Raw genomic sequence first — 233422 nt, 5'->3', positions numbered from 1 at the left:
TTATCCCACTTTTAACGGTAATCAATAGAAATAGAATAATGGGAAATAAAATATGATACATTTTTTGGATTAGCTTTGGAAGGTAGACCTTCTTCGTCCGATCTGATCGAAAGCTAATCAAAAGTTATGTCCAATAACAAAGGTATTATCTTGTTTCCCCCCATGTTTTATTTTGTTCTATTTCTACTGCTTACCTCAAAATGTTAGGAAATGCAAACGGTCCCTGAGCAAAAAGTGGTTCCGGCTTCAGCCACTCCCCCCCCCCCCCCCCACCGTGCAGCTGCTGGCAGGAATTTAGGGAGACTGAAAACCAGGCTCCATATGTAATGTCACATGATGCGGAGTTACAGTTTATATTAAAATCACGAAGATCTGTTGGTCTTGTATGGTTATTAAAACCTGGATGACTACAACAAAACAACAACGGTACATTAAGCGTTGAAGGTAGACCCCTGGGCTCTTCAAGTGATCTTTAAGACAGTTGCGTAAACACATTTCTCCTTAGTTTTTGTGTGGCATTTGGGGAGGAGAGATGGGATACGATGCTGGATCTTTGATTTAGCAATCAGAGCTCGCCTTGGCTGTTCTTCCTTAATTCTACAATCTTTCGTTCTCCACAGTCGGAGAACGGCAGACGTTTATGTTCATCCGTGGTGACAACTATCCTGGTACCCTGCCGTAGGGAAAAGATCAGCGGGGGCCACGGGAGGGATCCACGTTTTACTTGGAACCCCCCTCTGCAGTCATAATAAATGAGATGGAAAAGGTGGGGTTTTGCAGTTTAACATTACCAGCCTTGGATGTACACCACGACTCCAGTCTATCCATACGCGAATGCAGAATTAAAGCAAAACGAGATGTCAGTGTGAAAAAGCAGCATGCGTTTGCAAAGAAGGCGGTAAGTGATGTCAGGATTAATATTTTATATGTTGTTATTAGTAGTAAGGCAAACGAAATGTCACTGAAAGGCTTATAGGTGCTGGAGCACTATTAGAATTCAGCTTTCATATGGATTCTTACCTTAAATCTTCTGACCACGTAACACCTACTAGAGCAGCTCTCAGTATTCTATGTAGTTGTAAAGTACATAGCTGCTTTTCCTTTATAATAAGGGGAATTGTGTAACAGGATACCTTAAAATGGTCTGTGTGACTACATTATTCCTATTTTATGAAGGCAATATAGGTGTATATTTATAAATTAGTCTCCCAGAGCTTGTCCCTAAGGTGCAAATTCATACCCACTCAGGTACAATTTAGTGCATACATTTCTATGTATTCAGGGGCTGATGCAGAAAGCTACCTCAAGCAGAATTGTGCAGTTACTATGAGGTGTATGTGCACTGCATAGTGCAGAAAGAGGTTGAGGGGTCTTAAAAATAAGGATGCGCTAAAGAGACACCCATAGGAATATACGTGTGTCTCTAGTGTTTAGCACACGCTAAAACTTAGTGTGCCTTTGTAAAAGACCCCCTGGTTGCAGAAGTTAATTTGCATGGTGCATACTATTAAAATGTGTGATGATAAGGCCATTAACTATCTGCAATGTACAGAAGGAAACAGTGACTTTTGACATACATGATATATTTTTTTGCCAGGTCCAGGGCAGTGTAGAAAAGTTGGTCAAGAGGATTTAGTGAGGCAAATAGTAGAGGGCTTCAGATGAAACAACAGTCGGTGTCAAACTTCAGAGGAAGCAAGTTTTACCGGAGGACCTGACACGCTCGTGTTTCTGCTATTACCTGCATCAGGGGTCTGCATTTGTACACAAATAAAATTAAAATTGCATGCCAAATATTACAAAAGAAATAGAATCAATCACATAAAAATATAAAATGCAACATGCATAAATACCATACCCTCCCCCCTCTTTACTAAGCCATGTGGCAATGCCGACATAGCCCATTCAAAGTGAATGGGCTGTGTGTGGCTTAGTAAACAGGGGGATAAGTGTGACAGCTGTTCAAAATCATTGTGTCAATCCTGCAGTTACAATGGTAAATTATTTTTGTGCACTATAAAAAAACAAAGAGTGGCCTAGTGGTTGGGTTGGTGGACTTTGTTCCTGAGGAAGTGAGTTTGATTCCCACTTCAGGCACAGGCAGCTCCTTGTGACTCTGGGCAAGTCACTTAACCCTCCATTGCCACATTGAGCCTGCCATGAGTGGGAAAGTGCAGGGTACCAATGTAACAAAAAAAAAAAAAATATTAACAATCTATATTGATCATCTCTAACAAATCTGTGTAACAAAAAAAAAAGTTAATAGTAATAAAAACTTCTAAAAGTGATAAATGTCCACTAAATAATACATTCTAATACACTAACCAATAGAGCAATGGAATCTGAGTAAAATGATAATGAAGTACAGTACATACTATATTTGTAAAACAGTTTTTTCACGGTGGAGTTAAAGGTTAGATGATAATAACCGTAAAAGTTTCTCAATCTAAAAAAATATATATTAACATGACTATATAACAGGATGCTGAATGTAGAAAATGTGTGATATGAAAGTATTTTAAAGACTCAGAAACACTCTAGACAAGGGGCTTTTATGTTAGCCTTCTTTGCTGCAAATGGCATGCAGGTGCAGTAACCCTAAAATCATCAGTATAGCTCCATAGTGGAGGAGTGGCCTAGTGGTTAGAGCACTGGTCTTGTAATCCAGAGGTGGCCAGTTCAAATCCCACTGCTGCTCCTTGTGATCTTGGGCAAGTCACTTAATCCTCCATTGTCTCAGGTACAAACTTAGATGGTGAGCCCTCCTGGGACAGAGAAATATCCAATGTACCTGAATGTAATTCACCTTGAATTACTACTGAAAAAGGTGTGAGCAAAATCTAAATAAATAGTATCTAAATAATCACTTCTAAACACAACCACACTTGCTATATATCACACTCTCTCACACAGTGTTCCCTTTTGTGAGCTCAAATTGAAAAAGCACACAAACCGTCTAGAGGCCTTCCAAAACTGCTTCACTTACCCCATAGCCATTTCTTTAAAAAACAACCCCCTCCCCCCCCCCAAAAAAAACAAACTCCAGCCTTTGACCTACTGCAGTAAAAAGGGGGCCTCAGTGGGTATTTTTGATGAGCAGGCCCCCTTTTGCCACAGCTTAGTAAAAGGACCCCTAAGAAACTTAAATCTGCGAAACTATGATTGAAGGACAGATAATGGCTCAGTAAGGACTTCTCTTACTAAGCCGCACTAGCGATTCCTGCGTGGCAAATGAGAGGAAGCCCGTAGGAATTGAATGGACTTTCTCTTATTTACTGCACAGGATCCGCTAGTGCTGCTTTGTAAAAGAGGTCCTAATGGAGCTATAAGAATTTGTCTACTCAGTTTAGTTTTGTGTTCCTGCATCATAGAAACATGATGGCGGATAAGGGCTGAGTGGCCCATCCATTCTGCCCATCCTCAGTAATCACTAACTCCTCCTTTTCCTAAGAGATTCCAAGTGCCTGTCCCATGCCTTTTTAAATTCCAACACAGTCCTGATGTCCACGACCTCCACTGGGAGGCCATTCCACGCATCCACCACCCTTTCTGTGAAAGAGTATTTTCTTAGATTCTTCCTAAGCCTATTTCCACTTAACTTTATCCTATGCCCTGATACTGATCTTCCTCACTGTCTTTCCTACATAGAACAAATTGCAGGGACACTGTTATAGGGCAGCCTTTTCCTCTTCTTGATGTCAGCTAGTAGGTAATATTTGTGATGTGTAGTTTGCTAATTGTTTCTTTATATCTGTCTTTTTTTCTGTGTGATGGAAATATTATAAAACTTATGAATAAAAAAAAATCCCTGAATTTATTTTTGTTACATTTGTACCCCGCGCTTTCCCACTCATGGCAGGCTCAATGTGGCTTACATGGGGCAATGGAGGGTTAAGTGACTTGCCCAGAGTCACAAGGAGATGCCTGTGCCTGAAGTGGGAATTGAACTCAATTCCTCAGGACCAAAGTCCACCATCCTAACCACTAGGCCACGCAATTCAAATTATCAACAAAGTAAGAAGGCCTTCCCTATCTGCCGCAGCAAACTTATAATGTATTTCTCTTTATGCCCTGAGAGTCAATATACTACCAAGAAAGCAATGAGTTCACTTAGAAAACGCAAAATATATACAAGGGTTAAATGAAAAGTAATGCCTTCACCTCCATAACTTTTGTTTAAATGAAGATATTGTAATAAACAACCCCCCCCCCCATACGATTAATACTTTAAACTTGCTCTTTTGTTTAATGTATTTACTTTTCTACGTAAGTTGCCACCATTCACCACAAAAGATTTTGCTAATAATGGACAAGTGTTTGAAAGCTGTTGTCTCTTAACAAGTTGCTTATAGTCCTGCCACCTCTTTATTTGAGTTGAACAGATGTCCCTGAAGGTATTCCTTCAATTTTGGAAAAAAATCAGAAATCACATGGCACTAACTCTGGGCTGTATGGCGGATAGGGTAAGACCGTGAAACTCATCTTCACAATTACGAAACCCATTTCACAGTTGCTTCTGTGGTGTTTCATGCTTTGTGAGGCTTACATTGCAGTTCTTCCAATCTCTTCTCAATCATTCTTTCAGAGTTTTCAGGGTTGCATTGTAATGATTTAAGTGATCCTCCAATTGTCCTTTATGAGTTATCACCCTTTCTGATATGAGACTTATCTGTTGTTGTCACAGGTCATCCATTTTGTTTTTGATAACATAAAATCAGCCCTTCCTGATCCACAATCTTTACATTTTGTTTTAGCCTAGCGATGTACAGTGCTCCCATCAACACTGTCATCACCATAAACAACCTGCAAACACTGGTGAATTTCAATTGGAGGGACTCCTTCAACAGTCAGAAAGTCTATCACAGTACATTGTTTAAATTGCACTGACGAGTGCTCACTACATGCTTCCTTTTCACAAGCAATAGCAAAAGAGCCTCTTCATATAGGCACTTCTTGCCAACTGAGGTGAAGGACGAGGTTTCAAAGAACAAGTGAACTCCGGTAATTGGGAAGCCAAGCCAGTGCTGGGCAGACTTCTACAGTCTGTGCCCTAATCGTGGCTGGACTGATTCAGCTTCAGAAGTTGGAGAACAAGGCCAGTGCTGGGCAGACTTCTTCGGTCTGTTCCCTGATTGTGGCTGAATAGATTTGGATGGGCTGGAGTGGATCTTTTCAGGGGCTTCGATGACAGATTCTGAAGTTTTAGAACAAGGACTGTGCCGGGCAGATTTCTACGGTCTATGTTCTAAAAATGTCAAGGACAAATCAAGATCATGTATACATATGAAGTGTCCCATCTTACCTTATGTAATGAGTTTATCTTGTTGGGCAGACTGGATGGACCATACAGGCCTTTATCTGCTGTCATCTACTATGTTGCTATGTAGTGTGTCAGTGCTGCCATTTTTTGATGAATTATGGAGATGGAGGCATTACTTTTCATTTAAGCCTCATAGATTACACTTCCTGCAGGTCTGTTCTCTGAAGCTTTAAGCCATTCTTATATATCATTGCTATCCCATCTACCCTCCCCTGTTATTCAACATATAAGAATATCCTGCTAGATATAACTGCAAGGGAGTTACCAATCCCCATTCTTCAGCCAGGTCTTAGCCACAAATACCAAAAAAACATTCTTGTTTCCCGTGTTTAATCAAATATAATTTCAACTTTATTGAAAGTAGATGCAGAAGAACCTGGTATTCATAACAAACATGTATCCTGGATTACTAACTTCTTAATACCATTGTTTATTTGCTGTTGCACTATCACTCAGGTTTGTGTAAAACTGGCCAAAACAATCTCCTTGTTCCTACTCCCCACCCCCAAGGTTCTGGCTTGCAGATTAGACACCATACCATCATACCTCCCATTCCCACAACAATTGAGATATACACAAGCCCCTGGATTCTATTTGTAGCGTTTTGAGTTGTGCGCACAATGTAATTGATTAACGAGACCATCGGTTCTGTTACTTATGGAGGAGAAACTGGTCTTTCTGGGATGGGGGGGGGGGGGGGAATCTCTAATAGAGCCTCTGTTCTTGTACCAGTTCAGCTTCCCTTGGAGTTTGGCCTAAAGAGAGCTATTGATTACAATAAGTCAACTTCTGTGGAAGATATTTGCAAGTTGTCACAAGGATTGTGCATTGTCTTCAAGAGACTATTTCTTTGCACTGGGGGTCTTTTATTAAGCCGCACTAGTGTTTTTAGCTCGTGGCAAATGCCAAGACGTCCATTATATTCCTAATGGCGTCTCGGTGTTTACAGCCAGCTGATTTCTACCGCAAGCTAAAAATGCTACCGCGGCCTAGTACAAGACTCCTTATGTAAATTCTCTCAGGAGGGATCAGTTAAGTTTGATGAACACGATAAGAAATTACAGAATGTTGAGACTCATTTGCAAAAAAATGTCTCCTCCCTTATTACTTTACAATCTTCTGCAGTCTCAGTGGTGAAAGATAGTTCCCTGTTTCATTCTCAGCTGGAACCTATGGAAAATCGTCATAGCATTAAAAATATTAGAATTTTGAACTTTCCAGTAACTCATTAGTTGGTTCCGTTAGGATGTATCTTAAAAATGTGTTGCAATATCCTCAGGTAGATGCTTTGTCTGTTGAGAATATCTTGTAGGTTTTGAGAAGCTATAGGCAGACTAGGGATGAAGGAGAGATGGATCAAACTGTGTCAGCTGCTAACTTGGATATTTCTACATTATTGGAATCTTCTCAAGACTTTATTTCCAAGTGAGCTACATTGTTGGTTAAAGTTTCCTCCGAGCTTGAGAAAAATGCAATTTTGAAGCTTTATTTTACAAAAAAAAAAGTGTTTTCTTATGTGACCAGCAATTTATATGTTCCCGGACATATCCAGACTCAACTTTGGATGAATCAGTTCCTGCAGCTGAGGCCTAAGGCCTTGGCTGTGGGCGAGACTTTTTCTTAAATTTTCCATGCAAATGTCTGATTACTTATGGGAGCAATAAATATGTTTTTCTTGATCCTTCTCAGTTGGAATTGTTTTTAGTAGCTAAACCTGTGCTTCAGGTTGTTAAAGCTTAATAATTTAGGCCTCCTTTTATCAGGCTGCTGCTGGTGCAGTAATGCTGATGGGCTCCATCAGCATTGCCGCACAGCAGCCGCTAGCAATGTAGTGGCACCCAAGCGTTTTGGAGGTCGCTTCATTGATATTTAAGGTCTTTATTTCATCAACATGTAGTATATTCTTGGAAGGGAGTTTTGCTGAATAAATGGGAGGCATATGGGATTTCGAATAAAAATTCCCTTTATTTCTTAGTAAAGCTTATGCATTAGGGAAGAAATGCATACTCAAGCATTGGGTACATGAAGAGCTCCCCTCATTCTGGAATTGGAGAAACAGATTGCATGTTCTCTTGTTTTGGGAGGCAAGGGTTTCAAGGAGTTCTCCAAAGGGGCGAAGGGCTTTCATAGCTATCTGGAACTGTTATTTGCATACCATCTCCCATAAAGCTAGAAGTGCTGTTCTGAATACGTTTAAGAGTGTTACATGAGTTGGTATTGTTATGTAAGGGATTGTGTTGGGGTTCTTAGATTGGGTAGGGGAGGGGGGAATTGGAGTATTGGGTGCTATCTTTCCCATGACGACCTGGAGTTATAAGACTCCAAACGCCGGCCATCTTAAAAATCAGACAAGGCAAAGGTATCAGTAGGGAAGGAGGGAAGGGGGTTATTTTGAATATTTGATAATATTGAATGGATAATGGGGTAGAGGGGTGGGAGGTAATGGGAGGGTTATTGCATGGATCATGTGTTACTGGGTTATTATTGACAGTTGTTCTCTCTCTCTCATGCTTGCTTATTGCTAAGTAAATGCTTGATGCATTTACATAGAATTTTTTTCAGCTGTATGTTGTTAGGTTTTCTTTGATCCTGAATAAAAAACGTTAAACATTAAATTTCATCTACCATTTGAATGTCCATTCTTCCAGTTTCCTAAGGTCTTCCTGCAATTTTTCACACTACACATGTGTTTTCATAACTTTGAATACTTTTGTGTCATCTGCAAATTTATTCACCTCACTCATCATTTTGTTCTTCAGATCATTTATAAATTTGTTAAACCGCACCAGTCCCAATACAGATCCATGTGGCACTCCACTATTCTCCACTGAGAAAAATGGCCATTTAACCCTGCCCTCTGTTTTCTGTTCAATAACCAATTCCTAATCCACAGAAGGACATTGCCACCTATCCCATAACTTTTTAATTTTTTCAGGAGTCTCTCATGAGGAACTTTGTCAAAAGCTGTCTGAAAATCTAGATACACTACATCAACTGGCTCACCTTTAGCCACATGTTTATTTACGCCTTCAAAGAAATGAGGCAAATTGGTGCAGCAAAACTTCCCTTGGCTGAATCCATGCTGATGCTGTCCCATTAAACCATGTTTGTCTATGTGTTCTGTAATTTTATTCTTTATAATATTTTCCACTATTTTCCCTGGCACTGACTTCAGACTTACCGATCTGTAATTTTCCGGATCACCCCTGAAAATCTTTTTTAAAATTGTCATTACATTGGTCACCTTCCAGTCTTGTTCACTTTCTGTCTTGCCTCTGAGACAGAAGTAACCTTCTGGAGGAGTAAATCTTTACTCCCCAGGCAGAAGTCCAGGCAAGAGAAACTCTGGCTACTAAATAAATATTAGACATAATAAATGTTTATTCAAAATTTCAAAGAAGCCAATCAGTAATTATTGAAATAGTAACAAATAAACTCCTAATACAGTATAATATGTAGCAAATAAAAACAGAGTTTTCCCTGGGAGCTGTCAATATGTCCACCTGCTAGTGTAGGCACATTGAGGCTCGCCATCTTCAGTTCTGTTTCCTCTTAAATACTTTTTCTTCCTTTCTTCATTATCTTATTTATAATTACCCTTCCTACCTAATGAATATGCATCTTTCCAGAATATTCTATTCCTTTTATGGTAAGATCCTATTCCAGCACATTCTATCATATTCCAACTTCTATTATTTATTTGACAGTTTAAAACCTGTCATATAAAGCATAAGTTTTAATTTGATATGGGTTGACCTAAACATAGTAACATAGTAGATGACGGCAGAAAAAGACCTGCATGGTCCATCCAGTCTGCCCAAGATAAACTCATGTGTATACCTTACCTTGATTTGTACCTGTCTTTCTCAGGGCACAGACCGTATAAGTCTGCCCAGCAGTTTTTCCCGCCTCCCAACCACCTGTCCCGCCTCCCATCACCGGCTCTGACACAGACCATATAAGTCTGCCCTCCCCTATTTTTGCCTCCAAATCACCAACCCCGCTTCCCCCCACCTGCTCCGCCACCCAATTTTAGCTAAGCTTCTGAGGATCCATTCCTTCTGCACAGGATTCCTTTATGCATATCCCACGCATGTTTGAATTCCGTTACCGTTTTCATCTCCACCACCTCCCGCGGGAGGGCATTCCAAGCATCCACCACCCTCTCCGTGAAAAAATACTTCCTGACATCTTTCCTGAGTCTGCCCCCCTTCAATCTCATTTCATGTCCTCTCGTTCTACCACCTTCCCATCTCCGGAAAAGATTTGTTTGCGGATTAATACCTTTCAAATATTTAAACGTCTGTATCATATCACCCCTGTTCCTCCTTTCCTCCAGGGTATACATGTTCAGGTCAGCAAGTCTCTCTTCATACGTCTTGGAACGCAAATCCCATACCATTCTCGTAGCTTTTCTTTGCACCGCTTCCATTTTTTTGTTATCCTTCGCAAGGTACGGCCTCCAAAACTGAACACAAAACTCCAGGTGGGGCCTCACCAATGTCTTATACAGGGGCATTAAAACCTCCTTTCTTCTGCTGGTCACACCTCTCCCTATACAGCCTAGCAATCTTCTCGCTACGGCCACCGCCTTGTCGCACTGTTTCGTCGCCTTCAGGTCCTCAGATACTATCACCCCAAGATCCCTCTCCCTGTCCGTGCCAATCAGACTCTCCCCGCCTAACACATACATCTCCCTTGGATTTCTACTCCCTAAGTGCATCACTTTGCATTTCTTCGCATTGAATTTTAATTGCCAAACGTTAGACCATTCTTCTAGCTTCTTCAGATCTTTTTTCATGTTTTCCACTCCCTCCGGGGTGTCCACTCTGTTGCAAATCTTGGTGTCATCCGCAAAAAGGCAAACTTTACCTTGTAACCCTTCGGCAATGTCACTCACAAATATATTGAACAGAATCGGCCCCAGCACCGATCCCTGAGGCACTCCACTACTCACCTTTCCCTCCTCCGAGCGAACTCCATTCACCACCACCCTCTGGCGTCTGCCCGTCAACCAGTTCCTAATCCAGTTCACCACTATGTCCTTGGTATGCACAGTAATCATACTAGCCCCCCTCCACCCTGTTGCTTAGCGTACAGTTTTTCCCACACCCACTTACTTCTCCTTCTGATTGTTTATCTGGATAAAGCAGGTGTCTATAGTCATAGGAGTCTCTGGCGCTTAGTTGCTGACCAGCAACTTATCACAAGTTAGCATAGGTCAAATGTCAGACCACAGCCTTAGAAAGGTATTTTTCAGAAAAAGCACATTTATAATTCTGTTGCAACTCTTAAGTGTGCTCCCAGCTCAAGAAATGCAAAATAGCTTATATTAAAATAAAAACTAGAAATATGTATGGTTTGCACCTTTTCATGGCCTTTATGATATAGTCTTCAGGTATTACGGATGATTTTAACGACAGATTACAGATCACTAACAACAGATCAGTAATTTCATGTTTTCTTTTAGTACCCTGGGGTGTATGCCATCCGGTCCAAGTGATTTATCACTCTTTAACTTTTCAATTTGTCTCAGTATGTCTTCCAGGTTCACTGAGATTTCTTTCAGCTCCTCCGCATTGTCACCCTTGAAAAACATTTCCAGTACACGTAGATCTCTTACATCTTCTTCTGTAAAGACCAAAGTAAATAATTTATTCTGTTTCTTCACTATGGCCTTCTCCCTCCCTCAGTGCCCTTTTGCTCCTTCATGTTCTAACGGTCCCACGGATTCCCTCACAGGCTGCTTCTGATATACCTGAAAAAGTTGTTACTATGAGTTTTTTTGTCTCCACTGCAAGTTTTTCTTCACGTTCTCTTTTAGCCTTCTTTATCAATGCTTTGCATCTAGCTTGACACTGCTTTATGTTGCTTCTTTATTTTCTTCATTTGGATCCTTTTTCCATTTTTTGAAGGATGCTCGTTTCGCTCTTGTAGCCTCTTCCACTTCATCTTTTAACCACATTGGCTGTCGTTTGCTCTTCTTTCAAACTTTGTTAATATGTGGAATACATCTGGTCTGGGCTTCCACAATGATATTTTGTAAACAATGTCCACACCAGATTTAAAGTCCTAACCCTTGTGGCCGACTCTTTCAGCTTCTTTTTAACCATTTTCCTCATTTTGTCATAGTCACCCTTTTGAAAATTAAATTCTGCTAAATTAGATTTCTTTAGGGGTCCTTTTACCAAGCTGCAGGAAAAAGAGCCCTGCATTAGCGGCGGGGGCTGTTTTTCCCTCGCGCCAGGGCCCTTTTTACTGCAGTGGATAAAGAGCCCCCAGACATACATGGCCATGTGGTAAGAAAACTCTTACTGCTTAGCCATGCTGCGGGGAGCCCTTACCACCATTGAGGTTACCACCATGCAAGCCATTTCCGGGGGTTTTCTTTTTCCCTTGGAAATGGCGCACACGTTGGGCCAGCAGTAGTCCCGATTTAGCGTTCGGTAAGCCTGCATTGGGCTTACTGACACTTTGTAAAAGACCCCTTTAGTGACTTCACTGCAGATGTCATCTCAGATATTAGATTAATATAGAGAACCTTAAGATTATATAGTATTGTGTGATTCATTTAGTGTTTGCTACTCAGAAAGTACCTAAATGTAATTAAAATTCTATTAAAATTCCCTTCTTGTTATCCTAATTAGAATAATTGACTATAAGTTAAGACTTTAAATGAAGAGATGTGCTAGAGGCGGGTGGAAGTTGGGGATGGTTGGGGGGGGGGGAGAATAAAGACTGAACTAGGCTCTGCTGTGCCTTCTAGAGTCTATCTGTTAATTCTGTATGCTGTGGTTCAAGTTTTGAAAACTGTGGGGAAAAGAGTAGGGGGACTAGTTAATAAAGCTTGTTTTTTAAATTTCTAATTGTCTTTATCAATAAACCTACCATACCTTTTTTAAACACCAACCTTTATATCGCCAAAGCACAGAGAACAAAAAATGTTCACTTATCCAGAGAAATGGCCTCCTCTCTCAGTGCTTCTTAGAAAGAAAGTTTTGATTCAAAGGGGACTGCTTCAAACAGAGCCTTTGAAGCTAACACAGTAATCAGGTTGCCCTAGTAACCTTTGCAGCTATTCTTCTTTCCTGACACTTTAACACCTAGATCAAGTCAGTAGCACTGCTACCTCTCTTTCAAGCAAAGAACAGAAAGTAACTCTTTTAAGACAACATTTATGCCCTGCTAATATCGGGTTTGTTTAAAGCCTGAATCTATAGAAAATTGTTATCATGCCTGAAGTTTAGCATTTGGAGGCCCAGGGTCATAACAGTAAACTGTTGAGATAAGGTGTGAATCAAAAAAAGACTTTAATTGTTTTCACAGGCATTTGCTATTTTTGTAAAAGCAAAAATGATGACCATAGCAGCCAGCAACTCTAGGAAGGCATACTGGGAGTGCTGCAGGCAACCCTTTCACAACCTGACCAGCATCCACCAGCATGTTGCTGCCCAGCACCAAGAGGAAGTCTTGCGCCATGCAGATGCAATCCTACAGCAGCCCACCAGAAGCCAGCTTGCAGCAACTCATTCATTGACTGATGCGACTTCTTTGGGCGAAGGAAATGTGATGACAGATGATACGTGTGACAGCCTCAAGGCTTCTGACTGGCTACCAGATACAAGCCATATAAAAGTGGAGAACATGATAAGGTAATATGCTTTTCACAACAGAAGCATTGTGCCCAATATTCTAAGAAAAACCAAGCTCCTAAGGTTTGTCCCCTGTTTCAATCAAACATAGGAGCCCAAGTTTTCTGCTGAAAAGTCACCTAAATGTAGAAGCTTAAAAATTACTCTCCTAAAGTTTGGACCGCCATGCCTTTGCTTAGACTTAGGAGCCTAATATAGGTGCCTGCAAGGACAGGACACTTGGTGTAACAGGACACTTGGTAGGAGCCTGTTCTGTAACAGAGCTAGGCATCTAGGTTCTGTTAGAGAATAATAGTATTGGCCACTATCGATCTGCTCAACATGTTGGCGCTCTCATTTATGTTAGCTATAGAGTTGATGTAAGTGCAAGAGTGTAAGGACATGTAACTTGCAATATTTTATACGTTACATGCGTAAGTGGGAGCCCTGACTATATATCTCACTCATGCTATGCACCTGTGTACACTCTTGCAAATACGGGCTATGTAACTTCAGCAATTATTTGTAGAATTGCACTTAGGCAGCATATTGCCAATGCATATGTATAAGTGTGTGTATACATCTGTATATGCTATATTGATATATTTTTTTAATTAACCAAATCATAGCAACAATACCAGGATGGACAGTACATAACAACAAAAAATGTTGTTTTATAGCATATAATCTCCCATCGTATGAATTTTTGTTACTTTATCATCCCTTCCTCCCCCTTCCCACCCCACCGGTCCTTCACTGAATTTCCTACTTACATGAGAGGTTTTTATTCTTATAACTCCCCACTATTATCTAGCCATCCATTTACCTGCATCCTTAACCCTTCCTTTCTCGGTGGACCCCACCCCATTTTACCCTCAAGCTTCCAGGACTTTCCAATAAGGAGTAGTTGAAATTAAACCTAAAAATCTAAATCATTGAGTACCCTACTTCAAGCATGAGATGACAGACTTTGAAATGGGTTTCTCAGATTGCCCAGAAAATTTTTTGTTGTTGTTTCCATTGCAGTGTCAAATGGCGTCTTGAGCTTCTATCATCATCAGATTATGGAATGCATTCCTATCTCTATATGCTAGTAATCTAAACATGTGCACAATGGACATACACATTTTAGTACCTAGGTTATAGAATCACCCCTCTAGTGTTGAAAATCAGTGCTAAGCTCCTAACTTTTCTCCCTTCACTAAATCCAGCCCTGTAGCTCAGGAGTGTAGCTATGGGTGGGCCTGGGTGGGCCCAGGCCCACCCAATCTTGGCTCAGGCCCGCCCACCCACCTGCCAAGTCTGTCTTCCAAATTCAGCGGGAGACTTCCGCTTTGGCGGGTCATCTCCCACACTCCCACCAAAGCGGGAAAGTGTCCCGCTGAGATGATCCTCCGCCGCTACATCTCTGTGAGCACTCAGCAAAAGAAGAAAATGAAGCGCGGGGCCCAGGCATGCGCTGTCGGCTCTGCCGTCCTCTGCCCCCACTGACGTCAATTTCCTGTTCTGAGGGCTGAGGACTGGCAGACCAACAGCGCATGCCAGAAGGCTGCTGCGGTGGCGGCCCCGCGCTTCTGTGTGTGTGTGTCTCGTGCCCCTTTGGAGTTCAGTTGCCTCGCACAGTCTTTGTCGCCTTCTGTTGAAGTGGGCTGGTGCACGCGACCGCTTTTCAGCAGGTGTCACGTAGGCCTCGGCCCCAGCCTTGCGTTACGCTCTCGGGGCGGGCAGTAGTGGCGTTACCGGAAGATGGCTCCGCGGCTGCAGCTTGAGAAGGCGGCCTGGCATTGGACGGAAACCGTGAAGCCTGAGGATGTGGAGCAGGAGCACATCGAGATGGCCTACAGGATCTGACTAGAGCCCTGCGTCCAGGGGATATGCAGGTAACCGCGCGCAGCCTATACAAATGCGAAAAAAAATCCCAAGGCAGAGACAAAAACTAGCCAGTGCAGCAACCCATCTATTCACTTTTCAAGAATGCAATTGAATGAATAAAGTTGACGTGGATGCCTTGTGCATCCAGAGAACCAGGGAGAGAGAGAGAAAGGGGACATGCTGGATGGAGGTGAGAGGGGAGAAGCTGGATGGAAAGAAAGAAGAGTTGGGATGCTGGATAGAAGAGGGGTACAGAGAGAAAGATGAATGGAAAGATGGTGGGAGAAAGAGGGGACATGGAAAAGGGCAGGGGAGAAGGAAGGGGAGCAAGGGGGAGACCCTGTTTGGTCAGATGGAGAGAGAAGCAGGAGAAATGCTGGATGAAAGGAGGGAGAGAGAGGAAAAATGCTAGAAGTAAGGCACACTACTCATGCCTATATATATATATATATATATATATATATATATATATATATATATATATGGTGCCCACCCATATTAGCTCTGGGCCCAGCCAAAATGTCAGGTCTGGCTATGCCACTGCTGTAGCTACTCACTTTTTAGGCTCCTAAATATAAGAGTTTAGTGAAAAATGTTAGACCTTTTTATTTCATTATTTACTTAGAGGTACAACAAACCAAAGGTTAAACAAATCAAAAGTCACACAACCCATCGATCTCCCTGCCTCCCAAAAGGGTCAATATCTTTGAGGTTTTTCCCACGTCAAAAGTATAACCACATTTTCTCACAATCTATTATTGTGGAGATCATTAATCAGTACATATTACTTAGGGATCTTAATTTCTCCTATACCCCCTGAATTACAGATGTGTGAGGGGATTTCCAGTGTGCCACCAGAACCATTCTTGCGGGTGTCCCCAAACCTGCCAGCTTATTCCTTGGCTCCTTTATTCCAGGAATGTTGGCATTCAGCAATGCCACTTCCACTGATCTGGTAAGATCCCTTTTATCAACTTATTTTCAAAATCAAAAACCCTGCACCCAATATTGTTAATTAACTGAGCACTCTCACTACTTTTGGAGAAATGTTTCCTATCCCCCATTTTAAAGGTCTCTTTTATTCTCATGGGATATGTCCCAACACAGTAATAATAATAATAATAATAATAATAATAATAATAATGATGACATATTTATATACTGTCTAACCCAGGAGATCTGAATAGTTAACAAAAGATAAAGCCAAAAAAATGCACCATCTACTATTTAATTGAATTTGTTTGTGGGTGGAGGAAAGACTTCAGATTGATAGCGGTATTGTTTGTATATAGCTGCTGTTCCTTGCATCACTAGTCAGAAAACCTCCCACTCTCCAGATTTTCACCTTGTTGATTTATATGTTTTTTTTATATTCTTTTTCTTAGTATGTGAATAGCATTTAAAACTTTTGGTTCAACTTTTAGTTCAATATCTGAAAAACGCTGTGTTCGTTCACTTTTTCATTCAGTATTCCAACTCGCACGGCTAAAGCTCTATGGAGTTTCTCTGTTTCACATCCATGCGCTTCTTCCGGAGCTGATGGTTTTTTAATTTGTCTTTAATTGTTTCTAAATCAACAAGGGCTTAATACAAAGATCAATGCTAATAATTATTGATTTTGTATTATACCCTTGTTGCTTTAGAAACAATTGAAGACAAATTAAAACGCCGGCAGCTCCTGAAGAAGCGCATGGATGTGAAACGGAGAAGCTCTGTAGAGCTTTAGCCGTGCGAGTTGGAATACTGATAAGTTGTTAAATTGAACCAAAAGTTTTAAATGCTATTCACATAATAAGAAAAAGAATATTAAAAAAGATATAAATCAACAAGGTGAAAATTTGGAGAGGGGACATCTTTAGATGCTCTTAAATCTTCTTTAACAAACAACATGAATTATTATTATTATTATTATGATTATTGCATTTGTACCCCACATTATCCCACCTTTTTGCAGGCTCAATGTGGCTTACAGAGTGTTGTTATGATGTAGTAGTCATTACATGATCTTAAATACAATCGATAATAGGCTGAAGGTAGGTGAGGATTTAGATGGAAAGGTGTTAGGTAAGGTAGTGTGAGAGGTGTTTTTTGATGCACCTGAGTGGTTTGAGGAATGATTTATTAAGGATGTCTTTTGTAGGCTTTGTTGAAGAGATGTGTCTTCAAAGATTTGCGAAAGCTGGTTAGATTGTCCATAGTTTTCAGGGCCATGGGTAATGCATTCCATATCTGTGTGCTTTTATACGCAAAAGTAGTAGCATATGACTGTTTGTATTTAATTCCTTTACTGCTGGGGAAGTTCAGATTGAGGAATTTGCGGGCCGATCTTTTGGCGTTTCTGGGCGGTAGGTCCACTAGGTTTAACATATAGAGTGGGGCATCTGCGTGGATGATTTTGTGAACGGTTGTGCAGATCTTGAATTCAATTCGTTCCTTGAGCGGGAGCCAGTGCAGTTTCTCTCTTAGGGGTTTTGCCCTTTCGTATTTAGTTTTTCCAAAGATGAGTCTGGCTGCGGTGTTCTGGGCTGTTTGGAGTTTTTTAATGGTCTGTTCTTTACAGCCTGCGTACAGAGTGTTACAGTAGTCCAAATGACTTATCACTAATGATTGTACTAGGGTGCGGAAGATGTTTCTTGGGAAAAAAGGTTTTATTCTTTTGAGTTTTCACATCGAGTAGAACGTTTTTTTTGTTATATTCTTCATGTGGGTATCGAGTGTGAGGTTTCGATCAATAGTGACTCCAAGAATTTTCAGATTTTCTGAAATAGGAAGTGTGCAATATGGTGTGGTTATGGTAGGGTAGTTGTTTGTGTTATATTGGTAATTGGTAATTATACATATATATATATATATATATATATATTGGTAATTAGTAAATCCATTCCTTGCAGCCTACATTATTATGGAAGGGGGGGGGGAAGAAGGAGGGAGAGGAGAGCTAAAGTAGCCTGTAAAAAAAGCTGCCAAAATGGGACCAGTGGAGGGAGGAGACGGAGAAGAGATTTATGGGACCAGGACTGGGACCTTACCATGGTCGTCTTCACAAACAATGTTGGAACAGTCAGATTATAATGTTCCTTCTGCTCTCTGACTGGGCTCAAGCACGCGGCATGCTAGCACCACCTCAGACAGTCGATTATTATCCCTTCCTTAATGAGTGAGTCCTCCTCCTCCTGGGCAAATGTGAATGGCGACATCATGTGTGTTGGGCTGGGAATTCAGGAAGGATAGCATTAGCATGATTGCACAACACTGCAGGCAAGGAGGAGCAGCCGACTAGCATAGCCGAACGGACAAACAAAGGTAAAAAGGTAGGTGTTCAATTTACCGCTGGTGCAGGGGTTATTACCGCTCCTGCAGGGTGCAGTAATAGATGCTGTTTGCACTCGTGATAAAAATTTGGAAACTTTTAGCACACCTGCTGTTTTACCGCACTTACCTGCTCCTGTTTCATTCTCATCTTTAGATTACAAAAATGAGTCTCCCTGGGCAAGGGAATAAGATCAAACTCAAGAATGTGGACTACTTGAGTTCTCACTTCTCAGGTCATTTTTTGTGTTTCTCTCCTTTCTTGTTCTCTGCTAGTGGCCCAGGAGAGGTACTGTTATATTACTGTTACTGTGTGGTAGAGGATCCTTGGCAGATCTGTGCCTGGCAAAGAGCTTTATGTCAATGCCTGCACCTCACTGGCAAGGTAAGACTGTCGCTGTTATGTCTTTGAAACTGTCTTTTTTTTTTTTTTTTTTAGAACAGCTCTGTGCATATACCAAAAGAGACGCTTTCTACTCAGTGGAGTTTCCAATCTGTTCAAGACAAAGAGGATGAATTAATTTCATTCACTATGTGCAACAACAGTATGGGGATGAACAGGAAAATAAGATAAGATTGAAAAATAGCCTCTAAAAGGTAGGCTTTTAGGCTGGATTTGAAATGAATAGGGCCAGAGAAGGAGCAAGACTCACCACTCAGATTTACTGCAGAACAAGATGGAAAGAACAGAGTCTGGAATTGGTGGTGGAGGACAAGGGCACAGATGTGAAAGCAGTTATGCCCCAATGCTCAGAAGCTGATTTGGGCACTAGAGGCCCTTAGCGCCAGACTAATGCACATTTACTGGTGCCAACTGCTTGGAGGGGTCTATCATGGGGGACAGTGAGTGCGGCAGAGATTAGTGCAAGTAGCATGCAAATCTCATTTAAATTAGCTAATTAAGAGGTGGGAAAATGTGGGATACAAATGTAATAAATAAATAAATTCTCTATTCAAAGAAGTGAATCCTGAACATGGGTGCTCTTACCGCAGGGAACCTTATGCCAGCTGCTCCCCCAAAACTGACCTTTGTCTCCCTTTTCCCTACTTCTCGATCTCCAGTATATCCCCTCTCCCAACCCAAAACTGTGTTCCAACTTTCTTCTCCCTCCCTTGCCCCCACATATTCCATCGTCCCCCCTCTCTCTTTCTCTCCCCTTCCTCATCCAGGTTTGTCCATTCTTGCCCCCCTCTCCCACCATCCGCTGCCATCCCTCAAGCCTGTTCTCTTCCTGTGGCTGGACCGAGTGCCTTACTCTCCCTCCTCTGCCCGACGTGCTCCAGTATTGCTCTGTCTCTGTCCTTCCAAGTTCTGCTTTGTCCCTTCTTGCTCCTCCCCCATCCGCTTCCTCCCCTCAAACATGTCTTAGTCCTGCGGCTTCTTCCCAGTGCAGCAACTATGAGCAAGAACCAGAAATGGTGCATACAGAGCCTTGTGCTTTAGTGCTTCCAGCTGGGTTCGCCAGAACCACCCCCATGGCAGCAGGAAGTGTGTCGGAGGGGGAAGTCCTATAGAGCCCCACTGGAAGCACTGTAAAGCAGGACTCTGTACCAGTTGTTTTTAGTTCCTGCTTATTTTGGTTGTACTGCCACAGGACTAGGACAGGTTTGAGGGGAGGGGGCAGATGCGAGAGGGGACAAAGCAGAATGGAGAAGGAGGGGAGAGAGAGAGATACTGGAAAGCGTCTGTCAGGGGAGGGAGAGTAAGGCACTCGGTCCAACAGTGTTTGGGGGGGGGGGGGGGGTAGTCCCCCTTCCCAAATTATGCCCATGGGTTTTTTTGCAGCTCTTATGGTAATATCAGTTCTTTGTCTTATGTCTGTGTGCATTATGAGGGCAATTTTGTAACTGCGCAGCTAGTTTAATTGTGCAGAGAGGCACCTATTTTATAAAAACACACAGGTACCTTTATAAGGTAACATCACAAAATCCTGCAGAAAGCACACCTACATTCAAGGCTCTTAAGCGAAGGGGAAAGGGATATACTGCCTTTCTGTGGTTTTTGCAACTAGTTTCAAAGCAGTTTATGTAGTTTATAGAGGTACTAGTAAAAAAGGCCCGTTTCTTAACGCAATGAAACGGGCGCTAGCAATGTAATGAGTTCCTGCCATTAATGTTTCCACGGTTGTATTCTGAATATAATTGTTGTTTACATGTGTAAGATTTCTTTATATACAATATTTTTTCTGTAAACTGTGTTGCAATGTGGTAAAAGTTTTCCTTGTTCAGGCCCTTCAATCAGTTTAACAATCACATCAGAAGAGCTCCTTACTCGTGAGAATGCAACATACAGTTGCCCCTGTGAGAGACTGAGAGTGACAGTGTGTTTTACAGACAGTGTAAGAGAGAGATACACAGAGTGATTGAGTGTGTGTGTGTGTGTGTGTGTGTGAGTGACAAAGTGATTAAATGTTTGTCTTCCCTTCCGTCCTGTGCACTTGCCTCCACTGATGTTCGTACCTCCCTGTATATGATTGTTTGTTAGAGATTCAATCCACTCCACTACCCTCCTCCAAGTTCCGTTTTGTCTGATTGGTTCTTCGTTCCTGTGACGTCACGTTTGTTTGTTTGGCAACTATGCAGCATTCCGTTTCCACGACGTGAGGGCGGGGACAGTGAGAGCCAATGAAACGCTGAACTACTGACTTTCGAACCCTACACTGCCACAGTGCCACGGAGTCAGCTTCAGAATGTTGGAGGTGCTTTTTATTATATAGGATTTATTTTTGTACCTGGGGCAATGGAGGGTTAAGTGACTTGCCCAGAGTCACAAGGAGCTACACTGGGAATCAACCGAGTTCCCCAGGATCAAAGTCTGCTGCACTAACCATTAGTCTACTCCTCCACTCCACAGTTTACACCTGCTCACTAGCAAACACTCGTTAATGTGTAAAGTATGCACATACGTGCATATTTTGTAAAATAAGTGTGTAAATCGCAACTCTGCCCACACCAGGCCCAATTTGCTTACTGTGCAAGGAGTTTTTACAAAGGGCCCGTTACACAAGTAAAATAGCGTTTTGGGATGAATTCTATATATGGTGCCAAAAAAAAAGCACTGTTCTATAATCTGCGCTTAAAGTTAGGTGCGGTTTATAGGATAGCCCTTACATCCTGGGATCACGCCTCTTTAGGCGCGACCAGTTGCACCAGCTGAAACATGGTGCAAATGTAGGCACATATCCCCCGTATTCTATAACAATGCATGTAAATGTTAGAAATGGGTCCGTTCAAAAAAAAAAAAGAAATGCGTCCGTTCCGCCCATGACCCGTTTCTGTGCCCTTGTTTTTTACTCACGCATGTATGTTCTAATTAAATCTAATAAGTGCACAATTTTTGGTGGCTTTTACAGAATTAGGGGGTTTATGTGCAAAAATGTTCTATAAAATTACCCTCTATCTTTGTCTACAGTTCACTTTTTAAGACATCGCAAGGTATTATTTTATTTTTCTGCATACCTCAGTCCTGTGTACCAGGTCAGCATACTGTCTCTTGAGACCTTTTCTAAATTTGTGGACTGTCTGCTATCTTTTCTGTTTTACAAAGTCCAAATGTGGTCTTTAGTGAAGCTTAATAACCTCAAAGGTATCGGATTTTTCTCTCACTGCACGCATGTTCCATTTTCTTGAGGTCATACGTGCACTGGATGAAAACCTAGGAGTGGCTCGGCCTTTCCTTACTGATGGAGCTACCTCTATAGTAGTTGTGTTCTTAGCTAGCCCTCAGGCAACCCCAGTGTCCACTATAATTACCGTATTTTTCAGACTATAAGACGCACCGGACCATAAGAAGCACCTAGGTTTTAGAGGAGGGAAATAGGAAAAAATTTTTTTTCCTTTTTCCCTCCTCTAAAACCTAGGTGCTCCGGTGCGTCTTGTCCGAATCCCTCCCTCCGAGTTCAGGATCGCCCTCCCCCCGGCCCTGTCACCACTTCTCCCTACTCACGTCACGCGAGCTTCCCTGGTGGTCTAGTGACGTCGGGGCAGGAAAGAGCCCCCTCTTTCCTGCCCAGCGCGCTGCTCTCCATCCTCCTGTATGCAGCCTGACGGTCTCGGCGAGAGTCAAAATGGCCGCCGAGAATTGAAGTCTCGGCGGCCATTTTGAATCTCGCCGAGACCGTCAGGCTGCATACAGGAGGATGGAGAGCAGCGCGCTGGGCAGGAAAGAGGGGGCTCTTTCCTGCCCCGATGTCACTAGACCACCAGGGAAGATCGCGTGACATGAGTAGGGAGAAGTGGTGACAGGGCCGGGGGGAGGGCGATCCCGAACTCGGAGGGCGGGCGGCCAGCCAGCCAGCCAGCCAGCCAAATCTACCTTCGGACTATAAGACGCACCCCCCATTTTCCTCCCAAATTTTGGGGGAAAAAAGTGCATCTTATAGTCCGAAAAATACGGTACATTAGAACACTATATATATATATATATATATATATATATATATGTACACAAAACGTTTTTACACAAAACTCCTATTATCTGAAAAAATCATGGGTTGTGGTCTGTGTTCCTGGTGTATTGAGAAAAACCTTTTGTTATCCAAACCTGGTTGGCTTCATATGTTCCATTATTCAGGAAAAGAACTCCCATTATTCAGAATTCTTTGATCAGAGAACTCCTGTTATGCAAAACTTCTATTACCTAGAAAAATCCATTATCTGGCAAAAGCCTGATCCCAGATTCTTGGGATAAAAATTGTTGTACTGTATCATCGTGGACCACATCCTAACTGAGATAGCTTATTTTCCTTTCCCTTGGTTCAGTTAGAGCCCTTAAATAGCCTCTTCCTTTTCATCTTGCTAGACCAGTCTAGACCACTGGGTTATGTCACCCTACCAGCAGATGGAGGCAGAGAATCTGAACTTTTCTGTGACATTACTGTTATGCGGAGTGGTGCAATCTGAAACTTATCGGTATTGCTCTACCTCCAACAGATGGTGCAGGATGGACTAGTGCAGCAGGATTTGTGAGGAAAGCCCTAACTCCCCAGGGTACATAAGTATTGCCACACTGGGAGAGACCAAAGGTCCATCGTCTAGTGTCCTGTTTCCAACAGTGGCCAGTCCAGGTCACAAATACCTGGCAAGATCCCAAAAAAGTTCAATACATTTTATGCTGCTTATCCCAGAAATAGAATAAAGTTCAAATAGTGTCAAATGGTTACACGGTTGATGTGTTTTGGGGAAGTCTCATACAGTCACACAGGCAAATAATTTATCTTCAATCTGGTGTGCCTGATCAATGTGACAATTATGATCATAGACAGCCCCCAACCATCCGTATCTTGTAAAAAAATTTTTTTTGTGCTTTTTATATTGCTTATGCAGTGATTAACATTAACCTCTCAGTTTCAACTTATTAAATTATGTGACCGGTATTATATCGACAAGAGTATTATCATTCACTGTAGTGGAGATGACTTATGAGACACTTATCTGCGTGCATATCCGTATGCAGTTCCAGGAGTGATTACTATAGTGTTTCTATATAGAAACATGTTCCCCATTTATAAACACCAAGTCCAGTATGGCCCCCTCCTGCATTGGTTCCATTATGTGTTGCTTGAATGGTTCTTCCAGTAGAAAATTCAGGCTCTCCCTAATTCATGAAGACCCACAGCAGGGTTGTCCTAATTAACATCTGTCATATTGAAATCACCTATCAGTAGTACTCCATTATGATGTTTAGCCATGCTTGAGTTCTAGAAAGTCATCAAGTATAGAGGATTTTGGAAGTGTCTGGGCAAAGAAAGTTCTAAGAGTCAACCTTTTTCCATTAAGGTGACTAATTTAATACTGGAGTCCTGATATCTGCATGAGGGTGGAGGAGTAGCCAAATACTAGAGCAGCAGCCTGGGGAACAGAAACCCCAGGTTCAAATCTCACAGCAGCTCCTTGTGGCCTTGGGAAAGCTACCTAACCCTCCCTTGCCTTGGGATGGCCAGAGGTGGCAACCTCACCCTGCTCAGGGCCTGCCTGGTGGCCCCATGAGCCATTCATGGCTCACTGCTTGTGGGCAGCAGGGATGAGCGAGACAGATATCTGCATGGGTCCCCACATAGGGTAATATCAGCGAAGAAATTGTGCTCTGTCACTGTTTGGTGGTATAGGGATATAACCCATGCATCTGGACTGGACTCAAGGAAAGAAAATTATTGGGTAAATAATTTTTTTCTTTTGCAGTTCTATGTTGAAATATTAGGAAAATGTTTCTAAATTTCATATCTGTCGTGCGATATTTAACAGCAAACAATTGACTACAATAAAATTAAATTAGGAATTCCAAAATTCCTCCTCTTCCATCCATAAATTTGTTCTCTCACTGAAATTCTCAGAAACGTGCCAGGGATTCATGGCTGTAAGCTTGATAGTGTTACAAAGTCAGGGAACAAACACAAAACTGCCTGCATGCAGGCTTTTGGATGGGAACCTGTGGCACTTCTTGGTTTCTGATCCCGGTGCATTCTGGTACTTGTAGCCTTGCCTTTTTCATATGAAACAGTTTAACCTGTAACAATGTCTCCCTCTCTTTGTTCAGGTACGAATTGCTACAGAAGGAATTAATGGAACAGTTGGAGGGAGTAAAGTAGCTACCAACCTTTATATTGAAGCTCTGCTTTCCCATCCACTGTTTAAAAGCAATCTGTGCAGAGAGGATTTCAAGGTAAGAGGTGCTTTATAACACACAGTGACCCACTGCTGATCTGTACCACCTTAGTAGGAAAGCACTGTCATTTTAGTATGATTAAGAGATACTGCTGCCCTCCCCTCTTTAGACAGTACCTCTTGGTTTTATATTAGGGGGGCACAAAAAAAGAGGTTTTTTTTAATGGCTGATTTTGATTTCCATCTGACAGACCAGTGAAGGAGGAGCTCACTGCTTTCCAGACCTTCGGGTTGGTGTATTCAAGGAGATTGTGCCCATGGAAATTGATCCAAATCGCATTTCCTACAAGGAGACTGGTACGTAGATTCAGATGGCTCCGCTGTTCAGTGATGTGATCATATGCTTGAGGGCAACAGCTCTGAATGAATTTAAAGGATCACTGCTGTTTTTATTTATTTTATTTTATTATTATTTTTTTTTTAATTTGTAGAGGTCTCTTTGGCCTTCAGGATCCAAAAGTAACAGGTACAAATACATAGGTCAGGTAAACAATAAGAGAGAAAAAGAACCAAGTATTTTGTAGTTAGGACCCTAGAAGGAAAATGTAACAGAAAAAACTTGACCTCTCTTTATTTCCAGTTTTTCAGTTTTCTTCTCCCCCTTCCCCCCAACACCTCCCTCAAGTAGAACAAAATATGAAAACCATTCCCAGTAATCAATAGTCCCTCTCTGCTTACACAGGGTATCTGTTATGCCAGGCAGCTTTAACAGGACAACTTTTAATAAACCTAGATCCAAAAGGACCCATGTCTTCTCCCATTTATTCAACAACATTCTGTGGTGCTCTGCAAGTAGTCATTTCATTTTGTTGATGTATCATAATTTAAATGGCTATTTCACCACTGGGGAAGAAACTCTAGATTTACAGTGACTGGCCACATGTAACTTGGCTATACAAAGACTATAATTGACCAAGGCCTGCTGAGCCAAGGTCAAAGCTGGTATGTTTTGATTAAACAAAGGGAAGTAACTTCCCAGCCAAAGCCATAGTCTGGCCTGTACAGTTTTCCAGTGTGCTTTAATTTTTCCACATGACCACCAAATATCTTATCTTCTAGCGCCCAAAGGGGTCCCGTTTCGCCCACAAGCTTTTTCAAGGGAAACTGTTCAGCAACGTGCCATTACAAACGCTGTCTCGCCATCTGCAAAAAACCAACAACAAAATAAGAAATAAAAAAGCACCAGTTTTCATTGGTTTAGTACCAGAAGACTTGCTATTCTTCTCAAAACATTCTTCAAGCAAACCCATTTCATAATGGCGCTTCATTGCAAATAGGTCGGTTTCCTGTTGGCGTCCTATTACCGATAGGCAACAAAATTACGGAAAGCCCAAGGGGCCAAACAAAAGAATAACCAAAAAATTAACCAAAAAAACCTTCACAAAAATGCAGCTCACTCAAATGAGGTATTCAAACCCTTAGGTTCCGTGGTTTGTAGATGATAAATCCAACGCTGCTCAAGCTGCAACAACAGATGGTCGTGATTACCGCCACGGGATAAAGCTTGTACTTGTTCTATCACAAAGCATTGCAACTCAGAAAACACATGCTCCATGCTGATACAATGTGCCACTATCGGTGCTCCTTCTTTTAAACGAGTGATACAAAACTTAAGTTCATTTATTCTCACTTGTAACCTCCTTGTAGTCTTGCCTACATAAAATTTATTACAGGGGCAATGCAAAATATATATCACATAAGTGGAATGACAATCAGTCTTAAATGTCAATTTACAGTTCATAGAATCAACGGGATTAATAAACTCTGCACATTCAATAGTGATAGAACAAGTATCACAGTTCCAGCATTTGAAATGTCCACTGTCAACTTTTGATGACTCTGTATGTAACATAGGTAAATCAGCTGGACCTAACAGCTCTTTCAGGTTGCGCCCTCTAGAAAAGGCAATCTGCAAACAGTATTGATGAAATACAGGATGTGTTTGCATAATGTCCCAATTTATTTTTCATAATTTTTGCCACCTCTTCCCTACCCCTTATATATCTCAAGACAAATGTTTCAATAGCATCATCTTCAGCCCTGGGCTTAGTAAGATCCATGAACAATAAATCTCTGTCTTTATATGTAGCTCTGCTATATGCATTCCTCACCACTTTGGCAGGATATCCACACTGTACTAAAGAGGTACCCAATCTCTTCGCCTGAACTTTAAAATCTTGCTTGTCAATACAAATTCTATGAAATCTCAGAAACTGTAAGGCAAACTGTCCTTTAAAACTCTGGGATGACAACTACCATACTGAAGAAGAGTTCTTCGATCAGTAAGCTTCTTAAATACCTTGGTACTAATTGGCCATTTTGCCAAAAAATCTCCATATCTAAAAAATGAATATTTGTAGCTGAACTTTCAAAAGTAAGTTGAATAGCTGAATTGCAGTTATTAAACCAAACCACAAAATCTCCTAAAGTTTTCTGATCACCAACCCATATCATGAAAATATCATCAATAAATCTTCTCCAAAACATGACTTACATGCTCGAGGGTGCACAGCTGTGGGGGATTTCTTGCAGGTGGGGGTCAGTTATCCTCTTTTGATCAGGTGAAATCCCAATGGGCTGTGCATAATTCTCATTTTTTACAATATATGCAAGCCAGACACTATTGTGCTCAATGCATACATCCCACACACCTTTGTCTTGGACAGTGGATGATCAAGATTTCACATAAAACCAATACACTTTATCACTGGTATAGCCTCATTTGAGATCGGGCGAGGAGATTCTCCCAGAGACTCTTGTGCTTCTTTTTCTACAGCTTTGGTCTCGGATTAAAGATGCTGACCTCCAAGAAACTCAAGTTACTACATAGATTTTATATCACCAGGTAAAAGGGGAAAAGCTTCGTATGTGGCAGGATGATACCTGTAAGAAATGTAAGGTTGGCAGGGGTACTTGGATTCATAGTTTCCTAGAATGTCCCACTTTGACAGATCTTTGGAAGGGTGCCATGCATTCTCTGGAATCAATTGTTGGTCCTATTACGTGGACATACTCTTTTCCTCATGTTGGGCAGTGACTCGACTTTAAGGGATTCTGAGGTGACTGACTTGGGTATCCGATTTCAACACCTTGCCATTTTATTGGTGTTTAGAATTATTTTGCGCCACTGGATGGAACCTATTTCTCCTAGCTTTGTGGAGTAGCAGCATAGAATGAATGAGCTTGCCAGGTATTTTTGGGGATCTTGGAGATTTGTGACTTGGTTTTGCCACTGTTGGAAACAGGATGCTGGGCTTGATGGACCTTTGGTCTGTCCCAGTATGGCAATTCTTATGTACTTATCAGCTGGGCATGTGTGAACTTAAAGATGTTGCATTGAAAGTTAACCCTGAGTGGGATTATTGCAAATATTTTTGATTCGCATTCCATAACTTTTCTGGTATGACATGCTGTGCAGGTCGTTGGTGAGGCCCCACTTGGAGTATTGTGTTCAGTTTTGGAGGTCGTATATTGCTAAAGATGTAAAAAGACTGGAAGAGGTGTTAAGAAAAGCTACAACAATGGTATGTGATTTGCGTTGCAAACTGTACCTGCCGACCTGAACATGTATACCTTGGAGGAAAGGAGAAACGGGTGACACGATACAGACGTTGAAATATTTGAAAGGTATTAATCCACAATCAAACCTTTTCCGGAGACGAGAAGGTGGTAGAACTAGAGGACATGAATTGAGGTTGAAGGGGGGCAGACTCAGGAGTAATGTCAGGGTGGTGGATACGTGGAAGGCTCTCCCGCGGGAGGTGGTGGAAATGAAAACGGTAATGGAATTCAAACATGCATGGGATAAACAGAAAGGAATCCTGTTTAGAAGGAATGGTTCCACGGAATCTTGCAATAAGGGCTATTGCAGTGGTGTATAGTTGGGTAGATTTTTGGTGGGTTTTGGAGAGCTCACCGTACAATATAAGGGGGAAACGGTGAGATGTGTATCTGGGACCTTTTATGTGAAGTCCACTGCAGTGTCCCCTGGGTGCCCTACTGCTCTGCTGGGATGTCTGTGTGGCCAGTCTACTAAGAATGCCAACTCCTCCTACATCCCAATGGCTTGATTTTGTGCGTTTTTTCCCTTGGACTTTTGTTTTTTTAATGATCTTAAAAGATAGACCCACTGAGCACAAAACCGTCTAGCAAATGGCAATTTTCAAAACAAAAAGTTGGATGTTTTTCTGGTTTGAAAAAGGTTGTGTTCGCTACTGTGTTTTTTTTGGACCTTTTTCGCAAAATGTCCAAAATCGGATTTAGAAGTCATCCAAAATGGCCCTTATGTTGCCTTTATAAGATAAGTATAATATAGGTATCTTTTTGTTAGATTGCTACAGTGACTTACATGTAGTGGTGTGCTGGAGCAGGCTCTCACGGGCTCGCGAGAGCCGTTTGTTACGTTTTTAAGAATTTTGGGAGCCGGTTGTTAAAGTAGGCCTCCCCATGGCTACTTTAACAAATGACTCCCAAAATGTGGGCTTGGGCCCCCTCCTGAATTCTCTTTTACTTTGCTGGCAGTGTTGCTGGCCCCACCAGCCAAGTAAATAGACTGCTGCTGCTCCCTGCTCCTTGTTTCTGACTCTAAGCATCAGGCTGGGACTTTTCATGCTGCTCAGAGCCAGAAACAAGCAGCAGAGAATGGTGGCAGTCCATTTATTGGCTGGTGGGGCTCAGCAAAGGTATGCCTAGCATGCCTGCACAAGGGAGGAGAAAGAGAGGCATGTATCCCCCCCCTCCCCCCCCCCAAATTTCAGGGCCGGTTATGCCCGGAGAGAGAGCCCGTTGTTAAAATTTTACCAGCACACCCCTGCTTACATGAAAAGCACTTATGCGGTTAGTAACCACTGCTGACTACATAAATGCTTTATAATATCAAATCCAAAAGGTTTCATTTATATAAGAGCAGTACTATCACTTGCACTATGGACTTTTGAAGTGTTACACAACATGTGCTTCATGGCTACAGCTTGTTTTGAAAATGTGCTTTGCTTAATAAGCTACTTTGTGATTTCAGGATTATAAGCCAAGAAAACCCATGAATGATGGTCCTCAAATTAAAGCATCCCTTGGCCATTACACCGTCTCTTGGACACTTTCGGGACAATTCTATAACTCGGCACCAAGATGTAGATGCCACAATGGCGCTCACTTAGTGCCAGTTCTGTAACAGCTTTAAGATGCTTCTAAGCCATTATAAAGTAGTATTGCAAAGCTGCATTGGCACCTCAAATTATAGGCGCTCAATTATGACAAGACAATAACTAGTGTAAGTTGACGCTCCTAAGTGTACCATACAATGTGCACAACTGATAATATTCTATAAGTTATACCTGTTGCTTGGCATTCCCATGGCCCGCCTTTGCTTCACCCACATGTATTCCCCTTTCACAGTTTCTTGCTAAACAATTTTGCCAGTTCTTTGAAGATAAGCAGAACATCAATTACCACACATGGATGACATCCTCCGACGGATCCCAGCATGGATGTTACCCAACATTCTAAGTCGGGCTGGACATCATTGGACCCGACACCAAGGATGCGACAAGATTTAATGTTGTCCTCATCAGCACCTAGGAACCCGATGTTGTGCACTAAGTGGAGGCGAAGAAGCACCGATATCATATTTTTTCAGAGCAGGGTGCAAGGAACTCTAGGATACTGACATCACTAGTACCTTAGAATCGATGGTGCCGAGAGGACCGCTCCACGTATATGGAGTCAGTGCTGATGTACCAGTCTCCTTGAAGCCAGGACCAGCCTTCTGATTTGGCTCCATCATCTTCTTCACAGTCTGTCCCCAGTTTCATATAGACATTGAGGGCATCGGTGTTGACCATGGTACCACCTCAGCCCATCCTGGAGGTCCATGCTCAGCCTGTTGCCCGTTCATTGACATCTGTGTCTTACCAGGCACTGGTGTTGGCAGCAGAAGAAGCAGTGCTTCTCTGTATCCTGTTGGGTGAGGAAGGTCAGCTGGAGTCCAGAAGGGGTCCTGTACCTCAGCACTCTCACCCAGAATCTGGATATGAGTTCAGTGGACCGAGTTGGGCATGGACTCAGCTCTCTCATGAAGAGTATTTCACTGAGTCTGATATAGACTGCTCTTAGGCATCTGATGTGGAACCAAAGGGACTCTTAGAAGAAAGTTCCCTTGGCATGTCTTCTGATCCCTCCCCACCTCAGCAACCTCAAAAGTCTCCCCCAGAGGAGCTCTCCTTTGTCTCTTTTTTTTTTTTAGGGAGATCGTTAAGGTTGTCCCATTTCATTTAGAGATTGAGGACAAGCCCTGGGCTAAAATGTTGGACATTTATTTATTTGTTTCATTTGTATCCCACATTTTCCCACCTATTTGCAGGCTCAGTGTGGCTTACATGGTACTGCAACGGCATTCGCCAGTTGCGGTATGAACAAATACAGGTGTTATTGTGGTAAAAGAAGGTTCGTGTTTGGTAGATACATTGGGGAAGTTAGGGAGGGGGGATGAGGGTTAAGGTATGTCCATTACAGTCTTTGGTTTTGCAGTGTCGCAGGAACTTAGGTTTTTATGTTGGGTCGGTGGGGTATGCCTTTTTGAACAGGTTTGTTTTTAGTTCTTTCCGGAAACTTAGGTGGCCGTTCGTTGTTTTTATTATCTTTGGCAGAGCGATCCATAGTTGTGCGCTTAAGTAAGAAAAGCTGGATACATAAGCTGATTTGTATTTGAGTCCTTTAGTACTTGGGTAGTGGAGAGTTAGGTAAGTTTGTGCTGATCTTGTTGTGTTTCTGGTTGGTAGGTCTATGAGGTCTGTCATGTATCCCGGGGCTTCAGCGTATATAATTTTATGACCCACGGTGCAGACCTTAAAAGCAGTGCATTCTTTGATTGGGAGCCAGTGCAGTTTTTCTCGGAGGGGTTTGGCGCTATCATAACGTGTTTTTCCAAATATAAGCCTGGCTGCTGTGTTCTGGGTGGTCTGAAGTTTCTTTATAATTTGTTCTTTGCATCCCGCATAAATTCCATTGCGGTAGTCTGCCTGGCTTAGTACCATTAATTGTATCAGGTTGCGAAATATAGCCCTCGGGAAGAATGGTTTCACGCGTTTGAGTTTCCACATTGAGTGAAATATTTTCTTTATGGTAGATTTTGCTTGGTTCTCTAGAGTGAGGTTTCGGTTGATTGTTACGCCGAGAATTTTTAGGTTGTCTGAGATGGAGAGGGTGTGACCTGAGATGCTTAGGTTTTTGGGTTTGTATGTGTTGTGTTGGGAGGAGATGATGAGACAGTGTGTTTTTTCTGTGTTGAGTTTCAACTGGAATGCATTTGCCCATGAGTCCATGATGTTCAAGCTGAGCTTGATTTCATTGTTGATTTCTGATAGATCTTGTTTGTATGGGATATATATTGTGACGTAATCTGCATAAATGAATGGGTTGAGGCCCTGAGTGGATAGGGCCTTGGCTAGTGGGGTCATCATGAGGTTAAAAAGGATCGGTGATAATGGTGATCCTTGTGGTACTCCACAGTTTGGGTTCCACAGTGATGATAAGTTAGTGTTAGATTTCGCTTGATATGTTCTGGTGGTTAGGAAGCCCTTGATACATTTGAGTGTGTTTCCGCCAATTCCAAAGTAGTCTAGGAGTCTTAGTAATATCTTGTGGTTGACCATGTCGAACGCACTGGACATGTCGAATTGGGGGAGAAGTATACTTTTACCTATTGCTATTTCCTGCTTGAATTTGGTTAGGAGGGTAAGTAGTACTGTTTTGGTGCTGTGTAGGGGGCGGAAACCTGATTGAGATTCATGCAGTATTGTGAATTTGTTTATGTAATTGTATAATTGTTTGGTCACCAAACCTTCCATTAGTTTGACTACCAGTGAGATAGATGCTACTGGTTGGTAGTTGGTAATGTCTCTCCTAAGGAAGTTGTGACAATGCCTCTGCACAGCTTCCTTCAGGCAGCACAGGTGAGGAATTAGGAGATCTCTATATCTGTGCAGCCAGTTTCTAAGAAGGCAGACTTTGTGTATGGAGTCCAAAAGGCTCCCAGGCTCGAGAAACAGCAGCTTCCTCACCATGGTGCTCGAATCTACCCTTAAAAGGGCCAAGAGTACTAGAACCCATGCCTCAGCATTCCCGGGAGGAGATGCTAGAACTCTAATCTTTTGGGAGGAAGGTTTTTCAGGGCTCTATGCTCATTTCCCGCATATAGTCCTACCAGCTCCACACGAGCATTTACTTGCAGAACTTGGTGCACAGTGTAGCAGAGTTTGCAGACACTCTGCCTGCAGAGCAGATCACTCATATCTGTGTTAGTAGCCAAGCAGAAGGAGTGTTGAAAGCACTTGCTACAGGTGAGTAACTTTGCTTTTTTGGTGCCAGTGATGCACATAAGTGCTAGTATTCTATAACCTACACACGTTAAAGCCAATTCTAAAAAGAAACATAGGAGCCTGCTTTTCTTTAAAGAACACTAGTGCAAGTGGCGCTTATATTTCCGGTGTAAATGCCTGCGTATAATTGTGGGTTAGAATATGCATAAGATTATAGTATTGTATTATTTATATTCGTACTTTTGTGCTCCACCGTTACTCTTCCCATTAACGTGCCCACCGGCAAAGTATTTGCCATCCAGTCATGATGCATACTTTTCCATTAGTCATGTAAGTGGCCTCAAGCAACAAAAAACAGCACCAAGAGCCTTCAAAATAGGGACAAGTCTTTAATTCATGGACCTGACACGAGTCGTGTTTTGGTGCACAGCACCTGCATCATTTCAAATTGTTAAATGCGGTTTGCTGCCATTTCCATAGATAATGCCGACCCTGAGTTTTACAAGGCAAAACATCTTTGGATGCCGTATCAGCTATAACCCTGAGGTTGGGTTCATCGTGATTGGCATTTAATATTTTCAAACAACCCCTGATGCAGGTGCTATGCGCCAAAATACGATCCATCTCGGGTCCATGAATTAAATTCGTCCCTATTTTGAAGACTCTTGGTGCTGTTTTTTGTTGCTTATGTCATTTGTACTTTGACCCTCTCTGTGTTGCTGTAAGTGGCCTCATAAAATATTGACCCACACACCACCATTTAACAGTGCGTTCTTGCCAGCACCTATAAATCGGCGGCTCTTCTATAATTACCTCCTTTCAGTCTTGTCATCTGCAGAGCAATACTTGATCTGAAATAAACCTTTGTGTATGTATACTTTATTGTTCCATTTTTAAATCTGTTTTTAGGTATCCATTTATCACCAGAGGAGTTCCATAAAGAAGTAGAAAAATATCTATCCGTGACTGACCAGTCGAAAAGTGACACCATTTTGTTGGACTGTAGAAACTTTTATGAAAGTAAAATAGTAAGTTACATGGCAGTAAATTCTAAAACACAAACAGGAAAAAACCTCTGCGGAGGTCCAAAGGAAATAAGCAGCAGTAGAGGATGACAAAATAACTTCTAAACTGGAGTAGAAGCTTGTATAGTCTTTATTAAAGCACCAGGAAATGACCCGAAATGGGCCATGATTCGGCGGTAACAAACTGCATGCCTCGGGTCACAATAAACACTGTAAATAAAATAATAAAACATCAATAGGACATATGTACAATACAAGACAAATTACTAAGGATAAACTGCATATAACAAAACATATGAGATTTAAATGGACTGCCACATAAACTGTAAAAGTATGTCAAAACTAAGATAAATGCTCTAAATTACTGACAAAAAGCATAATTAATTGACAAAGATAATGGTGTGAAATGTCAATGTGGTGAAAACCAGAAGAGACTGCAGTGAGGAACATATATAGCGTAACCCACCTTTGGCCACTGAAATGCTATATGTAATCTCTAATGCAGCAACATCAGGACACTGTTCACAATTTTGGCTTAGGACAAACCCATATGTTTTCCTGTGATGAATGGGTAACCTGTATAGAACCACAAATTTATTTATTTATGTATTGGGATTTGTTAACCAGATTCACCCAAGGCAGTGCTTCAGGTACAGTTTAAAATAAAAGTTACAATTTTGTTAACAGCATAACAATAGTAAAAGACCAAGTAAAAACATAAATACAATAAATGGCCATCCCTGGTCGGTTAAATGGTTTTAAATATCGGGCGGCGGTTTGGTGCTGGTATTTTAAACTGACACATGGATTAACATTTTAGAAAGGACCTTCAAATCAGAATTTAGAAATCTAAGTCAGGATGTCTGAAGTTCTGCTGGTATTTTAGAACAGGATCTGCCAGTATACAGCCTGTCCTAAAATACATGCCCGTTCAACGACTCGTCTTTCCTGACATATCGAATACAACTTTCCTCGAACCTATACAGAATTACTACTACTACTACTACTATTAAACATTTCTATAGCGCTACTAGACTTACGCAGCGCTGTACAAATCAACATGAAAAAGACAGTCCCTGCTCAACAGAGCTTACAATCTAAATTGGACAGACGAACAGACAGCTAGGGGTGGGGAAATTGCAGTGGTAGGGGTGATAAGTGAGGGTGTTGAGTAAGAGAGTCATGGTTAGGAGTCGAAAGCAGTAGCAAAGAGGTGGGCTTTAAGCCTAGACTTGAAGACAGCCAGAGACTGAGCCTGACGTACCGGCTCAGGGAGTCTGTTCCAGGCATAGGGAGCAGCGAGATAGAAGGAACGGAGCTGGGAGTCAGCAGTGGGGGAGAAGGGGGACGACAGGAGACATTTACCCAGCGAACGGAGTTAGAATTAGATACGAAGGGACTCGTCTTTCCTGACATATCGAATACAACTTTCCTCGAACCTATACGGGAAAGAAGTTTTGGTCTTTGAATACACCAGACCCCTGACGCAGGTGCTAGGCACCGAAACACAGCCCTTGTCGGGTCTATCTTGGAATATCAACAGTTGTTAATAAAGAATCGTGTCTCATTTTCCTAAGGCTCTTGGTGCTTCTGTGGTTTTCTGTACATTTTTGTACTTTGGACCCTCTCTGTACTGTTATCGTTCAGGTGCCGGGGACATACAGCAGGAACCTGCATTTAAAAAAAAAAAAAAAAAAGATGTCTAAAATATCAATGGGCAAAATAGGAACATAAACGTTTCTGCGGCAGCATACGAATGTCTATGTTAAGAAATGGCAATATAGACTTTTATGTGCTGGAACATAAACACTTATATGTCAGCCATTTTAGAAATAGACATCTCTCTCTCCCAAAGTTGTCACAGAGCCCAGTTTTACTTTCGAGAGGGATGACCTCCACTAATCCCTCCAGGGGAGCTCTGCTCAACAGGGCACTTTTCTGAAACCTGGACGTCCTGGGTAGCAGGTCTAACTTCCAGCGTCCATCAATGAGGACACAGGCATTCATTTCTCTTCTGAAATGAAGAATAACCCCCCAATATTAGCCAGGGGTGACCGCTGCTTTTTTAAATGCCTAGCATCACTGGCTGAAATATTCAGCACCAGGCCATGTCCGGGCACTGGCATTGAACATTGGGGCTAAATATGGGCTGGCAGGGTGCTAGAGCTCATGCAGGCCCAGATGATATCCAGTCAGGGCTGCACAAGAGAGTAATGCAGGACCACCCACACATCTCCAAAAATCCTCCCAAAGTGCTGGATCTCCCCAAATGTGAAAAGACATGAGCTAATTCTAACCCCCCCCACCCCCCAAACAAAATAAACTGAAGCTAAGGTGCCCACCTCATCATACCTGTAAATATCATAATGCTTTAGCAGATTGTAAAATGGTTTGAGTTTTCCTTTTAAGATGCGCAAGAGAGATACTTCTTAGTAACATACATAGTAGATGATGGCAGATAAAGACCTGTTTGGTCCATCCAGTCTGCACAATAAGATTAACTCTGATATGAAGTGATACATCATATATATACCTGATCTTGATTTAATTTTAAGGGCACAGACCATAGAAGTCTGCCCAGCACCGGTCCCATTCCAGAATTTCTGAAGTTGTCATCAAAGCCCTTGAATAGCTCCACTCCAGCCCATCCAAATCTATTCAGCCTCAATCAGGGCACAGACCATAGAAGTCTGCCCAGCACCGGCTTTCCTACCTAATCTCCACTAAGCTTCTTTGGATCTGATCCTTCTAAACAAGATTCCTTTGTATTTGTCCCACACATTTTTGAATTCTGTTACTGTTTTCATCTCTATCACCTCCTGCGGGAGGGTATTCCAGGTATCTACCACCGTCTCAGTGAAAAAATACTTCCTGACATTATTCCTGAGTCTGCCCCCTTTCAGCCTCAATTCATGCCCTCTGGTTCTACCACCTTCCCATCTCTGGAAAAGGTTTGTTTGTGGAGTAATACCTTTCAAATATTTGAATATCTGTATCCTATCACCCCTGTTTCTCCTTTCCTCCAGGGTATACATGTTTTGGTCAGTAAGTCTCTCCACGTACGTCTCGCTATGTAAACCCCCTACCATTTTAGTCTCTTTTCTCTGAACTGCTTCAAGTCTTTCTACATCCTTTGCGAGATAAGGCCTCCAAAACTGAACACAATATTTCAAGTAGGGCCTCACCAACAACTTGTACAGGGGCATCAACGCCTTTCTTCTGCTGGTTATACCTCTCTCTATGCAGCCTAGCATCCTTCTGGCTGTGGCCACCATCTTGCCACACTGTTTCGTCACCTTGAGATCTTCAGACACCATCACCCCAAGGTCCCTGTCCTAAACCGAGCTTACCAATCTCTCCCCTCCTGTCTGGTACATCTCTTTTATATTTCTGCATCCCAAGTGCATCACTCTGCACTTCTTGGCATTAAATTTTAACTAACTACTACTAAACACTACTGCGCTCCTAAACAATCTTATACAACAAAAGCTCAGCATTTTATCCCTCTTGTCTAAATGTATTAAGTGAGATGAAAATGTGCTCAGTTCTAATAAATTGTTACCATTACATCTTAGGGGAACATTTGGTAGAATCAAAGGAACCTTCATCACACATTTAGATGTTCCTGCTTCATAAAGAATAGTGTGTACGTACACAACTGCCTCCTGCAGCATAATAGAATAATATTGCACGTTCAAGTCTACCCTCTGCTAAGTGGAGGCAATCAACAAATGCATTCACATAACCTTGTTTAGTAAAATGTAATGCTATACTTACATACAAGCCTAACCTAACTGGTTATGCATTCCATTCATTGTGCACATTTGCAGGCTTATTTTCGAAAGAGAAGGACGCCTATCTTTCGACACAAATTGGAAAATGGGCGTCCTTCTCCCAGGGTCGCCCAAATCAGCATAATCGAAAGCCGGGCGTCCCCAACTGCTTTCCGTCGCGGGGACGACCAAAGTTCCCGGGGGCGTGTCGGAGGCATAGCGAAGACGGGACTTGGGCGTGCCTAACACATGGGCATCCTCGACCCATAATGGAAAAAAGAAGGGCGTCTCTGATGAGCACTTGGACGACTTTACTTGGTCCTTTTTTGTTACGACCAAGCCACGAAAAGTTCACGAACTGACCAGATGACCACCGGAGGGAATCGGGGATGACCTCCCTTTATTCCCCAGTGGTCACTAACCCCCTCCCACCCTCAAAAAAATTATTTAAAAATATTTTTTGCCAGCCTCAAATGTCATACTCAGGTCTATTGCAGCAGTATGCAGGTCCCTGGAGCAATTTTAGTGGGTGCAGTGCACTTCAGGCAGGCGAACCCAGGCCCACTCCCCCCCCCCTACCTGTTACACTTGTGGTGGTAAATGTGAGCCCTCCAAAACCCACCACAAACCCACCGTACCCACAACTAGGTGCCCCCCTTCACCCATAAGGGCTATGGTAGTGGTGTACAGTTGTGGGTAGTGGGTTTTGGGGGGCTCAGCACACAAGGTAAGGGAGCTATGCACCTGGGAGCAATTTGTGAAGTCCACTGCAGTGCCCCCTAGGGTGCCCGGTTGGTGTCCTGGCATGTGAGGGGGACCAGTGCAGTATGAATGCTGGCTCCTCCCACGACCAAAGGGCTTGCATTTTGTCATTTCTGAGATGGGCTAAGGACCACCATCTCTGAGGTCAACCTAAATTTCCATATTTGGGCATCCCCAACCATTTTATCAAAACGAAAGATGGGCGTCCATCTTGTTTCGATAATACGGGTTTCCCCGCCCCTTCGATTATGCCCCTCTTGGTGTTCCGAGAGGAAAATGCCACCAAGAAGGTGGAGGTACGCTAGGATCCTACGCAAGGAAACGCACACAGCAGGGAGTAGGAAGGGAAGGCTCCTCCAAGAAACCGGGGAAGATGTATATTGTAAATCAAACCTTTATTCCAAGTTACAAAGTGAAAAACTTGACTCGATACAGCTGTGTTTCGGCGCTAAAAAGCGCCTTGCTCAGGAGTCTACAAAATAAGTATTAAAAAATATTTCACAAAGAAATATTACAGATATAAAAAAGGAGAAATAAACATCACATATGTATCTTAATATAAAGTATACAAATAAACTCTTTAAAATAATATATATTTTAGACACATAAGCAATCCTATTAAAAAAATGTATACAAAATAAATAATAAACCATTGGACAGGTATAAAAACTGTTTCATAAAATGGTGTTGTAATTAATTTTTGTCATTTAAAATTAAAAATGTATAAACACATTTATAAACTTATTTAAAAGAGAAATATTTTGTATATTCGTGTGTCTGTGGTATACAGCTTATAAATATTATGTACACAAATAAGGTTAACAAATAAACGATCATACATATATCCATAAAAAATGTATGAGTATTAGAAATCAATATAAACGTATAGATCTACATGCTGGCTTCATGCTCACATAAAAATATTCTTAAAAATTATGTATGCATACCATTGGCCTAAAAAACCATTATTATTTAAAATGCCAATTAAGGACAAAATCAAAAATAATATATGAATAAACTAATACATTTTTTACTGACCTTATAGTGTACAGCTGATTTTGTATATTCTATTATCTGTGATATATTGGTGTTACATAATACCGGATATAGGTATTTTATCCTATAAATAATAGCAGAATAATTGCTAATTAATAAGCATGAATATCTCAGGATAAAAAGGACAACAACAAAGAAGGACTATCTAGATTTATGAGTTAGTGTGTACACGTTCCACCCAAGTGTCAAAATATAGAACATGTATTATAATGACGTGAATAATAAGGGCATGGGATGTCTAGCATAAATAAATGTTTCAATATCAAATATTAAAATGAAGATAGACTAAAAACATGGGATAAAAGGAAGAAAAAAAGACTAAAAAATATATATCTCATGTATGTCAAATATGCTGGCTGTAAACATAGTGTCTACAGAGTCGACAAAACATCTTAAAAGGTCAACATAGTTAAAAAAGGCACCCTACAAAAATATCCCAAATCGAAATAGGCATGATTGGGAAAAAAGGGGGGGCTAAATAAAAAGCATGACGAGATAAAAATATCTCGACCAGAACAGAATGTCCATAGTGTGCAAAAGGTTCCAGTGAATCGCTTCAATGATCAGTACATGAACGAGATAGAACTATAACCCATCTTAAAATATGTTGAAAAAAAGGTATCTGCATTCAAAAAATGGGAGGAGTATCAAATAAAATAGACAGGGCACGGTACAAAGACATAGCAAGATGAAAAAGATAAAAAGAATAAAAAATCATACCGATGTCTCATATATTATTTTTGATTTTGTCCTTAATTTGGCATTTTAAATAATAATGGTTTTTTAGGCCAATGGTATGCATACATAATTTTACTTTAAATCTGTTTATTGACGTATTATGTGAGATATACATTCATAGTGTTTCAACAAGTAACATTACTAGTACAACAGACAACTATCGATCCTTCTTCAAACGTCAAATCATTTTCATCTTTTATCCCCGAACAACCTACCCCTACCCTCTCTTCTATATTTAATCCTTTCCCCCCCCCCCCCTCCTCTCCAACCATGTCACTGTAACCAAAATATTTACTTTTTTTGTATTGTTAAATGAGCAGTAAAATAAATGGTGAATTCAACTTATACTCATATTGTGGGGTATTTATTGATATTGTATCTAAATTCCTTCCCTCCCCCCTCTTACTTATGGGTAGACCCATTCTTGTACCTTTGGAAATACAGTGTATTACAACAGCCAATATACCTATATACCCAATTACTACATATGTATTGTTTGGCAACATTCCCAAAAAGTATGAATAGTAAACCAAACACTTTAGGCATTATTTGGTACTACCCTGCTACATTAAGCTCCAACTCCACCCCACCCTGTATTATGATTCAGCAAAGCAACATTTTATTGGCCACCGAGCAGGAGAAGCACATCCATCCCTTTATTACCCCTATTACTATCCTACCCCCACCCCTCTCCCCTTACTATCTACCTCCTCTTCCTTCCCACCCCTACCCTCCCAAACTAAGGAGACCTCCAAAAGTTAACATACAATCTGTTCCCACCTCCCAGAATCAAAGGGAATTGAGCACCATACTTCTACCTCTTGTATGTAGTGACTGAATGTATGGGCCCCAAATGCCCAAAAATGATTTCCTCCTCCTAGAAGAGCCCCTTACACCCCGGCGCTCAAAAAGCATCAGCTCATGGAATCTGTTTCTCCAGTGCCAGAAATCCGGGAGAGAACTACCCACCCACTGACTGAGAAGCAGTCGCTTACCAACCAAGCAGGCTTTACGAACCAAATGCTTCCCAGACGTACCCTGCAAGGCAAAGATCTCATACTTGTCCAGCAGTATTCCTACCGGTGAACATACAATTTTTGAACCTAGCAACAAAGACAAATAACACAAGACCGCCTTCCAAAAATGCTGTACCTGGTAACACTCCCACAAACAATGGATTAAAGATCCTGGTAGCCTCCCACACTTCTCACACAAAGGATTTTCTACTCCTCCCATCTTAAAAAGCTGAGTTTTTGTAAGGTATGCTCTGTGAAGAATTCGGTACTGGCATTCACGGAGACCCGCATTGCCTGTCATTTCCGGTATCCGAGATGTCATTTTATCAAAGTCTAAGGACAGTCCTGGTCTTGCTAAATCTCGAGCCCAGCGCATTCTTATCAACTCTCTATCCTTCATAAGCGGCAGTTTCCCCAACAGCTGGTACAACCTTGAGACCGAAAGCCGAGCAGTTCCCCCTCCTTCCAAAAACTGTCTCACCTTGTGGCAATGCCTGGATCTTAAAGCCTCCGGATCTAAGGACCTCACATAATGTGTTACCTGACTATAGGCAAATATATTGTTCATAGCATAACCGATACCCAAAGCTCCCAAGCTTAACAACGTCCCCTGCTCATTCAAAAGATGTTCCAAACGGCTAATGCCTAACTGCCCCCAAGTTCGAAATGTCCTATTATCTATCCCAGGCATGAAACATAAATTCCCACCAATTGGCAACATGTCCGACGTTTCTGTCTGCAAACCCCAAATGCCCATCAGATCTTTCCAAAGGGTTCGCAAAGATGCCAGCAACAAGCTATTCCTCAAATGCTCTGGAACGAAAGCTCTAGGTGCCTGTAATAGAAAGTAGAAATGACAAGGGGCAAAGAACTGTCCTTCTATTTCTTTAGGCGTGTAATCTTCTCGGTCAAAAAACCAATCCCCAAAATACCTCAGTAAACATGCCCTATTATAACGTCTCAAATCTGGTAACCCTAGCCCCCCCTCTTTCCAATGACCCATCAACAAGGGTAATGGCAACTTAGCCTTTTTCCTTCCCCAGCAATACCGTCTAAACAAACGATATAGTAATTTAAGGTCTCGTTGACGTATGAGGACGGGGAGTAATCTCAAACAATACAGCCATCTGGGGAACTCTACCATCCGAAACAACTGAATGCGGCCATATAATGTGAGGGGCAGGGTCACCCAGCTATTCAAGCGCACCTCCGTTGCACCTATCAGTCTGTTGACATTTAGGCGATATATATCTAATGAATTCATGGACAACCAAATTCCCAAATAGCAAAAAGATTCCTGCGCCCACTTAAGAGGAAAGGTCCGTCCCCATTCCCTTTTCTGCTCCTCTTGAGAGGCCAATGCCAAAGATTTTGTGTAATTAAGCTTAAATCCTGCATAGTCACCAAATTCTTGAAAAAGTTCTAACAGAGCCGGGAGTGACTTTAGGGGCTGTGTCAGGTGTACCAGCAGGTCATCCGCAAAGGCAGACAATAAAAATTGCGAAAGTCCTATCGGTACCCCTTTTATCTCTGGATGGGTTTGTATTGCTCTAACCAGGGGATCTAGGGACAGGACAAATAATAAGGGAGAAAGCGGACAACCTTGCCGTGTACCTCGAAAGATATTAAATGAACGGGAGCGCACCCCATTTACCCAGACATAAGCTGAAGGCTCCAAATATAGCACCCTAATGGCATCTAAAAAGGACCCCTGAATACCATATTGCTTCAACGTCTCAAACAAGAAGGGCCACCTCACCATGTCAAAAGCTTTCTCTGCATCAAAGCTGATTAACAGAGAAGCCAAACGTTGATATTTCACTGTCTCCAGGGAGGCCAATATGGCACGGATATTCCGAACCGCTGTTCTCCCTTTCACGAATCCTACTTGAGCCTCCTCTACCAGATCTGGAAGCACCCTGGCCAACCTATTTGCCAATATTTTAGCGTACAACTTGACATCTGCATTGAGAAGAGAAATTGGCCTATACGATCCAGGGTCTGTTACGTTCTTACCGGCCTTCGGGATAACTACAATCTGGGCTTCTTTCATCGTGTCCGGAATAATTCTCTCCTCCACCATAAAATTGAACAGTGCCAGAAGCGGGTCTTTAATGTTTTCATAAAATTGCTTGTAAAATTCCATTCGATAGCCATCTGGACCCGGCGTTTTATGAGATGCACTTTGTTGCAATGCTAGCATAAGATCGCCTTCCACAATTGGGCCATTCAGCCCTTGCACCTGCCGGGGAGACAGTTTAGGTAACTCTACAGAATCTAAAAACATTTCTGCGCTCAGCCCCTCATCTTCCGGCTTAGCATAAAGAGCCTCATAAAACTGGCCAAAACAGTCCGCTATTTCCTGATCTGTTCTCAGCATCTGCCCGTTTAAGGCCTTCAACTGTAGAACTCTAGAAACTCCACTCCTGCCTCGCACCATATTTGCCAACAACTTCCCGGCCTTATTACCATATTGAAATAATTTATATTTATAATAAAATTGGGTTTTTACTGCCCTCTGGTGTAGTAGTTCATTCAGTTCTTTTTGTGCGCCCAAGAGTAGTGTCCTATTCTCATCAGTAGCATGTCGGCCATATTGCCTCCTATAGTTGCGAATCTGCAAGTCTAGACGCAAAATCGCCTTGTCCCGAATCTTCCTAGCTCGAGCACAGTAGGAAATAATGTCCCCCCGCAATACAGCTTTTTGTGCTTCCCAAAATAAGGGCGGCTGCTGCCTATGTCTATCATTGTGAAATGCATAATCCGCCATCCTCTCCTTTAAGAATGCCTGAAATTTCTGATCCCCCACCAATTCTAAGGGATATCTCCAGAGACGCATACCACCCCCCTTTATGAGCCCCACCCATCTCAGCCAGATCAAAGCATGGTCCGAGACTGCATAAGGACCAATCTCTGCCTGTGCTATCTGTGAAAAAAGAGAGCTCGAGACAAATAAATAATCAATTCGAGACTGTGACGCATGAGCTCTGGAGAGATGGGTGAAATCTTTGTCTGACGGATGTAAGACACGCCACGCATCCACTAAGTCTAGTGCTTCACAAAGCAAAGTCAAGGCCCGGGCACCCCCTCCCGAACTCCCAGCACCAGAACCAGATCTATCAAGCAGGGGATCAACCACGAGGTTGAAATCGCCTCCCACTATAAAGTTTCCCCCTTTAAACTTAGTTAACTGAGTAATTAACCCCTGAAAAAATTTTTTGTCAAACACATTTGGGGCATACACATTACAGAGCACCAGATTTTGACCTTCAACTTCCATTGAGGCCACAATATATCGCCCCTCCGAACTCTTTATTGTAGATATAGTCTTGATGCATACATAATTTTAAAGAATATTTTTATGTGAGCATGAAGCCAGCATGTAGATCTATACGTTTATATTGATTTCTAATACTCATACATTTTTTATGGATATATGTATGATCGTTTATTTGTTAACCTTATTTGTGTACATAATATTTATAAGCTGTATACCACAGACACACGAATATACAAAATATTTCTCTTTTAAATAAGTTTATAAATGTGTTTATACGTTTTTAATTTTAAATGACAAAAATTAATTACAACGCCATTTTATGAAATAGTTTTTATACCTGGCCTCTTGGTGTTCTTACATATCAAAAAATAGTATAAGCATTAACTGCTGCCTCCTATAGTTTGATAAGCTGGGAATATCGCACATGCTAATTTGCCAGCACCTAAATAAAAAGCAGTCTACTGATGACATGTACATTGATTAAACATTAAACAGAATGCAATGCCTAAGTATTGTGCTAATCTTACTGTAAACCTTACATGTTATATATTACAATCATAACGGTCTAGCTCATAAAATCTCCCTGTATTGTTGTTACCATCCTGATGTTTTTACAGATTCCACCTTTCCCTGAGAATGTTTCTATCCCGTGATTCAGTGGAAAAACACCTGTGTTGGACTCCAGTGCTGCCAGCGCCTTCATTCACACACCATAACGTGTCCCCTTGACTCTGGCCGAGTTTCGCTACGCTTTTTCAAAAGGGAACCTATCTATAAATATATATCGAAATTAATCACCTCATCACACTCTATATAAACTGAACTTAAATCGCACATATGTTTTCTCATGCAAATTTTAAAATTACTTACAAACTCAAAAACTTCTATGTGTATCAGTCAGCACCCTGAAGGGTTTCCAAAGCTCTGCCTACATGGAGCGTACTGTGTGCCCATGCCTTCCCACGTTTGCCCCAAGTAGGGGCTGTTAATAATTCCGCCATTTGTGCTCATTGCTTTCCGTGTTCAAATTGAGGCTTGTAGTCTATCTTGCCTTGCATATCTCATCATCATAATCTGAGGACAACCTGTTTTGAGGGTAATTGAGAGGGCAAGAATTTATCTACCTGTAGCCTATTTTTAAAGACACATAAAAGCCCATTTTACATAGAACACTGAGACTGGAATTGAGAAACCAGGTTGGGACATGCTCAGTTCTGGAGGTATATTACTGGCTGAATGCAGAGTCTTTTGTAAAAGAGCAGAGAGCAGGAGAGTGACAGACCGAGGAAGGAGAAGACACATGAAAGTAAGGGGGCGAGGGGTTGGCGGCGGCCCGAGTTGGGGGGGGGGGGGGAGTGGCTGCGGCAGCCCTGCCGCTGGCCTGGTTCTGTCTCTCAGCGGCCCTGCTGAGCACCATGGTTGAGCTTACCCTTGGAGCTTAGTTTCCTACCCAGGCATGTGCCCTGGGATGGTGGAGAACAGTAAAGGAGTTTAAATTAGAGACCAGTTTAGTGAAGACATTTCTTTTTAGTACATTAAAGAAGGTAGCCAGATCAAATTCAGCCAGAAGGCTTGGATAAATCCGCTGTATTTTTGGCAAAGAAAAATATATACTTGTTTAAGTAGCTTGACCCATTTTCTGGCATACGAAAGTGTTATTTTGGCTAAAACCTGCAATGAGCTGTTCCAAAAAAAAAAAAAAATAATCCAATAAAAATAAAGCAGCAGCAGGTCCAGGGAACTTATGGTAGATTTTCCTGCTGAAAGGCTGAAGTGATAAACTTCAGCACATAGTTTACAAACACACATGCTATAAGAAAGTTTTACTTAATGCAGTAAACTAAAAAGATTCAAATTACTGTAGACTTAAAAAGACACACACAAAAGCTGTGCACACCATCATGGCATATGCCACAGTTTTCTGCATCAAGTAGGTCTTCTTTTTTTTTTTTTTAATTTCGTTGTCTTGATTGAGGATTGGCTCATTCACTGACTGGAAAGGAGAAAGAATAAAACATTCCTCCCCACTTCTTTAGGGAGGCTGTCAAAATTCCCATAGCTAGGGCATCTCGATTTAAGGTACCCTTGGCCAGGCACCATGAATGCACTCAATCAAAGAGCCTCTAAGGTTGTGGTACCCCACCATAATAAATCAACCCGATCCAGAGGAAGTGTCCTATTGAATCTTCTTTCTCCACCACTATCTTGGAAAATGGTAATTCTGATGTACCACTAGAGGTTAGGTGATGCTATTTTCCAAGATCCAGTGGACATAGCTCCTGCCTCCTAACTAGGGGTGAGTTGGGCAGAGGCTTCAAGACCACTTGGCTTACCAAATATTTTTTTTTTAAGAGGGAGGGGCTATCAGGGACTTTTTATCAGCCAGGATAGTTATGAAGTCATATAAGAGAAACTGCTGCACTTAAGGCCACCCTTTTAAATTGCACAATGGATCCTTTACTACATATCAAGGGCTGTAGTAAAGATTTAATGCTAAATGAGGAAATAAAAATCTCAACAAGATTTAGTTCAGTATTTACATTGGCAGCAACTGCCTGTTTTGCTGGGTTACAGGCTGACCACATCTTTCAGCACAGATGTTTTACTATGGATTTTTTTTTGCACTAAAACCCTTATCCCATTGACATGGGAAAATCCTGAGAGAACTAGTGTGTGTTATGGCAGTGCTTCTTAATCCAGTCCTTGGGGTACACCCAGCTGTCTGGTTTTCAGGATATCCACAATGACTATGCATGAAATAGATTTGCATAGTGTCACGGCTCTACCATACCTTCTGCCCTGATGCATCTTTTTCCTGGGGGACCCTGGGGCAGCAGCCCATTCCTGTGCTGCGGCTCCGTCTGCTGACCGGCACCAGCTCCTTAGGGTGTGCATGCATGCTCAAGATATCATTTTGTACTTCTGTGGGGAGCATCACTTCCTGCTTTGCCTATTTAAGGAGCCTTCTGACTTGGTCCCGGTGCCTTTGCAACAAGATCTTCCGGTCTCCTTGTGTGTTCCAGCTGAGTCCTGCCTTGTTCCAGTTCTAGCCTTGCCTTTTCTTCAAGTTCCAGTCCAGCCTTGTTTTCAGGTTCCAGCCCAGCCTTGTCTTCTTCAAGTTCCAGTTCAGCATTATCTTCAAGCTTCAGTCCTGCCTTGTTTCCTAATTCCTGCCTTGCCTGTCGTGTCTCTTGTCTTATGTTCTGTCTGTCTTGTCTTATCCTGTCTGGACCCAGTTCTTGGAAACAAACAAAAGAGCAGATCACTAGGTTGTATTAATAAGACTTTATTGGAGAAATAATCGCCCGACACAGACTGTGTTTCGCCCACAAGGGCTGCATCAGGGGCTCTAAAATAACAAACAGTAATAAAATAAATGAATCAACAACATATATAACACCACTCATAATACATATATATATGCCTAACCCGAGTGACCCAGGTGCCGTAGGCAGTCCCGACTATGGTCCAAGGACTCACCTCTCCTTGGACTGTGACACATAGACTGCCTTCTCAGTATGCAAATCTATCTCTTGCATATTCATTGTGGATGTCCTGAAAACCTGACTGGCTGGGTGTATCTTGAGGACTCAAGTGAGAAGCACTGTGCTAAAAGATAGCAGTACTTATTATATTTTGTCTTTAATTTGGTCTGGTTTGTGTACAGTAGGTTGTGCTTACCTCACTCAACGTGTAATTAAACTCTGGAATTCATTGCCAGAGAATGTGGTAAAGGCGGTTAGCTTAGCAGAGTTTAAAAAAGGTTTGGATGGCTTCCTAAAGGAAAAGTCCATAGACCATTATTAAATGGACTTCAGAAAAATTCACTATTTCTGGGATAAGCAGTAAAAAATGTTTTGTACTTTTTTGAGATCTTGCCAGGTATTTGTGACCTGGATTGGCTACTGTTGGAAACAGGATGCTGGGCTTGATGGACCTGTGATCTTTCCCAGTGTGGCAATACTTATGTACTAATGTTTCTCTCCATGTCTATGTTTTGTTCTGCTTAGAAATAAATTCTCCATAGACAAGAAGGAGGATTCAGGTACACTGTATGGTTACATCATCCAGTGGAGCTTTTTTGTGCTGGAGCTCTCCTCTAACTGAGAGAAGTCTAAAACTAAACCTCTATGAGCATGTGCAGGGGATCCCATGCTACCCCATTTGCCTTCCCTCTTCAGTCTTTAACGTCTGTGGGACATGTCACATCTCTGCTCTATGGTTCCTTGTTTTTTCTCAATTAATTCTCCACTGAGCCAAATTTAATAATTTTTTAAAATGCTACCATTCTTTGCTCAGTACTTACTCGGCACTGCGGGAACTTTCACTTTCATTTCACATCATCACTGTACCAGGGGAGTAGCCAGGCACCCAATTTCGGGTGGTCCTGAGCCCAAGATGGGTGGGCAGAAGAACCATGCCCCATCCCACAGGTGATTTGGTCTCTCCTTCTCTCACCTGCATGCCATATGGTCTCTCAAACACCCCCCCCCTCCCATGCATACCTTTTAAATAGCAGATTTTCATCGGCAGCATGCAGCAACTAATACACACTGCTCATATTGGCCTCACAGCCTTCCCTCTGATGCAACTTCCTGTTTCAGTATAGGTAGGAATACATCAGAGGAAAGGCTGTGGTGCTGGTGTGAGCAGTATGCATCAGTCGCTGCTCACGGCAGGTGAAGATGTGCTATTTACAAGGTATACAGGAGGGACAGTTGTTGGGAGTTTTCGGCTGGTGGGACTTTGGGATCCCTGCCACCACATCATAGATGTGCTGCTACTGGGTGGGCCTGAGCCTAAAGTGGGTGGGCCTGGCCCACCCTTGGCTACGCCACTGCTGTAAACAATGGGTTTCCCACCACTAGGGCACATAGGAGCCCACCAATTCCAAGCAAATGCATCTCTCTTGCAAACCTCGGGTCAGCTTTTGTTGTAGATATTTGCAAATCGGCCACATGGACTTCAACTCACACCTTCACAAGGCATTATTACCTAGATCATTCCTCAGCACAAGATGCAGCATTCAGCCAAGCAGTGCTGCACAACCTCTTTGCTCTTTGATTGCTTATGTTTCTTCATAATATATTGCACCACTTGATGCAGCTATCTGAGCCACTGAAACAACCAAATTTGAGTGGCTTGTGGCTTGGGATTTCTTACAGATGTGACTATATCCTCTGCTTGTCTGTGGAGAAAGTGAAATTGCTTACCTGTAAAGTTTTCTCCGTAGACAGCAGCAGAATGCTGGCACACCCACCCTCCCTCCATTCCCTTAGAAAAAAAAGGGACAAATTAAAAGTTGGGCTCGGGTCTCAGCTTGAGTAAAGACTGAAGAGGGAGGGCCACTGAGGCAGACGTCTCAGTAGATGAGAGCTCCAGCACACAAAATTCTGTTGAATGATGTCACCGTACAGTGTGGCTGCGTTCTCCTGCTAGCTATAAAGAAGCCCCATTACAGATAAGCAACTTATGCTTTCTCAGCTATGTTGATCTCATCTCATTCCTTTTTTTCTGCTTGTTCCCAGGGAAAGTTCCAGAACTCTTTGGCTCCTGACATTAGGAAGTTCAGCTACTTCCCAGTCTATGTGGATCAGAATCTTGAGCTTTTCAGGGATAAGAGGGTGCTCATGTACTGCACTGGAGGGATCCGGTGTGAGCGAGGCTCAGCTTATCTCAGGTCAAAGGTGAGCTTTTAGTTCTTGACTGCTGACGGGGGGGGGGGGGGGGGGGGCTGGAGCTCTGTGTATGCATTGCCAAAAAAAGTTTTTTATTTAGGTTGTCTGATACAGCCATAATCGAGCTATGTAAGGGCCATAAGCATCAAACTAGCTGACACTTGGGGCTGCTACTTTTCCCAGGTCAACCCAAAGATGCTAATCAATCATGATGTTTCCTCATTACAGGGGGTAGTTCTGTACCAGTGCACCTGTAGAAAAAAATAAAAATAACATCAGCAGCCTAGGGTGAACAATTTCAGAGTAAGGAAAAGAAAGTTCTATACTTGTCCTAAGAAAACAAATTAATAGTTTGCATAACAAAGAAGATTAGGGCACCAAGTCATCAATTAGGTGCACTGTTTCCCCATTTATACTAAACAAGGGTCAAAAAGGACACACAATGTGGGAGAAAAGTTTAATATGCCAGGTGTTTACTAGGAGCATCTAAAATATATATATATATATATATATATATATATATATATATATATATATATATATATATATATATATATATATATATATTGTATTTAGAAGTATCAGGAATAGGCCTGAAAATTCTAGAACATTCTGCTTAAATATAAGGGCACCCGAGCACTGTTCTCTGAGGGTGTGCGTAAGTGGCATAGCGCATGCATGCTAGAGGGTATTCACATGGGTGGGGCTCCCAGTTATGCTTATCCTTGCCACATTCATGTGACTATGGTTAAGCTAGGTATGTGGCTGCTTTAACTGCAGGCTCAGGAAAGTTAGGCGTGCTGATGCCAGGTTACGCTAGTATTCTGTAATGGATTCTGGGTGCCCAGGTACTATTATTGAATAGAATCTTATCACAGGAGTCACCCACTTAGGCATTCTCTTATACAATTACTTCCACTGTATGTAAGAAGCCCAAAAACGTTCCTATTCTGTGCCTGTTCTATAAAGGCCAACATCAGACAATACCCAAAGGGCTCATTAATTCCTTAATGCACAAAATTTTATTGGACTATCATATAAGAAGCCTCTATCAGTTTAACATTGAGGTATTTCATCAGTATAATCATCAACCCACACAAAAGTTAGTGAATACCTTTAAATAGGAAAAATCAAAAATACTTCTTCAATCTTGACTGCTTAATCTACTCTGTCACTTATGAACTTTAATGCAATACCACTTTGTATTTCTCATTCCGGAAATGGCGATCACCATTACGGCATAATGTAAGCCACATTGAGCCTGCAAATAGGTGGGGGGAAATGTGGGATACAAATGCAACAAATAAAATAAAATAAAAAATCTTTCAAAATAATTGATGTGCAATATATCTGTTTACATTAATTTATTTGTGTTACATTTGTACGCTGCACTTTCCCACTCATGGCAGGCTCAATGTGGTGGGCAATGGAGGGTTAAGTGACTTGCCCACAGTCACAAGGAGCTGCCTGTGCCAGGAATTGAACTCAGTTCCTCAGAACCAAAGTCTACCACCCTAACCACTATGCCACTCCTCCACTCCAAAAAAGTCAGGTGTTCAGATCAGCACAACCACCAATGTTATTGCATTATGATTGATCATATGTTCTGCATGGGAAAGCATTGGAGTAACACCATAACAAACAAGGAAAATTCCCTACAATATGACCCAAAAATGGGATTATTAGGGAAGGGACACAGGCCAGCCAGTAAATCAAATATCCAGAGGTTGATTGCAGCAAAATTTATTATGTAGCAAGATACATACAGATTCAACACGGATCGTGTTTCAGCAATGATATTTCCTGCCTCAGGAGTCAAGTATCTGTTGTTGGTATATTTCTAGTTCAGTCATTATAAAAACAGATGAACCAAGAGATACACTTAGTTTTTGAACCACAAAATAGCACAGTGTTCACACTTATAGATACTTGACTCCTGAGATAAACAATATCATTTCCGAAACACAATCTGTATCCTTCCCTGCTATTCCCTATTTTTAAAAAGTATTGGAGTAAACCACATGAGAGAGAATGATACAAACCACTTTTTATGTTGCCGTGATGAACAGTCGCATTGGTGATCACGTTGATTACTTGGGTGAAAGATAAATTATTGGATTGTCTTTGTAAAATAGACATTAAAAAATTGCTTTTTTAAAAAATTCTTGAAACACCATATTATGAAATTATCCCCTAAAGTGTTCAGTGGTGCATGGGCAGAGCTGGAAGTTATTTGAAGAGTGAGGATATTTATCCCGCTGTTTGGATGACTATTGAGGTAACTTTAGGACAGCTGTCCAGAGAGCAGGCCGTCTGGATGGTGCAGCTACTGACCATAGTACCAGTGTAATCTGGATAGCAATGCAGAATATCAGTGTTTAATTTAAATGCAGACTCTGACACAGCTACAAGATTATTTCATTGTAAAACACTAAAGATACAAGTTAATTCGTGCTATATAATCTCTTTTCTCTAAACGCAACACTTGTTAAGTGGAGAAACCCAGCCTTTGTGCAGGAGTGAAGTGGTGTTTTGCAGCATTTAATGATGGTCTATATAGTGCTTAAGAGGGCATGAAATGCTCACTCAGGCCAGGAAGGTTGTTCAGGTGATCACTTTTGGCACCCTTTTATATTGGTTAAAAGGAAAAGGGAAAAAGATAAACACCTCAGAATAAAAGGAGATCACTATCCTGCTTATAATCGAAAGAGAAAAACGCCTATATTGCAACCCAAATCGGGAGATGGGCGTCTTTCTCCTGTGGGCGCCCAAATCGGTATAATCAAAAGCCGACTTTGGGCGTTTCCAACTGCAATCCGTCGCAGAAACGGGTAAAGTTGACGGGGGCGTGTCGGAGGCATGGTCAAGGCGGAACTGGGGCGTGGTTATCAGCCGAGGAGAGATGGGCGTCTTTAGCTGATAATCAAAAAAAGAAAGGTGTTTTTACTGCGATTTTGGGTCACTTTTTGTGGACCCTTTTTTTTCACGAACAAGTCCCAAAAAAGTGCCCCAACTGACCGGATGACCTCCCCGGACTCCCTCAGTGGTCACTAACCCCCTTCCACCAAAAAAACCCCACTTTATAAACTTTTTTTTCCAGCCTGTATGCCAGCCTCAAATGCCGTACCCACCTCCATGACAGCAGAATGTGTTCTATCCTCTGACAGCCTTTCCCTGGTTCTGATGTGGCTCTCGGGTGAGTGTGACACCTTTTCTGTTATGCGCACTGCAGAGTCACATCAGCAATGCATTGTGGTGGGTGTAGGGTATTGGGCTTCGTGATTCCACTAGCTTGTGGCAAATGCTCACGATGTTGGTAGTTGGTAGGCTCTACTCCCATGGTGCTTTTCCCCCTGCTTACTGGGTCAGAGTGTGCCCTGTTTTGTTTCCGGTAGTCCATGAGCTAGTGGCCATTTTTGTAAGCCAGTTTTAGATCCCTTTCACGTGTTAGCCACGTTACAGAACTTAGTTCTTACCTTGAATATGGCTGAAAGAGGGCATTCTGCCAGCTCTGACCTACTGCTAATCTCAGTACCAGGGAGACTCATTGCTAGTGGGGCACAACCTCTGATCTGCAGTTAACTGTGAGTAAGCGTGCTTATTCTAATAAAGGACGTTTTCGGAGAGATCAGTCTTCAGGTGTCAACTGGTGTGCCAATGTTATATAGCAGCAACAAGTCCTAGAGGCCTGCGTGTATGCAGGTCCCTGGAGCACTTTTAGTGGGTACCGCAGTGCACTTCAGCCAGGTGGACCCAGGCCCATCCCCCCCCCTACCTGTAACACTTGTGCTGGTAAATGGGAGGCCTCCAAAACCCACTGTACCCACATGTAGGTGCCCCCTTCACCCCTAAGAGCTATGGTAGTGTTGTACATTTGTGGGTAGTGGGTTTTGGGGGAGGGGGTTGGGTGCTCAGCACCCGTGGTAAGGGAGCTGTGTATGTGGGAGCGTTGTCTGAAGTCCACCGCACTGACCTCTAGGGTGCCCAGTTGGTGTCCTGGCATGTCAGGGGGGCGAGTGTACCACGAATTGTGGCCCCTCCCATGACCAAATGGCTCGGATTAGGACGTTTTTGAGCTGGGCGTTTTTAGTTTCCATTATCGCTAAAAAAACCAAACGCCCAGCTGAAAAACGTCCATTTTTTCGAAAATACGGTCTGTCCCGCCTCTTCATGTACCTGTTTTCGGACATAGACGCCCATGGAGATAGGCGTTCGATTATGCCCCTCCACGTATGTTTGAGAAGCCTGTGAAACAGGTGCATTTGCAAGGCAAGCATGTGTATCAAATCAAATACAGGCAAGTATTTTTACACAGTAAGAGATGCATGTCCTAAAGTACTACATTTCATATTCTCTGGTTTTGTGGTTGAAAAAGCACAGCAAAGGATTACTTTCCCATGGCCCACAGTGCACCTAGTGGTAGCACGTAAGGAGAATCTTGTAAGGGGCAGTTCAACAAATCCAGCAATTCAGTTGTCAGAGCAACTACAACTGTTTCTGAATAATAAATTCTCAGGGAGGTTTGATGAAAAAATGTGACTGATGATAACTCTATTTCTGTTCATTCGGTGGGTGTATAACCCTAAAGACCTGCACCTCAGACATGACATAGGTCAGGAGAGTCTTCAGCCATTGCTGTACCACACGACACAGTACTGCCTAATGTCAGATATTGCCATAGGTTTATCCTGAAAAGAACCAGCTTGTCTCATTGAATTCTTCGGTTTGTTTTTGTGATAGGCAGTATGCAAGGAAGTGTACCAGCTCAAGGGAGGCATCCACAAGTACCTAGAACAGTTTCCCCATGGCTTCTACAGGGGAAAGCTGTTTGTTTTCGATGACCGCTATGCCATCTCATCAAATACCGAAGTGATCTCAGGTATATCCGTTGTTTTCAGTGCTAATGAGAAGGGTCAGATGTGTCTTCCACCACTGTTCCTTGTAAGCTGAGCAGGAGTCCTCCACCTACAGTCCTACCAGTGGGGGGCGCTGTTTCATTAGCACATTTTCAGTAGTGAGGGACAGGCAAACTCTGCAGGACTCCAGGGAACCTGCCTGACCCTAGCAATTGAAAGCACAATAGTGAAGTTCCACCATCCGCTGGTAGCAATGCAGTTGGAGGATTCCCATTCAGCTTAGAGGGAACAGTGCCTTCCTTTCCCTGGGGTGGATAAATTTGGCCTTGTTGAAATATTCTATTCTTTCTTTAGTGGTAACAGGAGGAGATTAAAAATTTCAATCAGATAACCTAATTAAAAATAGAGCTGTGAACATATGTAAAGAAACCATTGTTAACTGTACGCTTCACAGTAGGTAAGAACCAGGGCTGTGGAATCAATACACCAAACCTTTGATTCTGACTCCTACTAATATTATGCTTTAAATTTTTTTGTACTGGAACAAAAACAAACAAACAAAAAATAAAGTATGAAATGATAAATCTACCATCTGCTATAATAAAACGCACCCTCAACGTTCTGAGGACACTGACGTCACTGCAGGCACTCACACACCGGTTTGTAAGTTCATGGTGGTGAAGCCACAACACTCACCATGTCTTCATGCCCCGCCCTCGCGTCACACGTGATGACGTCGAGGGCGGAACAAGAAAACAAGGCAAATGAACGCACGGGGAGCAGTAGGGAAACACGCGGAGGGGGCTCTTTCTTTCCTGCCCCGACCGAACAGGTACCTCTAGACCACCAGGGAGACTAGCGAAAGGGGAGGGGAAGGGACTCCCGTGCCCGCTAGCGCCCGTTTCATCAGAGGCAGAAACGGGCCTTTTTTACTAGTATATTATAATCTAAGCTTTTATTGAAGTTGGAGTCAGAGTCAGTACATTTTTACCAACTCTGACGGACTCCACCCAAAATTGCTTCCAATTCCATGGGCATAGTGTGGGGGGGGGGGGGGGGGGGGGGGCGAGGGGGGGCAGTGCCCCCCAAACGAGCCGCTCCTACCTGGCAGCCTGGAGGAACTGCAAACTTACATGCTCGTCCCTTTCCTTCTCAGCCTCTCTCTCGCTCGCTCACTCACTCCCTCGCCCTCCCTGGCAAAGCATAATGTAAACGTACTCTTGTTGCGCTCGCCGCTGCCGGCCTCCCTCCTCCCTCACTTGCCTCATAATATAAGTAATAAGTTCCTTCCTCTTTCTGGAGAAAGTAGGGAAGCCGGCAGCGGCACGCACAGCAGGAGCACGGCCCTGCACACGTTTGCATTATGTTTTGCCAGGGAGGGAGTGGGAGGGAGCGAGCGAGAGGCAGGGAAGGAAAGGGAAGAGCATGTAAGTTCGCAGTTCCTCCTGGCTGCCATAGCAGCAGCCAGGAGGAGTAGCTAGTAGTTTGGCGCAATGGCGCCTATGTCCCTAACCTTGCTGGGGAGGGGGAGTAGAGAGAGTGAGTGAGAGGACAGATGAGGCAAGGAAGGGGAGTGAGGGGGGACATTGATGGAGGGGTGAGACACAGATGTTCGATGGAGGGATGAAGGGGAGAGACGTTGGATGGAAAGGAATGAGAGAGATGGAAGATCCTGCAAAGGGGAGAGAGAGAGGGAGGGTGATGCTGAATGGAAGGGGGAAGAGAACACGATGGAAAGGAATGAGAGAGAGAGAAAGAGAGAGAGAGAGATGGGAGATGCTGCGAAGGGGGAGAGAGAGGGGGAGATGCTGGATAGAAGGGGGAGGGGGATGGAAAGAAACAGGATGGGCAGGGGAGAGAGGAGAATTGCTGGACAACAGGGATTGATGGAGGGGACAGGGGAGAGAGGAAATTTGCTGGAGATGGCTGGAGGAGAGGTAAGGGGAGAATGGAGAGTTGCTGGACATGGATGGATGGAGGGGAGGGCAGGGGAGAGAGGAGAATTGCTGGATATGGATGAATGGAGGGGAAAGGGGAGAGAGGAAATTTGCTGGATATGGATGGATGGAGGAGAGGGTAGGGGCGAATGGAGAGTTGCTGGACATGGATGGATGGAGAGGAGGGCAGGGGAGAGAATAGAAATCGCTGGACATGGAGTGGAGGGCAGGGGAGAGAGGAGAACTGCTGGACATGGATGAATGGAGGGGAAAGGGGAGAGAGGAAATTTGCTGGATATGGATGGATGGTGGAGAGGGCAGGGGAGAATGGAGAGTTGCTGGACATGGATGGATGGAGAGGAGGGCAGGGGAGAGAATAGAAATCGCTGGACATGGAGTGGAGGGCAGGGAGAGAGGAGAACTGCTGGACATGGATGGATGGAGGGGAAAGGGGAGAGAGGAAATTTGCTGGATATGGATGGATGGTGGAGAGGGCAAGGGAGAATGGAGAGTTGCTGGACATGGATGGATGGAGGGGAGGGCAGGGGAGTGAGGAGAATTGCTGGACATGGATGGAGGGAAGGGAAGACAGGAAGTAGATGCACATGGATGGAGGGGAGGGGAGGGGAGTGAGGAGAAATGCTGGATATGGAGGGGAAACTGCTGAATTTAAGGGCTGGATCGGAACACTTTGAGGGCAGATGCTGAAACTGGAGGAAGGATAGGGACAGGGCTACAGATGGTAGACAGGACACATAAGGACACAGGAGGATGGTGGACATGGTGAGAGAACAAATATCAAATGGAAAGAAGACACTGCATAAAACAGAAGACACTGGGACCAAAGCAAATAGAAAACAACAACAAAGGTAGAAAACAGAATTTATTAATTGGAATATGTCAGCTTTTGAAAATGTGCATCTGTGATATTTTGCATTTAAGTTTCAATTTCTCTAGTATTGCTGCATGCCGAGTCTGAGGTAACTTTCCAGTTCAGTATTTTGCTTTCATATTTTTTTATTTCTAGTTCCTTGTGTCGTCTGTTGTGTCATGTGTTTTTCATGTGTGATCAAGGTGCAGTATTCTGCTAGCATGTAGTATTTGCAGCCCTTTTTGCTTTTTTTTTTCACGAGGTAGTGTATTGGTATTTTAGAGCCTTGTGTAATTACAGTTCTGCCTTTTCATGCATAAGGTTGTAGCTCGTCCTGTCCTTGGAATTAGTGCTGTTATGGTTTAGTAAGGATATGAGTGTGTTTTTGCACAAGTTTGTGTATAGCGTTTTGCAGTGGAGAGATTGTGTTGGCCTTACTGAGGTGGCACCAAAACACCAGAAAGGGTTTTAGAGCCTAAATCATGACATACTACCTCTTGAACGATCTACATAAAGAGCCTATGCATTTCTAAGGTCAACACTGGCACCAATCACACCTCTGACCTAATTTCCAAATCCCCTTATACTCAATCTTCACCCTTCTATTCTCTACCTTTTATACCATTCCCCTCCAATCTCCTTCCCTTTACCTATCCTATCCTGTCTTTTCCTTGTCTACCTCCCCTACTCCAATTCATTATTCTTGGGCACTGTTGCCATTATATTTACCACAATTTATAATATTCTTCTTACATGTACTTTGTAATGCTTTTCTTTACTATGTAAGCCGCATTGAACCTGCTGTATGTGGGAAAACGCAGGGTACAAATGTAATAAATAAATAAATAAACACTGGCATGGTATGGGAAAGGGGGTGGGGAAATGCTACTGGAGAGGAAGAGGGAGTGCTGGGTAAGGAGGAAAGAAGGAAGGAAGGGAGAAAGAGCTGGCTTGATATCTCATACATATTCATTATGGTTATTCCCCAAAAAAACCAGCTTTCTCCCTCCCTCCCTTCCTTCCTCCATATTAGCATGTTCATTTGCATATATATATATATATATATATATATATATATATATATATATATATATATATATATATATGCAAATGAATATACTAATATGCTCCGCCCCATCCTTTGCCCGCCCCAAATGAAACAGTCAAACTATGCCCATGTCCAATTCCATGTTTCAAGTTTATTGGGGATTTCTATCCAGCTCATCAAAAAGATGTCTGAATGGCTTACATGCTAAAAGTACATAGAGATACATGTATACATACACATGTAACATGACGAGCAAAAGGGAAGAAGGGGAGAACTACAATATTAATAGGAAAGAGGGGGAGGAGGTAAGTCCATACTGCGAAGTCCATTATCACTGCTGTCCTGTATTAAAACGAAGAGGTTAGAAGACTAATACATCTGTGAAAAGAAAAATCTTAAGATCTGCTTTAAATGTTAAGAGCTGGGTGTGTTTGTGAAGAGATTGTGGCAGTTTGTTCCACAGTTCTGGGCCTTGGGCTCCACAGCCCTGGTAAGAACTATTTATTTAAACTGTAGGGTACTGAGCTCTTCCCCTGGACTCATCACGGAAAGAAGCAGTTGATCATGTAGGGAGAAACTTCACCACCTGAGAGAAGCTGGGTGAGTCCTGGATCCTTCATGAAAGAAGTGGAGGACACTGAGGTTTTCAGCATATCCACACTGAATATGCATGAAATAGATTTGCACCCATTGGATATTTAGCACATGCAAATTGATCTCATGCATATTTATTGTGCATATCAGGAAATCCCAACTGGCCACAAGGTCCACAGGACAGGTTTCTTTAGCTACAGAAGTGCCCCCCTTTTCTTCTGTACTTTGGGACTTGCAGCTTAATAGGAACCAGCACCTAAAGGATTATATATCCATTTTTTAACTGCTTTCCCACCCTCAGCCAGGTGTCACAGACAAGAGATTTCCCCTAATGTCTAGTATATGTGGACCCTGAATCTTGCCACTCAGCATTGCCAGTAAAGCATCCTCTTCAGCCCCAAGTACTAAGTGGGCCTGGGAATCAACCTGAGATAGCTTAAACGGCAGTGCTCAGCTCTATCACAGAATCATTGGGTTGGCCTACACTTTGTTTTTGTAAATGTTTATTAATGCAGGTTAGTGATTCTGGGTTTCACAGCCAAGCTTGGGCTTTTCTGGTATTCAGAGCACACAGTTTTAAAATGCAGCCTAGTTTGTTTGCCAGAATAGGTACAGTAATATAATCACTGCCTTTAAGTAGTAATTTAAAATGCAACCATAGTTCCCCAGGTTTGGGCACAGAATTCATCCAGGAGTATAGGAATAGTGCTTCATAACCAGGGTTGCCAGGTGGAAAATATTTTTCCAGCCTAAAGGAGCCAAAAATCCAGCCCAAAACCCGCCCAAACTCAAACCCCGCCCCTGACACCCCCGCCCCCGCCGTCATCAACCCCGCCCCCGCCGTCATCGGCCCCGCCTTCCCCGTCACTAACCCCGCCTCCCACGTCACTAACCCCGCCTCCCACGTCACTAACCCCGCCTCCCACGTCACTAACCCCGCCCAAAAACGTCACTAACCCCGCCCACCGCGGCCGAAAAAGCCACCTAAAAAAACCGCCCGAAGCACAAAAACCAGCCCAAAAAACCGCAACCCGCCGCGGGCAAAAATTTCCCGCGGCGGGTCGCGGAAAACCGCCCAATTGGGCGGTAAAACCGCCCACCTGGCAACACTGTTCATAACTAGTACTACTAGTTTTTGGCCACTTTGCTTTTGCAATCTGCAAATTGTGGGAGGTGCTCTGACCCCGCAGGCAGCACTGACGTTGTGCAACAAATAAATGCTCAGCAGTTGAAAGAAAGCAGTGCTGCATCCAACTCCTCTTGAGCTCTGCTAGTGGCCTTATGAAAATCCCTGAAACCAGTGGCATTCCTGGTGGGGGGCGGTGGGTGCGGTCTGCCCCGGGTGCACGCCGCTGGGGGTGTGCCACGCGCCTGTCGGTAACGGTCATTCCGTGCGCCCTCTGCCCCGGAACAGGTTACTTCCTGTTCCGGGGCAGAGGGAGCATGGAACGAGCGAAGCTGACAGGTGCGCGGCACCCCCCCAGCAGGTAAAAATGCACGCCGGGGGGGGGGGGGCGCATCAGCGATCCGCCACGGGTATCAGCCGCCCTAGGAACGCCACTGCCTGAAACCCTTTAGTCCTAACCTAGGATATTAGAACACTGCACTCATTCTGCCCCTGCTTATCCCCACCACTGTCTATCCATGTCCTGCCTTAGCCACAATTCCCTCAACACATGTGCTTTTTCTCACGTTCTTTCAATTCCTCCTAAGTTCATCTCCACCCAACACTCCTCCTGCCACATCACAGCCAGTCTCCAGTTGTCCTATGTAAGCTATTCATCAGCCACCCTCCCCCATCCCTCATCTACCACTGTGCACATCAGTCTGCCTTCGGCTCCGCCCCCCCCCCCCCCCCCCCATTCACCTGGTAAGTCTTCAGCAGTCTCCTCCTACCACCCCCATAAATCTCCAGTAGTAGAAGTAGCCTCCAGAACAGCAATTCGATTCTAGCACCACAAGGCTCCTGGGGCCCTTTTACAAAAGCATAACATGCACTAATGGAATTAGCACATCCTAAATGGTAAGCAGTTCATTTTATAGCTGTGGGCTTTTTAGCATTTAGTACATGCTGGTTCTGTTAGCACAAGCTAAGCTTTAGTGAAAGGGCCCCTTAGTGTGCTTGAGCCACGCGATGCTTGAATTCTCCCTGTGGTCTCATGAGACCTGAAGACAGACAAGCATAGGAGTTCAGTCACCATGTGACTCAGTAGCATGCCAGAAGGGAAAAGCTGTTCTAGGTAGGGTTACCATATGCCCGGATTTACCCGGACATGTCCTGTTTTTGAGGACATGTCCGGGCAACCGGGCTGGTTTTGCCAATCTGCCCGTTTGTCCAGAAATCTGGACAAACAGGCAGATTGCTTGCTTCCCCTCCCCTTACTTACTACTGCCCTGGTGGTCTAGTGACCTCTTCCGCCTTCGGGGCAGGAAAGAGCCCCCTCTTTCCTGCCCGGAGCGCTGCCCTGCATACATCTTTCCTGTTTGTGATCTCGGCGCCGATTCAGAATGGCTGCCGAGAGTTGAAGTGACCTCACGAGACTTCAACTCTCGGCGGCCATTTTGAATCAGCGCCGAGGTCACGAAAAGGAAGGATGCATGCAGGACAGCGCTCCGGGCAGGAAAGAGGGGGCTCTTTCCTGTCCCAAAGAGGTCACTAGACCACCAGGGCAGTAGTAAGGTAAGGGGAGGGAGTGATGGGGTGTGTGACAGCGGAGAGGGGAAAATGTGACAGGGGGCAGAGCAAGGGCATCAAAGGGGGCGGGTGGGTGTGAAAAGGGGCGGGGCGTGAAAGGGGCAGGGCATGTGTCCTCCTTTTTGGGGGACAAAATATGGTAACCCTAGTTCTAGGGTCATGGCCGCACATATCGGGGCAAAGTAGGAATGATTGACAAGAAAGATACAGCAGAATTACAAAAGGATCAAAGAAGAGTGACCAAAATGATAAAGGGGATAGAACTCCTCTCATATGAGGAAAGGCTAAAGTGGTTAGGGCTTTTCAGCTTGGAAAAGAGACGGCTCAGGGGAGATATGATTAAAGTCTACAAAAGCCTAAGTGGTGTAGAACAAGTAGAAGTGAATCGACTTTTTACTCTTCCAAAAAGTACAAAGACTAGGGACACTCAATAGAGTTACATGGAAATACTTTTAGAACAAATAGGAAGAAATATTTTTTCATTCAACGAATAGTTACGCTCTGGAACTCATTGCCGGAGGATGTGGTAACAGTGGTTAGCATATCTGGGTTTAAAGAAGATTTGGACAAGTTCCTGGAGGAAAAGTCCATAGTTTGTTATTGACATGGAGGAAGCCACTGCTTGCCCTGGGATTGGTAGCATGGAATGTTGCCACCGTTTGGGTTTCTGCCAGGTACTTGTGACCTGGATTGGCCACTGTTAGAAGCAGGATACTGGGCTAGATGGTCTGACCCAGTATGGCTGTTGTTATGGGCTTGTCAGTTCATGTCCAAATTCTGCTTGTGATACTCTTTTCTGTCCAATTTTGTAGTTTCTTTCTTCCTTTGAAATTTTAGCTTTCAGTCTGTAAAATGCTTAGATCTGTGAGTTAGTCCAGGCAGTATAGTAAGTCCTAATAAACCATAATGAAATTCTATACAAAATATGCATGGCTCAAAAATTGGAAAAAGACCTTTCACTGTTGTGTTTATTATGCATGAAACGTATCATCATAAAGGAGGAAAAGACCTCAGAGATACCTTAATATTGCCACTTTTAATTATTAGTCTAAAAAACCTCCAACTTTTCTTTATCATTCTGTGATATGCTTACACAGAAAGCAGATGCGAAACATCAGTTATTTACAATGTGTTTGATCATCTATAAGCAATATAAAAAAAGTAGAGAGCTTTCAAAAGCTGTTATGTTCATAAATAATGCAGAGAGCTACAGTATATAATGATTATCTGCAGCAAGTTTGAATGGTGCCTATAAGCAGTGGCGTTCCTAGGGTGGCTGACACCTGGGACGGATTGCCGATGCGCCCCCCCCCAGGTGCAGTGCACCCCCCCCCCCCCAGCGAAGTGACGGACACCTCCCCCCCCGGGTGCATCTTTAACCGCTGGGGGGGGGGGGGTGCCACGTGTCTGTCGGCAATGCTCGTTCCCTGCTCCCTGTGCCCCGGAACGGGTTACTTCCTGTTCCGGGGCAGAGGGAGCAGGGAACGAACGTTGCCGACAGACGCGCGGCACTCCCCCAGCGGCGAAACGACAGACACCTCCCCCCGGCGAAACGACACCCCCCCCCCCCCCCCCGGGTGCATCTTTACCTGCCGGGGAGGGGGTGCCGTGCGCCTGTCGGCTTCGCTCGTTCCCTGCTCCCTCTGCCCCGGAACAGGAAGTAACCCGTTCCGGGGCAGAGGGAGCAGGGAACAAGCATTGCCGACAGACGCGCGGCACCCCCCCCCCCCCAGCAGCATGCACCCGGGGTGGACTGCCCCCACTGCTCCCCCTTGGTACGTCACTGCCTATAAGCTTGTTTTGCCTGTTTTGTTGAACATTCTTTTTGTCCAGTCCACTTCTGCCCCATGCGCTTGCCTTCACAAAATGCTTCTATTATGATCTTCTCAAACAACAATAAAGATGTTCGGCAAAACAAGCTTATAAGCACCAAACTTGTTGCAGACTCAAGAAACATGTCAGGAAGTATTTTTTCACGGAGAGAGTGGTGGATGCTTGGAATGCCCTCCCGCGGGAGGTGGTGGAAAAGAAAACGGTAATGGAATTCCAACATGCGTGGGATAAACATAAAGGAATCCTGTTCAGAAGGAATGGATCCTCAGGAGCTTAGCCGAGATTGGGTGGCAGAGCCGGTGGTGGGAGGCGGGGCTGGTGGTTGGGAGGCGGGGATAGTGCTGGGCAGACTTATACGGTCTGTGCCAGAGCCGGTGGTGGGAGGCGGGGCTGGTGGTTGGGAGGTGGGGATAGTGCTGGGCAGACTTATATGGTCTGTGCCCTGAACAGGACAGGTACAAATCAAGGTAGGGTATACACAAAAAGAGTTTATCTTGTTGGGCAGACTGGATGGACCATGCAGGTCTTTTTCTGCCGTCATCTACTATGTTACTATGTAATCATTATCCCCCCGATATTCAGCTGGTGGCCCTGACCCCCCAGATATTCATTGTATTGACTATCCGGTTTCAGTTTTGGCCACGGCAACTTAACTGAATATTGAGCACTAGCTGGTTAAGTTAATAGCAGTTAAAGATAGGCCTGCTATTTAAATGGTCTAGCTTAACAGTGCTACTTAGCTGGTTTAGCACTGAATATTCGTTTTTACCAACACTTAACAAGCAATAATGAGCACTAATTGGCAATAATTACAATTTATGCACACAACTCGCTAATCGCATTCTGTAATGAACTGCACCTAAATTCTAAAGTGCGCAATTCAAAATAAATGCATGCAGCTCAAAAGAGGCATGGTTATGGGCAGGGACATGGGCATTTCTTGAGCATTCTAAAATTTACGCACGTAGTTATAGAAAATGAGCGAGTGCATGGAAATCTACGCACCAGGATTTATGCCAGGTTTTCGTTGGTGTAAATGGGTGCGTATAGATTTAGGCACTATGATATCAACTAAGCGTATTCTATATACTGTGCTTAAATCTTATAGAATACGCTTAGTCGAAAATGTGTTCCATGCGGATTTTTTAGGCAGCATATATAGTATCTGGCCCTAAGCGCTAATATTCAGCAGAGATAACTGGCTATCTCATGCTGAATATTAGCGCTTAGCCGGCCAGGAGCTGTTGCTGAATATAGGGCCCCTATATATCTGTCTCTTAGGATCGTATAAGTTCTGGTGGCCAGTCCCACTGAAATTAGCCCCCAATATTTAGTGCCGATGGCCGGACGTAGCCCAGAACTGGAGCTAATTCTGTCCACAGTTGTCAATATGCTAATTTATCTTATTCATAATCATTGTGGATATTTTAAAAGTCTAACTGGCTTTAGGGTCCTCAGGACAGGATTGGGATGCCCTGGGATAAGGATGGACTTTGTATTGTCCTGGAGACACACCTCACCAGTTTGCTTTTCAGGATAACCATTGTGACTCTGCATATTCCTTATAGACTTTCTGGAAACTTGCTGGATTAGGTATGTCTTCCGGTCAGGGTTGAGAACCAGTGGATAGCGTGTGCCTATGTTTGTATACATAGGGATACGTATGTCTGTTTAAATTTATGAATTACTTTGTCTTAACTGAAAGTGGTGTTACAATCGTGACCAAAGATTTTTTTTCCCTTAGAATGTAAATACTGTGGTGTTGCGTGGGACCAGTATAAACTCTGTTCCACCCAGCACTGCTGCCAGCTTGTCCTGACATGTTCCATGTGTCAAGGGAGAGGCCTCACAACCTGCTGCTCAGTGTGTCAGAAGAAAGACCAGAAGCTGGCCTCAAGCCCTTCGCCACAGATGTTCAAGGAGGAATGTGAGTGCACCAATAAGCGGCAGAAAGTACCAGTTGAACCCATTTAATGAAGGGCATCCTCTGGCCAGAGAAGCCTTGCACAGGCCTGCACAATATTTGGATTTTATAAATGTGATCTGAAAGCACAGGCCAAGCTAAGAACTTTCTGTGCCAAGTATGGTTTTAAAGGCAGATCAGATCATCTGCTTTATAATGCTAAAGGCAGTAGTGATGCCACGGATAGTTTTATTTATTTATATTTCTGATAATTACACTTTGTAAAACCTTTTGACTTATTACTGTACCACTTGGCTTTTTAACAGACAGCTGTAATATGCAGCTTTACAGTACCTTCCAGTTTTAGCTCATTATCCCCTCATGTGACCTAACTCAGTGTTTCCAAGGTCAGTCCTGGAGTACCCCCTTGCCAGTCAGGTTTTCAGAATATCCACACTGAATATGCATGAGTTTGATTTGCTTTGTCTGCCTCCATTATATGCAAATTTCTTTCATGCATATTTGTTGTGGATATCCTGAAAACCTGACTGCAGGGGCGTATCTGGAATCCGGCGGTAGGGGGGGCCAGAGCCAGAGAGGGGGGGCACATTTTTGCCTCCCTCCCCCCCCCCCCGCCGCCGCCTCTCTCCACCCCCTCCCCGCCGTCAACCCTCCCCCGCTGCTTACTTTTGCTGGCGCCGAGGTCCCGACCCGCAGTCTCCGTTTTTCGTCTTCCTCCGTGGCCATGCTTCCAGGAAGTAACGCTGCAGTGCTGATTCGTTGACCCCAGTTCGACGTCTGACGTCAGACGCCGAACTGGATTCAACGAATCAGCACTGCAGCGTTACTTCCTGGAAGCATGGCCACGGAGGAAGACGAAAAACGGAGATTGCGGGTCGGACCTCGGCGCCAGCAAAAGTAAGCAGCGGGGGAGGGTTGACGGCGGGGAGGGGGGCCAGGGCGAAATCTGCGGGGGCCCAGGCCCCTGTGGCCCCACGCAGATACGCCCCTGCCTGACTGGCAAGTGAGTACAAATAGAGATACAGAAGATCCAGTCCTCGCACACCAACTCAAGCAGCAATCAAAACACAGCGAGGATGACAACAAATCCACTCAATAAATGGTGCTATAAATCTTTAATCAAAGTTATATACGACTCGACACGGGCCTGTGTTTCGGCCGCCTGGCCTGCATCAGGAGTCAAGTATTTATGTAGATGTTAAATACTCTATGCACCACAAAACGCTAAGTCAGAAGAAAGTTGGTGACCGTATCAAAGGGTCACTTGCCTCTGTTATCGCTTACCCGGCTTCAGGTGGCCGAAACACAGACCCGTGTCGAGTCGTGTATAACTTTGAAGTTTTATAGCACCATTTACTGACTGAGTGGATTTGTTGTCATCCTCGCTGTGTTTCAATTGCTGGCAAGTGGGTACTCCAGGACCGACTTGGGAAACACTGACCTAAGTCTTGGAACCTCCAGTGGCCATGGTTTTCGGCTGCTGCCATCTCATCAGAGCTGCCGTTTGGTCAATGCCCAAGCAGGATACAGTTTAGACCTCATAATGTTACGTATACCACCTCCTCAGTGGTACTCTGAACCTCAGCTGTAGTTGGGAACTGCCTGGCACAAATCACTAGCCACCAAGGAGCATATGAAACAGTTCTGGAAAGGTGAAAAACAACCATTCTGTTGGGCAAACAGGACCATCTGACAGCATGCCTACATCCTTCAAAACATGACTAGAAGGCAGTGATGATGCATGCAATACACCTGCCTCTGTTCTTTTGACAGCCAGATCACTCTTGTATTTTGACTGGTTGGAAGGGCAGTGAGGGTGGAAGGGAGACTAGAGCTGAGGTGAAGATGGTAATTGAAGTTAGTGATCACTTCAGACTGGCTAAAAGGCCAGGCTGTAGGAGAGAACAATCACTGGCTATGCATCTGATGAGGGCCAAAGGGCCAGTCTGCCCAATGACCAAAGTAGAATTCAGTAGTAGTGACTTGTGTTCTTTGTCATCACACACCGTGGTTGCAGGCCAAAATTTGATTTCCACCCCCCCCCCCCCCCCCCCCCCCCCCCCAAACAGGAAAAAAAAAATTTGCAGTACTACTGCACCAAACAGCCAGTGATTTCTGTTGTGGATACCTTGCCTGCATTTCTTCTGTACTTATACAGAAGACGAAACGGGATCTCTTTTTTTAAAACTTTTTTTTTAATAGAACTTGGCCTCATAAGCTTTTCATATATTCTGATTTTAACAAGTGTAATTGAATTAACATACATTTACCTGTAAGAATGGTTCTGAAATCATGCTGTGTTTAATATCAGATTTTGAAACTTTATTGGCATGACAATTTGTGCAGGTGCTTCCAAAGGAATACATGAAGTGGTTAAGAAATAACAGCTCATCATTCAATAGCACCACTACAAGGAGGAGGGGTGGTGGTGGAAAAACAATTCTTCCTGTAGCAAAGCAATTTGCTTCTGTGCGGACTTGTTTTTAAAAGGAAGCTCCATGATCTATAGACCTCTTTGGTTAAATGAATTGGTGTCTGAAACTTTTACAGGGCAAACACACATGCACATATGTTACACATTGCCCATGCCTTCCTATTTAAAAAAAAAAAATGACCACTGTTAACACTTCAGTGTCAAATTTTCTGTTTCCCATTGCAATGCAAAATTATAGACTTACACCAGAAATAATCAGCAGAGAGCAATACATGTGATCTGCTGAATATTTAAACCTGTCTGAAGTGGGAACTATCCTCATACTACACAAAAAGCTATTGTTTCACACCTTTGTTCCTTACTTAGAAACAGGCTGCATATAACAACATTCCTGAAGACTTGTGATAACACACCCGTGCGTGGTATACAGAGGAAGAAGAAAGGTCAATGGAAACCGATTCTTCCTAAAAGATTGTCTTTGACAATTTCAGTGGTTGGTGCATGAAGAGTGTCCTTAGCAAAATGGAGACCATCCGTGTGTTCAGCTTTTCACAGTTTTTAGTTTCTTTTACATTTTGAATCTTAAGTATTGAATTTTCTGTCGTTCACCATCATTACTAGGAAACTGTAAAACATGTATAATGTTCTACCTAAATTTTATTTTTAGTAGATGGGCAAAATGGTCAGAGTCCTGAGCGATAACCAGAGATTGAAAAATCTCATAGCAAATAGCTCAGCAAAGATCTGCACCTGTGATCCACAAGACCTTAAAGTATACCATGGAGATGTTTGTAAAATCTGCTAAGTTGAAAAATGTATTTGTGGGCAAATTGTATAAATAAAAATTTTTTTTATCCTCCTAAAATTGTGTCGAATAGCCTCTTGTTTTTCTTACAAACTACATCCTGTATGAATCTTAAAAAGCATACAGGAGATAAATCTGTTAGGGTAAATTCGATCCACAGCGAGACTGGTTAACATCTGTAACCAACAGGGTTGAGGCTTTTGTCTCTCTGAAAAACTTCCTTGGCCATATCAACTAAAATGCACTAGATGAGTTAAAAATCTTTTAGTGTGCAATGACGATGCAAAACGGAAGTAAAGCCACAACAAATATATTGTGCAGCCCCTTTTGCCTTTTAGGATTCCACAATGTGGCACAAACTATCAATGAAAGGTGGTCTTGTTCCCAGGCTCTGGCTTCACCTTCTGGAAGGAGGGGTGGGGCGAAGGTGGACTACACCCCACTCCGACACTTGGGATAGATCGGCCCATCCAAGTCTGCAAGCCTCCTCTTCCTCACTAGAAAGGAAAATGCAGAAGAAAATTTCAGGCAAAGGATGTCACTGTCTGTAATTGTAGTAGTAGCTATATTGATCCTAGAAAAATCCAAATTATTTGCTGCTGTGATATCTTCAATTTGATCAGCATAAGAATTATTTAAAGATGATGCACATGCACTGTTCAGACCCTACATCTCCCTTCATCCAGGATAAGCAAGTAGGGAGATAGTGCAGGGCGAGCAGGTCTGTGATTTAGCAGCAGGGTACTGGAAATGGATGTGAATTGGTTTGTGACAATTTCCTAGTAACAGGGTTCAACTCACACAGAATGATGTTTGTGTTTTGAGGGAACAGGAGAAGGGGAACAGTTGACTTTACCAGTGTGGCTGTAAAAGGGCCAGCGCAATATGATATGCATGGCAAGGGGTCGCTGATGTTTCAGGAGTACCAAATGCTGCTGCAGTCACTGCTCTATTTGCCTCTATTATGCCGACTTGTCTGCACCATACAGTATGACTGGGCCTAATATTCAGCGCTATTTAATCAGCCAGGAACAGCTCCTGGCTGGTTAAATAGCGCTTAGCCTAAGCGTTAATATTCTTCTTGGTCACCGGACTGTGGCGTCCCTCAGGGCTCTCCACTATCACCCATTCTGTTTAATGTAATGATGTCACCACTAGGTACCAGACTAGAATTAGCAGGATTCAAAACATTCATATATGGTTTACTATTGTTATGCTATTAACAAAAATTGTAAGTTTTATGTTAAACTGTGCCTGCTGTACAATGCCTTGGGTGAATCTCTTCATAAAAGCGGTTAATAAATCCCAATAAATAAATATATGCTGACGATGTTACCATATACATAACCTTCAAAAAGAACATTCAAGACATCTTACAAAAGGCAAAACTTGGCTTAAATTTGATGGAAACTTGGGCCTCAGAATCCAAACTAAAGCTAAATAAAGTACATAAGTACATAAGTAGTGCCATACTGGGAAAGACCAAAGGTCCATCTAGCCCAGCATCCTGTCACCGACAGTGGCCAATCCAGGTCAAGGGCACCTGGCACGCTCCCCAAACGTAAAAACATTCCAGACAAGTTATACCTAAAAATGCGGAATTTTTCCAAGTCCATTTAATAGCGGTCTATGGACTTGTCCTTTAGGAATCTATCTAACCCCTTTTTAAACTCCGTCAAGCTAACCGCCCGTACCACGTTCTCCGGCAACGAATTCCAGAGTCTAATTACACGTTGGGTGAAGAAAAATTTTCTCCGATTCGTTTTAAATTTACCACACTGTAGCTTCAACTCATGCCCTCTAGTCCTAGTATTTTTGGATAGCGTGAACAGTCACTTCACATCCACCCGATCCATTCCACTCAGTATTTTATACACTTCTATCATATCTCCCCTCAGCCGTCTCTTCTCCAAGCTGAAAAGCCCTAGCCTTCTCAGCCTCTCTTCATAGGAAAGTCGTCCCATCCCCACTATCATTTTCGTCGCCCTTCGCTGTACCTTTTCCAATTCATGGTCATAACCAACCTATTTGACCAAATCGACTACAACAGTTTCACAATTGACAACACTTCATTTCCCATTGACAATAATCTGAAAATTCTAGGTATAATTATAGACAAACATTTGATACTCAAGTTTCCTCAGTAATCACAAAATCTTCTAGGTCTCTTTGGAAACTAAAAAGGATCAGACCCTATTTCCATCAGAAACATTCAGATTATTGGTACAATCATTAACATTATCCCAATTCGATTATTATAATGCCATTTATAAGGAGTACCTGTTGAAAAAAACTCCAAACAGCTCAAAACACTGCAGCCAGGTTCATATATAAAATCTCTCGTTTTGAAAGTGCCTCCCTTTATTAATCAAATTACACTGGCTTCCCATCAAAGTGAGAATCACCTTTAAATTATGTACCTTTATCTTTCAAATACTAAATGGCACTGCTCCAGACTATATAACTTACCTCAAAGAAACACTAAATATGAGGCAAGAAACTGTCAGACTACACTTCCCAAATTGCAAAAAAAGTGATCTACAAAACTGTCCACGCTGCAGACTTCACTTACCTAGGAACCAAATGGTGGAACTCATTACCACCCAAAATAAGATATATATAGGAATGTACTGGATTCTGCAAAATCCTCAAATCTTTCCTATTCAAACAAACCCTCGCAAAGAACAACCATATCTCAAACAATTAATTATTACCTGAATTGGTTATTACTCTATTTACCATTAACTTTCTCTTTGCGTCATGTACAATTTCTAATTCATCACAAGTAGAGGAGTGTGGTAGCCGTGTTAGTCCACTCTTAAGGTTATCAATAGAAATCAAACAAAATAAAACATGGAAAAGAAAATAAGATGATACCTTTTTTATTGGACATACAGTAACTTAATACATTTCTTGATTAGCTTTTGAAGGTTGCCCTTCTTCCTCAGATCGGAAATAAGCAAATGTGCTAGCTGACAGTGTATATAAGTGAAAACATTCAAGCATTACTATGACAGTCTGACAGGGTGGGAGGAGGGGGGTGGGTAGTAAGTATGCATGGGGACATCAAAGCATATCATTGATATTCTAACAGGGTGGGTGTGGATAGGTGAGGGGAGGGTGATCAACAGAGACATACAGCTTTATGGTTTATAATGGGCTAGGAACCCCAGATCCTTGTTAAGTCCTTTCTGTTGGGACCCACCCCCATCCTCCCACCCTGTCAGACTGTCATAGTAATGCTTGAATGTTTTCACTTATATACACTGTCAGCTAGCACATTTGCTTATTTCCGATCTGAGGAAGAAGGGCAACCTTCGAAAGCTAATCAAGAAATGTATTAAGTTATGTCCAATAAAAAAGGTATCATCTTATTTTCTTTTCCATGTTTTATTTTGTTTGATTTCTATTGATAATTCATCACAGATTTTCTAAATGTTAAGCATCCATAGCTATCCCAGTATGTTTATTGTAAAATTGGATTCTTACAACAAATTACTTTGTTATGCATTATTCTTTGTTACGTATCCTATACTGTTTATTGTAAACCACATTGAACTCAGATTTGTATGGGATAATGTGGTATATAAATGTCACAAATAAATAATAATAATAAATATTCAGTGTGAGAGAGCTAGATATCTCAGATGAACATTAGTGCTTAGCAGCTAGCCAATAACTGGCTATGTCTCAAATATTCAAGCTCTGGCTGGCTAAATTTAGCGGGCAAATTGAACCACATAAATAGCAGTTCTGTCTTTGCCTGCTATTAACTTAACCAGCCAGCACTGAATATTCACATAGCCAGTTAAGTTAGAGCCAGCAACTCCCCCGATATTCAATGCCGATCACTGGAAACGGCCCAGTATTGAATATCTAGGGTCAACGCCACCACTGGCAGCTAACCGAACTGCCTGCCGCTGGCTGAATATCACGGGGTTTGGCTTTAAGACTTGCGATGCAGGATGCAACTGTGGTGCAAGTCTTGCAAACCTGGGGACTGCAAAGGCTTGCCGCAGAGTTCCTTTCTGCACCATGTAGCAAAGAAAGAGTACCAAGTGGCAACCTGGGGGGGGGGGGGGGGGGTATTAATTTCTAGTCTGCAGAGGGGTGCTAGAACCCCTGGCTCAGTCTCTGTTGGGGCCACATAGGATTCGTGTATGATCACTGTAGGACATTTCCAGGGTAACTCAAGCTTATAATTGGCTGGAAAATCTCTTTAATTTGGAGATGTGATTCTCACTTGAGATTTAATTCTAAGTATCATGTTTCAATAATAATGCTGTTATATTCTATTAGATGAAGTGGCTGGATGGGATAAGGTGGGGGAAAGGAAAAGTGACCAGATAAGAGAAGCACATGAGTGTGCTACAGATTAAATAAGGAAGTTTATCATTGGTATCTTATATACAGAGGTATTCTATAGCAAGGACCATATAGGGGTTGTGATAATTGGCCTAAGGCATCTCTATAGAGTGCTGCCCAATGCTGCTGGGGGCCCCTCCTGCTTGGCTAGTGGTGGGAGAATCCAATTCACAGACATTTCCTGACTTCTGCTGGGTGTGATGCTAGGTCACAAATATGTACTGGTTGGTGCAATCAGAGTATTTATGTGCCAGACCCTACTCAGTATCTTTGTATAAAGAGAAACTGAGCACAGCAAATGTAAATGAAATGAAATAGTGAGCTGATGAAGATAAAGCTGTCTTTCTGAAGACAAAACATAGGTATGCATAACTGAATAAAAGACTATTATTACTTTATGTTCAATGTGCCTGGTCTGATTTTATACTGTAATTAAAATATTTCCAGTATTATGGCACCCTAACTTAGGAAGTTTTTTTTCATTTTGCTATCTGCTAGGTCCACTGAGATTTACTTTCAGATCTTTAACTTGTTGAAATATTTGTGTGTTTCACATAGTCCTGCCTAATGTGGAGCCTTACCTGGTGACCTTTTTTTTCTGGCTAGTGCTGAATACCTTTTACTTGGCATTACATTTGGGCTTCGAGTTTGCATTCACACTTGCTCCCTGCCATGTGATTGGCCCAGCAGAAATCCAACATGATGCCTATAATTTACTTCTACGTTTCTGGTCTGCTAGTTTATAAGTATTTCTTTCTTTCTTTCCACGGCAATAACAGAGCATTTCAAAGCAGCTTCCCTTTATTTGTCTTTCATTCAGAGCTTCCCAGACACGACCTGGGTGGGCTCTCCAAAGGTGCATCAAGCGTGACTGGATAGGCATGGGCTTGAGTGTAAATTTTAAGGGGCTTCAACGTTAGCTTCAGAACATTTAGTACAAGAAGAGTGCTGGGCAGACTTCTACGGTCTGTGTCCTGAGAATGGCAAGTACAAATCAAACTCAAGTATATATAAAGTATTGCATATCAAGTACAATATCTTGTTGGGCAGACTGGATGGACCGTACAGGTCTTTATCTGCCATCACTTACTATGTTACTATGCTGCACCACCAGGAGGGGTCACACAGTTTTATTTGGCCACTATTATGGGATCGGAGCCACAAAAAGATTGACAAGCACCATTTTAATTGCGGATACACACTGACAACACCAATCAGTTATGGCTGCTAATATAAGAGGAACTTTGTGCTACTAAAAATAGCAAATAATAAAACCACTACAGGGTAGACAATCCAACTGTATTGCTGTTGACTTGTCCAGAGTCACAAGGAGCTGCAGTGGGAATTGAACTCAGTTCCCCAGGATCAAAGTCCACTGCACTAACCACTAGGCTACTCCTCTGTAAGGAAAAACTTATGCATTATAAATACTTTTAAAATGGCTGTGGCTGAAGCTTAGAAACAGTAATGAAATAAAGAAGCCATAGAGAGAGAAAAAATATCCCCCAAGACCACTGTCAAGCAACTGGGGTAAAAGAAAATATAGAAAAAAGGAAACACAGCTTGTATAGAACCAGGAGGTGGCAGCAGAGAGCACTGCCTGCAGAGCAGAGCTTGCAGAGCTACAGGAAATATAAAAAGTGCTCTCTGTACTTATACATCTTCCAGTTGTAGGGCTGAGATGTTATGCCACGGGCCATCGCATCGCTGCACACGAGCTGCAAACAAGAACCAGATCAGAAAACATTTGCAAACAAGTCTGACAAAATCCCTGGTTCTAGTGGGAAAAAAAAGATGGGCACAGACACACTGACAAAAATGAGGCAGCATTATCTTTAACCCAGCACATTCACTCTTTTAAAATTATATAAATAGACCTGAGTTGCATGCTCCAGAAACTATTGTTAAATGCTGTTTTCCAAATTTCAGGCTATTGCAAGAAAAATGCTTGCAGAGTCAGTGCCACCCTGTGTCCCCCCTCCCCCCCCCCTAACCTGGTGCAGTATCTCCTCACCTTTTCATCCTCCTCCTTTCTGGAATCCCTCCCAAACCTTCTAGCATCATGCAGATAAGGAAAGCTATGGTGCTACAGAGTTTTCTTAAGTGCATGGCAAGGCACACTTTGACACGCACTTCCTATTGCTGTGTGGGTGGGACCCAGCTGTGCCTTCCCATGTGCTTGATCAGAAAGCGCTGTGGTGCATTGCTTTCTTTATCAGCATGAAGCTGGAAAGTTTGAGAAGAGAAGGATTCCGGAAGAGAGCTGGAGGAGGAAAAGGATAGGGGGAGATGCATTATGTGTGCGTACATCTAGTAGCACTATAAAAATGATAAGTAGTAGCAGTAGAAGAATACGAATTAACTTAGAAATGAAAATAAACCTAAATAAAAGAATAAAAATGGAACAAAGAAATACACAGGTTTGAAAATATTTTATTGTGTCAACCTACTGCAGCTACAACTGAACAGGTATGAAGGTTGAGGCGGGTGGTGGTTGTAGGCCTGGGAGCAGTAGAATAGGCATGGAGGACCTCGGAAGCCTGGGCCCCCTCAACTTTGGGCTCAGACATCCTCCAAAATTGCAGCACCAGATGAATGGCTGGAGGAGATGCTAATCCTCAATAGCTAAAGTGATTCGCTGGCTGAGCCCTCCATCATTTACTGCCAGCTGATGTCTACCGTTAGCTGAAAACGCTACCGTGGCTTAGCAAAAGACCCCCTTATAAAATAAGTAGATACCATCCTGTTATCTTTAAATGGCCCCAGATCATTACTTGCGCATATGAATGGCTTCCAGGTTTTTTCCCTCTCATGCATCTCCCCTCTACCATTGTGTTAGGGGTGTTCAGGAAAAAGTTTTGTTTTGTTTTCAGATTAATTTATTTTTTCAGATTTTGTTTCATTTCAAAAATTAAATGCTATAAAACTCGATATGCATAACATTTTTTAATACATCAAAATTAACTTTACACACATATATTCAGAGGTTTTATGGCCCATAAAATAAAGATTTAAGGGGGTAGTTATCAATGTAGATTAGAGCTGTAATGTATGTTATGTGGTGTATGGACCTGATACTTCATCACCAAGCCAGTTCATCACATGGACATTTCATCACGTATTCAAAAAAAGGTATTCAAGTTATATGCATGAAAAGCTTGCAGCAAATGGGAGGGAGGTGTGCCAGCACACATGCGAGTCTGTTCTTTTGTGCCTAAATATGAGTCTCGCTACACCTTCTTGTACATAAATTTTCATGAGGCTCATATTTAGGGGCAGAGGAACAGCATTTTCCTCACCTTAATCTGCCACTTTAGCATGCTCGTTTACGGGTGGTGATTCCATTCCTCTTGGTACTATTATTAACCCAGCAACCTCTTTTCTTTACCTTGGCGTAGTTCTTGATTCCCAGTTCTTGTACTTTGCTCCTCAGATTTCAAACCTTTGTAAAGTTGTTTTTTTGATTCTCCGTCAGTTACGTACTGTTCGCCACTATTTTGATCGGCCTACTTTTCACACTCTTATTTATTCTGTCTCTCCTTACCACCAGACTTGATAATTGCAATATTGTGTATCTTGGTTGTTCCCAATCTAATCTCAAAAAAATTCAAACAATTCAGAATACAGTTATTAAACTCATTTGTCACACCCACAAATTTGATTGTGTTTCCCCTTTACTTTAGAAGCTGCATTGGTTACTTATTCAACAATGCATTAAATATAAACTCCTCACTCTTACCTTCTCTGCATCTTTGTCTATACCCTACTCTCCAGCTAGATCTCTTCACTCTTTAAATGATCATTGCCTTGTTCTTCCCAGTCCCAAAGTAGCACAGCTCGAGTTCACACATCACCGTGCTTTCTTCTTTATGGCCCCTCACTATTGGAATTCTCTCCCTCTCCCTATGTGTTCTGAACCCTCTTTGAAGAACTCTAGAGAGAGGACACAAGGGTATTGTTCTGGCTGTGCACGCAGAACTGACACAGAACTCATAAGCTAATTAGCCAATGGCCACCGACCGTTCACGTGCAAACACATCAGAAGAGAGTGATATAATACAGGAATATCCATATATGGTATAGGCTAGTTTCTGATTTCTAGTTTAGGGGAAATCACATGATTTATGAGAAATGTAACTTGCAACAGTATATATGTGATGTCCGGGGCAGTATTAGCTGAGCAGTTTTTTGTTATTCAGGATGTGCACTGCTGACTGACAACCTGCTCCAGGGAGAGAACTATTATTTATATTTGGCTCTGTGAGATACCAATAAAGGTAATTTACTGGCTGCGCCTAACTGAGTCCAAGTTCTCTTTCTTATCTGTGCTTTCCCTCCCTGTGAGGGGAAATCACACTTTCTTTTCAACCCAACTGTAATACGTGCTATTTGATGAACTGTCGCAGTTTTTGAATTTTCATCACCTTTGTGCACAAGTTTTCTGTGTATATTCATTGTGCATTATGTGATGTGTGCTATTTTACATGTAAATATCTTTGCTCAGTTTGCCGCACAAGTTTTCCACGTGTATAATTTGAGTACATTTAGCTTTCCGTGTGTGATATGGAGGGGCATAATCGAAAGGGGTACCCAAGTTTTCCTGAGGACGTCCTCGCAGGACGTCCCGGCGAAGGGGAAGGGAAACCCGTATTATTGAAACAAGATGGGCGTCCATCTTTAGTTTTGATAATACGGTCGGGGATGCCCAAATCGTGACATTTAGGTCGTCCCTAGACTTGGTCATTTCTGATTTTCTGCGATAATGGAAACTAAGGACGCCCATCTCAGAAACGACCAAATGCAAGTCCTTTGGTCGTGGGAGGAGCCAGCATTTGTAGTGCACGGGTCCCCCTGACATGCCAGGACACCAACCGGGCACCCTAGGGGGCACTGCAGTGGACTTCAGAAAAAGCTCCCAGGTACACAGCTCCCTTACCTTGTGTGCTGAGCCCCCCCAAAACCCACTACCCACAACTGTACACCACTACCATAGCCCTTACGGGTGAAGGGGGGCACCTAGATGTGGGTACAGTGGGTTTGTGGTGGGCTTTGGAGGGCTCACATTTACCAAAACAAGTGTAACAGGTAGGGGGGGTATGGGCCTGGGTCCGCCTGCCTGAAGTGCACTGCACCTACTAAAACTGCTCCAGGGACCTGCATACTGCTGTGATGGACCTGAGTATGACATTTGAGGCTGGCATAGAGGCTGGCACAAAATATTTTTAAAGTTCTGGGGGAGTAAGGGGAGGTCATCCCCAATTCCCTCCGGTGGTCATCTGGTCAGTTCGGGCACCTTTTGTGCCTTGGTCGTAAGAAAAACTGGACCAGGTAAAGTCGTCCAAGTGCTCGTTAGGGATGCCCTTTTTTTCCATTATGGGTCGAGGACGCCAAAGTCCCGCCTTCACTATGCCTCCAATATGTCCCCGGGAACTTTGGTCATCCCTGCGATGGAAAGCAGTTGGGGACGCCCAAAACCAGCTTTCGATTATGCCAATTTGGGCGACCCTGTGAGAAGGATACCCATCTTCCGATTTGTGTCAAAAGATGGGCGTCCTTCTCTTTCAAAAATAAGCCTGAAAGTGTCAGATGATGAAAACACTCTTATTCTACACCTAAATATGAGTCTTGTAAAAATGTTATATGTAAAAAGTTGTAGCGAGGCTCAAATTTAGGTGCAAAAGAATAGGCATGGATATGTGCTTCCATCCCCCCCCCCCCCATTTCCACATGTTTTCTGTGTATTTAACTTGAATACATGATCAAGTGTCCAATCGCAAAATGGCTGCCACAAGAACTGCCACAAGAAGCCTTGGTAATCATTTTGACTGTGAAGCCAGCATGAGCAGGAGCAACTGGGGATTGCTCCTGTCCCAACGAGGACATTAGACCACCAGGGCCCCAGGGTAGGGCAGTGGCGGTAACAGCAGCGTTTGGTATTGCGTGTGGGGGGTGGGCAGGGGGCCATGAAGCCCATTTTTGGTTTGGGGGATGAGTTTTGGTTTTATCTGAAAATGCACTGGGAGAATCTGGATTTTGGTTTCATTTTGGCTCTACAGCCTCAAAAGAAAACGAAATTCAGTTGGCCTCTACATAGAATGCTGGTTAGCTACTCTTTGGGCCCTATTCAATGAGGACGTTTATTTTTCCATAGACACAGAATGGGGGAACATTCTTTTGTGAATAAGACACACTGCATTTTGTTGAAGACATCTCTGTGGCACATGAAAGACCATCATGTTCCATCTGGTGGCAGCTTCTTGTTCCAGTTCATGGAATAAGCAGATCATATTTTTCCTGTGGCTCTTGTAAGCGTCCTGCATGCTGTTGTAGAGTATCTAAAATGACACAGATCTTGTGTGCAACAGATCCTAGACTGCATACTTCTGTCATGACTGAGAAAGCTAGGGTAGAAGCACATTTATATTAAGGGCAGAAAGCATCAGTCTGCAAAAGACACGTTCTGAAAGCCAGTAAAGCAAGTTTGATGACATTATGCTTACTACAGACTTAAAACCACAAACATTCATCCTGTTAGGAGCAGGGGTGTAGCCAGACAGCAAATTTTGGGTGGGCCTAGGCAAGAAGTGGGTGGGCACCAAGTGTTCTCCCCCTCCCCCAAAAAATATCTAAGCTGGTGGGAAAATGCTTCTCTCCACCTTGGCAGTCTGCAGCAGGCATGCGCTGAAAACAGAGCATTCGCAGGTGCCAGTACCGTGGCGCAAACCATTTTCATTACCATCAGGGGGAAGTCTTCAGCTGGTAGAGCTTGGAATCCCCATCAGCTACTGCTAAACATGTGCTACTGTTGGGTGGGCCTGAGCCCTAAGTGGGTGGGCCCACCCTGGCCCACCTGTGGCTACGCCACTGGTTAGGAGACAATTTTCAAAGGAATTCCATAGGTAACTGGGTGTTTAGCTGTAGGAAAATCCCTTAGAAAATGCATCCCCCCTCCCCTGCAGGGAAAAGTGGTAACATCGGGGTGGGGTTAAAGCAGGGCTGTCGGGGAGCTGAGGACAGGCAGGTGGGGCTGAGTTACACCTCGAACTCGGGGGCTGAAAAGGGGGGATGGGACAAGTCACCGGACATGGAGGGGAGGACAGAGCAGGGGCAAAGGAGAATCGTTGGACATGGATGGTAGGGGAGGACAGGGGAAAGAAGGGAAATCACTGGACATGGAGGGGAGGACATGGGAGAGAGGAGAATTGCTAGATATGGATGGATGGAGGGGCCAAGGGAGAGAGGAGATTTGCTAGATATGGATGGAGCAGTGGGCAGGGAAGAGAGGAGAGTTGCTGGACATGGATTGATGAATGGAAGGGAGGGCAGGGGAGAGAGGAGAGTTGCTGGGCATGGACGAATGGAGGGGAGAGAAGACAGGAAGGAGATGAACATGGATGGAGGGGAGGGAAGAGAGGAGACATGGATGGAGTGGAGGGCAGGGAAGAGAGGAGAAATGCTGGACATGGATGGAGGGGAAGGAAGACAGAGGTAAGTAGTAGTAGTAGTAAATGCACATTAATGGAGGGGAGGGGAGTGAGGAGAAATGCTGGATTATGGATGGAAGGAAAACTGCTGAATTTAAGGGCTGGATCGGAACACTTTGAGGGCAGATGCTGCAACTGGAGGAAGGATAGGGACAGGGCTACAGATGGTAGACAGAACGCGTAAGGACACAGGAGGATGGTGGACATGGTGAGTAAAAAAATATCAAATTGAAAGAAGACACCATAAAACAGAAGACACTGGGACCAAAGCGAATAAAAAAACTAAATTCTCAGACAACAAAGGTAGAAAAAAGTATTTTATTCAGAATTTATTAATTGGAATATGTCAGCTTTTAGAAATGTGCATCTGTGATATTTTGTATGTAAGTTTCAATTTCTCTGGTATTGCTGCATGCAGAGTCTGACTTCTTGAGGTAACTTTCCAGTTCAGTATTTTGCCTTCATATCTTTTGATTTCTAGTTCCTTGTGTCATATCTGTTGTCATGTGTTTTTCATGTGTGATCAAGATGCAGTATTCTGCTAGCGTGTAGTATTTGCAGCCCTTTTGGTTTTGTTTTTTTCACTAGGTAGTGTATTGGTGTTTTAGAGCCCGGAGTAATTACAGTTCTGCCTTTCCACACATACGGTTGTAGCTCGTCCTGTCCTTGGAATTAGTGCTGTTATGGTTTGGTAAGGTTCTGAGTGTGTTTTTGCACAAGTTTGTGTATAGTGTTTTGCAGTGGAGAGATTGTGTGTTGGCCTTACTAAGGTGACATCAATTTTAGTTTGTTTGTCATAACATCAGACATGGTTTTATAATATTTTGGAGGATCTGATGTTGAATTGCTAAAAATGTATTAATTATGACTATTTTACTTTTATTTATTTTTTTTCTGTGTGTTGTCAGACAATTATCGATGCAAGCCCCACCCCTAACCCTGCCCCCTTTAGCGTCCCCAAACAGTTGGGGCCACCGACCGCCAATGTCTTTACTATCATATGAAGCACTTAATCAATTAGAAGGAATTGTAACAAACTGGAGATATCATAGAATCCAACACAGAGTGTGGTGCATACCCTGACAGAATGAACCTCACTCCTAAGCCAGGGTGTCATGTGGAGTATGATCTCAGTCTCTCAAATTTACTGCTAACGTTCGCCGAGTACTTGCATTGTGTCAAAGAAAGCTTCTTTTTGGAGTTCTAATTTCAATGATAATCTAATAGAAAATACACCAAGAAATGTGTTGCATCAAAATCTGATTAAGCAGCAAGTACAGTTTTTGAGCTAACTTACCAAGGTCATTGTTGTTCATCATAGCATTCGATGCTCGAAGCCTTGGACCTTGTTGAGTAAAATGATAGCCAAATTTCAAAAGGGAGCTGTTCTTTTCCAGCATGCTTGCAATCTCCATTTCTACCTTGTTGCCTAGTGGCTGACTCTATTAAATTAAGACCATAATTAACAGAGATCACTATTACTCAAAGTAGTTCACTTATACATGATAGAGGTCAATAAATCCACATATTTACTTTCAGGTTCAGATAGCGATGAGCAAAGAAGCTCCCCTCTGATTGCTCTGATACACTGAACAGGGGTGCATAGCCACCCTCCATATGGATATATTATGTGAGCGTCAAACACACCTCTGGTGGATGCTGGTTCTTTGCTTCCAGCAGAGGTGTACTGTGGGTTCTGGCACCTAGGGACCAGTGTTTACATTGGGCTACCCTTCCCACCAACACACACTATCTCCAGCCCCTTACCTTCCTCCTAGGCTGTCCAATCCTGTCAGCAGGAGACTGTAGCTGGAGGTGTAGTGGGCCTGGTGCCTCGCTAATGTAGTTTTCCTGTTGCTGGTGTCTCCCCTGCCTGTGTTCACAGCTCATCTCAGCTGTTTTAATTGCCTAGTGCTCTGCAGATTTATACTGCACACTGGGAGAGATGCTTACTTTTGTTTTCAGTTCCACGTATGTCTTATCTCTTGTTTGTATTTGTATTTTATTATGAGTGAAACTGCTCAGAATGGTAGGTGACTGTGGGGGGGTGGGGAGAGAGAAAGAAAGAAAGAAAGAAAGAAAGAAAGAAAGAAAGAAAGAAAGAAAGAAAGAAAGAAAGAAAGAAAGAAAGAAAGAAAGAAAGACTTCTTAAGCGGGCACCTGCCCCTCCCCGTGGCATGCTATTGCCTTCCAAGGGAAGTTAACTGGAATATCACTTGCTCTTTCTGCTGTAGTGGAAAATTGTACTATCAAAAACCAGGACAATTGCTACCAAATCTTCTTTCTTTTTCACTTATTTTTCAAAGATATTTTTAGGAAGAGTACCCTCATTCTTCCTAAAAATGTCTTTGAAAAATAAGTAAAAAAGAAAGAAGATTTGGTAGCAATTGTCCTGGTTTTTGATAGTACTGTTGGTATTTTTACCAGTGACTTTGGGATTTTTTGTTTGTGTTATCCTTAGTGGAAAATTGGGCACTGTTCTGTGTTTTACAGCTGAATAAGGGGGGAAAAAAAAAGAGACTTCAAATGTTATAGTAGTATGGCAAGCTATTGTTGCATTTCGACAAGTTTTTTAAAATATTTAAATGCCTGCCATGCTACTATTAAATTTGAAGTCTCTTTTGACCCAACTGAAATAGCTTTTTTGGATGTATTAGTGAAAAAAGAATTAGATGGTCTCTCTACTACAGTATTTTCTAAACCTACAGACAGGAACTCTGTACTGTACTTCTCTAGTATGCACCCTCCATATATCAAGGATAATATTCCTTGTGCTCAATTTTTGCATTATCGTCGGACATGTTCTTCACATGATTTCTTTAAAAATAAATCAGCATTATTGAATCAGAAATTTATACAATGAGCTACCCTGAGAAATTGGAGAAATGAGCGGCTAAAAGAGCTTTATATAATCCAAGAGATGAATTTTTGCAGTATAAACCGAACTCTCTATACTTGACTGCTTCAGTTACTTTGTCACAAATGAACATTAACGCAATACCACTTTATTTCTCATTCCGAACATGAATTCTCTATACTTGACTGCTTAATCTACTCGGTCACTTATGAACTTTAATGCAATACCACTTTGTATTTCTCATTCCGGAAATGGCGATCGCCATTACGGCATAATGTAAGCCACACTGAGCCTGCAAATAGGTGGGAAAATGTGAGATACAAATGCAACAAATAAATAAATGAATGAATGAATAAATAAATAAATAAATAAAGCAACACAAGCAGAAGAAGACATTATGCCATTTGTGATGAAACATAATGCTACTTCCTGTAGGCTAAGTAAAGTCATTAGGAAGCATTTTGAGTTATTACAGGTTCATGAAGTTTTTGCAAAAAAACAAACTTCTTTTTTCTTACCAACGTAACTGCAATTTAAGAGACTTATTAAGTCCCAATGACGTATGGCCTTCAAGACACCCTGGGAAGGGCAGAAAATGTGGGCAGTGCTCTGTTTGTCATATTATGTTGGAAGCTGATGTATTTATGCACTCTAGCCCCCCTGTTTACTAAAGCTTAGCTGGTAGAGAACAGATTCCCAGTTTTGCAAGGCAGAGACTCTTGTTCACCACTACAAACTGTAAGTCATATTTCCTTTGTTTGATTGCATCAAAGAAGATTTGATTCAAGAATTCTGAGTCTTCACAGTGATGTTCTATACTATGGTTTAGCTGACAGTCTAGCTAAGTGTATGAGACAGAACCTCTGCAAGGACTGTATAGATGGGCAGTTACAGGGGGTGGTTTTTGGGGTGAACAGTTTGCAGGTTGGTGTGGCAGTTGGAGAAATAGGTTTTTGCAATGTGACAGTTTACAGGGGATAGTTTTAATGGTGGGGTAGTTTGGTGGTGATGTGACAGTCGCAGGGGAAAGTTTTGGGTATAGGGCATAAGTGGCATGTGACAGGGGGTAGTTTTTAGGTGTGGGGCAGTTGTAGAGGTTAGTTTTGGGGGATAGGGAACTTTGAGGGCTGGTGGGACAGTTGAAGGGGGTAGTTTTGAGGGATGGAGAAGTTTGCAGGGTGGTGTGGCAGTTGTGGAGGGTAGTATTTTGAGCTAGAACACTTTGTGGGACAGTATGATAGATGTGGGGTGGTAGTTTTTATGCTGTGGGGCAGTTTGGGGGCAATTGTAAGGGGGTAGTTTACAGGAATGAGGAGAGTAACGGTAGTTTGGAGGTTTGGAAGAGTAAGGAATTCCATCTTGTAAACTGCCTTGCTCTGCTTTTTTAACTGTTTCCTTTCACTCTATCAGTTTCTATGCTACAGAAGCTCAAGCTCCTTTCCCACAGAAATGCATTGGGTCATATTTGGGGGGGGGGGGGGGGGGGAGGTTATTTCTCTGGAACCCTAGTCTGATTTGGACCTTTTCAAACTCAGGGCCCTGTTTACAAAGGTGTGCTAGCGTTCTTTAGCACGTACTAACTGTGTAGATACCCACAATATTCCTATGGGTGCCTACACAGCGCATGCTAAGTTTTAGCACGCGTTAAAGAACACTAGCACGCCTTTGTAAACAGGGCCCTCAGTGTTTTTTACATGTTTTTCCCACATGTTTAGTTCCATCCCATCATTAAGATTTTGATGTCACAGAAGCTGAAATTCCTTCTCCTATAGAAATGCACTGGGATTTTTTTTTTTGGGGGGGGGGACTTATTTATCTGGAACCCACAGCCCAATTGGGTCCATTTTCAAACTTGTGTCTTTTTATCATTTTTTTTCCCTCCTGCCAAGTTTCATACCAATCTGATAAATTTCAGAGAGTTATTTTGCCCCCAGACAGAGAGATGGACAGTTAGACAGACAGAGACAGACAGGCATTCTTAGTCCCTTTTGTGGCACCTGGTCAAAAGAAACCAGACAAAAAAGTTCCAAACAAAAAAAGTTCCCGACATAAAAGTCCCTGACAAAATAGACTCCCGACAAAAGGGCCTGATGAAATAGATTTATTTTTGAATGGTACAAATTTGCAGGGTACAAAGAAGTGGAGGAGCCATAAATTACTGAGAAAGTCCACGGCTTGTCACTTGAAAGTCCTGGCACCTGCCTACGGCTTGACTTCACTATCCACACTTGGTATCTAGTGAGAATCATAAATCTGCTTGAAAACATAATCCAGCTTGATTAAGAGTCTATTTTGTCTTGGGTTGTTTTGTTGTGGGTTTTTTTTTTGTATGGCTATTATGTCGGGGTGCCCCCTTTTGTATGGTTCTTTCCAACTTTCATTGTGTGGGAAAAAATAGAAATAGATCCTGATTTAGTGCTCACTCTCAACTCAAGTTTGTTTAGAGGGGAGGAGCCTAAATAACGGAATGAATGTTTCTTGTCCATATTCAGAAGAAAGCAAAAGACATGATCCTGTAATCTGCTCTTCCTTTATTGTTTCAGATACCATTAATTTACCCACCAGTGAGGTACGGCTAACAGTACTGTTTCAAGCTTCAGTACTGAGCCACGATAGTTTCAATTATTTAAAAAAATCTAGTACAGAAAGCCAAACTTAATGCACTGATAAGCCAGTTTTTCTACACTTCTTACCTGATTGTCAATTTTTAATTCTATTAGTGATGTATTATATTGAAGCGCTTCAATCAAAGCCAATATGCCAGAACCACTGATGAAATTAGATTCCACATTCAGACTTGTCAGTGTACCATTGACTTTTAGCATATCTGCTAGAGCCTGTAAAAACACAAGAGAGCTATGCAGCAAAAAATATACTTATAGGAGGAGATATTATTACCCGAGAGACACTTTGCTACCTGCATCATTTGTGTAAGATGCAAGAATAAATTAATTCCTTTAATGGCATTTGACCTTCCCAAACCATGGAATATATATGAAAGAAGTTGCAAAGTCTGGGACTATCGAAACCTTTGAAAATTGTCTAGGGAAAGAGTACCCATAGAGATCTGTATTTGTTTTTCTCTGCAGGTACTTTCTGCAAACCATAGCATGCAGTTTTGAAAAAGTGAAAGGACACACACTGCTGCCTCCCATAACCTCGGGCAGTGTCCTGCAGGAAGCTGTGTATGCTGTTGATCCACATGCACACTACACTTTCATCAGGGAAAGCATGGGCGATTTTCAGACAGGCAGATACATTTACCTGGTGTTTTTAATCTACCCCTCTCTAGACCCCCAGGGGATCCTTCCACACGGAGGTGTATAGAGGGTTTGTTCTTCTAAGATCTTTTTAACCGTCTCCCTGAATTCCAATGACACCCCTTCCCATGGGTATCGGTGCTGGGGAGGCATCAGAAGGCGCAGTTCAAATCTTATTCCCATGACCACAGCTTTCTGTCTATTTGGATCTAAGTGAATCTTGGGCCATTTATGTTCCCACATAAAATCTATATAATATCTATAAAACTGTTTCAGGGAGAAATCTTACTTATGTGTGTGTGTTATTTTGTAAAATAGAAGACAGATAGAGAATAAATTGAAACAAAGACAGAAAACAGCTTAGTAACAGAAATAGTCTTTTTATTCTTACCAAAGTCAAGGTTTATTGTGGTACATTCAATGGACAGATTCTGGATCCAACTGGCCAGAGCTCTGCTCCCTCAGATGCGTTGGGGAAATCTTCCGAAGATTCCTCGGATTCCCACTTCTTATATAGTATCTGGTCCACATACAAGTCTATGGACAGGGACTTTTTTTTTCTAATCTTGCTTAATCAGTGAATCATACTTAACCGCCGGTCAGGTGCCCACCTGCCCCTCCTCTCAAAGATTGCTTAATAGTGCCAATTTCAACACTTTCACTTCCTCTTTTCCAACCCTAAGACACAGATCTGTGTCTTTATATCTTGTGATACTGAGAGCCATTTTATAAAGACATTCTCCATCTTAAGAACCGCCAGCCATTGACCTAGCGGTAAAGTCTCACGCGGTAACCGGGCGGTAATGACCTATGCGTGTCAAATGCCACTTGGCGCGCGTCCAATATGCATGTCTGAAAATAAAACAGATTTTTCGGACACGCATATCAGACACCTGCCAGAAATGAAATTACTGCAAGAGCCACACGGTAGCTGGGCGGTAACTCCATGTTGGCAAGCATTGGGTGCACGTAGATGCTTACGTAGCTTAGTAAAAGGGCCCCTTAGCCTCGCTAGCGGCTGCTGTGCGCTAATGCCGACACAGCCCATTCACTTTGAACGGGCTGTGTCAGCATTGCTACGTGGCTTAGTAAACAGGGAGGTTTAAGAGCAAGAGAAAGTAAAGTACCCAGCAATAACCAATTGTTCGAATATTGAAAATAAAGTGATTAAAAAAAAAAAAGAAGGTATTTATAGCATACAGGACCTTGAATGTTAAAAATAGCAGAAATGGTGTTCCAGACTGAGACCCAATATTTATGTACAAAACTACATTGAAAAAGTAAATGTCTATGAGGCATATTTTCAAAGCACTTTGGGAGGCTAAGTTCCATAGGTTTCTATGGAACTTTGGGAGGCTAAGTGCTTTGAAAATATGCCTCAAAATGTACCAGCACCAGTTTTCGGATCTGTCACTTGCCCCAGTCCTTGAATCCTTGCTCTTGCAAGTGCCACTAGTGGTTGGGTATAGACGGGCTGATTCGCTCTCTTTCTCACTGGGGGCCAGTGCAGGTATTGGCAGGAATGGGGCTCTCCCTTGACAGGTATGGTCAGTGGTGGGAGAGGTTCCAAAGACTGAATTTGGTGGCAAAGTCAGAGTTTAAATCTTGTTCAGTGGAGTGTTCTACTGCCACTAATAACACCCCTTCAGAAAAGTCCAACTCCTCCCCTGCTTCTAGGCTTCTCTTCCAGAAACTCAGAAACTGCTCCAATCCTCTGGCAGGATCTGGTGCCAGAAGGCAGGAAGCTCACAGGAAAAACAGCAGGTCAGAAGTGCAGCCTAGACACCCTAGGTTTGCAGATGGCTAAAAACAAAACAAAAAAGAAGCACAAAGCCACCAACCATGTACTCTTATGGGCTGACAGAAAAGAAGGCTGCCAGCCACTAATACAAACACTGATGCACTGTTAGAAACAGCCATATACTGTATATTTTCCCCTCCTGTTACACTGGATTCTTGGTAAAGAGGGAAAGTTTAATCTCTTTTAGATCCTCCAGTGAACTGGGATCTAGGAAAACAGGACTTAACTTTCTCTCCAAACATACTGCAATTTGTGGTTCCCAAAAACAAGAGAAGACCCATATTATATAGAACCTTGAGATGGGAATTGAGATGTCTAGGTCGGGCATTCACAATTCCTCTGGTATTTTATAAAAGGCTCTATCAAACCCAGAGCCTTTTGTAAAATATAATAATAATGTGCAGGAGTGCATATCCAGTGGGAGCAGTCATTTAAATAAAAGATGCCATTGTAGAACAAAAACATTTCTACGTCTGCAGCTTCTGAAATTGATGCTCCCTACTAGAGAGTTGCACGGGGACAGAAATCTTACCCATCCCTGCCCGTCCCTGCTAGAATCTCACCCATCCCCACCCTTCCCCACTGAAATCTTACCCATCCCCGCAAGAATTTAACCCATCACAACCCATCCCCGCAAGAATTTAATGGCACATAAAAGAAAATTCTGGTCAGCTCCCTCAGTCTCTCTCTGGATTTGAGCCACATCACTGTAGGCAAGGAAGGAATGGAAGCTGAAACTTAGAACACTCTGGTGTGCACATGTAAGATTTGTCTCTGATTTCTGGCACTGTGTGCTGAGAGGTCACCACATGCACGCGCCAGTAGGTCAGGTGTCAGACCTGAGGTCTGCGCATCAGCCTGGGAACAAAGAGGATTAATTGTAACATTGTAAGTGACAGCAAATAAAGACCTGAACGGTCCATCCAGTCTGCCCAATAGTCACACTTATTATCAATTCACGATTAAATCAACGAGTGTGATATTATATACTTTCTTTCGTGTTTCTGGAACATAGACCATAGAAGCCTATCTGGCCATATACTTATGTTCCAACTGCTGGAGTTCTCGTTGAAGCCCAGTCCAGTCTATTCGTCTTCTCATTTGTGGGATACAGACCGTAAAAATCTGACCAGCACTGTCCTTATGTTCCATCCACTGAACTTGCTGTTTAAGTCCTTTCTAGCCCATCCTAAACCAGGCTGCCATATATTAGACACAGACCATACAAGTCTGCCCGGTATCAGCCCTAGTTAATCACAGCCAGAGTCGCCATCTAAGTGTCACTTGACACATCCACACACATGCAGCCATTTAAGGTTAGGTTTTTTATAACTTCCATTTTCTAATTAGAGATCCTCTGTGTTCATCCCAAGTCTTTTTGAATTCCATCATCATTTGTGTCTCTACCACCTCCTTAACGGAAGACTTTCCATATTTGTGCGTTAAAGCAAGGAGGAAGAGGAGGAGGAGGAGACAGCACTCAAGGTACTCGATAGATGAGAGGCTGATGCAGTGCAGCTAACACTTCCACAGGAACCCCGCAGAACTGCTTCCATCCCCGTGGGAACCCCGCTGGACCTGCTTCCGTCCCCGTGGGAACCCTGCAGAACTGCTTCCGTCCCCACGGGAACCCCGCAGAACTGCTTCCGTCCCTGCGGGAATCCCGTGGGTTCCGTGGGATTCCCGCAAACCCTGTTCCCATGCAGCTCTCTACTCCCTACAATATTAAACCTCTCTTCATCACCACATCTCCCACCCAGCAGCATGACCATTCATCTCACCCAAACCCCCCTCTCTCCACAACCTCCAACATATACAGGGCCCCACAATGAAAATGTCCACCCTCGAATTTCCCCCTGGTGTCTAGGTGGGGCAGGAGGAATCCCTGCCCCTTCTAATACCAGGTTGAAAGTGGCAAATCTGATTTTAGGGGTAGTCTTGAAATATTATCACTGGGGTTCAAGCTACCAAGTAAGGCTTGTGAAGTGCTGTATGTATGTGTGCACAAGGGAAGGGAATGGCATCGGGAGGGAAGGAATGAGTGGATCTTCCTTCCCTCTCCTGAATCTCCTTTCTCCTCCCCTCCACCATTCTGTCCCTCATTTACTCTCATCCTCCTTCGTTCTCTTTTAGCTCCTCCTCCTCGATATCCCATCTTTTATCCCTCTGCCTTTCTTCCCTAAGATCCCTTCTTCTCCTCTACTTATCTGCCTCTCTCTTTCTTTTGTGTTTTAATTCCTGCTCAGTTCCCAGCACAGATCACTAACCCCCTAATTTGTGCAATTATTGGCTGTAATTGATGTTAATTAGCACGAATTAGCACTTAAGCGCATAACTGCTCCTAGTTGGGATTCTGCAAATTGCATGCACAAAATCCATAGCGTGCAACTGCAAGGGGGCCATGGACCTAAGAGGGGCACGTCAGGAGTACTCCCACACCTACACGTGTGTGTTACAGACTACTAACAGTTACACGCCTGTCTACAGTTAGGCGCATGAATTATAACCTGCCTTGACACATACTTTAAAAAAGTTGTTGTGTACAAGTTTTAAATCAAATCAATTCTTGTATACCGCTAATATCCCCTTCCCAGGGTTCAGTGCAGTGAGACAAAGGCCGATAATGTTAGTGTGAGGTATGAGAACAATTACAGACCACTGGTGTAATGCATGAGACCAAAAACATTATAGCATAATGGATGAATATCGTAATAAAATAAATTACTGTGGAGAATAGTAAAAGCTACTTACTAAAGCCACAGGGTCACTGCTTCTTGTTCCCACTATGCTAAGTTTTTTGACATAGCTATTGTTCTTCATAGCTTCTGCATACGATTTTAACGTTGGTATAGGAATGTTCTATAGAAAAACAAAACAGAGAAATCATATGAGTTAATATCATTATTTCTATGTTCAAAATTGACCCATGAATGCCAGGATATGCACCGCAAATATGCTCTGCCTTGAAAGCAAAGTGACACTGAATATAACTGAGCAGATCTTACAGAAGTGAATGAGAAATACAGTTGATATGAGCTTCCCACAGCGATATTCATCACAGAGCAATTGCAAATGGAAAAGTACTGAAGTTTGATGTTTTGGAAGTGAGCTGCAGCCTCTACAGAAAGTCTTGGTGTACTTTCCACTGCATCCTGCAATGATTAGTAGGTTAGCAATGACCAACAGCTGGAAAACTTGACATCTTGATAGTGTTAATATCAATTCTGGGAACAAAAGTACAGTATAACAAGACCAGTCTCCAATGTACACCATATTGCTTACCATTATCTTTTTAATCCTAGCTTGACAGGTTTCAGCAAAATTTGGCTTCCAGAAGCTTGTCTGAAGTGGACACAGGGGAGTTTTAGCTTTGGAATAGCTGTAAACACTTTATAGAAGTCCTCAACTATTCATGATGTCCATAGATATATACCCTTGGGTGTATTTGCAGTCTGACTGACCAGATGACCAGTAAGTTTGTATAAAATTTCCTGAAGTACGTCCCTGATGCGGGTGGATTGCAGAAACATGTCAGGCTAGGATTAAGAAAGTAGTAGTGTGAAGATATACACTGGAAACTGGCCTGTTATACTGCATTTTTGTTCCCAAGTTTGATTTTAACAATGAATAAAGGATTTTTATATTCAGGCTATTGTCCTACCTGCTTTTGTTTTGAGGCTGTGTTTTGTGCAGATTGGTATGCCTCTTTTTTTCTGGATATTGGAATTTTTTCTAGGTCTTTTCTAATTATGATCCACTCAACACATATGACAAAATGATGATTTACCACATAATCAGAGGGGACAAACTATCATAGTGTTTCAGAAGCTGAGCAAGAGGGGTTGGTGATGTGGATTATTGAGGCTATATGTTCTCTTCGTAGGCCTTGTTGAAGAACTATGTCTTCAGAGATTTGCGAAAGTTAGTTATTTTGTCGATTGTTTTCAGGTCTGTAGGTAATGTATTCCATGACTGTGTGCTCATGTAGGAAAAGGAAGTGGCATGCATCAGCTTGCATTTTAGACCTTTACAGCTGGGGAAGTGCAGATTGAGAAATCTGCCTGTTAAGCAGTACAGGAACATTTACCCCTGGATTCTATATAGCACACCTAGCGTTCTGTGCCGAAATCCAAGCGGATTCTATACAGTGTGTGTAATTCAGTTGGCTTAACAAGCCAGTCAGCGTTATTAACAGCACTTAACAAGCAATAATGAGCACTAATTGGAAATAATTAGATTTTACGCACACACATCACCAAGCGTATTCTGTAATGCAGAACGCCTACATTGTAATGTGCGCAGGCAAAAGGGGGAGTGGTTATGGGCGGGGAAATAGGTGTTTTGTGGGGGTTCTAAAATTTACGCATGTAGTTATAGAAAATGGCTCAGTGCGCCTAAATCTATGTGCCGGAATATACGCCATGTTTTCATTGTATATGGAGGCACATAGTTTTAGGTGCTAGGATATCAACTAAGTGTATTCTATATACTGCGCCTAAATCTAGGCGCTGCTTAAAGAATACGCTTAGGTGAAAATATTTTCCGTGCAGATCTTTCAGGCGCCATGTATAGAATCTCCCCCTTATTGGCTCTACAAGTCTAAATAACTGTAACCTTTTCCTTGCCCCACAGTTTCTTGAACGAGAGGCTACGTTCTCCTTTCTGAGTGACAGTGTTGGGAGGAGACATCCTTGGAGAGAAAAATGGGCTGGTATAAGTACCCAGCCCTGGGGAGGTTCCTTCTTTTGGGGGACTAGATGTAACTTTTAACCTTCTAGCTGCAGCATTTTTCACTTACTGAACAAGTCCTCTGGCTGGCATGACCACACTCATTCTGGGAGAAGAGTGGGAACCAGTCACAGAGCCAAGAAAGCTACTGTTGTGTTCTCAATGAGCACATACAAGGAATACGCCCGCCATCACTTCCTGTGGAGGAACAGATGGAGGAAAGAGTTGAGGGGTAGCGTGAACATCTGGCAGTAGTTCAGAAGTTGGCATGCGCAGTTTCCTGTAGTAGAAAATAATTTTGTATTTTCTGTTGCAAAGGGCGTTCCCAGCGCTAATCAGCACGGCTACATTGCCAGTGCTGCCCAATTACCGCACGAATAGCGTGTGAGCCCTTACTGCCTTCTAAATAGGCCTTTTCCCCACTATGGTAAAAAACGGCTCACTGGGTGCCAATTTCACGCACCTAAACTAGCACTGGCCACTTTTTACCATGGCTTAGTTAAAGGGCCCCTAAGTTTCAGACTGAGAACCTATTTCTCCGTTAAGAACAGCCTTATCAAATGTTATTAACAACTGTTCTTTAAATCCCTAAAGTCATATAGGGCCAGATTCTATATATATAGATTTAGGCACGGTATATTGAATACGTATAGTCAATATCCCAGTGCCTAAAACTAAGTGTCTCCATTTACACAAACAAAAATGTGAAGTAAATCCTGGCAGGTAGATTTAGGTGCACAGGGACATACTCTAGAACTATGGCAATACATTTTACAACGCCCATGAAACACCCATTTCCCCACCACTTTTTGCCTGCACGCGTTAGAAGTTTGGCACACTTCGTTACAGAATATGTTTTGCAAGTTACTACTACTACTTAACATTTCTAGAGTGCTACTAGGGTTGCGCAGCGCTGTACAGTTAAACAAAAAGGACAGTCCCTGCTCAAAAGAGCTTACAATCTAATGGGCAAAATGTCAAGCGTCAAGTGGGGGCAGTCTAGATTACCTGAATAGAGGCATGGTGGTTAGGTGCCGAAGGCGACATTGAAGAGGTGGGCTTTGAGCAAGGCTTTGAAGATGGGCAGGGAGGGGGCCTGGCGTATGGGCTCAGGGAGTTTATTCCAGGCATGGGGTGAGGCGAGGCAGAAAGGGCGGAGCCTGGAGTTGGCGGTGGTGGAGAAGGGTACTGAAAGGAGGGATTTGTCTTGAGAGCGGAGGTTACGGGTAGGAACGTAAGGGGAGATGAGGGTAGAGAGGTAAGGAGGGGCTGCAGATCAAGTGCATTTGTAGGTTAATAGAAGCTTGAACTGTATGCAAAGAACAACTCAAAGAAACTTCAGACCGCTCAAAATTCTAATTATTGCCAATTAGTGCTCATTATTGCTTGCTAAGTGCTGTTATCAACGCTAGTTAGCTTGTCAAGTCAATTAAGTTACGTGTTTTGTTATAGAATCTGCCTAGGCGTGATACATAGAATTCAAGGGATAATGCATACTTCAGAGTAGCTTAATGGTTAGAAGAATAGACTGCTAACCAGGGAAACCAGGTTTCAAATCCTGCTTCTCCCACTGCTGGTCCTTGTGATTGTGCGCCATTCACTTCACCCTCCACTGCCTCAGGTACAACTTAGATTGTAAGTCCTCTAGGACAAGGAAATATCTGAACGTTAACTCACCTTGAGCTTAGATTTGGAAAAAGTAAGTAATAAAATCTAAAAATCAAATCCAGTTCACATAACAGAATTATTTCAGTGAATCGCATCTCATTTCATGGTGTTCCTGCTTAACAACAAACAGGATGGATCTGAGTGATTGCTGATAAAGAAGCCGCTCTCTTGCCCTCTACTGCTTCTAAAACACGGGATGAAGTAGAAGAAACATGATGTACCTTACTTATGACCCTAAAAAGGAGAGTCATAAATCACATAAAAAGAAATGTATTGCAGTGCTTTTTTCTCACACAATACCACCACATGCAGACATACGTGCCACTGCAAATAAGCCTATCAGCAGGCATGGAGATTGCAGCTTTAAGGCAGCCATCCAGGAAGAGCAGCCCCAGCAGCAAGTACACAGCACTCGACATAAATCTGTGGCATACTGTTTATGTCAGACACACTATGCTTCAAAACAAGACACTTAAAAGCTCATAACAGCAAGAACGCTAAAACCATTAAAGAATAAACTTGTCACCCCAGTGAAGGATGAAATTCAAACTGGGGAAGAAAAAAAAGTTCCTTTCTAAGGATGTGCATTCGATAATACACATAAAGGGGGGGGGGGGTCTTTTAATAAAAAAATTAGTGCACATTACCTGCAGCAGGGCCTATAGGAATAAAATGGGCTACCCTTTCCCCTCAGTTTTTAGTGCTCCTTAAATACATGCTAAATCATCTTAACGCACATTAGATACAATTTAACACATTAACAGGGGAATTTTCGAAAGAGAATGGCGCCCATCTTCCGACACAAATTGGGAGATGGGCGCCTTCTCTCAGGGTCGCCCAACTCGGCATAATCGAAAGCCAATTTTGGGCGCCCTCAACTGCTTTCCGTCGCGGGGATGACCAAAATTCACGGGGGCGTGTTGACACTGTACCAAAGGCGGGACTGGGGCATGATTAAGAGATGAGCATCCTCGGCTGATAATGGAAAAAAGAAGGGCGTTGCTGATGAGCATTTGACTGACTTTACTTGGTCCATTTTTTTCACAACCAAGCCTCAAAAAGGTGCCCGAACTGACCAGATGAGCACCGGAGGGAACTGGTGATGACTCTTACTCCCCCAGTGGTCACCAACCCCCTCCCACCCCCCAAAAAAAAGTAAAACATTTTTTGTCAGCCTCTATGCCAGCCTCAAATGTCATACCCAGCTACATGACAGCAGTATGCAGGTCCCTGGAGCAGTTTTAGTAGGTGCAGTGCACTTCAGGCAGGCGGACCCAGGCCCACCCCTCCCCCTACCTGTTACACTTGTGGTGGTAAATGAGAGCCCTTCAAAACCCACCCGAAATCCACTGTACCCACATGTAGGTGCCCCCCTTCACCCCTTAGGGCTATGGTAGTGGTGTTCAGTTGTGGGGAATAGGTTTTTGGGGGGGGGTTTGGGGGGGGGCTCAGCACACAAGGTAAGGGAGCAATGTACCTGGGAGCAATTTGTGAAGTCCACTGCAGTGCCTCCTAGGGTGCCCGGTTGGTGTCCTGGCATGTGAGAGGGACCAGTGCACTACGAAAGCTGGCTCCTCCCATGACCAAACGGCTTGGATTTGGTCGTTTTTGAGATGGGCGTCCTCGGTTTCCATAATGGCCGAAAACCGGGGACGACCATCTCTAAGGTCAACCATCTCAACATTTAGGTCGACCATCTCTAAGGTTGACCTAAATGTTGAGATTTGGGCGTCCCCGACCGTATTATCGAAACGAAAGATGGACACCCATCTTGTTTCAATAATACAAGTTTCCCTGCCCCTTCCCAGGGACGTCCTTAGAGATGGGCGTCCCCGTTCAAAAATGCCCTTCCACATCATTTAGGGGCTCTTGTATAAAGGTACGCAAGGCCTATGCGCATCCAGCATGCGCCAAATCCGCATTACCGTCTTGCTACAGCGTGCCACAGGCGTTAATTTGGCATTTGTTTTGCGCCAAAAACATGCAATAGAAAATATTTTCTATTTTCTACTGCGTGGTGCGTATTTGGCGGTAAACGGCAGTGGACGTGCGCTGCATGCCTACCGCCCAGGTAGCACATGAGACCTTACCACTGTCAATGGGTGGCGGTAAGGTCTCAGGCCGAAAATGGACATGTTCTGGTTTTTATTTTGCCGCATGTCCATTTCCGGTCCCTGAAAAAAAGGGCCCTTTTTCCAGGACGTGGTAAAAACTGGCCCAGCGCACACCTAAAGGTGCACTTGCACTGCTACAGGCCACTTTTTTGCTGCAGCTTAGTAAAAGGGCCCTTTATGCATGTTAAAATTTATTATTACGTTGTGTGTCTGAAAAACTGAAAAATAAGGAAAAATTCCAAACACACCAAATATATTTTCCCTGTGCACATCCCTATTCCTTTCTATACTGCAGCTAGATCATATAGCTAACATTCTACTCCATATTCTGCTTTTCTTTTTTTAATGCTTTATTTGTAAGCTTCAATTCAATATACACAAGACAAAATACTTGCTTAATGAAACATGCCAATGGTGGAAACTACTATCAAGAAATCCAGAATGTAACTGAAACACAAACAGAAACAAACAAAAAAAGAAGCCTTTGTCACATTAGGAGATCCATAATAATTGGAGAAAAGCCGAATAAAAATACATTTCTAAAGATATTACATATGCTGATTTTCTAATGTTCTTGAGTTATGAATCGTTAACAGTGATTATCAACCAAGCTGTATGTGATACCTTTTCATTGGACTTGGGGGTCCTTTTACTAAGCTGAGGTAAAAGTAGGCCTTAGCAAGTTCTTACTTGGGTCTTTCCTGTGTGCAAAGGTAATTTTTACTGTAGCTGCAAAACCCCAATTTTCTATTTTTTTGCAAAATAGCCATGCACTGTTACTATTAGCATATGGCTATTTTTTTTTTTTTTTTACAATTACTGCAGGAGCACATACTGACACCTATTTTGTAGGTGATAAGGGCTCCAATGTTTTCCGTGCTAACCAGTTAGCACGCAGTAATGTAAATACACTAATTGGTTAGCACAGGAGAGCCCACTCTCCATTCCCTCAAAAAATGATTTAGCTACCATGTAGCATGTCCCACCATACTCAATTAGGCACACATTAGCACCTAACATAGCTTAGTAAAAGGGCCCCTTCAAGAGTTATCCACTCTTCATCAGTTCAGGGAAGAAACAATCCATTTATACTGGGTTTAAATAGTACAAACTCACAGCCACACATTCGCATATGGGCAGCTAGCTCACTATGTTCGCTCATTGGATTCAGAACAGGTGGGTGGAAGACATGGGCGTAGAGTTAGAGAATTATATGGCTCCATCCCTGGGGAGAGGTTATCGGTCTCAGGGCTACAGAAAGCCCTATGGGAGTTGGGAGGAGGGAAGGAGACGGGCAAAATACAACAGAAGTGGGCAAGAGATTTGAAACAGCCTAATTTGCAAATTAACTTTCGGAAGCTAGTGTCACGAATACCCTCACTGTCAGGAAATGCAAATCTGAGAGAATGTCAATATAGAATTTTACAGAGCATACATGGCCAAATCGCAGGTGTTCCATATGGGAGGGATCCCGGATCCTTTGTGCTCTAAGTGTCGGCAGGGAGAGGGCACGCTATTTCACTACTTATGGGACTGTTACAAAATAAAAAATTTTTGGAGGCAAATAGCTCAATATTTGGAAAAGGTGTTGCAGCATAAAATTCAGTTTTCCCCCTTGGGGGTCTTGTTAGATCAATATGAAACATTAGCAGTTCCGCAAAAAGGGGCTCGGCAGTTCATCCGCAAGGCTAGCATACTGGGAAAGAAGCTTATTATGAATGGCTGGATGACAGAGGAGCCGCCAGATTATTGGCACTGGAGAAACCGATTATATGACTTGCTTTTGCAGGAAAGAAGGGTGGTGGGATCTTCCCCCAAGAGAAGAAAGGTGTTTTTGGGAATTTGGGAAATGTACATACAATCATTATCCTCAAGAGCCCGCAGTTTCCTGTTGAATAGACTGTAAAGAGGGAGATTTTTTTTTTTTTTTTTTTTTTATTATTATAATATTTGTTCCTAGTGGGACCATAAGAGATTGGAATGAGGACGGTATTGAAAGAGGATGAATAGGTAATGGGAATTATGAATAAATGGAGAATTATGCATGGTCACAAATAAAATGTTGAACTATAAAGCAGAGGGTTTAGGGAAGGGGAGGGGGGGCGGGGGGATAAAAGAAAAACTTCATTGACTGGAATGTTAGAAGATTTTATTTATTATTTTTTTTTTTTCTTTTTAATTGATACTTGTACAATGTTAATGTGGAAGTTAATGTTGGTTTGCATTGCTCTTTCAGTCAATAAAAAAGATTTAAACTAAATAGTACAAACTCATCTAGATTTTAAGTTGTTTGTATATGTTGATACAGCTCAGTAAAGAAGATGTAAGACATCTACCTGGTTTTCAAGGGTGACGATGTAGAGGAACTGAAAGAAATCTCGGTGAACCTGGAAGATGTACTGGGCCAAATTGACAAATCAAAGAGTAGAAAATCACCTGGACCAGATGGTATGCACCTTGGGATACTGAAAGAACTCAAATGTGAAATTGCAGATCTGCTGTTTGTGATCTGTAACCTGTCATTAAAATCGTCCATAGTACCTGAAGATTGGAGGGTGGCCAATATAATATGCCTTTTTAAAAAAAAAAGATTACAGGGGTGATCCTGGAAATTACAGACTGATAAGCCTACATCAGTATCTGGCAAAAATAGTGGAAACTATTATAAAGAATAAAATCACTGAACACATAGACAAACATGATTTAATGGGACAGAGTCAACATGGATTGAGCCAAGGGAAGTCTTGCCTCATCAATTTGCTTCATTTATTTGAGCGTGTAAATTAACATGTGGATAAAGGTGAGCATGTTGATGTAATTCATTTCAACTGCAAAAACACACTGCATCATCCTCTCATCCCAACATAACATTTACAAACCCACAACCATAAACACCCCAGGCCACACCCTCCCTACTTCAGATAGCCTAAAAATACTCGGCGTTACAAATGACCGCAATCTTACACTTGAGAGCCAAGTAAACTCCACTATAAAGAAAATGTTCCACTCAATGTGGAAACTTAAACGTGTAAAACCTTTCTTCCCGAGGGAAATATTCCGTAACCTAATACAATCAATGGTACTAAGCCATGCAGACTACTGCAATGGAATCTATGCGGGACGTAAAGAACAACTCACAAAGAAACTCCAGACCACCCAAAACACAGCAGCCAGGCTGATATTCGGTAAATCACGATTGGAAAGTGCCAAAGCCCTCCGAGAAAAACTGTACTGGCTACCAATCAAAGAAGGTTCCACCTTCAAAATCTGCACCCTGGTCCACAGGATTGTCTATGGCGAAGTCCCAGGATACATGACAGACCTTATAGATCTATCAACCAGGAACAGAACCGGATCATCATGAACATACCTAAACCTCCACTACTCAAACTGCAAAGGACTCAAATACAAAGCAACCTATGCATCCAGCTTTTCTTATATAAGCACACAATTATGGAACGCACTGCCAAAAGCTGTGAAAACAATCTACGACCATCTAAACTTCAGGAAATCACTAAAAACCAACCTGTTCATAAAGGTGTACCTTACTGACCCAACATAAAGGCCTGAACTCTGCAACACAGCAAAACCAAAGATCGTATTGGACACTATATAACGTTCCCTATCCTCGACTCTAATGGGCCTGAAACATACCTACCTTATTTGACCACAACATCACCCTGTATTTGTTCCTCTACTGAACTTGGCAAACGCCTTTGGTACTATGTAAGCCACACTGAGCCTGCAAATAGGTGGGAAAATGTGGGATACAAATGTAACAAATAAATAAATAAATAATGTATCTAGATTTTCAGAAAGCATTTGACAATGTCCCTCATGAGAGACTCCTGAGAAAATTAAAAACCATGGGATAGGAGGCAAGGTTCTGTTGTGGATTAGGAATTGATTGATGAATAGAAAACAGAGGGTAGGGTTAAATTGCCAATTCTCTCAGTGAAGGAGAGTCAATAGTGGACTGCTGCAGGGATCTGTACTAAGACTGGTACTATTTAACATATATATTAATGATCTGGAAAAGTGAACAGCAAGTGATGTGATTAAATTTGCAGGTGACACAAAACTTTTCTAAGTTATTAAAATGCATACAGATTGTGAAAAATTGTAGGACAACCTTAGGAAGTTGGAAGACTGGGCATGCAAATGATGTTAGACTCCACCTTAGGAGTCAGACCCAAAAAAAAGATCTAGGTGTCATCGTTGGACAATACTTTGAAATCTTCTGCCCAGTGTGTAGTGGCAGCAAAAAAAACCAAACAGAATACTTGGAATTATTAGGAAAGGGATAGAAAATAAGACAAAGAATATTATAATGCCTCTGCATCACTCCATGGGATTTTGCCAGGTTCTTGGGGCCTGGATTGGCCGCTGTCGGAGACTGAGTGCTGGGCTTGATGGACTTTTGGTCTTTTCCCAGCGTGGTAGTGCTTATGTACTTATGTGTGCAATTCTGGTCACAGTATCTTAAAAAAAGATATAGCAGAATTAGAAAAGGTTCAATAAAGGGTGATCAAAATGATTAAGGGGATGAAAGTCCTCTCATATGAGGAAAGGCTTAAGAGGTTAGGACTATTCAGCTTGGAAAAGAGAAGGCTGAGGAGGGATATGATAGAGGTCTACAAAATACGGAGTGGTGTGGAATGAATAAACGAAAATCAATTTTTTACTCTTTCAAAAAGTACATAGACTAGGAGACACTCAAGGAAGTTACATGGTATTACCTTGAAAATGAACAGGAGGAAATATTTTTTCACTCAATGAAGTGGTTAGTATATCAGCGGTTTGGATAAGTTCCTGGAGGAAAAGTCCATAGTCTGCTATTGAGACAGACATGGGGAAAACCACTGCATGTCCCTAGGATCAGTTGCATGACTCTTGCTTCTATTTGGGATTCTGTCAGGTACTTGTGACCTGAATTGGCCACTGTTGCAAGCAGGATACTGGGCTAGATGGACCATTGGTCTGACCCAATAGTATGGCTATTCTTATGTTCTTATGTGATAGACAGAACTGGTAACATAGGACTCAGTAGAGACATTGGCTTTTTCACTCATTATCAGATACAGGGTTTTTGAATTGTGAAATGTTACTGTCTCATCACCCCTGTCCCCCATATTTCCACATATGGTTAAATGGGGACAGAAATCTAACCCATCCCCGCCGGAATCTAACCCGTCCCCGCCTCAAATAATCTCCTCCATCCCAGCCCCTAGTCTGCCTTGCCCTTGCCATTCCACAGTCACCTTGACCCCCCCCCCCCAAGAAAGCCAGATTCTATAAGTAGTAAAAATACTAGTAAAAGTAACATAAATCATTTTCTTCCATTCTCTGCTAAGTACAAAATTAAGATACACATATCCATGTGCAGAGTGTCCCCCTCTCCTCTCCATCCCCTTCTATCCCATGTGCTCTATTTTCCTGTTTCCCTTCACACTCCTCCATGTATGCCCCCCTTACCAATCTTTTTTCCCTCTTCCCTGCACCCACACACCCTCCACCCTTTTTACCAAGGACATTAGATAAAAGAGGAGATGGGGTGAGCCTATGTAGCCCGTTATATGGGCTGAAGCCAGTAGGTGGAGATTGCCGCCACACTGGTTCACCCAAAACAAAAATAAACACTATTGAAAACAATAGCAAAAAGATAATTAGAAATAAGGGACTTTTTGTTTTTTCTACATTTACATCACACATTATCTCAAGCAAACTCAAGTTCAATTTAGTTTACATTTAAAAATACACTGAGACAGAATAATAGAATTCAGTTATATCATGGGAGCAAGTAGATGAATATATGTGAAACATTTAACAAAGTTCAGATTAGCATACAGTGGTGGAAATAAGTATTTGATCCCTTGCTGATTTTGTAAGTTTGCCCACTGACAAAGACATGAGCAGCCCATAATTGAAGGGTAGGTTATTGGTAACAGTGAGAGATAGCACATCACAAATTAAATCCGGAAAATCACATTGTGGAAAGTATATGAATTTATTTGCATTCTGCAGAGGGAAATAAGTATTTGATCCCCCACCAACCAGTAAGAGATCTGGCCCCTACAGACCAGGTAGATGCTCCAAATCAACTCGTTACCTGCATGACAGACAGCTGTCGGCAATGGTCACCTGTATGAAAGACACCTGTCCACAGACTCAGTGAATCAGTCAGACTCTAACCTCTACAAAATGGCCAAGAGCAAGGAGCTGTCTAAGGATGTCAGGGACAAGATCATACACCTGCACAAGGCTGGAATGGGCTACAAACCATCAGTAAGACGCTGGGCGAGAAGGAGACAACTGTTGGTGCCATAGTAAGAAAATGGAAGAAGTACAAAATGACTGTCAATCGACAAAGATCTGGGGCTCCACGCAAAATCTCACCTCGTGGGGTATCCTTGATCATGAGGAAGGTTAGAAATCAGCCTACAACTACAGGGGGGAACTTGTCAATGATCTCAAGGCAGCTGGGACCACTGTCACCACGAAAACCATTGGTAACACATTACGACATAACGGATTGCAATCCTGCAGTGCCCGCAAGGTCCCCCTGCTCCGGAAGGCACATGTGACGGCCCGTCTGAAGTTTGCCAGTGAACACCTGGATGATGCCGAGAGTGATTGGGAGAAGGTGCTGTGGTCAGATGAGACAAAAATTGAGCTCTTTGGCATGAACTCAACTCGCCGTGTTTGGAGGAAGAGAAATGCTGCCTATGACCCAAAGAACACCGTCCCCACTGTCAAGCATGGAGGTGGAAATGTTATGTTTTGGGGGTGTTTCTCTGCTAAGGGCACAGGACTACTTCACCGCATCAATGGGAGAATGGATGGGGCCATGTACCGTACAATTCTGAGTGACAACCTCCTTCCCTCCGCCAGGGCCTTAAAAATGGGTCGTGGCTGGGTCTTCCAGCACGACAATGACCCAAAACATACAGCCAAGGCAACAAAGGAGTGGCTCAGGAAGAAGCACATTAGGGTCATGGAGTGGCCTAGCCAGTCACCAGACCTTAATCCCATTGAAAACTTATGGAGGGAGCTGAAGCTGCGAGTTGCCAAGCGACAGCCCAGAACTCTTAATGATTTAGAGATGATCTGCAAAGAGGAGTGGACCAAAATTCCTCCTGACATGTGTGCAAACCTCATCATCAACTACAGAAGACGTCTGACCGCTGTGCTTGCCAACAAGGGTTTTGCCACCAAGTATTAGGTCTTGTTTGCCAGAGGGATTAAATACTTATTTCCCTCTGCAGAATGCAAATAAATTCATATACTTTCCACAATGTGATTTTCCGGATTTAATTTGTGATGTGCTATCTCTCACTGTTACCAATAACCTACCCTTCAATTATGGGCTGCTCATGTCTTTGTCAGTGGGCAAACTTACAAAATCAGCAAGGGATCAAATACTTATTTCCACCACTGTATATACCCAACCCAACTGGACATTTAAAAAAAGGCAAGTGCATTTTTATGATATACCACTACAATCCACAAAACAAAAGGAGCAAGCTCCTACATGCCATCTTTTTCTTTTGATGTAGGCACAGGAAAAAAAAAAGATTTTAAATGCTCCCAGGTTTCAACCTAATTCATGTTTAATGTGGGATATAAATGTCATAAATAAGTAAATAAATAGATAGAAACTCTGAATGTTGAGCACCTGATTCTCATAACATGATGTCTGTTTTACTGGCCGTTTACCAGGAGAAAAAAAATCTCTGCATGAATATAACACTGCTAGGGTGTCCCTATAGCCAGCCCCTCCAAATGACAGTGATTATGATTTATAACAAATTACTACTCTACCTATGAAAAGTTATCCCGTTATTATACTTTCTCTGTGTACATCCATATGCACAAGCTGACATGTTTGAAAACATAAATGAGATTAACTAAAAATGCCACCAGCAATAAAGAACAACAATGTGGCTGGAGCAGCTCATAGGTTTGCTTGCTTTGTTTTGAGTGTACAGCAAAGACGGCTGCATGAGGAAGGGGAAACAGATACTAACCTTGCTTTTTAACAGTTCCCTCCCTCCCCTCCAGCCCTTCTGTAAAAGTCTTGTGAGGCTGCCGCTGGAAATCTCAGCTGCCATTTTAAAAAAGCAGCGACAATGGGCAAGAAAGAGTGGGGATCTTTCCTGCCCTGAAGAATCCACTAGACCATGGGAGGTAAAGCTCAGATCGCCATGCATTTCGGTGGGGACTCCGCAAGACCTGGGTCCATCCCTGTGGGATCCCTACAGACCTGAACGGGATCTCCGCAGGATTCTCATGGTACCCATGAGAATCCCGCCATCCCCACTCCCGTGCAGCTCTATAATATCCAAGTGGACTAATATGGCAATCAAAATTCTCTGCTCAAATTGTAGAAGAAAATAATACATACCCTAATATTATTAAGGTTAACTTCTTCGAGGTTAGGATCATTTCTTTTTACTCGTTCTAGGGTTTCTTCTATATCTGTTGAATTAGGTTCTTCATCAGGAACTGGTTTATATTGTGTGGGCTTAATAACACCTACAAGAGAGACAAATGATAACTTCATGCTACACGGTACAACACAGAGGGATGTGCATCTACCCTCACTAGCACAAAATAGTAACTGAGTCAGTTAAAAAGCATGCAGAATCTTGCTGAATGTCAGAATACAACAAAGAGATACGTTTTAACTTCAGTCCTGATAATAATTTTTAACTCATTCCCAACATACTGTATGAAAATTCAAAAGACACAATATTATATTTCCATTTGTGGTGTTGTGTTCCTGCAGTAATATTAACAACCCAGTTCCAACTTTCAAGCAAGAATAAACTAGACATAGGCAAAAGACTATTACAGCAGTAAAAATATTCAAACAGTACACACTTCCCCAGCTGCAAAGGATTAAAATACAAACTAACACATGCGACCAGCTTTTCCTATATGAGCACGCAGTTGTGGAATGCACTACCAACTAACTTGAAAACAATTAATGAAATAACTAACTTTCGCTAATCTCTGAAAACCTACCTCTTCAATAAGGCTTCTTACCACGAGAATCCATAGCCTAACTATAACACCTCAGCGCTCCATCCTTAGTCAGAAAATTATCTCTACTACTGTCTGCTTAGATCTTTTTGTCATCCTTGATCTCTTTGTAACACCAATTGTATCTGCTACCCTGGAATGGCTATGCCATAACAGGTCTTTGTAAGCCACATTGAGCCTGCAAATAGGTGGGAAAATGTGGGATATAAGTGCAATATTGCATTATCCTCTGGATTCTATACAGCACGCTTAGAGATCCGTGCCAAAATCCAGGCGTATTCTATAACGACACGTGCCGCTTATAGAATACGCTTAGTCGGAAATGTTTTCCATGTGAATGTTTTAGGCACCATATATAGAATCTGGCCCTAGATGCTATATACAATGTCAACAGAATACACATTAAAGCATCTTAATAGACAGCACAGTACGTAGGTAGAACATATAGATAGGTACGGTAGAGTAATAGGAGTTAGATTTTTAAAAAATAAGGGTGACTAACAAGGAAAAATAGCATATAGAGTCAGAAAAGGTGCATGAAAATGATAAATTAAAATATTAAACTATCTGTACAATCAACACAGCCTTGTAATGGTTCAAAGATATTGTACAGATCTGAAACCAACAGGAAACTCTCTCTGCTACCATAGCAGGATAGGGCTATGAAATCTCACTGTATCCATAACTAAAAACACAATGGAGGAGAGGAGGGACAGGGGAGATATGATACAGACGCCTAGTACAATCAATGGTGCTAAGCCATCTAGACTACTGCAATGCCATTTATGCTGGATGTAAAGAACAAATCATTAAGAAGCTTCAAACCGCTCAAAATACAGCAGCCAGACTCATATTTGGGAAAGCGAAATACGAAAGCGCCAAACCCCTAAGAGAGAAACTACACTGCCTCCCACTAAAAGAACGAATTGCGTTCAAAGTTTGCACCCTGGTCCACAAAATCGTTCACAGGGAAGCCCCGACCTATATGTCAGACCTTATAGGCTTGCCTACCAGGAATGCAAAGTGATCAGCACGCACATTCATCAATCTCCATTACCCTAACTGCAAAGGACTAAAATATAAATCCACATACGCAACCAGTTTCTCATACATCTGCACGCAGCTATGGAACGCACTACCAAAGGCCATAAAAATAATGCAAGACCTAACTATCTTCCGAAGGCTACTGAAAACAGATCTGAAAACAGTGGTATCTGTTCAAGAAGGCATACCATAAACACCCATCTTAAACACCAAAAAATAAGACTACACGACATAGACATAATTGAAATCTTATCACTTGACTGATCAACCTCCTTACCACTAATGAATAAGCATAACCACTTCAATCTCTATGTTGAATATGGTCTCTCCATAGTCGATGACCTAAAGAATGATACAACCCAATTTCGTACTCAGGAACGTTCATGTATTAGTATAATTTATTCTTCCAATTTCTTACTCAGGAACTTTCATGTATTATTCTTCCTTAACATATATATGCACATGATATATATCTATACCATGATCTGTTCACATATGTTATGTTACATGTATGTTACCATGTATGTATGCAACTTAACACATTACCATTTGTAATTCTGTTACCCGGAAATGGCAACCGCCATTACGGCAAATGTAAGCCACATTGAGCCTGCAAATTGTTGGGAAAATGTGGGATACAAATGCTACAAATAAATAAATAAATGATTGAAAGGTATTAATATAGAAACATATTTTCCTGAGAAAGGAAAACGATAAAACTAGAGGACATGAATTGAGGTTATGGGGGGGGGGGGGGGTAAACTTAGGAGAAATGTCAGGAAATTCTTTTCCACAGAGAGGGTGGTTGATGTCTGGAATGCCCTTCCGAAGGAGATGGTGGAGAAAATAACTGTGGCAGAATTCAAAAAAAGGTGTGGGATGAACCACAGGATCTCTAATTAGAAAATGAATGGTTTAAAAAATAAAACTTAAATGGTTGCATATGTGTTTGCATGTCAAAGTGGTGCTTCAAAGGCAACTCTGGCCGCATCAACTAAGGCCGGTGTTGGGCAGGCTTGTACAGTCTGAGTCCTGCATATAGCAATCAGGTTTAGGATGGGCTGGAGAAAGCTTCGATGGAAATTCCAGTAATTTGGAATGTGAGGACAGTGCCGGGAAGACTTTTACAGTCTGTGTCCTGCAAATGACAAGACGGATTTGGATAGGCTGGAGTGAGCTTTGACGGCAACTCCAGTAGTTGGAACATAAGGACAGAGCCGGGTGGACTTCTATGGCCTATGTCCCAGAACCAAAGAAAGACCACGATTAAGTATATAATATCATGCTCAGAGTTGATTTAATCTTGAATTGATAATGGATGTGAATGTTGGGAAACTGGATGGGCCATTCAGGTCTTTAGCTGCCATCACTTACTATGTTAATATGTTACCATCAGGCTCATTTTCAAAAGAGATGGACGTCCAAAAAGTGCCATAAATCGGCACTTCGATGTCCATCTCACAGAAACGTCCAAATTGGTATAATCTAAATTGCATTTTGGACGTCTTTCTCGGAAGTCCATTGCAAGGATGTCCAAATCTCAAGGGGACATATCGGAGGCGTGTTCAAGGCAGGACTTGGATGTTCCTAGGGCGTCTTTGAGCCATAATGGAACAAAGCAAAAACGTCCAGCACTAAAACTTGGATATTTTGAGCTGGACCTGTTTTTATTATGAATAAGGCACAAAAAGGTGTCTCAAATGACCAGATGACCACTGGAGGGAATCAAGGATGACCTTCCCTTACCCCCAGTGGTCACTAACCCCCTCCCACCCCCAAAAAGTGTGGTTAAGAACATTAGTTTCTACTTCAATCACAAGGGGATAGAATATTAACCACCACTACTACTACTATTTAGCATTTCTATAGAGCTACAAAGTGTACGCAGCGCTGCACAAACATAGAAGAAAGACAGTCCCTGCTCAAAGAGCTTACAATCTAGTAGACAAAAAATTAAGCAAACAAATCTCCCCACCTGCCGGCGCCGTCGTGTTTTCAAAATGGTGGCCGAGACTTCCGGTGGTAGTCTTGCAGGTCTCGACAGTTTTGCGAGACTTCTGCAGGGAGTCATGGCCGTCATTTTTAAAGTACAGCGGTGCCGGGCAGGGTGAATAGCGGCAGCACAACAGGCAGGAAAGAATATGTCCCCCCCCCCACAGATGCCACTACAGCGTGTCTTTAAAGGTAGGATGGGAGAGGGCTGTATTGTACGGTGGGCATCTGGGCAGAGCCTCTGTGCCCTCAGGCGCTGCCCGGTTGCCTGAATGTTCAGTCCACCCCTGCTTGTCTTGATTTGGCCAAAAATGGAGTGTATTAAACAAATCCTAGTCCAAAAACACATAGAATCAATCAATCAGCCCTTGTGCTAAAATAGCATGACATGTAGTAAAATAACCCATTCTTATTAATAGTTAATGTTGATAACTCCCCTCTCCCCCCTTGTTGGTTATGTTTACTAAAGAGCATTAAGTTTTTGCACTTAAAGCAGATTAATAGTCACAATAATACAGGAATTCCTGGCAGACAAGGGTCTCCTGGCCTGCCCTTTCTGCCTAGCTTTCCTTTGACTGTATCAAAGTAGACCCTACTTGATCTGTGGCTGTGTCTCTCCTTTGTTCTTCCTGTTATTCTCTGGATTTGCTGCAGGTGATTTCAAGCATCCACTATCCCCTCAGTAAATAACTAACTTAGACCAGTTCCTCATATTTTGTTTAACTGTACACAGAAATTGCCTTGAGTTTAGCCACCCCTCTATTTATTCTAACTGAATTTGTACTACCCATCTTATCTCCATCTATATATTTGCACTTGGCCCCTGGCTACAGAGTAAGATGTCTCATTGTATTGTAGGAACAGCATTAGAAGCCATTTGAATGTTCTAATGTGGACTTATTAGGTGTTCCACTGGTAGTATGCTGACATCATATTATATCTATTTTATTTGAATGTTCTTCCATGTAGATGGATTAGCTCCTCATTACTAGCACTTAGCTAACACCCGACAGTGGCAAGCTCCGTTTCACTTCTTTGGCTTCCTCGGGGGCTGTGCTTTGACATTTACTGATTCCCAAAGATGGTGTCATTCATTTCAATGTACACATTACATCCTATATGTCGTGCTCAACAGCAGGTCGACTTTTTTTCTTTTAGAAATAAGACTAACATAAGAGTTTTCAGAATAAACTATGAATAAAAGTTATTTGCAGTAAGAAACTGAAACAAATACACAAAAAACAAATATATGTTTTAAAACTAAGGACTAAAATTCGATAAATAAAAATGGATTAAAAAATTGAAAAAATATACTACGAGGTTTCAAGACCAATGATGATCACCACAACCCCAGTGCAAGACGCTAGAACTCAAGTTGGCGTTCAGGTGTACAGTGCAATCCGCTTAAGTGCAAGGGTCTGGGACCAAAGAAATACATGCAGTTAACCAGAGCGTGCACTTAACCGTTGTGACCCAAAGAAGCTTGACATCTGATAAACATATGTACAGTACTGCTTATCATACTGATGTTATACAGTCTCCGCTAACTGACATTAGGCTTACTTGAAGTAATCAGTCATAGTCCTCTGTACACTATTGTGTCTGTGAATTCCAGAGACGTCTGCCAGACAGTAAAAACTGTCATAGCACTGACATCCAGTGGCCTCCAGATAGGCCCGCACGGTGTTGAGACTCTCCAGCGCTCTTGCAAAAGTGATAGGATGTTGTTTTGTCAGCATGTGCCTCGCTGCTCATTTCATAATCTGTTTCATCATCAGCCATTGCCTGCGTGTAGGCGCATATCTCGACATCAGTGCTGTCGTCAGCTGTTTGTAGATTGTAATCAACAGCTACATAGTGATGAAACTCCTCTACAGTAACACCGGCTGGGATGTCAATAGCCTGTTCATCTGACGCGTTTGCAACAGCTGCATCTGTTTTGTCCCTCTCCACATCCTTAACAAAGCTTGCCTGCTTGTAGCAGTTCACAATGGTTGCTTGTGTAACATGATTCCAGGCTTCTTTCTACATATGTTGGGAATCCAACCGTGATAGATTATGAGCCAGTTCAACAGCACGTTTATCCTTGCCAGTCTGGTCATCCATAATGCTCATCAGATGAGGTAGTACAAGAGCCCAATAATGTTTTTTAAAATTGGCTATTATGCCCTGATCCATAGGTTGGATCAGAGAGGTAGTGTTTGGTGGCAGAAAGACCACCTTGACGTTAGACAGCCTGACATCATCACTGTGTGAAGCACAATTATCACAAAGCAACAAAATCTGATGCTTTTGTGCCCTCATCCTAGTGTCTAACTTCTTTAGCCACTGCTTCCAAATTTCCCCAGTCATCCATGAATTTGTGTTAGCCTCGTATGATACAGGAAGTTGCTTAACATTCTTGAAGCAACGGGGCTGTTTGCTCTTTCCAATGACGAGTGGTTCCAACTTCTCATTCCTATCCATATTGCAGCAAAGGAGGATCATCAGTTGGTCCTTCGACGTTTTACTTCCTGTAGTTTCGGCTTGTTTGAATGCAAGTGTTCCATCAGGAATCGCTCACCAGTAGATAATTAACATCAAGTACTCCAGATGTTTTCCTAAAGTTTTATACTTATTTTATTGTATCAGCTAACATTAACACATATAGAGGGGCATAATTGAACAAAAACGTCTATCTCCATGGGCGTTTATCTCCGAGAACGGGTCCGTGAAGGGGCGGACTGAACCATATTTTCGAAAAAAATAGACGTCCATGTTTTATTCGACAATTTGTGAGCTGGGTGTTTTTGTTTTTCAGTGATAATGGAAAATGAAAGCGCCCAGCTCAAAAACGAATAAATCCAAGGCATTTGTTCGTGGGAGGGGCCAGGAGTCGTAGTGCACTGGTCCCCCTCACATGCCAGGACACCAACCGGGCACCCTAGGAGGCACTTTTACAAAACCCAAAAAAAAGGTAAAAGACCTCCCAGGTGCATAGCACCCTTCCCTTGGGTGTTGAGCCCTCCAAATCCCCCTCAAAACCCACCGCCCACAAGTCTACACCATTACTATAGCCCTAAGGGGTGAAGGGGGGCACCTACATGTGGGTACAGTGGGTTTGGGGGGCGGTTTGGAGGGCTCCCATTTACCAGCACAAGTGTAACAGGTGGGGGGGGATGGGCCTGGGTCCACCTGCCTGAAGTCCACTGCACCCCCTAATAACTGCTCCAGTGACCTGCATACTGCTGCCAGGGAGGTGGGTATGACATTTGAGGGTGAAAATAAAAAGTTGTGAAACGGCATATTTTGTGGTGGGAGGGGGTTTGTGACCACTGGGGGAGTCAGGGGAGGTCATCCCCGATTCCCTCCAGTGGTCATCTGGTCATTTAGGGCACTTTTTGGGGCCTTATTCGTGGAAAAACAGGGTCCAGGAAAAGTGCCCTAAATTCTCGCTAAAAACCCATATTTTTCTTCCATTATCGGCGAAAGGCGCTCATCTCTGATCACCCGATAACCACACCCCAGTTCCACCTTCACCACGCCTTTGACACGCCCCCATCAACTTTGTCCGCATCCACAACGGAGTGCAGTTGAAAACATCTAAATTCGGCTTTCGATTAGACCGCTTTATTCGTTTTTGTGAGATAAACGTCTATCTCCCGATTTGGGTCGCAATATAGGCATTTTTCTTTTTCAATTATAAGCTGGATATTATCTTAAAGCTCACTCAGAACTGTCTCTCACTCCACATTTGTTACGTCATTCAGAAATACACATCTACATTACGTAATGAATTTTAACACTGATCTTTTCAATCCACCTCACTTAATTACTGCTACTTGTGATCCAAAATCCAAATAAATAAAGGGGGTGTCAGAGGCATAGCAGGCATGGAAATCCTTCTCACAGGAACATCCACATTTTGGAAGTCCTCAACTGCCATCGCAGGGACAGAGGCATAGCGAAGGACCTCCTTCACCCATACTCTAAAAAAAAAAAAAAAAAGACAAAAGTTTTTAAAGTTGTTTTTTTCAGGGTGGGAGGTGGTTAGTAACCACTGGGGGAGTCAGGGGAGGTCATCCCCAATTCCCTCCAGTGGTCATCTGGTCATTTAGGGCACATTTTTGTGGGTTGCTCGTAAAAAAAAAAGGACCAAGTAAAGTCGGCCAAGTGTTCGTCAGGGACGCCCTTCTTTTTTTCATTATTGCTTGAGGACACCCATCTGTTAGGCACACCCCAGTCCCGCCTTTGCTACACCTCCGACACGCCCCCGGGAACTTTGGTCATCCCCGTGATGGGAAGCAGTTGGGGATGCCCAAAATCGACTTTTGATTATGCTGATTTGGGCGACCCTGAGAGAAGGACGCCCATCTCCCGATTTGTATCGAAAGATGGGCGCCCTTCTCTTTCGAAAATAAGCCTGAAAGTATATCATTGTATATGTAACTGTTGTATCCCCTATTTGTGGCAACTTGCTTTATATGTCTGAAAGAGTCTTTTATATCAAGTTTTTTCCAAATCACTGCTCAGTGCCGTATCACACAGGATGCTTTTAAACGTGCACAGTACGTTTGCCACTTATCTCAATGTTCTTGTCCACACTGCCGTTATTTCATGATATACTCCCTATGATGTTTAAATTGCTGGTATATGACATTCAAACTCTGATTTCAACTCCTGAACATTGTCACTATGCAACTCTGGATGTCCGTTTGATGTTATTGCCAACGTTCGAGTGTAGCTGAGAGGCTACAAATAAATCAAGTAGTTAACTGGTCATCTTTGTTTCGAAAATGGCCGAAAATCAAAGACGTCCAAATTGCAAAACGTCCAAATCCAAGGACATCCATGGTATTTTTGAACACAAAAGATGGACATTCACTCTGCAGCTCCTTAGTACCTCTCCACTCTCATCTCTCCCTACATTCCTCCCCGGGAACTCTGTTCACTGGGTAAATCTCTCTTATCTGCACCCTTCTCCTCCACCGCTAACTCCAGACTCCGTTCCTTTTATCTTGCTGCACCATATGCCTGGAATAGACTTCCTGAGCCGGTACGTCAAGCTCCATCTCTGGCCGTCTTCAAATCTAAGCTAAAAGCCCACCTTTTTGATGCTGCTTTTAACTCCTAACCCTTATTCACTTTGTTCAGAACCCTTATTTTATCATCCTCACTTTAATATTCCCTTATCTTTTGTTTGTTCTGTCTGTCTGTCCTAATTAGATTGTAAGCTCTGTCGAGCAGGGACCGTCTCTTCATGTTCAAGTGTACAGCGCTGCGTACGTCTAGTAGTGCTTTAGAAATGATAAGTAGTAGTAGTAGACATCCATCTTTTTCGAAAATGACCTTCTCCCTGCCTCAGAATTTGGACATCTTTGTAAAACGTTCAAATTCCAACTTAGATGTTTCTTTCGAAAATGCCCTCCATGTCACATAAATCTATATGTCTCTTTATATATACATACATACATGCATGTGTGCGTGCACATACACACACACACATATACATAAGGGGGAGAATTGATTTTTAGGTCAAACACTGTTTTCAAATTCACAGCCTCCTACAAGTGAGGGATAATTTTATAACAAGATAACTAAGCAGTGAAGGCATAAGGGTCATAAGCTGTGCCTATTTCATAAAGGCATCTGCAATAAGCGAGGGGCCATAAATAATTCACATAGGGGCTCTGCTCATAGCTCTTTGCAGGACTCTTTTGCAAAGAGCATATAAACTCCCATCACACACCCCAAAATAGACAATTACATACTTAACTCTTTACATGCAGCAGGCCATAAATCAGGAGTCACAGAGATCTGACATAACTGCTAGTCATTAGAAGATAATCAGCACAATTAGAAGATAATCACAGCAGGCAGACAAGTGCAGACACAATGGGAACAATTTTCTGCCCTTGCCTCGGGGGAATACTAGGGCAACAGCAGATTACAGACACCAGCTCCAAAGTCACAAGGCCTTGCACAGATTTCAGCACTAGCATCTGCACATAAGCAAGAGTTCTAAGCAAAATCCTAACAGAGTGTCCTTGCAGGTGCTGTTGCAGATTTGCTGTTTTGAGGACACAAAAAATAAAATGTTGCCGTGCTCCAGCCCCGCTGTGCCACACAGTCAACTTGACCCCCCCAAGAAAGCCAGATTCTATAATACTGGTAAAAGTAACAAAAATACATTTTCTTCCATACACTTCTAAATACAAAATTAGAAAGGATGTACATTTTCAAAAAAAAAAAAAAAAAAAAGTAAACATCCATGAGCAGCATATCCCCCTCTCCCCATGCGCTGTATTTCCCCCTTTCCCTTCCCCCCATGTATACTCCCCTCATGAATCTTTTTTCCAGCCCCCTCCCTCCCTGCACCCACACTCCATCCACCTTTTTTACAGCTCCCTCCCTCCACCCACACGACTCCATCCATCCATCTACCTCCTTCTCCTGCCCTGAGGCAGGGTGCCCTCCCCGAACATACCTTAACGCGCCCTGGTGGTCTAGTGGTGGCCTCTTTGGGGCAGGAAAGAACTCCACTCTTTGCTGCTACTGACCTGCTCGCTGCCGCTTCAAAATGGCTGCCGAGAATTCACGCGGTGGCCTTGCAAGACTTTGCAGAAGTCTCGGCAGCCATTTTGAAGTGGTGGCAACGAGCAGGTCAGCGGATGCGGGCAGGAAAGAGTGGGTTACTTTCCTGCCCTGAAGAGGCCACCACTAGACTACCAGGTTGTGTTAAGGGTACATTTCGGGGAGAACACCCTGAGGTCCACATTAAACTAGTTTTCTGCATGGAAAAACCTTTATAAACTTACTTCCATATCACATAAAAGTAGGTGCTATGTTTTCTGAAGCTTATTTTTGTACGTGTATACCCCTAGGGAATTTTATCAAATTGAGAATTTCAAAACTCAAATTTGAGACCTCTTTCTCTGCAGTGCAAATCACAAGGGGGCATGGGGGGGGGGGGGGGGGGGGGGGGATGCAGGATTTGTATGTTTCCAAAACATGGACGGTTTTCTGCCATAATGGAACAAAGCAAAAACATCCAGGGCTAAAAGTTGGACGTTTTATTTATTTGCTGCACTTGTATCCCACATTTTCCCACCTATTTGCAGGCTCAATGTGGCTTACAAAATGTTACAACGACATATACATATTATAGAATAAGAATTTCAGAATACAGATACAGATAGGTACATAAGAATATCATAGCAATCATATTAAGGGAATCATAATTTTACAATTGTTACAAATAAGAGTGCATAAGTAAATCACATTGGAATAGAAGTGGATTGATATATAAATATAACATAATGATATCAGGACAAGATATAATATTCAGTCATGAGGATGTAATTAAGATGAACAAATAGGAGGGCTCCATAATAGTTGTAATAGGAATAATTCGGGAGTCGAATCGTTATGGGGAATCTTTGTTGTACGCCTTTATGAATAAGTAAGTCTTTAATAATTTTCGGAAGGTTGTCAAGGTCGTGTGTTGTTTTTATGGCGGTCGGTAATTCATTCCATAGTTGTTTGCAGATGTATGAGAAACTACATGTATGTACAGATTTGTATTTAAGTCCTCTGCAATTGGGAAAATGAAAGTTTAAGCAGGTGCGTGATGAACTTTTGTTATTTCTCTCTGGTAAGTCAATTAGGTCTGACATATAGGATGGGGCATCTCCATAAATGATCTTATGAACCAAGGTACATATCTTGAATGTAATACAATCTTTCAGTGGGAGCCAATGCAGCCTTTCTCTAAGGGGTCTGGCACTATCATATTTCGCCTTGCCGAATATCAATCTGGCTGCGGTGTTCTGGGCTGTCTGGAGTTTCTTGATGGTTTGTACCTTGCATCCCACGTATAAGGAATTACAATAGTCCAAATGGCTCAGAACCAATGATTGCACCAGTACGCGAAATGTCTCTCTTGGGAAGAAAGGTCTTGCTCTTCTGAGCCTCCACATTGCATAGAACATCTTCTTTATGACATTTTTTACATGGCAATCTAGATTAAGATTGCAATCAAGTCTTCCGTTAATAAATGAAATTTGTCCATATTCGATCTGCTGGATATTCATTGGCTGTCGGATCTAAGTAGTCGATGGGTGGATCTTACTTACGAAGATCGTAAAACCAAGGAAGTGATTTGTTTCTTAGTGATGATCTTATTTGTACTGGCGCTATTGAATCAAGTATATTCTTGCATCTCATGTCCCAGTTAAGAAGGTATTGGTTGGACTCTATTTGTGTTGACCAATCATTCTTGTAGAACTGATGCCAGAATTAAGCCGGATCGATGTGACCTCTAGTGGTGAAAGTTTTAACAAACTCAGACCACCTACACTAATCATTCCTGAGCTCGTCCTGCCAATTTCGGAGTCCCTAAAAATCTTGGGAGTCATAATTGATAGATCTTTGACATTGGAGCAGCAAGTGAACTCTGTAGTCAAACAAGTGTTCTTCACTGTTTGGAAACTTAAGCGTATCCAGCCTTATTTCCCTAGAGAGGTATTCCGCTACCTAGTTCAGTCCCTAGTTATAAGTCGTCTCGATTACTGCAACAGTACCTATGGGGGATGCACATCCACGCTACTAAAGAAATTGCAAACTGCTCAGAACACAGCAGCTCGACTCATCTTCGGCAAATCGAGATTTGAAAGTTCAAGCCCATTACGTGAGAGGTTGCATTGGCTTCCTGTGAAGGACCGTATCGTTTTCAAGATCTGCGCATTGGTGCACAAAATCATCTATGGAGATGCTCCTGCTTACATGGACACTCTCATTAACTTGCCGCCCAGGAACTCCCGCAAGTCAGCTCGCACATATCTCAATCTCCACTATCCAGCTCTTAGTGGCCTCAAATATAAGATTGTCTGTGCTTCCTCTTTTTCTTATCTTAGCACTCAATCCTGGAACGGACTGCCCCAAGTGGTCAAATTCACCCCAGATCACTCGGCCTTTAAGAAGCGGCTCAAGACCTTCCTTTTTGGTAGAGCATATGCTGTGGGCCCTCCTGGTGTTACATCCCTCTGAGCCACGGCAGCCACATCGACAAATTGTCACCTTCCCCTCTCTCCCTCTCCCTCCTGTAGTTCCTCTTTCCCTTCTCTGACACTAATTCCTGTATTTTGTATTAATGTTGTTTAATAGACTATTGTACGCCACATTGAGCCTGTCCATGGGCGGGAATAATGTGGGATATAAATGCCATAAATAAATAAATAAATCTTAGTTTGATGATTTTCTCATTAAAGTAAGTAGCTAGATCGTCTGCTGATGGGGTATCCATGTTGGATAAGGTGACTGGTGTAATGTCTAAAATATTGTGTACAAATTGAAATAATTTATGTAGGTCTTTATTGTTTTGCCCTATTTTGGAATTGTAATATGACCTTTTAGATTGCCTGATAGAATATTTATATTTTCTTAACATTAGTTTCCATGCAGTGAAAGTTTGATCATCTTTCTTTTTATTCCATGCACATTCAAGTCTTCTTGTTTGGGTTTTTAGTTTTTTCAGGTCATCGTTAAACCAAGGAAGTGATTTGTTTCTTCGTGATGATCTTATTTGTATTGGCGCTATTGAATCAAGTATATTCTTGCATCTCATGTCCCAGTTAAGAAGGTATTGGTTGGACTCTATTTGTGTTGACCAATCATTCTTGTAGAACTAATGCCAGAATAAAGCCGGATCGATGTGACCTCTAGTGGTGAAAGTTTTTCGTTCTTGTTTCTGGGTTAAGTTTTTTATTTTCCATTGCATGGATATCTTTAATTTGAAGTGGTCTGACCAAGGTACTTGTGTCCAGCTTATATCTGATATAGTAAGTATTTGATCAGGAGAGAGTTTGTGTGTGAAGAGGTCAAGCACATGTCCCTTGAAATGGGTTGATCCCAAAGTTGGAAAAAATCTTTGCATTCTGGTCTTCTAGATGCAAGTTTATGTCTCCCAATATGAGCAGATTTGAGTTAGATAAGCAAGTATTTGAGATGAAGTCCATAAGATTTTGTTGACAATCTTGCCAGTTTCCTGGAGGTCTATAGAACATAATAATATTTAGATGGTCGAGTAGTGTGGGATGATTGATATTAAGTGAGGCAATTTCGAGTTGTGGAGTCATGGATACTGCTTTAATTGTTACTATGAAATGGGATTTATATATCAGTGTAATGCCGCCTTCTCTCTTTCCATTTCTAGGCCAGTGTGTTATTTTGTAACCTGGAAGGCAAAGATCTATTAATATTGGGTCATTTTGGAAGTGAATCCAGGTCTCATTAATGACTAATAAATCCAATTTATCATCAATGATCCAATCTGTTAATATTGTTGTCTTTTTAACAGTAGATCTGGCATTATCCGATATGGATTTTTTGGAAGGGATCAGATAAATTGGGGATTATGTTGATTTTTCTTAGTTGCCTCTTAACTTGTTGTGGAGGTTTATTATGATCATTGGTTCCTTTGGTTTGGTATTTTTCAGATGAGGTGATGCTACCATTGTTTTGATTATTAATGTTGTTAAGGCGATGTGTATTGTACTTGGATGGTCGGTAAGGCATGTAAATTGTAGGAATGTTATTGGTTTCTGGAAGGGGGGTGGAAAGCATGTAGTGAATTAGAGTGAGTGAGTAGATGATGAAGAATAGATTTGTAATATTCATCTTGATATTATTTCTTGTGAATATTGGGTTCACTAGAATTCAACAGTGATGGTGAAAAAAACTAATTGTTCAGATGTACTCTGCGTCTGTCTTCAACTGCAGGTTATACAGTGTTTAATGATAGCAGATGGTTATCTTGTTAAGAGTCAGTAATAGTGACACTATTGAGCACTTAGTAGTATTATGAAGTGCATTGAATTAACTAATTTGAGTTGCAACAATTGAGTTCAGTTGTCTGCAATTAAAGCTAGCAACAAATTTGGATACAATCAGCAGTGTTATGACATATGAGCAAAATTTTTACATGTACACAGTCAGCAGTGCTAAAACGTGCAATAAATTGACTGCTAGAAATTATAACAGTAACATTTGGTTAACAATATTGATATGAAATACAATCAATTGGTTACCTAGGGATTACATCAATTAAATGAGTTATTTATAATTGAAGTAGATGACTTTTTTATATCTATGCAATCAATAGTAATTAAGTATAACTCTATAACAGCTGCCAAGAAATTACCTCAGGAGATTCAGTAAACAGCAATTAAGGCAGACAGTAATTTTTGGATAAACACAATCTGTAGCATTCAAGCCTAGCTCTAAGGCAAAAAACAGAGCAATAGAGAACTAAATCTAAGCTTCAAATGAAAGGCTAGCATTAGTAAATACGATTGACATAAATTGTAATTAAGCTAGTTATTATATAAGATAGCTGCTACGAGGTCTGAGTATATATATTCAGCAATTAACTAGAGGCTGTTAGGCTCAAGGCTGAGGTTATGGAAAGGTTTTCTTAACAGACCGGTTCAGCTGAGTGATGGTTAGAGGTAAATGATGGAAGATGATCAATGAGCTCTGGGAAGGTTTATTTAAGTGAGCTGCTCCTCCGTTGAAAAGGTATGGTGGATGGGATTAATAGAGAACGTGGCTAATTCACATTCAGCAAGACAGCAAAGACGTTTTGGTTTAGTTTTTGTTACCAACAATCAATGCTAATAATATTAGCATGTTAGCATTAATACTGGATGGACCATGCAGGTCTTTTTCTGCCGTCATCTACTATGTTACTATGTAATCTATTGGCAGTGAGTTTGTAATATCGCTCTGTAGGCTGAAAACTCGTGCATTAGCTGTTAGGCAAACAGCCTCAGACTCTTTACTCCCTTCGTCTCCGCCACTCCGCTCTCTCTACCGTCTTCCACTCTCCTTCGGTTCCTCAGTGATGGCTTGCCTAGGGGGTGCCGGTGGGAATTCCCGTCGCAGTTGTCAGCATGTGTGGTTGATTGAATAAACGATCCGCCATGAGCAGTCAAAGCAGGAGCTCGTGTTATGATTGTGGTCAGAACCCCTCTCAAACTTACCTTTTTCCTGGTGGTCAGCTTCTTAGCTGGCTTCTGATTCTTTTGTCTGTCCTTTCTGAGCTAGCTCTCTCTCTATGCTGGCAGCTTCCAGCAGCATGACTCTAATTGTTTCATTATACTACAGCTGTGTGTGTGGACTGAGTTAGCTCTACTTCTCTTTGGGTGTACTGGCTTCAAGTGCTTCACGGTGCTGCACTGGTATGGGTTGGGCCTCTCTGGGTTTCAGTGTGCTGTCTGCCTGGGTCGAGGGAGTGTGACATCATCAGGGAGGGCCTTGATAAGGAAGTGGTGTTCTTCCCTTCGGGGCCTTTGCAACGTTTGCTTTTGCTACTTGCTTTAGGTCCAGGTTAGTGTTAGTGCATTGGGAACTTGTGACTGTATGTTTAGCTTTCCTGCTTTTCCCTTGTGGTTCCCCTGCTTTTCCCTCTTGGTGCTTTGGAAGCATTGCTGTGTATAGGGCTTTGGAAGCTCTGTTGCTGATAGAAGTACTTCAGGGTTTGGTGTTAGGAACTCTACAGATTTTGCTGTTAGAAGTACTTCTGGTGTTTGTGCTATTAGGAGCATTGCAGTCTTTGCTGTTTGTGTTTGGTGCTTTGGAAGCACTTTTGGCTTACGTGTTTAGCTTCCCTGTTTTCCCCTTGTGGCTCCCCTGTCTTCCCTTTTAGTGCTAGGAGCTCTTTTGGTTGTTTGGTGCGTGGGGGCACCTTAGTTAGTTTAGAGTTGTAGAGCTGCTGTAGCTTGGTGTTTTTGAAGCACCTGTATTAGCTTATGTGTTTAGTTTCCCTGCCTTTCCCTTTGGTGCTGTGAGAAGCACTCCTGTTAGGTCAGTGCCTTGGGGCACTCCTGTTAGTATAGGGCTTAGGAAGTCCTTTTGTTAGTTTACTGTGAGGAACACTTCTGTTGGTTTAGGGCTTGGGAGCACTTAGGTCAGTTTAGGATTTAGGAGTACTTCCGTTTCCAGTCCTGGTCCCTGTGTCATCCGGTGTCATCCAGTAAGTCCTGCTGGCCACTCGAACCCAGGGGCTCAACCCTTGGGGGGCAGTGGCAAAGTGCAGGTGAAGCTGTACGGACCAGTCCAGGGTGCTCCAGTCCGGTGTGTTCCAGTCCAGTGTCCCAGTCCAGTGTGTTCCAGTTCAGTGTTCCAGTCCTGTGTCCTCCAGTCCGGGGGATTCCAGTCCGTGTGTTCCGGCTCACTGGGCGGTGCCTGCAGTCCCTGCCGGTGCTAGTGTGCTTGCCCAGCGTTGGTTGGTGGGTTTTGCCTACTGCTGTCGCTCCTCGTCAGCAGCCCAAGGGCTCACGTTTGCTCCAGAGCCCGGCCCCGCGGGCTCTGAACCTGAGAACTTGACAGCTTGTCTGGACCGGGAACTCTGACCTCCACTCAGTCCTGATCACGGCCGCGGTAACTTGAAGTCCCCCAGACCAGTGGGGAATCCCGTCACAGTTGTTGGCACGTGCGGCTGAATGAATAGACAATCCGCCACGAGAATTCAAAGCAGGAGTTCATTTAGATCAGGAACTCTGACCTCCGCTCAGTCCCGATCACGACCGCAGTAACCCTAAGTCTCCCAGGCCAGGATGGTGTTATCGTCTAGTTGTTCGGGTTCAGCAGTCCCGATGCTGCAGTGCGGGGATGAATTTTCCGCAGGAGGCAAACGAGGCATCTTAATCGTGAAGGTCACTGTCTGGATGTTATGACCAGTCCTATTAGAGCAGCAAACAGGTCCCTGGATTAGTCTAGTGGTCAATGCCGTGGACTGTAGAGAAGGGTACCCAGGTTCACATCCCACTCTAACTGGTACACTTATGGCAGAAAGTGTCAGCTCTACAAAACCCACCAAAAACCTACTGTACCCACAAATAGGTGACACCTGCACCTGTCAACTATTTGTGGGTACAGTAGGTTTTTGGTGAGTTTTGGAGTGCTTATGATAAGATGTGTACTTGGGACCTTTTAAGTGAAGTCCACTGCATTGCCCTCTAGGGTGCCCCACTGCTCTGTTGGGATGTCTCTGTGGCCAGTCTACTAAGAATGCTGGCCCCTTCAAATATCCCAATGGCATGTCTTTGTGCATTTTTCACGTGATCATTTATTTTCAAAAATGGTCCTAAAAGATAGACGTACTAAGCACATAAACATCCAGCAAACGGCTATTTTTGAAACAAAAAGTCAGACTTTTTTCTGGTTTGAAAATGGCCATGTTTGCTACTGGATTTTTGCACGCTTTTTGCAAAATGGCCAGAATCAAATTTCCAAACTCAATCATAAATTTCTTTCAAACTGCAATTGGAAATGTAATTTTTAGTTCTGTAAGGGGATCATCAGATATAACTGCAACTCACACCATATGAACAATAGTGTTCTTTCTACATCCGAGAAAATGGTTGTGGTGCAAATCGTCATAGGATCACCCTTATTTTCTTATTCACTTATTTTACATCTTTCAATGTGACATAGCTGTCTAGTGTGACAACAGCCCATATATACCAAAAACGTGCATTTTAGCACAACTTATCTTTGTAAGGCGGCAGTTTTGAATGCTTGGGACATTATCCAGCTTAATTTTCGAAAGAGAAAGACGCCCATATTTCGACCCAAATCGGGAGATGGGCGTCTTTCTCCCGTGTGCGACCAAATCGGTATAATCGAAAGCCGATTTTGGTCGTCTTCAACTGCACTCCGTCGCAGGAATGAACAAAGTTGACGGGGGCGTGTCGGAGGCATGGCGAAGGTGGGACTGGGGCGTGGTTATCGGCCGAGGAGAGATGGGAGTCTTTAGCTGATAATCGAAACAAGGGCGTTTTGGACGAGAATTTGGTCCGCTTTATTTGGACCCTTTTTTTCAGGTCCAAGTCCCAAAAAAGTGCCCCAACTGACCAGATGACCACAGGAGGGAATTGGGGATCACCTCCCCGGACTCCCCCAGTGGTCACTAACCCCCTCCCACCAAAATAATCCCACTTTAAAAACTTTTTTTCCAGCCTCTATGCCAGCCTCAAATGCTGTACCCACCTCCATGACAGCAGAATGTGTTCTATCCTGAGACAGCTTTTCCCTGGTTCTGATGTGGGTCTCGGGTGAGTGTGACACCCTTTCTGTTATGCGCACTGCAGAGTCACATCACCAATGCATTGTGGTGGGTGTAGGGTATTGGGCTCCATGATTCCACTAGCTTGTGTTAAGTGCTCAGGATGTTGATAGTTGGTAGGCTCTACTCCCATGGTGCTTTTCCCCCTGCTTACTGGGACAGAGTGTGCCCTGTTTTGTTTCCGGTAGTCCATGAGGTAATGGCCATTTTTGTCAGCCAGTTTTAGATCCCTTTCATGTGTTAGCCACGTTACAGAACTTAGTTCTTCCCTTGAATGTTGCTGAAAGAGGGCATTGTACAGCATTCTGCCAGCTCAGACCTACTGCTAATCTCAGTACCAGGAAGACTCTTTGCCAGTGGGGCACAACCTCTGATCTGCAGTTAACTGTGAGTAAACGTGCTTATTCAAATAAAGGACTTTTTCAAAGAGATTAGTCTTCAGGTGTCAACTGGTGTGCCAAGGTTATACAGCAGCAACAAGTCCTAGAGGCCTGCGTGTATGCAGGCCCCTGGAGCACTTTTAGTGGGTACCGCAGTGCACTTCAGGCAGGCGGACCCAGGCTCATCCCCCCTACCTGTAACACTTGTGCTGGTAAATGGGAGGCCTCCAAAACCCACTGTACCCACATGTAGTTGCCCCATTCACCCCTAAGAGCTATGGTAGTGTTGTACATTTGTGGGTAGTGGGTTTTGGGGGAGGGGGTTGGGGGCTCAGCACCCGTGGTAAGGGAGCTATGCAAGTGGGAGCATTTTCTGAAGTCCACCGCACTGACCTCTAGGGTGTCCAGTTGGTGTCCTGGCATGTCAGGGGGGCGAGTGTACTACGAATCCTGGCCCCTCCCACGACCAAATGGCTTGGATTAGGACGTTTCTGAGCTGGGCGTTTTTATTTTCCATTATCGCTAAAAAAAACAAACGCCCAGCTCACAAACAACTAAATCCATGGCATTTTGGTCCGTACAAACCGTATTTTCGAAACGAAAGATGGACGCCCAATTTTTTTTGAAAATACGGTCTGTCCCACCCCTTCACGTACCCGTTCTCGGACATAGACGCCCATGGAGGTGGGCGTTCACGTTCGATTATGCCCCTCCACGTAAAATTATATCTATACTCTAGTCCCCACATGTTGATTTGATAGTGGTTTCTCTATTGGAATTTTTCAGAATCGAATTTAGACATCATATTGAAAATGCCTCTTCTAAGTGTATGCTGATGATATACCTAAGTAAAGGGGAAGCTCGCTTAGAGCCTGTGTAATCACCAAAATACCAAAAAAATCGAGCCTAATGTCTGTATGGGTTCAATATGTAAAAAATGGAAAAACAGGGGAAAAGACCTCAGAAAGTTGTGGCCCCCAGCAGCAAAGCTGGAAAATGCAAATCTTAATGGTCACAGTTCTTCTCTTTAATCATCAGTCAGAAAAAACCCTGGTCCAACTTACATGTGTTGTAGCAACACTTTAAATTTATTTTGTTTTTCTTGTGGAGGAGTAGCCTAGTGGTTAGTGCAGCGGACTTTGATCCTGGGGAACTGGGTTCAATTCCCACTGCAGCTCCTTGTGACTCTGGGCAAGTCACTTAACCCTCCATTGTCCCAGGTACAAATAAGTACCTGTATATAATGTAAACCGCTTTGAATGTAGTTGGAAAAACCACAGAAAGGCGGTATATTAAGTCCCATTCCCATATAACAAACTTGACAGGATTGCAAATTGGTTTAAAGAGCAGAAGTTAAAACTTAACCCAGAGAAGCTGGTCTTCAATTATCTCTGAAAAGATGAATATGTGAAACAGAACCTAAAGTCACAGGAGGTATTGAAGTGCCATTTGAATCATCTGTGAAAATACTAGGTATGATAATAGATCAGATTATCATATCAGACACATATCTTTAATGTAGTAAAATGTTTTTCAAACTATGAATGAAATGCTCTGTAAGAAATCTTTTTACCATAAAATCTCTCTAAATTATCACATACTTTTTATTTAGTAGTTACCTTGACTACTGTAATACTCTCTTGAATGGTTTATGAGTTAGCAATATTAAGTGTTTGCAATTTATCCAAAACATGGCGGTCAAGCTAGTAACAGAGGCTAAAAACGTTGACCATGTGACTTCCCTATTCCATGAGAAACACTGATTACCCTTGTCACATAGAATTATCTTTAAAATATTATCACCGGTAGGTAAAATTCATTATTCTAGTTCCTCATTATTCCTTTCGTGTTTACTAATACCTTACACTCCATCTAGATAGGTTCTCACATAACAACTGTTTGGTAGTTTCTTCAATCAGATCCATTCAACCGGATAATATGGAAGCAGTAAAATACATTTCACTTTCATTGAGGTTTATGAAAGGAGAGAAGGCAGTGTTAGGACAGTGTTCCAAGGAATTTGCCCAGGAAACTTAATAGCCAAATGGGTAAATTCCCTGGGGCTGAAAACATCCTATCCTTTAGTACAATATTTAGTGTCATGGCCCCATACTATGGAATGCACTTCCCCATTACCTCTGGATAGAGCGCACATTTCAGATATTAAACGCATTCTTCTTTCATCATACATTTGATACCTAACCCCTTAACACTCCCTCACTTCATCCCTCCTTCGTTACCTAGGGAGGGCTTATCTCAGGGCAAGATGTCTGTCAGACTGCTTCACCTGAGCACTGCTATCCCTGTTATCTGCTATTCTGAATATTGACATTCCCTTTCCTTCTCTTTCTTCTACTTACTATAATTTTGAAATATGTCAACTACTCAGAAGGTCCTCCCATTGGGTGCTATATCAAACATTATTAAAACAAATTTAACTATAACAGGAGTTCAGCTGCACTCCTAGGTAACCCCAATATTTATTGTTTGGGACCATGGCCAGGACTGGAACCTTCCAGGAGGCTGTAAACAGTTTTAATCTCTCTCCACACTCAACCCTCTCTCAATAAGCCAGTCCACTCCAAGGGCTATTGTTCTGAACCAACTGTTTATTGAAGTCAAGACTTTAAGCAATTATAATATGGCAGTGGTAGAATAAAGTGAAGACAATTGTGTCAAAAATAATTATGTACATCTCTGAGGCTATCTGCTTCTAGCCCCAATGTCCCAGAGAAAGTCCAAATTTCCTTTAAGCAAATTCCTACTACAGTGTGTAGCAGGAAATTAATACAGCTTAAGCCTGTTCCACTTAACTCTCCCGTAAGCAAGTTTACTACCTTGTGTAGCAGAGGGTTAGTACAGTTCAGTAACGGTTCCACTTACAATTCTTGGTTACAGCTGCTGAGAGGCTTAGGGACCCTGAGGTTCAAATGCAGGTTGTAGAAATCTGGATCACTTTATAGTACTGCCGAATCCTCTGGAAACTTGTAGTTTAAATGATAAGATTCTTCAGTCCAGAAGATGTTCCTGGACCACCAGTGGCTGGGATGATCTTCAGGTCACCTTGCTGGAAGAAATACACATACAGCCCAGTCTCCTTTCTCCTCAGTATCTCTAAAGGGGATGTAGAAAGTTTTCCGTTCTCTCAAACAACCAATAAGACAGATGCCTAAGCGACTTCTGTCATCTACATAGTACTGGATCACTCTTTCAACCTGATATACCAGCTAGGGTAGCACAGAATAAAGCCAGTAAATTTCTGGGTCTGAGGTATGAAGGCTGTTCCCTAATGCATATGGTCAGTGATCCAAGAAGGCTGGAAACCAAAGACAATTATGCCAATATATAATATGGTTTTTTGCTCTTGGGGCGTCTTCCACCAAAATGTTCCCTCCCTCTGACTGTAATTTGATAATACTAGCCACCCCCTCCTTTCTGGAAGAGGCTAGAATGTTCAAAAGTCAAATTTTGTTCTGCCTGGCAACCGCTGATGTCAGACAAAGGTGAAAATCGTATTGCATATAGGCAGGCACTATAATTCTATGCATGCACCTAAACTGCCTGATTACCAGCTGCTCTACAAAAGTAATAGGTAGTATATGTGAAAGAAAATTTACAGAAATGATTGCATTTTTCATTTGTACAACTAGTTTGTATTTTCATTTTTATCTTCTTATTATTTTAGAATTTTATGTAGTTGTAATGTCCATTTGTTTTAATGAAGTTTGTGATCATGATTGTGTTCATTTAATTGTAACCCGCTCAGATGTTACGATGTGTGAGCTATACATTTTTGTTAAATAAATAAATAAATAATAAAATAAATAAAATCAGGGAGGAAGTGACGTCATCGTCCGAGATGGTCGCTTAGCCACGTTGCTCTGTCTCCCAAAGTCCGTTTGCAGCGATCAAAAGCGATCTTAAGAAGCTCCGAATCAAAAAAAAGGGGGAGTTCAGTGACTCCTGCACCCCAAGCAGCGAAATCGTCATGAGCAAAGCGGCCTCCACCCGTAAAAAGGACCTTGAAAAGCGGGAGAAAAGCGTGGGTGGAAAAAGTGCACACCGCCATGAATCTCCTGAACGGGCCTCACCATCTGATTCAGATTCGGCCCTATCTATGGCAGAAACCCGCTCTCCACCATCAAAAAAAGGTATCTCCAGCGAGCTCCGCAATTGTTTGTCTAATATACAACATGAGATTAAGAACTCAAAAGATGAGATATTGGAGCGGATGGATACCTTGAGCTCAGAACTGAAGGAGCTGGGGGGCAGGATGGAGGAGGCCGAGGTTAAGCTGGACGAGCACGCGGAACATCTGAACAGGCATGCAGAACTGATTCAGGGGCTAGAAACACGCAATGCAGACCTCGAATATAAATTGGATGACTTAGAAAACAGAGGCCGCAGGAATAATTTACGCTTTCGTGGAATACCTGAAGGAGGCGAGACTGAAGATGTGCCCCGGATTATCCAATCCATATGCAGTATGCTGATGGGAGCTGAAGCCGGTGCGGCACCGGAAGAATTAGAACGGGCGCATCGCGCCTTGGGCCCACGGAAAGCACAGCAAACCAGAGACATAATAGTTCGCTTCCAGAAATATGAAGCTAAAGAAAGAATATTGGCCCGAGCAAGGAACTCAAAAGACCTGGAATACGGAGGGGCTAAGGTTTCTGTTTATCAGTATCTTTCTCAGTACACTCTCCAGCAGAGACGGCTGATGAAACCCGCCCTGGACATATTGATTAAAAATCAAAGGCAGTATAGATGGGGATTCCCCTTCTCTTTGAATTTTGAGCTACAGGGCATAAAGTGCAGAGCGTTAAATCTGGCAGAAGCATGGGAAGCGTTATTCAAAGGGGGACTGGTGACGCAGCAGATACCACCTGGGACAGTAGCACCAGTAACCAGAGCCAAGCTGCAAAAATGGAAGAGAGTGCCAGAACCCACTAAGCGCGCAGCCTCTAAGCGCTGAAGGGGCATTCGAGATACGATCTGGTAACGAAATATCTGTGCTGCACTAGGAATAGTGCAAGGGACTGGTCCTTATTTCACCGGACTGGTCTAGCGAGTCCACGGACTATAAGGACATGACTTAAGATAGTATGTGTATTGTCTACTAGGGACATGTTTGAAGGTTTGGGGTAGGAGGTGTAAGAAAGTATGATTTGTGCAGGAACTCTAAATGTAAGCGAAGATTTAGAGCTGCTTAGGACACCATGGGGGGAAGGGCGGGCGGGGGACTTAACCGGGAGGTGGGTCATTTCTTTCTAATCCCACTTGGAGGAACTAGTCTCTGGGTGGTGTAACAAACAAGGGGAAGGGGAGATATAATGTGGGCAGGGGGGGGGGAGAATAAAGGGAGGTGGGAGGGGGGTGGGCGGAGGGAATGGCTTGAAAGGAAGGGAGTCCATATGGAAAGTGTATGCAGCTAAGCCTGTGAGGTTGGAATGCTATGTTTATAACTGTATGATTAAGACATGACCACAGACCTAAAGATACTATCCTATAATGTTAAAGGTCTGAATATGCCACAGAAGAGACAGAAACTATTTAAGGAGCTACAACACCATAGTCCCCATATAGTCCTCCTGCAAGAAACACATTTAAGACGAAAGCATGAGAGACTTCTCACTCATCCTGTGTTTCCAGTAGTCCACTGTGCATCCTCTGAGGGCTCAAGGGCAGGGGGGGTTGCAATACTGATGCATTCATCCCTGGCTATACAGGTTCTAGAGGTAAAAAAAAGATCCGGGGGGGAGATATATATTTTTACATATCAAAATAGACCAGGTGGACCTAACTTTGGCATCGATATATGCCCCAAATGTTGGACAGGTGGAGTTTTTTGCGAAGCTGAAACTGGCATTGGCAGCATTTACTAGGGGCACATTGATTGTGGGGGGGGATTTCAACACAGTGATGAACCCTAGTCTCGATCGTTCAGGGCAACATAAGTTAGAGGGTATTAAAGATTCACAGGCGTTGGGTTCTTTCACATACTCCCTGGGCACTCTGGACATTTGGAGACTGACACACATGAAGGATAGGGACTATACATTCTATTCATCACCACATGGAACGTATTCACGTATTGACTACATTTTCTTAGACACAACTCTAGTGGAGTGGGGCCCTACAGCAGCAATAGGCAGTAAAACTCTATCTGATCATGCTCCAGTCTGGGTGGTACTTCCGAAAATAAAGGTAGAATATAAGGATAAGAGATGGACACTTAATACCAGTTTGTTACAGGAAGGGGAGGTGGCAGAGGGGTATAGAGCGGTATTACACGAATACTTGGAGTTTAATAAGGAATCTGGGCCTGATCTCAATGTGGTATGGGACGCGATGAAAGCTGTCACTAGGGGATATTTTTTGAAATTAGCTAGTAAGAGATCTAGAATGTGCAAAGCTCAGATTAAGGGGTGTATGGGCCGTATACACAACCTGGAGGCACAACACAAAGCAAATGGTTCCCAACAGATCTTACAAGAACTGAAAGATCAGAGAATGTTGCTGGATTCCATTTACTCGGAACAGCTGAGCCACTTGCACAATAGACAGCGGTTGGGGTCCTATGAACACACAAATAAGGCTGGTCGCCTTCTGGCCATAAAGCTACGAAGGCAGAAGGTTGATCGTACAATCACACAGATATGCGATGGGGAGGGAGGCCTGATACGTACCTCAGAGGAAATTCGTAAACGTTTTAGGGATTTTTACCAAGCTTTGTATGATCAGGAGATACACCCTGCCGAGGACTCTGTGGAGGAGTACCTGGCGGACAGTGACCTCTCACCATTGACTTTCCAACAGCAGGCCCAACTAGACAGTCCTGTTACACCCTTAGAAATACAGGAAGCTATTCATGGCTTGCCATCTTGTAAGTCCCCAGGTTTGGATGGGCTCCCAAATGAATTCTACAAGATGTTTGCTAAAGAATTGGCACCACTATTAGCAGACTTATTCAATCTGGTAGGAAGGGGGGAGATACTGCCTCAATCTATGAAAGAGGCATGGATAGCGGTCTTGCCTAAGCCGGACAAAGACCACTCTGAATGTGGCTCCTACAGGCCTATTTCAGTATTGAACTCTGATGTCAAAATTTTGGCCAAAGTCTTGGCCAATAGGTTGGCCCCGGTGCTTCCAGTACTAATTCACCCTGATCAGGTGGGCTTTGTTGCGCACCGTAAGGCTATGGATAATATTAGAAGAGTATTAGACCTTATCTATTTGGCTAAGCGAAGCCAGCGGCCATTATGTCTTCTCAGTTTAGATGCCGAAAAGGCTTTTGATAGGGTACATTGGCCATTTATGTATAAGACACTAGAGGTGTTAGGGTTTGGGAACCGGTTCAGAGGCTGGATACAAGCATTTTATGAATCTCCAAGGGCATGTGTGAGAGTCAATGGGGGCAATTCGGGGCTATTTGCTCTTCACAGAGGAACTCGGCAGGGCTGCCCTTTGTCTCCCTTATTATTCGCAATGGTAATGGAACCTCTTGCATCTCGGATACGGTCAGAACCTGGTATTTTTGGGCTGGCCATAGAAGGTAGGGCACACAAGTTGGCGCTGTTTGCGGACGACGTTTTGCTGTTCATTACACGACCACTAACATCGTTTCCTAACCTTCTGCGCACTATTGAAGAATACTCAGCGGTGTCTGGGTTTAAGGTCAATATGAACAAATCGGAAGCCCTTAACATTACACTGCCGGCTCTGGACTTGGAATCTTTAAAGACTTCCTTTCCATTTCGGTGGGCTTCTAAGTATATACGATACCTGGGGGTTAATTTGACCTCTGAAGCATCGGAACTTTTTCAAGCTAACTACAAAAAACTAGGACGGGACATTGTGGCAGACCTAGAACGCTGGGGGGACATGGTGTTTTCATGGTTTGGACGGGTAGCAATAGTTAAAATGAACGTGTTGCCTCGTTTGCTCTACCTCTTCCAAGCGCTGCCTGTATTAATGCCCAGACGATATCTAACAATGCTGCAGGATAAAATAATGCGGTTCGTCTGGGCAGGAAAGCGACCACGTTTATCGCGTACTTTACTATATCAAGATAAACGAAAGGGGGGGCTGGGGGTCCCTAACCTCATGTGGTACTATAGGGCGGCCCAAGGGAAAGTAGCGATTGAGTGGTACCAAGAATACCCAGACAGGCAATGGGTCCAACTGGAGCAATACTCTTTGGGGCATACACCTCTGGGAGCGTTAATGTGGACCCCTAAACCTTTTAGGGTATTGGGGGTGGGTGAATGTCCTTCCATTGGGGTAACCCTCTACTATTGGGATAGTCTCTTCCCTCAGAAGAAATGCATTCTCACTAGCTTATCTCCAATAGCATATAATCCACTTTTTATGCCTGGAACTACACCGGGGATATTTACTCGATGGTATGCTATAGGTCTAAGGAAGTGGGGCCAAATGTTTGAAGCAGAGCAAATACTCTCATTCCAAAGTTTGCAGTCACAATATCCAGAATTGGAGGAAGATACTTACGCATACCTCCAGCTAACCCACTTTCTCAAAACAAAGGCAGTGAGAGAGGTCATAAAACGGGAGAGGTCTAGTCTGGAGGATATCTGTGAGGGGACTGAGTCCTCTGGTGGATTGATCAGCCGATTATATAAATGCATTAGTGCACAGGTTCCTCGATATAGCCTCCATAGAAAGAGCTGGAATAGCGAGCTGGGAATGGCCTTGGGGGAAAAGGACTGGGAAAGGATTGAAAAGGGGGCGGGAGGCGTGTCGGTACATGTACCGTTAAAAGAGAATGCAATAAAAGTATTGTTCCGCTGGTACCTCACTCCGGCACGCCTCCAAAGAATATATCCAGCAGGCTCAGGAATGTGTTGGAGAGGATGTGGTCAAAAAGGAACAATGGGACATATGTGGTGGACATGTGGCAAAATTAAAGCGTATTGGAAAACAGTACATGGAAGACTGCAGAGATGGGTAGGAAATACCTTTAGGTGGACTCCAGAAATTTTTCTGTTCTCTGTTAAAGTAGGAGGGTTAACACATAGCCAACAGATTCTGGTGAGACTGGCGACCGGAGTAGCTAGACAGGTCTTGGCTGCTTATTGGAAGCAGAAGGGTGTACCCTCCATTGAGAGATGGATTTCAAAGTTAAAATATGTTTGTGAAATGGAAAGGTTACTAGCAGAACGAAAACGCAAGCTGAATCAATGGCAAGCTGTTTGGGGTACCTTCTTGGAACAATATCCATAATGGAAGGAGAAGGATATCTAGATCCTGTGGACAGGAGAACATTGAGCCATACTCATGCAGGGGGTGGGGGGAGGGATGGGAGGGGGGGAGGCAAGGGGAATTAATACCTCTAAAACTTTAAAAATGTTGAAGTTCAATTGTTCAATATTGTTGTATGCAAAATGATAGTACCATGTATAACGCAGAAAGGAACTGTATTATTTTATTCTTATTGAAAACATTTTGTTAGGATGGAAGGCTGTGGTGCTTTTTGTGTTGAATTTAACATTCAATAAAGACTTCTTGAAATATAAAATAAATAAATAAATAAAATCAGTGTTTTTTTTAACTCAAAGCACAATTACGTTCTGGAATTTGTTTTGGGGGTTTAATAGGGTTTAGATGAGTTACTGGAGGAAAAGTCTATAAACCATTATGAGCCATGCAGACTTGAGAAAGTTGCTGTATATTCCAGAGAGTGAGTGACATAATCAGTATTAGTCACTGTTGGGGACAGAATCCTGTTCTGACCCAGTATAGCTTTTAGGAATCTGGAAAAAAAAGTATTTCAAAGAAATTTCTTTAACAAAATTATTTTCAGCTTTAAATGTACATTCTTCATCAGAGAATGCATACCACATAACTATTTAAGTTGGCATGCATACCAACTTAAATTTGAAGACCCCCCCTTCCCATTTCCATTCTGAAGAGGATACTGTAAACTACTTTGAGAGCTTATCTTCAGGGCCAGATTAACATTATATTGGGCCCTAGGCACACATATTTGAGGGCCCCCTACCGGGGTTTCCCCTTGCCCCCCAACATTTCACTTCTCCAGAAGTAGCGGAGAAAGCACAGAGCCTATTGGTGGGCATGGTGACAGTAATACTTTGTGAGTGCGCAGGAGGACCCTGCAAGCACATGCCTCAAATGGAGAGGCTTAACAGTTATAGAGCTGGCAAGTTACTCAGTTCCAGGAGGGAAATTCTGAACTAGTCCTGGATTTCTGCAACCCTATCCTGGTACATTATGGCATATGAAGCACTGATTTAACTTACATAAGTACATAAGTACATAAGTAGTGCCATACTGGGAAAGACCAAAGGTCCATCTAGCCCAGCATCCTGTCACCGACAGTGGCCAATCCAGGTCAAGGGCACCTGGCACGCTCCCCAAACGTAAAAACATTCCAGACAAGTTATACCTAAAAATGAGGAATTTTTCCAGTCCATTTAATAGCGGTCTATGGACTTGTCCTTTAGGAATCTATCTAACCCCTTTTTAAACTCCGTCAAGCTAACCGCCCGTACCACGTTCTCCGGCAATGAATTCCAGAGTCTAATTACACGTTGGGTGAAGAAAAATTTTCTCCGATTCGTTTTAAATTTACCACACTGTAGCTTCAACTCATGCCCTCTAGTCCTAGTATTTTTGGATAGCGTGAACAGTCGCTTCACATCCACCCGATCCATTCCACTCATTATTTTATACACTTCTATCATATCTCCCCTCAGCCGTCTCTTCTCCAAGCTGAAAAGCCCTAGCCTTCTCAGCCTCTCTTCATAGGAAAGTCGTCCCATCCCCACTATCATTTTCGTCGCCCTTCGCTGTACCTTTTCCAATTCTACTATATCTTTTTTGAGATACGGAGACCAGTACTGAACACAATACTCCAGGTGCGGTCGCACCATGGAGCGATACAACGGCATTATAACATCCGCGCACCTGGACTCCATACCCTTCTTAATAACACCCAACATTCTATTCGCTTTCCTAGCCGCAGCAGCACACTGAGCAGAAGGTTTCAGCGTATCATCGACGACGACACCCAGATCCCTTTCTTGATCCGTAACTCCTAACGCGGAACCTTGCAAGACGTAGCTATAATTCGGGTTCCTCTTACCCACATGCATCACTTTGCACTTGTCAACTTGGCAGTATCAGGGACTACAAATAACACACTGAACTGGGATATACGTTCAACCACCAGATTGGCCAAAACGTCTCCCTCTTGGAGCTGGGTAACTTGGCAGCTCTGCATCAGTGAGTCAAGAGCCAAAGAAGCTTCACAAGTCATTTTGACCCTCTATTGCATCTGGTACAAACCAGAGGTGCCAAGGGACAGTGTGTCTGAAGTATATATTTACAACGTTTTACATGTGAGAAAAGCTTCACAAATGGAAGCAGTAAAATACATTTCACTTTCACTGAGGTTTATGAAAAGAGAGAAGGCAGTATTAAGACAGTGTTCCAAGGAATTTGCCCAGTAAACTTAATAGCTAGCCCTGGGTAAATTCCCCGGGGCTGAAAACTTCCAAAGCTCTCCTCCCCTGTTCGTCCACAAAGTAACATAGTAGATGACGGCAGAAAAAGACCTGCACGGTCCATCCAGTCTGCCCAACAAGACAAACATATGTGTAAACCTTACCTTGATTTGTACCTGCCTTATTCAGGGCACAGACCGTACAAGTCTGCGCAGCAGTACTTCCCGCCTCCCAACCACCAGTCCCACCTCCCATCACCGGCTTTGGCACAGACCGTATAAGTCTGCCCTCCACTATCCTCGCCTCCCAACCACCAACCCCTCTTCCCCCCACCTGCTCCGCCACCCAATTTCGGCTAAGCTTCTGAGGATCCATTCCTTCTGCACAGGATTCCTTTATGCATATCCCACGCATGTTTGAATTCCGTTACCGTTTTCATCTCCACCACCTCCTGCGGGAGGGCATTCCAAGCATCCACCACCCTCTCCGTGAAAAAATACTTCCTGACATCTTTCCTGAGGCTGCCCCCCTTTAACCTCATTTCATGTCCTCTCGTTCTACCGCCTTCCCATCTCCGGAAAAGATTTGTTTGCGGATTAATACCTTTCAAATATTTGAACAAAGGCATGTCCCAGATGGACGTGCATGCCTAGAAGTCCCCAACCCCACCATGGGGCCAAATCAGCACACCCTGCGCTGCCCATGAGGCACCCTGGAGCACCACTGAGGGATGTTGCAGACCCCCCACCTCAAAAGCTCATGAGGTGAGTACCTGTCTGGGTCTCACGGCACAGTCAAGGGTCATGACACAGGCATGCCATACTTAATTCCTTTTATGGGTATTCCTCTCAGTGAGCATGCAGAGATCATGCATTTACTGCATGATCTGAACAAAACTTATATAATATAAAACCATAGAGCATGTGCAAAATACTAAGGTCAATTAGAAGACAGCAGATGTTCTAAAAGTCAGCAGACCTGCCTACTAGTGTAGGCCAGAAGGCAATGGGCAATAGTCTAGACTATTACCACTACACTGGCTTAAAAGCATTCCACAATATTTGTGATAGAACTCAAATAACATTACAATCATTTCCATTTACTGGAAACAATTTGACAATTTTTTCCTCAAAGAGATCAGCAAACGCCATGCTCATTAGGGAGCAATAAAAATATGTAATACAGATAATTTGTTATTCAACTATTCCCTCATTTTTAAGAATCTGTTGATGGTAGTAAACTCCTTACAGCCTGCACAATCTCTTGGACTCTTCCAATGTATCCTTATGCCATTTGTGTTCTGATTGTCGCAAAAGGTGGCAGGCCAATACTAGGTGTTGAAGAAACCAACCATCCCCTATTTTAACAGGATTTGAGGTTTAATTTATATCTAATAATCTATCTAATCATAGTTGTCCCAGAAAAGCAAACCAGTGGTCTACTCTCACATTTAAATCAAAAACCAAAAAGTCAGGCAATGAAGAAGAAACAACACTACTTAAATTCTTGTCAATTAAATCCTTTTTTAATCTAACCCTTTTCACTTTGTCTTTTATAATATTAATCTCTGATCTTCCCTTCAGGCCAAACTGACTATGAATAAGATAATGATCAGACCATGTGACTGGATAAACTTTATAAGAAGTAAAAAATATGTCAATGACGAAGATTTACAAAAAAAAACTTGATTAAGGATATTATCCTGCGTATGAAATGTTAAACATCTGTTGGAACCCTAAATTATTCATTGATTCAATGAATAATCTAGATACCTGTCTGTAATAAAAAGGATTTTGCAGATTGCTTTTCAACTCTATCTGCCTTGACCAACAAGTGCACTCGAGGTCTATATTTGTGATTAGAAGTAATTCTGTTTAAAAATGATTGTTTAACTTTGTGTGAAAATAAGTTGGAATGTAGAAGACAAGACATAGCTCTAATTAATTTGCTATGTGAAGGGAGAGGTGGACCTGTTTTCCAGTTCAGACTGGCCACCTAGACTGGGAAACATGTGACCATATTCCCACAGTATGGCTTGTTTACCTAAACAGAGAAATTCTCAAGCATTCTGTAGTTTTCCTTAGCTCTGAACATAAGTTCTAAGCCTAATAAAAAGGGGAGTTTCTTTCAGTGAAATGGGGAGCTCATCTGTGAGTAACGTATGACCTGCTCAGAGAACCATATTTCCTGGTCAAAGAAACTCCTGGCTTTCGCTGTGAACAGGGCACCCCCCCCCCCCAGCTGATGATAAGAGCCTGGATGATGTAATGATCAGTGGTGGGCGTATGTATATTATAGTGTATTATTGCTTATTTTCCTGGTCTAGAAATTCCTAGCATTGCTTGGATGTAGAGATTAGGGACCAGTGATGTAATGATTGTTTATAGGTATTGTTTCTTTTCAGTTATAATCATTGTATATAGCTTAATCATTGTATATATATAAATCATTGTGTATCTTAGATTTTACATCCTCTAATAAAGGTCTCATTTACCTAATACGAATTCAAAAGAGTCCACAGTAATTACTGAGTAGTCTGTGTTAGTGAAACAGGCTGTAAATCCATAGCAGTACACCGTCCTAAATCTCAATATATAGGAATACTAAAATCACCCAATACCAATAATTTGTCATGATGTACAGAAATATCTGAAATTGTATCAAGTAACAATAACACATTATTTGCTTTAACATCAGGTGGACATTACACCAACTAAACAGAAAGACCCAAGATTTCAGACGATAACAATATACATTCCACTAGAAACATATCATCCAAAAGCAACAACCAAAATTTTAAAAAGAATCTTTGACAATCAAAGCAAGTCTTATACCTTTCCTAAAACTCCTAGATTTACTAAAAATTTAGGGGCCCTTTTACACAGCGGCAGTAAGCCCAATGCAGGCATACTGCTTGCTCTTTCGGGACTACTGCCGCCCCAACGCGGTCACTGGCAATAGTCCTGCCCCGAGCATGCGCCATTTCCGGGGGAAAAAGAAAACCCCTGGAAATGGCTTACGTGGCAGTAACCTGGCGGTAATCGGGCATCGCCAAGTGCTGCCCAGTTACTGCTGGGTTAGTGCAGGAGCCCTTATTGCCACCTCAATGGGTGGCAGTAAGGGCACCCCATCACATGGCCATGCAGTAAGAGTTCTCTTACTGCATGGCCATGGCTTTTTTACCTGTTGTGGTTAAGGAGCCCCACAAATCACTGAGGACTAAATTGGTGTAGAGAGACAGTATCACCATTTTCTATCTACGTTTTGGATACACAACAAAAATCTAAATTATGCTCCATAATCCAATCCTGCAATAAAAACTTTTTACAATTCACTGCTGTTGAATTAATTTAAGTGCTTGTTGTATACAAATAACAGAGACTAAAGTAAGAACATGAGCTCTAGAGAAAGTAAATGTGAAACAACAACAGAAAAAGGATTTTTGCTTTCTAACATTGACAAGGAGCAAAGAGATATCATAGAACCATTTTTCTTCCTTATACCACAATAATATGCCAGTCACTCTGCCAGTTGCTGCATAAAGGAGTGCGCTATGAAGCCTGTCTTCGACTTGCACCTTAGGCAACGTGTTGGCAGCAACACACTGCTAGGTGCTGCTTCTAAAGGTTGTAGCATCTGACATCACTGTTGAGGGGAGCTTGCTCCCATGCCTAAACTAGCAATCAGGAACAGATGGATTCTGGATGTAGGTAACACACAATGCTAATGGGTCCTGACATAGCAGAAATAGCTGGGAGATGTAAGTGGTAGAATGTACAATGAGCTCATTTTCAGAAGTCACATTACTAGCTGGGCAGGGCTCGCATCTACAATTGGGGAAAAAGGGTAGCAAAGAGGCAACAACAGAAGAGATGGAAAGCTGATAGGTTAAAGGGTCTAAGTGAAAGGCAAAACAGTGGGAGACTGAGGACTGTAGGGTAAAAAGAGGAGGTGAAATCTGAGAAGATAGCAAAGAAAGAAAAGGAGGAAACAGCTAAAGGACAAGATCAGAGACAGATGTAGGGGAAAGTATGGAAGAAAGGGAGAGAGAGAGAGGAGTAATTGGAAATGGACAGCAGAGAGTAAGGAGAAGACATACAGAAGAAAGCAGAATAGAGAGACTGAGACCAACATGACTGGAAAAAAATAAAGGGCCCAGTCACAGGTAGAAACATATTTTATTTCATATTTAATATGAATGTGTCAAAACTTTGGAAAATATGCATCTCTGATGTCTTTGCATTTTGTGTAGGCCCTCTGGACTTTTGCAGTATGGTTGCCGGCAGAGATCTCCAGAGCCTCTACTTTAAGCAGTGTAATTTTACTTGTTGTCTGACATCAGTAGCTGCTAGGTAGAGAAATACCTCAGTTAGACTTTCTAGCCTCTTCTAGCAGGAAGGAGAATCTCATAGCTTATTAGTGTATATAGAGGGAGGGAACTGTTTTAGGAGGAATCCCTCCCCGAGTATAAAACCCTGTGTCATATTTGCATAACTGTCTTTGTCTTCTTTTGCCTCCATGGCCTCAGCCCTACATGTGAGGGTAGAGCCCCTCAAGCCTAAAGCCATAGGGCCTTATTCTATAAAGTTTATGGGGCCGATATTCAGACCACAGGAATTAGCCCGGCTAACTTCCACAGTAACCGCTAAACCCAGGTGTTCAATGCCAGGCCATTTCCGGTGACTGGCATTGAATATTTGGTTTATTTTTGGCCGGTTAGAAGATAACTGGCTCTGTTGATATTCAGACTTAGCCAGTTATCTTCTAACTAGCCAAAGATATCCCACATAGTCACATGGCCAAATATAGCTACTAAAGTGGGGCTGAAATCAGCAGATAGCTGGTTATGTCAGCTCATATAACCAGCTATCTGCTAGCAGCTAACCTGTGATATTCAGCGAGAGATAACCGGCTATCCACTGCTGAATATCGCTGGATGGGGCAATTAATCAGCCAGGTGCCGATCCTGGCCAGTTAAATGCTTTTGAATATTGGGGGAAATGTTCCTAAATTTATGCTCCTAAAATTTATGAGCATAATTTATGCTCATAAATTAAGAGCCTAATCCAAAATAGATTAGGCTCATAATTTAGGAGCATAACTTTTAGGAGCATAGATTTAGGAGTGTAACCTTTATAGAATAAGGCCCTTAGCCACCTAGACTTAGCAAGGTTAAAAACTTTATATCATACTACCTAAGCTGGTTTAGGTCAAGGAGTAAATCAGGTGCATACAAGAGACAGAAGCCATTTAAGCATCTGCTCTGTTTGGATGCCTGAGGGAGTGGAGAACCCTCTTTATCCCTTCTGAGAAACTAAGGAGATAGGAAAGACTGGGCTATGTTTGTGTTTTCCAACAAGACGACTGGACAGTTCTCATCTACTAGAGGTCCAGAAACATCTACTGGGTTGAAGGCAGCATTATTATCTAAATCTACAAGGTGTCTGAGGATCCAAGCACATCTCAGCTGATCTAGACTTCAAGAACCAGTCCCCCTGAATCTCATTACAGCTGTAACCAGAAGAACTTTAAGTGGAACTTGTTGTGAACTGTACTGATATCCACTTTCCCTGGGATTTGGAGTTCAATGTACTGAGCAACAGAGAAGTTGTAATTAATTTAGTTTTAACTTGCTGTCTTTGCATAGTGCCTGACTCTGCTACAGTGTATTAGTTTCCAAAGAATGGATTTCAGTATAATTGGTTCAGAAGAACAGCACTGCTATTGCCTGAGTCATTAAGAGCGTGGATAAGATGGAGCAAGTATGAGATGCTGCTTTAGGCCTCTTGGTGAATTTCAGTCCTGGCCCTGGTTCCAACCAAATAAATACAGCTTATGAAGGGGTTCCCAATAGTACTTGGGCATATACTGGAAACCACACTATATTTGCATTTTTTAAAGAAATGCATTTTAAGTTTGTTGTTCTTTGCTCTGTTTGGTGAGAATTTGTCTGTGGGTGATGCTGCTATCATGTAATTTCTGTGTAGAAATCTGTGTCAGTTCTCTTGTTCTGTTTTCTCAGTTGGAGATATATTGGTATTCTAGATCCTATTGTAATATTCTCAATCCTTCTTGAATCACAGTCGGGCTTCAGATCTCTCCACAGTTCAGAACCGTCCTGGTAACTCTCCTAGCCAAGTTCAAAAAGGAAATTGCATTAGGTAAAAACATATGCCTTTTGCAATTCGACTTGTCAAGTGCATTTGATATGGTTGACCACTATATACTATTAAGAATACTGGACAAGATAGGCATAGGAGGGAATATACTCAAATGGATCAAGGGTTTCCTAACCACGAGATCATATCAAGTAAAAGCAAACTCAAACATATCATCATCATGGAGTACCGATTGCAGAGTACCCCAGGGTTCACCTCTCTCAACCGCTAAGTCAATGGGAAGAGGTAAGGTCTCAGGCCCAAAATGGATGCACGCCAATTTTCATTTTGGCGCACGTCCATTTTCGGCAAAAACAAAAAGGCCTTTTTGCAGGCATGCTGAAAAAAGGACCTGCATGTTCCCAATACTACTACTACTACTATTTAACATTTCTAGAGCGCTACAAAGTGTACGCAGCGCTACACGCGTCTACACCAACGCAGGCCATTTTTTGGCGCACCTTAGTAAAAGGAACCCTGTATTTTGTACTACTACTACTACTTAACATTTCTAGAGCGCTACTAGGGTTACGCAGCGCTGTACAATTTAACAAAGAGAGACAGTCCCTGCTCAAAGAGCTTACAATCTAATAGACAAGTGAACGGTCGGTCCGATAGGGGCAGTCAAATTGGGGCAGTCTGGATTCACTGAACGGTAAGGGTTAGGTGCCGAACGCAGCATTGAAGAGGTGGGCTTTAAGCAAAGACTTGAAGACGGGCAGGGAGGGGTCTTGGCGTAAGGGTTCAGGAAGGTTGTTCCAAGCATAGGGTGAGGCAAGGCAGAATGAGCAGAGCCTGGAGTTGGCGGTGGTGGAGAAGGGTACTGAGAGGAGGGATTTATCCTGTGAACGGAGGTTACGGGCGGGAACGTAAGGGGAGATGAGGGTACTTCCTAGGTAAGGTATATAAGTAAGATATTTGCAAATACCATGATGCTCACATCTTCACAAAAACAAAGGCTGTTCTGGAAGGAAGAACCTCAATAGTTGTGGCAGTAGGATGAATACCAGTAACGTATGGTTCTGCAGATCACTAAAATGCAGACACACACACACGACCTCAAATGCGGTTATTTTGTTTTCTAAGACATCTGAGTTTTGTATTCCATAATGCTAGACAGACACGTCAAGCTATCTACAATTTGGTTGCAAGGCTTCTTAGCCCTTCTGTTATTTTTGTAGAACAGCTGCTCGACTCTCTAAAGGATAAAATCCATTTGATCTGTTGAGATGTGAAACACCACTTTGAATACGAACTGTACATGGAAAATAAGATGCCCAGGTTGGGCCATTAACTTTTCCAGAAGTATTTTACACAAGGCTCTGCCACATACAGAAACTTTTGTAAAATATAGATCAGGACATGCAAGAGTGCAAGTATATTTGCCAGCACAGACAGTTGGAACACTCATTTTATAAACCTACACATTCAGAAAAAGAGGGATATCGCTTAGGCTTTACATGCCTACATAATGTATGTGCTACACTTTAACAAGCTGCATGTACATGATGGGGCCAACTGAATATATCTTTGTTCAGAATTTTTAAGGTACTGACAGACACCACAGAGATGAACACAGCTGCACCCTGAATCACTGTTGAAAACGCTTATTCCAAAGAATTGGGTAGTTGGCATTTGCCTGTGCCTCAGAGCAGGTGCAAAAGCCAGTGCAGAAAAGTGTATGTGTATTTCCACTAAAAATGGGAAATACATGCATACAATGTTGGCCCACTCAAATCACTAGTTGAAAAATCATATTCGGTAAAACAAAATACGAAAGCGCTAAACCCCTACGAGAAAAACTGCACTGGCTCCCACTCAAAGAATGTATCACGTTCAAAATATGCACCCTAGTTCACAAAATTATTCACGGAGGCGCACCAGCCTACATGTCAGACCTGATAGACTTACCACCCAGGAATGCTAAAAAATCATCCCGTACATTCCTTAATCTTCACTTCCCAAATTGTAAAGGTATTAAATGCAAACTAACGCATGCGTCTACCTTTTCCTACCTGAGCACACAATTCTGGAATGCGCGGCCGCGAAACATAAAAACGACCTACGAACAAGCTAACTTCCGAAGTTTACTGAAGACCCATCTCTTCAACAAGGATCAACAAATATGAACTCCTGTACACATATCCAGAACTGCCCTTACAATATTTGCTTGCCAAACCATTACCATGTTTTTCTCTACTACTAAATGCATACTTTCTATATAATTCTTAAATATTTCTTACTATGATTGCTTGCTAAAATACGATGTTTTATCATTATCATGTTACCCAAAATCCTTCTGTTATTACTAATTGTATACTTTCTCATGTATTCTCATTATTCATGATGTATTGTAAACCACATTGAGCCTGCAAAGAGGTGGGAAAATGTGGGATACAAATGCAACAAATAAATAAATAAATAAATAAATAAAAAGGAGGATCAGGTCAGGAGAAACCAGTACTCCAGAAGTGAAGCAGCAAAAATTACCTGTTTGTCATTCTGGTGCTTTTTGTTTCTTCAGTACTGGAGTACTGCTTTCTCCTGACCTGATTCACCCTTTTTCAATCTATGGGGGATTTTTGCTTCTTTTTGATAATCCACTCAAAACACTTCCAAGCCACACCCCCTTGAAATCACTATGTTTCAGTCACCTCCGTGTGTAAATAGCAGTTTAATGATATCACCATTTACATTGTGTATAGGCCATGCTATTTCCACATATAGATGCTTCTAAAATGAGATCCTAGGAGGACAGAGAGTACCTTGAGTTGCTGTCAGTGATTAGATCCATGGAACACAGCTGGGTTTTGGAGGGCTTTTGGAGGGAAGAGCTGTATCTGTGAGGAAGTCCCACCCTAACGCCAATCTCCACAATTTCCTTTCTAAGCTGCTTGTTTGGTTTTTCAGATCTTTCAGGGTTTCACCTCTGAACTACTAAGACCACTTTGCTACATTTGGTCCAGTCTACGAGACTAAAAGAACAACAGCATCACCGTTTCAAAAGACAATTCGAAATCAGAAGATTTTCAGCTCTCTATTCCCTGTTAAAAATATGGAACTCTCTACCTTTTGCCATTAGAACAGAAAACAGCTACCTCAGCTTCAGGAAGAGGCTAAAAACCTCTCTCTTCCCAAAGACTCCTTCATCACAATCCATTGACTTCTACCTCCTAGTATCATCCATTATCCTTTCCTATAATGTCTTTGGTCTCTGCATTACACCAGTGATCTCTAATTGTTCTCATACCTCACACTAACATTATCGGCTTTTATCTCTCCTAGAATGTAAACCGAACTGAACCCTGGAAAGGGGATATTAGCAGTATACAAGAATTGATTTGATAGTCTAATCTAATACAAATCTTGTATTCTGCAATAAGCCTCTAGAGTTCTATGTGGATTACATAAAAAAAAGTCAGGTACACCTGGGAAACTACATAAATTATATCAATTACATAAAATGTATATAGATCAATCACTTAAGTCAAATAGTTCCTAAACAGCCATGTTTTTAAAGTTTTCCGAAATAAAAGGTAGCTGTTGAATTGCCTAACAGTTAAAGGTAAAATATTCCATATTTTAATTCCAGCAAATGAGAAAGTGGATTGAAAAAAAAAAAACTTCTTAAATCTAATTGCTTTAACAGAAGGTACATAAGTACATAAGTATTGCCATACTGGGAAAGACCAAAGGCCCATCAAGCCCAGCATCCTGTTTCCAACAGTGGCCAATCAAGGTCACAAATACCTGGCAAGATCCCAAAAAAGTACAAAACATTTTATACTGCTTATCCCAGAAATAGTGGATTTCCCTCAAGTCCATTTAATAATGGTCTATGGACTTTTCCTTTAGGAAGCCGTCTAAACCTTTTTTAAACTCCGCTAAGCTAACCATCTTTACCACATTCTCTGGTAAATGTAGTATCAAATGATCTCTCAATTTCTTAATACTATCATAAACTGGAAAATTTCTAAGAGAAAGCATATATTAAGGAGCCATACCATTTTTGATATGACGTCTAACTCCAACTTTGGATGCTCTGCAGAAAATGTGCAAAATTCAAGTGGGGAATATAGCCATTTTTGAAACAGCAAAAGTCTTATGTTTTTTGGGTTTTTTTTAATGGCTATTTCCTAGATGTTTTTGTGCTCTGCGTGTTTATCTCTTTGGTCCATTAAAAAAAAAATGTCCAAATGAAAAATGCACAAAATCAAACCGTTGGGATGAAGGAGGAGTCAGCATTCTTAGTAGACTGGCCACTCAGATATCCAATCAGAGCAGTGGGTCACCCTAGGGAGCACTGTAGTGAACTTTTTTTTTTTTACATTTGTACCCCGCGCTATCCCACTCATGGCAGGCTCAATGCGGCTTACATGGGGCAATGGAGGGTTAAGTGACTTGCCCAGAGTCACATAAAAGGTCCCAGGTACACATCTCACCACTACCCTCTTATACTGTATGTAGAGCAGGGACGTAGCCAGACTTCGGCGGGAGGGGGGTCCACAGCCCGAGGTGAGGGGGCACATTTTAGCACCCCCCCGGCACCGCCGAACCCCCCCGCCATTGCTGACACCCCGCCGCCATTGCCAACCCTCTGCCGCCGCCACCACCAACTTTGATCCCCCCCCTGCCGACGACCCTCTTGACCCCCCCTCCCGCCACCAACCCTCCCCCGCCATCGCCTACCTTTGCTGGCGGGAGACCCCAACCCCCGCCAGCCGAGGTCCTCTTCTTCCTTCGTTCTGTTTCTGAGTTTGACATCCTGCACGTACAACAGAAAAGAAACAGAACGAAGGAAGAAGAGGACCTCGGCTGGCGGGGGTTGGGGTCCCCCGCCAGCAAAGGTAGGCGACGGCGGGTTGTCAGCAGGAGGGGGGGGTCGAGAGGGTCGTCGGCAGGGGGATCCAGGCCCAAATCTACGGGGGCCCAGGCCACCGTGGCCCCATGTAGCTACGCCTCTGATGTAGAGCCTTCCTAAACCCGCCAAAAACTTATTGTACCCAACTGTACACCACTACAATAGCCCTTATGTCTGCAAGTGTCACTTATATCTGGGTATAGTAGGTTTTTGGTAGGTTTTAGGGGGCTGACACATTCCACCATGAGTGTAACAGTTAGAGTGTATTATGGGCCTGGGTCCCCTTCTCCACAGTGCACTGCACTGACCACTAGGCAAATCCAGGGACCTGCTTGCTGCTCTAATAGGACTGGCCATAACATCTGAAGCTGCCATAGAGGCTGGTATGTACTGTTTTTTCCACATCTTTGGGGGTAGGTGGGAGGGGGTCAGTGACCACTGGGAGAGTAAGGGGGTCAATTCCTTTATTCCTCCAGTGGTCATCTCATCATTTAGGACACTTTTTTGTGACTTAGTCGTTATTAAAACAGGAGTAGATTTTGCTCACATCTTTTTCAGTAGTAGCTCAAGGTGAGTTACATTCAGGTACTCTGGATATTTCTCTGTCCCAGGAGGGCTTACAATCAAAGTTTGTACCTAAGGCAATGGAGGGGTAAGTGACTTGCCCAAGATCACAAGGAGCAGCAGTGGGATTTGAACCGGCCACCTCTGGATTGCAAGAATGGTGCTCTAACCACTTGGCCACTCCTCCACTCCACTGGAAATGTGTCTTTTGTGATCTGGAGCATTGGTTGGTGCACTGTGCTGCTGGTTGGCATTTGGTTTGTGCTCAGACCCTACTCTAATAAAAGATCTTTCTGCCCTCACCTAGATCTGCAGAGCCCCACATTTCCCTACCCACTTCATTTTAGTCCCTATTTCTTCTAATGTTCTCTATTTCCCTCCTCAATACCTGTCCTGAACCCCCTTCCTTCCTCCTCAGTTTCCTCTCTGACCCTTTATCCAGTGCCACTGTGTGTTTGTTTGTGTTTGTGTGTGGGGGGGCTGCCGAGAGACTGGGCTGGGGCAGGACACAGGGAGGGAAGGCGATCTGCTCTTCTTTCACACAAAGCGAGGTCGAGGTGAGGTGCTATGATTTGAATTCAGGGGGGCCCAGCCCGGTGGTGAACGGAGGGGGGCGGGTGGAGGGGACTGCGGTGCCGGGCCCCCCTTGGAGGCCCGGGCCCGAGGAATTTTGTCCCCCCTGCCCCCCCCCCCCTCTCGGCGGCCCTGGTGTGCCCAGCTACTGTTGCCTGTAATGGATGTTTCTTATGCAACTGGTACACCAATATTCTTCATCTTCACCTCATCTTCATCCTATCTCCCTTCACTGAAGATGTGGTGCATCTGACTTGCACATGATAGAAGATGTTTGGTTGGCTCTGCTACCAATGTTGAGCTACAATCCAACCAATCAATGACTGTTTCCAGGATTCAGGCATTTGTATACATCACTGCAGAGACAAAGACATTGTTTTTTGGCCATTACTGCCCTCAGTCTTTGCTGGGCATTCTGTTCTTGTGCTACCACCCAAGGCACTCACAGACTCTCTGAAGCACTGTACTTTCTCATCCATCCCTCCATATGTGATCATGGTCTTATCCTTAGGCTTATATGTGGCTTGCCATCCAAAGAACTGGTTTGGCTGGAGCCAGCATAGCAGTGGCGTAGCCAGAAAGCAATTTTTGGGTGGGCACCAGGGTTGCCAACTTTTTTAAAATTGAAAAACTTGCCACCTGATACCCACCCCATGCTCCAGTTCTACCCCACTCCCAATAACTTCAATAAGGGTAGCAGTGCAGGCTTCAGGGGGACGTACAAGAGATTGCACTCTTCCGCCTCTATTGAGCCTTGGTTCCCAACACACATACTTAGCCTGTATAGCAAGACCAAACACTTTTCAACATATCTTTCCAGTTACATGCTATAGAAATGATCCCAGAAAGTATAGTCTAGTATTAAAGGCAAATAAATTCTGCATCCACAGAATCCCCTGTCCCTCCCACAATGGGTACAGAGCTGAGTTAGGACATTTCCCCATAAAACTCACCATAATCTCAACAGCCGCCATATAGTAAATAAAACAATCTTTAAAACAAAATGTCACTCATAACCTAGTGCAAATCTACAATGCCAGCACTAACTTCCAAAAGAAGGATCCTATCTATGAAAAGGCATTGCCCTACATATTACAGTAGGGCCGTAAAATATCAATACATCTATTGGGAAAACTAAACAAACCAAACTTACTACAGAAGTCTACATAGAAAATTCATGCTAACAGAATACCTTGATCACACATGGAATAAAAATGCCAAATATAGAATAATTGACTAAAAGGTATAAACATAAATATAACCAAAACCCCAAAAACCAGACCTCGCATGTAATACAATACCAGAGATACAGAAAGAAATGCATTTCCTCCTATGCAAAATATAAACATAGTACATGCCAGGGAGCAATTGCTCTTGGTCCCCTGGCCAGAGAGAGCCACAAGCATGATGGAAGCTGAAGGCAGTGCAGTCTGCTTAGGCGTGATTGCCTTCTCCGCGTTACTTTTAGGCGCCATATATAGAATGTGGCTCGGAGTGGGTGTATTCTGTAACAGCACGCATAGTTTTTAGAAACGCCCATTTCATGCCCATGGCCACGCCCCCTTTTCCAATCTGCATCTTAGAATTTATGCACATCACTTTACACCAGTGTTTCCCAAGTCCGGTCCTGGAGTACCCCTTGCCAGTCAGGTTTTCAGGATATCCACAATGAACTAGATTTGCATACACGGCCTCCATTATATGCAAATCTCTTTTATGCATATTCATTGTGGATATCCTGAAAACCTGACTGGCATGGGGTACTCCAGGACCGGACTTGGGAAACACTGCTTTACAGAATGCACTTAGAAAGTTGTGCATGTAAATTCTAATGAATGCGACTTAGTGCCGCTTCTGAAGTGGCAATTATTGGCTCTGATTGGCTTGTTAAGATAATTAAGTTGCGGACGCCAATCAGAACATGACCTGATTTGTGTGCGCAACTCAAGTCGCACTATATAGAATCTGGGGGATAGTGCCACTGAGTATTAGCCCTGACTGCCATGACACTGTCAGGTTATTGCCTGGGCAGCCCAGGGGTAGAGTCGGAATAGCCCAGAAGCTATCTGGGCACTGCCAAAAACTAAGTGCTGATATCTCAGGCAAATACAACCACACAAAGAACAGTTCTACCTTGCCTGAATGGCTATTCATGTACTGACACTGAATATCAACCAGTGTTCAAATAACTTCTGGTACCTGGGCACACCCAGATTTTCAGCGCTAGTGCCCATATTAGGCCCAGCATTGAATATCCAGGTCTAATTTAGCCCACGGAGGTCAGCATTCTTATAACACTGAACCTATGTTTTATTCTTATTGTCTCAGTTAGGAGGCTGTTCTATACATTTATCATTCTGTGAAGGCTGGCTGTACATAATCTGAAATTATACTTACTGTTTAGGCCTTCCTTGTTTACAATAGTGCTGCTTGCAAGTGCCTCATAGTACTGCTGGTTACTCATCAGTGTATGCATGCCAAGGATAGCTATGTGAGGAAAGAAAACAGGATAAAGGTCAGAGAAATTCCTGAACATAGTAACATAGTAAATGACGGCAGATAAAGACCTGTACTGTCCTTTAAACTCATTATACATGACCTCACGAGCAACTTTCTTCACATCAATCACCTTACTTTCTAATTCTTCCTGCTTTCTTACTCATCTATATGTTACAACTTTGCCTTACCCTTCACTACCAATTATAATGTTCTAGTATATATTGTGTTATCATTGCAAGTAGTATACCATGTCATACTTTGTATTGTTCGAATATTTTTACTGCTCTAATTGGCTACTGCTCATGTTTGATCTATTTTTACAGTACACCGCCTTGAGTGAATTTCTTCAAAAAGGCGGCAAATAAATCCTAATAAATAAATTATACATGGTATGCGATACTTTATATGTATACCTGAGTTTGATTTGGCCTTGCCATTTTCAGAGCACAGACCGTAGAAGTCTGCCCAGCACTGTTCTTGTACTAAAATTTCTGAAGTTAACGTTGAAGCCCCTTAAAATTTACACTCCAGCCCATCCCTATCTATTCAGTGAGGACCAGGGCACAGACCATAAAAGTCTGCCCAGCACTGGTTTTGCTTCCCAGTTACCAGTATTGCCACCCAATCTCCACTAAGATTCCGTGAAGATGGAATCTGGCAAAGACTAATGTGCCTGTGGCAACCTATAACTGCGCATTATGAATATGTATGAAAAAACAATTCTGTTATGAACTGTTAAAGAGCGGACATTTCTTTAATTAGGCAGTCTAATTACCAGCTCCAATATGGAGTAGCTTAATGGTTAGTGCAGTGGACTGAGAACCAGGAGAACTGGGTTCAATGCCCTCTGTGGATTCTTGTGATCCTGGACAAGCCACAGCCCTCCAATGCACCAGGTACATAAACATAGATTGTGAGCCCACTAAGGACAGAGAAATATGTAAAATACTTTGTACCACAGAAAGGCAGCATATAAAATGCATTACCTTGACTCTATAAAAGTTCTATCATGTTTAAAGGGTAAAATAGTAGGTTGAAAAGGGAGACAGCAGGAGGTGGTGGAAATATCAAGAGAAACATCCTACCAGCTGTTTTGTAGGTGTTGTAAGGTGTAATCCGCAAACAAACCTTTTCCGGAGATGGGAAGGCGGTAGAATGAGAGGGCATGAAATGAGATTGAAGGGGGTCAGACTCAAGAAGAATGTCAGGAAGTATTTTTTCACGGAGAGGGTGGTGGATGCTTGGAATGCCCTCCCGTGGGAGGTGGTGGAGATGAAAACGTTAACGGAATTCAAACATGCGTGGGATAAACATAAAGAAATCCTGTGCAGAAGGAAGGGATCCTCAGGAGCTTAGCCTAGAATGGGTGGCAGAGCTGGTGGTTGGGAGGCGGGGCTAGTGCTGGGCAGACATATATGGTCTGTGCCGGGGCTGGAGGTTGGGAGGCGGGACTAGTGCTGGGCAGACTTATACGGTCTGTGCCAGAGCCGGTGGTGGGAGGCAGGGATAGTGCTGGGCAGACTTATACGGTCTGTGCCAGAGCCGGTGGTGGGAGGCGGGGATAGTGCTGGGCAGACTTATAGGGTCTGTGCCAGAGCTGGTGGTTGGGAGGCGGGGTTGGTGGTTGGGAGGCGGGGATAGGGCTGGCCAGACTTATACGGTCTGTGCCCTGAAGAGGACAGTACAAATAAAAAAGTAGCACATATGAATTTATCTTCTTGGGCAGACTGGATGGACCGTGCAGGTCTTTTTCTGCCGTCATCTACTATGTTACTATGTGTATTCCAATCTGGGGATTATTTAGTCCAACATAGCCTATGTTTCGCCATGGAGCTTTCTTAAGGAACACCCCTCCCCCCCATTGTTAACGGCATCGACATTTCCAGCCTTCTCTACTCTTTTGTTGTGAATGGCCATTTCACAGCAAAAGAGTAGAGAAGGCTGGAAGTGTCGACGCCGTTAACAATGGAGTACAGCCTAAGATGAATACTATTTCAGTAAAGTCAATGATTATAATCTTACTTTAAAGAAGTTAAATGTATTTGAAAGAAGGATAAGTTAAATCAGAGTCAGTAAAAGAAATAAGCATATGTATATAAAATATGACACCTTAGACTGATGAGCAGGTGGGTGCATAAATCTTGTTGTGGATGAGAAAACTAATTCAACAAGTGGCACCGCTGAGGTCTTTGGTAAAAAAAAGGTTTAACAGGAGACAAGTGACCTCCGGACTCAAGATTGTGGATTGTGGTTTATTTATGTACATTGAAAGGACAGCACATATTTACATCTGTACCACACAGGGGTCTTCTCAGGGCATCATTTGGGAAGAACTGCAATGTACGTGTGTATTTCATTAAATACACAGGTACAAGTTTATGGGTTAAGATAGAATTATCTGTTATCAGACTTTTATTGTATAACAAAGAATTGCAAGTAATGCGTCTTCATTCATAACAATAGTTAAAACATAAAAGGTAAATATAGAATAGGGTCTGGGGGGAGGGAGGGATAAATGTTGTATTTCAAAATGGGATGGCTGTACACAATGTTGCATGGTTGAAGTGCTGTTCCACTGAGTTTTGTATAATTATTTTGAGAATGTTATGTTTAGGTGGATTGGTACTTTTGGAGATGTCATCAATAAAAACAGTCGAAAATGACAAGTAGAGGGGAAAGAGGGAGGGTTAGGGGGGATGGGAGAAACTGTCAAAAAGATTGATGATGGACTTTATCATTTTATTTCTATTTTGAAAGTTTGCTGGTGGCATTTACGTTTCTGCCAGATATTGGATGTAGTTATCTTTGTCATCAATAAAATGTTGAAATATAAATACACAGGTACATGTGTAGAGTACATGTACACACCTGTACCTTTTTCAGAACAGATGTAAATTTATGTGAGACAATCTGAGAGGCCTGGGCCTGACACTGGCTACTTATTTTATAAAGGGACAAAGGTGCCTATCCAGCTTATTTTCAAAGGAGAAGGGCGGCCATCTTCCAACACAAATTGGGAGATGGGCGTCCTTCTCCTAAGGGCAGCCAAATCGGTATAATCGAAAGCCGATTTTGGCTGTTCAACTGCTTTCCATCGCGGGGACGGCCAAAGTTCAAGGGGGCGTGTCAGAGGCATAACGAAGGCGGGACGGGGGCGTGGTTAAGAGATGGCCATCCTCGGCCGATAATGGAAAAAAGAAGGCTGGCCCTGACGAACATTTGGCAGACTTTACTTGGTCCCTTTTTGTTCACGACCAAGCCTTGAAAAGGTGCCCGAACTGACTAGATGACCACCAGAGGGAATCGGGGATCACCTCCCCTTACTCCACCAGTGGTCACCAACCCCCTACCACCCCAAAAAAATATATAAAACATTTTTTTGCCAGCCTCTATGCCAGCCTCAAATGTCATACCCAGCTACATCACAGCACTATGCAGGTCCCTGGAGCAGTTTTAGTGGATGCAGTGCACTTCAGGCAGGCGGACCCAGGCCCATCCCCCCCCCCCCCCCCCGTTACACTTGTGGTGGTAAATGGGAGCCCTCCAAAACCCACTGTACCCACATGTGCCCCCCATCACCTATAAGGGCTATTGTAGTGGTGTACAGTTGTGGGGAGTGGGTTTGGGGGGGGGATTTGGGGGGCTCAGCACCCAAGGGAAGGGAGCTATGTACCTGGGAGCAATTAATGAAGTCCACTGCAGTGCCCCCTAGGTGTCCTGGCATGTGAGGGGGACCAGTGCACTAGAAATGCTGGCTCCTCCCATGACCAAATGGCTTGGATTTGGCCGGTTTTGAGATGGCCACCCTTAGTTTCCATTATCGGCAAAAACCAATATCGGCCATCTCTAAGGGCGGCCCAAATGTTGAGATTTGGCCGTCCCCGACCGTATTATCAAAACAAAAGATGGCCGCCCATCTTCTTTCGATAATACGGTCGGAGACGCTGCTTTCCAGGGCCGTCCCTAGAGATGGGCGCCCCCGTTCGATTATGCCCCTCTATATTACCTTTATAAAATTAAAGCCAATAATAGGTGCTTTTTTGTAACTTTGACATAGGTGCCCTCTTATAAAACGACTCCACCTGATTAACAGATTTTAGCTGTAACATTTGTCAAATACAAATGAACAAACCATTAATAATGAACTGCTCCAAGAGAAGAAACCAGAATTAACTTCCTTCCATTAAAGCTTCAAGTTCTAACTTACCTGCAATGTCACAGAGTTCTGCATCAGAAGCATTCGCTAGGGCTTCCTCCAGCTCCGGCTCCAGAGTCACATTTTCTAGAACAGGATCAATCGGCTGCTGTTTGGGGACCCAAGTTTTTCCTAATAATGTAAAATGAAGCTAATTAGCCACAGCTTCTTCCTGGTTACTCCTGCCTGTAGTAGAAATAATAACAAGGTGAAGCAGTGCAGATTTGGCACGCGCTACCTGCTCATTAGCCCTCCCGTGCCTTAGTAAAAGGGCCCCTGAGTGACTTGTGGTCTTCACGGAGAGAGTAGTGGATGCTTGGAATGCCCTCCCGCGGGAGGTGGTGGAAATGAAAACGGTAACAGAATTCAAACACGCGTGGGATAAACATAAAGGAATCCTGTTCAGAAGGAATGGATCCTAAGGAGCTTAGCCGAGATTGGGTGGCAGAGCCGGTGGCGGGAGGCGGGGATAGTGCTGGGCAGACTTATACGGTCTGTGCCCTGAAGAGGACAGGTACAAATCAAAGTAGGGTATACACAAAAAGTAGCACATATGAGTTCATCTTGTTGGGCAGACTGGATGGACCATGCAGGTCTTTTTCTGCCGTCATTTACTATGTTACTATGTTAATAGATCTTTGGGCCAAAATAAGTCCAGACAGATACTGCAGAGTGGATCTCACGTTCTAAATACGGAACTAAAGTTTGATCATTATGAGACTCGTTTGACTACTATGGAGAATCGTGTCCAAAAATTGGAAGACGGATTTACTAAGGTGGATAGTTTCAGGCTTATTTTCGAAAGAGAAGGGCGCCCATCTTTTGACACAAATCGAGAGATGGGCGTCCTTCTCCCAGAGTCACCCAAATCGGCATAATTGAAAGTCGATTTTGGGCGTCCTCAACTGCTTTCTGTTGCAGGGATGACCAAAGTTCACAGGGGCATGTCGGAAGCATAGCAAAGGCGGGACTGGGGTGTGCTTAACACATGGGCATCCTCGGCCGATAATGGAAAAAAGAAGGGCGTCCCTGACGAGCACTTGGCCGACTTTACTTGGTCCATTTTTTCTTGCGACCAAGCCTCAAAAAGGTGCCCAAACTGACCAAATGACCACCGGAGGGAATCGGGGACAGTGGCGTTCCTAGCCTGGATGGCACCCAGGGTGGATTGCTGATGCGCCCCCCCCTCGGGTGCAGCGCGCCCCCCTGCCTGCGAAATGACACCTCCCCCCCCTCCCCCGGTGAAATGACACCCCCACGGGTGCACGCCGCTGGGGGGGGGGGGTGCCGCGGCGCGTGCCTGTGGGCTCCGACTTCGCTAACTTTGCTCATTCGCTGCAGCTCCCTCTGCCCCGGAACAGGAAGTAACCTGTTCCGGGGCAGAGGGAGCTGCAGCGAACGAATAAAGATAGTAAAGTCAGAGCCCACAGGCGCGCGCCGCAGCACCCCCCAGCGGCGTGCACCCAGTGTGGACCGCCCCCACCGCCCCCCCTTGGTACGCCCCTTCACCCCTTAGGGCTATGGTAGTGGTGTACAGTTGTGGGTAGTGGGTTTTGGGGGGCTCAGCATATAAGGTAAGGGAGCTATGTACCTGGGAGCAATTTATGAAGTCCACTGCAGTGCCCCTGCAGTAACAGGTAGGGGGTTGGGGGGGGGGGGTTGGGCCTGGGTCTGCCTGCCTGAAGTGCACTGCACCCACTAAAACTGCTCCAGGGACCTGCATACTGCTGAGTATGACATTTGAGGCTGGCACAAAATATTTTTAAAGATATTTTTTGAGGGTGGGAGGGGGTTAGTGACCACTGGGGGAGTAAGGGGAGGTCATCCCCGATTCTCTCCGGTGGTCATCTGGTCAGTTCAGGCACCTTTTTGTGCCTTGGTCGTAAGAAAAACAGGACCAGGTAAAGTCGTCCAAGTGCTTGTCAGGGACGCCCTTTTTTTTTCCATTATGGGTCGAGGACATCCATGTCTTAGGCATGCCCAAGTCCCGCCTTCGCTAAGCCTCCGAGACGCCCTGTGATACAGTGGTGCCCGGACATACCTTCCTTTGATCTGGTAACCAAGCAGAATGATGATCCAACCAATGGAAAGTTCTATGCCTTTACTGCAGACCCTAAAGAACACCTTTAACACTGGAAGATTATCAGGATGATGAAGAGTTGTTCCAGATTCACAAAGGCATGCTTATTTGGACGAGTAAGAATGGAATCTGCCAATGGGTTGTACCCTGATCATACTGAGGACTCATGCTGCAATACACCTATAACGAGCCCAGTGCCAGACACCAAGATGATAAAGTTATGTATGAAACTTTGAGGCAAGCGGCATATTGGTACTACATGTATCAGGATGTAAAGACATATACCAGAAGGTAACTAACCTAAGCATTGCCATACTGGGACAAACTGAAGGTCCATCAAGCCCAGCATCCTGTTTCCAACAGTGGCCAATCCAGGTCACAAGTATTTGGCAAGATTCCAAAACAGTAAAACAGATTTTATGCTGCTTATCCTAGAAATAAGCAGTGGATTTTTGCAAGTCCATCTTAATAATTGCTTATGGACTTTTCTTTTAGGAAATTATCCAAACATTTTTAAACCCTGCTAAGCAAACTGCTTTTACCATATTCTCTGGCAACTAATTCCAGAGTTTAATTACATGTTGCATGAAGAAGTATTTTCTCCTGTTTGTTTTAAATGTACTACTTAGTAGCTTCATCTCCCTTTCATTAGGTGCCCTTGAGGGACAAAGAAATCAACATGCTCTGGTCTGACATAGAGAGTTGCACGGGGACAGAAATCTAACTTGTTCCCGCCCATCCCCACTGGAATCTAACCCATCCCCACTCATCCCTGCTGGAATCTTACCTGTCTCCACCTGTCCCCGCAAGAATTGAACCCGTCCCTATCTGCCCCCTCAAGAATTTAATGGTAACTAAAAAAAAATATTGGTCGGCTCTCTGTGTGTCTCTCTCTCTGGATATGAGCCATAGCACTGCAGGCAAGGAAGGAATGAAAAATTCGAACTTGGAACACTCTGGTGCGCACATACAAGACTTGTATCTGATTTGCTGGCACTGTGTGCTGAGAGGTCGCCATATGCACGCACCAGTAGGTCAGGGTCTCTGATGCTTGTGCCTGTGTCAGAACTGAGGCCTGTGCATCTGCCTGGGAGCAGAGAGGATTAATGGAAGACTTTCCACATCTGCGCTGTTAAAGCAAGGAGGAGGCAGCACTTAAAGAACTTGGTACTTGGTAGGTGAGAGGCTGGCGCAGGTGCAGCCTACACTTCAATGGGAACCCCGCAGGAACTGCTTCTGTCCCTGTGGGAATGCCGCAGCCCCAGAGGGGATTCCTGCAGATTACGTGGTATTCCTACAAAATCCCATTCCCATGCTGGTCTCTATTCTGACATTCATATTGATTGGATCGGTCCAGTGGTCCTGTCAGTATATGCTGATGGTCATTTACAAGTTTACCAAGTGGGTAGAATGTCTAACCATTTCTAGCAGTACAGCTGAAATCACAGCCTCCCTGCTATAAACCATGTTTTCAGTAGGTGGGGTTGGCCCATATGGGTAAGTTTAGATCAAAGACCAATGATATAAATCTTACCAGTGCCACCACGGTGCATATTTCTCATTTGCGATGGTATTTGCAAAGCGCATTTTCTTTTGCTCAAAGAAATCTTGAAAATGCCACTACAGCTGTGAAAGTCTACTATGAGTTGAGTACAACCTGTAAGGCAGTGATTCCCAAACCTGTCCTGTGGGGATCCCCAGTCAGCCAGGTTTTCAGGATAACCACAATAAATATTCATGAGATTGATTTGCATCACTGCCTCTTTGATATGCAAATCTATCTCATGCATATTCATTGTGGATATCCTAAAAACCTGAGGTTCCCCCAGGACAGGTTTGGGAACCTCTGATCTAAGGAATACCAGATCGGTGATTGAATGTTCTATTTATAACTTTGGCAAATACAAAGCTGAATTCAGCAAATTTCTACCTAGCTGGTATAATCCATACTTAGTTGAGGCTAAAGTATCCCCTGTCACCTATCAGATTTGTATCACCAAAGATGTTAAGGGTGGTGATGTCCTTAAGTGGGTCCACTTTAATCAACTGAGACCATGTCACCCTAGTCAGTTTACTGCCAGAAAATTAGATGATGTTGATATGAATGCTACTGTACTGTGCTGTTGTTTTTCAGGCAGAGTAAAGCCCTAAAGACCTGTTCCTGGTTGATGTTTGAAGTTTCCTAACTGGTCATTGCGGAGGGAGAAGCAAGTTACACCGGGCTTTCTAATCTTCAACCACCTTTACAAATCCTTATGCAGAAGTTGGTGTGCCCAGCACATAAGAGAACATGTCCAAATAAGTTTGCTTGCTTTATTTACATTTTTATTTTTGATTCTCTGCTTTTCTTTGTGATTGGCCATTTTGTGAACTTTTATTGTGTCCCAACTTGACAGGGTGTATGATACCTATGGTATGGCAACTGGGCTAGAATATTCCTTACCCTCCAGTCAATAGGTGATACATATTTAAGCTTGGGTAATCCTAAAGAACATAGCATAAGGTGGAATGCCATGGTCTTCTTATTCAGACAACCCACCATAAGTTACGCCTCGCAGGGACTGCAGTAACTAGGACATTCGCTAATGGTCTCTCATCATCTGCTACTATTTGAATGGGGACTGGTAAGGCTTCCAAAGGAATTCCTAATAGTTTGAATGAGTGCAATATCCATACAATTGCCCACAGTCCCAGAGTCCACAAAAGCCTAGATAGAGGTAGGCTACTCTTTCCATACGACAACGATTAACAGAGATCCCTCATGAATCAGAGAAGGAGCTGGAATTTTACCCATCTAGCTGTGGGAGATTTTTTGTCTTCCATGGGCAGTTTCAGACAAAGTGTCCCTTTTCCCCACAGTACATAAAGGCTTTAACTGCTCAGCAACAAAGTCTCTCTTCTAGAAATAGTTTAGTAGCCCCAATTTGCAGTGGTTCTGCTGTTGCCAAGGCCACTGAGGTCTTGACAGGAGTTAGAGCTGTAGGATTTATTCAGGTGAGGTTACCATATCTGTCCTTTTCCACCTTCCATTCCCATAGTATATGCTCTATCCAGGGGCGGACTGACAGTGATCCGGGCCCCCAAGCAGTAAGGGTCATTAGGCTCCCCCAGCTGCTGCCCACCACCCCCCCATCACCACACAACTACAGCCCCCCACACCCCTACTGCACACTACAGTCCCCAAGCCTCAGTGGGCCCTTCCCAGTCCTACCTTGAAGGGCCCTGGTGGTCCTGGGGCTTCATTCTGTCTGGCACTGCTGTGTGTTCAAAATGGATGCCAAGACTTCCTGTGGTAGTCTTGAGAGTCTGCAGCAGGGAGTCTTGGCAGCCATTTTTAAACATGGCGGCAGCAGGCAGAAAAGAGTGTTGTTCTTTCCTGCCTCTGCAGAGGCCACTAGACCACCAGGCCCTTCAAGATGGGACAGGGAGGGTCCACTGAGGCTCAAGGGGCTGTAGTGTGCAGCAGTGGTGACAGGTGGTGAGGGGGGAGAAAACCTCTGGGCCCTCAGGCACTGCCTGGTTGCCCGAATGGTCAGTCCATCCCTGGGTCTGTCTCTATGATTAGCTGGACCAAGCTATTTAAAGTAGTTGGGGGAGGGCTGACTATATGGGGTAATCCCTCCTTACTGTTTTAATTTAGGGTTTGTTAGCCTCAGCTTATATTGGGGGAAGGGAGGGAGGTTGTCAAGCTGCCTTAAGGTAATAACCCACATTATTTGCCCCAGAATGCAACCTAAAGGACACCATCTCAGGTTGTCTTGCCCTATTTAAGTCACCATACGTTATATAGTAAGGAGTTCCAAATAGGAAAATGCATCTAATGCAGCTCATTACTATGTAAATACTATACCGTGATGTGAACCCAGTGCACACTGCATGCCATGGTATAGCTGGGCTGTCCTCCATGCTGGTATCTAACTGGAAGAGGTGGCTAGAGTGTGCCCCTAATATGTAAGACCCTCTAGGGACCCCCATAAAAAGCCCTCCCTTCTGAAGGCCCTTCTGGGCTTACCATTATAGAATCCCTATCTACCTTATTAGCTAGAGATTTGAGTTGTGAGGATATGTGTATGGGTGTGCATGAGAATGTGTGGTTGATCTGAGGTGATCATAGTATTGCAAAGGTATTGGTTATATGAATTAATATGGAAAATAAAGTACAGCATTTATTATAACTGTTTTGACTTGTATATGAATAATATAGAGTACAGTTATTTGTATTGTTATTTAACCCAGTAGTACATAGAGGACTATAGAATCGCTGGTATCTATTGATTTGGGCAGGAATGATCCCCAGTCACTTTTGCCCTAAGGTACTACTGCTAGGGATCAGATTTCCATAGAAGGCATCTGCTAGGGGTTGACAGAGGATCACTCCTATCCAAGCCACTAGATACCAGGGATTCTATATTGGTAGGCCCGGCGAACGCCTTGAGGAGAGTGAGGGAGTCTTGATTGGGGGGGGGCTTTCTGGTGGGGATAGGGAGACTTACTGGGGAAGCCTTACCAATAGGGGTGCCCTTCAGGTTGGTAAAGCAGGTGGAGGTTTCATTTTGGGGAGCCCTAGATGGGCTTATGGCTTGGGGGACGCGCTAGTCTCCATTTCCAGTTAAAGATGCCTATCCCTTTAAGAGATGGCCTGTTAGGACGTCTAGCGCCTCTAGTTTACCCTTTTATTCCTGTGATGCTGCAAGATATATCCCAGTACCAGTTACAGAAGCTTGACCACAATAGGCAGATTTTTCTCATCTTCCTCATTGATTTTCTATGTATATACATACAGGGATTCACAAACCCATCCTCCCTTCGGTCTATGCAAATTTCTCTCATGCACATTCATGGTGGATACCCTGTAAACTGATTGGCTGTGGGGTTCTAAAGATGAGTTTGGTACATGATTATCAAGCCTCAGTTAACAAACCTAACAAAATGTATGCCATGTAGTATGGCAGCTTCACTTGTCATAGCTGAATTGAGCACCGTTCTTTGGTACTGAATACATGTAGTTTGACAGATAGAAGAATACCTCTTTTTTCTCCTGTGTATGGTACCAATTCCTCTCTGTCTTTCAATTCTTTGGCCTGCTTTTCTAAGTGATCCAGTAGGTCATCTCGTTTAAATGGACCAGTTGGTGTTTTTTTAGTTTGATCCTTCTGTCTTAATCCAGCAGGTAATAATGCATTCTAGAAAAATAAAAAAAATACCAAGACATCAATGTAAATTCCTGAGATTTCCTGGGTGCACATTTTCATGGATTGATTTCTAGCACTCTTTTGGCATTAAAAGGTAGGTTAGTTCTTTAGGAAAATATTTCATCCTGGACAGTTGTGCAAGTTCAAATGAAAACTGCACAAGAAAAGAGAGGCACAACAAATTTTAGCAGCAATCCAGAGAACAAGAACAAAAGTAGCAAAAAAAAAACCAAACCAGTCAGCAGCTGAAGAGTCAGTTGAAGCTTATAAATAGCCACCTTCAGTAAAAAAAAAAAGTGACTGTATAGTCGTATTGTGTATTAATAAAAGCCCTCGACAAGAACAGAACAAAAGACCCTTGCACAGGGCAAAACAGCAGGCAAAACACAGTGAAGGTGACAAAGATGATACACCAAATAAGTCCAATGGACTCAAAGAGTTCACAACGGTAGCTTTATTCAATATAAAATGGACTCGACATATAAGCAGGCCTTCACTAGGGTCAGTGATATATCTGAAATCCACCACACTGATCTGGTAAGTATTGAGATGGAACGTGGCCTTCAGTAATCAGTATTGCAGGTTCTTGGTAAAGCTGCTTTAATTACTGGGAGAATACATTGAATAGAAAAATCAGTGCTCGCATGTTGAAACAATTTATATACTTGTCTCCATGTTGTCAGCATTACCTTATGCTGTGCAAGGCCCTAAGTTAGCCTAACTGAGGCTTCAGGGCCTACTCTGTCAGCCTAAGACCTCTGGGATAGCAGCTCTAATATTCCCGCCTCTCCTCATAGTCTGATCTCTGGGAATATCAGTGAAAGATGAGATGCCTCATAACACCTGTGCTTCTGAGCAATAAAACACCAGAATCTGCACAGGAAAACAATATAAATAAAACCACTGTCTCCATGAACTGCTAGTTCACAGGAAGTCACACTTCCTTGGTGAATCAGACATAAGCTCAAAGCAAACCAAATTGTATCATAGGCTGATGTGTGGGAAAAGAATTCAGTATTTAAACCCCCAGAGAGGGACAGACACAAGCTAGTTTATCTTGTTGGGCAGACTGGATGGACCATGCAGGTCTTTTTCTGCCGTTATCTACTATGTTATGTATGTATATATTCTCACACTCACCCCCTTCTACCTGCATTCATTCCACCCACACAGCCCTCTGCTTAGCACAGACATTCATTCACTCAAGTGTGCCAAAGCAGTGCTATATTATCTTTCTGCCCTAAACCTATTTCTAGATGAAATATCTTGCCAATGCACCAGTGCTATAAAACCCTCCTGCCCCTAAAAAGTGAACCTGGGTCCAAGGAAGAACTCTGAACTAAATAAAGCCAAAGGCTGACATCTAACCTCTGGGGAACTACTTGCACAGGTCAGTATAGCTTGTGTCCTCAAGTTTACTGGGCTCAAGAACTGGAGCTCATATGTCTTCTAGGTCTCTACAAATACGTTCTGTTATTGAAAAGTAGTCCCAGTGAGAGGTTGAACCATCTACACCTTTTCCAATTCCACTATATCTTTCTTGAGATGCGGCGACCAGAATTGAACACAATACTCAAGGTGCGGTCGCATCATGGAGTGATATAACGGCATTATAACACCCTCACACCTGTTTTCCATACCTTTCCTAATAATACCCAACATTCTATTCGCTTTCCGAGCCGCAGCAGCACACTCAGCAGAAGGTTTCAGTGTATTATCGACGACGACACCCAGATCCCTTTCTTGGTCCGTAACTCCTAACGTGGAACCTTGCATGACATAGCTATAATTCGGGTTCTTTTTTCCCACATGCATCACCTTGCACTTGCTCACATTAAACGTCATCTGCCATTTAGCCGCCCAGTCTCCCAGTCTCGTAAGGTCCTTCTGTCATTTTTCACAATCCTGTCGCGAGTTAACGACTTTGAATAACTTTGTGTCATCAGCAAATTTAATTACCTCGCTAGTTACTCCCATCTCTAAATCATTTATAAATATATTAAAAAGCAGCGGTCCTAGCACAGACCCCTGAGGAACCCCACTAACTACCCTTCTCCATTGTGAATACTGCCCATTTAACCCCACTCTCTGTTTCCTATCCTTCAACCAGTTTTTAATCCACAATAGGACTTTTCCTCCTATCCCATGACCCTCCAATTTCCTCTGTAGCCTTTCATGAGGTCAAACGCCTTTTGAAAATCCAGATACACAATATCAACCGGCTCCCCTTTGTCCACATGTTTGTTTACTCCTTCAAAGAATTGAAGTAAATTGGTCAGGCAAGATTTCCCCACACAAAAGCCGTGCTGACTTGGTCTCAGTAATCCATGTCCTCGGATGTGCTCTGTAATTTTGTTTTTAATAATAGCCTCTACCATTTTCCCCGGCACCGACATCAGACTCACCGGTCTATAATTTCCCGGATGTCCCTTGGAACCTTTTTTAAAAAAGGGGGCGTTACATTGGCCACCCTCCAATCTTCCGGTACCACGCTCGATTTTAAGGATAAATTGCATATCACTAGCAGTAGCTCCGCAAGCTCATTTTTCAGTTCTATCAGTACTCTAGGATGAATACCATCCGGTCCAGGAGATTTGCTACTCTTCAGTTTGCTAAACTGCCCCATTACGTCCTCCAGGTTTACCGTGAAGTCAGTAAGTTTCTCCGACTCATCCGCTTGAAATATCATTTCCGACACCGGTATCCCACCCAAATCTTCCTCGGTGAAGACCGAAGCAAAGAATTAATTCAATTTCTCCGCTACGTCTTTGTCTTCCTTGATTGCCCCTTTTACCCCTCGGTCATCCAGCGCCCCAACCAATTATTTTGCTGGCTTCCTGCTTTTAATATACTGAAAATTTTTTTTCGTAATCCCTCTTGGCCTTCTTTATCTGCGCCTTGCATCTGCTTTGACACTCCTTATGCTGCTTCTTGTTATTTTCAGACGGTTCCTTCTTCCATTTTCTGAAGGAGTTTCTTTTAGCCCTAATAGCTTCCTTCACCTCACTTTTCAACCAGGTCACTGAAACACATCATCACTAAAACACAACATGGATGTAACACAAATCTTCAGTTGCTCGTTTTTGCTCGTTCCCCCAGTGGGCGAACCACAGTAGTTCCCATTTTAATCATACTATCACCTTGTAATTGTTAACACCACAGTTCTTAATCATCTTTCTGTAACCATGTAAGCCACATTGAGCCTACAAATAGGTGGGAAATGTGGGATACAAATGTAACAAATAAATAAATGAACATTAGTAGGAAAGTAAAAGAACGCGTGTATTGTAGGGACAACATTTTTATGATATAAATGTGAGTACAAGTTAACGTCTTTATATTTCACTTTAGCCCTTAGTAATTTAAATGTAACAAGACTGTGACAAAAATACCATTACATTAACTATAGCCTGAAAAAAAAAATGAATGAATGAGGGGTGAACACTTGTGTAAGTGTATGTATGTATGTATGTATGTATGTATGTGAGAGCTAATACTTTTATATATTAGGATAGGTGATTGTGTCTGACGACCTTAAAGCTTTCAAACAGGTTGAAAAAGCGACGTCCAAAGCCAGAAGGCTGCTTGGGTGCATAAAGAGAGGCATGACCAGCAGGAAAAAGGAGGTGATAGTGCTGTTGTATACTGTAAGTCTATGGTAAGGCCTCATTTGGAATACTGCGTGCAGTTCTGGAGACCGCACCTAAGGAAAGATATAAACAGGATGGAGTTGGTCCAGAGGGCAGCTACGAAATTAGTAAGCGGCCTTGAATGCAAAAATTATAGGGACAGGCTTATGAACCTCAAAACATGTATACGCTGGGACAGAGGAGACATGATAGAAAAAAGTTTAAATATCTCAAGGGCATTTATGTACAGAAAGAGAGCCTTTTTCAAATGAAGGAGAGCTCTGGAATGAGGGGGCATACAACAAAGTTAAGAGGGAATAGGCTTAGAAGTAACCTAAGGAAGTATTATTTCACAGAAAGGGTGGTGGAGGCGTGGAATGGCCTCCCAGTGGAGGTGGTGGAGTCTAGGACTGTTCCAGAATTTTAAAAGGCATGGGATAAACATGTGGGATCGCTTAGGAACAGGAAGAATTAGGGGTTACAGAGGATGGGCAGACTGGATGGGTCATATGGCCTTTATCTGCCGTCATGTTTCTATGTTTCTAAATAGTGAGCTTCAGTTTATAATATAGGTAAAATTGTAGTCACGTCTCTGTAATGAGGAGTAGCCTAGTGGTTAGTGCAGTGGACTTTGATCCAGGGGAACTGAGTTTGATTCCCACTGCAGCTCCTTGTGACTCTGGGCAAGTCACTTAACCCTCCATTGCCCGTGCTACAAAATAAGTACCTGAATATATGTAAACCGCTTTGAATGTAGTTGCAAAAACCTCAGAAAGGCGGTATATCAAGTCCCATTTCCCTTTCCCTTCCCCCTTTATTGGGATCACTTGCTTGCTCACTGTTGTTCATTTGAACACATGGGCGATTTTCAATGATAGAGAAACCCATCCACCCTCTAGGAATAGCCTTAAACCTTATGGTGGAATTCCGCTTGGGTGAGTCCTAACTCTGACAATTTCTCCTTTTCACACACATATTTATAATTTTTGTTTATACAATTGTGTTCGAAGTTCTCTATCCATACCCTTTTGGTTTTCTTAAGAAAGTTCTAAAAAACCCTGGCATGTATTGTTTATAGATGAATGGAGCAGAGTCTAGACATCCTGCTCAGTAGCAGTTCTATAAAGAAGATTTGATAGCTGTTGACTGTAAAATAAAAATGCAAAATTGTTTCCTAGTCTTGTCTGGAAAACAAAAATTACAGACAAAAATGAATGCAGCAGAAAATGGATATTTGAGTGGAGAAGAAGTGACTATCAGTGCCCCATGGTAAATCACAACAGCATCTACCAAATAATTGTTTTTCTGGTGTAAAGCTTCACCCTCGAAACAGACAGGACTTACATCAGGATCCAGCTCTTCCAATTCATTTTCTAACTTTCTCAACTCCTCTTCTGTTAATGTACTTAGGATTTCATCCTCATCCAGATCCCGATATTTTTCTAGTTCTTGTCTATATGACATTCTAGATAAAACTGTCCTCTTGCCCGCACAGATTTATATGGAATGGAGACCTGTAAATAAACAGAAAAACAAGATCTGTTGATGTGTTTGATACACCTGAAAGCAAAACTATGGCTGACGTTTTGATGTACCAGTTATGACTATGGGTGTAATATCAGCCCAGGAAAGCCTTTTGTGGGATCATTATATCAACTTACTTTAAGGGTACATAGTGGAGTCTGTGTTAACTCCTCTGATTCACCGTGTTTATAGATATTTGAGATATGGAGGCCCTAGTGTGAGTTTGTTTTCATGTAGAAAGTACGCTGAACCTAAGTGTAAGATGTGAACGACTACTGGAGTTGAGAGTAGGCCAAGAATTAAGAAGATTCTTAGTGATAAAACTGTACTACTTCTTGGAAGGCCAACCAGACCAAAAAAGACAAATATTCTATGGTTTGGCTTTTGGTCTTATTCTATCTCAAAAATCAAAGTTCCAATTTGGGGTTACCAACAAAATTTAACTTACATTACACATTGCAGTTTGCTTTGGGGTTCATTTTCAAAGCATATAGACTTACAAAATTCCATAGTTTACTATGAAATTTTGTAAGTCTAATGTCCCAATGCTCAAAAGCAAATGCAGGTGCTAGAGGCTATTAGCGCCTGACTAGCACCTGCATTTGAGAGCGCTGAATGCTCAGAGCCAACTAGCACATGAAACAATGAGCTTGTTGGTTCTAGTTGCAATGAGCATGCAAATACATACTAAAGAGGGCCCCCTGCATTCCACCCCAATGCTCAGCGGGCAGCACACCAAACAAGGGTGCTCTCCCTGTGGCAAACCCTACGCCAGCTTGGAGCTGGCATTAGGATTGTGCCAAGCCATTGAAGAAGAATGGGGAGACCAGGAAGGGTGGCGAATCATTCTCCCCACCCCCTAATGATGTAAGGGCCTGGTGGACCCCAGACCCGCAATCCCCCCCAACGACATGAAGGCCTGGTGGTCTGGTGCACCCCAGATCCCCCACTTCCCCCAAATACATAAAGCCTGGTATTCCAGTGGACCTAGATCCCCTCAAAAATTAATTAAACCCTGGTGGTCCAGTGGGACCCCTGGCCAGGACCTACCCCAAAGAATAGCCCTGGTGTTCTAGTGGTGGCCAACCCTCTCCTACCTTGAAGGAGGAAGGACTAGGATTCTTTCCCTCCTCCTGCTAGATAATTAGGTCCCACCCTGTGCATTCTTGGAGGCACCAGGCAGGGCAGGGCGTCGCTATTTTGAGGATGCGCCCAGCAGGAGGAGGGAAGGAGTCCTAGACCTTCCTCCTTCTTGAAGGTAAGAGCGGGTTGGGGTGCCAACACTAGACCACCAGGGATAGTCTTTTGGGGGGGGGGGGGGTCCTAGTCAGGAGTCTCACTGGACCACCAGGCCCTCATGTCTTTGGGGTCAGTGAGAGGTCTGGGGTCCTTTTTCCTTTGAGTCTGGCCATGCACTTAAGAGCTGGGCTTAATACATAACTCTTGAGCGCATGTGCCAAACATTGTCCTCCAGCGTCTTTCCCTAATGCTCAGTGCTAACAACGTGCCTAAATTTGCATGTCATTAGCATTGAGCATTAAGGAGTTCCTTCACCAAGCTGTTGTTGTAGTATTTTTCTGGCGCTGTTTAGAACAGTGTCAGACTTTTGAGCATCTGCCTCTAAGCAGGGCTGCCAAGAGGGGGGGGGGGGGCAGGGGGCACAAAATTCCCCAGGCCTGGGCCTCCAAGTGGGGCCCAGCACCACAGTCCCACCCGCACTCTGTTGTCGACCGTCTGCCACCGGGCCGGGCCCCCTGCGTTGAAATTACAGCCCATATTTTGTAACAACGCTCGTAGATTTTAGAACGCCCGTGAAACACCCATTCTCACGCTCCTATGCACGCCCCTTTTTGCCTGTGCACCTTAGAATTTAGGCACAGTACATTACAGAATGCTCTTAGCAATGTACACAAGTAAATTCTACTTCTTGCCAATTAGTGCTGATTATTGCTTGTTAAGAGCTGTTAACACTTAACAGCTTGTTAAAACAATTAATTTACAGGCATAGTTATAGAGTACACATAGATTTACGCACAGAACCACACGTAGATCTAGGCACACTATATGTAGAATGGAGGAGTGGCCTAGTAGTTAGAGCACTGGTCTTGTAATCCAGAGGTGGCCGGGTCAAATCCCACTGCTGCTCCTTGTGATAGGTTCACCCTTGAGGCTTCAGCCTATATGTGCACTGAGACATCTCTACCATGTCCTGCCCCCTTCAATGCCAGCATCAATGTTGAAGGAGCTGGGTCATGGCAGAATTGCCTCAGCATGCACATAGGTTCAAACTTCAAGGCAGGCCCAGTGATTCCTTTCTGTTTTATGTGCTGGCCCTATCTGGATGCAAGGTGCATGTTGCAGCAGCCGCAGGTACGTAAAGATGTAGGAGGGCTGTTAGGGTTGGGGGGGACGAACACAGTGGGAGATGCTAGGCTGATATGATTCTCTCAGCAAGTGGCTGAAAAAATAAAGGCAAAAGAGGTAGGATTCACGATTTACAGAAGAATTCAAGGAGAGGAATACAGAAAATACTGGATAACACTCAAAGAAGCAAAGAGAGAAATACAGCTGGCAAAAGCACAGGCAGAAGAAAAAAATGGCTAGATATGTAAAAATAGGCGACAAAACTTTTTTCAGGTATATTGGAGAAAGAAGAAAGGCTAGAAATTGAATTGTAAGACTGAAAGATGCTGAGAACTGCTATGTGGAGAGGGATGAGGAAAAAGATGACATATTAAATAAATAATTTGTTCTGTATTCAAGGACAAAAATGCTGGAAAAGGACCACGGTTGGCTGGCAAATTTATATATGGGAATGGAATAGATATCACCCTGTTCATGAAAGAAAGGAGTAGAGGAGTGGCCTAGTGGTTACAGCACCGGTATTGCAATCCAGGGTGGCCAGTTCAAATCCTGCTGCTGCTCCTTGTGATCTTGGGCAAGTCACTTACCCCTCCATTGCCTCAGGTACAAACTTAGATTGTGAGCCCTCCTGGGACAGAGAAATATCCAGAGTACCTGAATGTAACTCAGGTTGAGCTACTACTGAAAAAGGTGTGAGCAAAATCTAAATAAATATATATATAGAATCCAGGGGAGTGTGGGGCCCTTATACTAAAGGGTTGCCACACACAAAATCAGAACCACTGCCAGGGGTTCCCACCTCCAGTGTGCAACATTTCAGCTGCTACAAAAATATTTTCAATTTTGTAGCGCTGGTGCTTATCCGGCAGTAATTGGGCAGCGCCTTGCACTGCCTGGTTACTGTCGGGTTAGCGTGGGAGCCCTTACCGCCCCCTCAACGGGTGGCGGTAAGTGCTGCCCTCGAAATGGCTGAGCAGCAAGTGGTTCACTTACCACACGGCCATTTGTTATCCTTGGGAAAAGACAGCCTTTTACCCGCTGCAGTAATAGGGGGTCTCAGTGCACATGAAAAACACACGCTTATTCTAGTGCAGGCCCCCTTTTACCACAGCTTAGTAAAAGGACCCCTCTATGAGTTGGCACTATAAAATCATTGTGAAATGTGCGATGACTAAATGCCTGAGGCCATAGTTTAAGGCCAGAAGGTCTGTGACAGTCCATCTGAGAACATATGAGCACTTTTTAAAAAAAATGTTAAGATATATATTTTTGGATAATTTTGTTTTTGTTAAGAATAATAATATGAGAAAAGTACTTTGGATGTCTCAGCATTTACCACCAGCTGACTGTTACCATGAGCTAAAAACAGTAGCGTGGCTTTGTAAAACACCCCCTTTGTCAGCCCAAATTTGGGTCGCCATTTCCTGAATCCAGTCCATGGTGCTTTGGCCATGTTGCACTTACTTTTGGTGGTTTGGAGGATCCAAGTTTAAAATCTTCACCTTAATTCATTGGGTTTTGAGGGGCCCTTTTATGAAGCGGTAGTAAGCCCAACACGGGCTTACCACTTGCGAAAAGGGAAGTACTGCCGGGCTATCGCAGCAGGCCCAGCCGTCATTCCCTCACCCAGCATGCGCCATTTCTGGTGCTGCAAAAATGTTTCAATTTTTGTAGCACCGGTGTGTACCCAGTGGTAATCGAGCAGTGCTGGACGCTGCCCAGTTACCGCTGGGTTAGCATGGAAGGCCTTACCACCACCTCAATGGGCGCTGGTAAATGTCCCCCCCCCCCCCCCTGAAATGGCCATGTAGCAAGTGCTTCACTTGTTGCTCAGCCATTTCTTGAAAAAAATCAAAGACCTGCCTTTTACCCGCTGCAGTAAAAGAGGGCCTTGGCACACGTCAAAAACACACGCCAGCGCAGCCCCCTTTTGCCGCAGCTTCGTAAAAAGACCCCCGAATGAGGGCACTCCTCATTAAATAAATACTCCATTGACAACTGTTATAGACCAGTGTGACCACTGAGATCAGAAAGGTTTCATAAACTGCATATTCCTTCACTGGAACAAATGACTGTGCCTTTTTGGTAGCAGGGCCAGCAGAGTGAAATGCATTGCTACAGGAGCTGACCAAAACTGAAAGTATTGCAGATTTTAGAAAGCAATTGAAAACAGGGCTGTTTAAACAAGCATGTCCAACATTCTGAACATTAGCAAGAGGTTTTGTTACGCGGTTGATACTTTATTTAGATTACGTAAGTTGTTCTGGTGAGAATATGAACTCAACTGAAGAGAGGATTATATGTTATTTGGACAGCATTTTTAGTGACACAATGTTTTTTTATAGTCTGATATTTATATTGGTTTTATTATTATATATCTGTGTATTGTTAGCCATTTTGCGGCGGCGTCAACCCAAGGGAGAGGAGGGAGGCAGGCTACCTCCCTCCTCCAACAAAGGTAGGGGGGCCGGGAGGGGGTTCTTTTTAACGGACACTGTTTAAGCGGCCACTGGACCACCATGGGCCTTTTTCTGGGGGTTTGGGGGGCTGAAGACCCACCGGATCTCCAGCCCTCCCTGAACCTGGGGGGATGGGATCATCAAGGGGACCGGAGGTCCGCCAGACCTCCAGCCCCCCCCCCCGTCACTCGCTGAGAGGGGGTTTAGAAAAGCGGCCACTGGACCACCAGGGACCATTTTCTGGTGGTTTGGGGGGGGGGGCTGGAGACCCACCGGATCTCCAGCCCTTCCTGAACCTAGGGGGGGTTGTTGGGGGGGGACCAGAGGTCCGCCGGACCTCCAGCTTTCTGTTGGCAGGTTTGTTTTTTTTTGGGGGGGGGGGGGAAGCGGGGGTCTGCCAGCATGCAACTGTATGCTGGACAGGGCTCACCATTCCTCCCCAATGACCTGCAAACCCTAACTCCAGCTTGGAGTTGGCATAGGGTTTGCCGCAGCCAGCGACCCAAATTTTGGCGCGCTGACCGCTGATCATTGGCGATGAATGCGCTAAGCCCTGTTTAGCATGCATTAGCATGCTACTTGCGCAAAGAGCCCTCGAGCGCGTTGTTTCACGCGCTCGAGGGCTCTCATCATGGGGCGGTAGCAAACGCCAGCGCTAGTATGGCGCTAGCAGCCTCTAGCACCGACGTTCGCTTTTGATCATCTGCCTATTAGTGGCTTACTTAATTTGTTACACTCATCACAATCAGGTCACAATCAAGATTCCGTGCAGATCATAGCACGGAAACCTTGTTAATCTCATTATTGAATTATATCAGGTCTTTTAAAAGTACTTGTCAGAGAGTACAAACTGGAAAATATATTTCTTCATTCAACGTGTAATTAAACACTTAGATTCATTGCCAGAGAATATGGTAAAAGCAGTACTTGGAAAACTATGCAACTGGATTTATCAAGCGCTTTTGATCTTGTTGATCATAAGGTTTTATTAAAAATTCTCGGTAACTTTGGTGTTATGTGCAATGTTATGTCCTGGTTTAAGAGCTTCCTAACTACTAGAACATAGTGTGTTAAATTTCAGGATCAGATCTCTGGAAATTGGTAATTATCTTCAGGTGTCCCACAGGGATTCCCAACTGTCTCTGATATTGTTTATTGTCCTTCTGTCATCTTTGGGAAAGCACTTAGAGAAGGAAGGTTTTACAAGTTATATTGATAATATTACCATAGTTTTCCAGTTTAAAATCTAGCTTACAAGACCTGTATGATTCAACAGTCTGTTGTCTCTCTATTGCAACCAAGTGGATGTCATACATTTAAAAATAAATAGAGCCAAACCAAATTCATGTTAGTACATACAAAGCAAAAACAAATAGTCAGTTCGAACTTGATTATCAATGTTGAATGTTTCCCATTAGACCAATCAATAAAAATCTTAGGTATTGTTGTGGACAACAAGTTAATGCTGTTGTTAGAAGTTTGCTCTTTATTATGCAAAACCTAAGGGCTATTCGTAAATATCTACCTGAAGATATGTTCAGACTTGTTGTTCAATCATTGATACTTAGCAAATAAGATTACTGTAATATTATATATTTGAGATCAACACAAAACTTGCTAAAGAAGTTACAGACAATACAGAATGTAGCGGTTCGCCTAATTTATGCCTTTAAAAAATCAGAGAGGATTATGCCCTACTTTGTTAAGCTTCACTGGTTGAAAGTGAAGGCTAGAATACTTTTTAAACTGGGTAATTTGCTTTGGAAAACTATGAATGGGAAGATTCCACAATATATGATTCATATGTTATGTCATTCATCGGCGAGACATACGTATGTCTACGATGCTCTCTGTTCTTTTGTTTTCCTAGTCCTCGGGGAAACTATATATAAAAAGCTTTTTACATGTTTATTTGCATATCACGCTGCAAAACGGAGTTTTTTTTACCAGCTGATCTGATATTTTTGACTAGTTATAATATGTTTAAGAAGGGTTTAAAGACATTACTCTTTGAGAAGTATATAGCAAAGAAATGATCAAGTGCTGTGGTTAGCACTTTGATGACTTTTTTGCATCCTAGATGTTTTTTGTTCTAGTTTTCTTACTGTAACCCACTGTGAACTACATGACTGGAATTGGTGGGTTATAAGCTAATTGTCTGTATCTGTATACTGAAGGTCTATGAAACTCAGTATCATGTTTCCAACAGTGGCCATTCCAGGTCACAAGTACTTGGCAAGATCCCAAAACAGTAAAACAGATGGAATGGAAAACAAAAATGAAACTGTTATAATGCCTTTGTATTGCTCCATGCTGTGATTGCGCCTCGAATACTGTGTGCAATTCTGGTTACTGCATCTCAAAAAAGAAATAGCAGAATTAAAAAAGGTACGGTGAAAAGCAACAAAAATGAGAAATGGGATGGGATGACTTCCCTATGAGGAAAAGCTAAAGCAGTAAAGGCTCTTCAGCTTGGAGAAGAGATAGCTGAGGGGAGATATGATAGAGGTCTATAAAACACTGAGTGGAATGGAATGGGTAGATGTGAATCTCATTTATTCTTTCCACAAATACTAGGACTAGGTAGCACGCAATGAAGCTTCTACGTAGTAAATTTAAAACAAACTGGAAAATATATTTCTTCATTCAACGTGTAATTAAACACTTAGATTCATTGCCAGAGAATATGGTAAAAGCAGTTAGCTTAGCAGGTTTTAAAAAAGCTTTGGATAATTTCCTAAAAGAAAAGTCCTTAAGTCATAAGTGGACTTGGGAAAATCCACTGCTTATTTCTAGGAAAACAGCATAAAATCTGTTTTACTGTTCTGGGCTCTTGTTAGGTACTTGTAACCTGGATTAGCCACTGTTGGAAACAGGATGCTGAGCTTGATGGCCCTTCAGTCGGCCCAGTATGGCAACACTTATGTTCTTATGGAAACTCCCCTGATTATAAAACCTTGACTCATATAGGAAATACTGTCTTTAGCTTTCCTTGAGACTCCCTGGCCTTTGACCCTAGTTGTGAAATGAGTCTTCTAGCCTAAGCCTTAGCCATTTAGACCAACTATTTTATGAAATGGTGCTGTACTACCCAAATCAGAACAATTAAACCTAGAGGTACCCAGGAGTATAGAGGGAACAGAAAGCCACATAAACATCTGCCCTATTAGTGTGTTAAAGTCTCCGTTAACTGACATTAGGCTTACTTGAAGTAATCAGTCACAGTCCTCTGTACACTCTTGTGTCTGTGAGTTCCATAGACTACGTCTGCCAGACGGTAAAAATTGTCATACCACTGACATCCAGTGGCCTCCAGATAGGCCCGAACGGTGTTGAGACTCTAGCAATCTTGCAAAAGTGACAGGAGGTTGTTGAATTTCATCAGCATGTGCCTCGCTGCTCATTTCATCATCTGTTTCATCATCAGCCGTTGCCTGCGTGTAGGCACATATCTGGACATCAGTGCTGTCATCAGCTGTTTGTAGATTGTAATCAACAGCTACATAGTGATGAAACTCCTCTTCACTAACACCGGCTGGGATGTCAATAGCCTGTTCATCTGATGCGTTTGCAACAGCTGCATCTGTTTCGTTCCTCTCCACATCCCTAACGAAGCTTGCCCGCTTGTAGCAGTTCACAATGGTTGCCTGTGTAACATGATTCCAGGCTTCTTTCTGCATATGTAGGGAATCCAACAGTGATAGATTATGAGCCAGTTCAACAGCACGTTTATCCTTGCCAGTCTGGTCATCCATAATGCTCATCAGACGACGTAGCACAAGAGCCTGATAATGTTGTTTGAAATTGGCTATTATGCCCTGATCCATAGGTTGGATCAGAGAGGTAGTGTTTGGTGGCAGGAAGACCACCTTGACGTTAGACTGCCTGACATCATCACTGTATGCAGTACAATTATCACAAAGCAACAAAATCTGAAGCTTTTGTGTCCGCATTCTAGTGTCTAACTTCTTTAGCCACTGCTTCCAAATTTCCCCCGTCATCCATGAATTTGCGTTAGGCTCGTATGACATAGGAAGTTGCTTAACATTCTTGAAGCAACGGGGCTGTTTGCTCTTTCCAATGACGAGTGGTTCCAACCTCTCACTCCCATCCATATTGCAGCAAAGGAGGATCGTCAGTCAGTCCTTCGACGTTTTACCTCCTGTAGTTTCGGCTTGTTTGAATGCAAATGTTCCATCAGGAATCGCTCGCCAGTAGAGACCGTTTTCATCAGCATTGAAAATGTCACGAGGTGCAAACTCGTTCAAGATGGTAGGAAGAACTGAAACAACCCAATTTTCAGCACCAAAGTCATCAGCGTCTTGTTTTTCATCATGTTGTTTGTTGAATTTTATGTTGTTCCTCTCCTTCTATCTTTCCAACCATCCAACAGTGGCTTTGAATTCAGTTAGTCCAAGACTTTCAGCTAGCTGATTAGCTTTCTCCATAAGCAGTGGACCACTGACAGGAAACTGTCTGCTTCTGACTCAAGAAAACCACCGAAGAGCATCTTTTCCCGCCCGTTTTCGTTTTAGATTTGTATTGTTTTGCCAGTCTTCCAGAAGCTGGTCTTTCTGCTTCAAGACACGTGAAATTTGACTGGGATTGACACCATATTCTTTAGCAATAGATGCTTGACTTTGTTTTCTAATTTTTTAAGAACTTCTATTCGTTCAGCCAGTGTTAAAGTCTTACAGTTGCGCAACGACGACGGCGACCCCAGTGTACACTCTAACAACATTCTTTCGCTTATTCTGCCTATGGCAGTTAAAGGGGCAGTAAATTTGAAATCTCGTTGGTTGTCATGTGCCAATCGGCTTCCATATTCCGTGCGCGCACTTATGCGGAGTCTTTCCTGCAGAGCAGCGGTCTTAAACCATGCATATAAGTGAATCTTGCACTTATCAGTGGTGCACTAAACCGAAGTTTTTCCCCATAGAAACTGATGGCGCCAAAAACGGGACCAAAGTATGGCCTGCAGTTAAACAGAGCATGCACTTAAATGGAGTGCACTGTACTTAGTCTGGTCGATATTCAGCCCACAAAGTTCATTTATTTTTAAACACTGACTGCTGTAGGCAGAATTAGAGAGGTTGGATTGCATATCTATAGAGTCCACTGTGCACATATATCCTCAGAAGTGAGAAAATGATCTTGGCTTTATTGATCGAGAATCTTACTGGATCCCTCTATGGTCTGAAATATTTCAAGAGTCTATTTCAACAGCCCTCTTGAATACTCAGATTAAATTGTTAATGAGAGCTTATGTTATGCCACAACAAATGTGAAATGGGATTCTAAGACTTCAGATTTATGTTGGAGAGAATGTAATTAAGTAAGGATATTTATACATATGTTGTGGACTTGTCTCTATATCCAACATTTTTGGCAACAAGCCATTCTCTCGCACATTACTAATATACCTTTAACTAATTCTCCATTAGGAATGCTATTGGGAATAGATCCTGGGTGGATAATACTGCAGAAGTATAAAAGACTGATTTCTGGTATGCTATTGGCAGCGAGAAGTGTAATTGCGAGATACTGGAAAAGGCTGAGTCCTCCATCTGTAACATAATGGCTTCATAAATTATGGGAGTTATGTATAAAGAGCAAATTACATATGAACTCTGGGATCATAGGCATATTGTTGCTGCGAACTGGGCCCCTTTCTTCCATTATCCCCCGGATTCTATAAATAGCGCTTTAAATTGTGCTCACAAATTAGGGCACACACCCAATTTAAGTGTGCAATTTGATTGCAAAACAAACCAATTAGCACTGCTAATAATCAAATATCAATGCTAATTGGCAACAATTTGAATTTGTGCACATTTCTTGCTAGGCATATTCTATAAAGATGTGTGTATAAATTCTAGCGTGCGAATCTGAAAAGGAGGCAAGGCCATGGGAGGGACATGGGTGGGTTATGGGTGTACCCAGAACTTGAATGCACTGTTCCAGAATACGCCTGATCTGCGCTTAATGTAGGGTGTAGGGATTTACACCTGGTTTCAGTTAATGTAAAACCTTGCACCTAAAAATTAGGCATGGCTCCTGGTGCTAGGCACTATTCTATAAATAGCACCCAACTCAGAGCGTCGTTTATAGAATAGTGCTCAACGCTTATTTTTTTTTGGTGCTATATATGGAATCTAGTCCTATGTGGGAAACTCTAAATTTTCATAAGTCTTGAGTTAACAGTAGTATTTCTCTCCTAACAATTTAACACTTCCCCCCCAGATTCTATACATGGTGCCCAGATTTGGGCTTGCTTCGGAGACGTGTCACAACTTAAATGGCTATCAAGCTTTTAACCATCAATAACTGGATGCTAACAACCACTTATTGATGTTAATTGGCATTAATTAGGATTTGTGCACACATCTGGAAATTCAGTCCAGGCCACGTCCGGGCACTGGTACTGAATATCCGGAGATACAAACAGTTCTGGCTGCCAGAATGTATGCAGGTTCTGGCCGATATTCAGCTCCTCTCCATAGTGAGTCCAGTCACAAAATGGCTGCCACGACCCCTACTGACAGTCTCATAGTACTTGCATCATTATTGGCCTGCTCATGGAGCATGCAAATATGTCTGGGAACTGTTAAAGGGTCCAGGTGGCTTGTGACTCAAACCCTCTTGGCTCCATCCTCTAATGTCTTCCTGTACATCTTTGTTTGAAGAATCAGATGTGATCTAGATCTGTCTGGTCTTATTGACAGTACTATACAGACGTGTTGTACTAGTGTACTGTCTTGTGCCAGCTAATAAGTGGAACAGACCAACCTCATAGCTGTATTCTTGATCAACGGTAACCATTTGACCCATTTATGCAGCATACCCAAATAAACAGTAATACAATAATCCGAGTGCCTCTCAGCTCTCAGTTCACTGAGGTCCTCTTGAGCTGGCCAGGCTTGCCAACTGAGGATGGAGGTACAGAAACTGATTAGTAAATTTACTACGAATCAGAGACACTTTTTCTTCACTCAATGTGCAATTAAACGCTGGAATTTGTTGCCAGAGAATGTGGTAAAGGTAGTTAGCTTAGTGGGGTTTAAAAAGGGTCTGATGGCTTCCTAAAGAAAAAGTCTATAGACCATTATTAAATTGGCTTGGGAAAATCCACTGCTTATTTCAGGGATAAGCATCATAAAATGTATTGAGCTTTTCAGGGATCTTGTCAGGTATTTGTGACCTGGATTGGCCACTGTTGGAAACAGGATACTGGGCTTCATAGACTTTTGGCCTGTCCCAGTGTGGCAATACTTATGTACTTCCCACAGAAGCACAAAAAGAGAAAAATTAAATATAATAAAAGCTAGGAGTGCGAAAAAAATATTTTGAGGCATAACGTGGCAAAAAAAGCAACAACAAAAAAGGGCTTGTTATAGTTAGCTTTCCTAATTTTATTCACACGTAGAACAGCTTTAAAAATGTAAATGTCATGCAGTTGCGTTTGGAGAGACTTGATCCGCATGATTTAAATTCCAGAGTTGGTCTTCAATTACAACGCATCTGGGAAAACTTCTGGTCCACCCTTCCTGTACGGGCTCGAAGCAGGCTTTTAAACTTCTAGTTCAACAGTATTTTGCTCATGGGGGTGCTGTTCGGTTTGCGACGGTTAGGGGGGGCATTTTATAAAAGCTTAGAGTGGCTGTTTTAGTTTGCAAGATTTTGGTAGATTGATGGGTCTCAGCAGGCTGTTGGGTCATGTGTGATACCTGCCATTGTACTGCCCGGTTTGCTGTGTTTCTTCCACTCTGTTAACTCCCCTGTTGCTAATGTAAGCCACAATAAACCAATGTAAGTTGGAAAATTGTGGGCTATAAATGTTATTATAAAATAAATAGATAGATAATAAATATGAATTAAACATAAAAAATGTAAATGTCAAAATGCCACCCAAAAGAAATAATGGAAGTTGTGTGACTGCAGCAGTGCTCTGACCTGGATGTACATCAACCATAAGCAGACGTTTATGAGTATCCGAATAAGGCAACAATTTATTTAGTAGAATATCTTTATAAGCATGTCTGTGGAAGGAAAGTCAGGTTTAAACAAAGCTCCTCTTCCTAAACACTTCCAAATCTTTCTATTTTTGTGCCAAATATGTGGTAATATCTCTTCTTACAATAACTATAGTTTGGAAAATATTGCCTGCTAGTTGGCTTATAGAGGCCAAAATGATTTTGGATGGCTTCAGCAGTATGTATAATTCTACTCACACTACTGAATGGAACTTTAGGAATGGGACAATTCTACTGAAAGTACCAGTAAGGAAAATGGTTCACCCCCCTCCTCCTTCACTCTATCCCCCCCCCCCCCCCACACACACAAAAAAAGAAACCCAGCTTTGCAGAGCTTTGTAATCTAGTACAATACTTTTTGCTTGGTCAAGAAAATGCTAGATGCTGCAGTACCAGTAATGGTTGTAAAGGGTCAGTATCTTCACAAAAGAAGCATACCAGGATATTTCTTCATTTGCATGAACAATAGAATGTGTGTAGGTTGTGACAGCATTTAAACAGATTATCAAAAAAATTGCAGTATATGATCTTCTGAGATCATAGGCTTCTGATCTAAGGCAGTCTTGAGATATCTCAAAAGTTCATGTACTTCATCCTTTCTTGTTAGCACTTCAAGAGGCATTGCGACAAAGAAAGACTACAGTTTTCTCCAAGACCAATATGGCTACTAGTACTCTACGTATACATTAAGAATCTCTCATTGAAGTCACCCCTGTGGTTTAGGTTGCAGAAATCTAAACAAGATAATGTTCATGTCTACTGTATAATGGGACCAGTTGGGTTTTGACTAGGGCTGTGGATTAATTGAGTTAACTAATGCGATTAACTAGTTAATTTTCATGTGATTAAAATTTGGGGGGGGGTGAATCATCTTAGGTAGGGTTACCATATGGCTCCAGAAAAAGGAGGATGGATTGAGCCAGCCGGGTTTTACTTCCATTGCTTTCAATGGAAGTAATTGAGCCAGCCGGGTTTTACTTCCATTGCTTTCAATGGAAAGCAATGTAAGTAAAACCCGGCTGGCTCAATCCGTCCTCCTTTTTCAGGAGCCATATGGTAACCCTAATCTTAGCGAAGGCAAAAAAGGAGGTAAAAAATCCTCACGACACCGTGAAGATGAAACAAAAAAGTGAGGAGAATGGATGAGGATACCAACTGTTTTATATTTATTCACTTAAAAAATTCACTTAAAAAATTCACTTAAAAAATTACATGTGCATAAACAGCGACCCGACACGGCCGTGTTTCGGCACAATGGCCTGCTTCAGGGGTCTTTATAACCTTGAATGATGTAGTTTAGAATGTTTGTTCCAATTGCATTTTTGCAATTTGCCGATAACTCATAGGAGAGGAGTATTTAGATGCTCGTTTTTAAAAAAATATATATATCTCATATATATTATTTTTGAAGAGAGGAGACCAGAGAGATTTGTTTCCTGTTATTTCCCTTGGAACAAACATTCTAAACTACATCATTCAAGGTTATAAAGACCCCTGAAGCAGGCCATTGTGCCGAAACACGGCCGTGTCGGGTCGCTGTTTATGCACATGTAATTTTTTAAGTGAATTTTTTAAGTGAATAAATATAAAACAGTTGGTATCCTCATCCATTCTCCTCACTTTTTTGTTTCATCTAACCCTAATCTTAGGCCATCATCACTGTACTTGTCTGGCCCTAAGAGCTGCGGAAACAGGAAGTTGCATAAGAGAAGGCAGGACATAGCTGCAAGAAGGCTTTCAAGGTAGGAGGTAGGGTGCTAGGAAGGGAGCTATAAAACTGAAAGAAATGAGAACCTCCCTTGTTATAGGCTAGTGATGGCGAACCTTTCAGAGACCGAGTGCCCAAACAGCAACCCAAAATCTAATTATTTATCGCAAAACGCCAACAGGGTAATTTAACCTCCTTCCCTCCCAGTTCCAGGTTCCCCCCTCCCTCCCTCCCTTCGAGTTCCAGGACCCCTCCCTCCAAATTTCAAAAGTCATCTATCTTACCTCGTCGGGGTTAGAGCGGCAGCAGCGGTAAAAAGCACGCGGGCTCGGCTCGGTGCTTAGTTCAATTTTCAGTTTTCCCTTCTCTCTCCCTCAGCTCTGGTCCCACCCTCATTTCCTGTTTCCGCAAGGGTGGGACCAGAGCTGAGAGAGAGAAGGGAAATCTGAACTAAGCACCGAGCCGAGCCTGCATGCTGCCGCCCTAACCCCGACGAGGTAAAATAGATGACTTTTAAAATTTGGAGGGAGGGGTCCTGGAACTCGAAGGGAGGAGGGAACGAACTTCCGGTGGGTGAATGAACTTCTGGTAGGTCTCTCCTCCGCTCCAACACAACTTTGAACTGCTAGCGCGATCGCGCCAGTAGTTCATAGCGGCAGTACGACTCTGGCTGAGGCGACGGTGTGCGTGCCCTCTCTGGCACACGTGCCATAGGTTCGCCATCACTGTTCTAGGCAATATTGTTCATAAATGAGGAAATCTGACAAAAGTGGGTGACCATCTGATGCCCAGTGATCATCAGATGTTGCAGTTTAATATTTAAAAAATTGCAGTGCTAGACATAAAAAGGTGAGGATTGTCTGTGGAATTTGAACCCTGCCTTTTCTGGTTCTTAGCTCACTGCTCTAACCACTAGGCCAGTGGTTCCCAAACCTGGTCCTGTAGGCACCCCAGCCAGTCAGGTTTTCAAGATATCCACAATGAATATTCATGAGATAGATTTGTATGCAGTGTGCCCCTGCTCTGGAGTCTTCCCTGGAACTCTTGAGGGCAGCTGGACAGGAGGACCATATTAGTTCACAGCTAGAAATGCAATAAATAGAAAAAAAAACTTTTATATGTTTGTGCTAGAAATGGGATAAGTGCACAGGAAAGACCCATGTAAGGATACACTAAGCCCATTTACTAGCACAGTTTAGTAAAAGGGTCCCCCTGGTTACTAATAGCTGAGGTTAACTGTACAATAACATGTCTTAACGGTAGCCCACGCTGGTAACCTCTCCCCCCAAATGATTTGCACCAGTTCATATTCAGAAAGCTTTCAAAATGCATATGCCTTGTAAGACCATTAAGATCTGAAATTCAGAAACAATTAGTTTTGCCTAAAGTGCAGACATTGTGTAGAAAACACAAAAGTCAAACTTTATTCGAACATCAACTTAATTCAGCATGAAATGCCTGCCTCAGCAGTCAAAGCGTCTTGGTTATTCCTCTGTAAATTTATTGCTAGTAATGTACTGAAAATGCTAGCAGGTATTACAACAAGAAGGAGCAACGTATGCGTACATCTAAGGGATTAAACAAAAGCAGACCTTAGTTTCACGGGTTCTCTCCAAAGCAGAGCTCAGCTGCCCCCCTAGACAGATCTTTTGTGTGTCCTGGAACAACTTTTAGAATAAGTTACCAACCAGTTTAGGCAGGCATAAAGACTGAGAATTCAGAAAACTGTAAATGCCGTTATTTATGCAGGCGTTTGGGATTTTATGTGATTATAATGACATTGTTCTTCTATAAATGTGTATTTGTTCATTATAAACATTCCTTATATTGTGGCTTGTGAGATGCTTAGGAATATAAGGGTATTTCTCAAAACAAATCCCTCAGTCTATGGCAGCATGAGAAACTCAAAAACAAAAAACCAAGACTCGCTATCTGCTTATAATCCTGGCTAATTGCAAACAGATCCAGATGTCTCCTATTGTGTACAAAACAATAATATTGATTGCTTTATATATATATATATATATATATATATATATACAGTGGGGGAAATAAGTATTTGATCCCTTGCTGATTTTGTAAGTTTGCCCACTGACAAAGACATGAGCAGCCCATAATTGAAGGGTAGGTTATTGGTAACAGTGAGAGATAGCACATCACAAATTAAATCCGGAAAATCACATTGTGGAAAGTATATGAATTTATTTGCATTCTGCAGAGGGAAATAAGTATTTGATCCCCCACCAACCAGTAAGAGATCTGGCCCCTACAGACCAGGTAGATGCTCCAAATCAACTCGTTACCTGCATGACAGACAGCTGTCGGCAATGGTCACCTGTATGAAAGACACCTGTCCACAGACTCAGTGAATCAGTCAGACTCTAACCTCTACAAAATGGCCAAGAGCAAGGAGCTGTCTAAGGATGTCAGGGACAAGATCATACACCTGCACAAGGCTGGAATGGGCTACAAAACCATCAGTAAGACGCTGGGCGAGAAGGAGACAACTGTTGGTGCCATAGTAAGAAAATGGAAGAAGTACAAAATGACTGTCAATCGACAAAGATCTGGGGCTCCACGCAAAATCTCACCTCGTGGGGTATCCTTGATCATGAGGAAGGTTAGAAATCAGCCTACAACTACAAGGGGGGAACTTGTCAATGATCTCAAGGCAGCTGGGACCACTGTCACCACGAAAACCATTGGTAACACATTACGACATAACGGATTGCAATCCTGCAGTGCCCGCAAGGTCCCCCTGCTCCGGAAGGCACATGTGACGGCCCGTCTGAAGTTTGCCAGTGAACACCTGGATGATGCCGAGAGTGATTGGGAGAAGGTGCTGTGGTCAGATGAGACAAAAATTGAGCTCTTTGGCATGAACTCAACTCGCCGTGTTTGGAGGAAGAGAAATGCTGCCTATGACCCAAAGAACACCGTCCCCACTGTCAAGCATGGAGGTGGAAATGTTATGTTTTGGGGGTGTTTCTCTGCTAAGGGCACAGGACTACTTCACCGCATCAATGGGAGAATGGATGGGGCCATGTACCGTACAATTCTGAGTGACAACCTCCTTCCCTCCGCCAGGGCCTTAAAAATGGGTCGTGGCTGGGTCTTCCAGCACGACAATGACCCAAAACATACAGCCAAGGCAACAAAGGAGTGGCTCAGGAAGAAGCACATTAGGGTCATGGAGTGGCCTAGCCAGTCACCAGACCTTAATCCCATTGAAAACTTATGGAGGGAGCTGAAGCTGCGAGTTGCCAAGCGACAGCCCAGAACTCTTAATGATTTAGAGATGATCTGCAAAGAGGAGTGGACCAAAATTCCTCCTGACATGTGTGCAAACCTCATCATCAACTACAGAAGACGTCTGACCGCTGTGCTTGCCAACAAGGGTTTTGCCACCAAGTATTAGGTCTTGTTTGCCAGAGGGATTAAATACTTATTTCCCTCTGCAGAATGCAAATAAATTCATATACTTTCCACAATGTGATTTTCCGGATTTAATTTGTGATGTGCTATCTCTCACTGTTACCAATAACCTACCCTTCAATTATGGGCTGCTCATGTCTTTGTCAGTGGGCAAACTTACAAAATCAGCAAGGGATCAAATACTTATTTCCCCCACTGTATATATAGCAATCAATATTATTGTTTTGTACACAATAGGAGACATCTGGATCTGTATTGCAATTAGCCAGGATTATAAGCAGATAACGAGTCTTGGTTTTTTGTTTTTAGGAATATAAGGGGCCTTTTACAAAGCCACGCTAGCATTTTTAGCTCTGGTAAAAATCAGCTGGCGGTAAATGCCGAGACGCCATGGGTGTCTCAGCCTTTACCACCAGCTGATTTTTACTGCGAGCAGACATGTAGGGTTACCATATGTCCGGATTTACCCGGACATATCCTCTTTTTGAGGACTTGTCCAGGCAACCGGGCGGGTTTTGTCAATCTGCCCGTTTGTCCGAATTTCTGGACAAATGGCCAGGCTGGTGGGCCAGAAATCCGGACAAACGGGCAGATTGCTAGCCTCCCCCCCCTTACTTTCTACTGCCCTGGTGGTCTAGTGACCTCTTCCGCCTTCGGGGCAGGAAAGAGCCCCTTCTTTCCTGCCCGGAGAGCTGCCCTGCATGCATCCTTCCTGTTCGTGATCTCGGCGCCAATTCGAAATGGCCGCCGAGAGTTGAAGTGACCTCGCGAGACTTCAACTCTCGGTGGCCATTTTGAATCGGCGCAGAGATCACGAACAGGAAGGATGCATGCAGGGCAGCGCTCCGGCCAGGAAAGAGGGGGCTCTTTCCTGCCCCGAAGAGGTCACTAGACCACCAGGGCAGTAGTAAGGTAAGGGGAGGGGAGTGACGGGGTATGTGAAAGGGGGCGGGTGGAGTGCGAAAGGGGCAGGGCACGTGTCCTCCTTTTTGGGGGACAATATATGATAACCCTAGGGAAGCAACCTGGCAGACATGGGAAGCAACTGCTTGCCCTGTAGTATGGAGTGTTGCCACGATTTTGCTTTTTGCCAGGTACTTGTGACCTGGCTTGGCCACTGTTTGGAAAACAGGATACCGGGCTAGATGCACTATTGGTCTGACCCAGTATGGCCAATCATATTCTTATGTTGTAAAAGACCCCCCCGTAATGATTTGCAGTTTAAGAATAAGTTGTAAATAAACACACACCACTTCCCCTTGCACCCTCTCGTTGCTCCCTTGGCTTATCTTGTATCCTCTGCTCAGTGTTTTGTGCCCTTTCTGCACTGTTGACATTTAATTAACACATAATATATTTTATCCTATGGCAAAAAAGAACCCAGTAAATGGACTTCCAGTTCAAAACCACCTACAACCACAGATTTTTTAATAACTTCACAGAACATTTAAGCAGTTGGAAAATAAATACACATTTACAATTTTTAACACCTAACAAAGCGGTATTACAGAAAGCAGAAAATGGACTTGCTAAAAATAATTTAAAATACTAAGGGATCCTTTTACTAAGGTGAGCTGAAAAATGGCCTGCAGTAGTACAGGCACGTGTTTTGGGTGCACGCAGATCCATTTTTCAACGCACCTGCGAAAAATGCCTTTTTAAAAAAATTCTTGCCGAAAATGGACATGCGGCAAAATCAAAATTGGTGCGCGTCCATTTTGGGTCTGAGACCTTACTGCCAGCCATTGACCTAGTGGTAAAGTCTCACGCGGTAATCAGGTGGTAATGACCTACACATGTCAAATGCCACTTGGCGAGTGTAGCTGATGTGCACCAGAAAATAAAAATTATTTTTCGGCCGCGCGCCAAAATGAAATTACCACATGAGCCACGTGGTAGCTGGGCGGTAACTCCATTTTGGCACGCGTTGGCCGTCCATAGACGCTTACGCGGCTTAGTAAAAAGGTCCCTAAGGGCCCTGCTTACTAAGCTGTGAAGTAAGCGCGCTAGCATTTTTAGTGTGTGCTAAAAACGATAGTGCACCTTAGTAAACAAGGCCCTAAGGCTACTGTTTACTGATTATCAAATGATGATAGCATTATCACATATTATGTGCCACAAAGTCCATCTTATTCAAGTGAAGTTGTAGCACAAGCTGAATGATAACACTGTGTGTTAATCATTAGAACATAGTGGCCTAAATGTAACTATCGGTGAGGTCCCGATCTATATGTCAGACCTCATAGACCTACCAACCAGGAACACAAAAAGATCAGCACGCATTCTTCAATCTCCACTACCCCAGCTGCAAAGGACTTAAATATAAATCAACATTTGCATCCAGCTTCTCCTACATAAGCGCACAACTGTGGAACGCACTACCAAATGCCATAAAAACAATGCATGATCTAACAATCTTCCGAAAACTACTGAAAACCAACCTGTTCAAAAAGGCATACCATAATGATCCATCCTAAATACTAGGCAACTAGACTCTACCTGAACTAGACAAAACCGACCTCTCCACACTAGACTGATTAGCCTACGTTACCACGTATGAACACTACGCATTACCACTTTATTTCTCATGCCAGAAATGAACTTTCTATAGTTGATTGTTTAAAATACTCTATAATCTACTCTATCATTTAGGAACTTCAATGTAACACCACTTTGCAATCTACTCTGCCATTTATGCACTCGAATGCAATACCACTCTGTATTTCTTAATTCGGAAATGGTGATCGCCATTACGGCATAATGTAAGCCACATTGAGCCTGCAAATAGGTGGGAAAATGTGGGATACAAATGCAACAAATAAATAAATAAATATTCTTAAATGGACAAAGTTTTTAATTGAATTTTGAAGAAAACAGTATTTAATCCAGAGTGCAAGTATTAAGAGGGGGCAGGAGATAATGTTTTCGCAGTTCTTTGTATACTGACTATATGTGTTGAAAACACTGAGAAATTAGGTTGAAAAATAAAGAATTAAAGAAACAGGTTTGGGATGACATATGCCTGTTTTGGGTTTCTTTTTTTCTGAAATGTAATGTTATCCTTAGCATACACATCTAAAACTGGTGACAGGATGAACAATTTTCTGCAGTCCTTGAGAGGTTTCTCTTCCCATATTTCGTAATTCTTTGTGATAATATTAATGTTGTGCAGAAACGTGGCAGTCAACAACACGAGTGAGAAGGCACAATGGGCTCTTAAGCTAGAACGTAAATCTTGCAGTTGCAGGCAGCAGTCACACGCTTGGCTCACAGTTGCTGTGTCTGAAGACTCATGTGCTCTTTGTTTTCAAACAGAGCCTTAAATGGAAAATACTATCGAAAACAAATTACCCAAACTTCCACATAAAAATAGAAAGATTTCCTTTTTATTTTGACCCAGTATTTTCCTTCTACTGCTGTACATTGAACCTAGGAGTGGGATCTGGTCAATTATTTTTCTCCCTATTTCATAAACCCCAACACAACCAGTCTGGTCATGATGCAGCGAAGGACCCTGCAGTAATAGAATTTGGCCACTAGGAGTTATTGTTTAATACAGAAAACACTCTCCCATCCCTCAGGAGCTATGAATGCTAGACATGATGGGGCCCAGGGCACATGCTAGGGAGGGGGCCCCAAAGCTTACTTGCAGATTGTCCCTTTCGACTTCAGGCAGGTTTGGAGCCCCCAGTGACATGGGGGCCCAGGGCAATTGCCCTGTTTTCCCACCCTTAACACCGGCCCTGCTGCCACACCATCTCTAGCCTCAGCCAATCATGGCACCAGAGGAAAGCCCAATACAAGGCTCAAAACTGGGGTCTGTCCACAGCACTTATCTGAACCTCTAGGCCAACCCAAGATTTCCAAAATCTCAATGTACATATTCTTGAAGGTATCACGCCAAGAATCCTATGCTATTTTTTATGACTTCTTTTGGAAGAAGGGGAGCTTCTTGCTCAGTTGGAGGCAGTCTATACTGGGCTATGGTACCCCGAGTCTTTATTTGCAATCACATAGGTTATTTTTCTCTCTTCCATCTACCCAGTGCTCATAACAGTGCACAATCAGGACCCACAAACTACACTATCTTCCAGAAATCAGTACATATGAACACCTCCCCCAAATATGGCCACTGGTGGTGGTGGGGTACTTCTCACATATAAAATACTGCTTATATAATTACCCCCATATACAGGGCCGTGCCTAGGGTCTCTGGCGCCCCCCTGCAGACTATCAATTGGCGCCCCCCCCCCCCCCCGTGAAAATGATCACGCCCCCCCCCCATGAAAATGATCGCTCACCACTTGCCACACTGAAAGGAATTGTCAGCAATATTCTTAGAAACAAATTGGTATACATTGCAAAATAAGATAGCAGATGTAAATTCTCAAAGTGGACATATTCCAAATGCTAAAATGAAAATAAAATGATTTTTTTTCTACCTTTGTTGTCTGGTGACTTTCTTTTTTCAATCATGCTGGTTCAGTATCTGATTCTGCTGCTATCTGTCCTCTTAACTCCATTTCCAGGGCTTCCTTTCCATTTATTTCTTTACTTTTCTCCTTTCTTCTTCATTTCTTGCTCTATATCCATTTCCAGCAATTTCTCCTCTCTCCCTGGGTCCTGCCCTCCCATCCATGTCCATTCTTGTCCCTCTCTGCCCTTCCCTCCTCCATCCATAGCCAGCAATCCTCCTCTCTCCCCTCCCCTCCATTTCCAGCAATTTGTCCTCTCCCTGGGCCCCCATGTCCATCCTTGTCCCTCTCTGCCCTTCCCTCCTCCATCCATAGCCAGCAATCCTCTCTCCCCTCCCCTTCCAGCAATTTGTCCTCTCCCTGGGCCCTGCCCTCCCATCGATGCCTCTCTGCCCTCCCATCCATGCCTCTCTGCCCTTCCCTCCGCGCCCTGGGGCCTTTAAATCTTTTACTTCCGGTCGCAGCAGCGTCAGTGAAAGCGGAGCGCTGCCGACGTCTCCCTTCCCTTTGCGCTCTTGGTTCCCTCAGTGTCCGCCTTCTTCTGACGTCAGAAGAAGGCGGGACACTGAGGGAACCAACGAGTGCAAGGGAAGGGAGACGTCGGCAGCAGTGGCGTAGCTAGGGTAGTTGACACCCGGGGCCGGTCATTTTTTTTAACACCCCCCCCCCCCCCAAATCCAGTACTAGGCATACCGAGAATACAAAACACGACCTATAGAGCAATTGTACCATACCATAAGCAGTCGTTTCTATGAGTCACACAAGGAAAAGGAAAGCATCTTAAGCACTACAGTGAGCACTAGAACATCAATTCACCTATTGTAAAACGAAACCAGACAGAATAGTACAGATCGTCGATCCTGCACAGTCAATGCCAACTGAAAGCCATGTCTTTTTCACAAACACAGATACACCCTAATCCACTATAGAATAAGTAATCATAAACTTTCTATTTAGACAAAAATTAAACTGAACCCCCGATGCCAGACTCTGCATACAATGCAACGCCAAAGAAACAAAAAATGTCTCCTAGTACTGTGCAAAATATAAAGACAGCAGATGTAAATTTGAAAAAACTAACAAATACCAATCACCACTTTACAAATTAACAAATAGAAATAAAACAAATACAGAAAATAAAATAATATCATTTTATTGGACTAATACATTTAACTTCCAGAGGCCAAAATCTCCTTCCTCAGGTCAATACAATATAGTGCTGTTACAGTATCCTATCCTGATCTGAGGAAGGGGGTTTTGTTCTCTGAAAGTCAAAATGTATTAAAATTAGTCCAATAAAAAGATTACCTTATTTACATGTTCTATTTATAAACATTTATTAACACAGCTAAAATACTATATCCTAAAGCAAAATAATAAAAATATATATTTACAGTTTGTTGTCTTTGGTTTCTGCTTTCCTCATCTTCTTTTCACCGTCTTCCTTCCATCCAGCATCTGTCTTCGCTCTCTCTCTCTGCCATCCAGTGTCTGCCCTCTCTAATTTGCCTTCCATCCACATCTGCCCTCCATTTCTGCCCCTTCCATCCACCATCTGCCCTCTCTCTCTCCTTTCCCTCCAGCATTTGCCCTCTATCTCTGCCCCTTCCATCCACTGTCTGCTCTTTCACTCCCTTCTATCCACTGTCTGCCCTTTCTCTCTGCTCCTTCGATTCATCATTTGCCCTCTCTCTTTCCCCCTCCCATCCATTCAGGGTCTGCCCTCCCTCTCACTCCCCATTCCATCCAGGATCTATCCCCCCTCTCTCAATGCCCCCTCTTTTCAGCTCCCAGTTCCCACCTGCGGCTGCCCCTAGTTCCAGATCCATTGATTCTCCCATCCACCCCTGCCCCAGGCATGACCCCATTCTCCCTCCTGCTCACTTTTCAGACCCCAGTTCCAGATCCATGCCCCTTCTCCCATCTGTCTCCCACCCAGTCCCTTCTGCCCATCCGAGTCCCCCTCACCCCATCTGTCTCCCACCCAGTCCCTTCTGCTATCCAAGTGCCCCCACCCTCACCCCATTTGTCTCCCACCCAGTCCCTTCTGCTATCCATGTGCCCCCCACCCTCACCCCATCTGTCTCCCACCCAGTCCCTTCTGCCCATCCGAGTCCCCCTCACCCCATCTGGCTCCCACCCAGTCCCTTCTGCTATCCAAGTGCCCCCCACCCTCACCCTGTATCCCACCCAGTCCCTTCAGCCCATCCGAGTCCCCCTCACCTCATCTGTCTCCCACCCAGTCCCTTCTGCTATCCAAGTGCACCCCACCCTCACCCCATCTGTCTCCCACCCAGTCCCTTCTGCCCATCCAAGTCCCGCTCACCCCATCTGTCTCCCACCCAGTCCCTTCTGCCCATCCGAGTCCCCCTCACCCCATCTGTCTCCCACCCAGTCCCTTCTGCTATCCAAGTGCCCCCACCCTCACCCCATCTGTCTCCCACCCAGTCCCTTCTGCCCATCCGAGTCCCCCTCACCCCATCTGTCTCCCACCCAGTCCCTTCTGCTATCCAAGTGCCCCCACCCTCACCCCATCTGTCTCCCACCCAGTCCCTTCTGCCCATCCGAGTCCCCCTCACCCCATCTGTCTCCCACCCAGTCCCTTCTGCTATCCAAGTGCCCCCACCCTCACCCCATTTGTCTCCCACCCAGTCCCTTCTGCTATCCATGTGCTCCCCCCACCCTCACCCCATCTGTCTCCCACCCAGTCCCTTCTGCCCATCCGAGTCCCCCTCACCCCATCTGTCTCCCACCCAGTCCCTTCTGCTATCCAAGTGCCCCCACCCTCACCCCATTTGTCTCCCACCCAGTCCCTTCTGCTATCCATGTGCCCCCCCACCCTCACCCCATCTGTCTCCCACCCAGTCCCTTCTGCCCATCCGAGTCCCCCTCACCCCATCTGGCTCCCACCCAGTCCCTTCTGCTATCCAAGTGCCCCCCACCCTCACCCTGTCTCCCACCCAGTCCCTTCAGCCCATCCGAGTCCCCCTCACCTCATCTGTCTCCCACCCAGTCCCTTCTGCTATCCAAGTGCCCCCCACCCTCACCCCATCTGTCTCCCACCCAGTCCCTTCTGCCCATCCAAGTCCCCCTCACCCCATCTGTCTCCCACCCAGTCCCTTCTGCCCATCCGAGTCCCCCTCACCCCATCTGTCTCCCACCCAGTCCCTTCTGCTATCCAAGTGCCCCCACCCTCACCCCATCTGTCTCCCACCCAGTCCCTTCTGCCCATCCGAGTCCCCCTCACCCCATCTGTCTCCCACCCAGTCCCTTCTGCTATCCATGTGCCCCCCCCCACCCTCACCCCATCTGTCTCCCACCCAGTCCCTTCTGCCCATCCGAGTCCCCCTCACCCCATCTGTCTCCCACCCAGTCCCTTCTGCTATCCATGTGCCCCCCCACCCTCACCCCATCTGTCTCCCACCCAGTCCCTTCTGCCCATCCGAGTCCCCCTCACCCCATCTGTCTCCCACCCAGTCCCTTCTGCTATCCAAGTGCCCCCACCCTCACCCCATTTGTCTCCCACCCAGTCCCTTCTGCTATCCATGTGCCCCCCCACCCCTCACCCCATCTGTCTCCCACCCAGTCCCTTCTGCCCATCCGAGTCCCCCTCACCCCATCTGGCTCCCACCCAGTCCCTTCTGCTATCCAAGTGCCCCCCACCCTCACCCTGTCTGCCACCCAGTCCCTTCTGCCCATCCGAGTCCCCCTCACCTGTCTCCCACCCAGTCCCTTCTGCTATCCAAGTGCCCCCCACCCTCACCCCATCTGTCTCCCACCCAGTCCCTTCTGCCCATCCGAGTCCCCCTCACCCCATCTGTCTCCCACCCAGTCCCTTCTGCTATCCATGTGCCCCCCCACCCTCACCCCATCTGTCTCCCACCCAGTCCCTTCTGTCCATCCGAGTCCCCCTCACCCCATCTGGCTCCCACCCAGTCCCTTCTGCTATCCAAGTGCCCCCCACCCTCACCCCATCTGTCTCCCACCCAGTCCCTTCTGCCCATCCGAGTCCCCCTCACCCTATCTGTCTCCCACCCAGTCCCTTCTGCTATCCGAGTCCCCCCCAACCTTCACCCCATCTGTCCCCCACCCTCACCCTGCCTCGTCTTCTCCCTGCCACCCGGTCTTTAAAAATAAATTGCCGACGCGATAGGGAGCGCAGCACCTCGTGTGCAAGTAAAAGAAGCGGATCCGATCATCTCATTGGGCCTTCCTTCACTGTCCCGCCCTAGAGGAAATAGGAAGTTGCGTCAGAGGAGGGCGGGACAGTGAGGGAAGGCCCAATGAGATGATCGGATCCGCTTCTTTTACTTGCACACGAGGTGCTGCGCTCGCTATTCGCGTCGGCAATTTATTTTAAAGGGCTGGTGCGGGGAGGGGCTGCAAGGAAGAAGAGCAGCGGGAGCGGCGGCACCCCCCTTTCTGATGACACTCGGGGCGGACCGCCCCCACCGCCCCGCCCTTGCTGGTCGGCAGCGCTTTCACTGACGCTGCTGCGACCCAGGTAAAAGATTTAAAGGCCTTTGCGGCGCGGGGCGAGGGTAAGCACCGCGGCGGCGCCCTCCACAGGTGGCGCCCCCCTGCGGCGCTTACCTCGCTTACCGCATCGGCACGGCCCTGCCCATATAAAATAAGAACACACATAGTTTTAAGCGACTTGCGTGTTCAGGGGTCTAGTTTGGGTGAAGTCACAATTTATACGGGTTGTTTATAAAATATGGATGGACATTTACATCAGCTCACGAGTCGCTGTAAATGGAAGCAGATTCATTTAGTTGCGATTTCTGCAGGACTTGTGCTGATGTTTTATAGACATTTTATGTGTTTTTAGAAAATAGACCACAAACAGGCATTAAATGTACTTCTACCCTTTTCCTACTCTGTATTGTTCACTAGAAGCCGTAGTCCCATCCCCTGAGACTTATCAGCCTCATTGGGATTACTTCTCTCTATATGCTACTATATATTCGTCCCAGAGTTGTATTCTCTTTTCCGGAACCTTATCAGCTTCCTTGCACCTACTGTTACTCTATTTTCCACTCTGTATACATTCCCGAAGTTGGTACTCTCCTCTCCGGAACCTGTAAGCCACATTGAGCCTACTGCTATGCGGGAAAATGTGGGATACAAATGTAATAAATGAATAAATAGTTTAACTCTTAACCTAGGTGACCTGTAATAAAATCACCCTCTAGATGTCTCTGATGTGCCATGATGGCCCTTCCTCCTTCTAGGGAACTGTAAATGTTGCCATTGCAGCATCCCTGGCATAAATTGACAGAGTAGATATGGTCTTTATCTGCTGTCATTTGCTATGTATCTATGTGTAGGGCAGCTGGAACCTTGCATTATGGAGGCCTGCATAGATTCCCAAAGCCTCAACTCTAGGCAATATGATTTTACATTATGTCTAACACAAATAGAGAGGGAAATACAGCATACACAGAAAGTATACAGACAAAAAAAGAAAAGCAAAAAAAGCAACACTGAGCCTTCAAGACTGGGACAATTGAAATTCTTTATTGATGACCTGACACGGGCCGTGTTTCGGCGCAAAACAACGCCTGCCTCAGGGGTCTGGCAATGAAATGAAAGAATAAAAACAACCACATAAATATACATGTACATAAACATTAACAAATCATCTTGAACATATAGATTGCTAAATTATAACATATAATCATTGATTCACTATATGATTATTGAAGAATATCTATAAATAATCAAATGTGATATATGAAGCCTTAATTTATATCACATTTGATTATTTATAGATATTCTTCAATAATCATATAGTGAATCAATGATACATGCATTTTATTAATAGAAGAATAAGACTTGAGATGTATCATTTTATGTTTCTTTTTGGTAAGATTTATATATTGTATTCCAGTACTACTCTAATGAGCCTGACAGTGATAGGATATTTATTAAGCATTATTTATGACAATCTATTGCTATAATTTAATGAATAAATATTAGTCTCTATAGACATTCCTCATCAATTACATGGTGAACCATCGAATCTATCTTGTATACAACTGTACTTTGCCTGTACATTAATAACATAGGCTTGCAATTTATTAAATGATACAGAATTCATATATGTCATTGTCAAAAATTGTCATGTGACACATTTTTAATTTTATTTACGGGTTGCTATTTACATTTTAATATGTCAATTTATTATTATAAATTTATTATTATTATTATTATTATCAGTATTTCTATTCTTAACAAGCAATGATGCTTGTATTGTTTTCTTTACAATAATTAGTTCTTATTTTTTAGAGATTCCTCTGTTGTTTTACTATTTAATTGTTATAATTGAGCAATCTATATGTTCAAGATGATTTGTTAATGTTTATGTACATGTATATTTATGTGGTTGTTTTTATTCTTGCATTTCATTGCCAGACCCCTGAGGCAGGCGTTGTTTTGCGCCAAAACACGGCCTGTGTCGGGTCATCAATAAAGAATTTCAATTGTCCCAGTCTTGAAGGCCCAGTGTTGCTTTTTTTGTCTGTTTACATTATGTCTGACATCACTAGTTGCTAGGCAGAATAGTACACATCACTTATACTTTCTAGCTTCTTCAACAATGGAGGAACATTTGATGTTTCGATATAAACAGAAGGAGGGAACTGCTGTAGGAGGAGGCACACACACAAACAGATTGCAACTTCATCAGATCATTCGTCCACGCTGCACGGCCCAGAAGAGGACTTCGGCTGGCTGGGGCTGGGGTCCCCCTATAGCACAGATACGCGACGGTGGCGGGGGAGGGTTGGTGGCGGAAGGGAGGCTCAAGAGGGTCGTGGCAGGGGGGTCTGGAAATCAGAGGGAGGGAGGTGGCCTGGAAGGAAGGAGCTCAGGAGGGGGCCTGGAACTCGGGGGAGGACAGGGGTTTGGAACTTGGGTGAGGGGAGGAGGGAGGGAATGCATCACCTGTACAAAAACTATTAAAAAAAAAACAGGGGGACGACCCTGGAGCTGGGAGGGAGGGAGGAGGGGTGACGATGAGCCTGGAACATGGAGGAAGGGGTGACACTGGAACTGGGAGAGCGGGAGGAGGGGTGATGATGAGCCTGGAACATGGAGGAAGGGGTGACACTGGAACTGGGAGGGGGGGGCCCTGGCAGACTCTCACTCTCACACACACACACTCTCTCTCTCTCACACACACTCGCACCCATTCTCAATCTCTCTCTGTCACACACACACACTCGCACATTCACTCTCTCTCTCTCTCTCTCTCACACAGTCACTCTCACACATACTGTCTCAAACATACACACTCCGAGGAAAAACTTGCTAGCGCCCGTTTCATTTGTGTCAGAAACGGGCCTGTTATACTAGTGTAACATAAATATCCATGTATATCATGATATGTACATGTGTATTTGTAAGACAATGGAGAGAATTAACCTTAAGCACTCCTTGGGTTCTTCTATCAGGCTGCTGTTCTTCCATATCCAGTTGTGTAGCTGTCCACTGAGCTGGTGGCTGCTGATCTGACCCCTGACGCAGGTAAGGTGGCACCAAAACACGGCCCGTGTCGGGTCTTTCTTCAATCAAAATTCACTATTAAAGGATTTTTTAAATGAAAAAATTGTGTTCCCTTTCGTTTTTAAAGGCCCTTTGTGCTGTTTTTTTGTGCTTGGTCTCTTTTTTTGTACTTGGTTCCCTCTCTTTGTTACATGAAATCTTCTGCTCAACATGTGGCAGTGGTCAAAAAAGCAAACAGGATGCTAGGAATTATTAGGACAGGGATGGTGAGTAAGACCGAAAATACTATAATGCCTCTGTATTGCTCCATGGTGTGTCCACACCTTGAGTATTGCGTTCAGTTCTGGTCATCATATCTCAAAAAAGATATAGCAGAATTAGAAAAGGTTCAAAGAAGAGCAACCAAATTGATAAAGGGGGATGGAACTCCTCTCATATGAGGAAAGGCTAATGAGGATGGGGCTCTTCAGCTTGGAAAAGAGATGGATGAGGGGAGATATGATTGAGGTCTACAAAATCCTGAGTGGTGTAGAATGAGTAGAAGTGAATCAATGTTTTTTTACTCATTCCAAAAGTAAAAGACTAGGGGACACTCAAGGAAATTACATGGAAATACTTTTAGAACAAATAGGAGGAAATACTTTTTCACTCAATAAATAGTTAAGCTCTGGATCTGTTTGCCATAGGATGTTCGCATATCTGGGTTTAAAAAATGTTTAGACAAGTTCCTGGAAGAAATGTCCATAGTCTGCTATTAAGACAAATATGGGGAAGCAACTGCTTGCCCTGGGATTGGTAGCATGGGATGTTGCCACAATCTGGGTTTCTGCCAGGTACTGGTGACCTGGTTCGACCACTGTTGGAAGCAGGATACTGGACTAGATAGACAATTGGTCTGACCCAGTATGGATGCTCTTATGTTCTTATGCAAGGGAAGGGAAGAGAGCTGCTGGACTTGGAAGGGAGAGGAAAGGAAAGGGAAGGGAAATGGAAACCTGCTGAACCTGGAGGAGAAGAAAGGGAGATGGAGAGTTGCTAGCCCTGTCAAGGGAGGATGGAAGGAAAAGGAGAAGAGAGGAGGGATGGAAGGAAAGGGAGGAGCTACTGGACCTGGGAGAGGGGGAGGGAAAGGAGAAGGAGAGTTGGATTTCAGGGTGAAGGAAAGAGAAATAAAAAGGGAGAGTTGCTGAACTTTGTGGTGGAGGGGACGGAAAGGGAGTGAAAAGGAGAGTTGCTGGACCTGGGGTTGGGAAGGGAGAATATAAGTTGATGGACCTGGTGGGGAAGGAAGGGAAGAGAATGGAGAAGGAGAGTTGCTGGACCTGAGAGGGGGAGTTTGAAGGGAAAGGAGGGGCACTGACAATCATAGCTTCATCATCTCAGCATACCTTTAGAATCCAAAGGGGTTCCGACTTAAAAATTAGCAAAGATCACTGCTATAGTAATTCTTTGTAATGTTCTCTCTATTTTAGCCTTTTCTTGCTTTCCCCAGGCACAAAGTAATTTACTCACCTAAATCATAACATCACAGTTTAGAAGTTTGTGGATTGTGGGGAGTAGGAAAGACTATAGATGAAATATGTGTATTTGATATTAAGGGGTAAAGGGTCATGGATTTGATATACCACCTTTCTGTGGGTACAACCAAAGCGGTTTACGTATACTATATGCAGGCACTTTCTCTGTCCCTACTGGGCTCACAATCTAACCCCCCTGTATACTAAGCCGCGCTAGCGGCTGCCTTGAGCTAATGCCGACACAGTCCATTCAAAGTGAATGGGCACAACTTAGTAAACATGGGGGTAATTTTTTTTTTGTGCCTGGGCAATGGAGGGTTAAGTAACTTGCCCAGGGTCACAAGGAGCTGCAGTAGGAATCAAACCCACTGCACTAACCATTAGGCTACTCCTCCACTCCTTAATAACGTGTTTTTGTATGTGCATGTAAAAGGAGAATCCTGGGCCAAGCATTATAATGAGTGATGTTGTTAAAAGAATAAAGTTTAAAGAAAAAGAGACAGGGCACTAATTAAAAAAAAAAAACAACAACAATAATAATAATTAAAAATAGTCAGTGTCTATACCCAATATATTTGTTCCCTAGAAGCCTTCACCTTTTCTTAGGCTTTCCCAGCTTTACAAGGCTTCTGCAGTTAATTACAAATGAAGACTATCCAGAATGATTTTTAATCAGATATTTAATGTCATGTAATCACTGCATTTTGGGCAGTTTCTTTGCAAACAACGTCCTGGTATTACAATATAGTGTTGGATGTCAAAAGTATAGGAAGGGTGAAATATGAATAAAATTTATTACTATTATTAGCCAGTATCAAGAGCTGGATGTAAAGAAGGAATGTGCTCTGTTATTGTGTCAAGCCACTCATCTGGAAAGCCTTAAGAACAGTCTGTGTAGAATAAACATTAAAACTTGTTTTACATTCATGCTTACGCCATTCAAAACCCAAATGTCTTTTCATGTTTAATTTGAATGTTGGTTTGGGATTTTTATTTTCCTCAACTGAAAGCTTTAACGGAATTCAGTAAAGGGCAGGCCCAATCCGAGGCCCACTGTGGCCTGCCTTTTATGTTTAATCTCCGAGTATTTGTATGCAGAGCTTCTGGATTTACAAGACACTACTGTACCCAAAATAACCACAAAACTGTAAAATACAGACATGGGGAGAACAGTTTTTCAAGGAAATTACAAAGGACAAATGAGTTTTTACCCTCATTAATCGACTGTTTGAATATGGCTCTCCTATTAATACAGTTAAGTCTGAACACTGATCTTTCGGGTACATCAAGAGGTGGAATTCAAGGGCATATCTACATTTCCAGCTTATTTAAAGGTGGAGTAGAGCTGTGATGTGATGATGGGCAGAAATCTAACTTTGGCTTGCCCCCCTTCATAGTTAGTTTGCCCCCTGTTGCCATTTCAATATTTCTGTCTAGAGATGCCACTGACTGGCATGGCACCACATCTACTATAATAAAACTCACCCTCAACATTCTGAAGACAACGTTCTGAAGTCACTCAGTCACTCACTGAAGGGTTCATGGATTCATGGTGGTGAAGCCATAACACTGACCATGTCTCTCTGCCCCGCCCTCGCATGACGGACCAATCAGAAAAAACACCCTCAACATTCTGAAACACAAAGGACCATCACAACACCGTTCCCAGGCAACACTAGGCAACGTAAGACGGACCAATCAGAGGAAACTACGTGACAATAAGGGAGGAGCATTCCCCAGCAGAATGGCTCATTATCTGTGCAGCATGGAGAGCACAGAACCACCGCTGGAACGAGAGAAGAATATTCCTGCTGTGGGTATGTGCAAAAATAGACCGGGGGGGGGGGGGGGGTGGGGAGAAATTTTTAAATGCCTAATGCCAGTACTGAAGAGTGCCAGAAGGCCTATAGCACAGACTATATTTGGGATCGCTTGACATGGAGTCAGAGGACCCAGAAAACACCGTGCCCGTCACCATCTGGGACTTGGGCGAACAGGACAAGCTGCGGCCCAGCTGCAAGGATTACCCGCGACCCAGCCAGCAGCAAACAGCAACCAAGGAAGGGGGAGGAGTACTCCTTCCCTGTCTAGGAATCGCTGGAGACTGGCTGCCAAACTAACGAAACAACCGCACACCGATGCACCACCTCCATCATTCGAAAGGCATCCACTCTTTCTTCAACAGAAATGCAAACTAATAATACAAAACAAACAAAGAATACATGGTTTCTCAGGCGGCTGCAGGTAACTCCCCACCCCCTTCCTCTTCCCCTTTTGCCGAAGTGGCCAAGGACGTGCCCAACCATCCCCAGCCTCAGGCAAGCTGTCTCCCACCTCGGGGATTCCCCGAGCACCCGGAAAAAGACAGCGCTGATTCCTGCAGCGCATAAATGTTCCAGCATTCCCCTGCAGCTGGCCTGAAATGGACCAAACATACCGGATCACCCCCCGACGGCCTGAGACCGTGCTCTTCTCCCTTCCGCCAACTTAAAACAACCATCCCCGTCCTCAGGCAAGCCGTCACCCACATCCCCCAACCCCCAAGCAAAAAACAAAACAAAACAAAAAAAGACACACAACAACCTGCACACACACCGCACCCTCACACACACACAAAATAACTCTGTGACACATACACACAAAAAAAAAACACATGCTAGCGCCCGTTTCATTGGTTTCGGAAACGGGCCTTTTTTACTAGTATAAATATATATTCTGCAAAAAAAGACACAACAAAGACCAACAAGGAAAAGGAAGAATCACAGCACAATTTATAACATCAAAATAACATTATTATAACTAATTTTATTTTGGTATTATATACTGCAAGTGCTTTTCACCTTTTCTCTTTGAACCTATATTCTGCAGCCAAAGAAACCTCTTTTCGAACAATGGATACAGAGAACTAGGACACTTCCCCCGAAATGCAACATATACAAATAATGCCTGATTCTGATGTCATCTCAGTAACAACAGCAGCAACATAAACCTTCTCTAGTACCAGCCATATTGTAAAGTAATACAAACCCCTACAAAAATCATTGGGATCTATAGAGAAAACAGCATCAACTTCCAAAACTCTCACAAGCAGCCTACCCAGAAAAGACCAGCACCAAAAATATTGCAGTGGAGCCTAGAACAGGCTAGATTACTAGAGATCCCTACATACTAACAGAACACTGGCCTTCTTGGTCACATACTCAGAACATAAAAACAAGTACAAAATATATTATCACAAACTGAAAATAGAAATATATAGACAAAAATTAAACTGAAACCCCAAGAAACTAGTCTCTGCATGCAGTAAACACCAGAGAACTATAAAGCAGGGGCGTAGCCAGACACTCAGTTTTGGGTGGGCCTGGGCCCAAGATGGGTGGGCAGAAGAACTCCGTCTTGTCCCACAATTTGCTCTCTCCCTCTCTTGCCTGCATACCATATGGTATCTCAAACATCTCTCCCCCCCCCACACATATCTTTTAAATAGCAGAATTTCACCAGCAACGAGCAGCAACTAATACACACTGCTAATGTTGGCCCCATAGCATGTATCAGTTGCTGCTCACTGCAGACGAAGATCTGCTATTTACAAGGTATGCAGGAGGGACAGTTGTTGGGAGTTTTTGGCTGGTGGGGCTTGGGAATCCCTGCCAGCCACATCATAGGTGTGTGCTGCTACTGGGTGGGCCTGAGCCCAAAGTCGGTGGGCCTGGGCCCACCCTTGGCTACACCACTGCAATAAAGAGAGGCAGATGATCTAGTATGATGCAAAACAAAGGACAAAGGGGAAGATTCTATATATGCTGCCTAAAAAATTGGCACACAAATCAGTGGCGACTAAGCGTAGTCTATAAGTGGCACCTAGATTTAGGTGTGGTATATAGAATACGCTTAGTTATTATTATTATTATTATTACTACATTTGTACCCCGCGCTTTCCCACTCAAAGCAGGTTCAATGCGGCTTCCATAATAATATGGATTACAGAGTATTGATAGAGAGAATATAAGTTAATTATAGCAGAATAATGAAAAAGGTTGATATCGCAGCACCTAAAAATGCACACATACCAATGAAAATGTGGCATCCCAGCGCATAGATTTACGCACACTGGGCCATATTCTATAACCACATGCGTAAATGTCAGAACACCCACAAAGCACCTATTTCTCCACCCATAACCATGCCCCTTTATGCCTGTGTGCGTTAGAAGTTCGGTGCACTTCATTTCAGAATATGCTTGGTAAGCTGTGCGCATAAATTCTAATTAGTGCCAATTAATGCTCATTATTGCTTAAGTGCTGTTATCAGCGCTCATTAGCTTGTTAAGCTTAAGTTACATGCATTGTTACAGAATGCGCTTGGATTTCGACGCAGATCTCTAGGCATGCTATATAGAATCTGGGGAAAATGTGCAAATTCCAATCAGTAAATTAAAAATAATTTTTTTCTACTTTTATCATTTGCCCATTTTATTCTCTACTTTTGTTAATACCAGTTGCTGGTTTCTGCTGTCCTCAATTCTCCCTGACCTTGTTTTTCCAAGTCTCTAGTCCACCTGCCACATTATTTTTTCTCTCTGTCAACTCAGGCTTCACTCTTCTTCCTTACCAACCAGTCCTCAATCTCACTTCATCTACCCACCACTTCATTTATCTACCATTTTTCAGTTCTTAACACAGCCTTTCCATTCCCCACCTCTCGTTCTCCTTCCCAGGCTCTTATTCCTCGGGCTGTAACTAACTCTCCCCTTTCTCTCCTACCCTGTCCAATACCACCTCCTAACTCTCTCTCCCCATCCCTCCCATGTCAAGCATTCCCTCTCTCTCTTCCCCCATGGGTCCAGCAGCTCTCTTCTTGGTTCCATGAGATTGGAGAAAAGTGGATGTGGTCCCTCTTCACAAAAGTGGGGACAGGGAAGATGTGGGAAACTACAGGCCAGTGCGTCTCACTTCAGTGGTTGAAAAACTAATGGAGACATTGCTGAAGAAACTGAATTTCTAGAAGCCAACGGGGTTACAAGATCTAGGGCAAATTGGTTTTAACAAAGGAAATCATGCCAAACAAATCTGACAGCCAGAGAATTGGATCGAGGACGTGCGCTAGATGGATTTCAGCAAAGCCTTTGACACGGTTCCTCACAGGAGGCTCTTGAATAAACTTGACAGGCTGAAGTTAGGACACAAAGTGGCGAACTGGATTAGAAAGTGATTGACGCCAGACAGACGCCAGAGGGTTGTGAATTCACTCAGAGGAAGGAAAGGCAAGTAATGGAGTGCCTCAAGGATCAGTGCTGGGACCGATTCTGTTCAATATATTTGTGAACGACATTGCTGAAGGGTTAGAAGTTAAGGTTTGCCTTTTTGCAAATGATTCCAAGATCTGTAATAGAGTGGACACCCTGGAGGGGAAAAAGGATCTGCAAAAGTTAGAAGAATGGTCCACTGATTGGCAGTTAAAATTTAATGCACAGAAGTGCAGAGTGATGCATTTGGGGAGTAGAAATCCAATGGAGCCATATGTCCTGGGAGATGAGAGGCTCATACGTACAGACAGGGAAAGGGACCTTGGGGGGATAGCATCTGAGGATCTGAAGGTGGCAAAACAGTGTGACACGGTAGTGGACAGATGCTAGGCTGCATTGAGAGAGGCATAACCAGATGAAGAAAGGTGTTGATGCCCCTGTACAAGTTGTTAGTGAGGCCCCACCTGGAGTATTGTGTTCAGTTTTAAAGGCTGAATCTTGCTAAGGATGTAAAAAGTCTACAAGCAGTCCAGAGGAAGGCAACAAAAATAGTATGGGGTGTGAGCCAAAAGACTTGTAAGAAGAGATTGGAAGACCTGAATATGTATACCCTAGAGGAAAGAAGGGATGGGGAGAGACATTTAAATACTTGAAAAGTATTGACTTCTACTACCCCAAGGAATCCTAATCCACCCTGTTAAAATGTCCTGGAGTACAAAACTACAAGCCGTTCTTTATGCCCTAGTGGGGGAGAAATATGCCCTATAAAGCACTATTATGATTTTTAAATCTGTGGATGAATAAGTCATCAGCAATCTCAGGATTCAGTCTAGCTCTCCTGTCTTCCACAGTCCTTCTTGCAATAAAAAATGTCTTCTTAAAAGATGTGCTTGTAGTAGGAACATACAGGATCCTCCTTGCAAATTTTGCAAGGTGTGACCAGCATGTTTGCTTATTTTCCCCCCCAAAAATCAAAATATCGTCTGCATCACTCAAACATAAACAACAAGCAGGTTCATTAACAGACTTCAAAGTAGAGAATGACACAGGAGCAAAGTTTGTCCCTGTCCCCACGGGCTCTGTCCTTGTCTTTGCGGTATCTGTCCATGTCCCTGCCCCATCCCTGCGGTCTCTTTCCCCGCCCCATCCCCCGTGGGTTCTGTCCCTGTCACCCTGTGGGTCCTTGTTCTTGTGTCATTCTCTACGATCAACACATGCTGTCTGCAGCTGGGCTGGCCCTGGAACCTTTCCTCTGCAGGTCAATTTCCTGTTTACACAGGGGCCGGGATGTGCAGAGGAAAGCTGTATTTCACACTGAGGCTTGGGAGTCCCTCTTTCTATTGGTTCTTTTTTTTGTGCCTTTTTTTGTTGTTAATCCATAAAAAAATTTTCCCTTCAGAGCTGCACTCTGATGTACACAACTCCTTGCTTGTCTAATGGACATGTTCTTTTACTTTGTCACTTTGCTTGACAGTACTCTGGGTGTCATGCTGTTTCTTTGTTGACCTTTACACTTCTTCATGTGATGTGACCTCATTACTGGGTTTTTATGGTTCTCCTGTTGTCTCAGCACCCTCAGTTTCTCTACTTTAGGTATTTTTTTTCCCTCTCTAAGCTTTATGTTGCAATTAGCAGGACATGCCTTCAGCTAAACACATTGATAGTTTTACTGTTCTCTCTTCCAAGATGATCATATTACTTGGTTTCTCCTGGTTTGCTTAAGTACTTTCTGGCTGCCAACTTTTACATTTACACGCTGTATTCCTCGATGCTTTAGTACATAAAAGTTATTTACAGTTGACAGTATGCTGGCTCTATTTTCTAACGCTGTGTACACTATTTCTGTTTGCCATACATCACTTTTCTATAAAGCAATTCTATTTTAGCACTTTTTTTTAGCCGTGTCATTCATTAACAGCTGACAGAATACTGTTTTTGGTTCATGTTTTGGACAGCTTTTTTTTTTTCTGTAGTAGCATTTAATTGTTACACATCTCTTATTCATATTTTAGCTGCATTATAAATTAGTGATTTGTCTTTATTTATCATGTTCAAACCGTTCAGTGAACTTTCTTCTTGTTCAAACAGATGCTGAGTTGTTGGAGGTTTTTGCCCTTACATTTGCATTTTATCATCTGTGGCTGTTATGTTTTGCTTTTTTTTCTGTGGGAACAAGTTGTCTGAGAGTCGTGAGATGCCATAGTGGGGAGAGATGTGGGAGATGGAGGGGACGGGGAGGGGCATGCTGGACTCAGTGGTAGGGACACATGCAGCACTGGGTATTGGAGAGGGAGAGAGGGAATGGGAGAGAGACATACTGTCTTGTGGTGGGATGAAGATAAAGGAGAGATGCTGGACACAGGGTGATGGAAGTCATCCTCATTAAATATCTCCCTGGCAACCCAGGACACCTCCAGCCAACCCCCCCCCCCCCCCCCCCCCGCTCTCCCAGCAGTAAGGTAAACAAACCATAAACCAATTTCTACAACTGGTTACACAAGGCTAGAGGGCTTTCACTGCAGCTCCTGCTGTGAGGATGGAGGTAAATCAACAATTTAAACCCCTCAGAGCACAGCAGGGGAGGCTTAGCCTCTCCAAGCCTCTTATACCGGGCGCCTATGCAAGCAGGGACAGGCGGGTATGGGTTAGATTCCAGTGGTGTGCCTTGATAATATTTGCACCTTGAAAGTGTGCCATGAGATGAAAAAAGTTGAAAATCACTGGTCTAAGGTCAAGCAGTTAAAATTTAATGTTAAAAAGTGCAGAGTGATACACTTGGGGTGTAGAAACCCAAGGAGATTATGATATAGGGGGTGAGAAACTGACAAGAACACTTCAGTAGAGAGACCTTGGGGTAATAATATCTCGAGATCTGAAGGCAGTGAAACAATGTGTCAAGACAGTGGCCATAGCCAGAAGGATGCCAGGCTGCATAGAGAGGGGCATAACCAGCAGAAGAAAAGAGGCATTAATGCCCCTATTCAAGTAATTAGTGAGGCCCCACTTGGAGTACCGTGTTCAGTTTTGGAGGCTGTATCTAGCTAAGGGCATAAAGACTTGAAACAATTCATAGAAAGATGACAAAAATGGTATGGGATTGAGGCAAAACCTGTATGAGGAGACTTGAGGACCTGAATATGTATACCCTAGAGGAGAGGAGGGACAGGGGAGACATGATACAGATGTTTAAATACTTGAAAGTTTTCAGTGAAGAGATGGCTGAGTGGAATGGGTAGACATGAATAGCTTGCTAACGTTTCCCAAAAATACAAGGACTAGGGGCATGGGCGTAGTTTGACTGTTTCATTGGGGGGGGGGGGGCAAAGGGTGTGGCTTGGCACATTTGCATATACACATCTCATACATATTCATTATGGCTATTAATAAAATCAACAAAAACATACATGCACCAGACTAAAATGCCAAATATGAAGCCAGTATATCAAAAACAATAGGGCCAGACACTTTATGAAATAACACAAAACCCTAAAAAGAGACACTCAAAACCTATACAGAAAAATTAACACACAACAGTCTCAACCCACCTATGAAAAGACAGTGCTATAAATTTTACACTGGACCCTAGAGCACCAATATACCTGCTACTGGAAAACTGTAACAAGCTGGACTGTTACACATTCCTACACAAGCACTACATGCTAACAGAATCCGTCACGTTAGTCACATATGCAGAACATGGACAGGCCCTCATATGATACAAAATAGGAACCACAAAAAACATGCCCACAAAAACTGAAATATAGATCTCTTCAAGAAAGCCAAACTCTGTAAGCAGTGCAAATACTTGTAAAAAAGAAACAGAAATGTATTTTCTCCTGTACTCTGCAAAATACAACAATAGAAAAAAATGTACATTTCATAAAGCAGGCACATCTTAGTCCTTAAAACGCATTAAATAAAAAGAATGTTTTCTTTTCTACCTTTGTTGTCTGATCATTCTATTTTTCTAGTTGGTCTGGTCCCAGTCTCCACTTTCCATGTATCAGTCTTCTCCTAAATTCTTTTGAAGGTTGACTTTCCATTTCTTCGCTCTTCTGTTGTCTTCCTGTCCTTCTCTGCATCTGTCTGGCACTGATCTTTCATTTTACGTCCCCCCCCCCCCCCCCCCCCCACTTTTCTTTCACTCTTTAGTCCTTAGTATCCATCTACCTACTGGCTTTGACCATCTCCTTCTCATTCCCTCTCCAGCACTCCCATTCCCCCTCTGTCTCTCCCTTACCCAGTCTCCTAAATACCTCCCCCATCTTTCACCCACTTAATTAGTCCACCATTCCCATACTCTGTACTCACCTCATTTGCCCTCATCTACCCTCCACTGCATCTCATCATCCTATCAGTCCCAGCTCCATCCAAGTCTCTCCTTCCTTCCCTTGCCTCCAAGGCCACTCTTCTGCCTGTTACCTTTTATCCCATGCCCAATAACCTATCTTTCACCATCTTTTTAATCCCTTTCTACCATAACTCAACCCCCTTCAGAGACTTATCCCCTTCTCCTATACCCCTCACCAGTACCCCAATCCCCTTTCAATGTCTCTTATCTTCTCTCCAGTCTTCCAGGTCATTCACATTATGTCTCAACCTTTTCCCCACATCATCCCTTTTTCTTGCCCTTTTTCTCATATCCCTCATTTCACACCCTGCTTCTTTCCCTCTCCCAACCCCCAGTCCCATCCATCTCCTGCTCCTTCTCTCTGCTATGCCCCACCCCTCCCAGGCCATCCATCTCCTACTTCTTCCCTCTGCTCACTACCAGTCCCAGTCCCATCCATCTTCTGCTCCTTTCCTCTGCTCACTACCCCTCCCAGTCCCATCCATCTTCTGCTCCTTCCCTCTGCTCACCACCCCTCCCAGTCCCATCCATCTCCTGCTCCTTCCCTCTGCTGTGCACCATCTCTCCCAGTCCCATCCATCTCCTGCTCCTTCCCTCTGCTGTGCACCATCTCTCCCAATCCCATTCATCTCCTGCTCTTTCCCTCTGCTCACCACCCCTCCCAGTCCCATCCATCTCCTGCTCCTTCCCTCTGCTGTGCACCATCTCTCCCAGTCCCATCCATCTCCTGCTCCTTCCCTCTGCTCACCACCCCCTCCTAGTCCCATCCATCTTCTGCTCCTTCCTTCTGCTGTGCTCCATCTATCCCAATCCCATTCATCTCCTGCTCTTTCCCTCTGCTCACCACCCCTCCCAGTCCCATCCATCTTCTGCTCCTTCCCTCTGCTCACCACCCCTCCCAGTCCCATCCATCTCCTGCTCCTTCCCTCTGCTCACCACCCCTCCCAGTCCCATCCATCTTCTGCTCCTTCCCTCTGCTCACCACCCCTCCCAGTCCCATCCATCTCCTGCTCCTTCCCTCTGCTGTGCACCATCTCTCCCAGTCCCATCCATCTCCTGCTCCTTCCCTCTGCTGTGCACCATCTCTCCCAGTCCCATCCATCTCCTGCTCCTTCCCTCTGCTCACCACCCCTCCTAGTCCCATCCATCTTCTGCTCCTTCCTTCTGCTGTGCTCCATCTATCCCAATCCCATTCATCTCCTGCTCTTTCCCTCTGCTCACCACCCCTCCCAGTCCCATCCATCTCCTGCTCCTTCCCTCTGCTGTGCACCATCTCTCCCAGTCCCATCCATCTCCTGCTCCTTCCCTCTGCTCACCACCCCTCCTAGTCCCATCCATCTTCTGCTCCTTCCTTCTGCTGTGCTCCATCTATCCCAATCCCATTCATCTCCTGCTCTTTCCCTCTGCTCACCACCCCTCCCAGTCCCATCCATCTTCTGCTCCTTCCCTCTGCTCACCACCCCTCCCAGTCCCATCCATCTCCTGCTCCTTCCCTCTGCTGTGCACCATCTCTCCCAGTCCCATCCATCTCCTGCTCCTTCCCTCTGCTCACCACCCCTCCTAGTCCCATCCATCTTCTGCTCCTTCCTTCTGCTGTGCTCCATCTATCCCAATCCCATTCATCTTCTGCTCCTTCCCTCTGCTCACCACCCCTCCCAGTCCCATCCATCTCTTGCTCCTTCCCTCTGCTGTGCACCATCTCTCCCAGTCCCATCCATCTCCTGCTCCTTCCCTCTGCTCACCACCCCTCCCAGTCCCATCCATCTTCTGCTCCTTCCCTCTGCTCACCACCCCTCCCAGTCCCATCCATCTCCTGCTCCTTCACTCTGCTCACCAACCCTCCCTCTGCTGTGCCCCACCTCTCCCAGTCCGGGTTGTGCCCCGCCCACCTGCCTGCGAGGTCCAGGATCATGCAAAAACCTCTGGCGCAGCAGTCTTTAATCTTTCTGTGCTCCCGGCAGCGTTAGTGATGTATACATGCTGCCTTCGGTCTGCCCCGGAAGCTTTCTCTTCAACTTCCTGTTCCCGCATAGGTGGGACCAAGGGACGCTGCAGAGAAAAGGCTTCTGGGGCAGTGTGAAGGCAGCATGGATACATTACTAACGCTGCCCGGAGGCGGAGCACAGAAAGATTGAAGACTGCAGCGCCGGAGGGAGGGAGGAAGAGAGGGGGTAGACGGAATCGTGATCGCAATGCAGGAGTTGGCAAGCTGATTGGGGGGGCATTGCCCCCCCTCTCGCCCCCCCAACTATGCCCATGACTAGGGGTCACACAATGAAGCTACTAAGTAGTAAATTTAAAACAAATTGGAGAAAACATATCTTCACTCAATGTGTAATTAAACTCTGGAATTTGTTGCCAGAGAATGTGGTAAAAGCAGTTAGCGTAGCAGGGTTTAAAAAAGGTTTGGAAAAATCCCTAAAAGAAAAGTCCATAAGCCATTATTAAAATGGACTTGGGAAAATCCACAGCTTATTTGTAGGATAAGAAGCATAAAATCTGTTTTACTGTTTTGGGATCTTGCCAGATACTTCTCTTTTTTTTAATATTTATTATCCTTTCAAAATATTCAACAAGAGTAAACTTGTCAAAGCAATACAGCATAAATCACAATAAAGAAAAATTGTTTTCACTCAACTTAATTTTAGATCAAGATTGAAACATATCATCTCAATCATTAAGAAAATATCAGGGAAAAAAAAACATATTCATATCTTGTTCAATTTTTTGCTTCCTTAGACCCCAATACACAGGGGGGGCATAATGAATAGAGAACATTATATAGGATATAATTACTGATTAACAATGCGGCGATTCCTCAAATATCTTTTCAATGATGTTATTTCTGCAGTTGTTTCAAGTCCAGAAAAGATTTTAGCTGTTCTGGTGAATAAAATATATATTTTGTTTCACCCAGCTTTACTACACACTTACATGGGTAAGCTAGAAAAAAGAACCCCCCCCAACTCCAGTTCTTTTCCTCATAGCTAAAAATATTTTCCTTTTTTGCTGGGTATGTTTTGTAACATCAGGAAACACCCACACCTTCTCACCTCCGAAGACGGTTTCAGCATTCTTAAAATAAAGTCTCATAACTGAATTGAGATCCTGTTCGAGTACAAATTAAACAGTAAGTGTAGACCTTTCAGTTGTTCCGTCTATAGATTGTTCCAAATCTAAGTTTGCTTTTGCCGCTACTCCCATCCCTCCTTCTTCCTTTGTAGAACTCGGAATATAATACAGTTTGTTTATAGGAGGTATTGCATCTAGAGGAAACTTCAAATTTTCATTCAAATATCTTTTAAACAATTCCATTGTGGTACATCCAGGAAGTTTAGGAAAATTTAAGAGACGTAAATTCAAACGTCGATGAAAATTTTCTAATTGTTCAATCTTTCAACATATATCTGTATTATCTTTTACTACCGTATCTGTAAATACTTGCAATGATTCGACATCTTGTTGTAAATTTGTAACTTTGGACACCAGTTCTTGTTTTACCAAATCTACCGTTATCTTCAACTCTTCAAATTTGAGATTAAAAGTTGCTACTTCACCTGATGTTTTTTTGCAATATTATATCCATTTTATTCAACATCAGCCATATTGTCTCCAGATTGACCTCCGGTGTTTTCTCACGGCACTCAGCCTCAGAGCTCGGTGTTTTTTGCTGCATTAGTCCCTTGCTTGGTAATTCTTTCACCGCACTTCCTGCAGTTTCATGGTTCACTCCTAGCGCTGCCATCGACGCCGGACATGGAGGTAACAACACTGATGGTGGTGAGAGGGAAATTTCTTCTCCCTGCGGGGGTTCCTCTTTTCCAGTCCTCCCCGCTATGGAATTCGTTTCCCTCAATTTCGACGAGGAAGCGGTGAGGAAGTGCTCTATGTTTGGCTGGATCGATGTGGAGGTTGAGAAGGGCAGGGGCACCATTCTCACCATCCCTTTACGCTTAGTATGTGGCATTTTAATAAGGAAAAAACAAATTCTGTCTCCAGCTTCTCAGGAGCGTTTCACTCAACATCCGACTAGGCCGCCATCTTGACATGCCCTCCTTCTGCCAAAAACAGATACTTCTGACTTGGATTTGCCACGTTGGAAACAGGATATTGGGCTTGATGGACCTCTAGTCTGTTCCAGTATAGCAACACATGTTCTTATGACCTTGCAGGTCTTTATCTGCCATCATTTACTTTGTTACATTACATTACAACACGTTACAGGACACTTATACCCCACATATACCTCCTGAGTTCAGTGTGGCTTACATGTCAAGAAGACTGGGCATTCCCAGGAATATTACAGTAGAATAATACGAGATTAAAAATTACAAAAATCACATTAAAAATAAAAAAATGAAACACCAAGGCTGAGCATAACAATAATTAAATCAGATAATTTCTAAATAAATAAAAGATTTCAACAACTTCCGAAATGTGGCATAATTAACCTGACCTCTAAAATTATGAGGACATCTATCCCAATGAGAAGCAGCTCTTGTTCCCTCTCTCCCTATCCTGCATGACCAGCAGTTTCCCACTCTCTTCCCCCCTCATTCCCCCACAACAAGCCCTCTCCCCATCCCCCTTGTGTCCACCATATCCCCTTTCCTTTTCTCCTTATCCCCAATGCATACCTTCCACCTGTGCTTTGTCAGGCATCTCTTGTATCCTTTCCCCCCTATCATCCCTTTCCTCCACCCCCCATTTCCAACATCTACTGTATCCCTACCCCACCCCTGCATCCAGCATCTACTGTATCCTTTCTTCCCTTCCTCCTATATTCCTTCCCCCTGCTCAGCATCTCCTGTTATCACTGCATTCTTCTCCCACTCCTGTATTCCTTTGCCTGACCAATATCCAGCCTCCTATATCATTCCTCAATGTCTAGCATCTCTTGCATTCCTTTTTCCATATCCACCAACTCTTGAATCCCTTCTCCTTTCCCCTATCCAGCATTTCCTATGAGGAAGTAGAATATTTGCAAAGGTTACTAAGGGCAATCTGATTATATTGGGTTAGCTTTAAAGGATTTGTCTGAAACAGTCTCTTTAGAATCCAAACTATATAGAGAGGAAAGGTCCCACTTAACTTTCTTTCTGAGAAGTTCTGAGAGAAAGGACATTTCTCTGGGTAAGTGACTTTATTTTGCTCTGTGCTTGGTAACTTTAAGATTAGGTTTAAAAGAGGAATTGTAGGTTATTGATAAACACAGAATAAAAAAAAAAGGGAAGCAGCAAACTTTATCAACTAATCTCCATACTCTTTTCTCCATAGTTTTAAAACTTGAATTTTCTGCCAAAGTATTAACAGATAGATTCTAGAAGGCACAGCAGGGCCTAGTTCAGTCCTCATTCCCACCCCCTCCCCAACTCCTGCCCACCCCTAACTCCACTCTTCACTTATAGTCAATTATTCTAATTAGGACAATAAGAGGAGAGTTTTAATTAGAGTTTTAATTACATTTAATTAGTTTTGAGAAGCAAACACTAGATAAATTACATATTATACCATATACTCTTAAGCTTCTTTATATTTATCTGATATTCCTAGCACCTTAAAATGTTTTAATTAAACAACTCTATAATACTAAGATGTAGACAGCAGTCCAGCAGCAAGAGGGGTGCTATCCAGTCTTTTGCATTGTCACATGTATGATTATATCCCAGTTGGTGAGAGGTTATACATGAGTGCTCAATGTAAAGAGCTCTTAGCTCTCAGAGAACGAGTCTGTTCTGTTGAGACTAGAGTAGCAGACTTGAAGGAGCTAAGGGAGACAGAGAGGTACATAAAGGAGGCCTACATGGATGTTGTAGAGTAGACCTACCTCCAGTCTGGCAGCCCCTGTGCTGCCTTGGAGGAGAAAAGTCATCTAAAAGAAGAGCATCGCCCTGGTGAAGCTGGAAGTAATCCTGTTGCCAGGACCAGCCCATCGAGGATGTGTCTCCAGGAGCTTCTGCCCAGGAAGGAAGGGTTAGGATGGCTGTTATAGTTGGTAATTCGATTATTAGGCATGAAGATAGCTGGGTGGCTGGTGGACATGATCATTTGGTCTGCCTGGTGCAAAGGTGGAGGACCTCACGCATCACCTAGATAAGATTTTACAAAGTACTGGGGAGGAGCTGGCTGTCTAGGTACATGTGGGTGCCAATGACATAGGAAAATGTGTGAGGATGCTTCTGGAAGCCAAATTTAGGTTCTTAAGTAGAAAGCTCAAATCCAGAACCTCTAGGATAGCATTTTCAGAACTGCTCCCCGTTGTACGCACAGAGCCCAAGAGACAGGCAGAGCTCCAGAGTCTCAACGCATGGATGAGGCAATGGTGCAGGGAGGAGGGTTTTAGACTTGTAAGGAACTGGAATGATGGGCTCCACCTTAACCAGGATGGGCCCAGGCTGCTGAAATCAGCATTTAAAAAGGAGATAGGGCAGCTTTCAAACTAGAAACTGGGGGAAGGCTGATAGTCGTTCAAAAACGCATGGTTTGGAACAAGGGAAGATAAGGTATCCTGATAGCGAGGTTGCAATAGAGGCTATAGTAGACCTGGGGTCTTTAACTAAAAATCAGATAAAAGATTGCAAATTATCAATGTCAACTGCTGAGCAAGATGTAAATAGGAACAACAAACATAGTTTGAAATATCTATATGTGAATGCCAGAAGTCTAAGAAATAAGATGGGAGAATTAGAATATATTGCACTAAATGATAAACTTGATATAATAGGCATCTTTGAGACCTGGGGGAAGGAGGATAACCAGTGGGACACTGTCATACCAGTGTACAAATTATATCATAGTGATAGGGTGGATCAAACTGGTGGCAGGGTAGCATTGTATGTTAAGGAGGGCCTTGAATCAAATAGATTGATAATTCTGCGGGACACAAAACACATCTTGGAATCCCTATGGATTGAAATTCCATGTATAGAGGGGAAAAGGATAGTGATAGGAGTGGACTACCACCCACCTGGACAGGATGAACAGACATATGTAGAAATGTTATCAGAAAATAGGGAGGCTAACAAACGGGAACACAGTAATAATGGGTGATTTCAATTAACCTGATATTGACTGGTAATGTAACATCAGGGCATGCTAGGGAGGTAAAATTCCTTGACGAAATCGAGGACTGTTTTATGGAGCAGCTGGTACAGAAGCCAAGAGGAGGACAATTTCTAGACCTAGTCCTTAGTGGAGCGCATGATCTGGTGCAGGAGGTATTAGTGTTGGGGCCACTTGATAACCGTGATCATAATATGATCAGATTTGATATTAGCTTTGAGGAAGTAAACACAGGAAATCCAATACGTTAGGGTTTAACTTTCAAAAAGGAGACTATGATAAAATGAGAAGAACGGTAAAAAAAAAAAAAAAAAAAAAAACTTAGAGGAGCTACTGTGAAGGTCAAAAACTTACAGCAGGTGTGGATGCTGTTCAAAAATACCATTCTGGAAGCCCAGGCCAGTTATATTTCATTTATTAAAAAAGGAGGAAGGAAGGCCAAGCGACAGCCAGCATGGTTAAAAGTGAGGTGACGGTAACTATTAGAGCTAAAAGAAAGTCCTTCAGAAAATGGAAGAAGGATCTGACTGAAAATAATAAGAAACAGCATAAGGAATGGCAAGTCAAATGCAAAGCGCTGATAAGGAAGGCAAAGAGGGACTTTGAAAAAAAGATTGCGTTGGAGGCAAAAACACATAGGAAAAACTTTTTTAGGTATATTAGAAGCAAGAAGCCTGCAAAAGAATCGGTTGGACTGCTAGATGATCGAGGGGTAAAAGGAGCACTCAGGGAAGACAAGGTCACAGCAGAGAGATTAAATGAATTCTTTGCTTCGGTCTTCACTGAGGAAGATTTGGGAGAGATACCAGTGCCCAAATTGGTATTCAAAGCTGACAAGCAGAGAAACTGAATTAAATCTCTATACACCCAGAGTACTGATAGACTTGAAAAATTAACTTGCAGAACTATTATTAGTAATATATAATTTATCTTTAAAATTGAGCGTGATACCGGAAGATTGGAGGGTGGCCAATGTATCTCCAAGTTTTAAAAAGGGTTCCAGAGCTGATCCGAGAAATTATAGACCAGTGAGCCTGATGTTGGTGCCAGGCAAAATGGTAGCTACTATTATAAAGAACAAAATTACAGAACATATACATAAGCATGGATTAATGAGACAAAGCCAACATGGAGTTAGTGAAGGGAAATCTTGCCTCACCAATCTACTACATTTGTTTGAAGGGGTGAACAAACATGTGGATAAAGGTGAGCAGGTTGATATTGTGTATCTGGATTTTCAAAAGGCATTTGACAAAGTACCTCCTGAAAGACTCCAGAGGAAACAGGAGAGTCATGGGATAGGTCGGAGGTAGTGTCCTATTGTGAATTAAAAACTGGTTAAAAGAAAACATAGAGTAGGGTTAAATGGTCAGTATTCTCAATGGAGAAGGGTTGAAAGTGGGGGTTCCGCAGGGGTCTGTGCTATTACTTATTTATAAATGATCTAGAGATGGGAGTAACTACTGAGGTAATTAAATTTGCTGATGACACAGAGTCATTCAAGGTTGTAGGGCCTGCACACAAGAGGGGGGCCTGCAATGTAACTTCCACATCCAAAATGCAGCACTCCAGTTTGCCGGTTTGCCGAGCTAACTCTGAATTTAGTTGTGAAATCCCAGTGAGCTTCTCAACAAGTTAGGTGAAGCGGGAGTTCAGCGCCTCCACCACCACTACAGTGATCTCCAGGACTAGATCAGTAGCTCCCAGTATTTGCGGGGATGAAGGGGAGGCCACCATGTTGGTATTGGGTCCCTTACCATGTTGCCTCTCTCGGAAGGGAGGTTTAGCAGCCATCGGATAGGAAGAACGGGTGATATATTTGTCCATGTAAGAAAAACAGCATCTTATTGTAAAATCAACCCAAAAGAATGTTGGTGAGGTACTGAGGAATAGGGATAGGGCCCCCTCAGCAGCTCAACAGAAGTATGTCTGGAGCTGCTCACAGCATCACATGACCTCCCCGTCCACGCCAGATTTAAAGTCCTAATCTTTTTAGCTGAGCCTTTCAGCTTAAAAAAATATACCCAAACATTTCCTCATTTTATCATGTTACCCTTTTATTTATTTATAGCATTTATACCCCGCTCTTTCCCGCTCGATAGTAGGTTCAGTGCGGCTTACAAGGTATGGTACAAAGAGTCACAGAGGTAACACAAAGAATGGTACAGAGTATCACAGAAAAGGTCCAGTTATAAAGAGTAGGACAATGGAAAGAGATGTGGGGGAGAGGATTGGAGTGTGGGTAGTGTGGATTAGGTTAAAAATTACATGCCACTACAGCAGATTTCCTTAGTGATTGCACTCCATTTAATCATGTTATGATCACTGTTTCCCAGCAGACCCAACACCTCTTGTACTAAGTCCTGCATTCCATTAAGGATTAGATCCAAAATAGCTGCCCCTCTTGTCAGTTCCTGGACCAGTTGCTCCAAGAATTAGTAATTTATTACGTCTAGGAATCCTACTTCATTAGCACTAGCTGATGTGGCATTTTCAAACTTTTATTATCACATTCTGAGCATTCAATACAGTACAGACAGCAAAAAGAAACCCCTATCCAAGGCTAATCCCACCCAAAACCCTACAATCTTCTTCTGAGATCCAACTACTGAACTGTGCCCAGAATATCACAGTAAATGGTACAGACCTGCAACATGTCGACTAATTTAGTAAACAGAACATTATATATAGTCTCCCCACTTAAGGATCTACAAAAATAACAAAATCCAGAAGGAACCCAGTTGTGGGTCTCTTACAGAAGACCTTGTACTGTAGGTATTGAACACCCAACCCGTTTAACCAGTTAATATTGGGGTAATTTAAATAACCCATGATTATAATGTTGCCAAATTTGCTAAGCTTTTCTAATATCCGTTAATACATCTTCATCTGTCTGTTCATTTTGGCCTGGCAGATGGTAGTACAGCCCGACATGTATATTCTTTCCCTTCACCCATGGAATTTCTATCCATAAAGATTACATGTTGCTGTCTGTTTCATGCAGAATTTTTATTTTGTTGACTCAATTCCCTCTTTAACATACATGCATTGCTGGATGTGGCTGAGGGTTGGGAGGGGAGGGCTCGCAGGAGGCACCCCTATCAAAGAATATTCAGGCCAAGGACCCAGTTCATGGTCTTTAGTGATGAGCAGTGCATTGCAAGGTTCCCTTTTGATAGGGCTGCCATACAACACGTCCCACAGCAGCTGGAACGCCTCCTTTAGGCCAGGACATGCAGGAGCAATCCTGAGTCAGTCCATGTCAAAATCACAGCCTCCTTTGCTTTTCTGGCTACCAAAACTTTTCAGTCTGTGCTGGAAGTCACACCACCTTTAATTTAAACCCTGATAACATAGTGTCCAGTTGATTGCTCTCCTTCCTCCAGGTCTCTCAGATACCCATCATATCCACCTCTTCATTTACTGTTATAAACTGTAACTCTACTATCTTACTCTTTAGACTTCTAGCATTTGTATTCAGACACTTCAAAGTGTGTTAACAGGGATAATTTGCAACCTTTGCTCTGTTCCACTCTTAAACACTCCTGGCTTTCTTTCACCTTTGTTGAAACCTCTCCGTTGGAATTCCCTAAATGTCCTGTATCCTTCAAGGATACCTCACTCTGAACCATGGGCTCCTCAGCGACTGGCTTTCTCCCCACCATTCTAATTTAATAGCTGCTCTATCTCCTTTTTAAATGTTAGTGCCAGCAGCCTGGTTCCATCCTGGTTAAGGTGGAGTCCATCCTTTTGGAACAGGCTCCCCCTTCCCAAGAATGCTGCCCAGTTCCTAACAAACCTAAATCCCTCCTCCCTGCGCCATCATCTTACCTATGCCTTGAGACTTCAGAGCTCTGTCTGCCTCTTGGGTCCTGCACGTGGTATTTATTTGTTTATTTATTAGGATTTATTTACCACCTTTTTGAAGGAATTCACTCAAGGCGGTGTGACTTCCAGCATAGACTGAAAAGTTTTGGTTGCGAGAAAGGCAAAGGAGGCTGTGATTTTGATATGTCCTGGCCTAAAGGAGGCGTTCTAGCTGCTGACAGAGGTGCTGTATGGCAGCCCAATCAAAAGGGAACCTTGCAATGCACTCATCACTAAAGTCCATGAACTGGGTCCTTGGCCTGAATATTCTTTGATAGGGGTGCCTCCTGCGAGCCCTCCCCTCCTAACCCTCAGCCACATCCAGCAATGCACATATGATATACACATTCAGCTCATTTATGCCTATAGTGCAGCTGTCCCACCACTACAGATTGAAACCACTGTGTACACTGCCACCTACTGCAGGATCAAACATCACTTACTGAGACACACATCCAACACCAGCTCTGTACAAAGCTCAGACTCATCCAGCATCAGCACACTCCGAACAACCAGTCAGCACCTGGACGCTTGCACAGTGACAAACAGGGACTACACAAACACACAGGCACTGCACACAGGGAGGAGTATAGGCAGGACAGGAGCTACAATGGGAGGTATGATGGTTGGAGACAGTGAGGGGTCGGTAGGAGAAGGACACACCAAAGGGGATGGGTGTTGATAGGGGGGGGGAGTGAGTATGGACAACAGAGACAACAAGCAAACCACAATCCACCGCTTCACTCTCCTTTACTCAGTAACAACACAGATGGCTAAGAAAAGGCAGGTCATGGCTTCACTTGTTTGTTTTTGTATCAGGTCTACAGACGGACATTCTCATTTTTGGCTCTGGATGTCGGCCCGCTATATGTTATCGCATTCAAATGTCCAGATCACAGCACCGCCTTCGCCCCCCCCCCCCCTCGGAATGCCCATTTGACAATGTCCATATTGGAACATCTGATTCACTTGGATGTTCCCTGTGTTGGTGTTTGAAAAATTGGGTCTTGGTCTATCCAAGCAGATGGACGGCCATTTCAGCCGTTTGAGATGTCCACATGCTTCAAAAATGAGTGCCATAGCTATTTACCTAGGTAAATAACTTTTGGAAGTTGCTCTCATTACATATATACATGTAAAACAAATTAAATATTTACAAGTGTGATGTTCATCTGTATTTTTACAGCATTGTTCTGAGATGCATAATGTCGGCATAATCATGATCATGTTTAATTCTGAAAAATTTAGGAAGGGCCTAAGGCCATGAAAAATAATTGAGGGGGCAGGGGGAGAGGAATCATAAGGCGGAAGGTTTGCCTATGTGCAAAATATTCTTGCACTGGCCTTGGGGGGGAGAGTAGGTATATATATATATGTATATATATAATTTTTTTTAAATGTTGAACACAGAAGAGGAAATTAACAAAATAAAAAGCAACAATGTTGAAGGATAGTACAGTCTCCATTATCCCACCTTCGCTAATCCAATCATCCGGCATATCCAACAGACCCCCCCCCCCCCCCCCCCCGGGTAACAGCATCACATTTATTTCTATTAGAAATCTTTGTTTTAGAACAGTTTTTTTTAAATCTGGAACTTTATGCTTTTGCATTGCTTGAGGGGTTTATGCAATGTTTTCCGTCTTATCTGACTTTTTCATTTATTTGGCAATGGGTCGGTCCCATTTACATCGGATAGTCAAGTCTGTACTGTATAACTTTCAGGGGAAGAGAAGCAGCACACAAATAATCCATTCAATACAGCAGTGCTAGAAAACAGAACAGGTTATGCGTCCATGAGAAGCACAGAAAAAAAAAATCAGCCTGAGAGGAGCAGGAATGGAGTTGCTGATGCACTGGATTTTCTGAGCTCTGAGAGAAGAGGGTTTGTGTTGTCACTCTGAGACTATGACAAATGATGTTTTAACCCCCCCCCCCCCCCCCCAAATAACCTATCATCTCTGTCAGAATGAACTGAGACTATGAGATCTAATTTCCATTATTCCGAATACCACTTGTTTTTCCTCTCACTAGTCTTTGCTCACCTTAGAGGAACACCATGGTGAGTACACCAACTAAAAAGAATGCTTCAGAATCAGAGTTTTGTATTTCAAAGGGAGAGAGACTGTACTCAGCACATCAGCATGTGTCAAAAATAGTGGAAAACATGGTTAAGCAAGCAGTTGGAGATCAGACAGTATAAAGAGAGAGAGGTGGATGTGCACGAGTGCAGTGAAGGTGAGGGTGCAGGTTCTATAGGGTTGGGGGGAGGAAGAGAAAGGAGGGAGATGGGAGAGGAGTATATAAAATGAAAAATTCTCATAGAGAACTGGAAGGCCTGGTAATACTCCTGTTTAAAAAGAAATATTTGGGAGCTGGTAAGATGAATGAAATGGAACCTTTTCCAGAGATGCGAAGGAGGTAGAACGAGAGGACATTAAATGAGTGAAGGGGGGCAGACTCAAGAAAAATGTCAGGAAGTATTTTTTCACGGAGAGAGTAGTGGATGCTTGGAATGCCCTTCCGCAGGAGGTGGTGGAAATGAAAACGGTAACGGAATTCAAACATGCGTGGGGTAAGCATAAAGGAATCCTGTGCAGAAGGAATGGATCCTCAGGAGCTTAGTCGAGATCGGGTGGCAGAGCTGGTGGTGGGAGGCGGGGCTGGTGGTTGGGAGGCGGGGATAGTGCTGAGCAGACTTATACGGTCTGTGCCAGAGCCGGTGGTGGGAGGCGGGACTGGTGGCTAGGAGGCGGGGATAGTGCTGGGCAGACTTACATGGTCTGTGCCCTGAAAAGGACAGGTACAAATCAAGGTAAGGTATACACAAAACAAGAAAGAGCATGTTTTACGTAAGAATGCTATTTAGAAATAGCTAGTCAATAATCACCCCAGCCTACCCTTTCCTTTCTATTTCATGGTGCGTCCTTGAAGGGGTAACATCTCCAAATAGGTTTAAGGTTGTGTTGAATAAGTTAGATTGAGACCAATTGAAAAAGCAAAACAAAACACAAAATAAAATAGAAATGGAAGAGACAAATCAATTAGCATTTGTAACAGTTTATAATTCAACCTGTGTAGGTATGCCTTAGTACAAACACAGTACAGAAAATAAACAAACAGTACACAGGAAAGAACTGAAACTGGGAAGAAATCATATCTTTAATATACATGTTCTTTAAACTGTAGGGGACACTCAAGGAAGTTACATGGAAATACTTTTAAAACAAAGAGGAGAAAATATATATATATATTTTTTCACTCAATTAATAGTTAAGTTGTGGAACTCTTTGCTGGAGGATGTGGTAACAGCGGTTAGTGTTTCTGGGATTAAAAAAGGTTTGGACAAATTCCTGGAGGAAAAGTCCATAGTCTGCTATTGAGATAGACATGGGGAAGCCACTGCTTGCCCTGGGATTTGTAGCATGGAGTGTTGCCACAATTTGGGTTTCTGCCAGGTACTTGTGACCTGGATTGGCCACTGTTGAAAACACGATACTGGGCTAGGTGGACCATTGGTCTGACCCAGTATGGCTACTCTTATGTTCTTATGAAAACTGAGTGTATGTAGATCAGTCATGTGGATATACATACAGTAAGTGTGCTGTGACTATAGTATTTACTTTGCTACCAACTAGCAATGAATCAATTGGTAGCCTTTTCTCTGTTTTGGGTGAAGAACTACTTTGTTCTTGCTAATTTACAATATTTTCAGAGTTGAAATTGAGTTGTAAAAACCATGAGAAGAGTCTGCAAAAAATATTTTGGAAATCACAATGAAGGTGCACTTTTAGTAGCCAGTTTCAGAACTATAACTAAGCTGAGGGCTGGCAAGCCTATTTGCACCCATGGCCACTGCCCCAGGTACAAAATAAGTACCTGTATATAATATGTAAACTGCTTTGATTGTAACCTTTTGACACTGTTGATCACAGCCTACTCCTTGATACGCTGTCCTCACTTGGATTTCAGGGCTCTGTTCTTTCCTGGTTTTCTTCTTATCTCTCCCAGCGTACCTTTAGTGTATACTCTAGTGGATCCTCCTCTACTTCTATCCCACTGTCAGTTGGTGTACCTCAGGGATCTGTCCTGGGACCTCTTCTTTTCTCCATCTATACTTCTTCCCTTGGTACTCTGATCTCATCTCATGGTTTTCAGTATGATCTTTATGCTGATGACTCCCAGATCTACCTCTCCACACCAGAAATCTCTGCCTGCCTGTCTGACATTGCTGCTTGGATGTCTCAGTGCCATCTGAAACTAAACATGACCAAGACTGAGCTTCTTATCTTTCCCCCTAAACCAACCTCTCCTCCTCCCCCATTCTCTATTTCTGTGGATAACACACTCATCCTTCCTGTCTCATCAGCTCGTAACCTTGGGGTCATCTTCGACTCCTCCCTCTCCTCTGCACATATTCAACAGACTGCTAAAACCTATCGTTTCTTTCTCTATAATATCAGCAAAATTCGCCCTTTCCTTTCTGCGCACACTGCCAGAACCTTCATCCACGCTCTTATCACCTCTCGCTTAGACTATTGCAACTTGCTTCTCACAGGTCTCCCACTTAGCCATCTCTCTCCTCTTTAATCTGTTCAAAATTCTGCTGCACGACTAATATTCCGCCAGGGTCGTTATGCTCATATTAGCCCTCTCCTCAAGTCAATTCACTGGCTTCCTATCCGTTTCCGCATACAGTTCAAACTCCTCTTATTGACCTACTAGTAAAAAAGGCCCGTTTCTGACACAAATGAAACGGGCGCTAGCAAGGTTTTCCTTGGAGTGTGTATGTTTGGGAGAGTGTATGTGAGAGTGACTGTTTGAGAGTCAGAGTGAAAGTGTGAGTGTGTGAGAGAGAGTGAGTCTGGGTGTGAGTGTGTTTGTGAGAGAGTGTGTGTGAGAATGAGAGTGTGTGCAAGTCTGTATGTGAGACACAGTGTGAGAGAGTGTGTGTGTGTGGGCAAGAGAGAGAGTGTGTGTGTGAGACACAGATTCTCTGTGAGAGTGAGTGTATGACACCAAGCGAGTGTGTGTGTGAGCCGTGCCCTCCCAATCCATGGCCATCTGTCCCCTGCCCCCTCCATTCATCCTTTTCCAGCAATTCCCCTCTGTCCCTGAGTCGTGCCCTCCCAATCCATGGCCATCCATGTTTGTCTGTCACCTGCCCCCTCCATTCATCCCTATCCAGCATTTCCCCTCTCTGCCTGAGGCCTGCCCTGCAATCCATATCCATCCATGCCCATCTGTGCCCTCCATTCATCCCTATGCAGCAATTCCCCTCTCCCTGAGTCCTGCCCTTCCAATCCATGCCCATCCATGCTCCTCTGTCACCTGGCCCCTCCATTTTTCCCTATCCAGCATTTCCCCTCTCTGCCTGAGGCCTGCTCTGCAATCCATATCCATCCATGCCCATCTGTCCCCTCCATTCATCCCTATCCAGCAATTCCCCTCTCCCTGAGTCCTGCCCTTCCAATCCATGCCCATCCATGCTCATCTGTCACCTGGCCCCTCCATTTTTTCCTATCCAGCATTTCCCCTCTCTGCCTGAGGCCTGCTGTGCAATCCATATCCATCCATGCCCATCTGTCCCCTCCATTCATCCCTATCCAGCAATTCCCCTCTCCCTGAGTCCTGCCCTTCCAATCCATGCCCATCCATGCTCCTCTGTCACCTGGCCCCTCCATTTTTCCCTATCCTGCATTTCCCCTCTATGCCTGAGGCCTGCTGTGCAATCCATATCCATCCATGCCCATCTGTCCCATCCATTCATCCCTATCCAGCAATTCCCCTCTCCCTGTGTCCTGCCCCTTCCAATCCATGCCCATCCATGCTCATCTGTCACCTGGCCCCTCCATTTTTCCCTATCCAGCAATTTCCCTCTCTCCCTGAGTCCTGCCCTCCCAATCCATGCCCCTCTTTCCCCTGCCCCCTCCATTCATCCATTTCTAGTAATTCCCCTCTCTCCCTGTGCCCTGCCCTCCTAATCCATACCCATCCATGCTCCTCTGTCCCCTGCCGCCTCCATTCATCCTTTTCCAGCAATTCCCCTCTGTCCCTGAGTCGTGCCCTCCCAATCCATGCCCATCCATGCTCCTCTGTCCCCTGCCGCCTCCATTCATCCTTTTCCAGCAAGTCCCCTCTTGCCCTTCCATGACCCCCCCCCTCGCATCCATGCTACTCTCTCTCCCATGTCCCAGCCTGGCCCGCCCTCTTTCCCCCCCCCCCCTTCGCATCCATGCCTCGCATCCATGCCCCCCCTTCGCATCCATGCACCCCCCCCCCCCGTTCGCATCCATGCTTCCTTTTTTTTTTTTCTTCTTCGTTTTAACTTTACCTCCGTGGCGGTTCGTGCAGCGAAGCGTCAGGGAAGGAGGCGGCGCTCCCGACGTCTAGCTTTACGTCGGGAGCGCCGCCTCCTTCCCTGACGCTTCGCTTCCCGATTTGTTTGGTTTGAGGCGAGGGCGGGGCAGAGACGGCTGGCTGGCTTGAAGGCTTCACTGGGAGTGACGTCAGATGGCTTCAAGGCTTCAAGGCTTCAGCTTGAAGCTTCCGGCTTCAAACTTCCGGCTTCACAGAACGTTGTCTTCAGAACGTTCACGGTGCGTTTTATTATATTAGATAAGTGCATTCACTCTGCAGCTCCTCAGTATCTCTCCACTCTCTCTACATTCCTCCCCGGGAACTCCGTTCACTGGTTAAATCTGTCTTATCTGCACCCTTCTCCTCCACTGCTAACTCCAGACTCCATTCCTTTTATCTTGCTGCACCATATGCCTGGAATAGACTTCCTGAGCCGGTAGTCAAGCTCCATCTCTGGCAGCCTTCAAATCTAAGCTAAAAGTCCACCTTTTTGATGCTGCTTTTAACTCCTAATCCTTACTCACTTGTTCAGAACCCTTATTTTATCATCCTCACTTTAATATTCCCTTATCCCTTGTTTGTCCGTCTTAATTAGATTGTAAGCTCTGTCGAGCAGGGACTGTCTCTTCATGTTCAAGTGTACAGCACTGCGTACGTCTAGTAGCACTATAGAAATTATAAGTAGTAGTAGCAGTAGTAACCTTAGAAAGCCAGTATATCAACCCCCATCCCCTTCCCTTTATCTCCTTCACTCTGAATCCCAGACTCTTTTTCTCCTCAGTACAGGACGGAAAGGAGAGCTATATTTCCCCTAGCTTTTCATCTGCACTTCAGTCATTTTTTCCACCTTCAAAAGACTTTGGGTCCTCTTTGACCTCCTACTGTTAATGGCTCTGCCCCAGTTCCTCATTACTGGTTCATATGGTAACTTTAAAGTCCGTGATCAGAGATTTTTAAAAAGCAAAAGGATTTTGCTTAAACATGGAGACAACTGAGGCAAATCCTATCAGTATGTACGCACCTTGAGTTGATTTTGGTATATTTTGTCTACGATCGTCGTCAAATAAGATTGAAAACTGGGATTTACAGATCTAATCTTTTAATCTGAACAAGTGGAGTGAGGCTGCAGATAAACTTCACCTAAACTCTACTGAACAGTGCAGAACTCCATATAAAACGAATGGACCCGATTAATTTTTCCCCCTATTCTGTGTCTATTAGGTAAAGCTTCGTAAATCCATTGCATGAGCTGTATTTGCCAAGGTACTAGTTTCAGTGATGATGAAGCGAAAATTAGTTTAAACAATTTAACGACAATCTCTGGGGCAGGGGAAATACCCGAGCCTCTTTCTTCCCTGACCTAAGTGTGTTCCTTTATTTTTATAGTGTTGTCTTGTCTTAACAATTCATTTTCTGCAATTATTTGCCTGTGATTAGATGCTGTTTCCTCAACGCGCATTCCACCTTTCAATGCCTTTACAGAAATCTGGCGCTTCGTTTTCTACATCAAAATCGATCTCTTGACAACCCAGAATCTCAGATTTCTCTTAAGGACGTGCACAGCAGTGTTTTTCTTGGGGGTGTCCTACCCTGGGTTCCATTATATGGACTTTTCTACATATTAATCATTAACTTTCAATTCTCTAGTTCCAACAGCAGGTACTTCCAAGTTTCTTGAGGCTGGAATCCTAGCAATTATGGTAGCTCATACTTAGGTTCTCTGAGCCTTGGTGCACATTCCTTTCCAGAGAAGAGCGCACAAAGAGCAAGTCCGCATTCTCCCACCGCTCAAAAAAACCCCCAAATACAAATAAAACAAATGCAATCACTTTCAGTGTACTTAGGCACAGGCTCTTTCTTCAACCTCCTCTCCCCAGCTCCATCCGAATCCCCCCTCCCCCCCCCAAATCCCTGCTTCTATTTATAGAGAAGCCACAGCGTTCAGTCCCATTTTGTGACAGCTAAATATTTTGACCAGATATGGTTTTCACTGCTTGATGGAAGGAGAAATGAGCACGCAAAAGAAGAGCGAGAAAAGAGAATAACACACACACAAAAATCAGAGATCAAATTTCTTACCAGCCAAGCTGGGAACCCGATCTGTAAGGCACACGAAAAGAAAAAGGCAGAGAGGAAGCCACAGAAAAGTGAAGGTCGTTCCTACTGTTTCTTTCCTCGCAATCCGAATTGTTCTCCTGCCGTCCTGTGTTTGAAACAGGCTCAACGCAGCAGGATGCCAAATGCGATGTCACTCAAGTGACGTCACGGAGACTAGCCCCGCCTCCTCTTCCCTGCTCCTGCCCACCAGTGGCAAAAAAAAAAAACTCCCTTCGGATTCGGATCATAAGCACCCTCGGGTGCGAAAGGTTATGTCACAGGAAACTGCAAACAGAGGGCCCATATCATTAAATCGTTATCTGGAGCTTGAGGTGTCAGTCCATTCTAGAAAGAAATTCACAACACACATGCAGTGTTTTCCATGCATGCACCGAATTTCATTTCAGAACCAGCCGGTAATCAGAACAGCTATTGTGGACCTTATCGCTGATCTAATCTGCACAGTTTGCTTCCTGTTGTAAATCATACAGACACGGATGATCTAAGGATTTCCGTTTCATTATGGTTATCAATAGAAATCAAACAAAATAAAACATGGAAAAGAAAATAAGATGATACCTTTTTTATTGGACATAACTTAATACATTTCTTGATTAGCTTTCGAAGGGCAACCTTCGAAAGCTAATCAAGAAATGTATTAAGTTATGTCCAATAAAAAAGGTATCATCTTATTTTCTTTTCCATGTTTTATTTTGTTTGATTTCTATTGATAACCATAATGAAACGGAAATCCTTAGATCATCCGTGTCTGTATGATTTACAACAGGAAGCAAACTGTGCAGATTAGATCAGCGATAAGGTCCACAATAGCTGTTCTGATTACCGGCTGGTTCTGAAATGAAATTCGGTGCATGCATGGAAAACACTGCATGTGTGTTGTGAATTTCTTTCTAGAATGGACTGACACCTTCGTCAGAAGGGCAACCTTCGAAAGCTAATCAAGAAATGTATTAAGTTATGTCCAATAAAAAAGGTATCATCTTATTTTCTTTTCCATGTTTTATTTTGTTTGATTTCTATTGATAACCTTTAAGAGTGGGCTACCATACCTCTCTAGGTTTCATGAAGAAAAGTGGAGGAGTGGCCTAGTGGTTAGGGTGGTGGACTTTGGTCCTGAGGAACTGAGTTCAATTCCCACTTCAGGCACAGGCAGCACCTTGTGACTCTGGGCAAGTCACTTAACCCTCCATTGCCCCATGTAAGCCACATTGAGCCTGCATGAGTGGGAAAGCAAATGTAACAAAAAAAAAAAAAAAGGGAAGGCCATTTAGTTGGGTTGCAAAATCCCAAGGGAGCAATAATTGGGGAGTCATGTGTATCTAATCAAGTTTCAAGTTTATTTTAGGTGGAGGGGTGTTTTCGATATGACTATAAGTCAGACTTTGGATGTTTTGCACTAAATGTCCCAGCTAAGAATAGCAAAAGGAACCATTTTCAGAAAAAAAAAGTCTTTTTTTAAATATCATTTCAAATAAGGTTTTGTGCTTTATGCATTTACATTCTTAAGCTATTTGGGGGGGGGAGGAACCCCACACAAGTTAAAAATGCACAAAATCAAGCCATTGGGATGTAGGAGGGGCCAACATTTTTAGCAGAGTAGTCCCCCAGACATCCCAAGAAAGCAATGGGGCACCCTAGGGGGGGAGGCATTGCCGTGGAGTTCATATAAATCCTTTCAGGCACACACCTCACCGTTGCTCCCTTATCTTTTCTGCTAAGCTATCCAAAACCCACTACACCCAGCTATACACCACTACAATAGCCTGTATGGGTGAAGGGGGCATTCATATGTGGGTATAGTGTGTTTTTAGTAAGTTTTGGAGAATAGGCTCCTCCTTCCCCAGAGAATAGGCTCCTCCTTCCCCAGAATGTTGCCCAGTTTCTAACAAATCTAAAATCCTCCTCCATGCACAATCGTCTCATCCATGCATTGAGACTCTAGAGCTCTGCCTGGGTCATCTGCCTGGAAGAATGAGCACTTCTGAAAATGTCTGGATTTGAGCTTTCTACTTAAGAGCCTAAATTTGGCTTCCAGAAACTTCCTCCCACATTTTCCTATGTCATTGGTACTCTCATGAACCAAGACAGCAGTCTCCTCCCCAGCTCTGTCTACAATCTTATCTAGGAGCGCTTGAGGTCTGCTACCTTCGCTCCAGGCAGACAAATGACCAAACAATCAGGTCCACCAGCACCCAGCTATCTACATGCCTAGTGATCTAATCTCCAACTACAACAGCCATACCTAACCCTTCTCTTCTGGGCAGAAGCCCCTGGAGACACATCCTCAGTGTGAGAGGATATTGCATCCCCTAGAGGGCAGGTCCTGGATACAGGATCACTTCCTGCCTCTCCACAGTGATGCAGTTCCTTCAGGAGACCATTCTCCTCTATGGCAGCACAGAGGTTGCCAGACTAGAGGTGGGACTTCTCTACAATGTCCCTGTAGGCCTCCTCTATAAACCTCTTTGAGGGGCATAATCTAACGATGCCGGCGAAATCGATCGCCGGCGATCTATTTTGGCGGCGCTGCAACAGCTGGCTGGAACCGTATTATCGAAAAAGATGGCCGGCCAACTTTTGTTTTGATAATACGGTTGGGGCCGGCCAAATGCCACAGATCGCCGGGTTTGAGATGACCGACTTTGTTTTTCAGCGATAATGGAAACTGGAACCGGCCATCTCAAACCCGGCCAAATCAAAGGCATTTGGCCATGGGAGGGGCCAGCATTCATAGTGCACTGGTACTTCTGGATGTTTAGATCTTGCTGATCAGTTATGTTATGACTTACTTGTTCAGGACTGCTGTATTTTGTGATACTGTTTTGAGAAATGTCCAAGAAAGACTTCATACAAATGAAAAAAGTCCCTGCCGTGCATTTTCCCTTGATGGCCATCCCTGACCTGCACTTTCCTTAATAGCCATCTTTCTCTCCGAAAGTGCACTTCTCTTAATGAGAAGTCTTTCTCCCCGAACAGGGAAATCAAAAGTTTTTGCACACTGCTTTTTTTGTAGTAACAGTGGGATTTGAACCAGCCACCTCTGCATTACAAGACCAGTGATGTAACCACTTGGCCACAGCTCCACTTACTTGGGTGTCCCTCCCTTTTGATTATACCCCTCCAGGTCTCTCTCAGCCACTCACAGACAGCTTAACACACTGTGATTGGCTGAGAGAGACCTGAAGGGGTATAATCAAAATGCAGAGGTGGCTGGTTCAAATCCCACTGCTACTACTAAAAAAAAAACAAAAAACTGTGAGCAAAAACTGTTTTGATCCCCCTGTTTGGGGAGAAAGCCGGCCATTTAGAGAAGTGCACTTTCAGAGAGAAAGACGGCTATTAAGGGAAGTGCACATCAGGGACGGCCATCAAGGGAAAATGAACCTCAGGGACTTTTTTCATTTGTATGAAGTCTTTCTTGAACATTTCTCAAAACAGTATCACAAAATACAGCACTCCAGAACAAGTAAGTCATAACATAACTGATCAGCAAGATCTGGCTTCCCCTCCTAGGAAGGAAATGTTTTAAAGGTTTTGTTTTGGGTGGGAGGGGGTTGGTGACCACTGGAGGAGTATGGGGAGGTCATCCCCGATTCCTTCCGGTGGTCATCTGATCAGTTTGGGCATCTTTTTGAGACTTGGTCGTGAAAATAAATAGACCAAGTAAAACCGGCCAAATGCTCGTCATCTCCAGTTTTCTTTTTTCCATTATCAGCTGAAGCCGGCCATCTCGTAAGCACGCCCACATCCCGCCTTCTCTACCCTGCCGACACGCCCCCTTGAAGTTTAGCCGCCTCCGCGACGGAATGCCGGCGAGTGTGTCCAAAAATCGGCTTTCCATTATACTGATTTGGCTGGTTTTAGGAGATGGCCGGCCATCTTCCGATTTGTGTCGGAAGATGGCCGGCTATCACTTTCGAAAATAAGCTGGTTTGTCAGCCTCAGCTCCTCCAAATCTGCAATTCTAGCCTCCAGAGATCGAGTATTAGGAGATCTTTGCACCGAGTTCTCACCAACTGGGAGAGAATCAAACATGTGACACTCCATCTTGCTCCCGGACTGCTGCCTGCATCTTACTATTAGTGATTTCTTAATTAAATTGTTAATGGAGTGGGAATATGTAAACTAACATCCTCTCAGATTGCTAGTTATGTGCTAGGCTGTGCTAATATTTAGTTGTTGTTATAATTATTATTTTAATGTTATTAGTAGGTTCCCCTCTATGGATCTAAGTAGACTGTATTTCTAAGAGCTAATGACTGGCTGATTGAGATGCCCTAATTAAATTTGTAGCCTCTTCATTGTTTCAAGGGCCTATAAATTAGAGACTAGGCCAGGGGGTTATTAGTCTAAACTGAAGCTTTCTGTGTTGTTTAGCTCTGCTTTATACTGATACTATAGTAACTGTAAAATGCTAGCCTATGGAACTGTATCAGAGACTTTGTATGCTAAGAAAAAATATTCCTTTGCTGAGTAAGCAGAGGCGTAGCCAGACCTCGCGGTGGGAGGGGGCCAGAGCCTGAGGTGGGGGAGGACATTTTAGACTGCCTCCTCACCCCACCGCCTCACCGCTCCCCCTGAAAAAGCAAATCCCCGCCAGCCAAAGCCTTCTTCAGTGCCGGTCTCCGGCACAGCCGCATTCACTGCCCTGCTCTTTCTTCTTGCTGTCGTCCTGTGCACGATCCTTTATGTGAAACTGAGCATGTTCAGTTTCACTTAAAGGAATGTGCAGGATGTCAGGAGGAAGAAAGAGCACAGGGCAGGGAACACGGTGCACCGGAGACCAGCCCTGAAGAAGGCTTCGGCTGACGGGGGTTGGGGACCCCGCCAGCAAAACCAGGGGCTCGGATGAAATTTGGGGAGGGGGGGGGGGCTCAGT

General features: G+C 43.4%; 2 protein-coding genes across 4 annotated transcripts; one reads left to right on the top strand and one right to left on the bottom strand.

Annotated features, from left to right (window-relative positions):
• Positions 1 to 276: 276 nt before the first annotated feature.
• Positions 277 to 66646, top strand: TSTD2 (thiosulfate sulfurtransferase like domain containing 2). Its single transcript, XM_030194452.1, has 9 exons — positions 277 to 898; positions 12647 to 12972; positions 18409 to 18517; positions 24668 to 24793; positions 24987 to 25092; positions 34020 to 34138; positions 50289 to 50447; positions 55179 to 55317; positions 66017 to 66646. Exons 1-9 carry the CDS (start codon positions 758 to 760, stop codon positions 66244 to 66246), a joined length of 1455 nt encoding a protein of 484 aa, XP_030050312.1. The 5' UTR covers positions 277 to 757; the 3' UTR covers positions 66247 to 66646.
• A 479-nt stretch (positions 66647 to 67125) lies between these two features.
• TMOD1 (tropomodulin 1) lies at positions 67126 to 228639 on the bottom strand. 3 transcript variants are annotated; one of them, XM_030194454.1, is made up of 11 exons: positions 228505 to 228639; positions 167861 to 168030; positions 162722 to 162878; positions 155628 to 155747; positions 151319 to 151408; positions 106117 to 106247; positions 91954 to 92061; positions 86835 to 86978; positions 82582 to 82726; positions 75454 to 75518; positions 67126 to 69932 (listed from the first exon to the last, which is right to left on the bottom strand). In XM_030194454.1, exons 2-10 carry the CDS (start codon positions 167978 to 167980, stop codon positions 75454 to 75456), a joined length of 1080 nt encoding a protein of 359 aa, XP_030050314.1. In that variant the 5' UTR covers positions 167981 to 168030; positions 228505 to 228639; the 3' UTR covers positions 67126 to 69932. The 3 variants fall into 3 exon arrangements, with proteins under 3 accessions (XP_030050314.1, XP_030050316.1, XP_030050315.1); XM_030194456.1 differs by having other exon boundaries at positions 75460 to 75518; XM_030194455.1 differs by lacking the exon at positions 75454 to 75518.
• Positions 228640 to 233422: the final 4783 nt, after the last annotated feature.

The sequence above is a fragment of the Microcaecilia unicolor genome, chromosome 2 (genome assembly GCF_901765095.1).
Source record: "Microcaecilia unicolor chromosome 2, aMicUni1.1, whole genome shotgun sequence".
Classification (NCBI taxonomy): Eukaryota; Metazoa; Chordata; class Amphibia; order Gymnophiona; family Siphonopidae; genus Microcaecilia; species Microcaecilia unicolor.
The sequence above is the reverse complement of the archived record's forward strand: the minus strand, read 5'-3'. Positions and strand labels throughout refer to the sequence as shown.

What these genes read in the sequence shown, in the direction of transcription:
- TMOD1 (XM_030194454.1), bottom strand. Translation starts at nt 167,980, where the DNA reads ATGTCATATAGACAAGAACTAGAAAAATATCGGGATCTGGATGAGGAT. An exon ending in GCAGTGACCCTGTGGCTTTA is followed by an intron (nt 86,979 to 91,953) that starts GTAAGTAGCTTT and finishes GTGTTTTTACAG; the next exon opens with GCTCTAGCAGATATGCTAAA. An exon ending in AATTAAAAATTGACAATCAG is followed by an intron (nt 82,727 to 86,834) that starts GTAAGAAGTGTA and finishes TTAATTTAATAG; the next exon opens with AGTCAGCCACTAGGCAACAA.
- TSTD2 (XM_030194452.1), top strand. Translation starts at nt 758, where the DNA reads ATGGAAAAGGTGGGGTTTTGCAGTTTAACATTACCAGCCTTGGATGTA. An exon ending in ATGCGTTTGCAAAGAAGGCG is followed by an intron (nt 899 to 12,646) that starts GTAAGTGATGTC and finishes TTGTTTTCACAG; the next exon opens with GCATTTGCTATTTTTGTAAA. An exon ending in CATTTCCTACAAGGAGACTG is followed by an intron (nt 25,093 to 34,019) that starts GTACGTAGATTC and finishes ATCTGTTTTTAG; the next exon opens with GTATCCATTTATCACCAGAG.